At 46.1% G+C, this 287,308-nt stretch overlaps 5 protein-coding genes, 1 long non-coding RNA gene and 5 pseudogenes across 11 annotated transcripts in view; 5 read left to right on the forward strand and 6 right to left on the reverse strand.

The window, feature by feature from the left end:
* Window positions 1-23,093: 23,093 nt before the first annotated feature.
* WAPL (WAPL cohesin release factor) lies at window positions 23,094-111,317 on the reverse strand. Of its 3 annotated transcripts, none has more exons than XM_021699873.2 (19): window positions 111,050-111,317; window positions 107,812-108,332; window positions 88,734-89,777; window positions 86,484-86,602; window positions 51,636-51,731; window positions 50,412-50,564; window positions 50,028-50,164; window positions 49,195-49,306; window positions 45,360-45,587; window positions 42,100-42,211; window positions 41,642-41,739; window positions 40,561-40,637; window positions 36,882-37,057; window positions 36,432-36,547; window positions 35,898-36,062; window positions 32,878-33,085; window positions 29,705-29,793; window positions 25,718-25,813; window positions 23,094-25,424 (listed from the first exon to the last, which is right to left on the reverse strand). In XM_021699873.2, the coding sequence occupies exons 2-19, from the start codon at window positions 108,308-108,310 to the stop codon at window positions 25,359-25,361; spliced, it is 3,591 nt and encodes a 1,196-aa protein (XP_021555548.1). In that variant the 5' UTR covers window positions 108,311-108,332; window positions 111,050-111,317; the 3' UTR covers window positions 23,094-25,358. The 3 variants fall into 3 exon arrangements, with proteins under 3 accessions (XP_021555548.1, XP_021555547.1, XP_021555549.1); XM_021699872.2 differs by having other exon boundaries at window positions 86,484-86,584; window positions 111,050-111,299; XM_021699874.2 differs by lacking the exons at window positions 23,094-25,424; window positions 25,718-25,813; window positions 29,705-29,793 and having other exon boundaries at window positions 33,045-33,085; window positions 35,898-35,961; window positions 111,050-111,299.
* A 20,397-nt stretch (window positions 111,318-131,714) lies between these two features.
* Window positions 131,715-133,851, reverse strand: LOC110589328 (polyadenylate-binding protein 1-like). The gene is given in 3 exon segments (XM_044916095.1): window positions 131,715-131,862; window positions 132,086-133,596; window positions 133,598-133,851. Coding segments are annotated over 3 exon segments (1,896 nt in total). The 5' UTR covers window positions 133,835-133,851.
* A 3,943-nt stretch (window positions 133,852-137,794) lies between these two features.
* On the forward strand, window positions 137,795-141,047 carry LOC110589330 (annotated as a pseudogene). Its single transcript, XR_006540226.1, has 2 exons — window positions 137,795-140,033; window positions 140,082-141,047. The product of XR_006540226.1 is annotated as an AP-1 complex subunit beta-1-like (transcript).
* Window positions 141,048-147,119: 6,072 nt separating this feature from the next.
* Window positions 147,120-147,649, reverse strand: LOC110589427 (annotated as a pseudogene).
* A 262-nt stretch (window positions 147,650-147,911) lies between these two features.
* LOC110589428 lies at window positions 147,912-157,815 on the forward strand (annotated as a pseudogene).
* A 3,703-nt stretch (window positions 157,816-161,518) lies between these two features.
* LOC110589430 lies at window positions 161,519-182,644 on the reverse strand (annotated as a pseudogene).
* Window positions 182,645-186,073: 3,429 nt separating this feature from the next.
* On the forward strand, window positions 186,074-198,664 carry OPN4 (opsin 4). 3 transcript variants are annotated; one of them, XM_021700027.1, is made up of 10 exons: window positions 186,074-186,432; window positions 187,952-188,097; window positions 189,865-189,998; window positions 190,325-190,528; window positions 191,138-191,309; window positions 191,741-191,905; window positions 192,812-192,919; window positions 193,841-194,021; window positions 195,854-195,997; window positions 198,306-198,664. In XM_021700027.1, exons 1-10 carry the CDS (start codon window positions 186,304-186,306, stop codon window positions 198,384-198,386), a joined length of 1,464 nt encoding a protein of 487 aa, XP_021555702.1. In that variant the 5' UTR covers window positions 186,074-186,303; the 3' UTR covers window positions 198,387-198,664. The 3 variants fall into 3 exon arrangements, with proteins under 3 accessions (XP_021555702.1, XP_021555703.1, XP_021555704.1); XM_021700028.1 differs by lacking the exon at window positions 198,306-198,664 and adding an exon at window positions 197,969-198,007 and having other exon boundaries at window positions 186,304-186,432; window positions 187,952-188,121; window positions 189,856-189,998; XM_021700029.1 differs by lacking the exon at window positions 198,306-198,664 and adding an exon at window positions 197,969-198,007 and having other exon boundaries at window positions 186,304-186,432.
* Window positions 198,665-200,826: 2,162 nt separating this feature from the next.
* Window positions 200,827-259,168, forward strand: LDB3 (LIM domain binding 3). Its single transcript, XM_044916515.1, has 15 exons — window positions 200,827-200,907; window positions 201,001-201,116; window positions 211,038-211,189; window positions 211,730-211,805; window positions 218,174-218,196; window positions 219,271-219,474; window positions 224,196-224,365; window positions 224,843-224,879; window positions 236,254-236,436; window positions 239,648-239,790; window positions 246,145-246,565; window positions 247,700-247,880; window positions 248,501-248,621; window positions 254,087-254,202; window positions 259,079-259,168. The coding sequence occupies exons 2-15, from the start codon at window positions 201,024-201,026 to the stop codon at window positions 259,166-259,168; spliced, it is 2,010 nt and encodes a 669-aa protein (XP_044772450.1). The 5' UTR covers window positions 200,827-200,907; window positions 201,001-201,023.
* An 8,882-nt stretch (window positions 259,169-268,050) lies between these two features.
* On the reverse strand, window positions 268,051-278,568 carry LOC110589568. Its single transcript, XR_002480898.1, has 3 exons — window positions 278,556-278,568; window positions 275,636-275,761; window positions 268,051-268,118 (listed from the first exon to the last, which is right to left on the reverse strand). It is a non-coding gene; the product is annotated as an uncharacterized LOC110589568 (long non-coding RNA).
* Window positions 271,178-271,281, reverse strand: LOC123325264 (annotated as a pseudogene).
* A 1,070-nt stretch (window positions 278,569-279,638) lies between the features above and the next one.
* The window catches only part of BMPR1A (bone morphogenetic protein receptor type 1A), a 137,966-nt gene continuing 130,296 nt past the window's right edge, over window positions 279,639-287,308 (forward strand). The window contains exon 1 of the mRNA XM_021700103.1: window positions 279,639-279,866. The gene's annotated coding sequence lies outside the window, so the exon portion shown is untranslated. The remainder of the gene's footprint in view (window positions 279,867-287,308) is intronic.

Consider the following 287,308-nt stretch of genomic DNA (forward strand, 5'->3'; position numbering starts at 1 on the left):
GTGCATGCGCTCTCTCTAAAATCTTTTTTTAATGTGAAAAGTAAAGTTTAATACTTTTAGAAGATAATATAGAAGAACGTCTTTATCAACTTGGGTAGAGGAGGATTTACAGACATACCTCATCCTATCGTGTGCCTTGCTTTATTGTGCTTTGCAGAAATTGCATTTTTTACAAATTGGAAGTTTGTGGCAACCCTGCATCCAACAAGTCTATGGGTGTGATTTTCCCAAGAGCATTTGCTCACTTTGTGTCTCTGAGTCACATTTTGGTAATTCTTACAATATTTCAAATTTTTTCACGATTATGTTGTGATGGTCTGTGATCGGTGATCTTTGCTGTTCCTGTAATTTGTTGGGGTGCCACAGCTGCGTCCATCCGAGACAGTAAACCTCATTGATAAATGCTGTGTGTGTTCTGAGGGCTCCACTTACTGACCTCCCCCCCGCCCCGCCCCGCCCCGCCCCAGCCCATCTCTCTCCCTCTCCCCGGGCTTCCCTATTCCCTGAGACACAGCAATATTGAAATTAGGTCAGTTAATAATGCTACAATGACCTCTAAGAGTCAAGGGAAAGGAAGAGTCGCATGTCTCTCACTTTAAATCAAAAGCTGGAAGTGATTTAGCTTAGTGGGGAAGGCGTGTCGAAAGCTGAGATCGGCCAAAGTTTAGGCCTCTTGCACCAAATTAAATTAAATTAAAAGTGCTACTCCAGTGACCACACAAATGATAAGAAAGTGAAACAGCCTTATTGCTGATGGGGAGAAAGTTTGAGTGGTCTGCATAGAAGATCCAGCCAGCCACAACAATCCCTTAAGCCAAAGCCTAATCCAGAGTGGGGCCCTAACTCTCTTCAATTCTAGGAGGGCTGGGAGAGGTGAGGAGGCTGCCGAAGAAAGCTGGAAGCTAGCAGAGGTTGGCTCACGAGGTTTAAGGAAAGAGGCCATCTCCATAACATAAAAGTGCAAGGTGAAGTAGCAAGTTCTCCAGAAGATCTAGCTAAGATAATTAATAAAGGTGGCTACACTCAATGATAGATTTCCAATGTAGAGGAAACAGCCTTATAGTGGAAGAAGAGGCCTTCTAGGACTTTCAGAGTTAGAGAGAAGTCAATGCCTGGCTTCAAAGGACAGGCTGACTCTCTTCATAGGGACTAATACAGCTGCTGACTTTGAGTTGAAGCCAATGCTCATTTGCCATCCTGAAAATCCTAGGGCTCTTAAGGATTATGTTAAATCCACTCTGCCTGTGCTCTATAAATGGAAGAACAAAGCCTGGTAACAGCACATCTGTTTACAACAGGCTTTACTGAATGTTTTAAGCCCATTGTTGAGACCTACTGCTCAGAAAAAAGATTCCTTTCAAAGTGTTACTGCTAACAATTCACCTGGTCACCCAAGAGCTCTGATGATGGACAGTGAGATGAATTTTGTTTTCATGTCACTAACACAACATCCGTTCTGCAGCCCGAGGACAAAGGAGTCATTTCAACTTTCAGGTCTTATTATTTAAGAAATACATTTCATAAGGCTGTAGCTGCCACGGATAGTGATTCTTCCGATGGCTTTGGGAAAAGTACATTGAAAACCTTCTACAAAAGATTCACCATTCTAGAAGCCATTAAAAATATTCATGATTAGGGGCACCTGGGTGGCTCAGTGGGTTAAACATCTGCCTTCGGCTCAGGTCATCATCCTGGGGTCCTGGGATCAAGCCCTATGTCAGGCTCCCTGCTCAGCAGGGAGGCTGCTCCCTCTGCCCCCTACTCATGCTCTCTCTCACTATCTCTCTCTCTCTCTCAAATAAATAAAATTTTTAGAAAAATTCATGATTCATGGGAAGAGGTCAAAATATCAACATTCATAGGACTTTGGAAGAAGTGGATTCCAACCCTCATCGATAACTTTGAGGGAGTCAAGACTTCAGTGGAGGAAGTATCCACAGATGTGGTGGAAACAGCAAGAGAAACTAGAATCAGAAGTGGAGCCTGAAGATGAGCCTGAATCACTGCAACCTCATGATCGAACTTGAACAGATGAGGAGCTGCTTCCCATGGATGAGCCAAGCACGTGATTTCTGGAGATGGAATCCACTCCTGGGGAAGATGCTGTGAAGACTGTTGAAATGACAACAAAAGACTTAGAATATTCCATAAACTTAGTTGATAAAGCAGCAGCAGAGTTTGGGAGGATTGGCTCTAATTTTGAAAGGAGTCCTACAGTGGGTCAGATGCTCTCAAACAGCACCGCATGCCACAGAGAAATTGTGAAAGGAGTCAATCAGTGCAGCAAATTTCACTGTTGTCTTATTTTAAGAAATTGCCACAGCCGCCCCAGCCTTCAGCAACCACCACCTGGGTCAGTCAGCAGCCATCAGTGTTGAGGTAAGACCCTCTACAGGCAAAAAGATTATGATTTCCTGAAAGCAAGTATAAAGTATTTCTTAATTCAGGTATGTACATTTTTTAGACCTAATGCTATTACACACCTAATAGACTATAGTATGAACATATCTTTTATATGTGCTGGGAACCCAAAAGATTCATTTGACTCACTTTATTGTGGTGGTCTAGATCTGAACCCACAATATCTCTGAAGTATGCCTGTATTAAATAATATAAAAAAGTTATAATCATAAAAGAAAAGATTAATAAATGTAACTACATTAAAATGAAGAACTTCTGTTATTAAGATAACTGTAAAGAAAGCGAAAAGTCCACCCCCAAACTGGGAGAAGATATTCACCACATACATAACTAACAAAGGAATAGTACTGAAGACAAATAAATTACTATAATGCCAGTAAGGAAAAGATAAACAGCCCAACAGAAATATTGACACGAGACCAATGGTCCATAAATACACTCCAGCTCTTGAGTCATGAGGAAAATGGAGGTTAAGATGACAAGAAGTCAGGGCGCCTGGTTGCCTCAGTTGGTAGAGCATGTGACTCTTGATCTTGGGGTCATGAGTTCAAGCCCCATGCTGGGTGTAGAGCTTACTAAAGACAGGTTTTTTTTTTAAATAAATAAGGGGCACCTGGGTGGCTCATCAGCTAAGCAGCTGACTTGATCTCAGCTCAGGTCTTGATCTCGGGGTTGTGGGTTCGAGCCCTGCAATTAGGCTCCATGCTCAGCCTAATGGGGTTTTATTATTTTTTATTTATTTTATTATTACTATTTATTATATTATTAAAAATAAAGTAAATAAAACCAGAGAATATTTCTTTAAAAAATGATGAGATGGCATTGTATACCCACAAAATTAGAAAAAATGTAAAATCTGATGGTTCAAAGTGTTGGGGGAAACATGGGGCAGTGGGAGCAAATTTAACTGCAGTGGGAAGTATAAATTGGTACAACCATTTTGGAAAACTTTCAGAGACATCTGGAAAACCAATCTGGAAAATTCAGTATTTTTTAAAAGCCAGTATGTACACATTCCGTCAGCAGGGTTTTCCACTCCTAGGGATATACTTTAGAGAAACTCTTGCAAGGGTGAATAAGGAGATATTTGCAAGATGGGTCACAACAGCATTCTTTGAAATTAAGAAGGAATACTGAGGACAACCCTATTTGCATGGATGTGCTAATGCACACATGTGAAAAAATCCAGGTAATAGCATATTATCCAGCTGTGGGAATGGACCTACACCTATCTGCAGCAATAAAGATGAATCCTAGAAGCAAAAATTGAGTAAAAAAAGAGTCAGAAGGCAAAAACAAAACAAAACAAAAACACTGTAAGACACTATTTTTATAAATCTCAAAAACAAGCAAAACTGAGCAACATGTTGTTTAGAGATGGATTCCTACTGGGTAGCACTGTTTTTTTAAAGCATGAAAATGGTAACAGTAGTTCTCTCTGAGGGAGCAGTTCCCATAAGGAAGGGCATGCTGCCCTAAAGCAGGGCTCATGTTCTATAACGTACATAGACATGATATAGTTTTTAAAGTCCTGGGTCATTAAAATTAGGTGCTGTGTTAAGCAAAAGACCTCCCTAGGGTGCCTGGGTGGCTCAGTTGGTTGGGTGACTGCCTTTGGCTCAGGTCATGATCCTGGAGTCCCAGGATCGAGTCCCACAAAGCAGGGAGTCTGCTTCTCCCTCTGAACCTCCCCCCTCTTGTGCTCTCTCTCTCTCAAATAAATAAAATCTTAAAAAAAAAAAAAAACTATTAAAAAAAACCCCTCCCTAATCGGCAAGCCAGCAACTGGGAGAATAGATTCACATGCATTTATCTGACAGAAGAGCACCTACAGATCAACAAGAAGAGGACAAACAACTCAATTGGAAAATGGGCAAAGGACCTGAGGCGCTTCATAAAGAAGATATCCAGGTGGCAAATAAGCACATGAAAATGTGCTCAACCTCATCCCTCATGGGGGAAGTGCAAATTAAACCCTCAGTGAGCTACTGCTCCGGACCAGACCAGGCAGCTAACATTTAAAGACTGACAATATTAAGTTCTGACAAGAATATGCAGCACCCGGGAATCGTCTTTAATTGAGAGAGGGAGAGTAAATTGGTTTACCCACGTCGGAAAACCGTTGGACATTATCTACTAAAGTGAAAGTAATGCCCAACCGAATGACCCAGCAGTTTCACTTCTAGATATTTACCCAAGGGAACTGAACGCACATGTCCCCCAGAAGACCCGCATGAGAGTGTTCATGACAGCTTTATTCATAATAGTCCCACACTGGAAACAGCCTGCATGTTCACTAACAAGGGAATAAGTTGTGGCCTATTCATACAAGACAAAAGAAATGACTGATACAAGGGCATGGATGAATCTCTGACATTATGTTGAGCAAAAAAAGTCCCAACACATACGTACTGTGTAATTCCATATATATATGAAGTTCAGGACCAGGTTAGTTAAGCTCTGAGGATAGAAGTCAGAAGGGTGGGGGCGCCTGGGTGGCTCAGTCGTTAAGTGTCTGCCTTCCGCTCAGGTCATGATCCCAGGGTCCTGGGATTGAGCCCCGCATCGGGCTCCCTGCTCGGCGGGAAGCCTGCTTCTCCCTCTCCCACTCCCCCTGCTTGTGTTCCCTCTCTCGCTGTGTCTCTCTCTGTCAAATAAATAAACAAAAATATTAAAAAAAAAAAGTCAGAAGGGTGGTTACGTGGTGGTGCCTCGGGAAGTGCACGAGGGCCCCTTTGGGGATGATGGGAATGTCCTAGATTTGATCTGAGTGGTGGTCACCAAGCACAGCAAGGACACTGAGCATGATTAGGGGCACCAAAAGGCTCGCCAGATAAATAAGAAACCCGCTGGCACCCCTGAGAGGACCGCATTTTGCTGATGGAACGGAGATAAGCAGAGCGGGAGAGCTGCCTGCCTCCTGAATTCATTTGTTTATTCAACAAAGACTTTTGGAGCTTCTGCCATGGGCACACACGGTGCCAAGTTGTCCCCTGGGGATCAGGCCTCAGCCACCGAGCCGACGCGAGCGGCCCCCTCACTGCGCGCCGCTCGCCGGGTGCCGCGTCCACGCCCTCAGGCTCACTCTGCGCGCCGCGTACGCGTCCGGAGCTTAGCTTGCGGCGATTCGGCCTCGGCTGACTTTCCAGCTTGGGCTCTTCCGCGTAAGTGTGCGGCTGAGCTTCGGCCGTGCGACGAGGCACACCAGGGCTCCGTCGGTCCCACCCACAGTCCCGGTGTCCGCCCGGATCCCCGAGGCGGGCTCGGTGCGCATGGCTTCTCCTTCGCAGGGTGTCCTCTGAGCAGCTCCCGCGGGGCTTCCCTCGTCCCGACAAGGCGGACTCATTAGGAACTACTTTAACACCTCGGCCCCTTGCCCGCTGAGCGCTGGTAGGACTCGCAGAGAAGGGCCGCCGCGCTGCCTAACGCGGACACAGACGATCGCTCCCCAGGGCCCCCGGCTCTGCGCGGGCAGCAGACGTCCTCTGGGTTTCTAAGCAACCAGGCCTGAGGAAACGCAGAGATTTTGTCCATTCTACAATTAGGAGACGAAGACTGGTCTAAAAATATTTTCTTTTCTTTCTTTTAAGAAAGAGAAGAAACTTTATCTCGGGCAAACCCCAGATTGAATAATTAAGTCAGTCCCTCCCCCCCCGCCCCCACCAAACACACACCCCCACCCCTGCCCCAGCTTCTTCCTCAATTTCTCTTCAGGTTAGGTCTTCATAAAAATCAAAGCATCAGTACAAATGTAGGTGGAGCAAAACAGAACTAAATGTCAAAGCTGCACAGATAAAACACATCCATCAGCCTTCTGATCCAGCAGATTATTTCAGGAAACCCCCACGGAGCTCAGACAGGAAGTGCCTGTGCCCTGCAGAACACGCAGACCCAGGCAGCACCCGCTGTTACAGGACGGGTTTGGAGAACTGGGTCACAGCCCTGAGTGAGCCCTTCTCGAAGCCGGAGTTTCCACATTGTCCGTGTGACCATTAAAGCCCCCAGCACCCTACATAGCATCTCCTAGGTGTCCAGCAAACTTTGGCTGCTACTGGGACAATTGGTAGCTGGCTCTTTCTACCCACCTTACCAGCCATCATGGAACCAGGCCCTGGGCTGTCTCCAGTCGGCACCACCTTTCGCAAAGGAGTGGTTCATTGTCCTACTACGCAAGGCTGTACCACCCCCTCCACACCCCAGCCTATATGTACATCACTGTCAAGTCATTTTACCAGGTAAAAGACTGGATTAAAACAATATTGCATTAATTTGATGTGTAGAAGAGATGGGCATGCTACATCATAAAAAAACTCTTCAGCTTCCAGGCAAGGCCCAAAGTAGATCTCTTCTTCTTCTTCTTTCTTCCCTTTTTTAAAAAGATTTTATTTATTTACTTGACAGAGAGAGACACAACACAAGCAGGGGGAGCAGGAGAGGGAGAAGCAGGCTTCCCGCAGAGCAGAGAGCAGGGAGCGGGATGCGGGGCTTGATCCCAGGACCCTGGGATCATGACCTGAGCCGAAGGCAGATGCCTAAAGACTGAGCCACGCAGGTGCCCTTTTTTTTTTTTTAAATGTAAGCTCTATGCCTCACGTGGGGCTTGAACTCACAACCCAGAGATCAAGAGTTGCATGCTCTACTGACTGAGCCAACTGGGCGCGCCCCCTCCCTGCCTCCCCCTTTTTTCTTTTAACTTCACATTGCCTTGAAAATTAGTTAAAAGATAGCTTATTTACACTTTATGACCTCTTCAAGCATAGGCCCAGAACCCCAGAATTGACACATCAGCTCTTCTGGAAATATCTAAAAATTGAAAGTTGTGCCAGGCACATCCCAGATGCTCAGTAAACATTAGCAGTTTGTATTAAAAACTATCCTCCAGGGGTGTCTGGCTGGTTCAGTCGGTTAAGTGTCCAACTCATAGTTTCAGCTCGGGTCATGATCTCAGGGTCATGAGATCGAGTCCCACATCGGGCTCTGCGCTCAGTGCAGAGTCTACTTGAGACTTTCTTTCCCTCTCCCTCTGCCCCTCCCCCCCTAAAATAAATAAATAAATCTCTTTTTAAAAAAATTATCCTCCAAAATAGCATCCTAGGTTGGAAGGGAAGATGAGGTAGTACTTGGAAAAATAGCAGGTGCTTTAAATAGATGGTTTACTTTATTCTATTTTAGTTTCTCTTCTATGTGATTTTGCTATGTCATTTACTCCTAAAACCCTAAAAATAAATGTTGTATTTAATATTAGTCCACTGAAACTATTTCTGGCTGGACATGGTAGATTGTGCTGTAACTCACACTCATGAATTCAGAAACTGTTGAGTGATCCAAAGGTTAAAGGCAGGATGTGGTTTATATGAGGTCTGACATATATATATATAGTGACGGTTCAGTGCAGGTGGGCTGTTTTTATGACGATATGCTTACATTTTCCCCTTGGATGACAGCAACAGAAAACAAAAATTTGGAGTAGCAACACGTGCTTAAGTATTGTTCACTTTGTAGGATTTTATTTTCTGTGATATGCTGTATAGCTAGAGTACTGACAACGAAAGTACTGAAACCCTGACCCTTTTTTTTTTTTTTTTCAGTTTAGTCACCAAAAATTATTTGATGCTTCTGGTCCAGTGGCCAATCATGCAAGAATTCATGCTCGAGTACTTTAGAAACTGTTCCATGGTCTAAAGGTTCGACTCAGGATGTGGTTTCCACCCTGAAGCCAGGCTCAGCTGCCACTCACTTTACTTTCATAATTTAGGTTTCCTCCCTCCCAAAGTAAGACATGTATGTACCTTAAAAAGTCAAGAGTTTTACAATGAGGGGCACCCAGCTGGCTCAGTTGGTGGAGCGAGCGACTCTTCATCTTGGGGAGGTGAGTTCAAGCCCCACCGTGGGTGTAGAGATTGCTTAAAAATAAAATCTTTAAGAAAAAAAGTTTTATAGTGAAAAAGCTTACAATGAAAAATAATAGTTCCCTTGGTTCTCTTCCACTGCACTCTGAGCCTGGTCCCCAGAAGCACCCCCTTCCAGCTCTTCTAGCTGTTTCTTGTGCCCATTCCCTCCGTATTTCTGGGTGATGTGTTTATACTACTGTTTCTTGATTTTTCCCATTGACTGGCTGCCCTAGAAGGCTAGGATTTCTCTCTCCTGTGCCTTCCCCTCCACAAACTTATCCTCCCAACATAGCTAGATCACAAGTTTGAGGGAAATCAGTATTCAGTATCCAATATTCATTACTACAACCGTGTAAATATTACTCCCAGACGAGCCATATATACTATACCATGATTGCACTTCTTTTCCTGTGCAGCTTTTTCTTACCTCTAAATTAATAATTTACTTTGTTTGCTGAGTATCTCGGATTCGTCCCACATTGCCAACAGACATGTAAATCGCTTCTCAAACTATTCAAACCAATGAGGTGTCCTATCAGCCAAATTTTTCTTTCTTAACTGTGTCCTTCCTGGAGTCCTCCTGCTTCTAATTACTCTTATCCTTTGAACTTTAAGGGGTTGCTTCCCTGCTGTAAGAAATCAGAATCTAGGGGCACCTGGGTGGCTCAGTCGGTTAAGCGTCTGCCTTCGGCTCAGGTCATGATCCCAAGGTCCTGGGATCGAGTCCTGTATCGGGCTCCCTGCTCAGCGGGAAGCCTGCTTCTCCCTCTCCCACTCCCCCTAGCTTGTGTTCCCTCTTTTGCTGTCTCTCTCTCTGTCAAATAAATAAATAAAATCTTAAAAAAAAAAAAGGAAAGAAACCAGAATTTATTTTAGAAATTGGTCGAGATAAAAATAAAGAAGTTATTTTAAGCTAGTTTCATCAGGACCCTGAGCATTCAAACATGAATAAGTCTTGCTTCCTGCTCTCAACACATTCAGTCTGGACCAGGAAAGCCATGAAATGGAAAGATACAGGGACACTTACAGACACAGGGAATAGAGTGAGAGGGCACCCCACGGAGGACAGCATGGGGTTCTGAGGCCCCTGCCTTTGGAATCAGGCAGATCTGGGTTTAAATCCTGATTCTACCTCCTCTGGGACCTCAGTTAACCACCTAACCTCCCAGAGCCTCGATTTATTTCTCTGAAATAGCTGCCACCTCCCCCCACCACCAGGATGTTGCAGAGATGATGTCAGAGAAGAGACACATAAAAGCACCCAGCACCACACTGGACCCTTGAAATGGCCCTTCAACCTCAGCAGTCACAGAAAAACCCACCAAATAGAATCCAGGGGATACTTACATACCTTAGGATTTATGTTAATATTAATTGCATACTGCAATCATCCTCCCAGAAATCACCGTAACATTTTTTTCACTTTTACAGTTTTTTAACTAGGGTAGGGGGAAAGCTGAATTTTACTGGAAGGTAATGACTTCATTTCAATTTATGCCCATTTCAGAGCCCGACTCAAGTTCTGTGGGTCAGAAATTCCTTGCAGTGGTTGTGAGAAAAATCCCCCCAGTAAAAAAAAAATCTGATGTTTCATATTCTAAGAGAAGTATACACTTCTTTTTAAAGATTTTTTATTTTTAAGTAATCTCTACACCCGACGTGGGGCTTGAACCCACAGCCCCGAGATCGAGAGGTGCATGCTCTACTGACCCAGACAGGCAGGTGCCCTGAGAAGTGAACACTTTCAATCAACCATCAGTTAATATTACTTGAAACTAGAGGGGCAGTTTTAAAAGTGTGACGATCCTATAGCATCTCCCTTAGTGTGGCTCTCTATCCGAGGGGCAGGCTCCGGCTGCTCGCGCTCCCGCTTTTCCTTCCAAAGTCTTGGTCCTTTTTCAGCAAATAGTGGTCATGTTCTTATCATATCCTCGCATAGAGTTACTTTGACTTACGTCCCTGTTCCTCATGCTTTCGAGCACTTTAAATACGTTAAACTATACAGAGGCGTACTCTGTTTTCAATAGTATTTGCTCTTTTCCAGGAGAATTTTAAAGGATCAAGACATTTATAAAAAGAACAAGAACCATTCCCAGTGTTGTATTTATCTATTCATATTATGCTTATTGAAACATGCATTACACGTTAGACCCTCAAGAACCCTTAGTTGCAGAAAACATGTTAGTATTTACCGCCTGCCCCTGGCAATAAATGATGATCTGCAAAGATCAAGTTTCCACTGTGAGCTATCAGGACAGTTTTAACTAAGTTAAATGTGGTTTGCTGGGATACTCTTGAATATAACCAGATCATTTAGGCACTGCTCAATATTTAGCACCCTCTGCGGAGAGCTACTAAATAGCAATGCCAATAATACCAACTTTTTGTCTGTTCATTTGATTTTTTGTCCTTCTAAATTTAATTTTCAATACATATGAAATGAATATATCCTCATTAGAAAGAAATCAAATCAATACAGATGACACAAAGTTCACCTTGACATCTCCCTCATCTCATCTTCCCCCAGAAATAATCATTGTTATCAGTTGGCTCTGTAGGCATCCAGAACTTTTCTATCTATGTGCTCACAAGCATATATAGATATTATGCAAACATATACTTTAACTGATTATCATGCACAGTCCATATTACTATGCAACTTAGATTTCCTCCCTACAGTATGACGTTGAATCCTTGTCAGCACAAGAACAATGTATGATGTTTCAGCAATTCCCTTACTAGGGGACATTCAGGTGGTTTTGATCTTTCACTATTCCGGTGTTGTAGAGAACCTACTCATATTCACTCTTTGTGTACAGCGCGAGTGTTTTCTCCAGTGGATTGCTAGAAATAAGATTTCTGGGTCCAAGATAATACATCTTTAAAATTTCAATAGACACCATTAAATTGACCTCTAACAGTTTTATCCTCACATCCACAGTATATGAATGTTGAACTTGTGGCCCTACATCCTTACAAAATTGGTGATACCAATCTGTTAAGTGTTTGTGATATGTGAGAAATAACTGTAGGTCATTAATTGAAAAAATACTGATTAAGTGCCTACTAAGTGTCAGTCACTGTTCTGGGCACTGGAATTTTGTAGTAATGAAAGAGACAAGGCCCCACCCTCATGAAGCTTGCATGCTAGTAGGGGAGAGAGATGATAAACAGATACGTGATAAAAATATATCTGGCAATAAGAAAAGGTGGTGAGAAATAGTTGGATTCCAGGGACCTTTGGAGATGGAGATGAGAGGATAATGGATAAACTCAGTGTAAAGCCGGTGGGAGGTCAAAAGTATTCCAAGTCTGGAACATAAGAGCTCAGTGAAAGGAAATGAGATATGAAAGTTGGATGGGGTAAGTACAGCTTGGGGGTGAGGAAGGACCCAGAGTTCACTGTAGACATTAGGTGTGAGATGCCTATTAGGTACGAAATGGGAGGGGTGAATAGGTACCTGGATATATAAGTTCAGGGAAAGGTTAGGATCGAAGGTATCCGTTTGGGAGTCATCAACACATAGATGATACTCAAAGCCATGAATTTGGATAAGACCCCCCAAGAGTGAGGGAGAATAGAGGGCCAAGGACTCGGGAAGCTTCTGTACAGCACCCCAATTGGTGTTTGTCCTAATACAAATTCAACTTGTTTGTAAAGTATTACCATTTTTATATTTTGCTAGAATCAACTCACTAATATTTTATTTACCATTTCACATCCAATAAACATGAGATAATTTTTCTTAAAAAAAAAACGTCCTTGTCAGGTTTTGATATCATGGACAAACTAATCCTATAAAATGGGTCGATTGGGAAGTGTTTCCTTTTTTTTTTTTTCTATTCCCTTAAAGCATTTGTGTAAGACTGTTTTTATTTTTTTTCTTAAAATGGTGAAAAGTCACCAGCAAAGGTAAATGGGCCTAATATTTTATTTTGGGAAGATTTATTATTTTTAATAGATTCATTGAGGTATAATTGATATACTATAATCTATAATTCTATAAATAATAAACTACATTTATTTAAGGTGTACAATTTGATAAGTTTTAACATAGGTATAACCCATGAAACCACCACCACAATCAAAATAATGAGTATACATATCACCCCCAGAAGTTTTCTCATGCTCCCTGGGAATCCCTCCCTCATGCTGTTCTCCCTTACAAATCCAGACAACCACTGATATGTGTATTCTAGTTCCTTAAAGTTCTGTTGAAATCTCTTGCCCATTTGTTCTTGAGTTGTTTGTTTTCTTATTGAGTTTTGAGAGTTCTTTATACGTTCTGGATACAAATCTTTTATCTGATAGGAGATTTGCAAACATTTTCTCCCAATCTGTGGTTTGTGTGTTGGTTCTCTGAGCAGTGCCCTTCTAAGAACAGAAGTTCTTGGGGCACCTGGCTGACTTAGTTGGAGTTGTGAGTGTGAGACTCTTGATCACGGGGTTGTGAGTTTGAAACCCACATTGTGTGTAGAGATTACTAAGAAAGAATAAATAAACTTTAAGAACAGAAGTTCTTAGTTTTGATAAAGCCTAGCTTATCAATTTATCGTTAGAATTATGGAAATTAATGCTCATATATTTTGAGGTCATATTATTAGGTAAAACCAATTTTGTAATTTTTGTATCTTCCTTGTAAATTGACCATTTTATCATTAGGAAATGACAATCTAATACTTATGACGTAGTTTTTTTTTTTTTAAAGATTTTATTTATTTATTTGACAGAGAGAGACACGGCGAGAGAGGGAACACAAGCGGGGGGGGAGGGAGAGGGAGAAGCAGGCTTCCTGCTGAGCAGGGAGCCCTATGTGGGGCTCGATCCCAGGACCCTGGGATCATGACCTGAGCCGAAGGCAGATGCTTAACCACTGAGCCACCCAGGCGCCCCTGACGTAGTATTTTTTGCTTTGAAATTTCACTGTTATTTCTTCTGGGCAAGCAAATCCCTCGGGGCAAAAGTGATTGTGAGTGCTGGCTTCTTCCTGCTCACCTTTGCTCAGGTCAAATAATGTCTTATCCTGTCACCTCTTCAATTCTTTTGTAAAAAGATTTTTTTTGAGAGAGAGCGAGGGAGCGTGTTCATAAGCAGTGAGAGGGAGGGGCAATGGGAGAGGGAGAGAGAGAATCTTAAGCAGGCTTCATGCCCATCGAGGAGCCTGATATGGGGCTTGATCTCATGACCCTGAGATCATGATCTGAGCCAAAATCGAGTCTGACACTCAACCAACTGAGCCACCCAGGCTCCCCTCTTTTTTTTTTTTTTTTTAAAGATTTTATTTATTTATTCGAGAAAGAGAGCACTATCCAGGAGGGGAGGGGCAGAGGGAGAGAGAGAAGCAGGCTCCCCGCTGTTGACTTCAATGCAGAAAAGACATTAGCAGCACACCCAAGATTAATGTGGTAAGAAAAGGCAGCCCTGAAAGGAGAATAACATCACAGCTAATAAACAAGCTTCTCTTTAACTACTTCAAGATCTTTAGGGACGCCTGGGTGGCTCAGTCAGTTAAGCATCTTCCTTTGGCTCAGGTCCTGATCCCAGGGTCCTGGGATTGAGTCCTGCAGCAGGGAGCTTGCTTCTCCCTCTCCCTCTGCCTCTTTACCCTACTCCTTCTCTCTCTCTCTTTCTCAAATAAATAAATTAAAAATTTTAAAAAATATCTTTGCTTTTGGGGGTTGGGGGGGATAAGTTAAATAGATAATGGGGATTAAGGAGTGTGCTTGATGTGATGAGCACCAGGTGATGTATGAAGTGTTAAGTTACTATAGTGTACACCTGAAACTGATGGAACACTATGCTAACTAGAATTAAAATAAAAACTTAAAGTGTATATATATATATATATATGCATATATATATGCATTTGATTTATTGATTTTTTTTTACCAAATTTTTACCAAATTTTACCAAATTCCTTTTCCACAGTTTCTGGCCAATATCTGCAGTATCTGGCGAATATCTGGAGCAATGAATAGCTCCAGAAAGTGCTTCAAAAAAATTTGTATAACTCAGCTGTTGCAAAGGAAATATTGGTTTTGTTTTAACGATTAAAGAGATGATTGTAGTTTAAACAGTCTTACCAGGAAAGCAGTATGGCCAGTGAAAGTTGGAAAAGACTTAGGAGTATAAGCTGGAACCCCTATGATTTCTTCATTGCCCCTTTATTTCCAGAGTCTACCCAAATATGACTCAGTGATTTTATATTATTGGTTTATTTTACTGACGTATAATTAACATACAATGCTATATTAGTTTCAGATGTGCAACATGATTCAACAGTTCTGTATATTACTCATTACTCACCATAAGTGCAGTCTCCATGTGTCACTGAGCAACATTAGTACAATATTATTGACTATATTCCCTGTGCTGTACTTTTTATCTCCATGGCTTATTTATTTTATAACTGGAAGTTTATACCGCTCAATCCCCTTTATCTATTTTATTCATCCCCGACCCACCCACCTCCCCTCTGGCAACCATCAGTTTGTTCTTTGTATTTAAGAGTCTGGTTTTGTTTGTTTTGTTTTTTAGATTCTACATATAAGTGAGATCATATGGCATTTGACTTTCTCTGATTTATTTAACTTAGCATAATACCCTTAAAGGTCCATCCATGTTGTTACAAATGGCAAGATCCCATTCTTTTTATGGCCACGTAATATTCCATCGTATGTATTTACCACTATCTATTTAGACATTCATCTATCAGTGGACACTTGGGTTGCTTCCATGTGATGGCTATTGTAAATAATGCTGTAATCAATATAGAAGTCCATGTATCTTTTTGATTTTGTGTTTTCATTTTCTTCGGGTAGATACCCAGTAGTAGAATTATTGGAACCTTTGGTAGTTCTATTTTTTATTTTTTTTTAAAGATTTATTTATTTGAGAGAGAGAGAAAGAGCACAAACAGGAGGAGGGGCAGAGGGAGAGAAGGAAGCAGGCTTCCCACTGAGCAGGGAGCCCGATGTGGGACTCGATGCCAGGACCCTGAGATCAGGGCCTGAGCCGAAGGCAGACACTTAACCGACTGAGCCACCCAGGCACCCCTATTTTTTACTTTTTTTGAGGAACCTCCACACTGTTTTCTGCAATGGCTACACAAGTTGACATTCCCACCAGCAGTGCATATCTTCACCAACACTTGTTATTTCTTGTCGTTTTGATTCTAGCTATTCTGACAGGTGATACCTCCTTGTGATTTTGATTTGCATTTCTCTGATGTTCAGTGATGTTGAGAATATTGTCATGTGTCTGTTGGCCACCTGTATGTCTTCTCTGGAAAAATGACTATTCAGGTCCTTTGCCCATTTTTAAATCAGATTCTTTGTTTCTTTGGTGTTGATTTGTGTTAAGTTCTTTATATATTTTGGATATTAACCCCTTATCGGAAATAACATTTGCAAATATCTTTTCCCATTCAGTAGGTTGCCTTTTCATTATGTTAATGGTTTCCTTCTCAGTGCAAAGGCTTTTTGTTTAACTGTAGCCTCAATAGTTTATTTTTGCTTTTGTTTCCTTTGCCCAAGGAGACATGTCTAGAAAAATGTTGCTAAAGCCAAAGTCAGTGAAATTACTGCCTGTGTTTTCTTCTAGGAGTTTTATGGTTTCAGCTCTCAAGTTCATGTGTTTAATCCATTTTGAGTTTATTTTTGTGTGTGTGGTGTAAGAAAGTGGTCCAGTTTCATTTTTTTGCATGTAGCTGTACAGTTTTTCCAGCACCATTTATTGAAGAGACTGTCTTTTTCTCATTGTATGTTCTTGCCTCCTTTGTTGTAGACTGACTATGAAAATGTGGCTTTATTTCTGGGCTCTCTGTTCTGTTCCATTCATCCATGTGTCTATTTGTGTGCCAGTACCCTACTGTTTTGATTATTGCAGCTTTGTAGTATATCTCAAATACACTTGTACACTTGGTCTTCGCAAGTGTACGGCCAAGAAGTGATCAAAATCTAGGAGCTTTGTTGTTTTTTCTCAAGATTGCTTTGGCTATTCGGGGTCACATGAAAAATGCTGTTGGTATTTTGATAGCAGTTGCATTGAATCTGTAGATTGCTTTGAGTAATATGGACTTTTTAACAATATTAATTCTTCCAATTCATGATAATGGAACATCTCTCCGTTTGCTTGTGTCATCTTCAATTTCTTTCATCGGTATCTTTTAGCTTTCAGAGTACAGGTCTTTCACCGCCTTGGTTAACTTTATTCCTAGGTATTTTATTAATTTTGGCACAATTGTAAATGGGATTGCTTTCTTAATTTCTCTTTCTGCTACTCTGTTATTAGTGTATAGAAATGCAACAGATTTCTTTATATTAATTTTGCATCCCACAAATTTACTGAATTCATCAGTTCTGGTAGTTTTTTTGGTGGTCTTCGGGGTTTTCTATTATAAAGTATGTCATCTGCAAATAGTGACACTTTCACCTCTTTCTGAAAAAATGAGTACCTTTCATTTCTTTTCCTTGTCTGTTTGCTGCAGCTAGGACTTCCAGGATTATGTTAAATAAAAGTGTTGAGAGTGTACGTCCCTATCTTGTTCCTGATCACCATTAAGTATGATGTTAGCTGTGGGTTTTTCATATATGTCCTTGATTATGTTGAGATATGTTCCCTCTAAACCTATTCTGCTGAGAGTTTTTATCATGAATGGATGTTGTATTTTGTCAAATGCTGTCTTATGCATCTATTAGGATGATCATATGGTTTTTATCCTTTCTCTTGTTAATGTGGTGTATCATGTTGATTGTAAATATTGAACTACCCTAGCATCCCTGGAATAAATCCTACTTGATCATGGTAAATGATTTTTTAAATGTAATATTGGATTCCATTTGCTCTTATTAGGTTCTGTTTTGCTGCATCCTGTAACTTTTGATACTTTTTGTTGTTATTGAGTTCTAAGTTTTTAAAAATTTCATTACCTATGAATTAAGAGGTGTATTTTAAAATTCCTAAACACGTAGCATTTTCCATCTAACTTTTTATCTGCTAGATAAACTGTTGTGAATGTTTTCATGTTACACTAGTTTTGCCTCTTCTACAAATTTGTGTCAATTAATTCAGTTTCTACATTTGTACACTTATTCATCTTCCCTTCAGCATTATGAATACATGTATATTTATCCATGCTGTTGATTTAAAGAGGAGTTCATTCTTTTTTTATTGCTAAGTAGTGTTCTAGTGCATGAATATAATACAATGTGTTTATACATTGACTGTTGATGGATATTTGTGGGTTTTTTCCCATCGTTATCCATTTTTTTAAGCAATCTCTATGCCCAACATGGGGCTCGAACTCATGACCCTGAGATCAAGAGTTACATGCTCTACTGACTGAGCCAGCAGGGTGCCCCTCTAGTGTAAGCTATTGTTAATATAATAGCTATCAACATTGTTTTTTTACAAGTTTTTCCACCGAATGTTTTAATTTCTCCTGGACAACATGAAAATGCTGGATTGAGGGATAGTCTTATCTTTAATTTACAAGGAATTGCCAAAATTTTTCCAAAATGGTGTTATTTTACATTCCCACCAACAACGTTAACAAAGTTTCAATTGCTTGTTTGTTTTTTTAAAAGATTTTAATTATTCATTTGAGAGAGAGAGAGAGACAAAGAGAGTGACAGCACATGTGGGGGCAAGAGGGAGAAGCCAGCTCCCCTCTGAGCAGGGCTCCATCCCCAGGACCCTGGGATCATGACCTGAGCCGACGGCAGACGCTTACCCAACTGAGCCACCCAGGTGCCCCTAAAAATACTTTCTACATTAAATTGCTTTGGTATCTCTGCCAAAAATCAATTGACCATATACATGTGTGTAGGTATACATCTAGGCTCTTTGTTTTACTGATTTTTTTTCTCCTTATGCTAGTATCACATAGTTTCGACTACTGTAGTTTTGTAGTGAAACTAAGCTCAATAGTGTCTATCCTCCAGCTTTGTTATTCTTAAAGATTATTTTGACTACTTTAGGCCCTTTGCATTCCTGTGTGATTTTTTAGGTCAGTTTCTCAATTCTAGTTTAAGAAAAACAAAGAATAGAAGTGTTGAGCTTGAACATCTCTGCCTTGTTCTTGATGTTAGGAGTAAAGAATTATACATTATATAATAGCACTTTTTATATATGTTCTTTATCTGATTAAAGTAGTTCTCATGTATTTCTAGTTTGCTGAGGTTTTTAAAAGTTTATCTTAATTTCGGTATAGTAGTTTGCTGAAGTTTTAAGATCATAAATGTGTATTGCATTGCCAAATACTTTTTCTCTATGTATAGACGATCACAATTGTAGTACTTCGTTATGTTGATTCCAAATGTAAAACCAACTTTGTACTCCTTTGATAAACCCCACTTGGTTGTGATGTATTATGTTTTTTATATACACTAATGGATTTTATTTTCTAATATTTTGTTAAAGATTTTGTATCTGTAGTCATGAAATGTTGGTCCATATGTTTTTTTCCTTTTTCTTTTAATGTTAGGGGTATTATGGGTGAGCCTCATACCATGATTTGAAAAGTATTCCCTTCTATGCTTTCTCAATAAGTCTATTTAAGATTGATAATTTTTTCTTAAATGTTTTATAATGTGTCACTGATCTCCGGGACAGAACTTTTATTTATTTGTAGGAATATTTTAAATATAAATTGCTTTTTTAATATATAAGGCAAATCAGGCTTCCTATTTTTTTTTTTTTAAGATTTATTCACTTACAGGGGGCACCTGGGTGGCTCAGTCGTTAGGCGTCTGCCTTCAGCTCAGGTCATGATCCCGGGGTCCTGGGATTGAGCCCAGCATCGGGCTCCCTGTTCCGTGGGATGCCTGCTTCTCCCTCTCCCACTCACCCTGCTTGTGTTCCCTCTCTCGCTGTGTCTCTCTCTGTCAAATAAATAAAATCTTTAAAAAAAAAAAAGATTTATTCACTTAGAGAGTGCATCACAAGTTGAGGGGGGCTGCGGAGAGGGCAAGAATATGAAGCAGATTCCCTGCTAAGTGCAGAGCCCCAGGTGGGCTTGATACCACGACCCACGAGATCATGACCGGAGTCAAAACCAAGAGCCAGTTGCTCAACCGCCTGAGCCACCCAGGCGCCCAAAGTTTCTTATTTGAGTCAGTCTTGGTAAATTCTGTTTTTCAAGGAATTTGTTCATTTCACCTAAGTTGTAAAACTTAATTGTTTAACTTAGTCATAATATCTTTTCAAATGTCTGTAGAGTTGGGGCACCTGGGTGGCTCAGTCAGTTGAGCATCTGACTCTTGATTTCAGCTCAGGTTATGATCTCAGATCTAGCCCCTAGACGGGCTCTGCACTCAGTGGGGAGTGTGCTTGAGATTTTTTTCTCCCTCTCCCTCTGCCCCTCCCCACCACCCCCTGCTCATGCTCTTCCTCTCTAAAATAAAATCTTTTTTAAAAAAGATTTTATTTATTTGAGAGAGCGTGAGAGCAAGCACACAAGCAGGGGGAGTAGCTGGCAGAGGGAGAGGGAGAAGCAGGCTCCCCACTGAGCAGGGAGCCCTATGGGGGACTTCATCCCAGGACCCTGGGATCATGACCTGAGCCAAGGCAAACATTGAACTGACTGAGCCACCCAGGCACCCCTAAATAAAATCTTTAAAAATAAAATGTCTATAGTTTATATTGATATTCCATCTTTCATTCCAGACCCTGGTTAATTTGTGACTTTTCTTTCTTGATTGGTCCTAAGTGTTTATCAATTTAGTTAAGTTTTCAAAGAACCAAATTTTGGCTTTGGTAAAATTTCTGGGTTTTTTTAAGATTTTATTTATTTGAGCGAGAGAATGATAGAGCCTAAGCAGGGTGGAGGGGCAGAGGGATGGGGAGAAGCAGACTCCCCGCTGAGCAGGGAGCCAATGCAGGGGGACCCCCAGGACCCCAAGATAATGACCTGAGCTGAAGGCAGACGCTTAACCGACTGAGCCACCCAGATGTCCCCAGCTTACTTGGGTTTAATTGCTCATTTTTTCCCCTAGTTTTTCAGGTAGAAATTTAGATTTTAAGCCTTCTTCCTAAGCATTTAAAGCTAATTTTCCTCTAAGCACTGTTTTACCTACATCCCTTATTTTTAATTTGAATTTTGTCATTCAACGCAAACTATTTTCTAATTTCCTATGTGACTGAGTCGTAGGTTTAAAAGTATGGTTGATTTTTCGGGGCACCTGGGTGGCTCAGTTGGTTAAGCAACTGCCTTTGGCTCAGGTCATGATCCCAGGGTCCTGGGATTGAGCCCCGTGTCGGGCTCCCCGCTCCTCAGGGAGCCTGTTTCTCCCTCTCCCTCTGCCTTTAGCTCCCCCTGCTTGACCTCTCTTTCTCTGTCAAATAAATAAATAAATCTTAAAAAAAAAAGTATAGTTTATTTTTAAATGTCATTTTCTACATATTGTACTATATTGACTTATATCTGATGTAATTCCTTGTGGTCAAGGCTCCAGTCATCTCTGACGCTTGTTTTATGACCCACCTTGTAGTCTGTCTTGGTGAAAGCTTCATGTACATCTGAAGAACTGTTGAGTAGTGTCCCATAAATTTCAGTTAAGTCAAGGTGGTTGGTCATTCAGATCACTTTTCCTACTGATTTAAAAAAATACATCCTATCAATTCCTGAAGGGTGTTAAAATACCAAACTGGTTGTGACCTTGTCTATTTCTACCTTTTAGTTTTTGCTGTATTTTTAAAGTTCTGCTAGGTATATAGACACAATTATTATTCCTTACTGATGTATTTCCCCCTTCCCCTAATCATCATGAAATGCTTAAGCTTAATATTCATCTTTTGTCTTAATCACTTCAACTTTGTGTTTAGTGTCTATCTTTCCCATCCTTTTTCTTTCAAACTATTTGTATTTAGCAGGTCTCTTTTTCAATTTGATGATCTGTCTTATAATTGGAGTATTTGGTATACTTACATATAATTATTGGTATTGTTAGATTTAGTGGATGTTGTTCCTGTCTTAGGTTTTGGTGGGTTTTTTTGCACTTTTACTTAAATCTATTTGCTCTTGCTATTTGTTTCCTATTTTTCTTTTTTTGTTACTCTTTTCCCAACTTTGGTTAACCAAATATTTCAGTGTTCCGTATTTATTCTTGTAAGCATCTCTACCTATTATGTCTTTGCATTGTTTTTTACTGGATGTTGTAGGGATTATAACAACCATCTCTAATATATATTATAATCTAAGTATTAAACTACTTTTAAGATTTATGAACCTCCCAACAGGATAGTTTCATTTAGCCACATCCTCTGTAATACAACTCTAGATAACAAACAGGCCCTTTTAGGTAACTGAAAACTAGGTAGTATACTGATATGGTTTTCTATTTTTGCTCCTTAAGCCAGTACATAGCCTTTGGAGTATTCAAATTGCCCAGAAACCAAGGAAATAGAAGTTTTACTAAAACACTTATTATTCAAATTTTTTGTTCAGAGATTCTAGGGGTGCCTGGCTGGCTCAGTTGGAAGAGCATGCAACCCTCGAGGTCATGAGTTTGAGCCCCATGTTGGGTGTAGAGATTACTAAAAAATAAACTTGTCATTAATCTATGCATCCAATATCAGGAGACCATTAACTGACCGTGAATTGTGCAAACCTCTTCCGGTCCTTCCTTTTTTTTTTTTTTTTTAAAGGTTTTATTTATTCATGAGAGACAGAGAGAGAGAGAGAGGCAGAGGGAGAAGCAGGCTCCCAAGGAGCAGGGAGTCCGATGTGGGACTCGATCCCAGGACCCTGGGATCATGACCTGAGCCGAAGGCAGACGCTTAACCATCTGAGCCACCCAGGCGCCCCCGGTCCTTCCTTCTAATGTAAGAAGAAACCGGAGGGACATGTTTGAAACATTTTAATATTCACTGAAGTTTGTTCCATTTTCTCGCTGCTTTAGTCACTACCAAGATATTAACAATTCTGGAAATAATTTTAGAGACTTGCAGTTAAAGGGACCCAAACCCAATGACCTCAGCAATATAAAAGTCATTATCCCAGGTGTCTGAAATAGTCACAGTACTCTACTCTGTTATTTAGAACATTTTAATTTCCTGACAGAGTGCAAACAGACTGGTGAAAGCTACCATTTACTTGGACCTACGTGCTACTGCTTCACATGCATGGTTTCACTGAGTCTTCACAACCCTGAAGCAAGCAAGAGCCCCATCTTCTAGGCGAGTAAGCAGGATAATTGTCTGGGAAATTGCTCGAACATACATCAGCACTTGTTTTCCAAAGGTATGTGTGTGGTTTAGGTCTTTCTAGAGCCACAGTCTGCACTCTTAAACATGGTTATACAGTGTTTATGGCCGGAATGGGAACTCACAGGAGACACCCTTCAATCTAGTTTTGTAATTAAAAGCAATGAGGAGAGGTTAAGGAAACCACTTGTATTCCATTCAGGAAACTTAAAAGTCTGATAAGAAGAAAACTGAAAAACTAAAAAGCAACTGTAAAAAAATAAAAAAGTTTTGTGTCATACTCAGAGGGGCAAAAAGACTAAGGCAACTAACTTAAAATACACATCAAGGGCATAACGATACAAGCAGAAAACCACCATCATTAATGAACCTGAGTTTCTGAGAGCTGACATTACATTCAGAGAAGTATTAAAAACATGGAGAAGTACATAATGTTTAATAAAAATTGGTTTTTATGTGTATGTTGAAGGGAAATTCACGTAACACCTTGTTTCCCTAGTCAGCTATATCAAGTTCATGAGATTTCTTCCTCCAAAACAGTTCAATAGATTTATGTTAAAGACAACATGTGTATTGAAAGTAGCAATTTTATTTGAGTTAAAATTATTTACAAAAACCCAAAGACATACTTCATGAAACTGGTACAAACTATTTTTTTCCTGCCGTTGGCTTTTGCTCCAAAGATCACAGCTGAGAAATACTGTATAAAATAAAAATAGGATTGGATTCAGAAAAGTACTCTACTGTTCTAATTTCCAATTGGTAGTATTTACAGAAATATTTACAATGGAAAAAAAGGTTACTTTAAAACTTTAATTTGCAAGTCAGCCTCAAGTACCCTAAAATGCAGAGTTCTCCGAGGGTTAAAAACACACAAATGCACTGCAGCTGGTGAGGTGATTTCTCCCCCACCACCCCCCACCAAAGTCTGCATTTCTATCAGTGCTTGACAATTAGTTATTATTTAAAAAACAAAACAAAACAAAAAACTGTTAAACACTGAGGTAAATCAATTCTCAAATGATTACCAGTGTAACAGAAAAATGTAGTTCGCCCTGATTGTTCTCATCCAAACATTTTGTAATATTCTTTACCATCTGCCACAAGTCAGTTTTACCAAAAATCTGTTCCTTTTCCTAAATCCAATGATTAATAAATATCAATGCACTTTAAAATTATTAAACAAAATATACCTAATTCAGTTTTATGAATATCATTTATTGATATACTTTTAAAACAGTCTGCTAAGCTAGCTTTTATACTCAGGGCAAATAAAACCTCAATCTTTCCCAAGTTACACTGGCATAACTATGCTGTTAAAAGGTGATGTGTGGGGGTTGGGTGGGTAGGAGGAAGAAAACAATTTGCCTGGAATCAGTTACTTCCTTATAGATATCCCAACAATCTGCATTATCAAAAATAGGAAGACAATAGAAGGCAGCCACTGCATTTAAAAAACATTACAGCTGGCACTGATACAAGAGCCCCGATTTGTCACTTTATACAAGGAAATAACAAAGTCTAAATGAGTAACAATTAGACTTTCAGCTATTTTCCTCAATACACACCAAACTAATATTTTTATGGCTTCAAGTTTTACAAATCCAATGAAGAAACATGATATAACTACCTGAAAGGTATTTATTAATGAAAGAGATCTCTGGAAAGCCTGGATTCAGGCCCAATCACCAAAAAAAGTTTAACCAGTGGTCTGAACAATAATTAACACAAGAAAGATTTGCAATGTTGTGAAATTAAATATATGTGTTTTGTGTGTTCCATGACTGTTTTCCAAACACACTGTTCTACGAACTAAGAATGTGAATGAAAAAAAGGATCTTCTCTGAACCAGCAATTTAAGGCTTTGCGTTTATGCATTTGATCCTGTCACTCTATAGAAGAATATACACATTATCTGGAAACATGAATTCCACATTGGTGTTTTAGCTTCCTTATATTTACTGTACTGAACATTAGAAAATATATCTAGAGAGTCCCCCCTCAAAACTTAATGTTTCAAGAGCCGCCTCTAGCATTAAGCTGAAACTACCCTGGGTTTGTCTATTTTGCTTCATCCTTTAACAGGGCACATCATCTTACATAATATTCCCTCAAACTATTGTTGGTTTTCTTGTGTCTACAGCTATGATTCATCATGGTATGATAATATGGTCATGGTCTCAAAAGTGAAAAATAGTTCAACAACCCAAACCAAATCAAAAATAAAAAAATATACTATCAATCCCTTGTGTCTTTGGATTCCATCTAATTTTAAATATAGACAGTAGTTCAGGGAACAACAACGAAAAAAAAATTCACAAAATTATTAAAAGCTTTATTTACGATTGGAATCATTCAACAAAAAAGCAAAAGCAAATGAGCCTGAAAAAGGAACTAAGCTGTTGTCTAGAATGTCCTCAAAACATTCGATACCTCAGTAGCTAAGCTGCCTCTGCACCTGGCTGGCATGACAACAGTGGCTCAACACACACAGCAGTTGCACTAAGAGCAGCACAAATTCTCCCCTTACAACTTGCCCAGAATAAAGCAAGAGGACAGGGGAGACTATAAACTCTGCCAAAGTAAGTGTATTTAAATACTGCACGGAATTGTTAACAGCCTGAACCTTTTCCCTCATTTTTGATAGTTGCAGATTGATGTAGTAACTGTCATTTAGCAAATGCAGAATGCATGACGAAGAAATCAGGTGGCCTTAAAAATCCAAACATGAATGATACTGATGAATGTTCTTGGTTTATCTTCAAGGACTTCTTTCATGACTTTTCTCTGTCTAAGAATAGCTCCAGCATTACCGAGCACCTGAAGCAAAGGTAAAGCAGCTAGCAATGTTCCAAGTACTCAATCACTCTGGAGATAGATTTCTGGCCTGTGGTTCCAACAGCACACTGAAGGGAGGCGGAGAGAGGAAGTAACAGTTAATACTGTTTTAACAAGCATCAAATCAAAGCTTAAATTTTTTAGCTTCACTAAACTGAACACTATGAATCAAAACACACTAATATTAAATTGTAGCTTTGATAACAGAATATCAATATATTTGGCCATAATAATTATCTTAAAAAGAACACAAGAGAATCCCTTTTTGCTTCTAGTCACGAGGGCCACATAGTATTTTCATTTCTACGGTCATTAATGCATCATATTTATGACCATAGAAGCTGCAACAGAAGCTACTTACAGTAAGATTCATGAAGCTCAGGAATTTTTTGAGCATCTCTGTCATTATTGAAAAGTCCCCTTCTGGCAGATATTCTCGCACAGTGGTCACATTGATCTGAGAAAAGAGATCAAAGAAATACTGGTCAGGTGGCAGAAAACCGGAGTTTGCACCCTGCACTGTGTTGCTAGTTTTGGCACATATCTTCTTCCAAACTTCTACGAGGTCCTTGAACTCCTTGTTTAACATGCCATTTCCTTTTCCACCCTCCTACTAAACTGTGTGTGTCTGTCCATTCCCTATCCCATCCCATCCTCAGAAAGGTAAAACTGGCAAAAGCTACACTTGTATCCATATTTACTTTTGTAAATATTTACTTTTGTAAATATACAGAAAAATGCCTGAAAGAACAAAATGCACTGTTGAGTGTGTGTGCGTTGGGGTGAGAAGCAGTGTCAAGAAAAGGAGGGGGAAATTGAGAATGTACCCAAGGTGCTTATGGAGTAACAAAAATCCTCATGTTCTTATGTAGGCCAGGAATTAACTAGATCTTTCCAAAGATAATCTAGTTTCATGAGAGAATGTCAGCAATGCCAAGAGAGAGCATTACTATGTATATATATAACCAATCTGCCACATGGAAAATATATAACTTGCTTAAAACCCTTTTCTATTTCAATGTATTTTTTCAGTGTTTTAAAGATAAATAATAAAAGGAAAGGCTCTTTTAAGTATGTTCACCTACATCAAAAAAGCACAAAAGAAAATTTGTCCTCAGTTTTAGGCCACAAGGCGGGAGGAGTTTCTGATTTTTGTTGCTGGGGGCAGGGAAAAAGACTACATATTATGCTTTTAAGAAATTTGCCACTGGTCCCCTCTCTCCCTTTTTATTTATTTTTTTGAGGTGGGGGGGAGAGAGAGAGAGAAAATCTTAATCAGGCTCCATGCCCAGCGTGGAGCCTGACCGGGGGTGGGGGTGAGTGGAGGGGGTGGGGGGTGGGGGCTTTGATCTGGATCAAGATCATGACCGGAGCCAAAATCAAGAGTAGAAGGCTCAACTGACTAAGCCACCCAAGCACCCCTCCCTCTCCCTTTTTTTTAAATTCTTGTCAGCATACTTTTGCAATTAGAAAGAAACAAAATAGTATGAATACAGTTTCAGAAAAGATCTAATAAACGTTACTAAAGTAATTATGCAATATCACCCATATTCTAAGTGAGCCACGTTCCCACCAAAAGCCACTACCCATCCCCAGCTGTGAGGTGGAGTGCAAATTTACTCCTACTGAGTTAACACTGCAGCTAAAACACAGAGATTTTACAAAATGCTTAAAAAATATACTGAAGTGGTGAATGTTATAAGGGCAATCCCGATGGAAACTACAGAGCTAAAGGAAAGCTGGATTTAAGAATGTCTTTAGGGGCACCTGGGTGGCTCAGTCGCTGAGCGTCTGCCTTCGGCTCAGGTCATGATCCCAGGGTCCTGGGATCGAGCCCCACTTCGGGCTCCCAGCTCAGCGGGGGAGCCTGCTTCTCCCTCTCCCATTCCCCCTGCTTGTGTTCCCTCTCACTGTCTCTCTGTCAAATAAATAAAATCTTAAAAAAAAAAAAAAAGTCTTTAAAAAACAATTTTCAGGAAGGCAGCATGACAGCACGATGGTAGGAATATGGTGGCTATGAAGGCTGCTCAGTAGAAAAGTGCATTGCTATGATACAAAATCAATGATTAGACCCTAGGTTTTCAGTGAAACCCTCAATAATCAAACCCTTTTTTATCAATACTCTACAGAATGCAACATACAGTGGCTGGGGCATGGGAAGGACAGTCATAGCATGTGTTTTTAAACAGAGAACAGCAGGTACAAAAAGAAAAAATGAGAGGGGCTCTTTCGGAAAAGCATGCAACTCAATCTCAGATTTGTGAGTTCAAGCCCCACACTGGGTATAGAGATTACTTAAAAAAAAGAGAGAAAATGAGAAATGGCATGGCTTATTTGGGCAATTTAGAAAATACCCAACAGGTATGACAGATTTAGAAAAAGTAGAAGCAGTTTTAACAAGTTTTACTTGTAGTAGTAAACAAAGTGGTGATTCCCTAAATGATGGAAAGCCAAGAAGACTGGTAAGAGTAGTGATCAGATGTGCTCTTTGCGAAGTTAGCTGTGGTGGTAGTGTCCAAGATTTCAGGAATGGATTCAAGAGAGCAGGAAAGACAAAGACCAGTGAGGAGACTGACCACTGCAATGCACCAGATGCATGGTGTGCAATGGAAGAAGACCCAATCCCCTGGGCTTCCTAAGCATGCAGCCCTTTACCATAAAGCAGCATTTGGTACAACCACCTGCTTTCTCGTCTCTCTTCCACTTACACTATTCAGCAAACCAATTTCCTTTACAATTTATGTATCAACTAGTTTTTTGGGGTTAATAATGACCCCACCCCAAGGCAATAAAGACATCTAGAGTTCTACAAATTCACAACACTGCCCAGAACTTAAGGACCCTATGATCTCTTTAGAGAAGAGAGACAGGGGCGCCTGGGTGGCTCAGTTGGTTAAGCGACTGCCTTCGGCTCAGGTCATGATCCCAGGGTCCTGGGATCGAGCCCCGCATCGGGGTCCCTGCTCAGCCGGAAGCCTGCTTCTTCCTCTCCCACTCCCCCTGCTTGTATTCCCTCTCATGCTGTCTCTCTCTCTCTCTCTGTCAATTAAATAAATAAAATCTTAAGAGAGACATATGAATAGGAATTTATTTACATGAGAAAAATGGCCAAAGATAAATCACATGTGCTAGTATCATATGTTAATGTCTAGACCCATTAAGAACATACCCGAAACTAGGGTGTGTGCAAAATAGAATACCTAAAAATCATTAAATTTAAATAGTATGCCCATTCTTTCCCCTTTGCCCTTAAAATCTCTGAATTTAAGGAAATAAGGAAAAGGACTGAGCTGAAAAGATTCCAGGAAAGGGGATAAAGATCCTGCAGGGCCTGCACAGCCATGATGAGAACTCTGGTCTTGTTCCTGAAAGCCGTGGTGCCAGTAAGGGCCACAGTGGAGCAGGCTACTGTGCATTTAGATCAGAGCTTGACTACGATATAAATATGGAAGAGACAGATAGGGAGTCAGAAAAAAACCAAACACCACAAAAGAGAAGCTAACCCTTTCACTACAGAATAGACTTCCATTCTTGCCTCCTGAATGCCCTTGGTTCCTAAGGAAAAGAACTTTAAAGTTTTCATTTTAAAATCTGGCTCTTCCACTAGACCTTTCCCTAAGAAAGTCCTCCCAATGACCGTCCCAATAGCCAGAACTGTCCGCTTCCGTGCTGACTCAGCCCCACCAACTGGACACTAATACTTCTACTTACATCATCATAATCTAAATCTTCACATAGTAATCCCATTTTCCTTGCCAGCAAGTGGTTCAAACAAAAGCCATGTGAGCCAATGCTGGCCAAGATAAGGGGAAGTCTACTTGGCGCAGTGAGTGTGGAGGGATCCTAGGGGGAAAGAGCACTGCTCTTAAAAAGAAACAGACAAGAAGCCACCTTCTTCTGTTGGACATTATTTAACTAGATGAGACATGCAGCCACAGACAGCATGGGGCCAGGAGGAGACCTAGTACAAGACAACATGCAGAGGACAGTAGGGTCTAAAGATAAATTTTCTGAGTCCTTGACAGTATCACTGAGACTACGCTTTTCCATCTTAAGCCAGCTGAGCACAGGTTTTGTATGCTTTTACTTCAACCAAAGCCATGTGAATCAATTCATCCATCAATCAAAAACTTTCTCATTAAACCCAATTACTCCTAATTTTAGAATGTACCTTTAAAAGTTTACCAAATAAAAAAAATAAACAATTATAAAAAAGTTTACCAAATATTTGAAAGTTTTAACATGAGGGGGAAAATAAAGTAATACATAAGTTAATTAGGTAATGGTACAAAGTTGTCACAATGCAATCTTTTTAAGACACATAAAACAATACTGAACTATTACTTACTGGACTCTCCTGGCAGAGACACCCAAGAAGTAGCGCTGTGTATGAGGCCACAATGCAATCCTCCATGTGTTTGCCAGCATGCTGAAGGGCTGAGAATATTTAAACACAAAACTGTTACAGTGTATTACCAAAACCAAAATAACAACAAAAAAACAACCCCACCCAGAACACCAACAATTCTGTTAGTTATCTTTTCTTCAGAACTCCTTAAACATTGATAGATGGTGCTAGGAAAATGGGATATCCACACAAATGAACAAAAAATTATACAAATGAACGAGGGACCTTAATATAAGCACAAAAACCATAAAACTACTCTTAAACAAAAATAAAGGACTAAATCTTTATGACCTCGGGTTATGAAATGGCTTCTTACATACCACACCAAAACCAAAAGTGACAAAATTAGATAAACCGAACATCAAACAAACTTCTGTGTTTCAAAAGACAGCATCAAGAAAGTGAAGAGGCAACGGAGATATGTAAATGAGCAATAAGCACGAAGCACGTGAAAACATGCTTGACACCATTTATTCAACGGGGAACTGCCAATCAAGTGACATATACCTTCACACCCACTAGGATGGCTAAAATAAAAAAGACAAATAACTATTTGTAAGGATTTGGAGAAACCAGAACCCTTAAACATGGCCAGTAGGAATGTAAAATGAAGCAGTCATTTTGGAAAAGAGTATGGTAGTTCCTTAAAATGTTAAATACTGAGTTAAATAACCCATCACTTTCACCCAAGAGAAGTGAAAATATATGTTCACATAAAAACTTGTACATGAATGCTATGTCACAGCAGCATCATTCATAAGAGCCACAGGTGGACACAACCCAAACATCCATTAACTGATAACTAGATAAACAAAGTGTGGTACATACCTACAATGGAATATTTGGCTATAAAAAGGAATTAAGTACTAGTAACATGTTACAACAGGAATGAACCTGGAAAACATTAGGCTAAGTGAAAGAAGCCAGTCACAAAGGGCTACATATTATTCCATTTACATGAAATGTCCAAAATAAGGCAAATCCAGAGACAGAATTAGTGGTTGCCACTGACTGGGGAGGGGAGAACAGGGAGTAATGGCTGCTAAATGGGTATGGGGTTTCTTTTGGGGGTGATGAAAATGTTCTGAAATTACACAGTGGTGATGGTTGCACAAGCTTGTGAATGTACTGAAAACTACTCAATTGTTCACTTTTAAAGGGTGAATTTTACCTTGTTATGGACTGAACTATGGCCCCACCCCCTGCATATGCTGAACTCCTAACCCCCAGTACCTCAGGGTATGTTTACACTTAGATTGGGTGTTTAATTAAAGAGGCAGTTTAAATGAGGTCACTGGGGTGGGGTCCTAATCTGTCTGCCATCCTCATAACAGGAGATTAGAACAAAGATATACATAGAGGGAAGACTATCTAAAAAGATAGGCAAAAGATGGCCACCTACAATCCAAGCTTGGAGAGACAAGCCTGAGACCAACCCTGACATGCTGATCCTCCAGAACTGTTGTTTAAGCCACTCAGTCTACAGTACTTTGTTACAGCAGTCCTCATAAGCTAACACATACCTCAATAGAGCGGTTATTAAAAAAGACTGCTAAGCAACCAAAAATACTATTCCAAAGGGAACATGAACACTTACAAAAAGGAACAGCAATTTCTTACAATATTAGAACTAATGGCATTAGTGGAAAAGTGGGCGTAAGAGAAAGAGACTAGGCTCAGAAAAAGACATTTGCTGGGACGTGCTTCCTAGCTTCGTGAGGCTAAACATATAATTTCGTAACTTGAGTGACAAATGGCTATCCTGTAGTGCTTGCATAAACAGTAATCCAATACCAGTTGCTGACAACAGATAATAAATGTAATGTCTCCTTCAGTGTATTCCTTACTGTGCTTGCAAGCTACTACATACCATTTGAGAACTACTACCGTAAGGAACCATGAGAGACTATGGACTCCGGGAATCAAATTGAGGGTTTTAGAGGGGAGGGGGGTGGGGGGATTGGTTAGCCCAGTGATGGGTATTAAGGAGGGCACGTATTGCATGGAGCATTGGGTGTTATATGCAAACAATGAATCATGGAACACTACATCAAAAACTAATGATGTACTGTATGGAGACTAACAACATTAAATCAATCTTTAAAAAAAGGAACTATTACTGTAATTTATGATAATATGATAATAGATCTCAATTTAGGGTGCCTGGGTGGCTTAGTTGGTTAAGCATCTGCCTTCAGTTCAGGTCATGATCCCAGGATCCTGGGATCGAGTCCCACCATCAGGCTCCCTGATCAGCGATGAATCTGCTTCTCCCTCTCCCTCTGCCCAACCCAGCTCCCCCACTCATGCTCTCTCTCAAACAAATAAAATCTTAAAAAGAAAAAAAAAAAAACAAACAGATCTCAATTTATAAAGTGAGGCTCATACAGGAATCTCAAAATTTCAAAACTGTAAAAACCTTTAGGAGTCCTATTGTTCAACCACTCTCTTTTCAGGTGAGTAATGAAAGGCCAGAGCAGGAAGGAAAGGGAGACTTTTCCGGCACTGCACATGCACCTTCCTCACTGCTAGGAAGCCAGCAAAGAACTCCTATCTATGAGCACTGAAATACTAAAGCTTGGGGGCGCCTGGGTGGCTCAGTTGTTAAGCATCTGCCTTCGGCTCAGGTCATGATCCCGGGATCCTGGGATCGAGCCCCACATCAGGATCCTTGCTTAGCAGGAAACCTGCTTCTCCCTCCCACTCCCTCTGCTTGCGTTCCCTCTTTCTCGCGGTGTCTCTGTCAAATAAATAAAATCTTAAAAAAAAAAAAAATACTAAAGCTTGTCTGCACTGAACTCGAGAGGCCATAAAAGAATAGCAAGGGGCGCCTGAGTGGCTCAGTGGGTTAAGCGACTGCCTCTGGCTCAGGTCACGATCTCAGGGTCCTGGGATAGAGCCCTGCATCGGGCTCCCTGCTCAGCGGGAAGCCTGCTTCTCCCTTTCCCTCTGCTGCTCCCCCGTGCTTGTGTGCTTACTCTCGCTCTCTGTCAAATAAATAAGTAAAATCATTAAAAAAAAAAAAGAATAGCAAGATTATGACAACACATGAATTAAAGTTTCAGAGGGAGAAAACATTTTCAATTTGAATACATTACTTAAAATAAATGTACCTTTATTGAGGTCAAGTTCTTCATCGTCCTCCTCCTTCTTATGTTTCTCTTCTGTACCATCAGTCTTTTCAGTTGATACCCACTGTATTTCTCCACTTGTCTCTTGCCACTCTCCACTCTTATCATGCTGAGTGGTGGGAGCATCTTTGATCAATTCATCTGTTTTACTTTCTGCCAATTGGGCTGCTCGTTCTCGCTCAAGGAAGAGCTGATAAAAATTATTTTTGAAGATTATTAAAAGAACACCAAGCAACATGTATGTACCCAAATATAAGGTATGTTTGCTTTTAAAATCACTAACCCTAAGAAGCATGCTATCTGGTTAAAAGGGGTAAGTTAACAAGAAAAGCGTTTGCTCTACAACCAACTGAAGGCAAAAAGGAAAGTATAAATGCTGCTGGGATTCAATCAAGTAAACTAAATGTATCTACTAATGATACAGGCATTCTGTTTGTAAGAATGCAAATCTTAACACTTGCCCTTAAATTGGATAATGACAGGATATTTCAAGCAAAAATTACAAACTTGATGTAAAAAAAATTTTTAAAGCCTGAGCAAACTAAATAAATTAAGAAAGAAAAAGACACTAAATAAAACTACATAATATTGGGGAAAAGCAACATGGCCTCTTTAAAAAGAAATTTAAAGAGATAAACAAGGGATGCCTGAGTGGCTCAGTCGGTTAAGAGGCTGCCTTCGGCTTGGGTCATGATCCCAAGGTCCTGGGACTGACTCCCACATCAGGCTCCTTGCTCAGCAGGGAGCCTGCTTCTCCCTCTACCTGCCACTCCCCCTGCTTGTGCTCTCTCTCTGACAAGTAAGTAAATAAAATCTTAAAAAAAAAAAATTCTCTCTCTCCCTCTGCCCCTCCCCGCTACCCACCCTGTCGGCTTGCTCTCTCTCATAGATAGGTAGATATTAAAAAAATAAAGAGATAAACAAGCACCAGTAAAAATAAAAAGCAAAAGGTCTCAAGAGGACTCAGAACTGGACCTCGACTAATATTATTAACAATGGAAGAACACAGTGACAACTAAGTCAAAAGGGAACCACTGGATTCCTTGCTTTCATGTACTTAATTTTCCTTGTGCTGGTACAGAGCTGAATGTATGGAAAGCATTTATTGATAGGATTTGGGAAAAACTCCAAGTTACTAAAAACAACTACCTGAAAATCAAATGCCAAGCAGACCTCAAAAGTTTGCTGAGCATAGCGAAGAGTGATATATAAACTTTAATATCCTTAAGAAAATAAAATTTGAGCTTTATATAAAAGTGGTATTAAAATTTCTTAAAATTTCGGGATCCCCAAAGCCCCTTTGTAGAATCTGTGAGGTCAAAATCATATTCATAATAATATTCACTTCTTTCATTCTCTCTTGAGTGTATAGTGTTTTCCAGGATCTACATACTATGTGATTATGTTACTGCTCTGATGGCTAATGGAAGGAGTGTCTTTGTTTTATAATTTTCTCAGTTTTGATTTCAAATTCAGTAAATATCAATAGATTGAACACACATAAACAAAAAGTCTCTGGAGTCCCTAATAATTTTTAATAGTATAAAAGAACTCCTGAGTTCAAAGTATTTGAGAAGAGAATGATGGGGTCCTAGTTATGACTCAGGAAAAGATCAAGCTGTTGTGGGTTACTTCTTTCAAGGATTACTAGTTTCAAAAAGGCCAAAAGGATTAACAGGGTAGCAAAGGTTTCAGAAACAATAAAATGGACAGTTCATTACCAATTCTGAACATATGCAAATTGTCATTTAAGGAAAGAAATAAAAAAGGTAGTTAGGAACCTATGAGATTGGAAAAAAAAGTTAAAAACTACAATGCCCACCATTATCAAGAAACAAAAACACACATGCAGTTTTTTGGGAAAAGTGTAAACTGAGGAGAGAGACTATGTTTACTGGCTGGGATCAGGTGACATCAATTTTTATTTTCATTTTTTAAAAGATTATTTAATCTCTACACTCAATGTGGGGTTTGAGCTCGTAACTCTGAGATCAAGAGCACATGCTCCTCCAACTGAGCCAACCAGGTACCCCACAGAGATATCAATTTTATCTTTAGTTTTTTTAAAGATTTCTATTTTATTTATTTGTCAGAGAGAGAACGCACAAGCAGGGGGAGCAGCAGGGGGAATAGCAGGCAGAGGGAGAACCAGGTTCCCCACTGAGCAAGGAGCCCGATGTGGACTTGATCCCAGGACCCTGGGATCATGACCTGAGCTGAAGGCAGACACTCAACCAACCGAGCCACCTAGGTGTCCCTCAATTTTTATTTAAAAAAAAATTTTTTTTTTTAGTGTCCAATAATTTATCAGTTTCTTGTAACATCCGACACATCAAATTTTAAATATACATACTCTGATACAATTTTTTTTTTTTAAGATTTTATTCATGTATTTGAGAGAGAGCACGAAGTGGGGGAAGCAGACTCCCCACTGGGCAGGGAGCCTGATGCTGGGGTCGATCCCAAGGCTCTGGGATCATGACCTGAGCCAAAGGCAGATGCTTTACTGACTGAGCCATGCAGGCACCCCCTGACACAATTCTTAAGCCAGGAAATTACTCCACAAACATACTTTGAAAAGTATTCCCTCACCCCCAAAAAGGGGAAAAGTATGGCCCAATACTTAGGAACACAAAGTACTAGACACAGATCAGACCAGGAAGTAAATGCTTGAAGAACCTGAACTGCACGGGATTGGGGATGGGACTTGATTCCCAATTTGTTACCAATAATCTTTTGATTTATCAACAAATATGCCTGTTTCTCTATCACTGCCTAACGAGTGATTATTACAGTTAACTGTCAATGCAGTAAAGGACAGAAAGGTATAAATTCTAACCCAATGTACCTACTTCTCAGTGAACTGGTAAGGGTGAGAGACAGACAGACAGACACATACACACACACACACAAAGGGAGGAGGGAGGGAGAGAGGAGGAAGGTGCAACTGATGAAGAAGTTGGACAATGCAAAAAACTGAAGGTTTTGAAGTTGTTCCTTACCTGCACTAAAGCCTGAACGGCATGAATTTGTCCAGCTATCCTTAAACTATCATCTCCTTCTCCACTACAGAGGGAAGAATCAAAAGAACATGATGTTTCCATGTTGACAAGACAGTGCCGATTCCGAGCACTATACTCCACTAGATTTATCAGTAGACCTAAGCCCTACAAAAATTAAAACATGCTTATTACCACAGGTGGGAATTAAAAGCACATCAACACAATATACATAACTTTTGTTGGCAGCTAGAAACCTAATCAGTGTTCTACCACCCACTAAATGGTTAAAAACCAGTATGTAAGATAATGGTCTTCCCAATGATTTCACCACTTTTTAAAAATCACTACTTTTAGTTCTTTTAATTTTTGCACAGAACCCTTCATAGCTCTTTTGTACAATAAGGTATGTTCACAAGGAATCCAGTGAAATCCACAATGTATCAAATAGTTGGTTCTTAAACCCAAAACAAAGATGAAATTTTTTTCATCTCAATAGATCAAATACTCCTTCATGAAATAGTCACTCCAACTCACCAGCACTCGAATATCAAATCTCTGCTCCTGAGGTAGGTACTTTGGAACCTGAAGCACACAGTTCATTGCTGTGCCAATCAAGCCATCCTGTTCTCCCGTTTTGGTACTGCCCCACTCTGAAATAAGGAATGTTAACAATGTGAAAATTGTTATTGATTCTTCTATATAACACTAATAACCAATATTCATTAACATTGATATTAAAAGTTAGAAATGTATAGCTATTTCTTTATTGAAATATATTTTTGACTGTACTATTTCCAAACCAAGCTACCAGGCTGGTCCTAAAAATACTACCCCTAAAAGTAGTTACATCTATATGTGAGTAAGTGAATTATATGATGGCAATGAAAAAATCACTACATTAGAAAAGAAACAAGGGGAATTAACTTGTTTTTGCATGTAATATACAGGCTTTCAGTGAGAATACATGTAGAAAATATTACTTACCATTATCATTAGTTAAATTGAGCAATACCCCAATGATGGCCCTCATGCAGTCTTCTACTGCTTTGCCCACGTGGTTGGTTACATTCTGGTGAGGCAGAGGCTTACTGTCAGGTAAGCATATGCTGTTCTCAGCACGATTATACTGCTGAATCAATCCTTCACAATGCTGTAATGCTCTTAAGAGAAAACAAAATATAGACTATTACACTAAACAAAATTAATTATACTAAGAATTTCTACTTACTTGGACCTTAATATTTTAAATGTCATAAATGCTGCCAAATTAATTTCTCTTTCTACTCCAGAAGTTATAATGTATTAACTATTTAATCATATACCAAGTGTGTCTAATACCACACTAAGTGCTAAATTTTATTTTGAGAAAACTTAGTATTAATTTTTCTAAGGAAAGTTAAAATTATAAACTCAATGCAGGAGTTTACATCTATACTACTTAAAGTTGTCTCCATTTTACCAATCTCTCCAATACAACAGACCTACCACCATCCCTCCCCAAACAAGGTAAAACCTTTAAGAGCTAACACCGGGCATTTCTGAATTTCATTCAGATGTTTTTCATTTAGGTTGCAAGCGCTCAGCAGCCACAGAATATTATTTATGTTAGCAATGCATAATAAATAACCTTATATAGATGGTATTAAATACTTCATAAACATTAGAGCAAACCATATTTTTTAACACGAGGTCATTTAAGTGACATGTATCCTGGCAGCCATACAAGGGTATCAGCTGCATCCCAAAGATTCTCAAGATGCTATCCAAAATAACAAGGAAATGTAATCCTTAGGTGAGTCTAGTATTCCTGAAGCCTCTCTTTAAATCACCAGGTCCATTAATTTAAAAAAAAAAGTCTATGAGAGACAAAGTAAGCTGACTCTGTCAGTTGATTCCTCATGTACTATATACACCATACAAAACCCTTGAAGAAAACTGCACTATATCTAATCCCTCTCTAGCCTCTCCTTAAAACATACCATATGGTTAGGAAGGTGTTCCTCATGTCTAATCTAAAATAATTTGTTGTTTAGATGTTTGAAGATGTTAGCCGGAACAACCGTGCTGTTATTGTTAACTGCCTTCAGTAGTGCTGAGCTAAATCATGGTTTGGGTTGGTAAATGAGGGAAGAGCAGCAGGGGTGTATCATTTTAATCTTTCAATATACTCTCTCTGCTTTTATCAGACATGATAACTGAAAAGTTCAAAAAGCCAGAGGAGTGATATTTCACAAACATCCAATTCTGACCTCTACTGCCACTTCTAAAACATCTGATGGAAAATTCCTATTCACGATGAAAGAAATGAAAACTGTCATATTAAATACCTCCTTTTGGAAGACACTTGTCAGGGGTCATGAAGTATATAAGAAACATATTTTATTTATTTATTTTTTAAGATTTTATTTATTTGACAGAGACAGACACAGCAAGAGAGGGAACACAAGCAGAGGGAGTGGGAGGGAGAAGCAGGCTTCCCGCCAAATAGGGAGCCTGATGCGGGGCTCAATCCCAGGACCCTGGGATCATGACCTGAGCCGAAGGCAGATGCTTAATGACTGAGCCACCCAGGTGCCCCAGAGACATATTTATTTTATTTTATTTTATTTTTTTAAAGATTTTATTTATTTATTTGACAGAGAGAGACACAGCGAGAGAGGGAACACAAGCAGGGGGAGTGGGAGGGGGAAAAGCAGGCTTCCCGCAGAGCGGGGAGCCCGATGCGGGGCTCGATCCCAGGACCCTGGGTGGGATCATGACCTGAGCGGAAGGCAGACGCTTAACGACTGAGCCACCCAGGCGCCCCCCCCCAGACACATATTTATTTTAAAGAAATAAGTAGATTTAACTTGCAAGAATACTCTTTGGTAAGGGAGGATAAAACTTTGGTAACAAACAACTAGAATACAGGCCCTAAGGGCACTAAATGTGATAGAAAATTTACAAATATAAGGCAAAAAAAGAGACAGAAAACCTACAGATCTATTGGAAACTAAAGACAACCAGAAATTTGAGACTATTGGAAATCTGAATACTGACTGGACATATAATATTAAGCAATTAATAATTTATAGGGTATGAAAATAGTACTGTGGTTACATCTTTTTAAGAGCCCATTTTAAGAGATTATATATACTCAAGTATTTAATGGATTAAATTATATGAAATCTGTAATTTGCTTCAAAATAATATAGAAGGGTTATGAACAGGGTTACAGATGGAAACAAGACTGGCCATGGGTGATGATTATTCAAGCTGAATAGCATGTACATCAGGATTTATCATACTATTTTGTCTATTTTTGTCTATGTTTGAAATGTACCAAAATAAGAAATTAAAAAAACAGATGAACTTGAGTCAGGCTACAGTGTGCTTTTGATATTATTCCAAGGACTTTGGACATATATTCAAAGACAATAAGGAATCAGAGATTTGGCATTTGGGATTATTTTTAAAAAGTTAAGCCCCTGTGGTATTGTGTTGAACAGGCTGGAGACCAGAGAACTAGGGCAGAAATATCAAGAACTAGGATGGAGATACCAGAAAGAACCTATTGTACTAAGCTTGAACCAAGACTTCCTTGAACCAAGGAAATTTTACACGAACTAAGGTGAAAGCATTAGCCTGATGTCATCCAAGTTGGGCAGAGAGTGTGAAATAGGGGGAGCTGCGTGGAGATCTGGAAAAATAGGTATGAAGGACAGAAGAGGGTTAGAAAAAGATCATTTACAATAAAAATAAGGACTAATACTTAGTTTTTACCATATGCTAAGAATTGTTTAGGCCTTTATATATAAGAACACCTTAACAGGTACTGTACATAATATATATGAGACATTTAAACATCATTTAAAATATTTTAAAATACAGGGGCGCCTGGGTGGCTCAGTCGTTAAGCGTCTGCCTTCAGCTCAGGTCGTGATCCCAGTGTCCTGGGATCGAGCCCCACCATCGGGCTCCCTGCTCAGCGGGAAGCCTGCTTCTCTCTCTCCCTCTCCCACTCCCCCTGCTTGTGTTCCCTCTCTTGCTGTGTCTCTGTCAAAAAAATAAAATCTTTAAAAAAAAGTCATTAAAAAATATACAAGTAATATTTAACAAACATATTTTTGAAAATGTATATAATTTAACACATATTAGCATATATATAAACTCTTTGTGTGACAACAACCTCAGGTAGGTAAATGCAATTACTACCCGCCTTCTGAAGTACTTGTAGCAAGTAAATGATTTGCCCAAGGTGACAGGGCTGAACAAGAGGCTGGGATCCACATTTAGTCATTCTGGCTCCAAAATGTGTACTCCTAACTTTGTACTATACTGTACTGCTTCTGGTTCACAGAACTTGACAGAAGTATTTTATGAAGGGAGGTGATACAATCATATTTCCTTTATGGTCAACTCAAATGCTTTAAATAAATAGCATGATAAATAAATAAATTTTTAAAAAATATCTATTTTAGAAAGAGAGCGAGAGAGCAAGCACACAACAGGAGGGGCAGAGAGGGAGGGAGAGAGAAAATCTCAAGCAGACTTCCTACTGAGTGTGGAGCCCAACAATGGTGCTCTATCTCATGACCCTGAGCCGAAACCAAGAGTTGGATGCTTAACCACCTGCGCCGCCCATGCACCCCAATAAATAGCATAATATTTAAGAAGAACTTACTTAGCTGAAGAAACAATGAGTTGTGAATCTTTATATGCTATCAAGTAGCTTTGATTCTCTGGATTATGCACTGTTACCTAAAAAGGGAAAAATTCGAAATAACTGTGGCAATCCATAGCTTTCATTCATTCACATACAACATACATCCCTTGTACTATTAAAGACAAAGATATGGAAGAATCAGCCCTTGTCATCTAAGGGAATAACCAACACGTTCCAGATTTAAAATACTAGAGCTATTCCTTTATTACAAAATTAAAACACTGTTATAATTGCTTGCTCGTAAGTAACATATTCTGCACTACATATTCACTGTTACGAATTACCAATCACTCTGAATGTCAGAAAAGAGCGGTCTCTAACTTATAAACTAATAAAGTCCTAAGTGGATTCATTTAGAATAAAAAAATGCTATCTGTTTAATCTAGTGCACCTGAAGCACTCTAAAAGCTAGAAAGAACAATTTCGTCTGTTTCAGGAACTTCTCATTCACATTTCCCCAAAGAGGTTTCAAAAAGTACCTCACTAATCCAATCTGGTCAACAACCTACTCATTCTGAAATACACTGGCAACATAAATTGTAACCTACACTGAACTAGGTTAAAGAACAAATATACTCAGGGCATACACAGTTCAAGAGTATCCTTCTTCAAAGCCAATTACTACTATAAGCTGTGATTACAAACCATGTGACCCAAATAGCTAAATCAAGGAAATCCTTATTAATTAAAAAACAAAAACATGACAGCTCTTAACTATCATTTTCCACAAACAAGTTAATATATTTAAGAATTCCACGTTAATAAAAAAAAATAATAATTCCACGTTAAGGAAAGAACAATCACATTTTGAAATAAAAACAAACTTGACATGCAAGGTTTCCCAAAGAGTGACAATATACATATTCTTAAACTGGTTATTTAACTTGTTCATTAACATTGGCTGCTCAAAGAATGCATAACAATTTCAGTATGGATTAACAAAAGTAAAACTTTGGGGATATTTAATATAAAATATCTGACAGTCTCTCACACACAGTCATAATTAAATAACTTTCCCAACATAGTTGTCCATACTTACACTTTCTAAAACTCGTAAACATCTCTCTGCTCCCCATAATGAGGCTACCAGTTTCTCTTCATCTTCATCTCTACTTAAATGATCCACACATTCTTTCACTAGGAGAAACGAAATGGATATAAAATTAGTAGGTCTCATCACCTCAATATTTATCCCCTTAACTAACATTAAAAGCCATGTGTACACACATGAGTATGCTGAACCTCTCTGAACATTATTTATTCTAAGTTTTATAAAACTCTGCGGTGTTGAAATATATGAGCCTCTCACTGTGATTATTTCCATAATTCCCCAATATCAAAGTGCTAATGGCCTTTCCTTTAAAAGTTCAAGATTTCCAAGATGCTACTAAAACAGATCTTTTTAAATTGATGCAATAATTTTTTAAAGTATGTACACAGAATATTTTCTTCAGGTTAAAAATAACACATAAAATATTGTCCGTGTTTATGTCATACCTTTATCTACAATATGATCCAGACCACCCAAAAGCCGGAGTTCTTCTTTAAACCAGTCTCCTGCTCGTTTAGAAGTAAGGGACAGCAAGGTCTCCATAGCTAAATGCCCAGTCTAAAAATGAGAGGCACCATTAATAAATATTGACTCTTAGCAATAATTCTGAGGCAACACTTCTAGAGGCTGTTTTCTAGAAAAGTTCACTGCATGCTACCAGCCCATAGTATTCTTTATAATACAGTAGGTGCTTTTATAAACAAAACTGAACTAATTTTTAGTCTAAGTTGAAGAAACATTTTTTACCACCGGCTTGTTTTCACAGAGAAAATCCCTTATTAAAAGTAGTCTATCATTTGTCAAGTCAATAAAATAAATGGTGGTATGGTGGTACTGTTATTTCTTTGATACAGAGGCACAAAGAAAGGACTGTTGAATCAAAGTGCATATATATGAACTATAAATCACTATACTGGATTAACTGACCACAAAGGCTGAAACACTTAACTCCAGGAGCAAAGTATGGGTATGTCAGTGGCCCCGAATTCTTAAAAGCACTAGTTATCACTTTACATTTTTGCCAAAGGGTAAAAAAAAGATACCTTATTGCTTTGGTTTGAATTTTTCTAACTATAGTAAACTTGTACATTTTTGCACATATTTATAAGCTAACTGTATTTCTCTAAAAGCGAGTTCCCTGTCAATTATTCTTTCTTTTCCTTGCAAAGTTCCTTGTTTTTTTCTTATTATTCTGTATATTTTCTTACCTATTCTGAATAAAAACCCTGTTACTTTTAGGGTTTCAGATTCACCAGTATTGAACTTTATATGCAAGGCTGGCAACTTGGGATCCACAGCATGGGACTCTCATGACTAAATTATATGTAAATAATGACTGAGGACTACCACCACTAGAGAAAGCACAGAGCAGTGAAGGTCATAGGTACAACTGGACTAGAGTTTTTCTTTCTCTTGATTTGCCTTTATTATTTTTCTTTCTTACTGTGTTTCCTTTTAAAAGCATACGGACACCCTCCAACAAAGAACAATCTGGTTCCTGTTGCAATAAGGAACATCAGCATAACAAAATTAGCAAAGCTGGTAAGACCTGGTTTTCTTTCCAAAGCTTTTTTCCTTTCAAAGATAAAAGTTTACATTAAGTCCTCCTGGCCTATTTAGAACTGAAGATGGATTAGATACTGAGAAGTGGAAAAAACAGAGTTTACTAGCAAAAATCTTACAGTATTACAGATTTAGAAGAGATCTAGACTATTTTTGTCTATTCCTTAAAAAAAAAAAAAAAGTTGATGTCCAAGCTGGACAAATAAAGAACTAGAAATCATCACTACAGAAAGATTCCATTTTGCCCAATTCTTATTCTAAGTCCCTGAAAAAGTAATTTAATGAGATCAATTCAGGTATATTAGCTCAAGACTCACAGTAGCAATAAAGCTGAAGCCTAATGAAGCTTTCCTTGTTAAAGAAGAAAGGGGATAGTAATTTGATGTTAATATAGCAAAAATTCCTAAGTTTGTATGCTAAAAAGGGACTTTAATTTGTCTTATTGGCATAAAAAGGATCGTCTGATGTTTTAGGCTATATTCATAAGGCCTACTCACATAAGCTAGCAATTAAAAATAGCCTACAATTCAAACATTTTATATGAAAAGTGGAATAGTCCTCAAAGAGTTAAAGCGCAAATCATTAATCAGAATACTAATGAGCAATTGTTAGCTCTCGGTTACATGAATTATATATGAAAACACTATAATATTTTAAATTATCTTCCCATAGCACATCAGGAATAGCAATGTATTTCAAAGAAGAAGTTAAGTAATTAATAAAAACCCAAAACTAATGTGTAGCGGGACAATCACTTTACAAAACAATGTCTAAGATTTAAAACAAATATAATATTCAAGACTAGCTGAACTTGGGAGGAAGACGAGGCATCCCAAAATTAGCAACTGTGTTCTGGTTTTAATCATGTAAGTAAATTACTTAACAGGACTTAAGAAAGTTACTACACTGTTATTTACCATTCTAATAAATTTAACAAACCATGGAGAAAATTCAATGAACAAGTATATCATGTTATTTAATAGCAAATGCCTGGAAAGAATCTATAAATGTTGAACAACATGGGAAACCCCTGCAGAAAAGATATATTTATTCAATGATGCAGCAAATAAAAATTATCTCAAATTTATTCTTTCATATCATTAAAAAATCTGTATATGCTGCAAAAGTGTTAAAAGAAAATAAAAATTACAAATATATTTTAAACATAGTATACAAATAGTCTGGTGAGGTACAGGGATCTTTATTCACCACGTGAGCATACCAGCTATTTTTCCAACTTTAATAAGTACTGAATACATTCAATTCTGTATCTTGCCTTTTAATGTTAACCTGCTTTCCCCTGAAGCCCCACTTTACATAAATATCCTATTCTACCTTAATTAAACAGAGCAATACCCCTAAGTCATAGTTGGCCAGCACAAAGCATTCTGTAATTTTTGAGGCAAATGCTGTAGTCTTCAGTTTAGTAGGCAGTAGAAACAATGTTTATACAGTTTTGATGTTGAAAATATCTGAAAGTCAGATTATATATAAACAATCGTATTTTTTCAAAATGACAAGGCCAATTAATTATCTTCTACTGGCCTAGTAAGCTGGTGGGGATATTACTGATTCTTTAAGTAAAAAAGCCAAAGGAAAGGGAAACTGGAATCAACCAGAAACAACACAGTCATCTAAAACTTCAGGAGTTGTGCTGAACCTCAACTGGCCATGACCCCAATATTACGACGGCCATTGCTCCAAGGAAGGCAAGTGCCTAGGAAACTTGAGTCTTGGGCCCTTGAAGAGTTAATCAGACACCCTGAGATACTCTAGAGTAAGTGAATACTCATTTAAATGGCCCTCGCAAATCCTCTAAATCTTTATTCCTGAAACCCACAGAGAATAACAATTCAAATTCCTAATAGCCTAAATATAGTTAATACACACACACACACCCCACAAGAAAAAAGGACAGACAAAATGCAATAGAAAATTTACTAGCAAAAAATCTAAATACAGATGGACTAGTCTAGGAATTTCAGGCAGGGAACAGAATTATGCTCAGTGCTAAACCTTAGAAGAACCTGCCCAATTGTTGACCAAGAGGTTAAATGATTTCTCCAAAGTCACACACCTGCTGTGACTAATGTAAAACTTTCTGAAATTAATTTTCATTTTACACTGGAAGGAAGGAACCCACCGTTATATTTTCTAGATCAAGATGCTTGTTGTGTACAGTTTCACAGAGCCTTCGAATTTTTTCTTTGATTTTGTTCATGTCTTTTTCATTCAGTAGCTTAGCTGAAGAAGCATCTTGTTCCAGTTCTAAAAGTCGAATCATTAGATCTAGGCTAGCTCTATCAAGATCCATGTTCAAACGATCTCTACTCAGTATGTACATGAGGGCAGCTGTACAAAGGGACAGATTCTTCAAAAGACAAAAATAAAAGTTAATGTGAGCAATTGGTGACAATTCCAGTTAATAAGACTGTTTTGACATTTGTTCACATGTTGGAAGCCTTGATGTTTTATTCAGTGAAAACTGCCCCTCTTCGAATACTCTAGGAAAATATGCATTAAATAAAGCTCTGTTACTTAAAATTTTTCCTTTCTAGAGATGTTCCCCATATCAATGCTCCCAACCTAGATGAATTTGAGCGGAATTATATATTTCTTTAGCTATTCTGTGCTAAGAGTTTAAAGAACATTTTTTCCAGCTATGCATATACACACACACATATATATAAAATCGTATTTTACACTAAACTTCACTTTATTCTTGGATGCCTGGGTGGCTCAGTCGTTAAGCGTCTGCCTTCCGCTCAGGTCATGATCCCAGGGTCCTGGGATCGAGCCCCACATCGGGCTCCCTGCTCGGCGGGAGGTCTGCTTCTCCCTCTCCCACTCCCCCTGCTTGTGTTCCCTCTCTCGCTGTGTCTCTCTCTGTCAAATAAATAAATAAAATCTTTAAAAAAAATTTTTTTTAAATCTTCACTTTATTCTTTATGATAGTTGATAAAAGTTGAATTTCAATTTTAAATCAATAATGTAAATGTGTCTTAAAATCTGCATCAAACACAGCTATTTTTTTCTATAAAATAAACACAGTGAGTTTGTGTCAAAAATATAAAGCTGGGATGCTCAAATAAACATATTTAGATTCATTTCCTTAAAATAATCAATCAGGTCTGACTGAACCAATTTTTAAAAAACCATTAATACAATGTGCTCTTGAAATCATTTAGATGGGGCGCCTGAGTGGCTCCGCTGGTTAAGCGTCTGATCCCACGTTCCTAGGATGGAGTCCCACATCGGGTTCCCTGCTCAATGGGAAGTCTTGCTTCTCCCTCTACTCTTCCCCGCCCCTGCTCGTATCTCTCTCACTCAAATAAATAAACCTTAAAAAAAAAAAAACCACAAAGATAAGATAGTTAGCATACTCCACTTACAGTACTAAAACCCAGAGTACTGAGGTGATATATTTTAGGTAAGCATTATATAACAAAATGGTCTATGCTGGGATAATCCATTTGGAATATTTTGTACTTAACACACTTCAATGCACAGAAATATAAATAACATCTAAAGATTTTTTTTTTTTTACAAGATTTATTTATTTGAGAGAGAGAGAGAGAGAACTAGCGGGAGGGGGAGAAGGAGAAAGAATCTCAAGTGGACTCCGCGCTGAGTGCAGAGCAAACACCAAGAGTTGGATGGTTAATTGACTGTACCACCCAGCTGCCCTTAAAGATTTAAACTCTGAATCCCCCAACGTAGAAAAATTTTAGACTACATGCCTAATTAAATGCTTACAAAGCAAACTGTTTTTGGAAATTAGGATGTGACAGTACAGACCTTGGGAGATCCACTGCCCCCAAGAGCACACACTAATGCCTTGGTCCTCTGATAACTGTGTAACAAAGCAAATTAATTCTTAAGTCTCTTCTCTTCCCCCTCCTTGTCCTGTATCTGATATGACTTGGCAATGGAATTATCCTCACTCAGGGTTAAGTACACTGCTTTCAGTTTCATAAGATTCACTATTAGGAGTGCCTGGATATCTCAGTTGGTTAAGCATCTGCCTTCAGCTCGGGTCATGATCCCGGAGTCCTAGGATCAAGCCCCACATCGGGCTGCCTGCTCGGTGGGGAGTCTGCTTCTCCCTCTTGCCCCTCACCCCACTCATGCTCTCTCTCAAATAAGTCAAAAAAAAAAAAAATCTTAAAAAAAAAAGATTCAGTATTAGACTGTGTCACCTAATCTGCATTTGGAACATAATTTCCTTGAACAAAAATGTAATAGTCATCTGAAAATACCACTATTGATAATGGTTAGTAACGACTTTTTTTCTAACTTCAAAAATGTTAAACCTTTTATTACAGATATAAGATTTTTAAAAGATTAGCGTCAGTCATAATGAAAATGAGAATTTCTTTCTTTTCACAATGGCTAGAACTAGATTCATTATCCAAACAAAACGTTAAAAAAAAAATCTTAATTTCAAACTGTTTTTCTCATGCTATTAATATCAAAGAGTAAAAAACGTTTTGTTTTGTTTGTTTTTTAAGATTTTATTTATTTGAGAGAGAGAATGAGATAGAGCGAGCATGAGGGGGGGAGGGTCCGAGGGAGAAGCAGACTCCCTGCTGAGCAGGGAACCCGATGCGGGACTCGATCCCAGGACTCCAGGATCATGACCTGAGCCGAAGGCAGTCGCTTAACCAACTGAGCCACCCAGGCACCCCTGTTTTTTAAAAGTAGGCTCCATGCCCAGCATGGAGCTCAACTTGGGGCTTGAACTCACAACCCTGAAATCAAGACCTGAGCTGAGATCAAGAGTCAGTTACTTAACCAACTGAGCACCCAGATACCCCTAAAAGATTTTTTTCAGCACTTTATGATTAGAAGAAATCAATGCTCACATAATTAAACATCCAGTATGGTATGGTATGTTAGGTGTGGAGCTGATGTTTTATTTATTTATTTTTTCTTTCCTGTAAAGGATTTTATTGATGGTATATGCATAAAAAATTGGGGGGGGGGAAGAATACAGAAGAAATTACTGCCTTTTATTAAATGTACACTGAGGTGTTCATTATATACCTTTCTATACTATTTTGTTTTCAAACTGTTTTTATTTTGTTTTTTTAATTTAATTTTGTTAGTTACCATACATTACATCATTAGTTTTTTGATATAGCGCTCCATGATTCATTGTTTGTGTATAACATCCAGTGCCAAATGCAGTATGTGCCCTCCTTAATACCCATCACCAGGCTAACCCATCCCCCCACCCCCCCACCCCTCTAAAACCCTCAGTTTTCTCAGAGTCCATAGTCTCTCATGGTTCATCTCCCCCTCCGATTTCCCCCCCTTCATTTTTCCTGGAGCTGATGTTTTAATACTATAAACTGACAATAATATTAAGAGAAAAAAGTGTCATGAGAAAATAACCTTAAATAATATATTAAGCAAAAACTTCTGATATTAACCTCTCTATATACAGAAAATAAAATTCAACCCATAATTGGGAAATATTCATATATAAATATCCAATGTAGATAAATCTTTTTTTTTTTTTAAAGATTTTATTTATTAATTTGACAGAGACACAGCGAGAGAGGGAACAGAAGCAGGGGGAGTGGGAGAGGGAGAAGCAAAGCAGGCTTTCCACTGAGCAGGGAGTCTGCTTCTCCCTCTGACCCTTCCCCATCTTGTGCTCTCTCTCACTTTCTCTCTCTCAAATAAATGAATAAAATCTTTAAAAAAAAAATAAAAATAAAAAAAAAAATAAAAAAATAAAAAGATTTATTTATTTGAGAGAGAGCACAAGCATGTGAGGGGGGGTGGGGAAGAACCTCAAGCAAACACTCTGCTGAGTGTAAGCCCCACGTGGGGCTGGATCCCACGACCCTAAGATCATGATCTGAGCCGAAATCAAGAGTCAGGCACTTAACCGACTGAGTCACCCAGGTGCCCCCAAATAGACTGTTAATTTTTAAATAATGTTCCTAATCCCAGAAATTTAAGAATACCTGATGGTGCTGGGAATCATCCAAGGTTTTAAAGACCATTGCTACCATTCCGTGTGCTCTCAGGTGCATTCGAAAACTGGGCATGGCACATTTAGTAGCCAAGCTAATAACACTAGGAGAAAATAGACTAGGTTAGGGGGGACTGAAAATAGCTTGTGCATTAGTTTTTTGTTTGCACAATACCAAAACAAGGAAATGGGGAGGGGTGGGAAGGTGTCAACCCACTGCCCATATGGATCACAATATAAAACACATGGGCAAACCGAATTACTAAAAATACATTGATGCATATTGATTAGTATAAATATAAATAACACACGATCATCTTTGGTGTATTCCTTACACTACTACTATGATTAAAAGCAAAAAGTCTCAGCTACCTTTCATAATGCTTCTGATACATGAAGACTACAGATAATATTTGATTGGATATATTCCAAATGACTGGATAATTCAATCAAATTAAGGTAATTCAATCCACTATAGCATGCAAAAGATGATCCAAATCAAAACATGCTTAAATCAAACATTTATCACTTGTTTGAAATTTGGGGCTGAAAAAGAACTTAAAAGATTTGTTAGTATAATACTTCTTCTAAGCATCTGTAAAGTGAAGCCTATACTAACAAGCTACAATCATCCAAATTTCCTTTGTTAATGTAGAATCAAATCCCTTAAAATAAATCAACCATATTTTAACTTATTTACACTGGCTATAAACTATATTCATGATAACAAAATCAAGGTAAGAAAATGTTTGGCTCTATTTGGCTGGAAAATTTTAGTAAGATAGAGCATGCATACATTTATCAAATATAAAAATAAGATCTCACCTAAGGCAACGTGTGTTTAGAGGCTGAGTGCTCTTTAAGCCACTTAGCAGGTATTCAATGTCATCAGTGAACTCTTGATTTTCACCAAATTCCACCACATCATTGAAGTGCTTCACATGCTGAACAACAGTATACAACTGCCAAGAAAAAATAAGTCCACTTCTTTTGTAACCATGAACTAGCATATTTAAATCTACGGGCTTGCCGTACTTCATTCAGAAGTGTATAAAAGAGTTCATTGTATGGCAACTAGAAGAAAAGTTTTAAAAACACTGGTAGTACTAGGAAAGGTAAGTTCGTGGATATCTGTTCAAGACATTAAAAGACTAAATGTTACATACAAAAATCTATCCACGTGCAGTAAAACTGTATATGGCTGCTTACTTCTTTGTCTTCTTTTCTGCATTTCAGTGCAGTAACTATATCTTGGTAGGGCTGAGTAGGTATTGTCACAGTTTTTATCACTTTGGGTGGTGGTGCAGGAGCCTTAAAAACTCCATCATCTTTTTGATTTGGTTCCTTTGAAGACAGCCTCACCTATTAATAAAGGATTAAATTATTGTTCTAAATAAATATATAAAAATAGTAACAGCTCATCTACCTAGCAAATTTGGCTTAAAAAAAAAAAAGGTGTGAAGAGGCCTCTGAAAGGGCTACTTTAAAATTCTATGCACTACTAGGTAAGACTCACAAAAGAACCACTCAGGAATTCCTTCTAGTCTTTTTTTAACCTCACATTTCACACACAATTTGTTATTTGTCTCCAAGATCATTAGAAGGAATAAAGAACCACAATTACACACATAAATAGCATTGACAAAAAGCTAGAACAGGACAAGAAAACCACACAGACAGACAAGAGAACTTTTAAAGTAAAGAATCTGTAATTTAGGGTATAAATAAATAGCCATAACAAAAATCTGGTATATAATTACTAATACACACAATGATGATCTTATACTAGTAAATGGAATTTAATATATTCAACTTAATTAAGAACACAGGAAACTGTACATTAAAATGTTTTAGAAAGATCTCTATCCCTAATTTTTTTGTTGTTATAAAGAATTCATTCCTTGACAGCGCCAGATGACTGAGGTGTTACCATTAACTTAGAAGGATTAATCTATGGTCCTCCCAGTTATTCTGAAGAAAATAATTTGATAATCTTTTTCAAATGTGTTTTGAATTGAAAGCTATTACTGGAATACAGGAAAAAGTTCTCTGAATTAATTACTCAAATTAATTTCAAATTAACTACTCAAAGCTACTCTAAGATCTATGTAGGATATAATTTATAATATAGCTCTTAATACAAACTTCAAATATGAAATAATTTACCCTTAAAACACTAAGTACAATAATTCCATTAAGATGTGGGTCAGGAGTAAAAAGTGATTCAATATTTTTTAAGGCTTTTATCTATAAACTAGTAGAGCACCAGAATTTCGATAATCCTGTCCACAATCCTCACTTTTCCAATGAATTAAACTAAAGCCTCTCATTTTAGTGAGGAAGACCAAAATAAACTGTTAAAGATTTTCAAATTCTGAATAAAGATAGCAATGGCTTAAACCAAAATGAAATTAAAAAGTATAGTTCACTTACTGTGGCACTCTGAGGTTTTACTACTGGTGGCCCAGGTAGCTCTTCTGAGTCTGGATGGTTCCAATGTCTGGCATTATATACAGCTTTTGTAGGAGACTAAAGAAATGAGAAAAAGATCAACTGTTTCCTTCTTATTTTCCATCCTTATAAAATTGTCTCATTTAATAAAATAAAAATCACAAAGAATAACTTAAATACATAAACACGTGTCCTAGACAGAGCAGGAGAGAGAACACCTGGCTAGTATTCCCACTGTGCTCCCATGCCTGTGGAGTCACCATGCTATTCTGCCACAGAATCAAAAATTAGTGCGCTGGGCAACTATTACCAATCTGTACTAACTTAGTAATCAATACAGTTAATTCAACATATACTTTATTCCTCATACTACTGATTCAAGCTGCATATTCTTCCAACAATGGAAATAAGGCAGCTTATGAAAAGCAATAAAGGGCCATATATATTCATTTTTAAGTGAAACTGTTGGGGCCAGATGACTACCATTACTAAGAAATTTTTCAAAGTTTTTTAAAAAGTAGTTATGGAATATATACCATATATTACACAACACAGGGGAATCTAAAGCAGTACTATGTAATAACATATATGATTTCTGCAGCAAAATGTATTCATATTCACATGAACTGGGATAAAGGTATAAACTGCTCCACCTCAGTCAGGTCAGTCTGCTGACAAATCAACTTAATATAAATGTAATAAAAATAATTTTCAGTTCTGGGTGCCTGGGTGGCTCAGTCGGTTAATCGTCTGCCTTCAGCTCAGGTCATGATCCCAGAGTCCTGAGATGGAGTCCCACGTTGGGCTCCCTGATCTCCCTCTCCCTCAGCTTCTCCCTCTCTTTCCCGCTTGTTCTAATAAATAAATAAAAATATATTTTTTTAAAGATTTATTTATTTGAGAGAGAGAGAGAGTACATGAGAGGGGGGAGGGTTAGAGGGAGAAGCAGGCTCCCCGCCGAGCAGGGAGCCCGATGCGGGACTCAATCCAGGGACTCCAGGATCATGACCTGAGCCGAAGGCAGTCGCTTAACCAACTGAGCCACCCAGGCGCCCTAAATAAAAATATTTTTAAAAAGATAAAAAGATGTATGGAGAGATGACTTAAAAAAATAATTTTCAGTTTTAACACTCTGAATTTCAGAATTGAGAATAAAGACCCATAAGCCCCTATAATCAAATCCAAAAAATTAAATCTGTATAAAAAGGGGGCACCTGGGTGGCTCAGTCATTAAGTGTCTGCCATGGTCCTGGGATCGAGCCCCACATCGGGCTCCCTGCTCCGCGGGAAGGCTGCTTCTCCCTCTCTCACTCCCCCTGCTTGTGTTCCCTCTCTGGCTGTGTCTCTTGTCAAATAAATAAAATCTTTAAAAAAAATCTGTATAAACACAAAAACCCTCACTTTCTTTTTTTAAAAGATTTTCTTTTTCTTTTTAATTTGACAGAGAGAGAGAGAGAGAGAGAGCACACAAGCAGGGGGACTGGAAGGCAGAGGCAGAGGGAGAAGTAGGCAGAGGCAGAGGGACTTGATCCCAGGACCCTGGGATCATGACCTGAGCTGAAGGCAGTCGCTTAACCAACTGAGCCACCCAGGCACCCCCAAAAACCTTCACTTTTTTTTTTTTTAAAGATTTTATTTATTTATTCGACAGAGAGAGAGAGAGAGAGAGAGAGCACAAGTAAGCAGAGTGGCAGGCAGAGGGAGAAGCAGGCTCTCTGCCAAGCAGGGAGCCGGACGTGGGGCTCGATCCCAGGACCCCAGGATCATGACCTGAGCCGAAGGCAGCCGCTTAACCGACTGAGCCACCCAGGCGCCCCAAAACCCTCACTTTCAAAAGGAGATTGAGACTGAGAACATTTTCCATCCTTTACAAAAGTCATGTTAAATTTTGTCCTTTAAGCTTCATATAAATGGTTTGATCTCCTTAGAGATTTTCTGTTTATAAGACTATAATAAACTTCACACTTTCAGTACTACATGCAAAAAGTAAGATTAAGAGTACAAGTGGGGAAACATACTTCACGATAGGGCAAAAGACTACATCAAAAAAGTAACCATCTTCCCTTACTAGCTGCAGTGAACTAACGTAACTGCAATTAAACATCAAAGTTATCTTTTTTCAAGTACTATCTTTAAAATAACCATGTTGTGACATCAAGAACACAGTCTAAGCTCCAAAAGAACTGGTTTAAGAAAAGATAAAGTTTACATAGATTTGCATAGTAAATGTGTTAGAAAAATCTTAATACTAAAAGGAATCCTGCTGTGAAAGTAGGAGCATAAGGTCTCTCACCTGTATTACGTATATAAATCCATTATTCTTATATACCAGGCTTGCATAAAGTGGATACATTGGTAATCTAAAGCAATTTATACACCCAGGAAATGACTTGATCAGCCTCTTAAGGCACAACCACATAAAGCAGAATCAACATAAATTTTAAAACCTAGCTCCCTATTCCTTTCTGCTTTTCTCTCTCTAACATCAGCTATATAATCCATATGCCTGCTAGCTGTTAGATACCTCATTTAAGCAACTTCTAATACCCAAAGCACACTCAAGAGCCCAGGAAGATCAAGGACATCTGGAAAGGTGCCTCAAAGCTCAAGTGCTTTATTTATTTTTAAAAAGCACTGATACAGGGTGCCTGGGTGGCTCAGTCAGTTAAGCATCTGCCTTCGGCTCAGGTCATGATCCCAGGGTCCTGGGAATGAGTCCCAGGTAAGGCTCCCTGCTCAGCGGGGAGTCTGCTTCTCCCTCTCTCTCTCTCCCTCTTCCCCACTCGTTCTCTCTCTCAAATAAAAATCTTTTTTTTTTTTTAAAGATTTTATTTATTTATTTGAGAGAGAGAATGAGATAGAGAGCATGAGAGGGGGAAGGGTCAGAGAGAGAGGCAGACTCCCTGCTGAGCAGGGAGCCCAACGTGGGACTCGATCCCGGGACTCCAGGATCATAACCTGAGCCGAAGGCAGTCGCTTAACCAACTGAGCCACCCAGGCGCCCTCAAATAAAAATCTTTTTAAAAAATGAATAAAAAAATAAAAAAGCACTGATTGGGGGGGGAACACACACACACACACACAAAATTGATGTCCAGTAATAATCTTCTGGATAATAAGGTTATCTGATTCCACGGGTAACAAAATAGCAGAGCAAGTCAAGGGTCTAAATTAAATAGACCCCCTTCCAGTTAACTGTGAGTGGCAATATAACTAACAATTAACAAAGCAGACTTACGAACCAGATGATCTGTATTAAAATGCAGATAAACAGTGAGCTCTACTACTTGCTACTCAACATTTTACTCATCTGTAAAATGGGGTTAATAATAGTACCTACTACAAAGGGTTGTTGTGAGGATTAAATAAATATATGTAGAACACAGAAGAGTGCCTGAAAGTATGTGCTCTACAAGTATTAATTATTATGGGTAATACTACTAATAATAGTTATGTATTGATGTGTAATTCTGAGTCTAGCATCTTCATAAGAAAACTGGAGTATGTGGTCTACCTAACAGAGGACTGCAATAAACAAATGAAATAACTGACATGAAAACACGCTATTAGCAGGTATTATTATTAGAAAAATCAGACTAGGATACATTGTTCTAACTCATCTCAAAAGTCTTTGAACAAAATAATATCATTGATGACTACAGATGGAAAAATCCTCAATACTAGAAAACTGAATTCAATAGCACACTGAAAGGATATACACCATGACCAAGTGGGATTTATCACTGGGATGCAAGGATAATTCAATATGAAAACCAACCAATGTGATACATCACATTAACAGAATGGATAAAATTCTGTCCATCAAGACAACTGGTGCAGAAAAAGCATTTGACAAAATTCAACACCCTTTCCTAATAAAAATACTCAACAAACTCGGAATACAAGAAAATTACCTAAACATAATAAAGGTCACATATTAAAAGCCCAGAACTAATATCATCCTCAACAGTGAAAAACTGAAAGCTTTTCCTTTAAGATCAGTAATAAGGCAATGATGGCCGCTCTCACAACTTCTATTTAACATAGTACTAGACATACCAACAAAAGCAATTAAGCAAGAATAAGAAATAAAAGGTATCCAAAATGGAAAAGAAGTTAAAATTTTATCAGTTCACAGATGACATGATCGTGTATACAGAAAACTCAGAAGATTCTACCAAAAAAACCCCATTAGAATAAATATATTCACTGAAGTTGTATGATACAAAAATCAACATACAAAAGTCAACTGCATTTCTATACAACTAACAAAGAACAATCCAAAAAGAAAATGAAGAAAATACCATTTACAGTAGCATCAAAAAAAACCAAAAAAGAAACCTTAAGAATAAACGTAACTAAGGAAGCAAAAGACTGTACACTGACAGGTACAAAACACTACTAAAAAAAATTAGATACAAATAAATGGAAAGACATCTTGTGTTCATGGATTTTAAGGCTTAATACTGTTAAAATGGCCATATTACCCAACAGGATTTTACAGGTTCAATGCAATTCCTATCAAAATCCCAATCGTATTCTTTTTTTTTTTTTTTTAAAGATTTTATTTATTTATTTGACAGAGACACAATGAGAGAGGGAACACAAGCAGGGGAGTGGGAGAGGGAGAGGGAGAAGTAGGCCTCCCTCGGAGCACGGAACCCGATCCCAGGATCCTGGGATCATGACCTGAGCCGAAGGCAGACTCTTAACGACTGAGCCACCCAGGCGCCCCCCAAATCGTATTCTTTACAGAAAAAGAAAAAATGAACCTAAAATTCATATGGAATCACAAAAGACACTGAATTGCCAAAACAATCTTCACAAAAAAACAAAAAAACTAGAGGCCTCACACTTCCTGGTTTCAAAACACATTATAAAGCAACAGTAATCAAAACAGTAGGGAACTGGGGCATAAAAGATATAGAGACCAATGGAACAAAACAGAGAGCCCAGAAATAAATCTACATATATATGGTCAAATGATCATCACCAAGGGTGCCAAAACTACAAAATGGGGATAGTCTCTTCAACACATGGTGCTGGGAAAACCAGGTATCACATGCAAAAGAATGAAATTGGACCATTATCTTACACCATACACAAAAATCAACTCAAAATGGATTAAAGATTTAAACATAAGACCTGAAAATGTAAAATTCCTTGAAGAAACCATGGGAGAAAAGTTATGTTAATAGTAGTCTTAAAATGACTTCTTGCATATGACACCAAAAACACAAGCAATAAATGCATACATAGACAAGTAGGACATCAAACTAAAAAGTTTCCTTCTGCACAGTAGAGGAAACAAGAGTAAAAGGCAAACTACAAATGGGAGAAATATTTGCAAGCCATATACTTAATAAGGGGTCACTACCCAAAGTATATAAGGAACACCTACAATTCAATAGCAAAACAAAACAAAAAATGATTAATAGGAAAGGACTTGAATAGAAATTTCTCCAAAGAAGACATACAAAGAGTCACAGGTATATGAAAAGATGCCTGACATCAGTAACTGTAAGTGAAATATAAGTCAAGGAGCCCCTGGGTGGGTCAGCAGGTTAAGCGTCTTTCAGTGCAGGTCGTGATCCCAGGGTCCTGGGATCAGCTCGGCGTCTGGCGCCCTGTTCAGCAGAAAGTCTGCTTCTCCCTCTTCCTCTGACTCTCCCCCCTGCTTGTGCTCTCTCTCTCTCAAATGAATAAATAAAAAATCTTAAAAAAACAAGCAAGCACATCTGGGTGGCTCAGTTGGTTAAGCGACTGCCTTTGGCTCGGGTCATGATCCTGGAGTCCCGGGATCGAGTCCTGCATCGGGCTCCCTGCTCAGCGGGGAGTCTGCTTCTCCCTCTGACCCTCCCCCCCTCATGCTCTCTATCTCATTCTCTCTCTCAGATAAATAAATAAAATCTTAAAAAAAAAAAAAAACCAAGCGGGCGCCTGGGTGGCTCAGTTGGTTAAGCGACTGCCTTCGGCTCAGGTCATGATCCTGGAGTCCCGGGATCGAGTCCCACATCGGGCTCCCTGCTCTGCAGGGAGCCTGCTTCTCCCTCTGACCCTCCCCCCTCTCATGTGCTCTCTCTCTCTCATTCTCTCTGTCTCAAATAAATAAATAAAAATATTTAAAAAAAAAAAAAAAAACCAAGCAAAAAAAAGTGATGGGGTGCCTGGATGGCTCAGTAGGTTAAGCCTCTGCCTTCAGCTCAGGTCACAATCCCAGAGTCCTGGGATCGAGCCGCACGTTGGGCTCTCTGCTCAACGGGGAGCCTGCTTTTCCCTCTGCCTACTGCTCCCCCTGCTTGTGCTGTCAAATAAATAAAATCTTACAAAAAAAAAAAAAGGGAAACTAAGTCAAAATCATAATGAAATATTACTTCACACCCATTAGAATGACCACTATCAAAAAGAACAGAAAATAACAAGTGTTGGCAAGGATACAGAAAAAGTGGAACTCATGTTACACTGCTGGTGGGAATTCAAATGGTGCAGCCACTATGGAAAACAGTATAGAGGTTCCTCAAAAAAGAACTATCCTATGACCCAGCAATTCTACTTCCGGGTATTCATCAAAAAAAAAAAAAAAAAAGAAATCAGGATCCTGAAGAAATTTGCACTCTCATGGTCACTGCAGTATTATTCACAACAGCCAAAAGATGGAAACAAACCTAACTATCAAAAGATGAATGGACAGGGGCACCTGGCTGGCTCTGTCAGTAAAGCATGTGACTCTTGATCTCAGGACTCTAAGTTCAAGCCCCCCATTGGGTGCAGAGATTACTTAAAAACAAAACAAAACAAAACAAAAACGGGCACCTGGTTCAGTGGGTTAAACATCTGACTTTGGCCCAGGTCATGATCTCGGGGTCCTGGGATCAAGGCCCCCATCCGGCTCCCTGCTCAAGGAGGAGTCTGCTTCCATGTATCATATGACCTCACTGATATGAGGAATTCTTAATCTCAGGAAACAAACTGAGGGTTGCTGGAATGGGGGGTGAGGTGGGAGGGATGGGGTGACTGGGTGATAGACACTGGGGAGGGTATGTGCTCTGGTAAGCTCTGTGAATTGTGCAAGACTGTTGAATCTCAGATCTGTACCTCTGAAACAAATAATGCAATATTATGTTAAGAAAAAAAAAAAAGAAGAAGATAACAGGAGGGGAAGAATGAAGGGGGGGGTGCCTGGGTGGCTCAGTCGGTTAAGCGGCTGCCTTCGGCTCAGGTCACGATCCCAGGGTCCTGGGATTAAGCCCCGCATCCCAGGGTCCTGGGATCAAGCCCCGCATCTCCCTCTCCCTCTGCCTGGCTCTCTGCCTACTTGTTCTCTCTGTCAAATAAATAAATAAAATCTTAAAAAAAAAAAAGGAATGAAGGGGGGGGAAATCGGAGGGGTAGACAAACCATGAGAGACGATGGACTCTGAAAAACAAACTGAGGGTTCTAGAGGGGAGGGAGGGTGGGAGGATGGGTTAGCCTGGTGATGGGTATTAAAGAGGGCACGTTCTGCATGGAGCACTGGGTGTTATGCACAAACAATGAATCACGGAACACTACATCTAAAACTAATGATGTAAAGTATGGGGATTAACAGAACAATAAAAAAAAAAAAAAAAAAGGAGTCTGCTTCTCCCTCTGCCCCCCAACCCAGCTTGTGCTCACGCTATTTCTCAAATAAATAAATAAAATCTGTTTTAAAAATCATTCAGAAAGGGGCGCCTGGGTGGCTCAGTGGTTAAGCATCTGCCTTCGGCTCAGGTCATGATCCCAGGGTCCTGAAATCGAGCCCCGCATCAGGCTCCCTGCTCTGCGGGAAGCCTGCTTCTCCCTCTCCCACTCCCCCTGCTTGTGTTCCCTCTCTCGCTGTGTCTCTCTCTGTCAAATAAATAAAATCTTTAAAAGTAAATAAATAATAAAAATGAAAATGAAAAGTAACATCTGGATGTGGTGTGCACGCAGATACACAAGGGGCGGGGCTGGGTAAGAAGAATGACAATGACTGACTCTTGAGCTCTTTATAAACATCATTCCAAATTCCACATGCTTCTAAGTGAATTGTGTATGAAGACTATATAAAAAATACTGTGTCATATGCTAAGGTCACTTAGTGAAAGTGACTGTGTACAGTATCTGCAAATACACCATCTAGTAATCAACTTTCCATGGAAGATGAAAATCATCCTTATCATTCAGCAACCTAGCTAAGTTTTAACCAGGTCATTCTGATTGCACCATTACACTAGGCTTACCTTTAATCTTGTTAATTTTATTCTGGTTTAAAAAGGAGACATATCACATTAACCAAATCCCTTAATTTTTCTCAGTGCTAAAATATTTGTGTATTCTGTTTGCTCTAATATAATCTAATGAGAAGAGTATTTAGAATAAAGTAAGTAAGAAAGCTCCTTATAACAACATTCTAAAGATTTGGAATTATTTTAGCATATTTCAGTCCTAGTAATCTTAAACCTATTATTCTCTTCTATTCAATTCTCCAGGGGCATGACAAACAAGAAAAACCCCAAGTACAACACTCTATTACATGCCAGTAACAGACGTATGGAGCATTTATCCATGAGAACCCAGTTTCTATGAGAACAATGAACAAAAATTGGGTTTTTACAATTTTAATGCTGAGGCCATGCTTAACAGATTGGCTTATTGAATCACAATTATAAAACAGAGGAAAGAAGAATTCCTTCACCAAAAGCTAAGAAGAAATGACAATATTATGCTATCCTTCATTGAGCTGGCTCCTAAAAGGGAAAAAAATTGGAATAACCGCTTTTAAGCCATACAAATTTTTTTAACAGTACCAAATTTATTTCTGAGTTTTAAAGAAGACTATGTACTAAATGAGGATAAATATAGTAAGCTGATTAGAATTCATCTAGCCTTACCCACACAAGGATATCATGAGAGCAGAGCAGCACTCTTACCAGTAATTCAATCAGCATGTTCTACAACTAAATGAGTTCTTAAAGAAATTGTTAATGTGGCTACACTGAGACACAGGTTATTGCAGTGATGACAATGAGACCTGTAACATTTTCTGTTGGGCTCATGGAGTAGAGTGGAAGTAACAAGACTTTTCAGTATTAGAAACAATTAAGGATAATACTTTTAGATCACTTGCCAAATAGCAATCAGTGTACAATTTGATTTCTAGGGCCCTAAAGAAATTGGTTCCCAAAGAGTACAGGTGGAGAATTTTTGAAGTATGTCCATATTCAAGTAGAGATCAAAGAAGCCCAACCAAAAGAACTCTGGACTGACAGTGACAACTGGATTGAACTAAAGTTCTTTTTAAAAGGGCTATTTTGAAGATTATGATTCTAACTTTGAAGGAACTATGGTGATAAGCAGTGGAAGGAATCACATGTAAAATTCCTTAAAAATTTATTGACTTAAAAAAAAAGTTACAAAGAGGGGTGCCTGAGTGGCTCAGTCGTTAAGCATCTGCCTTCGGCTCAGGTCATGATCCCGGGGTCCTGGGATCAAGCCCTGCATCGGGCTCCCTGCTCTGCGGGAGGCCTGCCTCTCCCTCTCCCACTGCTCGTGTTCCCTTTCTCACTGTGTCTCTGTCAAATAAATAAATAAAATCTTTAAAAAAAAAAAAAAGGTTACAAAGAGTTTTTAAAAAGATGGGTAGCAGAAGTAGAGGGAGTTTGAGGGAAGAAGTTTTACCAAGATGAGGATAACTTTTGGCTCTTTAGAACTTTCTTTTAATTATCTATATAATCTCAAATTGTCCCACCCTGTGACAAAAAAACCCTTAAATAAATTTTCATAATTTGTTAAATATTCAAATTATTAAATTATTTAAGGGAAAAATGCAGACATCCCTAAATTAAAATCAAGAATTTACTTCTAAGAACAAGACATTTAGAATAGGTTAATACAGAACAGGTTAATACAGAGCACTACACAGAGAAGGTAATCCACAGGTACAAGAGAGAAAGAGCTGAAAATCTTTTCTGCCTGCTTTAATTAAACTCCACAAAAAACCTTTTAAAGAAATCGGCTGCTATTTTTATGAAAAAATTGTTAACTCCTACCTACATGAAGAACAATGCATACTACCATTCAGCTGTTTGTGAGTATAACTTCAAAAGTATAATTGGTAGCAACCATTTTATAGAAGGCCATTGCCACATCAGAATTTGAAATAACATAATTTGAGTATAAACTATAAAATATCCAGATGATAAAGTATAAATTCAACACTTGGCACTTTATGAAAACTAATACAACTTAGCCTACAATTCAACTATTAAAAATACTAGAATATATATGGAACTAATGAATCATTGAACACTACATCAAAAACTAATGATGGCTAACATAGTAAAAAAATAAGTAACAGACCTGTACCCCTAAAACAAATAATACATTATATGTTATTTAAAAAAAAAAAGACCAAAACATAAATAAAATAAAATACAAGAATGAACCACAATGAAAATATCAGCTAAAATAGGCATCAGGTTTTACAACCAAAAATGCCATTAAGTATATAATGGACCAGTTGAAAAGAAAAGCTGTGGGGCGCCTGGGTGGCTCAGTCGTTAAGCGTCTGTCTTCCTGCCTTCGTCTCAGGTCATGATCCCAGGGTCCTGGGATGGAGCCGCGCATCGGGCTCCCTGGTCCGCGGGAAGCCTGCCTCTCCCTCTCCCACTCCCCCTGCTCGTGTTCCCTCTCTTGCTGTGTCTCTCTCTGTCAAATAAAATAAATAAAATCTTTAAAAAAAAAAAAAGAAAGAAAGAAAAGCTGTAAATATCTTGATACCCGTGGCTACAGAATATTCATTTTCCCCTTCTTTTTCTATTAAGAATACGTAGCTGGACACATGACTAAGTCCTAGTCAATGATGTGTGAAGAGAAGCACAATATACCTTGTGGGTCCTGGCCTTCTAGGGATGGGTCGCTACCTCATCTTCCCGTTCATTCTATACTCTTTAATAGTGCAGACATGATAGAACACTACCACAGAGGAAGCTGGACTCTGACAACACAGCAACTTGAAATCAGGCCAGAGATAAACAGACAAGGACTGGTAAGCCCGAGAAAAAGAAGCTACCTATTTAGAAACTTACTTGGGATTTCTTTTATATTAGCTAAGCCAAATCCTAAAACAAAAACATGTGAATAATCTGCAACTGAAAGTAGGACCCAATAATTACAGAGATGTGAATATACAAAATTTTCCCAACACTGTATTTGTATATTTATATAACCTACACATACGTAACTACAATTTAAGGGATGTACAAAACATGTAAGAGAATGGAGGAAGAAAGAAACTAAGGAAAAAATGCAATCTAAACCCAACTTAAAAAAAAATTATATTATGAGGATAAACCCACAGAGTGATTTCCAAGGATTATTACCAAATGAAAAAAAGCAAAGTACAAAAAAGCATACAGAGGCTACCTTTTATATAAGAAGGAACAAAAATAAGAAAATTTGTGCTTATTTTTAAAAAGGAAATATGGGCGCCTGGCTGGCTCAGTCAATAGAGCATGCAACTCTTGATCTCAGGGTTGTCAGTTCAAGCCCCACAATGGGTATGGAGTCTACTTTTAAAAAATACATATATACAGGGATGCCTGAGTGGCTCAATTCGGCTAGGTCTCTGCCTTCAGCTCAGGTCATGTTCCCAGGGCCCTGGGATCGAGTCCCACATCAGGCTCCTTGCAGGGAGCCTGCTTCTCCCTTTGTCTGCCACTCCACCTGCTTGTGCTCACACTCTCTCTCTGACAAGTGAATAAATAAAATCTTTAAAAAAACCCCACACATACATACATACATAAAATAAAAAGGAAAATCAGGCAGGATAAAGCAGAAAAGAGTGAAGTTGGTTCCCTACAAAGGGTGGGTGATAGGCTGGAACATATCTCAATGAAGTGACTCTTCACTGAACTTTATGTGTATTTGTGACTTTTGGAAGCATATTAATGTTGTAAATATGCAAAAAACAAATCAGTAAGAATGAAGGGGAAAAAAACCTAAAACTGAAAGCAAGTCAGAACAAATAAACCCATTCATAATTCAAATGAACAGCAAACACTGAAGACAAGACAGAAAGACAGACTAAGAGGCAGGCAGACAGAACCAATCTAAGCAACTTACGAACACATTATTGCACCTGATACCCTCAGTGGGTAGCAGCATAGGGTGGAGCAAGTGCAGGATTGCAAAAACAAAAAAAATTAAACAAAATCCTGAACACATTAATTATAATAGAATGGACAAAGCAATTTTCTATTTTAGGTGTATTATAGGTTTGAGTAAATGTGTTGATGTTGCTAAAGTCAAGGTTAAGAGATAAGGCAAGAAAGAACCCTGCAGCGATAGTTTAGCATTAGAGACAGTGTGAACTCATGATTTCTAGAATAGGTATATGCATATGCAGAAACCTATACGTGGATGTGATTCATATGCATATACATGCATGCTTCCTATTGCTATCTGCTAAAAGGGTCAAGAAGCAATGAGCACATCTAGTACCCAGATCTTGGTCTCTAAATACCATACCCCACAGAGAATGGGGACTCATCAGAGAACGGGCCCGGTTCCAGGGCTAGAGCAGAGGTACAAGATGAACCTGGAACACTGTGTTCTGCCAGAAATAAGGAAGTGCTCACAGAAGGCGGCATGTCATAGATACAAGAGAGCCAGCATTAAGAGGCCAAATCAGGACAAATTAGCTCCAAAATAAGTAATGAATTATGAACCACTAAAAAAGAGTGAGAGGGACACCTAAGTGGCTTAGTCAGTTAAGCATCTGACTCTTGATTTTGGCTCAGGTCATGATCTCGGGGTTGTGGGATAGAGCCCTGCACTGGGCTCCGCGCTCAGCGCAGTCTGCTTGAGATTCTCTCCTCCCTCTGCCCCTCTCCCCACTTGTGCATGCTCTCTCTCCAATAAAAAAATAAAATCTTTAAAAGAGAGAGAGGGGGGCACCTGGGTAGCTCAGTCATTAAGCGTCTGCCTTCGGCTCAGGTCGCAATCCCAGGGTCCTGGGATCGAGCCCCAGCTGGGGCTCACTGCTCAGCAGGAAGTCTGGTTCTCCCTCTCCCACTCCCCCTGCTTGTGTTCCCTCTCTCGCTCTGTCAAATAAATAAAATCTTAAAAAAAAGAGATTCATCAGTCCATACTGATAAAAGGAAAATTAAAAATGGGGAAAAGGATGGGCTCATGCCTATAGCAGTGTTGAGAACTAACTGGTGAATGTGGAGGGAGTAGGAGAGATAGAAAATGATTATTTTGCAACCAGCACAGTAAACACTGGATCATGAAAGAATCATCCTGTATACTAAATCTAAGAGTATAGTGTAATGAAAAATAGGGTATTTGAATAGTTTTAAAGTATCTCTTCAAAGACTGCTTTTTAGTTGGAAGGAAAAAAGCAGTTATTACACTGTAGAGGAATAGACAAGCCCTTGACTGGATGATCATAATGAACATCCTCCAGATGTGATACACTGAGAATACATCATCACTTACGCAGTATCCGCCCTAGAACGAGTAACTTGAATACAATCAAGAGAAACTTGAGACTAAACCAAAATGAGGTGCTTTTTTTTTTAAAGGTAAGGGGATGTCAATGTTATAAAAGACAAGGATTATGGGAATATTCCAGGTAGAGGAGACTAAAGAGATACAACAGCTAAATAAAATACCTCACCCTAGACTGGATCCTGTACCAGAAGAGGAGAAAATGCTACAAAGGACATTACTGGGTCAAGTGACAAAACTGAAACAAGAGATTACGTAAAAATACTGGAACCATGTAAAATTTACTGCAGTTTGATTACCACAGATGGGAACCTGTAATTGACTAGGAAATACACACTGTATTTAAGGGTAAAAGGCTATGATATACATAACTTACCTTTAAATATTCAGGAAAAAAAAAAATCAAGAATGCATGTATATGGGTATACACACACAAGAAGAGAACTAATAAATGAAAAAAGATAATCAGGATAAGGAGTGTTCTTTGTACTATTTTATTTTTGCAACTCTTCTGTAATTTTGAAAATATTTCCAAATAAAAACTATCTTTAAAAATTTAAGTTCTTGGAGAGCCTGGATGGCTCAGTCAGTTGGGTGTCTGCCTTTGGCTCAGGTCATGATCCCTGAGTCCTGGGATCGAGCCCCGAGTCCAGCTCTGCTCAGCTGGGAGTCTGCTCCTCCCTCTGACGTTACCTGTCTCGTCCTTTCTCTCACTCTCTCTCAAATAAATAAAATATTTAAAAAATAATTAAATAAAGATGAAAATTTAAGTTGTTTTAGAAAACTTATAAAATAGAAAAGGTACAAATCTTTTATCATTCTATCAGTTAATATTTTAATTTCCACGAAGCAACTATATCAAATGCAGACAAGATTAAAGAAAGTAAGAAACCAGGGTGCCTGGGTGGCTCAGTTGGTTAAGAAACTGCCTTTGGCTCAGGTCATGACCCCAGGGTCCCGGGATTGAGCTCCGCGTCAGGCTCCTGGCTCTATTCCTTACTGTTTCTTAACATAGTTTCCTCATTTATTTTCAACCTGGTTCTACCAAATTTCTATCTGTACACTTTCTCAAATGTTTTTTATATGGGCAACATAGAATCCTAACTAAGCATAAATAGATACAATTGTATTTCAATTTAATAGGAAATTCCAGATCAAGTCAAGTTAAAAGTAAGGCAAGAAAACAAGAGACAGAAACAAGAATGGATCATTAGTTTCAGAGGCAATCCTTATATTAAGGGAAAAAAAGAGTGTAGAACATAATGATTATCATAACACATATATGAATCTAGGGTTTCCATTTCTGGATATGATGTTGTAACAGGGACCAATTTCACTTTTCCATCTGAAAATAACAAATTGTGGACAAAATCTATGAAACCGTTTTCAGAAAATGGACATCAGACAGCACAGCACAATGATCCCTGAGAAGGCAAAAATATGAAGTCCTGTAATTGCCTGAGTTTCCAGGCAATGACACAGGAAGGAAGAATTCACAGTTCAACCAATAGCAGTCTCTCTCACTGAGATGGAACCAGGAAGATGAAGGTGGCCACTTTGTAGAGCACAGTACAGAGGAGAAAGCTACTCAAAGTTCTTTGGATATACAGAGAGTCCCCATCAAATATGTAGTGAGTAATGATGAGCGAATGTGTGAAAAAGTACCTGAGGCAAGGGAATGAACTTCCCCCAGAAGAGCAAGGAAACAATCCCTAGACCGTTCTTTCCCAGAGCTGCAAAAAGTTTATGTTCCCATTAGCCACAGTGGAAAACCTTGTAATTCAGGGGAATCAGGTGACCCTAAAGGCTCTCACACACCTAAAATTTAAAAGCCTTGTAAGGATCAAATATAACTTCAATGCATCTCAGAATAAGTCAAATCTTTTAGGGATGGCGCCTGGGTGGCTCAGTTGGTTGGGCAACTGCCTTCGGCTCAGGTCATGATCCTGGCAACCCGGGATCAAGTCACACCTCGGGCTCCCTGCCCTGAGGGAAGTCTGCTTCTCCCTCTGATCCTCCCCCCTCTCATGCTCTCAAATAAATAAAATCTTTAAAACAAAAACAAATCTTATAGGGAAATATCCAAAACCCAACAAAGTAAAAGTCTAGGATTCAATAAAAAATAGGCATACAAAGAAGCAGGAAAATATGACCCATAATAAGAAACAGACCCAGAAACAATACAGATGATAGAATTATCAGACAAGAACATTAAAATAACTGTAACTATATTCCACATATTTAAGATAAAGGAAACACTGAATATGTTAAGCAGACAATAAAGATATAAAACAGACCTAAACTTTCAGAGATGAAAATTTTAATGGTTGGGATTAATAGCTGACTACACATTGCCAAACAACCTCAAAATGTAATAACAGAAACAATCCAATATGAAACAGAAAAAAACAAAACAAACAGACAAGACTATGGAGAACTTATGGCTACCAGAGGAGAGGTGGTGGGGGAATGCGTGAAATAGGCAAGGGGGATTAAGAGTATACTCATCTCAATAAGCACTGAGTAATGTATAGAATTGTTGAATCACTGTACTGTACACCTGACACTAATATAACACTCTATGTTAGCTATAAGGGAATTAAAACTAAAAAAAAACAAACAAAAAAACAGATTTTTGATTCATAAAAAAAAAATAAATAGACATGAAACTATCCCATTCTTGCTTGGAGGATCGAAGTTATTTTGAAGAGATACACAAGCTTCAAATAGAGTTTCTTGACACAACATCCCATAATTACTTTAACTTCATAGTTTCAAGTAAATTGGACCCCTGGGTCCACTTTGCAGCCCAAACCTTGATACTGATCCCTTTACAGGTAACACCGCTTTGCTCTGAGCCTCTCAAAGACTGTTCCACTTAAATTTCACCCAAACTCCCTTATCCCCCCAAAATCCTACAAAAACTTTTCTTTGGTAAGATGCCCCATCACTCCTCTGTTGTGAAGTATGCTTTATTGCACTGAAGTCAATAAGCCTGTTTCTGTAAGACTATAGGTTTTAGCAGTTGACTTTTGGCTGACTGAGGTAGGGCAGGTGTAATTAGAATACCAAAAGGGAGACAGACAGAAGTATCTGAAGAATATTGGCTGAAATTTTTCCAAATTTGATAGGTTTACCAATCATTAAATATTAAATATATACTTAGCACTCAATAAAGATGCCTTGCTAAAAGATACTTCCAAGAATCCCAAAAATAAACATTTATGAACTCCTTCTATATCTCAGACACTGAGAATGTGAAGGTAAAAAAAAAAAAAAAAGGTCACCATCCTCAAAAAATTACACATTCTATGTTAATTTCTGGTCATCATTAGCATGAAGTCATCAGAGTATCAAGAAAACAAAGTCTGGGGGCACTTGGGGGGCTCAGTCGGTTAGGCATCGGACTCTTGACTTCAGCTCATGTCATGATCTCAGGGTCATGGGATGGAGACCTGCAGCAGACTCCATGCTCAGTGGGGAGTCTGCTTAAGATTCTCTCTCCCGGGGCGCCTGGGTGGCTCAGTCGTTAAGCATCTGCCTTCAGCTCAGGTCATGATCCCGGGATCCTGGGATCGAGCCCCATATCAGGCTCCCTGCATGGCGGGAAGCCTGCTTCTCGCTCTCCCACTCCCCCTGCTTGTGTTCCCTTTCTCGCTGTGTCTCTCTCTGTCAAATAAATTAATAAAATCTTTAAAAAAAAAAAAAAAAAAAAGATTCTCTCTCCCTCTGCTTGCCACCCCCACCCTACACTCACATGCGTGCACGCACGCTCAACTCTCTAAAATAAATAAATCATTTAAAAAAAAAAAGTAGAAAAGAAAGTCTAGTGAGTTTTCTGGATTTCTGAATCCTGATCAACTCTAAATAAAATGTATTACAAAATGGAGAAACAGGGGCCCCTGCGTGGCTCAGTGGGTTAAGCCTTTGGCTCAGGTCATGATCCTGGGGTCCTAGGACTGAGCCCTGCATCAGGCTCCTTGCTCAGTGGGGAGTCTGAGTCTCCCTCTACTCCTTCCCCCTGCTCATGATCTCTCTCCCTCTCAAATAAATTAAATATATACTTTAAAAAATGGAAAAACAAATTCCAAAAAATAAGCACCCTAATATACGCAGGTACACTGTTTGGCAAAGTGTCAAATATATGTCAAAGTTCTCAGCTCTTGATTAACCTATGGCTTCACTGCCTCATTTCAAACTTCATTTTCTGAGAAATAAATTAGAGAAAAATATTTTGAAATTTCAAACGTTAAAGGCACTTGAATGAAAGAAAATGAAAAAGATTAATAGTACTTTTATTCCTTATTAAAATCCTTCCAGGGGTCCCTAGGTGGCTCAGTTGGTTAAGCCTCTAGAGTCTTGATTTCTGCTCAGGTCATGATCTCAGGGTTGTGAGCTGGAGCCCTGTGCCAGGCTCTGCGCTCAGCAGGGAGTCTGCCTGAGATTCTCTCCCTCCCTCTCCCTTTGCCTCTCTCTACAGCTTGCGTGCACACACCCTCTAATAAACCAATCCATCTTTTTTAAAAAAGATTTTATTTACTGTTTTGTGGGGGGAGAGATAAAGAGAGCAAGCATGTACAAGCAGAGGATGGGGGGACGGAGAAGCAGACTCCCTGCTGAGCAGGAAGCCCAATGGGGGGCTGGATCCCAGGACCTCGAGATCATGACCTGAGCCAAAGGCAGATGCTTACCTGACTGAGCCACCCAGGAACCCCAATAAATAAATCTTTTTAAAAAAATCCTTTTAAAAAATATATAAGAAAATACCTTCTAAAAATTAATCAAGAAAATAATTCACATTTTCCTAAGTCTTTACGTTATTCATAGCAACAATTTAAGTACATGATTTACTATTTCAGTTAAATTCTATCTATATAAAAAGATGACGAGGCGCTCCTGGATGGCTCAGTTGGTTGAGCACCTGACTTCGGTTCATGTTATGATCTCAGGGTCCTGGGACTGAGCCCTACGTCTGGCTCTGCGCTCAGCCGGGAGTCGGCTTGTCCCTCTCCCTCTCCCCTCACTTGTGTTCTCTCTTTCTCAAATAAAATCTTTAAAAAACAAAAGATGACAGATGCTTCTGCTTTGAAATAAACACACTTGAGGAAATAGTAAGACTACCCAAAAGTTTCCATAGGGAGGAAAACATTCTTCCTCACCACAGCCTTTTAAAGACACATTCTTTTTTTAATTCCCAGCACCTAGCACAGTGAAAACCAAGTAGTTCAAGTTGCATAAAAACAGGGATGCCTGGATGGTTCAGTCAGTTAAGCATTTGCCTTCGGCTCAGGTCATGATCCCAGGGTCTTGGGATTGAGTCCCGCCCGCATCGGGCTCCTTGCTCAGCGAGGAGCCTGCTTCTCCCTCTCCCATTCCCCTTGCCTGTGCTCTCTCTGAAAAAAAAAAAAAATCTAAAAAAAAAAAAAAAAATCACAAAGAAAAGCCAACTAAAACTGAGCCTCTTCCAAACCCTGGCTCAGCCAGAACATGCTCAGCTTCAACAACTCTTTGGATCAGCAACTGAGGAGCTATAAATGGGTAGCTGTGGCTTTTTACTGGTACACTTTGGGCAGTTTCCCTCAATAGCAAACCAATGGCTAGAGTCTCTCCCTTTTTTTTTTTTTTTTTTCAGGCTTCGTATCCATCTTTATCTCAAGTTTCTAGTCCAAGAGATACAGTAAATTTCACACTGCCATCTTGATAACTGGATCCCAGGATGGTCAGTGAATCCCCAGACACAGAACAAAGGTAATCGTGGGTAAAACAATTTGATGAAAAAATAAGCTACTTCATGAGAATGAGTTAACTGCTAAGGAAGGATACTGTGAAGGAACATCTGCTCTTGGGTAGGAGGTGGGATTACTTGTCCTTTAAAATCTTTTCAATTGTAAGATTCTGTTTTTAAGTTGACAACCCATATAATTCATTTTATGAAACAAAAAAAGTTTATAAAACTATAAAGTTATACTTTAAAACTGCAGCTTTATGTAATCTCAATATATTACAACTAATATATAACCATCATTTACACTGATAATCAAATTTTAATTCGATTACCCAGGAGCCCACTAGCCAGTGTCCTACTGAATGACAGAAAAGAAGAAAAAAAATAAAGTCCAGAATTTCCTTTGAGAGTCAGACAAAAGATAGTGCCAGATGGGCCCAACACTAAACTACAGGAAAATGATAAAAATGAAGATGTAAGTATTTGAGAATTGAAACAGAGATTGACAAATATGGCTAGCTTCATCAGTGACCCAGCAGCAGTCTTAACCAGCAAAATAAGATGGCCAAAGTCCCAGGTAAGATATAACCCTCCAAGCACTGAAGGTTAGTTAAGATGATTACATAGATAATACATTAAGAAAGAACAGAAAGGCAGCAGCTAAATGGAAAGCTAGAAATCAAACAAAAAGCAGGGAAGGCAAAAAATAGATGGATCTAAGTCCATCAGCACATATATGACAACAACAAATAACAATGCAGGGAAACGATACCTAGCTATCAAAAATAGGATGGCAGTTTTTACTTTTTTTTAAAAGACTTTATTTATTTGAGAGAGAGAGAAAGACTGAGAGAACGAGTGGGAGGAGGGACAGACGGAGAAGCAGTCACTCTGTGGAGCAGGGAGCCCGATGCGGGACTCAATCCCAGAACCCTGGGATCATGACGCAAGCTGAAAGCAGATGCTTAACATGAACTGAGCCACCCAGGTACCCTAGGATGGCATTTTTTAAAAAGTCATCAAAATTTAAAAGAAAAGAAAAGAAAAAGGCATCAAAATTGCCAAATGACCAATAAAACCATATAGAGAAACAGGCACTTAAATACAGATATGTTCCAACCTAATTCCTCAACCTCTAATTTTCTCCCTAGCAAGTTACAACTTTTCTAATCATTTCAATTAGATTTTTTTTTTAAAAAGATTTTATTTATTTGAGAGAGAGTGAGAGAGAGAAAGTGCAGGGGGAACAGCAGAGGGAGAGAGAGAAGCAGACTCCCGGCTGAGCGTACAGCCCAACGTGGAATTCCACCTCATGACCCTGAGATCATGACCGGAGCCAAAATCAAGAGTCAGGATGCTTAACCAACTGAGCCACCCAAGATGCCCTCAACTACATTGTTACCAGAAGTTTTCTTCACCCTTCTTATCCTTCTGCCACGTGTGTTCCCCTAGCCAATCCCCAATCCTGTTATGAACAACCCTTTCCTGTATCCCTGGTTACATACTGGGGAAGATTATTAGAGTAGCATGCTTAAAAAAGTTAATATTTTCTAACATGGAGAGACTGGGAGAGGCAAGAGGGACCTCTTGGCTAGTTGCACTAAAACTGAGGAGATGGCCTGCGTGGTCAGTAAACTGGTTATATACATGAGGATTGAAAAAATACATAAATATATTGAGGATAATGGAAACCAGATCTCTCGTTGTCAGCAAAGTGAAAATGTGGAAAGGCTAGAATAAAACATGGTGTTGAACTTGAATTAGAGGTATCAGTGTGAATTCATGGTTCTAAATATAGATACAAAATAAGGGTGTGTGTGAGAGACAGATGCATATATTTACATGCTTCCTAGCTCTGTGAACTCAAGGCCTAGAAGCAATGACAATGCAGAATAAAGGACAATACCTCATCATCAGACCTTCATTTCTTTGCTTTTAAATTTTTTAAAGTTTTATTTATTCAAGTCATCTCTATGCCCAACGTGGGGCTCAAACTCAGGACCCTAGGATCAAGACCTGAGCGAAGATTAAGAGTTGGATGCCTATCCAAATCGGCAAAGAAGTAGTCAAACTCTCACTCTTTGCAGATGATATGACACTTTATGTGGAAAACCCCAAAGACTCCACCCCAAAACTGCTAGAACTCATAGGAATTCAGTAAAGTGGCAGGATATAAAATCAATGCACAGAAGTCAGTGGCATTGCTATACACCAACAACAAGACAGAAGAAAGAGAAATTAAGTAGTCGATCCCATTTACAATCGCACCCAAAAGCATAAGATACCTAGGAATAAATCTAACCAAAGAGGCAAAGGATCTGTACTCAGAAAACTATAAAATACTCATGAAAGAAATTGAGGAAGACACAAAGAAATGGAAAAACGTTCCATGCTCATGGTATGGAAGAACAAATATTGTGAAGATGTCAATGCTACCTAGAGCAATCTACACATTCAATGCAATCCCCATCAAAATACCATCCACTTTTTTCAAAGAAATGGAACAAATAATCCTAAAATTTGTATGGAACCGGAAAAGACCCCGCATAGCCAGAGGAATGTTGAAAAAGAAAAGCAAAGCTGGTGGCATCACAATTCCGGACTTCCAGCTCTATTACAAAGCTGTCATCATCAAGACAGTATGGTACTGGCACAAAAACAGACACATAGATCAATGGAACAGAATAGAGAGCCCAGAAATGGACCCTCAACTCTATGGTCAACTAATCTTTGACAAAGCAGGAAACAATGTCCAATGGAAAAAAGACAGTCTCTTCAACAAATGGTGTTGGGAAAATTGGATAGCCACATGCAGAAGAATGAAACTGGACCATTTCCTTACACCACACACAAAAATAGACTCCAAATGGTTGAAAGACCTCAATGTGAGACAGGAGTCCATCAAAATCCTAAAGGAGAACACAGGCAGCAACCTCTTCGACCTCAGCCGCAGCAACTTCTTCCCAGGAACAATCGCCAAAGGCAAGGGAAGCAAGGGCAAAAATGAACTCTTGGGACTTCATCAAGATAAAAAGCTTCTGCAAAGCAAAGGAAACAGTCAACAAAACCAAGACAACCGACAGAATGGGAGAAGATATTTGCAAATGACATATCAGATAAAGGGCTAGTATCCAAAATCTATAAAGAACTTCTCAAACTCAACATCCAAAGAACAAATGATCCAATCAAGAAATGGGCAGAAGACATGAACAGACATTTTTCCAAAGAAGACATCCAAATGGCCAACAGACACATGAAAAAGTGCTATCACTTGGCATCAGGGAAACCCAAATCAAAACCTCAATGAGATACCACCTCACACCAGTCAGAATGGCTAAAATTAACAAGTCAGGAAATGACAGATGTTGGCAGGGATGCGGAGAAAGGGGAACCCTCCTACACTGTTGGTGGGAATGCAAGCTGGTGTAGCCACTCTGGAAAACAGTATGGAGGTTCCTCAAAAAGTTGAAAATAGAGCTACCATATGATCCAGCAATTGCACTACTGGGTATTTACCCCAAAGATACAAAAGTAGGGATCCGAAAGGGTATGTGCACCCCGATGTTTATAGCAGCAATGTCCACAATAGCCAAACTGTGGAAAGAGCCAAGATGTCCATCGACAGATGAATGGATAAAGAAGATGTGGTATATATCTACAATGGAATATTATGCAGCCATCAAAAGGAATGAGATCTTGCCATTTGCAACGATGTGGATGGAACTGGAGGGTATTATGCTGAGCGAAATAAGTCAAACAGAGAAAGACATGTATCATATGACCTCACTGATATGAGGAATTCTTAATCTCAGGAAACAAACTGAGGGTTGCTGGAGTGGGGGGTGGGGTGGGAGGGATGGGGTGACTGGGTGATAGACACTGGGGAGGGTATGTGCTCTGGTAAGCGCTGTGAATTGTGCAAGACTGTTGAATCTCAGATCTGTACCTCTGAAACAAATAATGCAATATATGTTAAGGAAAAAAAAAAAAGAAGATAGCAGGAGGGGAAGAATGAAGGGGGGGAAATCGGAGGGGTAGACGAACAATGAGAGACGATGGACTCTGAAAAACAAACTGAGGGTTCTAGAGGGGAGGGGGGTGGGAGGATGGGTTAGCCTGGTGATGGGTATTGAGGAGGGCACGTTCTGCATGGAGCACTGGGTGTTATGCACAAACAATGAATCATGGAACACTACATCTAAAACTAATGATGTAATGTATGGGGATTAAACAATAAAAAATTTAAAAAAAAAAGATTTGGATGCCTAACCAACTGAGCCACCCAGGCACCTGTACCAGACCTTTCTTTCTCTTTCTTTCTTTCTTTTTTTTTTTTAAGATTTTATTTATTTATTTGACACAGCTAGAGAGGGAACACAAGCAGCAGGAGAGGGAGAAGCAGGCTCCTGGCTGAGCAGGAAGCCCGTTGCAGGGCTCGATCCCAGAACCCTGGGATCATGACCTGAGCCAAAGGCAGATGCTTAACGACTGAGCCACCCAGGCGCCCCCAGACCTTTATTTCTAAATACCATTTTCCACTAAAAGAAAACAGGGGTCCTTAGATAAATGGTTGATTCCAGGGCTAAGAAGGTATATGATGAGTACTGAACATTTCAGTATGTCATTAAGTAAAGAAATCCAAGAATTGGACCCATCAAAAGGCAGTTTGAAGAAACATCCAAATGCCAAACCTAAAAATCTGGGCATTGAAAGAATGACAGTATTATCATTTAAATAACAGTAACAAACAATTGAATAAAACAGGAATCCATGTTCATACTGACATAAAGAAATGAATATATAAATACATAAACACACACAGTCTTAGAGAAAAAGATTTACCTTAAAGTAGAAGGCCAACTGCTAATAACTGTAGAAGGAATGATATAATTAGGAAAAAACATTCAACAACCATCATAGTAAAAAACTGATTTGGGCAAGAATGAATGTTAAAACTAGTGGGTGAAACTTTGACGAGGAGAGCTGAGGAAATTGACAGACACCAAGGGATCAATTAACATCAATAGTAATGGTACAAAGTGGCAACTGTGTGCCACCTGATATTATGCAATGAGAATATAGCATCTCTTCTGTGGTATTTCCACCAAACACATAAAATCTAAATCACAACACATACTGAGAGACAACTACAAAACGGTAGATCCTAACTCTGCAAAGATGTCAAAGCCATGGAAAGACCAGGAAAGACAGAGATGTTCCAGATCGAAGGAGTAGAGACTTGTCACAACTAACCACAACATGTGATTCTGGACTCGATCATGGGCTCTTTGGGAGGGAGGAGGGTATTTGTTATGCCATAAAGCCATTATTGAGGCAACTGGTAAAATCTGAATGGGATCTGGGGCCTAGACTGTATTACTTTATCAATGTCAAACCAATTTCCTGGTTTTGATGGGAATGCTGCAGCTACAGAGTGCTCTTCTGTTTAGAAAGTACAGACTAAGATATTTAGGAGTAACGGGCATCAAATCTGCAACTTATTCTCAAGACACACACACACCAATGGGAGGAAGTCCACTTTGACCCTCACAAGACATCTGACAACGTCTGCAGACATTTTTGGTTGAAGCAACTGGTGGTGGGTTTTTTGTTGTTTGTTTGTTTTCGGGGAGGGGGAGGGCAGGTTCTACTAGCATCTAATGGGTAGAGGCCACATGTGTTGCTAAATATCCTCCAATTTACTAGGGCCAACCCCACAATAAAGATTTATTCAGTCCAAAATAACTACAGTATTGGGGCTAAGAGAGTCTAACAGGTAGGGAGGGAGACTCTTACCACCACAAGCCATGGGCTATCTCTTCACTCGGAAATGAGGTCATTAGTGTCTTTAAATCTCATCAGATTAGAGAAGACCCAGATACTCCCACTGCCCTATCAGCTTACATGAGGGTGTTTCTATTATAATGGAGAACTGGAACAACTGCTGAGAACATTTCCTACACCCACCTACTTAACCCCCCTTCTTTTTTCTCTGGAGATTTGGGGGTAACCTACATAAAAATTCCTTTGAGAATTGAGGTTATCTACTTTTTTTACACAGATAACACAAATTCTAATTTCTTATATATAAAACATCATTTCCATTATATTAATTTATACATACCACTTAAATGCTTAAAATTTTGATCTATTTATTTCCTCTATTCCATTACATTCATCAAAACTCAATAGGTAAAATTTCTCTTTTTCTGTTTCTCAATGGCATTCTCCTTTTTAACAACTCTGAAGTAGTCTTTTAGTGTCTTGAAGGCAAGTGGATGACCTATTTCCTATGAGCTATTTTATGCTGCTTAAGTTCTTATTGCTCTCATCCTGAAGTAGGCTTCTAAATTCTTTACCTAAATATTTTTGTAAGGGTACATATCTTCCATGAGATCTAAAGCATTCTTTATTATTTTTATTGAAGTACAATAACACAATCAAAGTTTCATTTTTGAAAATTACCGACCCACCTAAATATTAATAAGATATGTAAAGAAATTCTGACACAATCCCACTTAAAAAGGGTTTTGGCAAATATTTCAGTAGGAGGTTAAAAAGGAAATTAAAACACTTAAGTTCAACCTCTTCAGGGAATAAAATATTATTTAGGACTATTGTTTTAAGTCAGGGCTTTACCCATATTACATTTTTCAAATAAGTTCAATTTCACAGCTCTTTTGGTTTTATAAATTAGCAATCATTTTCTCAATTTTTCTCAGACATTATCCATCAACAGTAAATAGGTCTGCCTACTAAGTTATATGACCTGATTTACTTTAGGCCAGAGAAATTGCTTCATAATCGGGTCAAGTGCCTATACACTGCTGCCTTCTAAACCACATTAGTAGCAAAGAAATGATTCCAATATTAAGTTTAAAACTAAGTTAAAAAAACTGAACACAAATGAATACAAATGGATGTAAATGAGTATCAATTAACAGAAGCATATAAGATAAGATTACTTAAAAATTTGTGAACACATTACTATGACTTCATCCTCAATGAAATAATCTAAAGACAAAAAGAACTGGAAAAATCTTAAACTTCACTCAGTGTACTTATTGTCCATAATATTGGCATGGGGACACCTGAGTGGCTCAGTCGGTTGGGCATATGCCTTCGGCTCGGGTCATGATCTCAGGGTCCTGGGATTGAGCCCCCACATCGGGCTCCCTGCTCAGCAGGGAGCCTGCTTCTCCCTCTCCCTCTCCCTCTGCTGCTCCCCCTGCTCATACTCTCTCACATAAATAAATTAAAAAAAAAAAAAGTTTAAAAAAAATAAAGGGTCTGCCTTCAGCTCAGGTCATGATCCCAGGGTCCTGGGATCCAGTCCCACACTGGGCTCCTTGCTCAGTGGGGAGCTGGCTTCTCCCTCTGCCTGCCACTCCCCCTGCTTATGCTCTCAATCTCTCTCTCTCTGACAAATAAAGTCTTTAAAATAATAATATTGGTATTACACTTTTATAAAAGTAATATATACTACAGAATAAAGTAAACTAGTACAAAATTCTGTAATCTTGAATTTGAAATGAAACTATCAATATGAACGCACAGTTTATTTTTCGACATTTCATAGCTCTGTCCAACAAAAGAGCCTAGAAGAAACGAACACACCTAGCAGATCTCGGTTTCTAAAAACTATTCCCACCCAGAGAACCAAGGATCCTTGCATAAATGAATGCTTCCATGACTGAAACAGGTAAGTCATCTTTTGTGCAGAAAGCAAGGGAAATACTCAAAGTTGATGGGGTTGGGGCGCCTGGCTGGCTCAGATGGTGGAGCAAGCAACTCTTGATCTCAGGGTTGTGTTTAAGCCTCATGCCAGGTGTAGAGATTACTTAAAAAAATAAAATCTTACCAAAAAAAAGATGCTGCAGTTATACCAAAAGAACACAAGAGATACCTTGAAATAGCTCACACTGGCCCAATCTATTGTACATTTATTTCTTTTTTTGAGAGAGAGAGAGAACGAGAACATGCATATGCGTGCACAGGGGTTGGGAAGAGGGGCAGAGGGAGCGAGAGAATCCCACACAGTTTCCACACCCAGTATGGATCCCGACACGTGGCTCCATCTCATGTCCCTGAGATCATGACCAGAACTGAAATCAAGAATCGGACCCCCAACCGAGCCACCCAGGAGGTCCTATAAATACATTTAAAAAGTAAAAAATTAGGGACGCCTGGGTGGCTCAGTTGTTAAGCATCTGCCTTCGGCTCAGGTTATGATCCCAGGGTCCTGGGATTGAGCCCCACTTCGGGCTCCTTGCTCAGCAGGAAGCCTGCTTCTCCCTGTCCCACTCCCCCTTGCTTGTGTTCCCTGTCTCTCTGTCAAATAAATAAAAATCTTAAAAAAAAAAGTAAAAATTACTGAGTCTATACTGTAGGAAAGAGAGAGAGGGAGAGAGAGCGCAAGGTAGTGGGGAAAGGCGAAAGAAAACTCTTTACAGAATTCCAGTTACTAAATGTAGAAGAAATAGCAATTAGAAAACTCACCCTTCTGCAACTGTCACTGTAATAAATGATGCAGGCAAAGATCAACAATGGATGCTAAAACGATGAAGTGAAACGGTAACAGGAAACAGGATATTCACGTGGTGCCAAAGTAGCACTGGGAAGCTTACTTACTGAATTATGAAAGGAAAAATATGCCCTAATTGGAGAGCTGGTGATCACAACCTCCATTTGGTAGTCAAACAATATTAAGAGCAGAATAACCAGGTGTTATGTAACTTCTAATGTAAAGCAACAGACACAATTATCACTTTGACTTATTCTTGCCAAAATGTTTAACCTGAACCTAACCAAGCTTACAGACCTAATTTCCAGTGTTCTATGCCACTATACTAATTTTTTTTTTAAGATTTTATTTATTTATTTGACAGAGAGAGGGAGAGAGCTCATGAGTGCAAGCAGGGCGAGAGGGAGAAGCTGGTAGCCTGAACCAGGGCCTGATCCCAGGATCCTGGGATCATGACCTGAGCCAAAGGCAGACACTTAATCTAATGATCGACCCAGGCGCCCCATCGTTATACTACTTTAATACAGTAATTACCTAAAGGACATTATCAGGAAAAAATTGAATATTCTACAAGTATCATGAGCTCTTTAAAATAAAATCAGTGCAGGGGCACCTGCGTGGCTCAGTCGTTAAACGTCTGTCTTCGGCTCAGGTCATGGTCTCAGGGTCCTGAGATCGAGCCCCACATCGGGCTCCCTGCTCGGCAGGAAGCCTGCTTCTCCCTCTCCCACTCCCCCTGCTTGTGTTCCTGCTCTCACTATCTCTCTCTAATAAATAAATAAAATCTTTTAAAAAAAAAAAGTAAAATCAGTGCCACAAGAATTTTTAAAAGACAAGGGGACTGTTCAAGACTTGAGATATAACAACTAAATGATTATGGTTTGGAAGAAAAATAAAAACACTAAAAGACAATTCAGAGATAGTTGGGGTAAATGGAGTATGGACTAGACATCAGATAATATCAAAGAATTGCTGATGTTTTTAAGTACTATAAGCATATAACCACAGTTGGTTATGTATGCTTAAGAAATGTATGCTATCTTGGGGAACCGGGCTGGCTCAGTAGGTGGAGCATGGGACTCCTGATCTCGAGGTCATGAGTTTAAGTCCCACACTGGGTGTAGAGATTGCTTAAATATAAAATATTTAAAAAAAAAAAAAAAAAAAAAATGTAATCCAAAACTCTAAAACTGACCAACTAACTTTCAAATAAGACAGAAAAAAATTATATGAACGGTAGGGGGAAGAGATCATGTATATGCCATTAAATCAAAATATTAACTGGGACTCAATCTAGGTAGAGGGATATGCATATTCATCATACTTGTCTTTCACATCTTCTATATATTTTGACTTTTCATAATAAAAAGTTGAGAGGGAAGAAAATAAAGCAGAATGCTATAAATCAGCAGTTCTCAAGGTGTGTGCTAGGGACCCATGAACTCTTTCAACCATTTCACAATAATAAGATGTTATTTGCCTTTTTCACTGTGTTGTCATTTGTACAGATGATGCAAAAGCAATCAATAATGGATAAAGCTCCAAAGATACAAATGTAGTAAACCAAAGGGACACCTGCATCCCAATGTTTATAGCAGCAATGTCCACAACAGCCAAACTATGGAAAGAGCCCAGATGTCCACTGACAGATGAATGGATAAAGATGTGGTATATATATATACAATGGAATATTTTGCAGCCATCAAAAAAAAAAAATAAAATAAAATCTTGCCATTTGCAACGATGTGGATGGAACTGGAGGGTATTACTACGCTAAGCAAAATAAGTCAATCTGAGAAAGACAATTATCATATGGTCTCACTGATATGTGGAATTTGAGAAACAAGGCAGAGGATCATAGGGGAAGAGAAGAAAAAATGAAACAAGATGAAACCAGAGAGGGAGACAAACCATAAGAGACTACTAACCTCAGGAAACAGAGGGTTGCTGGAGTGGAGGGGGGTGGGAAGGATGGGGTGGCTGGGTGATGGACACGGGGGAGGGTATGTGTTGTGGTGAGCACTGTGTATTGTGTAAGACTGATGAATCACAGACCTGTACCCCTGAAACAAATAATACACTTAATAATAATTTTAAAAAATTAGTTTAAAAAAAATAATAATGGATAAAGCTGTTGGTGACTTAACATGAATCAAGATAGGGAGGTCCAAACTGTGTAAGTAGTCATATTTTTTACTGCCATATACTTCACAGAAAAAAAATAAACTGCCACTTTCATATAAGAAAAAGCTCTTGAAAAAGGAGTAAAAATTACTCATTTTATTAAATTACAACCATCAAATGCACTAATATTCTGTGTGACAAAAAAGTATGCATAGGGGCGCCTGGGTGGCTCAGTTGGTTAAGCGACTGCCTTCGGCTCGGGTCATGGTCCTGGAGTCCCGGGATCGAGTCCCGCATCGGGCTCCCTGCTCGGCGGGGAGTCTGCTTCTCCCTCTGACCCTCCTCCCTCTCATGCTCTCTGTATCTCATTCTCTCTATCTCAAGTAAATAAATAAAATCTTTAAAAAAAAAAAAAAATATGCATAAAAGAGTTCTTTTGCATACAAAGTACAGTGGTTATATCAAAGAAAAATATGTAACTGCTCAAGCTGCAAACTGAACTACTCACTTTTTGTCTGGAACACCAATCTTTACTTGAACGACTAACTGACAAACTATGCTTCTTATACAGACTTGGGTTTTAGGCAGACATTTTCTCAAAAAATGTACAAAGTGGGCCTATCACTGCCAGTCATTTTCCTTGAAGTATTTTCTGCCAATGAAAAAACTTCAACTTTTGGGATGCCTGGGTGGCTCAGTCAGTTAGCATCTGCCTTCGGCTCAGGTCATGATCCCGGGGTCCTGGGATTGAGCCCCGCATCGGGCTCCCTGCTCGGAGGGAAGCCTGCTTCTCCCACTCCCCCTGCTTGTGTTCCTGCTCTCGCTCTATGTCAAATAAATAAAATCTTTAAAAAAATAATAATAAAATAAATATACATACCTGTGAGGCTGCATTTTCTTCATATATTTCAACCACAACAGCATAATGAAATATATTGAATGCAGGAGCTATGAGAATCCAGCTGTCTTTCATTAAGCCAAACTTTTTTTTTTTTTTAAGATTTTATTTATTTATTTGACAGAGAGAGAGACAGCAAGAGCAGGAACACAAGCAGGGGGAGTGGAAGAGGGAGAAGCAGGCTCCCCGCCGAGCAGGGAACCCAATGCGGGGCTTGATCCCAGGACTCTGGGACCATGACCCAAGCCGAAGGCAGAAGCTCAATGACTGAGCCACCCAGGCGCCCCTCATTAAGCGATTTGCAATGTTATTCTTCTCACTACTTTGAGAAAGTAATTTTCACAAAATATCATATTAACATGTAATGCGTTATTGTTTTAGGTGAATTAATATATATTTTAAAATGTGTTTTCACTTCTAATTTGATAAATATTGATACATCTGCACATATAATCAAAAGTTCTTTAAAAAAAGGTCTTTGGGGAGGCACCTGGGTGGCTCAGACGGTTAAGCGTCTGCCTTCGGCTCAGGTAATGATCCCAGGGTCCTGGGATCAAGCCCCACATCAGGGTCCTGGCTCAGCGGGTAGCCTGCTTCTCCCTCTCCCTCTGCCTCTTCCCCTGCTCATGCTCTCTCTCTCTCTCTGTGTCTCAGATGAATAAATAAAACCTTAAAAAAAAAAAAAGTTCTTTGGAAGGGGGTGCCTGGGTGGGCTCAGTCAGTTAAGCGTCTGCCTTCGGCTCAGGTCATGATCCCAGGGTCCTAGGATTGAGTCCTGCATTGGGCTCCTTGCTCAGCTGGGAGCCTGCTTCTCCCTCTCCCACTCCCCCTGTTTGTGGACTCGCTCTGTGTCAAATAAATAAAGTCTTAAAAATTAAATAAAAAATAAGCTATCTGTGATTCTCAGTAAATTTTTAAAGATTGTAAAGTGATCCTGAGACCAAAGAAATTGGTAACTATTGCTCTGGAAATCAATATATGCCATACACAATTTCATATACACCAAAAACCTCACCTAAGCACTAATGACTACAGTTATATAGTCCATACAGACTATATTCCACACGGCCCTGGCTCCTCGCCCCAGGGCAATCTTAAGTTTATTGAAATTAGCATTAAGCACTTTTTTTTTTTTTTGGTGAGGGGTGGGCACATGGGGGTACAAAAGTATAGCACAATTACTTTGAAATGAGTCCCAATTAGATAAAAGAATAAAAATAAAATGAGGCTGTAAGACTTGGCCTTATTCATTCTTGGACATGCTTATTCTTTAGCTGTTTAAAAGTAGTTCCGGGGCGCCTGGGTGGCTCAGTTGGTTGGGCAGCTGCCTTCGGCTCAGGTCATGATCCCAGGGTCCTGGGATCGAGCCCCGCATCGGGCTCCCTGCTCGGCGGGGAGCCTGCTTCTCCCTCTCCCTCTGCCTACTTGTTCTCTCTCTCTCTCTCTGTCAAATAAATAAGTAAAATCTTTAAAAAAAAAAAAAAAGTAGTTCCATCTGCTTTGGTGTTGACAACTTGTAACTACCTTTTATTTATTTATTTTTTTAATATTTATTTATTGGTCAGAGAGAGAACACAAGCAGGGGGAGCAGCAGGCAGAGGGAGAAACAGGCTCCCCGCTGAGCAAGGAGCCCAACGCGGAGCTCGATCCCAGGACCCTGAGATCATGACCTGAGCTGAAGGCAGATGCTTAACCGACTGAGCCACCCAGCGTCCTGTAACTACCTTTTAATAACAAAATTATTTAATACATAACAAGTTATATAAGTAATTTTTTTAAAGATTTCTTTTTTTATCTGACACATGGAGGGGGGAGAACAAGCACAAGCAGGGGGAATGGCGGGCAGGGGGAGAAGCAGGCTCCCTGCTGAGCAAGGAGCCTGATGTGGGGCTCAGTCCCAGGACCCTGGGATCACGACCCGAGCAGAGGGAAGCCGCTTAACTGACTGAGCCACCCCGGTGCTCATGAAGAATTTTTTTTAATGAACGGGTAAAGTCAAGCAAATTATTCTGAATACCCTGCTGAACCATATTAAAATGACTTACACAATGTATATGAAGCTGGACCCTTAACGTATACCATATACAAAAATTAACTCAAAATGGATGGAAGACTTAAATGTAAGACCTAAAACTATAAAACCATTAGGAGAAAACATAAGAGAAAAGCCATATGACATCTGACTTGGCAAGGATTTTCTGGCAACAAAAGAAAAAAATTAGGACTTCACTGACATTAAAAACTTGTGAATCAAAGCACACTATCAAGAGAATGAAGAGACAAGTCACAGAATGAGGGATCTATGTGCAAATTATGTATCTAATAGGAAATTAATATCTAGAATATGTAAAGAACTCCTATAACTCAACAAAAGATAAACAACTCAACTCAAATATGCACAAAGGACTTGAATAGATATTTCTCTAAAAAAGATACACAAATGACCAATAAGTACAGAAAAAGTTGCTCGACATCACTAGTCAGGGAAATGCAAATCAAACCACAAGGAGATACCACTGCATACCCATTAGAAGAGCTATTAAAAAAAAAACAAAACAAAACACAGGCACCTGGGTGGCTCAGCTTGTTAAGCTCCAACTTAATGTCAGCTGAGGTCTTGATCTCAGGGTCATGAGTTCAAGCCCTACGTTGGGCTCCACACAGGGCATGGGAGCTATTTTAAAAAAACAAAAACAGGGCACCTGGGTGGTTCAGTCAGTTAAGAGTCTGACTCTTAGTTTTGGCTCAGGTCATAATCTCAGGGTCCTGGAATGGAGCCCTGCATCAGGCTCGCCGCTCAGTGGGGAGTCCGCTTGTCTCACTCTTTCTGCTCCTTCCTGCACACACGTGTGTGCTTACTGTCTCTCTCAAATAAATACAGAAATCTTTAAAAACAAAACAAAAACAAAAAACGAAACAAAACAAACCGCAGAAAGTAAGTATCGGTGAGGATGTGGAGAAAATGGAACCCTCATGCATTGCTGGTTGAAATGTAAAATGGTTCAGTTAAGGTGGAAAAGAGTTTGACAGTTAAACAAAGACCTACCCTATGTCTCAAAACTTCTACTCTTAGGCAGATATCCAAAAGTACTGAAAGCAGGGACTCAAATAGCCAAAAGGTGAAAACAACCCTAATGATGAATAAACAAAATGTGATATACACAAAGTGTCCTTCTAAAAGAAGACACAGGGAAAGAGAGAGAAGGCCATGTACAGAGGCAGACACTGCAAGTTATGCAGCACAAGCCAAAGAACACCTGGAGCCACCAGAAACTGGAAGAGGCAAGAAAAGATTTCCCCCTAGAGGCTTTGAGAAAGCGCAGCCTTCCCAACATCTTGACTTGGATTTCTGGAATGCAGAACTGTAACAGAGTAAGTATGCTTTAAGTCAGCCAGTTTATGGCTTAAACTAATACAAACAGTAACTTTCAATATATTTATACCACCTAATAGAGGAGTTGTACCAGTGGATGGCAGAGTCTGGTCTTCTCATCAATAAAATACCCCTGAACAACAACAAATATAGTATATACACACAATGTAATGTATTTCGGCCATAAAAAAGGAATGAAATTTTGATATGTGCTATAATACAGATGGAGCCTGACAATATTATTCTTAGTGAAATAAGCCAGACACAGATAGGTAAGTATTGTATGATTCCACTTATATGAGGTAACCAGAACAGGCAAATTCATAGAGACAAATAGAACAGTGTTTACCAGGAGTTGGGGCTGGGAGGACAAAGGGGGAGTTATTGTTCAAAGGGTACAGAGTTTTTGCTGGAAATGATTAAATGTTTTGGATATAGATAATGGGATGGTTACAAAATACTGTGAATGTATTTAATGTTACTGAACTGTACATAAAATAAAAATTATGTTAGGCATATTTTTGCACACTTCAAAAAATGGTTACAATGCTTAAAAAATTGACTTACATCCTTTAAAAGAAAAATTTGTTAGTAATTTTCAAATAAAAAAGTTAGAGTTGCACCCTCCAATAAAAATAAGTAATACAAAGCACTGACAATGCTTTACTTACCCGTTTGGGACCACTAAAAATCTTTCTGGTGTTTTCTTTTGATTTATCTCCTTGTTTATTTGGGGGCTTCTTCACACTTTCAGGCACACCAGGCAAGTCCTCTGTAAAATCCAAGTTTTCTGAAATGGTAATCAAAACTAGCTAGCTTTCTAATACTTCAAAATATCTACGAAACAACCTATGAACATTTGGGGGTGTGGCATATTGTGGGGGAAAAGAATAAAAGGAATAAAAGCACCACTCAGTTGACAAAATAATCCTAACAGTATAAAGTTTCATATTGCCATTCTCACCCTCCTGCTTGCTCCCTACTCTAGGAGAGAATCAGAAACCTAGTTACTGTGTATGTGCTTCAGTTTTATTTTGTGTAAATGGCAAAATCAATTCTTTAGTAAAACAACTGTTGGGTATCTATGGACACTGATATTAGAATGGTCTAGTTTAAACACACACACACACACACATACAATCAGGTGGTATCCACCTTTAACATTTTTCTAGAACTTAAGTATACTGAATTATGCTGGCCTTCAAAGAATGTCTGCTTACATCTACAAAAACCACATTAAAAAAAAAAAAACAAAAAGAAAAAAAAAAGACAGCTATTCATGGCAAAAGATAGAAAATGACCTAGTACAATGTAGCTCAATGATTTGTGAGTCTTCATACAAAAATAACCGAAGAATTAGATTAACTGCTAAATGGTTGTACTTTTTCTAGCCTAAACAAAAAAAGAAAAACAGGAAAGCTTTTTGCTAGCCCAACCCTTAAAAATATTTGCTATTTCATACATCATATGAAGACCCAAATTCCAACTTTGGCTATATCAATCAAATGGCCTCTAATTTTTAAATTTTATTTGGTATCAACAAGAATTTTTTGAAAGGGAGCCTAATGATTTCACATTTCAGTGCTTAAAAAGTTATGCTACCTCAAAATGTAAATTTCTGCCACAGATTTTGTATTGCTGATTAAGATAACTTGATATCAAGGTTAGTAGTAAGAGCTAAGTAAACTTCAGGGAGACAGGAGCTCACGTTTTGTGCATCATTACTTATTATCCTCCAGAGAAAGCAACTGTAAAGCTATCTGCCCAGTCAGATCTCATGTGACTAGCAAGGCTGCTGCAAACTTCAATTCTCCAGAAGAGATTCCAGACAGCATTAGATGAATTCTGACAATACCCTTATTTTATTTATTTTTGCAGTGGGGAGTAAGGAGTAAGCCCTTAGAGACTATTCCCATATAATTCTAGTTTTGAAGAGTGACTCTAACCTAACAAAACTATTTTTAGGCCAAATATAATAAAATGGTCAGTAGTCTCAAGTATGACTTACAGTGTACAAGGGAATCTATATGTAAGAATACTACCAGAATTCTAATTCACCATAATGACATCTTGTATGACTTAATAGGACAAAAGCTTTATTTAGTAAGTAAACCAATACAGAAAAACTATGTATTTGGTTAAATATATAAATATAGCCCCTGTATCCCAGAGGCTTTCACTTACTCTTCCTCACTCATCAATCAATCCACTTCACAAAGCCCTTGTCAGGTAATGACTTAATTATAGCAAAGCTAACCTACTTCTTTTGTTTATCTCTCACAGTAGACTATCAACTCCTTGAGAGCCTCTAGTCATTACTGGCCCTACAATCTAAGAGACAAATTAAATTTCACCGTTAAGAGTGAATAAATACTTAACTAGCCCTTTTCAATTTTATTAAATCAACTCAAGAAGATGATTTTTAAGATTAAGACTTAAACTTAAGATTTCTTGAGAATGCTTTAAACATTTGTTAGTTGATCAGTTTTGAGCCAACTACAAAGGCTTTTTATCAATTTTAATTTTCTAATTTTTCCCTCATTACAAACCATCTATTATCAGTGTAGTCCTAAATGTCCAAAATCTACCCGAAGTCTCCATTGCATTTAGATTTTCAAAGTTGAAACATCAAGATGTCTAGTACCCCTATACACACAGACACTTAAAATTCTCAAGTGCTAACAGCAGAATTAAAACACAAATATGGAAAGACTCCAATCTATAAATTGATCCTTACAATGTGGAACTTAATTATTAACATTTAAAATGCTGTACCTCTGGATAATGTAATCTATGGTCCCACACAGTACTTCTATTAAAATTGAACATAACAAGTTAAAATTAAGTATCTAGGCAGAAACTAAGTAGCCACTGATTTAAACCTGAAAAGCATTTATTTATAATTTTTTTTAAAGTCTTACCTGCATTATTAGCACTAGACTGACTGTCCTGGGAATTATCATTGCTTTCAGGAGGAGGCTGTAAGGAGGGGGATGGAGCTGTTTTAGTTCTTTTTTTGCTTGTCTTTCTTTCCACTTGACAGTCATCTTCATCATCATCTTCACTTTCACTGAGATCATCAAAGCCAAAATACTTAATTTTGTAATTAGAACTCCCAGAACCTCCTTCATCACCTCCTGTCTCATCATGATCTTCAAAACCAAAAAATTCAAGTTTAACATCCTTTTTAGATTTAGTATTACTAGGTCGAAATCTAGTAGTGGTCTTAGAAGTCGCAATATCTGCCTTTTTTCTTAGACGGCCAGCTTCTCCCAAATCTGCAGGGGTTGATGCAGTGAACTCATCCATGCTACGTTCCATAGTATCCTGTATGGTAACATTACAAACTGACAAGCAAGATGGATGTAAAACAGTGTAATCTCTAGTCCGTCCAACCGTCCCTCTGAAACTGGTCCCAGAACTTACACTGCCTTTCTTTGCCTGATTCAGGCCATCTTTATTTGATTCACTGTTTGCTTTGGCTAAGGCCTGACTGGTGCCGTCCATTAGCTTATCAAAATTTGATGCTCCTTGTGAGGATTTTGCTTTATTGGCCCTACAGTACGTCCTACAGTTGCTTGGCCTAAGAACACTTTGCACGATGTCTTCCTCAATGACTTCATTTAGATTTTCCAACCGGTTTTTAAAATCCTCATCCTTCATCTCCAAAAGAGGATCACTATCCAAACTTAAAATACAATCTTCTGATCTGATATCTTCAAAATCATTATCCCATTCATACAAACCAGTTCTTACAGATCCCTTTATGGGAGATATTTCTGATGGAGATTCTGACCTTTTCCCAAGTTGGGAGTTCCAAGTATCATTTGTTTCCTTGATTTCATCAGCTTTGTATCCAGAAGCTACAGTTGTTTCTGCATTGGGTTTCTTAGTACTATCTTCAGCATTTTTGTAAATATGGTGACTATTCTTTTCATATTCTTCACTAAAATTCTCCATTTTATCTGTAAAAATTAAAAATAAGGATAAAAAGGTAAGTGACATCAATGTAAAAGTTAACAAATAACAGGAACATCTGGCTAATTAAGAATATAGAATCAATCTTAAAATCTTAAAATCACTACAGTAATGTTAAATAAATTAATGAATGTTTACATATTTGACATTTCCCCTTCCACCTTTTTTGTTTTTAAGTGGGGAGGAGAGGGAGAGAATCCTAAGCAGGCACTCCATACCCAGCCCGGGGCCCTGCATTGGGCTCGATCTCACTACTCTGAGGATCGTGACCTGAGCCGAAATCAAGAGTCAGACGCTCAATTGACTGAGCCACCCAGGCTTTTTTTTTTTTTTAAAGATTTTATTTATTTATTTGACAGAGAGATAGACAGAAGAGCACAAGCAGAGGGAGTGGCAGAGGGAGAGGGAGAAGCAGGCTCTGCACTGAGCAGGGAACCCGATGCGGGACTCGATCCCAGGACCCTGAGATCACGACCTGAGCCGAAGGCAGACGCTTAACCATCTGAGCCACCCAGGCTTTTTAGCATAGAGCTCCCTTGACTTTTAGTAACCTCTCCCTAGTCATTCAAGTCCCTAAAAATTGTTAAAATTAATTCAAGAGTCAACAGTGTTAAGCAACTAGATCAATTCAGAATTAAATGACTCAGCCAAATCTTCTCAGAAGTATTATTGGTTCTGCAAATAAAAATCCTTAAATTGAAATTTATTTAGTAGAATCGAAACAGTATAACACAGGGAGCGCCTGGATGGCTCAGTCAGTTAAGCGTCTGCCTTCGGCTCAGATCATGATCCCAGGGTCCTAGAATCAAGCTCCCCACCGGCTCCCTGCTCAGCGGGGAGTCTGCTTCTCCCTCTCCCTCTGCTTATGCATGCTCTCTCTCAAACAAATAAATTAAAACCTTAAAAAAAAATAAAGAGTATAACACAATAAATGACAACATTCTGGCAATGTATTTCTCTGGGGTAAGGCTGCCCATAAGGCATGCCAGCTCAGTCGAGAAACCCATCTCAGGGTCAGGTTTCTTTTGCTATTTCTGCTTTCCAATCTTTCTCCTAATCCTAAACACCATATAACTTCAAAGATTTTTTTTTTCTTTTTTAACAGTGGCTCTGGTGCCTAAGTGGCTATAGTGGCTTATGCATAAGCATATCAGTGAGCAGCAAACCTCAAACTTCCTATCCATTTTGTACTTGGGGAATTCATTTTTACTATCTTTAATTTTTATCAGAAACATTTTTTGTTAACCTTTCTAAATGAGAGATGAAAGTATGATTCAAATCGGTATTATGATTAATTCTCCCAGCACTTAGTGGTAGAAAAACTCTGGCAAAATGTTTATGCCAAACAATAAAAGTACTTAAAAAGTGCATTTACGTTTAAGAAAAGCCAATAACAGATCTCAACTAACAAGCCATGAAGTATAGGCAAAGGGATGATTACCTAAATTCAATGCACAATTTTTAATGCTACCCAATGGGTTTAAACATAATTTAACTTGCTAGATTTATATTTACTTACCTTTAGAAGGCATCTAATACCTGTTTTATTCTTAGACTTTTCCCAACGGAAGGCAAGGAACTACAGTTTTCATTATCTCAGAAGTACCAATCGCTAATCCTAAAATACTGAAAAGCTAAAAATTAAAAGCTAACTCTGACATCTGATACCTTAAAAGGGATAGAAGCAAAACCAAGTCTAAAACCAAACCAGAAAAAATACCACCACTACTTTTACTAACAAGTGGAAAGAGCAGTGGTAGCGGAGTCTGGAGATTGCCCTGGCTAAACTAGCTCTTCAGAGCTCAGGCAAGACCCCTAACTTTGGGAGTTTCCCTGAGGGCTTCCATTTCCCTCAAAGAGGGAAGCCACTGACCTAGATTATTTTACAGCATTACTGAAGGAAATATTTCCTAATAAATAGCTTATGGGAGTACTTAGTATGCTTAGCTACAACAAAGGCCTGTGAGATGTCATTAAATGTTGTATTACATGACTTTTTTTTTTTTTCTTAAGAGAGGGCGGTGGGGGGTAGGTGGGACAGAGGGAGGGGGAGAGAGAGAATCCTAAGCAGGCTCCACACCCAGCAGGAGCCCTGGGCTCCACCTCAAAATACCAAGATCGCGACCTAAGCAGAAATTAAGAGTTGATGCTTCACCAACCGAGCCCCCCCTGGCACCCCACACATCACTTTCATAACTGCAGAGCATTCTGCTGTCTTAATGTCACAAAATTTATTTAGGCTGTTTCTAATTGTTTTATATAATAAATATCTTTCTGACTTAAAAAGTTTATGTGAACAGTGTTAGTATCCCTATTTTTAAAAACTACTTCAAGTTTCACTTTAATAAAAGTGAATGGGAGTAATAACTCCCATTTCTCCTACAATAAGAGAGAATACATGTCATTACTAGTCTCATAAATAAGCCATCCTTCAAATGCCTAACTTTGTTGTGAGCTTATCATGTAATCTATTTTAAGTGCAAAAAGTAATAAAGAGCCCTAGAGAAAATATTCTCACTGAAAGTTATAAATTGGGGCACCTGGATGGCTCAGTTGGTTAAGCACCCAACTCTTGGTTTTGCCTCAGGTCAGGATCTTAGGGTCCTGGGATCAAGCCACGTGTCAAGCTCTGCACTCAGGGCAGAGTCTGCTTGTCCCCCACCCTCCCTGCTCGTGTTTTCTCTGTCTCTCTCTCTCTCAAATAATAAAACCTTTTTAAAAATAAATAAAAGCTATAAGTTTCATTAGCAAGTATAATCTACTCATCTATTCAATTATACAACAAAAACAATCCTACAGATGAATATTAAAGTACCTTATGTATTTTTAAATTTCTGAAATACATTACATAGATAAAAGCCAATGTAACCAACAGAGCTCTGCCTAAGAAATGCTGTCCAAGTTCTTTACAACAGTATTCTAATATATAAAATAAACACTTTCAACTTTTAAGCTCTGCAACAAATATTTACACAACTATACATTCAGAAAAGAGAGCGAGGTTACCATATCCTAAAATGCAGAACAATTAAACTGCCCTCCTCCCTCAAATATCCCAGCTTCTCTGTCACATAAATCCATTTAGCATCTTAAAACATCAAGCAGTAAAGAAAAAGAGATAGTTATTTTCTTCCAGAGAAGCTAAGCATTACTCTGTTTTAATCTAAATCAACTTACATCAACAGAAATGTATTCCTAGCTAAGTTTAGGAGTTAAGTGAATTGTGTGCCAACTCTGCCACTTTCTGGCTAAAATGAGGCCTTAAGAAGTTCAGGCCAGGGCGCCTGGGTGGCTCAGTCATTAAGCGTCTGCCTTCGGCTCAGGTCATGATCCCGGAGTCCTGGGATCGAGCCCCGCATCGGGCTCCCTGCTCCGCGGGAAGCCTGCTTCTCCTCTCCCACTCCCCCTGCTTATGTTCCTGCTCTCGCTACGTCTCTCTCTGTCAAAAAAATAAATAAAATCTTAAAAAAAAAAAAAAAAAAAAGAAGTTCAGGCCATATCTTCAGCAAAACAATGAACTAATAAGATCTTTCTGAAGGGTGATTTGAACAGATAAAAGAAGGTAATATATTTAAGGATATTTTACAGGTTATACAGCATCACATGAATGCAAATTATAATAGCTATTACTACTTTGCCACAACATAGGACATTAGTTTTTAATAATCTTTTAGCAAGACTTTTCTTAGTGGGCTCTAATATATAAGTTCATCAATACTCCCTTGTGTGTCCTGTGTCTACCAGCTTCATGCAAGGAATCCAAAACCACATTCTAAGGCCTACTGTTGCTCAAGCTAGAGGGTCAAGACTGGATGTGTAGAAAGTTCTCAATTCAAGACTTAGCCAGCACCATCTGCTATCAGATACTTAATAAATGCCTTTTAACATCAATAGGTATTATTTTTAAAATGTATTCATTTAGGGCGCCTGGGTGGCTCAGTTGGTTAAACGACTGCCTTCAGCTCAGGTCATGACCCCAGGGTCCTGGGATCGAGTCCCGCATCAGGCTCCCTGCTCTGTGGGGAGCCTGCTTCTCCCTCTCCCACTCCCCCTGCTTGTGTTCCCTCTCACGCTGTGTCTCTCTCTGTCAAATAAATAAATAAAATCTTAAAAAAAAAAATAATAAAATGTATTCATTTAAGTTATCTCTACACCCAGTGTGGGGCTCGAACTTACAACCCCGAGATCAAGAGTCATACACTCGGGCGCCTGGGTGGCTCAGTTGGTTAAGCGACTGCCTTCGGCTCAGGTCATGATCCTGGAGTCCCGGGATCGAGTCCCGCATCTGGCTCCCTGCTCGGTAGGGAGTCTGCTTCTCCCTCTGACCCTCCCCCCTCTCATGCTCTCTGTCTCTCACTCTCTCTCTCTCAAATAAATAAATAAAATCTTTAAAAAAAAAAAAAAAAAGAGTCATACACTCTTCCGAGTGAGTCAGTCAGGCGCCCCAACATCACTAGATTTTAGCATCACTAGATAATTACTCAATCTTTTATATGTTAGGTAGGTAAGGGAGAGAATTATCTTAAGAAAACTACATGGAATTTGAAAAGCAAATAACTAGATATGTAAAAATTTGGCAAGCCATATTCTCTCCCTAGGCCTCATACTACTTATCTAAAACACAGTAAGCAACCTCACATAAAAGATTAATTAAATGCCCATTATTCCCTACAGGATTCTTAAGTTTGAAAGGAAATGGATGATTCCCTTAAGAATAAAAAGAAGGGCGCATGGGTGGCTCAGTCGTTAAGCATCTGCCTTCGGCTCAAGTTATGATCCCAAGGTCCTGGGATCGAGCCCCGCATGGAGCCCCCCATCCGGCTCCCTGCTGCATGGGAAGCCTGCTTCTCCCTCTCCCACTCCACCTGCTTGTGTTCCCTCTATCACTGTGTCTCTCTTAGGAGTATACATAGTTTTATAAAGGAATAAATAGGTGGGATGATTTAAGGCTTCTGTGAGTATACTCTTTGAAGAATTTAAGAAGTTGGGAAGGTAAGTTTGACCAGAGATTCATGAATAAATAAAAATCTTTAAATGATAAATTAAGGGGCGCCTGGGTGGCTCAGTTGGTTAAGCGAATGCCTTCGGCTCAGGTCATGATCCTGGAGTCCCGGAATTGAGTCCCGCATCGGGCTCCCTGCTCAGCGGGTAGTCTGCTTCTCCCTCTGACCCTCTCTCTCTCAAATAAATAAAAAATAATAAATAAATAAATAAATAAATAAGAACTCCTACACATCCAGATGAATTAGAGACCTAAATATGGAGAAAAAGCAAAGTTTTTTTTTAGAATACAGGAGTGTATCTTTATGACCTCAGGCAGGGAAAGTTTCTTCACAAGATACAAACAGCATTAACCATAAAGGAAAAGTAATTTAATTTCATCAAAATTAAATCTGTCCATAAAACAACACTATTTAAGAGAACTACCAGACAAACCAGAATGGAGGGTATTGACACTACATACATAATGCCTATAACTAATAAAAAGATGCCCAATAAAAAAATGATCAAGAAACTTGACCAGTCACTCAATAAGAAAAGCTATTCAGGGGCAGCTGGGTGGCTCAGATGGTTAAGCGTCTGCCTTCAGCTCAAGTCGTGATCCCAGGGTCCTGGGATCAAGCCCCACGTTGGGCTCCTGGCTCAGCGAGGAGCCTGCTTCTCCCTCTCTGTCTGCCTCTCCCCCTGCTTGTGCTGTCTCTTTCTGTGTCTGTGTGTCTCAAATGAATAAATAAAATCTTTAAAAGAAAAAAAAAAAAAAGGATATTCAACAAGGGAGACTGTATGGCACTTTTTTTTAAAGATTTTATTTATTTATTTGAGAGAGAAAGAATGAGAGACAGAGAGCATGAGAGGTAGGAGGGTCAGAGGGAGAAGCAGACTCCCCGCTGAGCAGGGAGCCCGATGCGGGACTCGATCCTGGGACTGAAGGATCATGACCTGAGCTGAAGGCAGTCGCTTAACCAACTGAGCCACTCAGGCGCCCTGTGTGGCTCTTGATATTAGCTCAGGTCTTGATCTCAGGGTCATGAGTTCAAGACTGGCGCACTGGGCTCCACACTGGCGTGGAGCCTACTTAAGAGTCTCTCTCCCCCTCTGCCCCACGCCCACTTGAACACTCTCTAAATAAATAGATAATAGATAAATAGATAGATAGGGGTGCCTGAGTGGCTCAGGGGTTGAGTGTCCAACTCTTGTTTTCGGCTCAGGTCATCATCTCATAGTTGTGGGACAGAGCCCTGAGTTAGCCTCCACACTCAGCGAGGAGTCTGCTTGAGATTCTCTCTCCCTCTCCCACTGCCTCTGCCCCTCCCGTTCATGTGCACGCACTCTCTCTCCTGCTCTCTCTCAATCTTTCAAATAAATGAATAAAAATAATCGAATATTAGCAATTCCACCTGGTTCAGCAAAACAGATGTATGTGTACCAACATCATTCCAAAACAATGAAATCTGAATATTCATTAACAGGCCAGTCAATAAAGTGGTCTGCTCATACAAAGAAATACTTAAAAGCAACAAAAATAAAACTACATTTCTATAGAAGCATATCTTAGTATAACCACTACAAAGGACAATTTGGTAATATCTTTTAAAATTAAAAATGTACATGTCAAAGAAATGAACTTACCCTTGAACAAGCAGTTTTAATTTATAACCATTTACTCTATAAATAGTTAGTTATGAAATAAAATAAGTAATAAGAAACTCACTACAACTTTCCTGGTTTTTGCCTTCATAAACAATACGAACACCCATCAATAAAGAACTACTTAAATTATCATACAGCCACATATCCAAATAATATGTAACTCTTAAAAAAGAATGAGGCAGGGGCGCCTGGGTGGCTCAGTCGTTAAGCGTCTGCCTTCGGCTCAGGTCATGATCCCAGGGTCCTGGGATCGAGCCCCGCATCGGGCTCCCTGCTCGGCGGGAAGCCTGCTTCTCCCTCTCCCACTCCCCCGCTTGTGTTCCTGCTCTCACTAACTCTCTCTCTTTGTCAAATAAATAAATAAAATCTTTAAAAAAAAGAAAGTGTAAACAGCATTTGCTTCTGTGGAAGGGAATGGATTTTTTTTTCACTGTCAACAAGAATATGTGGCTATTTATCAGAGGCACCTAAGAAGCCAAAGGAAAAATATGGCACTTCTTCAGTGGATCGATTTTACTCAAAGATTTGAATGGTAAAAGGTACTTAAAAAAATAAAGAGCATTTTAACTGATCATTTAAAACATTTTTATATTTTATAAAACATACCTATCAAACACCAAATTTACATGTACTTTAAAAGATAAAACAGTAAAAAAAAAAAAAAAGGCAGTAAATATAAAATAACTTCAAAAGTACTACTCAGCTGGGCCCACTACAAAGATACACCAAATCAACTCAACCTCCCCGCTTCCCCAATCAATAAACCTGTGTTAACTGTGACAACCTACCAGCAAGTCAAGGAGCTTATTTGCTACCGTGGCTCCTGCTCAAGCTGCCCATCTCTGTCCACCAGGAGACAGGAAAGGTACTACATACCCCAGTCACTCTTCAACCAGTGGTCCTAACCTTCCAGGTGGCAATTAACTCTTCAAACTAAATATACAGACCCCCGAAGTTACACTAAAACCTTTCAAAATATATATATAGGCACAACTGAGGTTTAATGAAATTCATTTCCAAATCCTCAATTCTACTCTGCTCCAAAAACTGATGTGCCAACCCACCTGGTTTAATCATTCTCCCGCATTATGAATAATGGCATATTGCTCACCATCCCTAATCTTACTGTGATACATTGCTCCAATTCTGGCATAACCTATAAAGAAACAACGTGATAGATTATTGGCTTCTGTGCTTCCTACCTGAGTAACTGTAATGTCTGGGCAACATCCCTTGTATGTCAGGTAGTTTCCAATTACTGCTTTCCAAATAGAAACTGGTGTAACAACTCTACCCATTCTTATTTTTGTCAATATGGTTTCTCAACACTTACATGTATTAAAAAACAAGAACAGATTGATGCCAAAGCTTTTTCTTATTCTAGCAATGGTAGTCATACACATGAATTGGAAAAAGCCCCACCTGTCATTAAGATGTACATTTCCAAAAATTTTGCCTTTGAAATGTATACCATTCATATTTGATCAATTACGCACTAATAACCGTGCTCATAATAATCTAGAAGAATTTTTAAATACTTAGAGCATTACAATCACAGAAAATTCTTAGAAGTTTAAATTTAAATAGGTATACACATTTTTGTACAAAGAATTATGAAAAGAATGGCCATTAAAAGGCTAAGCATAAATATGTTCATTAGGATAAAATTCTGAAGGGGAAGTGGAATAGAAATACAATTTCAAAAAGAAAAAGGAGTATTGTAAAATCTTCTGGCTGTTGAAGAACTTGTTCTTTTATTATTTTTTTTTAATGTATGAAAGTGAACAGTAAATAATTATGGCACTTGCAAGTAAGAAAGGGATTATGATAAAAGACAGGAGAGCAGTTATTGTGGGGGTGAAGGGACAGATGGAAGAGATTCTAGAATGGCTGCCAAAATTCTATTTCTTAATGTGGGTGTTGGTTATAAGGGTGTTGCTCTTATAAATAATTCATTGAACTAAACATTTTTATACATTATATTGTCTGGTTTTCTGTATCCATGTTTTATTTTACAATAAAAAGGTTAAAAAAAATCACTGACACTCAAGTTAAATGTGTTATTTTAAAATTATTTTATAGGAAATTATACCCTTTGAAAGCATTTAAATTTAAGATCAATGTTTTCATGACCAGCAATCCCACTCCTAGGTACTTACCCAAGAGTAATGAGGACATATGTCTAACAAAAACCTAAATGTGAATGTTTATAGCAGCTTCATTCATAATTGCCCCAAACTAAAAACAATCCAAATGTCCTTCAACTAATGAATGAATTACAGTACACATATAATAGACTACTACTCAGCAATTAAAAAGGAATGAACTACTGTTACATGGAAGACTCTTTAAAAGCATTATGCTAACTGAAAGAAGCCAGACTGATAAGGCTACATACCACATGATCCCATGTATATGACATTTTGGAAAACATAAAAACCACAGAGACAGAAAACAGATCAGTGGATCCCAGGGGTTGGAAGTGAGAGAAGGGACTGACCAAAAAGGAGCATGAAGAACTTTCGAGATAATAGAAATATTCTGTACCCTGATAATAATTACACAATCATATGTGTTTCCACAGAACTTTACAGTTTTGTTTTAAGATACTACAACAGGTATTTTCCACTTGTCCTTCCAGATCCACTCTCCACCCTGATCTCAGCCCTCTCAGGCGGCTGATCTGTATATCAAGGTTTCCTTACTTCTTCCACTGGGTTCTACCCATGAGGAGCCCCAGCAGTACAAAGGAGGGAAAGAGGAAATTTAGGTTCAGGGTACGTTACCCCTCCAGCACTTTGCTTATTAAGCCCCTCAACAGAAGGATACTGCTCCTCTTAAGGTGGCTTCCTCTCTATGGCTCAGATGATCTCTTGTCCCTGTGAAAATGGGTGATAATAGCTTCACTGCAGCTAACCAAGCCTACGACACCATCCTTTGAGCTTCCCCTAACATTCTCCCCACACCTTTGTAAACAGCTCCTTTATAAATATACTTTCCTGGCATTAGCCTAATTGGGGCATGCCACCTATTTCCAGTTGGGACCTTGACTGATAAATCAAGACTGGAACAAAAAAAATATATGGGGAGGGGTGCCTGGGTGGCTCAGTCAGTTAAGCATCCAGCTCTTGGTTTTGGCTCCAGTCATGATCTCATGGGTCCTGAGATGGAGCCCAGAGTCAGTCTCCATGCTCAGCAGGGGGTCTGTGCTTGAAGGTTCTTTCCCTGGGCCCCTCCCCCCATGTGCACACACATGTGTGCTGTCTCTCTCTCAATAAATCTTTTACACATATATATGGTTTTAAACTGCTATAGGAAAATTTGGTTCTAAAGCCACCATGTTTCTCATGTTTCTCTAGGTCAGGATCCAAAATGTAAACACATCTTGTGATCTACCTTCTCCTGAATTTCAATACTCAAAATGTATCTGTACTTCTTTCCAATCTCATAATCCAACAACTGAGCACCACCACCACCCAAACCCTTAAGTTTAAAGCACGCAGGTGATCAGGACACTCACATATACCTGGGGGTTAATTCCCTCTACCACTTCCATGCCCTAGCTGAACCCTGACTACACATGCCTGTTCTCCTGCAACCCCTTTAAGTATCTGAGAGTAGGATGCTTTGGGGTCACTGGTATGCTGGCTCTCCAGAGCCTGTTTATAAAACTATTATTACTCCACCCTCTTATAAAGGCCTATTCTTTTGAGGCTTGTGCCACTTAGCTAGTTACCCTCTAATCTTCCCCTTACCTGTCATCTAACAACCTCTTATTCTTCATTTAAGGGTTTTACACAGGATTTATAACTTACCCCTGCCAGTCTTGCTATCATGCTGAATTCCACCAAATCCCAATCTCCTGACCTCACGGTTCTTTAACCTTCTCCCGTCCATAGTCTTCTACATTCCAGCTCAGACACCAATTCTCAGTTTCATGCAGAAACTTTTCCTGTCCTAGAACGCTTCACCTCTTAAATATTAAAATCAGATAACCCACTTCTCAATCACAACCTACCAACTATCCAACCTGTTCCAGTAACCCCATTCTTGACTTCTATTTAATAAGACTCTCAGGATACTGACCCTCTTCTCTCCTTTCTCCTACCCACCAGCCTTGTCCAGTTCCTAAATATTTTAAATTCTATAGTCCATCATTTCAGTCACTCTCTGGACAATACCCTAAATCCTTTCTTCTCTATCTGGTCATGCCACATCTTGTCAGACAAAAATGACAATCCAGGATAATCTAATTTTCCTATCCAATATTCTATATTCTGTGCAGGTTCTGGCTAACAGGACCTACTAAAGGTGAGGGGAGGGGCACTAACACAATGAGGTAAGTGAGTTAGAAACCGTTGAGTTTCTAATGATATAATCTTCACTAAGGCCTCATTAATGTCCAGAAATTCTCTCTACACAGCTCCTTCCTTCCATTTTCTGCAACACCAGTCTGAACCCTTTGTTTCTTCACTCTGGCCCTCACATTTCCTTGCCCTTCTTTCCCGCTTTCAGAGATAACCTCTTCTATCATTTCATGGGGGAAAAATGCTTTCCTCCATAAACCACCTTATCTTCCACCTCTCTCAGTAAGCTCACATTCTCATCCGTCATTCCTCCTCTCCAGAAAATTCGGCATCCCTTCTCCCAAGACCACTCTCCCCGCTATGCTTTGAAGCTTATGCTGCAAGGCTCTCCCATGCAATCAAACCTTCCCAAACCCCTCATCACCTTTTAACTTTTCAGAACCTCTCTCCTCCCCTTCAAACATCTTTAACAAGTTGTGTACACTCTTGCTACCCCTACCTTCACTATGTACTCACTACTCAGACTGTTCCAACCCAAGCTGCACACTCCAATGCCAGCTTTGCAGTCCTCATTCTTGTTGATTTTGCAAAAGCATTCCAATTCAGTTGATCCTTCATGAACATCTTTCTGCTGGCTTCTATAAAATAGCACTGACTCAATGTTCCTACTGATGCTCTAGCTACTCTTATTCAATTTCCTTATCTAGTTTTTCTTCTTCTTGTCTCCATCAAGTATTACAAGTTCTTCATAGCTCAGTGCTTTTTCCTCTTACATTCTCCTCAATGACTTCATCTAATCCTATAATTTCAAATAACATTTATTTATTCATTCATTCATTCCCTCACTCATTTATTTTAAGTAGGTTCCACACCCAGCATGGAGCCCAACACAAGGCTTGAACGCATGACCCTGAAATCAAGACCTGAGCTGAGACCAAGAGTCAGACCCTTAACTAAGCCACCCAGGTACCCCTCAAATAACATTTATATGCTGAATCTCAAATGTATTATCTCCAACCAAAAATTCTTATCTAAGTTCCATACCAGCATATCCTATCCCTCACAAATACCTCAAATCCAATGTGCACAAACCTGAACTGATGAACTTGCCCTCAAAATGTCCATTTATCTCAATGAATGACATTACCATTTGCTCAGGTGCTCACATTAAATACCTGAGAATCATTCTTAATGTCTCCATCTTCCTCACTTCCCATGCCACTAAGCTCTGCCACTTTTATCCTTGCTCAGTACAGCAGCCAGTCCCAAGTTAAATGTCAGCCCTGTCCCTACCCCTCATTCAGACCAGGTAAATAGCCTATTATACACTCTCATATGACCTTATATTTTTCTTTTCGTTTTTAAAAAGTTTATTTATTGGGGCACCTGGGTGGCTCAGATGGTTGAGTGTCTGCCTTTGGCTCAGGTCATGATCCCAGGGTCCTGGGATGGAGCCCCGCAACGGGCTCCCTGCTTGGCGGGAAGCCTGCTCCTCCCTCTCCCACTCCCCCTGCTTGTTCCTGCTCTCGCTGTCAAATAAATAAATAAAATCTTTAAGAGAAATAAATAAACTAAAAAAAGTTCTACTTTAGGACAAAATAAAATTACAATGTCTTTCAGAATTTGCATATTGCATTTCCATTTGTATATAACACAAAAAATTAAAAATAGAAGATACTTATTACTTATAAAAATAAGGTCAGTTTTATTCACTATTATAATTACTTAGACCACAATTCTTATTAAAAAGAAAATTATTTAAATAGCAACAGGAGGGAATCCATAATATGTTCTGATCAGTCATTTCCAACATCAAGATAAAACTGTACAGTGACACTTATTTTTTTAAAGATTTATCTGAGAGAGAGTGAGTGCACGAGTTGGGGGGCGGGGTGGGAGAGAATCTCCAGCAGACTCCCCGCTGAGCAAGGAGCCAGATGCCGGGCTTGCTCTGAGCCAAAATCTAGAGCCACCCAGGCGCCCCAGTGACATGTTATTTTAAATATAAGTCTTTAAATATGATAAAATTATGTTCATTCATGAAAATAACATTTTGGTTGTTTTTCAGATCTTCTGCTAATAATTCAAATTATTCACTGACCTGTGCTTTACCCTCTATAAAATGGAAATAAAGCCTGGCTTATATAGTTGTGATTAAGGACAGACTGATATATAAAGGGCTCAAAATAAAGTAGGAGCTAAATAAATAACAGGTCTCTTATTTACTTCTCTTTAAAGAATTTTAGGTATGACTTAAATATATTCTAAACAAATACATTCAATACCTAAATGAAAGCTAGAAATTGTTGATGATATTATACTTTCAGAATTCTTTAATAATCCTCATTAATCACCTATACTTTATCCAGTAAGCAGATGAAAATCTCATCTCACTTCACAAGTTCCTGGCCTACTTTAAGCTTTCAGGAATAGAACAATGCATCCCTTTCTAAAAATCAGCTTCGGTTCCAAATCAAAGTTCTTAAATTCCTGACAATAACATCCCTCTAACACACAAACACTTGGTACAGCTTTAAGCAAATGGAAAAAATGTACTGGCTACAAAACCAGTCATGCAAATTAAGAGACTATGCAGTAGTTATCTCAATATTTGGCAGGATGTGTAGACTGAATCCCAGCTGGCTGGCGAGGAAAGTGTGCCAAGTAGAAACATAAGTCTTTACATACTTCATTCTAGAGTCCAGGTTAAAAACCTGTAGCAGAAAGCACAAAGATGGAAAATGGAAGTAGCCTCATACAAAAAGCAAGAGAAGCCTTCTTTTGCCCCTAATGCACACAGCCCTGGATTCAACACTTTAAAGAATATTCCAAGAACTCTTAGAAGGGCAAACCTTTAGGTCCTGCTAAGGGCCATTTTAAGTGGCACACCTGTTTGAGAACTCACTTTAGCAGCAATTAAACTTAAGTATTTGCAGATAAAATACAAGTCCTGAATCTGCATTAAAATAATCCAGGGAGGGGTGCCTGGGGCACTCAGTTGGTTAAGCATCTGACTTTGGCTCGGGTTATCTCAGGGTCCTGAGATGGAGCCCCACATCAGGCTCCCTGCTCAGCGGGAATCTGCTTCTCCCTCTTCCTCTCTCCCTCTGTTGCGTGTGTGCTCTCTCTCTCCCCCTAATAAATAAAATCTTTAAAAAATAAAACATAGTAATAATCCAAGGAGGAGTACCCAGGTGGTTCAGTTGGTTAACTGTCTGACTCTTGATTTCAGCTTGAGTTATAATCTCAGGGTCATGAAATCAAGCCCCCAAGTCCCACATCTGGGCTCCGTGCTCAGCAGGGAGTCTGCTTCTCTCCCTCTCACCATGCACACACACTCTCTTTCCCTCGCTGCCCACCCTCCCAAATAAATACATAAATCTTCAAAATAATCCAGGGAGTAGGGGGCACCTGGGTGGCTCCGTCGGTTAAGCGTCTGCCTTCGGCTCAGGTCATGATCCCAGCATCCTGGAATCGAGCCCCGCAGGGAGCCTGCTTCTCCCTCTCATTCCTGCTCATGCTCTCTCATGCTATCTGTCTCTCTCAAATAAACAAATAAAATCTTTAAAATTAATAATCATCATCATCCAGGATGGGAGGTGGAGAAAGTGTAGAGCAAATGGGGGGGGGGCAGAGGAAGAGGGAGAAGTAGACTCCCCACTGAGCAGGGAGCCTGATAGGAGGCTCAATCCCAGGGCCCTGCGATCATGACCTGAGCTGAAGGCAGACCCTTAACTGACTGAGTCACCCAGGTGCCCCTAAGTGTTTTGTTTTTTAAATGAAAAGTTAGGGACATTTTAGCAACTCAACCCTTCCTTCCGGTTCTCATTCACAGTTTGTAATCTTGCTTCTAATTCTCTTTCCCATCAAACATCTATTTGGAAAATGGTAACAATAATACATTTTATCATGACCTCATTCTGCATTTCCTCTCCAAATAAGCCACAGTTTTTAAAAGTGCTACCTGGTATAAAATATTATAATATATATATGAAAGAATTTTAATAGTAGCTAAAAATTAACTACATATTCCCCTTTGGAGAAAGAGATGCACCTTAACTTAATGCCAGGAGAAATGATACAGTAAATTTGAACTTGGATAAGCCCTTTTCACTGATGTGATATAATTCTACAGTGAAAATGGTCTGAATTCCACTGGAAGGATACTATGGAATTTAGCTAGTGCACTTTGAACAAACTTTACCACAAAATTTCTCAAAGGCTCTTGAATAAAGTGTGTAAAAATGACCTGCAAGGGAGTTCTGAGACATTAACACATACAGTTTTATCTTGAGTCCAAAATTTTATCATTCTCAAAGGATCTTTAGTTCAAAAAAGGTTAGCAACCACTTTCCATTTATAAAGACCCCCTTTATAAAAAATTTAAGTTTGGGGCGCCTGGGTGGCTCAGTTGGTTGAGCGACTGCCTTCGGCTCAGGTCATGATCCTGGAGTTCCTGGATCGAGTCCCGCATCGGGCTCCCTGCTCGGCAGGGAGCCTGCTTCTCCCTCTGACCCTCCCCCCTCTCATGTGCTCTCTGTCTCTCTCATTCTCGGTCTCAGATAAATAAATAAAATCTTTTAAAAAAAAAAAATTTAAGTTTGGGTTTCTAAACTTCAACTAAAACCAGAAGGCTTGCTCAAGGAGAGTAAAGGCGATGACAATCTGACAGACATAATGCGAGAAGTCTAGAAACAGGAAAATGCCCAAATGTTAAGAGGATAGGGGTAAAGAAAAGGAAGGTTATAACATACACAAGTATTTCCAAAACTATAACCAACTTATAAACATACAGACCTATAAATGGTTTTTAAGAACTTAGAAGAAGACTACCATGAGAACTAAAAGCATTCCTTCAAAGATCTCTTCTTATCCTACAGGGGGCTGCCAGGGTTGCTGCAGCTCTGGGTGGTCAAGGGAAAAGAGAAAAATAAAAATATTCATAGTGCTGCCCCATGCCCTTTCCACTAAGGATACCTCGTGAAGAAGGAAGAGGGACAAGATGTTCTCAAACATCTATTTATCTGTATTTTAGTACACATTTTCTCCTCACAAAACTATTATAATGGAGTCTGGGTTCCCAGTCAGTCCACAGTTAGCAGCAGCAGTACTACAATTTAGCTGTATCAGACTGGGAAGCTAATATCTCATTTCTACAGAAAACTGCTTCCAGTTCCCACCTAACAACTTCATATGGCAGTGTGGACAGATACAGATGTTAACATCAGCAAAACTATATAAGCAACTGCTGTCTACGTATATTTAATTTCTAAGTTTGTATTGTCCCTCTACCTAAACATTCATCCCATTACCCTCTGCCTGCCAGTGATGCCCTGTTCTCAAAAAGACAGCACTTGGGGAAGCTGTGTCTGCCTTCCTTGACCAGTTTCGCCATTTCCTCAGCCTCATCTTCCTTCCTCCAGGCTATGTACCCCACACTGTGGATTAACTATCGGAGGTCAAGACACAGCAGTAAGAACACTGGATAACTGAAGTGGAACAGCACTCGCACAGCCTATCACAGTGCAGGGCACACAGTATGTGCTCAACATGTTAAAAATTGATAAATAAATCTCATTCTAATTGTGCCACTAGCCACCCTTGGATAGTCACTTTACCTCTTTGAGCCTCATCTATAAAGTAAAGAGACCTGAGTTAGTTTATTTTGGTTCAACAGTCCTATGATTATGTTTTTAGGAGCTGATCTGGGAAACAGTTTTTAAGCTATTTTTTTAATGAAAGTTTATCCTAACCTTAAGTTTTGAACAATGCTTTGGAAGAAAATGTGGGCAAAGCATAAGAACAGCCAAATCAGAATTAACTGGGAGAATCAAGGGAATGACAATAACAGCTGGCTCATCCTCTCATCCAAGGGTGAGAAAAAGAGTGAAAAATGTTCAGCATTTTTAGTAAAACTATGCAAGGCAAAGTCTTTTATTATACTGTTTGAGGCACTATATTAAGCCTCAAAGACAAACTCCTCTTAAGAATTCAGTACTAGGGGCGCCTGGGTGGCTCAGTTGGTTAAGCGACTGCCTTCGGCTCAGGTCATGATCCTGGAGTCCCGGGATCGAGTCCCGCATCAGACTCCCTGCTCAGCGGGGAGCCTGCTTCTCCCTCTGACCCTCCCCCTTCTCATGTGCTCTCTCTCTCTCTATTCTCTCTCTCTCTCAAAAAAAAAGAATTCAGTACTAGGAAGTTTTGTCTTTACTTCCTTTCAAAATATGAGATCTATATAACCTTTTGTATCACCAAACCTTGCCAGGAAGTTGAAATCTAAGGTCTGTTTTCAACCACAGTGCCATCCTTGTCCTACTGCTAATAAAGCAAGCATGCTATCTCTCCTGCTACCTCCAATCTCAGTTCTTTGGTCTTTTAATTAATTGCACTTTACCAGTTACTGTAAGTCTCAAGTCTTTTACAAAAGGACTAGAGGTAAAATGGACAAAATATATTGTTTTTTGAATGAACTCTAGATGTCAGATTTACAAATTAACACTTTAAAAATACAACTGGTTTTGTGGATTAAAATCTATTAATACAAGTTGCTACGAGCACCAGACTCCAAACAAATCTCAGATTGCAATGAAGTTCAATTCTTCAAGGTTTCCACAATACCTCCTTAATCTTTCTAAACTAGTTTTGAAGGAAAGCCTAACACTCCTAAACTTAATCCTCATTGTAAATGCTCATCTCATTTCCATTATCATTAACAATACAAATCCTCCACAGTAACAGAAATGAGATACTGTCATCCTAAGACAACAAAAAGAGATGTTTCTTGCTGGAAATGGAGTTAGGGATGTTGGAAAAACGATTCCCAAAATGTACCATGAGTAACAGCCTGGAAACATTAATATCCAAGTTGCTTAAGTAAAATTTCAACCCCCAATTGGTTTCTTTAAAGTTCTTAAGTCTTTTCTACAAAATTATCTATAGTCCCCATTAATCACAAATGCAGAAAAAAAACCCAAGAAGCATGGTATTTTAGAATTTAAAGCATGTAACTGAATGGCTTACACAAAGCTCTTCTGGCTCAGAATAAAGAAATTCAAAAACTTACCTGAAGTCATTAATTTAGCACAGCTACTTTTGCTTGCATCATCTTCTACGATACGGTTTGTGCTCTTTTCTTTCCCAACCAAAGTTTCTTCCAAATGTAAGCATTTATCAGATACAACACTGTCTTCACCCACTGCATGACTAATTTTGCTATTAGCTTCAAGTACAGAAGTGACCTCTTCCAGCTGAGCAGCTTCACTAGATTCTGAGTAAGAGGAACCCTTACCCTGGGCTAAATTCTTTGAAGAAACTGGTAGAGACTCATCATCACTATCAAATCCAAAAGGATCTCCAGTATTTTCTTCTTCCACTTTAGGTTTCTTCGGAATTTCTTGGATATCTGGTTTGAAATTGGGCCTCTTCTGCCCTAATTTAGCCATAAATGTGGTCTCTCCCCATTTTGTGCTAAGGGTGGTCCGTTTGTTGGAAAAGACTTCATCAAATTTTGAACTGCCATTTCCTCCTTTCCTACTGTATGTTTTCCCAAATCTGGATGTCATTTTGACACCCGTTTCATATTCTCTGTGGGAAAAAAAAATGTAAGAATATAATCACCAAATACTTAATAAATGTTAACACTGAATATAAAAAAAAGAAACAGGGAGTCTCCCCATGGGGCTTTTCAACATTCAAGATATAAACCTTTAAAAATGGTTAAATAAATATGGGGAGGGTGTATAAAGAAAGGGGCTCATTTTTTATTCTATAGATTTCCAGATCTCAATTTCCTTATTTCAATGAGTACATATTCACAAACTACTTACAAAGTAATTAAGTCTAATGACTAACCAACTTATCCCCAAAACCAATTTAAGAGTGGAACATCAGTTTTTTTAAGTTTCAAATGAATCTATGCACTATTCTTATAAATATCAGTGTTACCTTAAAAAAATAATCTGAATAGGGTTATTACTCCTAATATAAAATCTTAAACACGAAATGTTATTTTTCAGGATCTCAGAAATATCAAATAACTGACTAAATCAGGTCTTTGAAACTTCAGAGCATTTATTCAAATGAAGGGAAAAAAGGGAAAAAAGTCAGAAAAATGGTACTATTTTCTCATGTATTAGAATCTACAGCTTTTAAAACAATCTTAAAGATTCTGATTCTTGGTCTAATGTAGTTTGAACTGTGACTTGAAAAATATTCCCTAGTTTGTCATCTCCTTATTCTATCTTCCTTGTCCCCATAGTGCTGTGCTCATTTGCTGAAGTTATGTTTTCTGAAGCTGGTGAACTCCAGCATATTAGACTGGTCTGCTGATTATTAAACGAAGCAACAGAAACATGTAACTTTATTTTCCTCTTTGCTTTATGAGAGATAAATGTACTCACCTGATGTGTCTACATAATAATAAATACCATGACAAAAAAATTCAGGACAGTACATCAAGAGTAAAACGTTTTTAAAGCCAGTTACAGTCCTTTTTAAGTACTATCAATTCTTATCCATTTCCTACACTTCAACCTTCTAAAGTTTAAATATCGCTATATTAAATACACCTTTAAAAAAAAGAACAATTGTCTAGGTTTTGAAAAGAAAATCTTCATACCTTGAAATTTAAAATACAACAACAGGAATGACATTTGACTTCTACTTTTGAATACATTTTGGTCTATTCTTTAAACACATTTTTCCTTTACTAACTTAAATTCTTGGAACTTATATCACTATAAACTTAATTTTATATATATTCAGTAGAGGATTTTTCTCTCTCATATTTGGTTAGAAACCAATTCTAATTTGACAAAGTTAACTATCATACAGATCTTCATTAAGAGAAAATAGTGTGAAGACCTTTTAACATGACACAAAACCTTTTCCTGAGAGAGATCTATTTCCCGATCTACTGTTGATTTACGCTAAAGAATCTTTGTCTTTCCTGTTACATACAGTCTAAACAAAACTAAATATATTTGGTATCTGTAAGAACAACAGAATGAAGTCATTTCATTCCTCCAAGAATGTAAAGCCCTGATCTACCGACCTACATTTACATATACACCAACAAAGCTGGAACGTTTTGTATACAGTTCACGGTAGTAATCACCTAAAAACCAAAAATCTAGACTTGAGCTCCTTTGGACCCAGGAGGAAAATGGTGCTGGAACCACAAAGCGTTCACTGTTGCAAGCTGAAAGTCTGCAGACAAACACTTGATATAAAGGAGTTAAATATATTAAGCGATAAGAAAATCACGCTTTTGTTTTTTAAGAGTCCGTATCTTTTATAAATATATACTAAAATACTAATGAAATAACGTAAGCAGTTCTCTAGCTTTAAAGGGTGTGGAACGGAAAGTGTGTAGATGAGAAACACTTGGTTAAGAATAAATAACTGTTGAATCTTAACGATTAATACAGGGTGCTCATTACGTAATATCCCCTACTTTTGACTTCCTTTAAAGTTTTCCATGTCTTTTTGGAAAAGTCACTAGACAGACAATTGTGATGGCATTATCTAAGCCTAGGATGTAAAGTACGTATAAATTCAAGTAAGTGTGCAGACACAGTTGACATTATATTTTAAGTACATCTCAAATACACAGGCTGTCTTGCTCAGGCTTCAAACTCCAAAGACTTTCCTAACGAAAAAGGAAAGAATGATTCACAACTAAGTCTTTTTCGGTCGTGGGGCCCTTCCTTCTGCCTAAAGCCAGGTTGAATTTTCAGGAAAGTGCGCTGGGATAAAAAGTCCTCACAGTTAACCCTCAACCAAGTGCAACGTCTTTAGGATCCCCAAGGGCTTAGAGGCTTCCACTAAGGAGTGAAAGCCGGAAAGGGCGAAGCTAACCACCCAGAAATCCTCACCTGGGGGCGGTCGGTGCACCCGGAGGTAGCGGGAGAGGCGGCCCCCTCCGGCTGGAAGCTCACGCAACTTTTCTCCTCCCCACCCCCACCGCCAGGAACGGGATGTAGCTTCCGACGCCCCGGAAGCCTCTGCCACTGAATCCCCAAGGCAGTGTAAGGCCTCGGTGGAGGCCAGGGGCGGAGGAAAGACGGCGAAGGACTCAGGGCTGAAACCAACGCACTTGACCGCGCTTGGGGAGGGAAGTAAATCAGCAGCCGCCCGGAGGAACTCAGAAAAAGGAAAAATAAGAGGGAAAAGAGAGTTCTTCAGGTCGTTCCCCTGCCCAACTTCCCCAGAGGCTGTGTGGGTGAGACAGCAAGACTTCCAGACCCCTGCCTCCCCCACCCTCCCTCCGGGCCTAGGCAGCCGCCCGAGACCTCACTTACCCTCGGCGCCTGGCGGGTGCTTTGGCCTCGGGCCGCCTCCGCCTCTCCTGCTCCCAACGGCCCACGGACGGGCGCGGGAGCCCCGCGCGGGAGAACAGGGCCGGCTTGTGCGGGAAGAGAGGCAAGGGGCTCCGCCACCTCAGAACCCGCGACTCCGCTCTGGGTAAATAGGAAACCCGGTGGAGGGGGGGAGAGGAGCGGCGGCACCGCAACTTCCCTCCCCGCCTTGAGCGCCACCGGCCGGGCCCGGGCCTAGGCCTCCCTGGCCGCCGCCGCCGCCGGAGCCGGTACCGGAGCCCGCTACGTGCCCCCGCTAGGCCGCCGCCGCCTCCTGCGCCGCCGTTTCCGCCGGTGAATGGTCAGCGCTGGAGTTTGAACAGGGCCCTGAACCATCTCAACGCCATTTGCACTCCCGGCCCCCACCTCCTTCCTCCAACAGCCGCTCGCTCCGTCACTCCGCTTCCCACAGGCCCCGCGCGGCCGTCCGACCCCGCAGCCAATCGCGCGGCCGCTTACTCAAACCGCCGCGCAGGCGCCGCTCCCCGCATGCTCTGGCGCCCGCCATTGGCCCGGCCGCGGCGCCCGACGGGAGTTGTAGTCCGGGTCCGCGAGGTCTCTTTGCTCGGAACCGGGCGCGGGAGCGGGTGGCGGGAGGAGCGGTCGTGGCGGGCCTGACTCGCCTGGGCTCGGGAGCCAATTCCAGCTCCCGGCCCTGCCGGGAGACGCAGGTGCCGCGGGGGAGGGCCGGGGGGCGCAGTGCAGGCAGCTGTGTCAATCGTTTCCCCCCCAGGGACCGGCCGGTGTCTAGGGACGGTGGGTTGTGCAGCTGCGCCAGGCCTGCTCGGGCCACGGCCCGAGAGCGGGGAGGCGGGGAGCTCGCGCCTCGGAACCGCCCTCCAACCCGGCCTGGCGGGTGCTGGCCCGGCGCAGGTAACGACTGCGGGAACCGGGAAGCTCGGAGCGCTGGGCACCTAACGCGGCGAGTGATGTCGGTTCTAGCTTTAAATGCTCCCCTTCCGACCCCTCGGCCCGTACGTTCGTTCGTAGTTCTCGGGTCTGTTCCGCACCGGTTAAAAGTGACCCCGAGAATACTGGATTATTAAGGAATTATCGTTAACCTTCTTGGGTGTGATAACGGTAATGTGGTTATGTAAGAACTAAAAAAAAAAAGACTAAAGTTTTGACGGGTAAAATGATTTCAAGTCTGGGATTTACTTGGAAAATAACTCATAACAAATACCGGGGGAGGGAGAATAAAACAAACCAGCGGGGTGTTTTTCCACTGTTGCGTGATGCGTACACAAGGGCTTATTATTCCAGTCTCTCTAATGTTTCTGAAATTTTCCATAATGAAAAGTTTAGAGAAATGAACCACTGATTGCCTCTGGGGAGGACAGGGAGGTGGGAGATAAGGGAGAAAAGTATTATTTTACACTGTACACTCCTTTGTGCTGTTTGGGTTCTTCTTCCAGATCAATGTATTACCTATTCAGAAAGTTGGAAATTTGGGAGTTTCTGTCTTTTTTGAAAAGCTGCAGTGGGAGGGCGCCTGGGTGGCTCAGTTGGTTAAGCGACTGCCTTCGACTCAGGTCATGATCCTGGAGTCCGGGGATCGAGTCCCGCATCGGGCTCCCTGCTCGGCAGGGAGTCTGCTTCTCCCTCTGACCCTCCTCCCTCTCATGCTCTCTGTATCTCATTCTCTCTGTCTCAAATAAATAAATAAAATCTTTAAAAAAAAAAAAAAGCTGCAGTGGGAAAACAGCGTTCTAAAAAGTAGTACAATCAGTTCGTGCTAAGAGAGGTGCATGATTCATCTGGCTTGGACAGCCCTGCTGTTCGGTGCATGATTAATGGCGGTACACCTGGGAAATTAGAAAACTAATTGCTTCTAATGAAAACCCCGCCCCTTCTTCCACAAAAGGATAATTTGCTTTGAATGCACCCAGAAGTTAACCAGATTTCTCCAATATATTCAGGAAACTCCGAATAAAGAAAAAATAGTTCAGAGATCATGCAGCCCTTCCCAATAGGAATTTAAGGTGGATTTTAGCATGGCTGACTTGTATTACTTTTGCAATACTCCTTGCAAAATTTATATTCTGACATTTACAATTTCCCAGATATCACAACAGTACTTTCTCTTGATTGTTTCTAAATAAATCAACTTTTGATAGCTTATGTGACTGGAAGTTATAACAGGTCTGTGTATTCCACTGTGGGCAGTATGTGCATGACTTGTATTTGGGTCAGTTTTGTCTTTTTAAAAAAATCAGCATAGGATCTTATTTTATCAGTTTAGAGATTGCCAGCAGAGGTGCAAGCCGCACTTACCATAATTATTTAGATGACAGAGTGGTGGGTGCTAATTAAGGGGTAATTATCATCAGAGGCAAAGGCTAAGATCAAAAAGCCAAAAGTGGAGGAGAGACAATTGCAGGATCTTCCTGCAGAAGTGGTGCTGTGAACCCTCCTGGACCAAAGGATGTATTCTTTATGACCTGGCCTGGTTACTTGGCTGGGTCAGTGACTCCACATGAGGCTCAAATAGAAGAGTTAATTTTTTATAGAAAGAGACAATCCACAGCCCGTTTAGGGGCTTTTTGTGCAGTAGCTGTGTTATTGGAAATTGTGTAGTGTTAATTCTTGCTACTCAAAGAGTGATTCCAGGTCTGCAGCATGGCATAATCTGGAAGCTTATTGGGAATACAGAATCCCTGTCCCCAACTCCACTGAATCAGAACCTGCACTTTTAACAAGATTCCCCAGGTAACTGGCCCACACATTAAAGGTTGACAAGCCCTATTTTTTAAAGGATACCTGTAAGTATACCTAAACTCTAATCTTTTTTGTTAAGATGGGGGAAGGGAGGGAGAGAACATTAAGAACCTATTATACATCAGGTATGATGCCAGGCTCTTCATTTGCATCCCTGCTTGTTATCCCTGTTTTACAGGTGAGGAAATTGAGAGGTTGGCATTTGCTCAAGTTATGGTAACTAATGAGGAAATCAAACATTTTCTTTTTTAAGATTGGTCAGCGAGAGACAGCACACAAGCAGGGAGAGCAGCAGGCCGAGGGAGAAACAGGCTCCCCACTGAGCAAGGAGCCCCATGCAGGACTCGATCCCAGGACCCCAGGATCATGACCTGAGCTGAAAGCAGATGCTCAACCAAATGAGCCACCCAGACATCCCCATTTTCTTAAACACTGGATACCCATTATTACTTACAGACACTGTTGAATCTAATAGAAAATGGTACATGATTTGAAAAGGAGAAAATAGTGCATGTGTGTTTAATCTGTGGAAGCTAGTATATGAATCCCGAACAGAGCTGTGCCAGGGCTCTCTGCTCTCCTGAGCCTCACACTAAAGACTGCCTATTCTAGGGCCCCCTTCTGGAGGAAGTCCAGACTGGGCCTTCAGGCAGCTCCACTCAGGTGGACTAATACTTCGCTTCAGCTGAAAAAAAAATCCTGCCAAGAAAACTAATCGAAGAATCTGTCCTGCCATCATTGGGTCTTTGTTCTAGCCCAGGCATGGGACTTGTCACAACTGGAGTTGCTAAATGGAGCTGTGTAATCTTTTTCTGATAATGGGTAGTAAAATGTATCCCAATTTACAGAATTCAGAGAACTAGAAGTCAGAAATTACCATATTGGTTACAGGAAATTTTTCCTTGTCTTAGGATGGGGAGTAAGATTATAAATCGTAAACTTGCACACTGTAGTGGTTGTGTTACAGGGCCCCTACAAGATGAGAGCCAAGCCCTGCCCTTACCTCCCTGACACTCCCCAACCCTTCTCTCTTTTCAATTAGTCTATTCCAACCCCCCCCAAGCCTATTTTATTTAAATTGTAATAATCAGGGCGCCTGGGTGGCTCAGTCGGTTAAGTGGCTGCCTTGGGCTCTGGTCATGATCCTGGAGTCCTGGGATTGAGCCCCCCACACCGGACTCCCTGCTCAGTGAGGAGCATAATTCTCCCTCTCCCTCTGCGCCTCTGCCTGCTTGTGCTCTCAATAAAAGTCTTTAAAAAGATAAAAATAAAAAATAAATTGTAACACCCTAGTCCAAAAATGTACATTATTTCTACTTAATTTTTCTTCAGGGCATTTATCTCATCTAATATATCACATATTTTTGTGTTTATGTTATATATTTATCTTCCCTATGAGGGGAGGGATCATTGTTTCCTGCTAAAACCTTAGCACATAGAAGAGTGTGTAGCACATAGTAGGTGCTCAACAAATACTTGTTTAACTGCTCCCCATTTATTTCCCTCTTTCATGTAAGATTGTATCTTGAGAGAGACTTGAAACTGACAATAATTTCACATAACCTGTAGCACCATAAATAGTTGACTGGGTTTTCCCAAGGGGGGGAGGAGTGCTTTCTGGAGTTACCTTTTGTTCTTGCTTTGGATAGGTTTTCGCTCTGAGAATGGAGAAGATGAATACTACTTTAATCACAATTACATTGTTTTCCAGCATAATTGGAATATGTTCTCTGGAGATTGTGACATCCTTTGGGGAATAACCTGCTGTCTAGGTAGTTGAAAGGCAAAGCAAGGAGAATTCCCTGGGGACATGTTGCCTGACAAGGACTGGTACCCAGCAACCTCTAAAAGTCTGGCTACCTGACCATCATCTCCAAGCAGCCATCTTTCCCCCTGGGGTCCTCACCCCTAATGCTCTCCGGTATCCTTCCTCCCCCCAACAAAAACCCTTCTGGGGCTTCCCATCACCAAGACTAAAATCCAAAATCCATCTTGTGGCCTATAAAGCCACGGGTGATTGGGCCCCCGATATTCCTATCCCTTCCCACCTTACCAAGCCTGCCTGGTCTACTGCTAGAACCTGCCAAACCAGCTCCTGCTTTAGGGCCTCTGTTCCCTCCACTAGTCCTGGAGATAAGCACCTGACTCACTCACTCACCTCTTAGGCTTCCACTCAGGTGTCTCCTCAGTAGCGCCTACCCCGACTGTGCTATTTTAGTTAAATCCCTCACCCTAACAGCCAAGCACTCCATATCCCTTTTCCCTGTTGTTTTTCTTCATGGTTGTCTTCATGTTTGTTTTACCTATTTGTTTATTATTTGTTTCCTTCCACTAGAGTATAAACTCTCCAAGGAAGGGACTGTTGACTTGTTCACTGCCAGATGCCCAGCACACCTAGAATAGGGCCTCACACACAGAAAGTATGCTGTAAACATCTGTTGACTAAATACCTCAGAAATGTGTTCAACTCTTCTATATCTTCAATAATTTTTTGTTTGTGCTTGACCTACCAATAATAGCAAAAGGTACGCTGAAACCTCCCACTCTAAGAGTCATTGTGTCAATTTCCTCCTGTAGTTCTATTTTCATTTTTATATTTTGAGGATATTTTATGGGGCATGTAGAAATTTAGAATTTTTTTTTATAGCTTCCTGGTGGAATTGAAAGCTTTTTAAGTAATATGGAAGATCAATCACAAAATCGCCTGAATTTTCCATCCCTCCCTGTATGCACACCTTTTGTAATGTGACTTTGCAGCTCCTCGTGGAATCTGGGCTGGCCTTATAACTTGGGTTGGCCCAAAGAATGTGGCAGAAGTGATACAGTTCTGAGCTTGAGTCTTATGAAAACTTGAATGCTTCCACATTCTCTCTTGGATCCCTGCCTCCACCAGGAGAACAGGCCTGGGCTAGCCTGCTGGAGGATGAGAAGCCACATGGAAAAGAGCTGAGATCATCCTACACCAGTCACTAGCCACCAGACCCCAAACCATGCAAGCCAAGCCAGGATTAGCATACCCACCTACCTGACCTGCAGCTGCCCATAGATGCATGTGTGAGCCCACCTGGGGCCAGACCAACTGCCCAGATGACTTTAGACTCATAAGCAATAATAAATAGTTATTATGTTAAGCCTCGGCCTTTTGGAGTGGTTTGTTATACTGCATTATTGTGGCAATAGATAATTGATGGTTAATGCCTCCTCCTTTGGTTCTCAGCCTCAGAAAAGCTTTCCTGACTACCCAGGCAAACTAACTCAGCTTCCCAGTCTAACACAGACTAACACATCACTCTCTAAAATGATTTGTTTACTTCTTTGTTACGGGTTTCCCATACTAGACTAGTCAACTATGTGAGGGCAGAAACCTTGTGCATTTTGTTCCCTGCTGTATCCTCAGCTCCCAGCACAGTACTGCTCTGTCCTCCTTCGTGTGTTCACTGAGCGCGGGAAATGTGGCTAGGCCAAGTGGAGATGTGCTGAAAATATAAAATGCACACTGAATTTCGTATTAAAAGGCTTAGTACACACAATAAAAATAAAAGTATCTCAATTTTACACTGATTAAATGCTGAAATGATAATGTTTTGAATATATTAAGTAGAATGTGTTATTAAAATTAATTTTATCTGTTTCTTTTTGCCTTTTTTAAAGTGGCTACTAGAAAAAGCAAGTTTGTGACCTTGATTATATTTCTATCAGACAATACTGATACAGAATTTCAGCAAATATTTATCAAAGGAAAAGATTTTTTAAAGGCTTACTGAGGGACGCTTGGGTGGCTCAATTGGTTAAGCATCTGCCTTTGGCTCAGGTCATGATCCCAGGGTCCTGGGATTGAATCCCACACTAACAGAAAGGAGCCAGTTTGAAAAGTCCATGTACCATATGATGTTCTGGAAAAGGCAACACTGTAGCAGTTGGTGGCTGCCAAGGCCCTTAACAGAGAACAAGGGAGGAACAATGACTAGGTGAAGTGCAGGGGAATTTTTAGGGAGATGAAATGATTCTGTCTGGGGGCGCCTGGGTGGCTCAGTCGTTAAGCATCTGCCTTCAGCTCAGGTCATGATCCCAGGATCCTGGGATCGAGCCCCGCATCGGGCTCCCTGCTTGGCCAGGAGCCTGCTTCTCCCTCTCCCACTCCCCCTGCTTGTGTTCCCTCTCTAGCTGTCTCTCTCTGTCAAATAAATAAAATCAAATCTTTAAAAAAAAAAAGAAATGATTCTGTCTGATGCCATAATTGTGGGTACATGATATTATACATTTGTCAAAACCCGTAGAAGTGTACAAAGAGTGAAGCCTAACGTAAACTATGGACTTTAGTTAATGCATCATACTGGTTCATTGACTGTAGCAAATATACCACACTAATTCAAGACAATAATAATAAACTTGGGAAGGGAAGGGAAGTATATGAGAATTCTCTCTTATTACGTGCTCAATTTTTCTGTGAACCTAAAACTATGATTTAAAAAAATCTATTTTTAAAAATGAATTCACCCTTGCACAGCTACCAAAATGACTTAAAACATAAATTTAACAAACCACTTTCCTCTTCTAAAACGAGTTCCGTGACTCCCCACTGTCTACCAGTATAAGTTCACATCCACTTGGGTTGGCTTTGGTGTTTATAGTTGCTGTCACTTTACTTCGCCCCTGTTTCCAATTCACCTCTTCTCCAGCTATACCAGACAAGCCAATGGTCTTAGGCCTCCACTGCCTGACTCATGTAGCCCCCTCAACTTGGAAAGTCCTTCTCCCTCTCCACTTGTGAAACCCAGCAAGTCATACACCCTCCCATGTAGTCAATCATCCTCTATTCCTTGTTTCTATAAATTATAAATTAAAAGTAGATACAGGGGCTCCTGGGTGGCTCAGTTGGCCAAGCATCTGCCTTCAGCTCAGGTCATGATTCCAGGGTCCTGGGATGGAGCCCCATATCAGGCTCCAGGCTCAGCCAGGAGCCTGCTTCTCCTTCTGCCTCTGCCCCTCCCCCCAGCTCATGCCTGCACTCTCTCTCTCTCTCTCTCTCTCTCAAATAAATAAATAAAATCTTTTAAAAAAATAAATAAGGGGTGCCTGGGTGGCTCAGTCGTTAAGCGTCTACCTTTGGCTCAGGTCAGGTTCCCAGGGTCCTGGGATCGAGCCCCGCATCGGGCTCCCTGCTCCGCGGGAGGCCTGCTTCTCCCTCTCCCACTCCCCCTGCTTGTGTTCCCTCTCTCACTGTGTCTCTCTCTCTGTGTCAAATAAATAAATAAAATCTTAAATAAATAAATAAATAAATAAATAAAAGATACAGAAAACCGGGCATATGGAGGTTTGGTCATACTGGAGCTTTGTGCCTCTAAGTAAGTTTGGAAAATGGATATGGAAATGTTGAAAAAGAAGTCTGATAGCCACAGGCAGGCTAGGGATTGATATCCTTGAGATGGAAACAGTGGGAGCAGAACAAGGCTATTTAATGTCAGTGAAGATCTGCTTGGGCTCATCTCCCAGGCAAGAGGTGGTGGGATACCATGCTGGGAGCAAGATCCATCCCAGCAGTGAGGTGGTGTTAGCTGACTGCCTGCCTCCAGTGATAGGAGACAGGCCACTGGGCTGTCACCTGCTCTGAAAGCCAATCTGCCTCTGACTGCCGCTCACCCAAGCCAGGATGCCAGGGTGATTCAATTTCAGGTATTTCACTTCCAGGCCAGATGACAGCGTGGCAGGGAGAGTTCCCTCTCTACCATCATACAGTGGAGCCTCAGGAGAACGTGTGAGAAGGCTTCCAGGTGCTGAGTTTACAATGGAGATTTCCCCACGTCTCCTTTCCAGGAATGTTCTATTTCTTTCATTTTATTTTATTTTACTTTATTTTATTATTATTGTTTTTTAAGTAGGCTCCACGCCGGGGTCCAACACAGGGCTTGAATTCACAACCCTGAGATCCAGAGTCGGATGCTTAAACAACTGTGCCACCCAGGCATCCCAGGAATGTTCTACTTCTGATCACTTTGCCAATGGAAACTTAAGTAATACTGAACAAACATAAATGACTTGCCCAAGATCACTCAGGTACTTAACAGGTGACTGTTTTTATCCACAGGTCACAGGCATGAAGCATATGCTACCCTGGGTCTTTAACATCACACCAGGTAGAGGAACCCTATTCTTTTGCTGTCCTTTCCGGCCCGAGGTCCAGGCCCGACTGGAGGAGTAGGATCTGTTTGAGACCTCAGAGGTGTTTAGAGGAAGAGATCAGGTTGGAGTCAGAATGGTCTAGTACCTGCGGGAAGGTGTAACAAACCTGGGAGATCATGTATCTCGGAGCACTGAGGGTAGAGGGGCAGATGGGTGTTTACAAGGTCAGGCTTATTTACCAATCCAAGGCCAAAGCACCTTGTCTTAACCAGGTGATGTACAATCTCTTCCCACCCTGTCCATTGGGTCCTCTGACAGCATCCAGGTGTTATCCAGAGGGGTGGTCCTCTACTATAAGCTGTTCCTCCTCCCTTCTCTGTGTCACTCATCTGGCCCAGGGGATCCACAACTGTCACTCAGGGCAGAGAAAATGCAGGAATTGGAATTTGTAAGAAATGCTTAGGAATAACCTGGGCTGACATTTCTTCAGGTGACAACTCCAGGCTTTGGGTGGGTAGGAGGGCTCTTCAGTGAACCCCCACCCCTCTGTATACCCACCCAGGCTGCCCATAGTTTGGGCAATTGGGCAGCTCTTAAGATTCCCTGGGCTGAGGGGCCTCTCCCAGGAGAATGGGAAAGAATTCTTTCCTTTGTGTGACTTGCTTCATTATGTATGAGTGTTGCTGGCTCCCATGGTTGAAAAATGATCATTCCTTTATTGGGTTTTCCCAGCTTGAGGCAAAAGCTTTTGGAAGACCAGGCTGTGTGCCTGGGAGGATTTAGTGGATTAAAGAATACTGAAGTTGGGGAATTGTGGGGACCTGGCTGTGTTCCAGGCCAACAATTCTGCCTCGGTCACCTCCATAGCCCCTCCCCAGCACACACGGTTCCCAGGGCACGTGGAGTCAGACCTGCACAATTGGGATCCCAAATCCCGTGGGGGCACATGCTCCAATTTGCTCTCACCCTGCGAGGACGGGTGGCGAGTACATGATGTCCCCGTTCTAGAAAGGAGCAAGTCGATGGCTTGTATCATCACAGCTTACTCCATGTGAAGGGCTTGGAACAGTGGTGCATGGCAGAGTGTCAGCGCTCCCAAAGTGACCTCGGGTACTATTATCATCGCTAGCAGCTGGGCTGGGCAAGGAATCCGACTTGATAATATTTTGGCAATAGCCCTGACGAACTATCGAATGTGGACAGGGAAACTCACGCCAAGACTTCTGAAAAGCACCCGCTATGACATCCCTTTGGGTCCTCCGCAGGCGCGGTAGCCGAGCGTGTTACACTCAGGCCTACCCGCCAGAGACACCCAACCTCGCGGTGGTCAGGGCTACCCGAGGACACCCGGAACCCTAGCGGCCGCTTGGCGGTGGAACTGAGGGCGGGGCTCCAGCGCAGCAGGACGACAGCGTAGGAGGACCTGGGCGGGGCCTGGGCTTGGCTCGGCCCGAGCGCGGCCCCGCCGGCTCTCCACCTGCGACCTGGATTTCTCAGTGCCAGGCGGGGGCGGAAGGCAGCGCAGCCGGGGCCCTCAGCCTGGGGAGTGCAAATAAGGGTCTCTTCGTTGGGAAAACTTCTCCAAATCCTGGAATTGGTGCACAAAGCAGTCTTTTTAAAGCCAGTAGCCGGGGCTGTGTAATAATTTACCCGCTTTGTCTACGCACACCTGCCTCTCTCTTTTAGACCGACAAATGTTTACCCTGTTCCCACCCAAGCCAAATGCCGGTTTGTTTATTAATCCCAGAGGTTTCAGCCGCCTTTCAATGAGACAGATCCCGGCCTAGAAGGAAGCTTCGAAACATTAACATTCCAAATGAAAGAGCTCGGGAGTTGTGGGGGTGGGGAGCAGAGCGGGGGCGGGTGCCTCCGGCAGCTTCTACCCGGGGCTCCACTTTGTCTGGGGGCGGGACCTGATATTTACAAGACAGAAGGCGCCGCTTGGGGCCGCCTTTGTTGTGCTGATGACCTCGCCCGCACTTCCAAGACTGATCGATGGCCCGAGGTCCAAGCGGGGCTGTCCGGCGGCGGCCCGGGGAGCGGATGTGGAGTGATGAGAAAAGGACAGTCCAGGAGCTGCACCGGCCCAAGAGTGCGTGGGGGCTGCCTTCCCCTGAGCGCACCGGCTCTGCTGTCCCGCGCTTAGCCCTCGAGCCGTTGGGGACCCGCTAGCGGCGGCAGGATTGGCTCGTCCACCCCCGCCTGGGCTTTGATCTCTTTATCTGAGATTTCTGAGTCCAAAAGGGCTTAGCCGGCACTGCGCCTGCCCCAGTGGTGTGGACACCTGGCGCCTCCACGCCTCCCGCCCGCTGAGTCCATCGGGGTGCGGCCTGTGAAGCTCCAGGAAGTAAGTGTGGGCGCGAACCCGCGGTCAGGAGCGGGCTCTGGGCGCCCAAGGCCGCCTGGTGGCACGTCCCGAGCTGCGGTGCCCACCCAGCCACGCATCGCGCTACCCGGGCCTTTGCTGCCAGATGCACGATTTCCTGCACGCCTTTGCTGCGCTCACGTCTCCCGCGCTCACTTCTGCTTTGCTTCCTCCGTCTCGCTGAAGCGGATGTACACAACAAACCTGAGGCTTCTGAGCCCGGAACCCCTTCCCCGCCCCCAGATTCCTTGGCTACCCCTAACAGCACTCTATGATGAAGTAGTAATCGCACTTATAATTAGCTGTGCGCCGTTGGCTTCCCCAGGCCATGGCTTCCCGCGGCCCATGGTCCAGGTCCCGGGTCTTCCCTACAGAATGAATGTTTGCAGGCAGTCTCCCATACTCACCTCAGGCTGTGCATCCTCTTCCTCTGGAATCACAGAGATACCTCCCGGAGGACCCCTGGGATTGTGGAAAGGGAATTATGTGTCAGTTTTGGTAAAATGAGGGCAATTCATACCAGTCCCTCTCCCCCTCCCAAAAGGGTTTTAGGAGGCAGTGTGAGTTAGGGGCCACGCCACTTCGGGCTCTTTTGATAAACTGCAAGGTCTGATCCCAGGCAGCTTCTCAGTTTTATCTCACTCTGCCCAGAAGCTGCAGTAGGTCTCCTGACTTTGCAGAGACTCCACAGTAGGGTCAACCTTTGAGAAAAAGATATGCTCTGTTAATTCTGTGCCCTGAAAAATGCACGCGATCTCCCAGTTTTGCACCCGGTTTCAGGCTCCAGGCCATGAAATTTGTCCAGGCCCAGGTTCAAGAGTCCTGTTCCAGAAGCTTCCCAGGCTCCAGTTACCTGCTTATTCTCCTTTCTCCTGCCAAGCTGGCTTACTTGTTATTCCCCAGCAGGTATCTGGGCTATGCAGCATTAGTGTTTTTGTTAGTGGTCAGCTGCTTACAGGAGTGCCTCCTCTGAAGAACTTAAAGTTCTTTCCCCACACCTTCCACCCTCCACCGCAGCCAGAGGTCGTCACCTCCCAACTGCTACAGCAACTGGTTGAACCTTCTGACCTGGAGCCTGCTGCTCCAGATTTTGTCTTGGTTGGGTTTGTCTCAGTCCCCATGACTGAGGGCCTTGACTTAGATCTTTTCTGTACCCTCTCCATCCTTTTAGTCCAGCTCACTCCCAGAGTTTATCAGGTTGCATAGGTGACTTTAGGACCCATTTGACGACTTCACCTCCAAAATAATCTCTCAAATGCTGCTTAAGTGCTACCAAGAATGGTATAAAAATCCCCCCCCCCCCCGCAGAAGGCACACAGAATAAATTCTTTTTCTAAAAAGTTTATTTATTTATTTTTAATAATCCCTACACCCAATGTAGAGCTTGAACTCACGATCCCGAGATCAAGAGTCTCATGCTCTTCCAACTGAACCAGCCAGGCTCCCTGGCACACAGAGTAAATTCTTAAGCATCAGAAACTTTGCAGGATTCCTTTGCCTAGAACAAGCAGCAGGGCTGGAGAACTACTTCAAGCATTCTGAACTGAGGGCTCTGCAAATATTCTGTGGCCTGCTCTGAGCTCAGTGCAGTAGAACCACCAGCAGGTGCTGATGGAGGACTGCTGTTGGCCAGGCAGCAGGTTGGTTAGGGGTACCAAGAGCATGTCAGCCATGGCGTCTGCTCTCAAGCAGTACTTCCTGAGCTGCTCTCGAGGCTCCAAAGTCGTTCCAGTCCTCCCCACTGCATTAGTTTCTCCTTCCTCTGTGAACTTTTAACTTTCTTCTCTTTGGGCACTTACTGCACTCTTATTTGTTGGTTTTATCAATGTCCACCAGAGCCTGAAGGAAGGCCACCAAACAAGTGATGGTCAGGACAGCCTCCAACTCTGACTCTCACAGGACAGCCAGGAAAGGGAAGGGATTCCAAGGCTGGGTGTGCCAATCTGGGGAGGTTGGCCCTGGGGACAGATTATTTTTTAAGATTTTATTTATTTATTAGAGAGAGAGCACGTGTGCGGGAGCAAGAGAGCACAAGCAGGAGGAGCAGGCAGAGGGAGAGGGAGAAGCAGATTCCCTGCTGAGCAGGGAGCCCAATGTAGGGCTCGATCCCAGGACCCTGGGATCGTGACCCCAGCCTAAGGCTGCCGCTTAACCGACTTAGCCACCCAGGTGCCCCTCTAACAGATTTTTTTATTTGGGTCTTTTTTTTTTTTTTGTAGTGTAGTAGGATATAAAAATTACACCTAGCTCTCAGATCTTGGTTTCAAATACCATTCTGCAATAAAAGGAACGAGGGACCCTTGGAGAAATGGGTGATTCTAAGACTGGGACAAGAAATGTGCAAGATAATGTAACCCAACCAACATGAGCTTGCCTCGTGGAGAGTCAGAAACTGCACCAGGTTGAGTTGTTACACCAAAAAACCCTTTTATTTGCAGCAAATAAGAAGAACACATGGGGTGCCTGGGTGGCTCAGTCATTAAGCGTCTGCCTTCGGCTCAGGTCATAATCCCAGGATCCTGGGATCGAGCCCCACATCCGGCTCCCTGCTCTGCGGGAAGCCTGCTTCTCCCTCTCCCACTCCCCCTGCTTGTGTTCCCTCTCTCGCTGTGTCTCTCTCTGTCAAATAAATAAATAAAATCTTCAAAAAAAAAAAAAAAAAGAAGATCACAGAGAATGACTTCCAAGGCCGTGACTTCCCGAGCAAGGGTGAGTGGATTCCTTTTATTTAGGGTTAGGATGGATATTTAGATAGGGAAGCCTTGTCATCTCATGTAGAGACAGACATAAGGTTGTGCATGCGTCTTAAGGAAACATGCTTCTAGGGGCGCCTGGGTGGCTCAGTCGTTAAGCGTCTGCTTTCGGCTCAGGTCATGATCCCAGTGTCCTGGGATTGAGCCGTGCATCGGGCTCCCTGCTCCGCGGGGAGCTGCTTCTCCGTCTCCCACTTCCCCTGCTTCTGTTCCCTCTCTCGCTGTGTCTCTCTCTCTGTCAAATAAATAAACAAAATCTTTATTAAAAAAAAAGGAAACATGCTTCTATACACAGTGTATGTTATGCAAATGAGGCTTGTGCTCCTCCTTGGGTGGAGATTTTAGTATTATAATGACGTAAAGGTAGTTGTCGGTCATTCTACAGGTCATTCCATGGTCCATCTGCACAAGTGTGAGTCAGGGGTTAAGTTCAAATTGGTCTGGGTTGTCTAGGGGTCTTGTCAAGGCAGTTGCTGTGGCTGGAGGGGCAGTTTCGCTTTCCATTTGCCTGAGTTAAGAGGTAAGCTAGAAAGAAGAGTTTGAGGGAAGATGTGAGACACGGGTCAGTGAATACAAGCAGGTGGGCAGTAAAGGTCAGGTCTTGGGGTCTAGCTGGTGACAATAAGCCTGGAGCATCTCGTAGTGCTGGTAAGTTAAGCAAGTACTGAAAAACAAACCCCCTCAATGCTGGGGGTGTCAAAGGCACAGAGAAGCCAACTGAAAGAGCTCCTAATGGCTAAAACTGGAGCAATCTGAGCAATAAGAGTAGTATTGGGTTATAACCCCAAATATAAAGTAAATATCCATGAATCATACTGATATAAGTGATTGAAAAAATAAATAAATGGGAAAGAAGAAACAAATCTCCCATACAGAAGAATTCCAAATAATGTATGTTGCTGGTGTGAATTAACTAAATCTTGCAATTTCTTTTGCATATGAGGCTGCTCCTGGGTTTTATGTTGTAATCTGACCTTTGGGCATCCTGGGTTTTATCTCTAATTCAGTATGTAGTTTTCAGTCTTGGCTGCAAGTTAGAATCTCTTCGGGAGCTGTTAAGGCCCAAATTAAATTGGACCCCAGACCAATTAAATCAAAATTTCTGGGCATGCAATCCAGAGATCCAGTGAGCCTGAAGATTCCCTCGGTGATTTCAGTGGGCAGCTAAGGTTGAGAGCCACAGTTCCAGTAGTGGGCCCAGAACCACCACCAGTGGGATTGGCTTCCTTTTGCAGGAGACTGGCTCCAGAGTCTCTAAGGGGTCTTCAAGCACAAGCTGACTCCTCAGACACATGAGGCTGAGTGTGGTTAGGAGTACTGTAAACCTCACTGAACTTGTGAGAAGCTTGTTCTTCCCTTATCACTGCCTTAACTTTCACCTAAGAAATGGTGAGGCTGTGGTGCCCAGGTGGCTCAGTTGGTTGGTTAAGTGACCAACTCTTGGTTTCGGCTCGGGTCATGATCTCATGGGTAGTGAGATCAAGCCCAGCATTGGGCTCACACTCTGTGGTCTCTGCTTGAAGATTCCCTCCCTCTGCCCCTTCCCCAACTCTTATGCTTGCCTGTGTGCGCATGCACTCTCTTGTGCTCTTTCTCAAATCAATCAATAAATGAATGAATGAATAAATAAATAAATCTTTTTAAAAAAGTGGTGAGGCTAGGGTGCCTGGGTGGCTCAGTCAGTTGGGCGTCTGCCTTCTGCTTGGGTCGTGGTCCCGGGGTCCTGGGATTGAGTCCCTCACCGGGCTCCCTGCTCAGCAGGGAGCCTGCTTCTCCCTCTCCCTCTGCCCCTCCCCCTGCTTGTACTCTCTCTCTGTGGCAAATAAGTAAATAAAATCTTTAAAAGATATGAATCCAACTGATACTGTAATTTATTAAAGTACTGCTCAAACTTTGGGTCTGATTTTTGGCTCCCTCAGCCCTGTGGCTACAAGAGGTTAGCGATTCTTTTAGCATAATTATAGGAAGTCCCTGGGCTGTGTCTTAGATTAAGAATTTATAGCATTTCCTTCTTTCTCTTTCTTTCTTTTTAACCTTGAAACAACCTCAGACTTCCTTCTTCTCCCCACCCCAGAACCATTTGAGAGTAAGTTGCTGACATGATCATCCTATAATACTAAAGTGTAGGGGGCACCTGGATGGCTCATTTACTTGAGCGGTTGAGCGTCTGCCTTTGACTTAGGTCATGATCCCAGGGTCCTGGGATCAAGTCCCACATTGGGCTCTCTGCTGGGCGGGGAGCCTGCTTTTCTCTCTCCCTCTGCCGCCGCTCTGTCAAATAAATAAAATCTTTAAAAAAAAAAAATAAAGTGCAGGCCTTCTCAATTGGGTTTCCTCAAGTGAATGACAGAAGAGAAGAAAATGATTTGAGGGACTATTTATTCCAATTCTCCCGTGGATGGTACATAATTAGCAGCATTATGCTAAGGAGAGAGTTAATTCCTACTATATTTGGGGTGCCTTCAGATATTAGGGCTTACTTCTCTGATAGAACAGTAAGTGTGTATTTCCTACAAAGAATCAACCTACATCAGAATCAGGAAATTAGTATTACTACCATCTAATCCTCAGATCTCATTCAAGTTTTGCCAAATGTCCTTTAGAACATTACGATCCATTTCACACTGGCAATCTGCTTTTAGTTTTCATGTCTTTTTAATGCCCTTCACTCTGGAACAATTCTTCAGTGTTTCCTTAACTTTCATATCCTTGATACTTTGGAAGATCATAGTCCAGTTATTCTGTAGCCCCCAATTTTGGTTTGTCTGCTGTTTCCTCATGACGAGATGCAGGTTATCACAGAAGTTATACCGTGCATTTCTATTTGCATCCAATCAGGTGGTATATGATTTTGATTTGTCATATTACCGGTGATGTTCATTTTGACTGCTTCATGGTGCCTGTTTCTCCACTGTAAAGCACTGTTTTCCCTTTGAAATTATTAAGTATTTAGTGGATATTTTGAAACCCTGTAAATACCCCATTCCTCATCAATTTACTCATTTATTAATACTAGTACAGACTCATGCTTTCCTATTTTATTTCAATGGGATATATTTTCTTTTTAAAAAGATTTTATTTATTTATTTGACAGAGAGAGAGACAGTGAGAGCAGGAACACAAGCAGGGGGAGCGGGAGAGGCAGAAGCAGGCTTCCCGCTGAGCAGGGTGCCCGATGCGGGGCTCCATCCCTAGGACCCTGGGATCATGACCTGAGCCAAAGGCAGACGCTTAATGACTAAGCCACCCAGGCGCCCCGGGATATATTTTATTAATGTCATTTTTTTTTATTTTGGCTGGCTCAGATTGTCCCAGATTTGGTCAGTGGGAGCTTCCTCATGCTGGCTAATGTTCCAGACATTCCTGAGCAAGTCCTTGCTTTCTGGTTTAAAAAGGTGTTCTGGGCTCATCTTGTTTGTTCCCTGCTCTAAGTCTGGAATCTGCCATTTCTCTAAAGAACATTGGTTCCTTTTAGGAGAAATGGTATTCCTCGGTGCTATGTGTGCTCATTGCTATTAGGATTCTGCTCTTCCAGGCCCCCTGGACAACGATAGGAAACGTGCACACACACACACACACCCTGTTTATTTAACCACCTTTCCATCTTGAAAGCCACAAGTTCACACTCATACCTACAGTTCCCAATCCAACATCACAGGATTTATGTTATTTTTCTCTCTTTCTATATTTGTAGCTTACTCTTTTGGCTCTAATTGTCCTTAATATATTTATCTATGTGATTAATCCCTTGTATGCAGACCATCTTCCAGCACTACTCCCACCCCCACACAAGCACAGAAGCTTTCCTCAAACACACTTGGGCTCTAACTCCCCAGCCAGTCTTTCTCTCCCACATGGATGCCTTCTTCATCCTGCTCAGGCTCTGCCAGCCCATGCCACACTTCCCCTCTATGTATATGCCCTCCTCACCCTGCTCGGGGTCTGAGATACCCCCATCCCCAACCAGGCTGCCCCTCCATGTCTTCTGTAGTGGTTTAAAAATATATCTGCAGGGGCGCCTGGGTGACTCAGTTGTTAAGCGTCTGCCCTTGGCTCAGGTCATGATCCCAGGGTCCTGGGATCGGGCCCCGCATCGGGCTCCCTGCTCCACGGGAAGCCCGCTTCTCCCTCTCCCACTCCCCCTGCTTGTGTTCCCTCTCTCGCTGTGTCTTTCTCTGTCAAATAAATAAATAAAATCTTTAAAAAAATATATATGTATCTGCAAATTCCTTGATACTCTTCCCTTCAAAAGGTGTCACCTAATTCCCCTCTCCTTGATGATGGGTTGGATTTAGTGACTCACTTCTAATGAATAAAATATTATAGAAATGATGCCATAGGACTTTCTAAGCTAGTTCATTAGGAAAAGATAACTTCTTCCTGGTTCACTCTCCGGGATCACTGGCTCTCAGGGAAGCCAGTTGCCATGTTATAAGGACACTCAACAGTCCTAGGGACAGAGTCATGTGTGCCTAGGCCCACAGAGAAAGAAATCAACTTGTTAGCACTGACTTCTCAGGCATGAAGTAAGCCACTACAGCTTCGGCCAAGACTTCAGATTATTTCAGCCCTCAGCCATCAAGTCCGCCAGGCTAGGCCTGAGACATCACAGAACAGAGACAAGCCTGCTATGCTCTGAATTCTCGACTCACAGAAACGGTGAGATAGTAAAAGATTATTTTTTTTTTTAAAGATTTTATTTATTTATTTGACAGAGAGAGACACAGCGAAAGAGGGAACACAAGCAGGGGGAGTAGGAGAGGGAGAAGCAGGCTCCCCGCTGAGCCAGGAGCCCGATGTGGGGCTCGATCCCAGGACCCTGGGATCATGACCTGAGCCGAAGGCAGACGCTTAACGACTGAGCCACTCAGGCGCCCGTAAAAGATTATTGTTATACCCCACGAGGTTTGGGGGTAATTTCTAATGCAGCAAGAGATAACTAATACAATTTCATTACCCTGCTCAGGTTGTGACGCCCTCACTGAGCTACCTCTCTGCAGTGCTGTCCTCACCCTCCTCGGGCTCTGACACCTACCCGAGGCCAACGTCCTACGTAATGCCCTCCTGGGGCAGCCCAGGTTCTGACTTACTGGGCCAGGCCATACTCCCCTATACAAACGCTCTCCAAACCCAAGTCAGTCACCAATACCCCACTCTGTGCCTCCAGTGCTCCTTCCACTCCAGGGACAAATGCCTTCCTTGCTCTGTCCTGCCTAGTGCCTTTAGGATTGAACTTTCCAGGAACGTAAGGGAAGAGATGAGAAGAGAAGAGTAAAAATAAACAGAAGTGGAAGAGGAATAAGAAACTAGGACCTTGTGCTTCTCAATCTCCTTCCTCAAAGTACCCAGAGTTCAAAGCAACGGCCTCACCCATAGTCCCTGAATTCCTTGTTTCCTCTATGATGTTTTCGGATGGCAGCCACTAGGACCCCCCCCTTTTGCCTCAATGTGTGTTTCATTCCAGGCAACCCTAAACAATAGTTAAATCATTTATTTTGTCACCACATGCCATAACCTGCAAGTTCTCGTCCCTAAATAATGACAGTTCGTTATCTATTGGTGCATAACAAATTACTCTACAACTTAGGATATTGAAACAACACCTACTTATTATCTCACAGTGTCTGTGAGTCAGGGTCGGGGCACAGTGTACCTGCATCTTCTATGTCAGGGTCTCTCCAAGGTGGCAATCAAGGTATCCGTCAAAGTTGTGGTCTTATCCGAAGGTTGACTTAGGAGGGATCCATGTTCAAGCTCATTCACGTGGCTGTTGACAGGATTCAGTTCCTTATTAACTGTGGATCAGTTCCTTGCCATTTGGACCTCTCTAACATGTCAACCAGCTTCATTAAAGCCTGCAAAAATAGAAGGTCATAGGGCAAGATGGAGGTCACAGTCTTTTGTAACTTAATCATCCCATCACTTTTCACCTATTTGTTAGAAGCAAGTCACCAGATCCAGAGCACACAATAGTATAAACAGCAGGAGGGGAGGAGGTTTGGGAACCATCTTAAAGGCTGCCTGTAACAATTATCTTCAACCCTGTCCAGGGAAGATGACCATTTCCCCTAACTTAAGCAAAAATTATCTCTAGAAAATTAGGTTTAGAGTTCTACAAAGTTCTTGATATTCTCAAAGCCACTACTAGGCATGTAGTGAACATTTCATGGTTTTTTTTTTGTTTGTTTTGTTTTTTTGTTTTTCACTGTTTAAGGAATTTTTATTAAAGCAAGAATTTTATAATCCAAATTACGTTTCCTTGCTCAGTTATCAATTGTGTTATTTAAAACATAAGTGACATTTTGAGCTATTCCACAGGAAAGAATTACAAAATTAAAGAAAGGAATACTTTAAATTTTTGTACTTTGCTGAAAATTCTTTTTCCCAGGGTCTATAAAACATTAATTTGTTTTTATATTTTACCTTTTTTTTGTGGGTTTTTTTGTTGTTTTTTAAATCAATAAGTAATCTAGGACTAGCATTATGTTTGCTAGACCTGGCATTTGCTCGGTACATAAGGTTCAAAGTTTCCTTTCCTTTTTTAATTTATTTTATATTTTGCAATTTTTTTTCCATAATGTTTAAGTTTTTCGATGTTTAGATATTTTTCTTCCATGAAGCACGAGTTTCTTTTCGGAGTCCCTGATCAATTTTAAACAGTTGGAATACCAGTGGCACTGTTAGCTGCTTTCTGGGCAGCCTCTTTAGCTCGGTGGGCTTGTAGTAAAGCTACAGCTTCATCAACTTGAGAACGGAGAGACTCTGGAGACTCAAACATATGAAGAAGTTCTGAATTACCGGGGCGCCTGGGTGGCTCAGTCGGTTGGGCGGCTGCCTTCGGCTCGGGTCATGATCCCAGGGTCCTGGGATCAAGCCCCGCATCGGGCTCCCTGCTCGGCGGGAAGCCTGCTTCTCCCTCCCCCTCTGCCTGCCTCTCTGCGTACTTGTTCTCTCTTTCTATCCCTCTGTCAGATAAATAAATAAAATCTTTAAAAAAAAAAAAAAAGAAGTTCTGAATTACCAATCTCCAACAACATGCCAGTGATTTTACCAGCAAGAGTAGGGTGCATGGCTTGAATTAGAGGAAAGAGCCGTTCACCCAACATTTGCTTTTGCTCTTGAGGAGGGGCAGATGCCAACGTGAAAGCAGTCAAAGGCTCCTGACCTTGTACATGAACAGCAGGCTGCTGCACGGTAACTCGTGGCTGTGCATTAAGATGCTGTTGAGGATTGTGAACTCCCGCAGCGTACTTATACTGTGGAACGGTGCGGACAGCAGGTGCCGCCGCAGGACGTGGCCCCATCGTCTGTGTTGATGTGTTAGCAACACGCTGTGTCAACATGACTCATGAAACCTGTGAAGAAGCTGGTCTCATGGTACTAAATGGTGGTCTAGGAGTGGCTGGGCGGATAGCACCGGGCATATTTTGGAATAGGTGAGGTCTGGCACCCTGAGCAGTCCAGCGAGGACTTGGTCTTAGTTGAGCAATTTGGCTAGGAGGATAGCATGCAGCACGGTTCTGAGTCTGTCGGATAGCTGCCATGAAGTAATCTGAAAGAGGTGCTGGCTGGTAGGGGTTGATTACAGGACTGGGCACAGCTCTTACACTTGCCATTCTCTGCATATACTGGTTAGTGAGGTGAGCCTGGCGCTCTTCTTTGCGCTGAGCTAAAGCTACATACAATGGCTTGGTGGCCACAATTCTACCATTCATTTCTGTAACTGCTTTTGTGGCTTCTTCTGGGGAGGAGAAACATACAAAACCAAACCCTTTGCTGCGACCACCCTCCATCATAACCTTTGCACCAGTGATTGTACCAAAAGGAGAAAACTCTTTCCGGAGACGTTCATCATCAATACCATCATCAAGATTTTTCACATAAAGGTTAACACCCTGGTATCTGGTGATCCTATCTTGCTTCATCTGTTCAAATTTGCGCTTAAGTTCCGTCTGCCGTTCCACTTTTTTCTGAGCTCGACCAACGTAAATTTGTTTTCCATTGAGCTCCTTTCCATTCATCTCATCCTCAGCTTTCTGTGCATCATCATGCCTTTCGAAGCTTACAAATCCAAAACCTTTGGATTTTCCACTCTCATCAGTCATTACTTTCATACTTAAGGCAGGTCCAAACTTGCCAAAGAGATCCTTAAGGCGCTCATCATCCATATCTTCTCCAAAATTCTTGATGTAAACATTGGTGAACTCTTTTGCCCTAGCTCCGAGTTCTGCTTCTCGTTCTTTACGAGACTTAAATCGTCCAACAAATACTTTGCGATCATTTAGAAGCATCCCATTCATTTTTTCAATAGCTCTTTCAGCTGCTTCCTGTGTCTCAAAATGTACAAATCCATAACCTTTGGAACCATTTTCATCACAAACCACCTTACATGAAAGGATGTTACCAAAAGCAGAAAATGTACCATACTGTGCTTTATTATCAATGGATTTGCCCAAATTTTTAATGAATATGTTGCCCACTCCACTTTTGCGAAGTGATGGATCACGCTGAGACCACACGATGCGTACTGGCTTTGCCCTTTATAACATCAAAATTCATGGTGGCCAAAGCGCGCTCCGCGTCCGCCGGCCGCTGGAAGTTCACATGCGCGTAGCCCAAGGAGCGGCGGCTGATCATGTCCCTGCAGACCTGGATGGAGAGGATGGGCCCCGCCGGGCTGCACTTCTCGTAGAGCATCGCCTCGGTCACGTCGGGGTGTAGGTCCCCCACGTAGAGCGAGGCCATGGGGTAGCTGGGGGCGCTGGGGTTCATCTCGGCACGGCTGCCCGCAGGGCGGAGGAGAGCGAGTGCTGGGCCGGGGGCCGGAGCCGGGGGAGGGGAGCGGGGGCAAGCGCAGAGGGACAAAAATCACCCGGAATCGAAAACTACCCAACGGCCGCAGAACGGGGTCGATGGGCTGCCGCCAGCTGCTGGCTGTTGGCTGCCGGCTGGGAAGCGAGGGTGGCGCTGTCGGGTCAGGACCGCGGGAAGGCCTCGGTCTCTTGGTTCCTCCTTGGAGCTGCTGCGGGGCCGCGGGCGGGTCGGTGTCGGCTGCTTCATCGGGTTATTTTATAAAAGAGGAAGAAAAAAAAAAAAAAAGTCTCCGGCGGGGGAGACGCGGATTTTTTGTAAATTTTTTGGGTTTTTTAAAAGATTTTTTAAGATTTTTTTTAGATTTCTTTAATAATAAATGTGTGTTCCGAGGCCGGATCACACACTCCACACTCTGAGCACTAACCGCCGGGGAGAAGGGGCATTTCATGGGGTTTTGAATGAGTGAGTGAGAGAACGAATGAACTAACAAACTATCCTACTGTGGGTGGGTGTTATTTGGTGGCATATTCAGCTTGGGAGAACTCATAAAAACCGCGGCTTAATATTATGAAGCCATTGTTTAAAACGCATCCGGGATATCTATATTTACTCATTTGGAAAGTTGTCAACAATATATTATCAAGTGAAAAGAGCAGATTTAGAACATGAACCTGTTCTGAACAAAAATACAGGTACATTTAATTCCAAGACGTTATCAACTTTTCAAGTATCCAGGAACAAAATCCAGGACAAGCTCATGATGCAATAAAAATTGGAAATTCAGAGCTATTTATTTATTTGTGGAATTTGGAGCTATTTATTTATTTGTGGAATTTGGAGATTGGCTTGAACTCATGACCCTGAGATCAAGAGTTGCATCCTCCACCAACTGAGTGAGCCAGGCACCCCAAATTTGGAGATTTTTAAAGAAAATTAAAGGAGAGTAGTCTCCCAGAATACATTGGACACCCCAAAGAGTATCAGTATTGATGGCTCTGTCACTTCTATGCAGAAGGGACTTCATCAATTTTCTACTGCTGTGTCACACATTATCTCAAAACCTAGTGACTTAGAACGATGGCAACCATTTTATTATTATTCTCTCTCTCGTTTCCCATTGACTGGCCTCAGCCAGGCGGTTCTCAATGGCATCTTTCATGTAGTTGTAATCAAACCATGGCTGGGGCCTGAGTCTTTCTCATGGCCGGGACCTCAGCTAGGGCTCACCTGTACGTGGCCTCCCCGTGTTGTCTGGGTTTCTTCCCAGCATGGCAGCCTGGATTTAATGAATTAATGTCCCAAGAGGAGAGAGGCAGGCAGAAGCTGATCTGCATTTATGACCCAGCCTCAGAAGTCAGGGCACATCACTTCTGTATTCTGCTGGTTAGAAACAAATTACTAGGGACAGCCCATATTCAAGGAAGGAGAATTAGACACCACCCCTGATGGAGAGAATCTCAAAGAATTTGTGGGCATATTTTATTTTATTTTTTTAAAGATTTTGTTTATTTATTTGACAGAGACGCAGCGAGAGAGGGAACACAAGCAGGGGGAGTGGGAGAGGGAGAAGCAGGCTTCCTGCTGAGCAGGGAGCCCGATGTGGGGCTCAAACCCAGGACCTTGGGATCATGACCTGAGCCGAAGGCAGACACTTAACGACTGAGCCACCCAGGTGCCCCAGTGGGCATATTTTAAAAACCGCCACAGGAGTCATGAAGGAGACTGCTCTGGGCTCTGCAAGCAAAGGCTTCCCGGGCAAATGCCATGACTGCTGAATAAGGAGCAGGGCACACGTCAACTTCGGGAGGGACAGAAGTGGGAATGGGCCCTGGACATGCAGTGGTCTAGGGCACGGAGCAGAAGAGTCCGTTCCCTATGCCCAGTGCTGGACCCATTCCTGGCTGTCCAATGTGCCCACTGCTCAAGTCTGGCCCTTCCTGAGCAGTGCAGTCTGACCTGGCAAAAGATGCAGACAGACCTGTTTCCCAGCCCAGTATGCTGCCTACTGCCTCTCAGATTTGGATGAATTACCCCAGTCTCGTTAGGGATTATATTAGCCAGGGTCCTGGCAGAAAACAGATGACACACTCAATGGGGGTAATTTGAGGAGAGTTTAATACGAAGACTATTTACAAAGGTGTGAATAAGGTGTAGAGTAACCCTGGGGGATTGTGCAGTAATCCAAGACTGGGGACGAGGGACTAGGAACAATTGAGCTGTCTGTCACCTCCTCGGGGCCGAAGGACAAAACCTGGAGACAGAGAGGCTGTGTGGAGGGCTACCCTACAGGTGGCGGAACCGTGGGTGGCAGGACAAAGCCAGCCAGTGGGGGCTCTGCGGTGGGAACTGGGGAACAAACATCTCAAGTGCTCTCTCTTCCGAGTGCCACCTCCTGCCAGAGCTTCCCACTGGCCAAACCCAAGGGGAAGCCAGAGCAGGAGTGAGCTGGCTAATTCTGTCTCGACAGCCCCTGGGGGCTCGCGGTGGTGGGAGAGGGGTGGAAGGCTGATCTGGAGGGGCAAACAGAAGACGCCAGGCATAGAGATCAAATGGGAAAATGAATGAAGACGCCTGGCCCAGAGAAGTCGCTCGGTAGGGCTGAGTTCCAACGCTCTGTTCAAAAGATGTAGAGAAGGTGGTGCTTCCAACTCACGGAGCTTTACTTGGCATAAAAATGCACATGAGTGTGTCCTAACACAAAACATTTAAATGAATGTTCGTCGTTTCCCCCGGGAAGGAGGGAGGCACGCGCAGCCAGCTCGGGAGGCATAGCGCAGCCTCTAGCGGCATCTAGTGGTGGCTTAATGCGTGGACAAAATGTGGGGCTTCGGGGCGGCCCCAGAGCTCCAACTGTTACAAACCTCAGTAATGGTCCCCATCCAAACTGCTCGAATCATCTAGGCCTCCTGGAATTTGGCCATCACAGTTTTAACCACATCTTTCTTGGAACCCATCTAAAGATATAACCAGGCAAAAAGCACCGGCGGAAGATTCAGAATAAATTTCGTAATCATAGTGAGATGTGCTGCCTGACAAAAACGAAAACGGATGGAGAAGAGGTATCTCCACTCCCATGGTCATTGCACAGGAGCCGAGCTACAGCAACAAACTAAGCGTCCCTGAACGGAAGAATGGTTAAAGAAGATGTGCTGTATCATACGGCGGCATATTTTTCTGACATGAGAAAGAAGGAAACCCTGCCATTTGTGACAATATAGATGGACCTCGGTGACAGTATGTCAAATGAAATAAGTCAGAGAGAGACAAATATTGTATATATCTCTTATGTGTGGAAGCTAAAAAAACAAAAAATGGGCACCTGGGTGTCTCAGTCGTTAAGCGTCTGCCTTCGGCTCAGGTCATGGTCCCAGGGTCCTGGGATCGAGCCCCGCATCGGGCTCCCTGCTCCGCGGGAAGCCTGCTTCTCCTCTCCCACTCCCCCTGCTTGTGTTCCCTCTCTCGCTGTGTCTCTCTCTGTCCAATAAATAAATAAAATCTTTAAAAATAAATAAATAAGAATTAAAAAAATAAAAAAACAAAAAACAAACTCAAAAAGACAGGGACTGAGGATGGGGAATGGGAGAGATGTTGCTTAAGAGTACATGCTGGAGACTAGTAGATAAATGTGTCCTGGAGGTCTAATACACAGTACAGTGATTAGAGACAACAAAACTGTATTATGTATTATAAACATTAAACTCGCTAAGAGCTTAGATCTTAATTGTTCTCACCACTAGAAGAAATAATCATTTTGTGACATGACAGAGATACCAGCTAACACTACAATGGCAGTCATATTGCAACATAAATGCATCAAATCCATATGTTGTACACCTTAAACTTATACCGTGTTATATGTCTATTATATCTCAATAAAAAAATGAGAATTGGATTATAACACCACTGGGGCCGTGCTCTCTGGCTGCTGCCGCCACCCCCACCCTTGCCTCCGGTGCACATTAAAGATCCAAAACCATGACTGACTCCAAGTACTTCACAACCAATAAAAAAGGAGAAATCTTTGAATTAAAGGCTGAACTCAACAATGAAAAGAAAGAAAAGACGAAGGAGGCTGTGAAGAAAGTGATTGCTGCCATGACTGTGGGGAAGGACGTTAGTTCTCTCTTTCCAGATGTAGTGAACTGTATGCAAACTGACAACCTGGAATTAAAGAAGCTTGTTTATCTCTATTTGATGAACTACGCCAAGAGTCAGCCAGACATGGCCATCATGGCTGTCAACAGCTTTGTGAAGGACTGTGAAGATCCCAATCCTCTAATTCGGGCCTTAGCAGTCAGGACCATGGGGTGCATCCGGGTGGACAAGATTACAGAATATCTCTGTGAGCCTCTCCGCAAGTGCTTGAAGGATGAAGATCCCTATGTTCGGAAAACAGCAGCAGTCTGTGTGGCAAAACTCCATGATATCAATGCCCAAATGGTAGAAGATCAGGGATTTCTGGATTCTCTGCGGGATCTCATAGCAGATTCAAATCCAATGGTGGTGGCTAATGCTGTAGCAGCATTATCTGAAATCAGTGAATCTCACCCAAACAGCAACCTACTTGATCTGAACCCACAGAACATTAATAAGCTGCTGACAGCCCTGAATGAATGCACTGAATGGGGCCAGATTTTCATCTTGGACTGCCTGTCTAATTACAACCCTAAAGATGACCGGGAGGCTCAGAGCATCTGTGAGCGTGTGACTCCCCGGCTATCTCATGCCAACTCAGCGGTGGTGCTTTCAGCGGTAAAAGTCCTAATGAAGTTTCTGGAGTTGTTACCCAAGGACTCCGACTACTACAATATGCTGCTGAAGAAGTTGGCCCCTCCACTTGTCACTTTGCTGTCTGGGGAGCCAGAGGTGTAGTACGTTGCCCTGAGGAATATCAATCTAATTGTCCAGAAAAGGCCTGAAATCTTGAAGCAGGAAATCAAAGTCTTCTTTGTGAAGTACAATGATCCCATCTATGTTAAACTAGAGAAACTGGACATCATGATTCGTTTAGCATCCCAAGCTAACATTGCTCAGGTTCTGGTGGAATTAAAGGAATATGCCACAGAGGTGGATGTTGACTTTGTTCGCAAGGCTGTGCGGGCCCTCGGACGGTGTGCCATCAAAGTGGAGCAATCTGCTGAGCGCTGTGTAAGCACATTGCTTGATCTCATCCACACCAAAGTAAATTATGTGGTCCAAGAGGCAATTGTCGTCATCAGGGACATCTTTTGCAAATATCCCAACAAGTATGAAAGTATCATTGCCACTCTGTGTGAGAACTTAGACTCACTGGATGAACCAGACGCTCGAGCAGCTATGATTTGGATTGTGGGAGAATATGCTGAGAGAATTGACAATGCAGATGAGTTACTAGAGAGCTTCCTGGAGGGTTTTCATGATGAAAGCACCCAGGTGCAGCTCACTTTGCTTACTGCCATCGTGAAGCTGTTTCTTAAGAAACCATCAGAAACACAGGAGCTGGTACAGCAAGTCTTGAGTTTGGCAACACAGGATTCTGATAATCCTGACCTTCGAGACCTAGGCTATATTTATTGGCGCCTTCTCTCAACGGACCCTGTCACAGCCAAAGAAGTAGTCTTGTCTGAGAAGCCACTGATCTCTGAGGAGACAGATCTTATTGAGCCAACTCTGCTGGATGAGCTAATCTGCCACATTGGATCTTTGGCTTCTTCCTCCCAATGCTTTTGTGGAAGGAAGTCATGGAATCCATTGCAAACACTTGCCAATACATCATGGAAGCACTGATGCAGGTGACAGCCCTGTTGGCACCACCACAGCCACGACCCTGGAACAGCCTCAGGTTATCCCCTCCCAAGGTGACCTTCTAGGAGACCTCTTAAACCTTGACCTCGGTCCCCCAGTCAATGTGCCACAGGTGTCCTCCATGCAGATGGGAGCAGTGGATCTCTTGGGAGGAGGACTAGATAGTCTGCTTGGCAGTGACCTTGGCGGGGGCATTGGAGGAAGTCCGGCAGTGGGACAATCCTTCATCCCCTCATCAGTGCCTGCAACCTTTGCTCCTTCACCTACTCCTGCTGTGGTCAGCAGTGGTCTGAATGACCTGTTTGAACTCTCCACTGGAATAGGCATGGCACCTGGTGGATATGTGGCTCCTAAGGCTGTCTGGCTGCCTGCAGTAAAAGCTAAAGGCTTGGAGATTTCCGGAACATTTACTCACCGCCAGGGGCACATCTATATGGAAATGAACTTCACCAACAAAGCTCCACAGCACATGACAGACTTTGCAATCCAGTTTAACAAGAATAGCTTTGGTGTCAGCCCCAGCACTCCTCTGGCCATCCATACACCGCTCATGCCAAACCAGAGCATTGATGTCTCCCTGCCTCTCAACACCTTGGGCCCAGTCATGAAGATGGAACCTCTGAATAACCTGCAGGTGGCTGTGAAAAACAATATTGATGTCTTTTACTTCAGCTGCCTCATCCCACTCAATGTGCTTTTTGTAGAAGATGGCCAAATGGAGCGCCAGGTCTTCCTTGCCACATGGAAGGATATTCCCAATGAAAATGAACTTCAGTTTCAGATTAAGGAATGTCATTTAAATGATGACACTGTTTCCAGCAAATTGCAAAACAACAGTGTTTATACTATTGCCAAGAGGAATGTGGAAGGGCAGGACATGCTGTACCAATCCCTGAAGCTCACGAATGGTATTTGGATTTTGGCTGAGCTACGTATCCAGCCAGGAAACCCAAATTATACGCTGTCGCTGAAATGTAGAGCTCCCAAAGTCTCTCAGTACATCTATCAGGTCTACGACAGCATTTTGAAAAACTAATAGACTGGCCCGGGGCCCTCCGGCCACCCTGTGATTGGTGCAAGCCAAGAACTCTTAACTGGAAGAAATCGTATTGCCGTGTAGAATCTGAACCCAAACACACCGAGGCCGCCCACCAAGGTAGTGACTAGTCTAACCTGTGCTAACATTAGGGCACAACCTGTTGGATAATTTTAGCTTCCTGTGAAAATTTGTAACCACTGCTTCGATCACACCCCACCTCTTGCCACCTGCCTCTGCGATCTGTCCTTACTTGTGAGCTTCTCCATAGTGTAGTTTGATATTTTGTAATTGAGAGCTCATTTCAAAAGCAGAAAAAGACAAAAAATATTAAAGCAAGGAAAAGTGTCACTGAAACATAAAAAAAAAAAATGAGAATTGATATTTGGCCGTCACTCATCAGCCAACCTCAATGAAGTGTCTGGATCACTTTTGTTTCTCTCTCTCTTTAAAGTAGGTTCTAGGGGTGCCTGGGTGGCTCAGTCGTTAAGCGTCTGCCTTCGGCTCAGGTCATGATCCCAGGGTCCTGGGATCGAGCCCCACATCGGGCTCCCTGCTCAGCGGGAAGCCTGCTGCTCCCTCTCCCACTCCCCCTGCTTGTGTTCCCTCTTTCGCTGTGTCTCTCTCTGTCAAATAAATAAAAATCTTAAAAAAAAAAAAAAAGTAGGTTCTATGCCCAATGTGGGGCTTGAACTCAAGATCCTGAGGTCAAGAGTCACACACTCTATTGACTGAGACAGCCAGGCACCTTGTGTCCTTCCTCCCCCCTTTTTAATTAAAAATACAATATAAGGACATGAATGATGTTTTTTAAAAAGAAAATCACCTCTAATCCTACACCTTAACACAGTACCTTTTTTTATAATGTGTTTTCTGGTCTTTGTGTAACTTCATATTATCATATAGCTATAGACCACTTTCTTCCCTTAAGTGTTTTTCAGTGGTTCAGTGGTTCAACAAAGACTTCGTGATTATCATTCTTTAACTACTGCATAATGACCATCGAGAGGGTGTGCTGAAATTTACTTGGCATTCCTCTATTGTACATTTATGTCATTCTAGATGGTTTTTGCTTTTGCTTTTATAAGAAAATGTTGTCATGGGCATTTTTATACATCAGAGTTGGTCCTATTTGAGGCTTAGTTTCCCAAAGTTCCCGAAGCAAGATTCCAGGGAGTGGGCCTGAAGATGAGAAACACGGCATCAACACCAAAGACTGCGTATCTAAGCTAAGTCCTGGAACGTTTGGGAAATGTTCTACTTTGTTAAAACAAATGTGCTTGGGCCTCAGAAGGACCAGGATGTGGAGTAAAAAGCTCAAGTCAGTCAGGCTTGGATATGCGTCCCTTGCTTAGTGAAGTTATGCATTAAAAAGTAGTTATACCACAATGAGATACCACTTCATACTCTTTTGGATGACTATTATTTAAAAAATGAAAACGTTGGGGCACCTGGGTGGGTCAGATGGTTAAGCGTCTGCCTTCAGCTCAAGTCATGATCCCAGGGTCCTGGGTTCGAGCCCCGCATCGGGTTCCCTGCTCGGTGGGGAGCCTGCTTTTCCCTTTCCCACTCCCCCTGCTTGTGTTTCTACTCTTGCTATCTCTCTTTCTCTGTCAAATAAATAAATAAAATCTTAAAAAAAAAAATGAAAATGTTGGTGGGGATGTGGAAAACTTGGAACCTTTGTACATTGCTGGTAGGGAAACAAAAAGATGCAATTGCTGTGGAAAACAGTATGGTGGTTCCTCAAAACATTAAATATAGAATTACCATCTGATCCAGCAATCCCACTTCTGGGCATGTACCCAAAAGAACAGAAAGCAGGAACTCGAACAGATATCTTACACCAAAATTCATAGCAGCATTTTCACAACAGCTAAAAGGTAGACCCCACCCAAGTGTCTATCAACAGATGAATGGATAAACAAGTTGTGATACACTTTTACCATGAAATATTATTCAGCCTTAAAAAGGAGATCCTGATACACACTACAACATGGATGAACCTTGAAAACATTACGCTGAGTGAAATAAGCCAGATTAAAAAAGCCCCACATAAATATTGTATGATTCCACTTATGTGAGGTATGTAGAACAGGCAAAATTACAGAGACAGAAAATAGAATGGAGTGCCAGGGTTGGAGGGAGGGAAGAATGTGAAGGTATTGTGCAATGGATGTGGGGTTTCTGTTTGGAATGATGAAGAAGTTCTGGACACGGATAGTGGCGATGGTTGAGCAACATTGTGAATGTACTTAACATCACTGAAATATACACTTAACAATGGTTAAAATGATAAAGATTTGTATGATGTATATTTTACCACAATACAAAAGATATATAGATCCAAATGAAAGAAAAAAGTAGTTATAAATCCCTTTTTTTTAAATAAATCCCTTCCTTGAAGTTTTATTGAGGTTTTCAGAGGAGTGAAATTAGATGTACATTTTTAATTCATTTCTGTATCTGCTCAGTGAACACGTGTTAAATGAATAAATGAATCGGATCTAATAGAAGTCATTCTGGATATGTACAGAGGAGCAAGCACACATACCTTCACCCGCACAGTCCTTTGTCCATCTGTCTTTTATTTTACTTTTTATTTTTATTTTTTAAAGATTTATTCATTTGACAGAGAGAGACACAGTGAGAGAGGGAACATAAGCAGGGGGAGTGGGAGAGGGAAAAGCAGGCTTCCCGTGGAGCAGGGAGTCCGATGTGGGACTCGATTCCAGGACCCTGGGATCATGACCCGAGCCGAAGGCAGACGCTTAACCGACTGAGCCACCCAGGCGCCCCTGTCCGTCTTTTAAATTCAGAAGTGCCATATGAATTCATAATCATTATTATTATTTTTTAAAGATTTTATTTATTTGACAGAGAGAGACAGCGAGAGAGGGAACACACGCAGGGGGAGTGGGAGAGGGAGAAGCAAGCTTCCTGCTGAGCAGGGAGCCCGATGCGGGCTTCGATCCCAGGACCCTGGGATCATGACCCGAGCCGAAGGCAGACGCCCAACCAACTGAGCCACCCAGGCGCCCCCATGATCATTATTTTTTTAAAAAGTCATACAATTCGGGGCCCCCGGGTGGCTCAGTCAGTTAAGCATCTGCCTTCGGCTCAGGTCATGATCTCAGGGTCCTGGGATTGAGCCCTGCGTTGGGCTCCCTGCTCAGTGGGGAGTCTGCTTCTCCCTCTCCCTCTGCCCCTCCCCACAGCTTGTGATCTCTCTCTCTCTCTCTCAAATAAATAAATGAAATTTTTAAAAAAATCATCCAATTTCAGACTGCAACTATGTGGCAGAAAGTTCACTCTCACAGATTCTCTATCCTACCTCACTCTCAGGTTTTTACCTCTTATCACTAATTGGCTAAACCCATCACCTGTGTGTAGCTGTCACCCTTTCCCAGCAGGCTTTAGATCCAGCCCGACCCAGGACCCAGGACCAGCAGCCTCTTCTCAGGAGAGCCTCTTGTGTTCTCACGTCTGACTTCCACCCCTACCTCTGCCCTGTAACACTCACACACACACAGTTTTAAGATTGATGGCACTGCTTCACCCTCTTCCCCTCTTCCCTATTTGCTTTCCGCCAGAGGTAAAGGCCTGGAGACCCTGGGTAGGTTGTTGGTTCCCGTATTTCCTCTGACTCCCAGCTCGGGAACCCCTCATGCAATCCAGAGTCAGGTTCTGCAAGCAACAGAAGGCAATTCTGACAGATGTAAGCAAAACAGAATGCACAGAATGAATCGAGGGAGCCTTGGAGATGCAGGCCTGGAAAATAGTCACAAATAGGCCACTGCAGCACCGATGTGGTCAGTCAGCATGGGGAGTGGGATACTACCCCTGGGCCTCCTGTTAGCCCTGGACTCTATTAACATCGGTTCCTGGACACCTTGGCTGCCCCAGGACGTGGATGGTGCCCTCGATACTGCTGATGACCTAGAAAGGATTCTTCGTACCATTAGCTCCCACTTCGGGTTCTGGGGAGGACGCAGCTGATTAGCTACTGATCTGTGTCAGATAGTCTGAGTCTATGCCCTATGTGCAGAGAAAGCTGGAAAAGGGAGTATCTGGCCATTATGGCTTCCATAGTGGAAAATGATCATCTCTGCCTTCCACCAAGAGTCATAGACAAGTTCATATGCTTGGCAGCCTTAAAAGAAAGTCAAAGCTCCCTTTTACCCATCTTCACCTAGATTTCTCCCAGCCTCTGTGTTACTGGGCTAGTCACTGCCCAGACATTACATTTCTTTGCAGTGCACCACAGGGTTCCTGAAGATATAAAGAAACAAAAAAAATTTTTAACCAACTGAGCCACTCAGGCGCAACAAAAAAAATTTTTAAAGATTTTATTTATTTGACAGAGAGAGACACAGCGAGGGAGGGAACACAAGCAGGGGAAGTGGGAGAGGGAGAAGGAGGCTTCCCGCTGAGCAGGGAGCCCGATGTGGGGCTCGATCACAGGACCCTGGGATCATGACCTGAGCCGAAGGCAGACGCTTAACGACTGAGCCACCCAGGCGCCCCTTAAAGAAAAATTGTCTTAAAAAATCAACTGAAAAATGACTTCTGGCATTGGCAATGAGTGACGCTTGCTTGGTTGGAGATGATTCTGTGTGTGTGCGTTGTGTGTGTATGTGTGTATGTAAAATAATTTTATTGCATCCTTACTAGATTTGATGATACCATTGTTGTTCGGTTTTTTGTAATTTATTTTTTCATAAAGGTAATACCTCCCTCAAATACCAAAACAGTATTAAAAGGTTCATGCTTAGAAGTCTTGTTTGTACTTATGCCCCCATCCAGCCCATTACTTCCCCAACAGCCTTTTTTTTTTAAAGATTTTTAATTTATTTATTAGAGAGAGAGAGCATGAGCAGGGGGAGGGGCAGAGGGAGAAGGAGAAGCAGGCTTCCCGCTGAGCATGGAGTCTGATGTGGGGCTTGATCCTAGGATCCTGAGATCATGACCTGAGCCGAAGGCAGACAACCGACTGAGCCACTCAGATGGCCCCTCCCCACGTGCCTTCTATAGAGAACCACTTTTATTCATTGGTTGCGAATACTCCCAGTGTTTATTTATGCAAATAAAAGTAAATATAGTATGGAATATACAGAATGGTGAGTATAGGTAATAATACTGTCTTGCATATTGGGAAGTTATTAAGAGTGTAGATCTTAGAAGTTCCCATCATGGGGCACCTGGGTGGTACAGTCAGTTGAGTCTCCAACTCTTGGTTTCTGCTTGGGTGGTGATTTCAGGGTCCTGGCATCCAGCCCTGCCTCTGGCTCTGTGCTCAGTGCAGAGTCTGCTTGAGTTTCTCTCTCCCTCTCTCTCTGCCCCTCCCCCTGGCGTCCCCCCATGCAAGCGCACTCTGTCTCTCAAGTAAATAAATCTTAAAAATAAAAAGTTCTCATCACAAGACAAATAGTTTTGTAACTACGTGTGGTGATGGATGTTAACTAGACTTACTGTGGTGATCATTTTGCAATATGTACAAATATTGAATCATTATTTTGTACACCTGAAACTAATATAGTATATAGAGGGAGAGGGACAAGCAGACTCCCCGCTGAGCGTGGAGCCCTCCTCTGGGCTCAATCCCAGGACCTGAGATTATGACCTTAGCCAAAGGCAGATGCTCAGCCAACTGAGCCACCCAGGAGCCCCTCACCTTTTTCTTACAAAAACAGGTAGCCCGTGGGGCGCCTGGGTGGCTCAGTGGTTAAGCGTCTGCCTTTGGCTCAGGTCATGATCCCAGGGTCCTGGGATGGAGCCCTACGTCGGGCTCCCTGCTCCGCGGGAAGCCTGCTTCTCCCTCTCCCACTCCCCCTGCTTGTGTTCCCTCTCTCGCTGTGTATCTCTCTGTCAAATAAATAAATACAATCTTAAAATAACAACAACAACAGAACCAGGTAGCCCATTATTTACACTGTTCTGTTTCTGCCTTTTCTTTTTCATTTTATTTTTAAAAATTGAGATATAATTCAGATAATTGACATATAATTAGTTTCAGGTGTACAACATAGTGAGTTGATATTTATATGTATTGTGATCACAGTAAGTCCAGTTAACATCTGTCACCACACAGAGTTACAATTTTTTTTTAAAGGTTTTATTTATTTATTCATGAGAGAGAGAGAGAGGCAGAGGGAGAAGCTCTGCAGGGTGCCCAACTCGGGGCTCGATCCCAGGACCCCGGGATCATGACCTGAGCCGAAGGCAGACGCTTAACGACTGAGCCGCCCAGGTGCCCCTATCTTATTCTTTTTAATAGTCTCATGAGCTATTGTATGGTTAACCAATAGTTTAACCAATCGTACTTTTTTTGGAGGCGGGTGTTGTTGCTTCGAACTGTATTGGCGGGTGGGGATGGTCAGTGACGGTTACGGAGGTGGAGGGTGGCCAGCAGGGCTAAGGCCCTTACTTGGCTCCCACTGGCGCCTCCAAGGTGAGCCTGCCCTCAGGGAACCGAGGGGAGGAGACCAGGGTGGGGTCCGCAGCAGGGGGCAGCGCGAATTTTCTAGTGAGGCACCGGGAGATGCAGCCGTGCTCGTCCCGCCTCTCTCCGTGCTTGCGGGTGATCTCCACCACGCAGTGCTTGGTCTTGACCGTCATGTCTTCTGGGGCGAAGCGGTGGACGTCCGGGGACACCGGCCAGCCTTCGGCGGTGTGCGGGATCTCGGAGACGCCGCTGCGGAGCTGCGGGCTGAGCGCACTGCTGTAGGCAGATGCGGCCACTGCGCGGTAGGGGGGCCCTCGAGCGCTGCCCCGGGCATCGGGCACACGTAGCCCGGCCGGCTGATGTGGCCGAACCCCTGTGCCCCCTTCTCGGGCAGCCGGGGCAGCCCGAAGGCCTGGTCTAAGAGGCGGCTGTGGGCCGGGTACCAGTCGCGGAAAGGGTCCCAGCCGGGGCTCGGCAGGAGGGAGAAGGGCACTCCGCGCTCGGTCATGCTGGCTCGGCTCCGCGCGTCTGGCTGAGGCTTGGAGAAGTCCCAGTCTACTCTTGAGGGACTTTTATGCTTTTTTCCAGTTTTTCTATAATAAATTTCCTATACTAAAGGTACAACAAAAATCCTTGTACGTTTGTCTCTGCTTAGTTGGGCAGATGTTTCCATAGGATACATCTGGAGAAGTGGAATTGCTTGATCAAAGAGTATACACATTGAAACATTTTGAAACTATTCTTAATTGTATCACATTATACGCATAGTCATGGAAGGTGAGGGACATTTTCACCCAACACTGGGCATTTCTTAACCTTTTATGAATTGTATTTTTCATGTCTTTTGTCCGTTTTTCAACTGGGGTGCTCATTTTTTATAAAATTTGGTTTATATATGTTCTTTTTGTGTTAAGGATAATACACCCCAAGGTACTGACAAGTCAACAGTAAGCTCTGATTGATGGGAAAACCAGATACAACATCACTTGCTCTAAATTACATATCTAAAATGTATAAAAGGAACTCAGGGGTGCCAGGATATCCTACAAAGAGATTAGAAGCATTCTGCAGGACAGATGAAGGACAGGGAAATTCTTGTGTCCCCCAAAAGCCTCTCTGGGACACACAGTTGCAGATAATAAATCTGTGTGTGGGCATCACATCATATCTTCTGAAACTCAATCATCCTGTCTCCAAGGCCAGTTTTCTGTGCATAAAGCTGGGGCATTTCTGCACCTCGTCTAGTCTGAGCTGACTTCTTCTCAATTTGGGGATGTAATTACATACCATCTGACTACAGTGTGGTACCCCAAAGCCCGGGCCAAGAGCATTTCTTGATTTATTGCTGCATGATTCTTTATACTTTTTTTTTTAAGATTTTATTTATTTATTAGAGAGAGAGGGAGGAAGAACGAGCACCAGCGGGGGGAGAGGCAGAGGAAGAGGGAGAAGCAGACTCCCCGCAGAGCAGGGACCCCGATGCGGGACTTGATCCTAGGACCCTGGGATCATGACATGAGCCGAAGGCAAATGCTTAACTGACTGAGCCACCCAGGCATCCCTGATTCTTTATACTTTAAAAAAGTGATAGATTAGGAGCAAATGGACAAGGCACAGGGGAGGGTGGGACTGGAAGGGCTTTGTCATTCTTAATCCCCATTAGCTCCTCAGGAGTCCTCTCTTCCCCTCATCATTATTCAAATAATTACATAAAATTTATGTTGTTTGCAGTGAAATGTGTATACAGATCATCTTTGGAAAACTGCAATTTAACTGAACTGTAATACACCATTTAAATGAAAAGGATGCGTGTGCTATGCACTTTGCTATGCAAAGCCCCTTGTGCCTCTTCTGGAACCTCCACTGGGTGGAGGGGAATAATCTCTCTAAAAGGTGACCTGGGTTCCCCAGTTGGACTGGGCAAGTCTGGCTCTGGGGCTCGACCAGGGTGGGGAGTGTGAGGAGGAGCCCCTTTCTTGACAAACCTTTGGGTGCCTCCAAGGGCCTTATCACCTCTTACCAGCTTCATTTGTAACTGACAAAAGGAGGTGGGGAGTATCTGCTTGAAATGATACTGTGGGCCCTGGCCTGCAGCCCTGAGCACCCTTGCCGGGCCCCTGATTCCATAGGGGGATAAGAGGTACAACGGGTGCCCCCTTCTGGTGATGGGTGTGTGTGGACCAGAGTCAGGCAAAGTCCCTGCCAACCATCCAGGGTGGGTTTGAAGCCTTTAGTCTCAAACTTTCCAGTCCATCGCTGCTTGTGTTTTGTTTTAGGAAGCTCATTTCAGTTCAGCTGTTTCGATGTGGATTTCAACACCATGATAAGTTAATTCCTGAATAGGAAATTTGAAAACAGTCTTTGTTCCATCTTTAAAAGTTTAACGAAAACGTATCTACCAGATATTAAATTGTTTCCCTGCTGCAAAGTTCTGCTTATTAAATTTTACAGACTTTGTGGAGATGAATTGTTCTCCAAGGACAAATAGATACAACCTGGCTTTCTATTGGGCCCTGCCCAGGCCTGAAGGGAGCCAAGGGAGTCCTCCTCCCCAGTGGCCCCACCTGCAAAAAGAAGACCAGGTTAGCAGGAAACAACATGGGTAGTTCTTGATGCTGTTTGGCTCACTTTCCCCCACCCTGTGGCTTCTGACTAAACTTTTTCATTTTTCAACATATTTGTGCACACGAAAGACCCCCTTTTACACATGCAGTCACCGAGCTGCGAGAGCTGCAATGTCTGACCCTGGATCCCGCAGCAAGTTGCGACCAGCGCTGGGATTGGAGGCTGAGCCCAGAAAAGCACAGCAAGAGGGCAGGATGCCAGTAGTCTTCTGCTCCTGCCAGGAACTTCCAGCATTTTCTAGTCGTGCGAGCACCAGGGGCCTCACCACATCCCTGAACTAAGTGCTTCATGGAGACAAAGAGCACCCGAGCCTGTTGGCGCTGAAGCCCTGCGCACACACACCCATCCTTCCTCAGCTGTGGCAGGCACCCCCAGCCCCAACTCCCCACCTGCCATCCCTTCCTGGGACTCCGTGAGCCCCTCCCCCGCTTTCCCACGTCTCTGCGCTGTGCTCTGGGAATCAGCACCGTCACGGCCAGCCTGTCTGGAATGGCTAATCCTGCTTCAAGGCTCAAATGGCTCCTCCTTCCCTGAGCCCCACAGCAGGAATGGGTTGTTGGAGCAATTAATTCGTTATGCATGTGTCTATCTGTCCCCACCATGGGTTCCCCGGAGGCAGGAACCATTTCTTGTACTCTTCTGTAACCCCAGTGCCCAGAGCATTAGGGCCTGCATGGTGCTCCCACTCCTTTTTGTGGTCAGTCTCCCCGTGGGCGCTGTTCCCTCTCTGAGGAGTCACAGTGCCACCCAGCGGCAGACAGGATGTACTGAGGCTGCTCGCCGAGGGCCCTTCCGCTCCACCCCCTGCTGGTGAGGGTCCTTACTGCAGGAGTTGAAGGTGACCGAAGGTGACGGATGGATCCCCTTCTGGCAGAGCCTTCCTGTACTCCACAGCTAAGGTCAAAATGCGGGTATGGGGGTGGGACGGCAGAGAAGCAGGCCCGTCGCCTTTGGGATCCTTGGGCACAGGGACTTGGCTCCATGCTGCTGTATCTGCTGGAGGTGCATATGGTTCTTCTCCCTGTCCTGCTGGCCCTTCTCCCTTCCCAGGCTACTAAAATCTACTTCCGAGGCTCAGCTCAGCCACCGCCTTCTTTCCTCCCCCCTCACATACACGCCCCCACAAATCTCTAGCTTATGCAGCCCAGATTTAGATCCCAGCTTTGCACATTATCTGTTTTGAGACTACAGGCAAGTCACTTAACTTCACTGACCTCAGTTTATCTATAAAATGGGAATAATAAAACTACCTGCCGCATTGGGTTGGGAGGGATAAATGAATCCAGATAGGTAAAGTACATGCAAGTGTAGCGCCTGTTTGGTTTGTCCTTTTGTTCCTCAGTCAGATACACCACTTGGGGGCAAGCACTGTGTCTGCTCCGTTTTATCCTCACGGTGCTGGTGTATGGCAGGAACTCAAAAGGTGCTACACCCGCCAAATGCGTGGGAACTGTCAGCCTTTGATTTGGGTCTTAGTGAGCAGCAGGTGGCTAGGGAAGTCCCTTATCTTGGTCCTGGCTGTGGTACTTGCTCAGTGTGTGGCCTTGAGTAAGTGGAGGGGGTTAGGTTATACTGTTACAAGTCCATTCTGACCCTCCTGGGGGCCCAGGCCTTCTGATCTCAGAAGAGGATGCTGTTTTCCCTCTGTGAACTGCCCCTACCCTCAAGCCTTTTTTTTTTTCTGGATTGGCAAGACTTTTAGTTACAGGATAAATCTTCCTCCTGATCAGGGAAACAGATAAGAGCTGTATTCCAGAGAAGAAGGAGTAATTTTGGCTTTGAGAGAGGGAGGAGCAGCTCTGTGACAGAGGGAAGGATCATTCTTCTTCCCCAGGAAGGTTCTATCTATTATAGGGTGAAGCCAGGAGCACCTTAGGTCTGGCTTCAGATGGAGGGAAAAACGGGTGACCAGCACAGCTGGGTCTAGGAGAGAATGGGGCTACACTGGTTTAGGCAGCCTCTGAGCCTGGGTATGGAGAGGAACTGATAAGAAACACTAGAGCAAACATGACAGATACTAATCCTGCAGGCAAGGAGGCAAGTCATCTCTGATGAAAGGTAGCAAGATTTTGGGAGCAATAGGGGCTCTGAACAGCTGAAAAATTATATTAAACAAACCTATGATTTGTAATATAACCTACAGAAAGTAGAAGTCTAAATACATGTGAATTTTCTAATTCTGAATAGATTCTTCAAAGCTATCTTCATCTAATCTGTTTTTATTCTTTATTTTTTGAAGATTTTATTTATTTATTTGACACAGAGAGAGAGATAGGGAGAGCAGGAACACAAGCAGGGGGAGTGGGAGAGGGAGAAGCAGGCTCCTGGCCGAGCAGGGAGCCGGATGTGGGACTCGATCCCAGGACCCGGGGATCCTGACCTGAACCAAAGGCAGACACTTAATGACTGAGCCACCCAGGCGCCCCCATCTAATCTGTTTTTAGACCCATATCTTGAGTTCTTAATTTGTGTCATTATATTTTTTGGCTTCTGAATCTTCAATTTCTAGTTGTTGTTTTTTAATATTTTATTTTATTTTTTAAAGATTTTATTTATTTATTTGAGAGAGAGAGAACATGAGCAGTGGGGAAGGAGAGGAGGACTCCCCGCTGAGCAGGGGACATGAGGCTTGATCTCAGGACACTGAGATCATGACCTGAGCCAACAGCAGACACTTAACAGACTGAGCCACCTAGGCAGCCCAAGACTTTAGTTTTAAGTAATCTCTCCACCCAACATGGGACTTGTATTCCCAACTTTGAGATCAAGAGTCTCATGCTCTACTGACTGAGCCAGCCAGGTGCCCCAACTTCTGTTTTGTTTAGTTTCCAATTTTGTATCAAAAATTCAATTTGTAGGGGCGCCTGGGTGGCTCAGTTGTTAAGCGTCTGCCTTTGGCTCAGGTCATGATCCCAGGGTCCTGGGATTGAGCCCTGCATCGGGCTCCCTTCTCCTCAGGAAGCCTGCTTCTCCCTCTCCCACTCCCTCTGCTTGTGTTCCCTCTCTCGCTGTGTCAAATAAATAAATAAAATCTTAAAAAAAAATGAATTTGTATCCTAATGACCATACTAAGATAGTTTTTTTCTCATTTATGTCTAATGACTCCACTGTCTGGACTATTTGTTGAAAGTCTATTGTCTATTGTTTATGCTGGCTCTTGTTCTTATTCAATTTCCTTCTATGTCTGATTATCTTTGATTGTGTGCTGAAAATTGTACTTGAAAAATTAACTAGAGTAATGTTTAAGACTAGGATAATATCATCTTCTTACAGAAAGGGTTTTCATTGACTTTTGCAAATGTGTAGGGGCATGAGGAAACCAGAAGCACCTTAAGCATTTTCAGTGCTTGAAATTTTTCTGAATCACCCAGAGTACTTGAAACTGAGCTGAAGTACAGGAGAAAGCTAGTTTATTTTCAGTTTATTCTTACTTCCACGGTGCAGCCACTCAGGATTACAGTCCTGAGCATGGAGTGGTTTTTTAGAGTTGACCCTGCCTTGAAAAGCCCGAGATTCCAACTTACATGACCTTAGCTCCCTCAGCTTTTTAGCCACCTCTTCTGATTGCAAAAGTGGCCCCCAAACTGAGCTCTCGTCTCTGGATTTTCACCTTTTCTGAGCAATTGTCTCTTGCCAATAATTGGCAAGGTAATCCCTTGCTACTTGTTAGCTTTTTTCTGTTTTTAGGAAAAAGCTTTTTATATTTCATATGAATTATTTTAGTTGTCTTCAGTAGGAGGTTACTTCTGAATTATTTAGTTTACTATTTCTGAAAGTGAGAGTTCTTTACTTGGTTTAAAATTGTGTAATAGCTTGGTATCTCTTTAGAGGACTGAGGAATGCAAGAAGACTAATAGCACAGATGATCTGCAGTCATATAGTAGATACCAAAATACAATGATTTTTTGAAATTTTATTTTAATTCCAGTGTAATTAACATATAGTGTAATATTAGTTTCAGGTGGACAATATGGTGCTTCAACAATTCTAGGTGCGCCTGGGTGGCTCAGTTGGTTAAGCGTCTGCCTTTGGCTCAGGTCATGATCCCAGGGTCCTGGGATTGAGCCCTGTGTCAGGCTCCCTGCTCATCAGGGAGTCTGCTTCTCCCTCTGCCCCTCCCCTTGCTCATGCTCTCTCTCTCTCTCTCACTCTCACTCTCTATCTCTTGCTCTCTCTCTGTGTGAAATAAATAAGTAAAATCTTTAAAAAAACAATTCTATACATTACTCAGTACTCATCATCATAAGTCCTCTTAATTCCCTTCACCTATTTCACCCATCCCCCCCCCCCACCTTCCCTCTGGTAACCATCAGTTTGTTCTCTATAGTTAAGAGTCTGGTTTTTTTTGGTTTGTCTCTTCTTTTCTTTGTCAAAATGAAATGATTTTGAGTATTTTTCTTATAATTCAGTACTGTGGCTGGCACTGAAAATTACATATAACCATTTGCTCAATTTTATTTTTTAAAGATTATTTATTTATTTGACAGAGAGAGACACAGAGAGAGAGGGAACACAAGCAGGGGGTGTGGGAGAGGGAGAAGCAGGCTTCCCGCCGAGCAGGGAGCCCAATGGGGGGCTTGATCCCAGGACCCTGGGATCATGACCTGAGCCGAAGGCAGACGCTTAACGACTGAGCCACCCAGGTGCCCCCATTCGCTCAATTTTAATTGTGGCTGTTTGAAATTATTCATTTATGAGGAAATTTATAATAGAATTATTGATAATTAATAGAGAACTAGTTAAATTATGCTGCTTCCATAGGATAGGATATTGTGCAACCATTAATAATGTAGGATAATACCTAATGGCATTGATGCCTAGTCACATCATATGAGAAGTGAAACTAGTCGATCACAACATGATCCCTTTTTATATATTTACATATACTAGAAATAGCACTGAAAATATGTTCACTAAAATGCTAACCGTGGTTATGTTGGGGTGGTGAGATGACTAGTGATTTTACCCACTGGTTTTTGCTTTTTTATATTTTTGTAATTTCCTAAAATGAACATTTATTATTTTTGTAACAAAGTTGAATTATAAAATAAAATACTATAAATAAAATCAGATGTTTTTATTATGTTGCATTGAAATGTTTATCTACACAAATAACATACAATTCAGATTTAAGAAGTCTTTGTGAATATCTAGTACATGTCAGCTTCTTTCACACATATATTTTCACTAATGCTTATAAGTATCCAGGAGTCAATCACAAATGAAGTAAAGGTAGGGGTGAAGCAGTCTGAGCTCTGTTCAAAAAGAAATCAAGTGAAGAGATTGACTGATGCAACATAAATGGTATGATTTTCATAGTCAGCAATGTCTCCAATGTGCTAAAGGCCAAGTAACGGACACTGTAGCCTACCCCAGTAGAAGAGATGTTGAATTATAAAAATTATGTAAATACTGCAAAAATGGAAAATATGGGAATAGAAAAATAACAGCAATATTCTATACTCTACTGCAGCAACAGTTAACATATTAGAATATGCAGGCAATTGGATTATTGATTCCAACCACCTGTTCTCTTCCCTGTAAGAGGATTATATGTGTAATCTGCAGTGCCTTCCCGAAGGTAGCGTGTACTTCCCTAACCCATTGTCAGTCTGACTGCTTTGGACAGTGGAACGTGAGCAGGAGTAATATATACCACAGACAAGCAGAAACTTTAAGAACCATTAGAAGAGGGCGCCTGGGTGGCTCAGATGGTTAAGCGTCTGCCTTCGGCTCAGGTCATGATCCCAGGGTCCTGGGATCGAGTCCCACATCGGGCTCCTCCCTCTGACCCTCTCCCCTCTCATGCTTTTTCTCTCTCTCTCGCCCTCTAAAAAATAAAAAAAATCTAAAAAAAAAAAAAAAAAGAACCATTAGAAGACTTGGCTCTGTCTCTTGCTTGCTTCCCTTGGCCATAAAAATGGCATATCCTAAACAGGGGCTGATCCTTCAGGTTGGCTCTGGAATGAGAAGATACATGAAGCAGAGCCATCATAGATACCAACATGCAATGTGAATGAGAAATGCGTATTATTGTAAGTCACTGGGATTAGGGTGGGGGGGGTGTTTATTACCACACCAAAGGTAACCAATACATTATTTCCTCAAAAATACAATAGCAACAATAGCAACTCTCTTAACTGAACTGTACTTTTTAAAAGATTTTTAATTTATTTAATTATTTTATTTTATTTGAGAGAGAGAGGGAGCAAGCACAGGAGGGAAGGGCATAGGGAGAGGAAGAGAGAGAATCTTAAGCAGGCTCCATGCCCAGCATGGAACTTGATGCGGGGCTTGATCTCATGACCCTAAGATCATGACCTGAGTTGAAATCAAGAGTTAGATGCTTAACCGACTGAGCCACCCAGGCATCCCAGGATTTCTTTTTCTTTTTTTTGTTAAAGATTTTATTTATTTATTTGACAGAGATAAAGCACAAGCAGGGGGAACAGCAGAAGGAGAGGGAGAAGCAGGTTCCCCGTTGAGCAGGGAGCCCAATACAGGACTCAATCCCAGGACCCTGGGATCATGACTTGAGCCGAAGGCAGACACTTAACCAACTGAGCCACCCAGGTGCCCTGGATTTCTTATTTTTAATTAATCTCTACACCCCCTGTGAGGCTTGAACTTACAACCCCGAGATCAAGAGTCACATGCTCCACTGACTGAGCCAGCCAGGTGCCCCTTAACTGAACTGAACTTAACTGACATTCTAGATTGATGTGTGTTCTCTTTTCCTTCTTTAAAACATATTCTTACACACACACACACACACCCACATTGACAATGCCCATGGCCCACACTGAATATCCAAGGTTGGTAGGCCACTTTCCAGCATGAGTGCTCAAATTTGTCTCATTAACCAACAAAGTGATCCAAATCAAGATAGATGAGAAAGCTTTCATATGAACTAGTTTGAGGTTCTGAAGTGATTGGCTGTGACTCAGCATCACCTAGCTGTCAGGAGAGAGAGCCAAAGACCAAATTCCAACTTTACCATGTGGTAAGTATGTGACCTTGGTCGAATTACTAACACAGACACCAATATCGAGAGTTCCTCATTTTCAAAGACTCTTTCAGAGAGGAGTAAATAGTAATCTAGTCCTGAGCCAGCCCTCCGAGGGTCATTAGCACCAAGATGTCCCCCAGGACAATGTCTTCCATTAAGATGAGTGTGTTCTGCTAAAGGGTTGTCAGGGCGGTGCGTCTCCGGTGAGGGAGGAGGCATCCAACTCTCTGCTCTTCGTAGATATTCCTGCAAAAAAAGGTTTGCCAGTGGTATTTGCTCAGCATGTGAGGGCAGCAAGTGACCGTGAATGCCCCTGCCAGCTCCGTGGCCCTTTGCCAGTCAGGAGGCTATGTTGCCCCCATTGGAACACAGCTCTGTGCTTTGAATTGGAAGATCAGTCAGCGGTCGTCCTGGCCACAGTAGATAAAGACAAGAAAAACAATCCGTTCAATGATGGGCATGTGGATCCCGCTGAGAGATACTTGACTGGCAATATGGCTGAGGAGACAGCGCCGGCCGTTCTGGAGCGGCACCAGGGCTCCCTGTGCTCCCTCTTTCCTGACCACTGTGTGGAAAAGTACTTTGCCCGAGTGGACATCTCCAGTGGTTTGGATTGGCCCCTGGACCACAACATCTATGACATGGACAGCCTGTCCTGCTCCATGGGCGCCTTTGACTAGGACCTGCAGACAGGAAAGATCTCCTACCACAGAAGTGTTCACAAGCTGGAGAAAGGAGAACGAACCCCAGAGGGAATGTGCATTGATGCTGAGGGGGAGCCCTGGGTGGCCTGTTGCAGGGGAGGAAGAGTGGTTCGTTTAGATCCTGAGACAGGGGAAAGACTCCAAACCGTGAAGTTACCTGTTGATAAAACAACTTCATTTCGCTTCAGAGGGAAGGACTACTCTGAAATGTCCGTGACCTCTGCCCAGGATGGAAGGGACCCCAAGGGTCTTCTGCTGCAGGCTGAAGCTAGTGGAATTTTCAAGATACCTGGCCTGGGGGTCAAAGGAATTCCTCCCTGTCCCTATGCAAGATGAGTGGCAGGCCTTCTTTCTACTGGAGGAACTTTTTTTTTCTTTTAAAGATTTTATTTATTTATATGAGAGAGAGAGCACACAAGCAGAGGGAGTGGCAGAGAGAGAGGGAGAAGTAGACTCCCTGCTGCGCAGGGACCCCCCAATGTAGGGCTCAGTCCCAGGACCCCGAGATCATGACCTGAGCTGAAGGCAGATGCCTAACTTGACTGAGCCACCCAGGCACCCCTAGAGGAACTTTTGAAGACGTGTAGAAAATTCTTGAGCTAAAATTTCAGCCTAGTTACCAAAAAAAATATTATTAGCAGCATTCAATTTTTATTTATAATTTTTTTAAAGATTTTATTTATTTGTCAGAGAGAGAGATACAGAGCACAAGCAGGGGGAGCAGCAGGCAGAGGGAGAAGCAAACTCCTCACTGAGCAAGGAGCCCGATTTGGGACTCAATCCCAGGACCCCAGGACCATGACCTGAGCCGAAGGCAGACTCTCAACTGACTGAGCCACCCAGGCATCCCTATTTACAATTTTTAAACGGTAGAGCATTTTAGTAAGGGGTGACAGATGGTTTTGATAACACACGACAACACCTTCTGCCAAGGTATTATAGAAATGTAAAGATTTGGTCAGCTGTCAACCAGCCTCTTGATTCTTTGCAGTTGCTAGAAGGGGAGGGCAAGGGACCACATTCGTTCTGCATTCCATACTTATTATACATATCTAAAGCTTCAAAAAACTAATAAATAATGGCCTAGTTAACAAAAATAATAGTCTAGTCCTTAAAAGCCTCTCATATTATAGGATATTCTCTAAATTGTCTCAGTTTGAAAAACAAACTTTTGAAAACATTTTATTTTTTAAAATGGAGGATGTCATACTTAAAAATAGAGAGATTCGTATAATCATCCCTCAAGTACTCATCACACAGCTTGACCAATTATTAATTGTGGCCAATCTTGCTTCCTCTTTACTCTCCCCGCCCAACACACACACACACACACACACACTCTCAGACTTCCTCTCTGTTTCCTCCTCAACCTCTGCTGCCGGATTATTTTAAATTAAGTTCTAGACATTATGTATCTAGAAGAAAAGGACTCTTTTTTTTTAAAGATTTTATTTATTTATTTGACAGAGAGAGACACAGCGAGAGAGGGAACACAAGCAGGGGGAGTGGGAGAGGGAGAAGCAGGCTTTCCGCCGAGCAGGGAGCCAGATATGGGGCTCGATCCCAGGACCCTGAGATCATGACCTGAGCCAAAGGCAGACGCCCAACGACTGAGCCACCCAGGCTCCCTGAAAAGGACTCTTTTTAAAAAAAAAAGTTTTTACTTATTTAAGTAATCTCTACACTCCATGTGGGGCTTGATCTCACCACCCTGAGATCAAGAGTCATATGCTCTTCTGACTGAGCCAGCCAGGCACCCCAGAAGAAGACTCTTTTAACACAAACACCATACCATCATCTCATCTTTGAAAAAACAATAATTTGCGGGGCACCTGGGTGGCTCAGTCAGTTAAGCTACTGCCTTCGGCTCAGGTCATGATCCTGGAGTCCCAGGATCGAGTCCTGCATTGGGCTCCCTGCTCAGCCTGCTTCTCCCTCTGACCCTCCCTCCTGTTGTGCTCTCTCTCTCGCTCTCTCTCTCTCATTCTCTCACTCTCAAATAAATAAATGAAATCTTAAAAAAAAAGAAAAAGAAAAAACAATCATTTGCTTAAAACATCTAATATCCAGTCGAGGATCAAATTTCCCTGATAGCCCCCAAATGTTTTAGTTACATACTACATTCTGTGACATGACTCTTACATTTCTCTTAATCTATCAAAGTTCCCCTCTTTTTTTTAACCTAAGCAACCAGTATGGATCCTTTGTCCATTACCTAATCAGTTGTGACTGTGTGACAAGTCCCAGGGTCATTTGCTTTTCCCACCCTTTAGTAGACAGTGCTTTGGGCTGTTACAGCAGCTTCACACCTCCACAGAGTGGCCAAGTGGGTCCCCATTTCCACCTACGATAAGTGCACCCCATGCAAACCAATTGCCTTGAGATCTTCTTGATGGCAGGTAGGGAATTAGAATTCTCAAGACTTGCTGGTTTTGTTGTTCTCAAAAAATGAGTTTTTCAAGAAACCTGTTGGATGACTCACCAAGAGGCTCAAGGGGACATCAAAACACTGAAGTCATTTCACAACATGTGGAATGGATAGAAGAGACATTTATAGATTGAGATTTTACTTTATAAAATATGCATGTAAAAATATTAATAGTTAAGTTAATAAACTAGGCATAACTATTTCTTCTACATCTCAAAGGTTTTACATATTCACGATAAGCAAAAGTTGGAAAAATTGAGATATTTTGGTAAGGAGTTGCCACGCATTGGGTTATATAAGGTGCTTTTTTAGTTACAAAAGGAGATTCATTTCCTCAGAAGACTCTGACTCCCCTTGTCCTTCCACATTTTATTTTATTTTTTTTTTACTTTGTGAAGTCACTCCTCTTTCCATTGCTCTTGATTAGGTTTCCCACTTCGACCACACGGAGAACTTTCTGGATATGCTCTGGATTTGGTCCTTGGTTACTGACCATCCTCAGGTACCCCTGGCTGTGCCCCGTTTTACCTGAGGTTCTGCTGGCTTCTTGCTGATACACTTCCCCTAGTTTTATACACACTCCATGATACATGGGGGCGATTGCTCAAGTGCAGAAGATGAGGCAAACACAGCTCCCAAAGACCTCCAACCTTGGGAGTTGGGGAGTTAATTTCCTTGCCATCATCTCCCTTGACCAGGAAGGGTAGTCCAGTGGCTTCTACTTGGCAGTTCCTATGACGAGAGACTGACTCTTTAAGCCCACGGCAGCTCTGTGGCAGTCAGTCCAGTCCATCTGTTCTACCTACACATTCAGAAACCGGGGACATGATCCTGATGATTGCTGCTTCACAAGGCCTGTTGTTGACCCTGGTCAAAGCTTCAGCTGTCACCTGATGCTGTCAAGGCCCTGATTCGTGGGCTAAGTTGGTGGTCTGAGTATTAAGGAATGAGTTCCATCTTAGAGGGAGGGTCTATGTTGACTGAAAGTTTGGGGGGATTCCTCTTTACCTGGCACAGTTACCTGGCAAAATTACACCACAGGTTCCTTGGTGAAAGACTAGGAGGAAGGTATATAGTATACAGTTGTGCTGTGAAAGTTGGTCAGGGGCCTCTTAAGTATGGAAACGGGCCTACCTGGGGCTGCAACTCTAGTAAGGTTGGGCCTCTAGTCACCAGACCTAGAGGACAGGTACAGTTCATATGCCGTTGGATGATGCCGTTGGATATTTTCTGCTCTCTACTTTAGGGCACCTGGTGTTTGCCCTTCTTGTCCCCTTGCACTTGGGTAGGGAACTACCTGGCTACTTCTGGCCAATCGGTTCTGATCAGAGGATATGTACCACTTCAGGACCTAAACATCTAATTGCCAATTTGTCACCTTCCAGAACAATCCATCTGCTGGTGAGTCTGGCCATGTTCAAGATCATGGCTGCTCCATCAGCCTGGATCACAGAGCGAGAAAGTCAAGTGAAAGGGGCCCAGCAACCAGCAATAGACATATAGCATGAACAGGAAGAAAGTTTTATTATTTTATGTCATTAAGATTTTGACATAATCTAGCATAGTTTCTTTTGGGTTTTTTTTGTTTTTATTACTCAAAAAAGCTTCATTTTAAAATTTAGCTTTCTGACTCTGAGCTTGTGCCTTCAATACTTTCACAACGATTTTCTGCTTCTCAGGAAGGAAAGCACACTTGATCCTGTCACACACACACTTAACACACAAGGAACCACTCTAGGCACTGCTGACGTGTTTTTTTGTTTTAGACAAGCTTATAAGAATGGTAGGCCTCACAGCACAAACTCCTTGAAGTCGGCCTGGGCACATGCCACACGTAGATTTTGGTGCTTTCCCGACCTTCCTGGTACGAAGGTAAATGATTTCTATTACCAGGGGTTCAGGACAGCCTAGTTTTGTTAGAGGCTATCCTGTAGGACAGCTTATGATGGTAGGTCAAATGATGGACTGTTCCGAAAGCCTACAGACGTGTTCCCCAGAAGAGAGTCAGCATACTTTGACTGACACGGAAACTGATGTTGAGAGATGAAGTGTGCCTTAACAAAGCCTGACTTCTGTGGCCTTGACTTAGGAGTCAACTGATGGGGCAAGAAAGCTGATTATGGAAGCTGTTTCACACTGATACTATTGAGAAAACCATCACCTACAATTACTTAGAAGGTAGATCATGAACCTAGTAAGCTTGTAGCTCCAGAGGAGTCTAAAAAACCAAATGTTAGTAGCTTTTGTTGGTTGGTATTGACTGCGTATGGCAAGATACTTCAAGAAAGAGACATTCTCAGGGAATAATGGACTGATTTATTGTCATTGGGTTGGAAGGGAATAGAAAGGGCCTTGGCAGTCTTGCTTCCATCCTGAGGCCTCTCCCTTTGGCTTGGAGATGGATCATCATCTCCCCTTTGTTTTCATGAGTGTGTGTGTGTCTGTGTCCTAATTGCCTCTTCTTATACAGACACTAGTCACACTGGACTAGAGTCCACCCCAATGACCTCATTTACTCTTATTATCTCTCTCTTTTTTTTTTAAAGATTTTATTTATTTATTTGAGACAGAGAGAATGAGAGAGACAGAGACCACATGAGAGGGGGGAGGGTCAGAGGGAGAAGCAGGCTCCCTGCCGAGCAGGGAGCCTGATGCGGGACTCGATCCAGGGACTCCAGGATCATGACCTGAGCCGAAGGCAGTCGCTTAACCAACTGAGCCACCCAGGCGCCCTATCTCTCTTTTTTAAAAAAAGATTTATTTATATATTTTAGAGAGCGAGAGTGAGAGCATGCACAGCGGGGGAGGGGCAGAGAGAGAGGGAGAGAGAGAATGTCAAGCAGACTCCTTGCTGAGCACAGAGCCTGACAAGGGCTTGATTTCACGACCCTGAGCTCATGTCCTGAGCTGAAATCAAGAGTTGTATGCTTAACTGGCTGAGCCACCCAGGTGCCCCTTAATTATCTCTTTCAAGACCCTATCTCCAGGGTGCCTGACCAGCTTGGTCAGAGGAGCATATGACTCTTGATTTCAGGGTTGTGAGTTTGAGCCCCCTGTTGGGTGTAGAGATTACTTAAATAAATAAAACTTAAAAAAAATAATAAAGACGCTGTCTCCAAATATTCTGAGGTCCTGGGGGTTAGGACTTGGACATATGATTTTGGGGTGAGGGTGGTACAATTCAACCCACAATACCCTCCCGCCAAGCTTGATGGGTTCAAGGTACCTGGGATTAAATAGATGGAGATGAGAAGAAAGAACTGTGGGAATGCTTTTCAGCATGGCCAGCAAATTCTTATTGGCTTCTGAATATTGTGGTTGATACAAGTTAGAGACTCTAAATCTCATTATCTTCCACTTACAAATGACAAGGTTTGTTCTTGAAGGAACTTAAACCACAGCCAGATCATTTTGATCCTATGAAGGCTTGGTTTTAGACTTTTAGAGTGGGTCTATTTCAATTTTGCCCTTAGTCCTAGGGTGTAGTCCTTGGTTCCAGGAAGTGGTCCTTACTTTTATTTTTTTTAATTTTTATTTTTTTATTTTTTTAAAGATTTTATTTATTTATTTGACAGAGAGAGTCACAGTGAGAGAGTGAACACAAGCAGGGGGAGTGGCAGAGGGAGAAGCAGGCTCCCCGCCGAGCAGGGAGCCCGATGTGGGGCTCGATCCCAGGATCCTGGGATCATGACCGGAGCCAAAGGCAGACGCTCAACGACTGAGCCACCCAGGTGCCCCGGTCCTTACTTTTAATGTGTGGACCTTCTGGGGTTTCAGTGGAAAGCCAGAAGGTTTACCAGACTTTTCTAACTTGACAGGATTTGAACTCCAAATTTTTGTTTCTCTAGCATTGGACGACAGTTGAAATTTCCATTGAGCTTTTGCCTTCCTCTGGATTCCTTGGAGTCCTGCCCTGCACATGTTCAGTGCAGGAGTCAACCAAGGATTTCAGTGGAGTTTGTACACAGATCTTAGGGTTCTCCCTCTGGTGTGCTCTTCTTTCAGGGGCTCCCCCCTCAACGTCAGGTGCTCCGAGGCCCTGACCTCTGATTCCTCAGCCAGGTATGTTGGCTTCTTTCTGCTTGAGATCTATCCCCACCCCCTTTTCACCCACACCTACTCCACCCCAACCCCCCTCTGCACAGACTGAGTGACCTGGGAGAAAAGCTGAGTAAATGGGGATCTCGCTCCATGTTCTTCCCTTTTTTCAAGGATCATATCCTCTCCAGTTTCTTTCTTTTTTTATTTTCTTTAAGAATTTATTTACTTGTCAGAGAGAGAGAGAGACAGAGCACAAGCAGGGGGAGAGGCAGAGGCAGAGAAGCAGGCTCCCCGCTGAGCAAGGAGTCCGATGTGAGACTCGATCTCAGGACCCTGGGACCATGACCCAAGCCAAAGGCAGCTGCTTAACTGACTGAGCCACCCAGGCGTCCCTCCTCTCCAGTTTCTACTTACTTCGGTTTGCTCTCAAATACTTTCTTTTTCTTTTTTTTTTTTTAAGATTTTATTTATTTGCGAGAGAGAGAGAATGAGAGACAGAGAGCATGAGAGGGAGGAGGGTCAGAGGGAGAAGCAGACTCCCTGCTGAGCAGGGACCCCGATGCGGGACTCGATCCGGGGACTCCAGGATCATGACCTGAGCCGAAGGCAGTCGCTTAACCAACTGAGCCACCCAGGCGCCCCGCTCTCAAATACTTTCAAACAGTTGGCTTTTAAAAATATTTTGTCCAGAATTTAGAATTGTTATCAGCGGATAGTCTGATATAAGCCACCATTACTAATTAGAAACGGAAACTCCTGAAGAGTTTTAAGCCTGTTCATTGCTTTTTTTTTTTTTAAGATTTATTTATATTAGAGAGAGAGAGATAATGCACACTCTCACTCAAGAACAGGGTGGGGAGGGGTGCCTGGGTGGCTCAGTTGTTAAGCGTCTGCCTTCGGCTCAGGTCATGATCCCAGGTTCCTGGGATCGAGCCCCGCATCGGGCTCCCTGCTCGGCAGGAAGCCTGCTTCTCTCTCTCCCACTTACCCTGCTTGTGCTCTCTCTCTGGCTGTCTCTCTCTGTCAAATAAATAAATAAAATCTTAAAAAAAAAAAAAAAAAGAGCAGGGTGGGGAGGGGCAGAGGAAGAGGGAGAGAAAGTCCAAAGCAGACACCTCACAGATCGCGGAGCCCGACCTGGGGCTCGATCTCATAGCCCTGAGATCATAACCTGAGCTGAAACCAAGAGTCGGATGCTCAACCAACTGCCCCACCCAAGTGCCCCTAAAAAGATATTCTTGCATAATTTCTTGGTTGGTTTGATTTTGCTCTTTTGTTATGGCTAATTTTTTTAAAGATTTTATTTTTAAGTAATCTCTACACCCCCAATGTGGGGCTTGCGAACCCACAATACTGAGATCAAGAGTCATAGGCTCCGCTGACTGAGCCAGCCAGGTGCCCCATGGCTGATTTTTTTTTAAACCATTAAATCTTTCCTCTAAGATTTGCTCTGAGATTTTTGTGAAAGTGACATCTCTTTTTAAAATAGGTCGAAATCACCTATTTAGATGCTTACCATCATTTACTGAATAATCTATCCTTTTTCTAGAATTTAAAAGTGTTGCCCTGTCACATATACATGACTAGATGGGTGGGTCTGTTTCTGGTCTCTTTTCTGTTCCATTGATCTGTTTATTTATCCCTCTGCTAGTCTCATAGTATTTTATTACAGTAATTTTCTGGTACATATTTTGTTTATATCTGGCAAGACAAGGACTTTTCCTTGTTCTTTTTTTCCTTTTTCCCCAAATTTCTGTTTGCATGTATTTCTTCCTGCAGATGACATTATCAGTCAATCCCTTGGGTTATAAAAACTACGTTTGAGTTGGTTTCTAATGCAGTGGTTCAGGCAGCAAAACCTCTCCAATGGGGTTGTTACTGCTCTAAGGCACCTGCTCGCCTTGTTTAGCCGCGGCAGCAGCCTCCGAGGCCCAGGGGTCGCTGAGGTTGGACGGATGCGTGGGTCTGGCTAGAGTGGGGCCTGGGCAGCGCCGGAGGTTGCCATGAGGACCAGGCAGCGGTTGGTGGCCTTCCCCGAGGGCTGCTCTCTGACTGCGGGCGGGAGCGTCTGGTGATGGACGGGAGCTGGACTCCTGGGTCTGTGCGCACGTGGTCCTTGCTCTTGGGGTGCCCTCCGGACACCCCGGTGGCGGGCTCGGCATTACCGCTGCATCTGGGTGGGCACCCTCTGCTCCCCGGGGCCTGAAGGCTGGGCGGCGGGGGCATTGGGCAGCGTCAGGGCTGCAAGGTGCTGAGCGAGGCTCCCCCGACGCCAGGGGCCTTGGGTTCAATTAAAATCGGGACCTAGAGATAGATCCCAACTTACTGTTATTACTTAATATTGTTTACAAGAGTCAAACAGAAAATGAGAAAGTGAAGTAACTGGTATGAACATCTGGGAACAAGAAATGAAGTCATCTATTTCTCAGATAATTGGAAAACTGAAGAGACCTTAGTGAAAAAAAAAATCTGGAATAGGTGAATTTGGGAAGTTTGCTCAATCAACCTAAACAGTGCCAAAATCTATGGCTTTTGTCTCCTCTAGCAACAAGAACCTTCATAAATTAATTTCACAAGAAAACTACTAACATATTTTAGACAAACTATAAGATCTCAGTGGAATATGCAAAATAAGATCTGACCAAATGGAAAAGCCTAACAATGATGGGAAACTTAAAAAATAAATGTAATTAAAAAAATTTTTTTTGGGCGCCTGGGTGGCTCAGATGGTTAAGCGTCTGCCTTCGGCTCAGGTCATGATCTCAGGGTCCTGGGATCGAGTCCCGCATCGGGCTCCCTGCTCCTTGGGAGCCTGTTTCTCCCCCTGCCTTTCTCTCTCGCTCTGTCTCTCATGAATAAAAAAAAAAAAAAAATCTTTAAAAAAAAAAAAAAAAAATTTTTTTTCCATTGAATGCAGTTCCAGCAATCTCAAATAATAATGATTTTCTTCAGAAGGAGAAAGATTTAATAAAATAATTTTAGAGTTTATCTGGAAGAATAAATGTCCCAAATCAGTCAAGAAATAAATAAGAACAGTGAGGTAAGACTTAGCTTACCAGACATCAGAACATATTCTAGAGCCCTTCTAATCAAATCAGTATGGTGTCGCCTTAGGCATAGATACATGGATCAACAGAACAATTAATTAGAGAACCCAAAAATGCATTGCAACACCCATGAGAATAGAATATATAACCCAGGTGGTAGTTCACTGTGGTGGGAACAGGAAGGTGTATTATTATTATCCACCTTTGCTCCTGGAACATCTTTAGTTCCAGTTCGGTGGACCGCATTGGAGGAATGGCTGAGCCATTTGGGTGGGACCCTGCTGCTGTCCAGGTGTACCTGCTCAGTGGCCTGCTAGGCCCTCTGCTGCTCACTGAGGTTGCAGCACTGACTGAGCCATGACCCTACCCTGGAGGGCCTCCCCTGTGTGGGAGAGAGGGGCAGCACAATGAGGTAAGGTCTATAATGGAGGCCTGTATCACATATATGGAGAAGGAGTGAAGGAGTTGCCTGGCAAGGGACATGTGACCTGATTTTGTTTTTGTTTTTTTGGGGGGGGGAGGAGCAGAGAGAGAGGGACAAGCAGGCTCCACGCCCCATGCGGAGCCCAATGCAGAGCTCGATCTCATGACCCTGAGATCATGACCTGAGCCAGAAACCAAGAGTCAGAAGCTTAACCGACTGAGCCACCCAGGTGCCCCAAGTGCCCTGATGTTTAGGAGTGAGCAGGCATCTTCACTGCTGAGGTTGGGTAAGGGTGAGCCCATTTTGGGGGCTCCTGAGGTTGCTCCACAGTGACTGTCTGACCAGCATCCAGCCCCAGAGCAGACCTCCAGATGGGATGTCTGAAGCACCTGGGAGGGGCCCCGAGGGATCCAGTGCTTATCCAAGGGCCTGGCCAGGCAGTGCGGGGAGGGGGGGGGCAGAGCTGACTGCCCGCCCAGTTCTGCCAATGTCCCCTGCAGTTCCCTCCTCAGTGGGAGCCAGAAGGTCCAGGAGAGCGGGCCCTGGCCTCCAGCCAGGCTTGCTGTCCCTTGGAGCCTGACTTGGTCTGTGTGGTTGTTGCTCGAGCTGGGTCTGTAACCTGCCCAGGGACGGATCCACGTGCATGACCTGCTCAGGTGGGGTGGGAATAAGGCCATCCTGCTCCAGCCTGGCCTGACAGTGCACTTGCTTTCCTCAGCTGCCAGAATACCCTTGTTTGTTCCTTTGTGTTTTCCATTAAATGATAGATGCTGGCAGAATCCACTTTAGCTCCACTTCCTCCAGGAAGGACATCCTGGTCTCTCCATTTGGGCCACCCTCCTCTGTAGGTCTCTGGCTGGTATGACCTGCAGCTGTTTGGGGTGTGTTAGTCCTATCTCCTCAGTTCAACTTTTGCTTTCAGCCCATCAGCCCTGGCTCCCAGGGCAGAGAAAGGGGAGATTAAGGACAATGGGGGCCGAGGTGGTGGTCTGCAGGGGGTGGTCGGGAGTCAGGGACAGATTCTAGGATGTTTCCATAGAATTCGGGCATGGAGTACAGTGGGGGTATGAGGAACACAGCTAACTATCAGGACTGGGAAGCATGGGGGGGGGGAAGGGGGCACACAGTAGCTGTCCCAAGAAACAGGTCTGTATTCGTGCCAAAACACCGGGGGGGGGGGGCTGGGTGTCCCCAGGAGGGGCGGGGGCACTGTCAGCTGAGGGGTGCCCAGACAGCCAGTCGGCAGATGCAACAGCACTCGCCTCTGACCCTCCTAGTTAGGGCCACCGGAAATAGGTCAGAAAGCCGGCTGCCTGGCATTCCCGTCCCCTGGAAGAATGCTTTCCCATGTCAGGGTCTTGTTACCCAGACCAGGCACCCCAGTGGTTTTTTCGTCACAGCACACAGAAAACCTGCTAATCGCCGGAGGACACACTGAGGTGAAACTGATGAGGCTTTGGAGGGTGTCAGAGGGGACAGCTGAGGGTCTCAGGCCACGCCTGACTCCAGAGGGCTGAGGAACTCTACTTCTGAGCTCCCTGTAGCCCACTTTGGGAAGCTCAGGGCTAATGGTGCAGGCAGACCATCCCCTCTGCTCACACGACCCCCTTACTTTGGGCCCCCCGTCAGGCACATGATACGTGGCTAGCTTTCTGTCCGTAGAGCATAGTCACACCCCAGCACCACTTGCCAAGGAGACCCCAGGTCACCAGGAGGAGTGATGGGGGCTCCCCAAGACTAACCACACTCTACCACAGACAAGTCCAGGCTTGTTTACGGTGTGGGGGGGCATTCATACAATTGGGTGGTGAAGTCCTGTCAGTTCGTTTTTCAGGGACGTTATTTCTGTTATAGCCAGGTTCTTTTTTTTTTTTTTAAGATTTTATTTATTTATTTGACAGAGAGAGAGAGCAAGCAGGGGGAGTGGGAGAGGGAGAAGCAGGCTCCCCGCTGAGCTGGGAGCCCGATGTGGGACTTGATCCCAGGACCCTGGGATCATGACCTGAGCCGAAGGCAGATGCTTAACGACTGAGACACCCAGGCGCCCCATAATCAATTTCTTTTTTTTTTTTTTTTTAAAGATTTATTTATTTGACAGAGAGAGATAGCGAGAGAAGGAACACAAGCAGGGGGAGTGGGAGAGGGAGAAGTAGGCTTCCCGCAGCGCAGGGAGCCGATGTGGGGCTCGATCCCAGGACCCTGGGATCATGACCTGAGCTGAAGGCAGATGCTTAACGACTGAGCCACCCAGGCGCCCCCCCATAATCAATTTCTTAATATTGTATCTATCCACGCAATTCTGGTAGAAACCACATACTATCAAGGTATATTAATTTTTGATGTACTGTTAGATTCAATTTGGTTTCTTGCTTTGCTATTCGTTAGTGCTGTGAGGCCTTAGTTTTCTTGTATTTTGCTGAGTCTGGGCTTAGAAAGAATGCAGGAGGCCCTGATGTTTATGGGGAATTGTAAACCTAACTAACTACTGAAATAAGGAAGGACACACAAAACCACGGCCTCCTCTGGCCCCTCCTTTAACCCCCTTCCAGTGTGGTAACCATTGTGCTTGACTTCCCCAAATTTACCCTCCCAATTCCCTTAAGGATTCATCTAAGTCAGTGCTGTCCAGTAGAACTTTCTTCGGTGATGCAAATGTTCTAGTGTATGTGTTGTCCCTTACAGTAGCCACTGGCCACGTGTGGCTATTGAGCACTCAAAATGTGACTGGCGCAACTGAAGGAATGAATTTTTAACTTTGTTTAATTTCTATTTTAATTTCAATAGCTCTGTGTGGTCTCGAGGCTACTATAGTAGACAGTGCAGATCTAAACCATTTGTGGTCCTCACACCATTTTCTTCGATAGCAGTTGGCTTAGGAATGGGCAGTTGACCCTATCTTAAGGGAAGAATATGTGGGACCTCCCTAATATGAGGAAATCCCTCTTCTTCCTTGGGGGTATCATTTCTGAAAGTGACCCTTGCAGCCCTTAGGCTTGGGTCACACACCAATAAATGAGGCCATTTTAGTCTAAGCTGAAGTTGATCGATGCCCAATGCAGAGGAAGGCACAGTGAGGAAAACCACACAAAAGCAAAGCGGGGGCCCTAGTGGGCGGGGAATGCAGCCTCTGGTTCTGGTTGTCTGTTCCTGTGTAACAAGCTACCCCAAAGCCTAGAGGTTTTAACCAACAAACACTTTATTCTGTCTCACAATTCTGTAGGTCAGGAATTGGGGCAGGGCTCTGCTGCACGATGTTTTTGTGCACAAGGTATGAACTGAGCTCACTCAGTGCTATCTAGCTGGCAGATGGTAAGGTCCAGGGTAGTTTCCCTCATGTGCCTGGCACCTGGCAGGGATGGCTGGAAGTCTGAGCGCTGCTGGGCTGTCGACTGAAGCTGATGGATGCGGCTTTTCCAGCGAGGCAGCTCCAGGCATCAGACTTCCTGCAAGGCAACTGGAGCTCCCCACACAGAGTGTTCCAAGACACAGGAAGTGGAAGCTTCCAGCCTCTTAAGGCCTGGGCCCAGTCTGGTAGAGCCTGAATCCCACCATATTCTACTGGTTAAAGCAGTCACAGAGCCTGCCCAGATTCAAGGGGTGGGGACACATCTCACCTCTCAAGGGGAGGAGTGTCAAAGAATTTGAGGCCATCTTGAATCCACCACACCAGCAATGCTTACTGCGGATACCCCTTTGAGTTAGGGCAGCCGGAACCATGTGAATCACATTCTCAACCTGCATAGTTCTCATCTCCAAAATGTCTACTCTTTCCCTCCGGGCCATGGAAGGATCTGGGAGTTGTGCTCCAACTCTTTAAGGCTGCCCCACTCAGCTGCTCACCTCTCCCCTTCTGGCCTACCACCTCCTCCTCTGTGGTCTCAGGCCCTCCCCAGGCGCTTCCCAGAACCTCCTCGCATGAACCAGGGGTTACAGAACCTGAGTGGGTATGGGGCCAGACACCCATCTCTGATGGAGGGGTGTCTTTTTCTCCTGTAGCTGCTGAGAAATGCTTATGCTAGACCTGGCCCGTGCATCTCCCTAGATTTATTTGATCATTGTCTGCCTGATATTACAGGTGACCCTTCTAGAGGACCGCCTGCTACCTCCGCATTCTTGAGGCACAGGGAAGATTTGGATCTTCATCGGAGGGAGTTTGCTGAGCTGGGCATAGCCTTGCGGCGCAGGCCTCGTCTGCCTAGTCCCCCCTGACCACCTGGCCTTGTGGCACACCTGCCCCCCACATTCTGGCTGCTCGTCTCTTCCTCCTGTCCTGGAGCTTGTCCCTACTGGGGTGCAAGCAACTGCACACCCACTTGGCACCTATGCATGCATATTGGCCTTCAGAGCTATGGGCTGCAAGACAGCAGATGGCATGGGCCACTGGCTTCTGTCCCCTGGCACACAAGCTGCAGCTCGTGCCAGAATGCACCACCACAGCCCCGGGACTCAGCTCTTCTGGTTCCTACTGGGGCCAGGAGGGGCACCACACATAAGAGCAGGGGTAGAAAGCCCCCTGGGGTGGACACCCAGTAAACTCAGCAACTGGGAGATGGGAGTGTGTTTTCCCCTTTTTTTCTCTGAGGCAGACTCCTTGAAGTCATGGTGGCTCATACAGCCCTCCTCAGACATCTTTCTCAGCCAAACAATCTCCGTGCCTGTTACAGTGCTGTGGTCCGCTCAGTCAGCCCCCCCTTAGGCCTTCCCTCCCCTTTGCTTGCCTCACTCCTGCTTCCCTGGGATTCACTCCTCAGAAAGTGTTAGCATCTAAGCTTTTGCCTCAAATTCTGCTTCCCAGGGAATGCAGGCTAAGACAAAGCTCATTCTTCACACTTGGTGTCACAAACATCCTGTGACATCAGTTCTGATCAACCAAAGTCACTTAGCACCTCCTCCTGTTTGTTGGACACGAGAAGAGCCCTTGGGGACATGGCGGCCAACACAGCACAGATGCAGTCCTGGCGCCCAGAGCCCTTGGGGTGGGGGACGTGCCAAGGGAGTTGAGGGGGACAAACATCCCACTGTATCATAGAAATAGAAAGAGTAGGAAGGGCCAATCTAGAAGACTTAGGCCTTTATGTCTATTGGTGGTCATTTCTAAAACCCGTAAGCTGGGGAAAGGGAGCCATGGCTAAATTCATTAGAAATTCCGTCTGCCAGATGATCTCTTTCCTGAAAGCCTATGAGAGTGGGTGGGCTGCAGGGCTGGCCAGGTGAGTACCAGCAGTCATCTCAGAAGGTGCTGGCCAAGGCTCTTGTGTCACCTTGTGGCCAGCTTGGCCACACAGGCTGGAGGACAGGATGTTCTGGTGGAATGGAGAGAGGATGACCAATTTGGAATGTTAAACCTTCGAGGGGAGGAGACCCTCCCTATCCCCTCCGAGGGTGGACCAGAAGTTGGGAATCCATGTGTAATGACCTCTGACCCTCCTCATTCTGGGACTCTGTGCATCACTGAACACTAGTCTTTTGGAGAATTTCATTCTAGTTACTTGCTCAATGCAGAAGGCATTTTTGGTGCTCTGCCCAGGTCCTGAGGCCACCACTCACCAGTACTGTGGACTCACCTACCCCCTTCTAAGGGCTGACATCTGAGAGTTCTTCGCCCTGGAGGGAACTGGAAATGCTTGGGTGTTTAGGTACCTGCAGGGTAGCCCATAGCAAAGAATTGCTAGCTCAGCTCTGCTGTCTTGAGGTTGGATTAAATCCCAAGTGTAACTTACACTCCAGAGTTCCCAGCAGCATCAGGTGGAGGCTAGGACTTTGCCTGACATGACACCTTTGGCTGCCTTTTCAATTCCCTTCTCTGCTCACACTACTTCCAGGTCTGGCTGAGCCCTTCCCACCCTGACATTTCACTGGTCTTCAATTTGAAGTCCTGGGAATTCGAAATCAAAAGAGGCAAGAGCATCACGTGGGTGGGCCCTCAGGAGCTGGCCAAGAGTGTCCCTGCGCCTGGGGCTCTCAGCAGGTGGGTAGGGGCAGGACCTCGTGGCTGGCACGGTGAGATGAGGGCCTACAGTATAGAGGCTACAGTCCTTCCTCTTTGAAAGCTGCAGGGGTATAGGAAGGAAGTCTCAGGAGAACCTTTCCTGGGCCTCACCTGGGTCAGCCCTACCCAAACACAGCACTGTTGCGTGGTTCCATCAGGAGCCAGCTCTGAGCACAGGATGGCTGGGGCCAGGCCCGAGAGCAGGGCAGAGGGAAGGAACAGGACTGTGGGGGTAGGTGGTTCCTTAATGGGCCTCCCAGAGAGCTCCTGCTGTTGTGGCCTTCACTGAGGCACATAAGTGCTCAGGTAAGAACCCCCACCCTTTTTGGGGTGCCTGAGGCCCAGCTCTAAGGGGAGGCTTTGTCACTCCTGATACCAGTTTCCTCTTCAAAGTCTAGCCCTGCCCCCAGCTCCTGCAGACTTCTATCTTTGTGTCCTCAGCAGGTGCTGGACCCAGGAGGACCGGGGGGAGCCCTGTCCCAATTGTGGGGCTCAGAGGTGTCTGAGACCTCGCACCCAGGCCCCCTGGACTCTAGTCTCTTCCAGGGGCACTGACCAGAGGCAGGAACAGCAAAATCTGTAACGGAGAGAAATGCAGGCCAGCTATCTGCCATGAGGTTGAAAACAAAATAGTCAGGGATCCCCAGGCCCGGATTTTTTTTCTTGGGACACATCACTTCTATTCAACAAGTCTAAAGATCAGAAACCTGAACCCAAACCCGAAGACACTCTAGCTCAGGGCTGGGCTGCTGGGGAGAGGGATTTGAAGTCCTTTTATGCTTGTCAGTTAGATCCGGAGTTGGCAGGGGGGTGGGGCATATATTAGAAACTTAGGTTTTTAGGCTTAGGGTTCTGTAAACTCAAATACTGTTTTTCCTTCAAGTCCCCACATTAAGGCAGTTTGTTCTCATTTGTGCTTTTCTGTTCAGTGCAGTCTAGGCTGGTGCTGCACACAGGGGTGACCATGCTGGGCGTTGCACTGGGGAGGGGAGGCTGGGGACGGTGGGGGAGGCCAACCCTCAGAGCAGGGGTCCAGATCCCTGACCAGGCCCGCACCCCAGAGTCCCGCCACAGGAACTTTGGGAAAATAAGCCTCAGAAGGACCACGCCGATGTACAAAGATGCTTATGGAGAGACTTCCAGGTCATGGGTTGCAATAGTCAGTTAAAACTTCCTCATAGATATTCTCGCCCCTGGTAACTAACAGAGTGAGCTACAAAATATATAATGAAATTCCAGGCTTTTGAATAATTAATCAACCGTTTTTAGAAGTGAGAGCAGAATACAGCTGTCCTAGCACAGATGGGCAGTGCCTCAGTCCGGGGCTCCTGTGCCTTTTTGTCAGCCCCTGCCTCCACTCGTGCCCTCTCAACCTACAGAGAAGGGGAAGAACATAAAACACCCAGCCTCGGAGGGCACCTCAGAGCAGAAAGCAGACCGGGGACTCCCGATCAAGATGGCAGATGGAACTCCAAAACTTGCATGAAAGTCATAGTAAAGGGACATTTGAAAGGCATAAACCCCCAAAGACGGGGAGAACAGCAGAGGAAACCACAACAATCTGGAACCCAGAAGCAGGAAGATGAGTGGAAACTGATTCAGTGGCCCCCGAGAAAGCCAAGTCCTAAGCCGGCGATGGGAACAACCATGAACCACCCATAATCACTCGATTACATGGAAGACATCGGGGGAGGGGGGAGGCCAGCAGGGGGATCACAGGATGGTGTTAGGAGCCCTCGGCATCCTCCCCACTCTGCACAGCTCTCCCCCCATCACGTTCGAAGACTGCAGGGTCTCCAGGGTGAATCGGGATATCTCTGCCCTGGGGGCTGGGCATCAGGCAAAGGAACTGGGCGTGGAGGTCCTGAACCAAAACAGGGGGCTGAGTGAATACTGAGATGCCTCTCTCCCCCCACCAGCCCTCTTCTCTACTCGGCTCCTCTCTGGGAAAACTGATGTCAGGGGTCCCCCAACAAATAGCCCAGCCAGATCAACCTGTGAAGAAGTAGGGTTGAGGAGCCCCACCCAGCCTCCAGCTTCTTGGAGGCTCGCTGGGGAAGGGGTGCAGCGCCCAGCTTGGGCTCCTCTGAGGTGGCTTGGAGGGCTGTCAAGCAGCTCTGTGACATTCTTTCTAGATTGCGGGGTCCCTTAAACCTGGGGCTCTGGGGCTTTAACCAACAACAGGAAAAGTCTCTTTCCACATCCTTCTAAACAAGATTCAGTAGCATAAGCTTTTTGTGTACAAATATGGAGATAGCTAGCAAAAGAAATACTAAGGGATTGAAAATGGTTGCTTCCAGGAGGTGGAACTAGGGAGTGGGAGGGATGGGGCAGGGGACTATTTTTCATATAAACCTTTCAGTATGATTGATTTGATTTGATTTGATTTGATTTTAAGTAGGCTCCACGCCCAGCACAGAGCCCAGCATGGGGCCCGAACTCACGACCCTGAGATCAAGACCTGAGCTGAGATCAAGAGTCGGTTGCTTAACCGACGGAGCCACCCAGGTGCCCCAGATTTCATTTTTAAAGGATGTGCTGGTATCAGATCACACAGATAAAAACTACAAAACAGGGCGCCTGGGTGGCTCAGTTGGTTAAGTAACTGCTTTCGGCTCAGGTCATGATCCTGGAGTCCCTGGATCGAGTCCCGCATCGGGCTCCCTGCTCGGCAGGATGCCTGCTTCTCCCTCTGACCCTCCCCCCTCTCATGTGCTCTCTCTCTCTCATTCTCTCTGTCTCAAATAAATAAATAAATAAATAAATAATCTTAAAAAAAAACAACAAACTACAAAACAATCCCAGGAATTCCCTTGCCCTGGTGTGTCCTCAGGGATTTGTGGGGCAGGGGGAGCCCTTACTCTTCAAACCTGTCACATGGTTACTCACCCTACCACTGCTGTGGACACAGAGTCCCAAGTGGGGACATGCGGGCAGGGGTGGCCAGGGTTGCTGCTGTGAAATCGTAGGCTTCCTGGTCCTCAGGGAGAAGCTGTGAAGTTTTCACTCTCAGAACTGCATTTCTGAGAAGCTTTTAGATGATGAGGGAAAGGCCGAGTCCCTGGTGGAGACCACAGCCTCTTGGAGTGAGAAGAGCTGAGGGGCCGGCTGGGCTGGAGGGTCCATGCTCTGGGGCATGAGTGTGGGCCTCCATCCCCTCTGTGTCCACAGGCAGTGAAGGGAGGAGCCCCAAGCTCTGCAAGTCAGCCCTGCACCGGGGTCCCACCCCTTACTCTCCACATCACCTCCCTCCTCTGTCCAGCCCTCTCTAGAAGGCCTAGCAGCTTCCTGGACCTGCAGTGAAGGCCGCTTCTGGCTCTCCAGGGAAGCCCTGCCCTGAGCACAGCTCACTTGCTCCTAGTCTGTCTCGGGGACAGGTGTCACACACTGGGTCCCCTCATCTCTGGGTGGCCGAGGCCTCCTGCAGACTCTGTCCTCATGGGGTGTTGGTCAGCTCTGCTGATCAATCAAAGGAATCAAAGTTTATCTGAGGAAAGGGGAAGGCAGGACTTACGGCCGGGCGCCAGGGTTCAGGGATTGGGATGGATGGTGAGGCCTGGAGGCCAGGCAGTTCTTGCCCGATTCCGGCTGCCTCGGGGAACCCAGGCAAAGCTAAACAACCAGGCCTGAAGGATCCAGGGGCTTGTCACAGGCAGGTGTCTCCCAGTTCCTAAGACCTCCAGGCAGCCTCTGTGGGGTACTCAGGGGAGGCCACCTGCAGCCCCGCACAATCGTGGCTTCCACATCTTGATCTCTGAACACCTGCCTCAACTTCTACTCCACAGTTCTTAACCTTTGTGCCAGGGACCCCTCTGGAGTCTGGTGCAGCCTATGGGGCCCTTCCCAGGAATGTTGCATAAGATGAATGCATAAAATAAAATACACAAGATTACGAAGGAAACTGATCCCAGCGAAATATTATCACTAAAATATTAAATAAATAAGTTTGTGATGGAGTAACATGTATGCTTCTTCATTAACGAATCAACAAGATCTGGCGGCAGGTGTATGCAGGGCCCGTCATTTTGAAGTAGCCAAGAGCAAAACCAATACCGTGCCATTGAGCAACATTCCTACCGCCATAGAAAAGGAGCGGTGATTTCCACTGGGGACAGAGTCACAGGCAATACTACTGTGGGGTTTTATCCACGCTCATAATAAAGGAAAATGCTAAATTTCCGCTAGAGGTTCGTGCAAACAATATCATTTTTTTCTCACCCAAGTTCACGGAGGCCCTGAAGTCTACCTGCAGACCCCAGGTAAGAACCCTGCCTCTTCTGCCTGGCTTCCAGAGTTCGCAGCTCTGCTCGCCACAGCCCTTGCCAGAGGGGCTCCTCTCGTGTGCCCCTCTGCCCCTGGGCACCAGGTGCCGGACCTCTCATCACAGCCCTTGCCCCACTTTACAGGCGCTCAGGCAGTTCTGGTTGGAGCCTGAATTGGGAAAAGTTGGGAGAGTCTGCTCCTGGCCCAGGCTGCAAAGGCACTGCGCCGTGCAGAGCAGACAGAACCGGAGCTGAGGGGATGCGAGTGAATGGTGGGTGGGGGGACAGGGCTCCCCTGTGAGTCCAGGTGTGTGTATGGAAGGCATTAGAATGAAGATGTAGGTCGGGTGCCTAAGGCTTTGTGTTAGGCAGTGTTTTTAAAAATCCCGGTGCCGGGGTGCCTGGGCAGCTCAGTTGGTTAAACATCTGCCTTCGGCTTAGGTCATGATCTCTGGGGTCCTGGGACCGAGCCCCATGTCGGGCTCCCTGCTCCGCGGGGAGTCTTCTTCTCTCTCTCCCTTTGCCCCTCCCGCTGCTCATTCTCAATCTCTGTCTCAAAAAAAATAAATAAAATCTCTAAAATAAATAAATACAAAATAAAAATCCCAGTGCCTAGGCCATATACCCCAGGCCAACAGAATCAGAGTCTCTGGGGGTGGGCTCCAGGTGATACAATTTTTTAAGCTCCCTGATGATTCTAGGGTGCCTTGGGGGCTGGATGTGAGGGCATGGGACAGAGTGGTGGGCCGGAAGAAAGAGGAAAGAGGCCCCAGAGTCTCTCAGAGGTCCACTGTGAGCTGACTGGGAGCTCTGTCCAGAGCCTCAGCTGGCTCAAGTGTGAAGGGAGGATGGGAGAGAAGACTGGGATCCCTGAAGAGCCCCGAAAGCGGAGGGTGCCAACCATCAACAGTCCCTGACTTTGGTGGCCTGAAACTGCCAGCAATTCCTGGACTTAGCTGGTCTTCTGAGAAGAGAGAATGAGCACCTGCTGTCCCAACCCACTGCCCTGCCGATAGCCAACCCCTACATTCCCTGCAGGTGGAAAAGCTGGGACCTCTGGACACAGCGAGGCTAGCTCTTCTCGGGCAGGGAGCTCACACTCGCACCAGGAGCTCACTTCCCCTCTCTGGGAAAAGAGATGTGGTCCCCACACCTGCTTTGCCTCCTGCTATCCTTCTGCTCCCTGACCCAGAGGGCTTCGGGAGGGGCCCGTTCTGCCACAGAGTGGGCCATGAGCCTGACAAGACCTGCCTTAGCCATCTCAATCCCTCTGCAACCAGGTAAAAGGATTAGGGGCTCACATTGCTGAAGTCGGCTGTGTTCCAGGTGGGTGATTCATTTCTCTTGTCAAATTAAAGCATTGCGTCCAATGAAGCATCGCTATCTCCATTCTGTAGATAAGGAAGGAGACTCAGAGGGCAAGATGGAGCCAGCCGAGGTCACACAGCTCCACAGGGTGGCACAGTCCTGGCTGACACCAGTGTCCTTGTGGGGTGGTGTGGGCATTTGTGCTGCCCGGGGTGAAGCCAGGACTCGCCCTCTCCTGCTTCGGCAGCCCCGGTGAGCTTGGGGCCCTGACTATGGGTGAGGCAGCCTAGGGCACTCTACACACTTTCTCATGAATAACGCAGGTTTTAACATCCCCATTCAATGGAGGAGGAAACGGAGTCTCAGAGATCATAGATCCTTGTCACTTCCAGTTCCTGAAAGCAGATAGGGGTAAAGCTGGAAGGCCAGCGGAGGTCACCTGACCTGCTGGGCAGGCATGAGAGGGGATTTATAATATTTATAATTTTGTTTACAGCTTTGAGAATCCCCCTGCAAAGGTAACTGGTCCACAGTCACATCGAAAGACAAAGCCAATTCAAGTTCAGGGATTGCATTCAGAAATCTTCCAGGTCCACTCATGCAATGCTCAGAAATCTGAGGGCTTATGGGGTACTTTACTCACTGAGGAGGAACCCAGACATGTGTCACATGCTAGAATTGTTCTTCATGAAGCACATCTCTGTGGTTCGTCAATTTCCATCCTGCCCCGTCCTTGTCTCCTACGAGCAGTCAGAAATTGCTCTGGGCTGTTAGAAATCAAAGCGGATGCTTTCCTTCCTTCCTGTTCCCCTCAGACAAATGCTCCAGTTTGTAGGGAAGAGCTCAGGATCTTGGTTAAGATCAGTGAAAACACCATGAGGAAGAAAATTATTTCTCCTGCTGTTCCAGCATGTTACCAAAAGGTCAAAAAAGTATATGGTCCCAAGGTGGCTCAAGCCGCTCTCTGTGTGTGCCAGGTAGGGTGTTCCATGCGCCCCTAGGAAATGTCAAAGGCTCTAGGGAATCAATCTCATGGTTGAAATCCGGTAGCAAGTTCTTGCTTTCCACGGGCTGCTGGGCGTGCCCAAGGTACATGCCTCTCTAGGGTGTGTAATCAGTTTTCAAGTTAAAAGTTTGTTCTTGGGGCGCCGGGGTGGCTCAGTCGGTTGAGCATCCAACTCTTGATTTTGGCTCAGGTCATGATCTTGGGGTCGTGGGATCGAGATCTGTGTCGGGCTCTGAGCTTGGAACAGTCTGCTTGGAATTCTCTCTCTCTCTCCCTCTGCCTCTCCCACTGCTTGTGCGTGCTCTTTCTCTCTAAATAAATACATAAATAAAATCTTTTTTTAAAAGTTTGTTCTTTTGGTCTTACTCATATTTTCCTTGACTTTCTGTTTCCCTATTCCTCTCTTGCACTTGTTAACCAGCCCTGACTCCCCTTGACAGAAGCTTCCAGCTAAGGGGAGGAAGAAGCTAGGTTCTGGGGCTGACAGTGTGTGTGTGTGTGTGTGTGTGTGTGTGACTGTGTCGTTCCCCTTCTGATAACACAGCTAGGGTGCCCAGGGCAGCCACTCTAACTGATGCTAACCCAGGGCAGAGCACACTGTAGTCGTTTAATAAATGCATGGTCCTTGGATGGGTATGAAGTTGGAGCCCCCAGACTGGACTCACTGAAATGACACACACGGACCAGGCAGGATGGGCAAAGGAAACACCTCTGAAGGCCCTGGGTCAGGGCCCCAGGCCAGGAATGTGGGCATCGGAAGGTAGCAAACCCAGGCGCCACCATAGGTACTCCTGTGGGGACAGGAAAGGGCCCCACAGTGCTGTGTGAACTCTGTCCCACGGCTGTACCCTGGCTAGTCTCCCTTTTGGCTATCATAGGGTGCGCAGGAGGCAGCTCAGTGGGAACACCCCAGAATGGGGCGTAAGGGTGGGAGGAGCCCCAGAGAGGTGGGCCACAGGGACCAGAAGGACCCTTGGATGCCTCTGGGGACCTTAGCAGGACCACAGGGCTACTCGGCTGGCTCCCAAGGGGCAGGCCTACACTGAGTGGAGGGGGGGTGTGGATGGCACTCAGAGCAGGTAGAAGGGCAGAGCTGTATCTGCTGCTCTCTGGCAGAAGACAGCAGAAGAGCAAGATTTTCTGAATTTCTGAGTTTATGCCCCCCACCCCACCCCAGGCCATGGGACAGAGGGCCCTATCCTGACAGGGTTTGCCTGGAACCCAGCAGATTGCAGGTGAGGGGGGCCCAGGTGAGCGGCTGGCTGGGTGCCTACAGGAATATGCTCATTCAGACATTTAATATTCCCTTGACAACAGCTTCTGGGAGTTTCCCAGGAGTCTCCGGGTAACCAGATAGCCCTTACCAGCCCCAGGACGAGGAAAGTGATCCCTAGCAGTGAAGAGGATGGGAACAGCACGGGAGAGGCATTACAGCGCTGCCCACTAGGCCAGGTCACAGAGACCAGCTTCCCCGGACCCTGGTGCTGTGGCCAGAAAGACAGAAACACAGGGGCCACGGGCCTGTCCTCTTGGCTTTTCTATCAGCTTTTTTTTTTTTTTTTTTAGATTTTTAAAATTTATTTGTCAGAGAGAGCAAGCACAAGCAGGGGAAGCAGCAGACTGAGGGAGAAGCAGGCTCCCTGCTGAGCAAGGAGCCTGACGCGGGGCTCGATCCCAGGACCCTGGGATCATGACCTGAGCCGAAGGCAGACTCCCAACCGACTGAGCCACCCAGGCGCCCCTCTATCAGCTTTTCTTACAAGAGCTTTCAGGACTTCTCTACAATGGACAGGAATTCTGGGGCTCAGAAGTAAGTGAAGTTGGCATCAGGGCCCTGTGGACGGTACCAGTGACCCTGGTTGATTCTAGTCCCCCAGCAAGTGTGGGGTGTGTTGGCTTGTGCCTGAGTGCTGCCTGCTCTAACATAAAACACCAGAACCCTGCCTCCCTGGCCCCTGGGCTGTGCAGACACCCAGGCCCTCTCTGCTGCCCCGGGGCAGCTCTCAGGTCTCCTGCTTCCTCTGTCCCGAGAACTCCCCTGAGGGTGAGGGGCCTGGAAAGCTCTCCCCACCTGCAGCCAGGCCAGTGAGGGGCGAGGGGCAGGCAGTGCAGTGTAGGTGAGGGCTCCGGGTACCAGAGTGCACACTCAGCCCCTTCAGCTCTCCCGCACGGAGGCTGTGTATGTGGAGGTGGAGTGGGTGGGATTGCCCATAGACTCCTAGGCCATGCTGAAGAGAAGGGTGGCCCCGGGCTGCTCCAGGGGAACCCAGAGGCTGGCCAGGCAGACAGCTGCCACCACTACCCACCCAAGGCTCAGGCCACCCTCCACAAGCAGCCTCTGGGGAGGGGTCACAAAAAAATCAAGGAGCTAGAGCACCTGCAGGTGAAATGGGAGGGCTGACCTGCTGGCCGGGGGGTTGAGGGGGACCCACACGGTCTACTGGCTACGGTGGCAGGTTGGGGGCGGGGCAGAGGGATGATAACCTGTGTGCACCATTGCCCTTCCCTACTCTGCTCTTTGTCTCTCAACCCCTCCTACCTCTGGCTTCCAGGCAGCTTTGGCCATTGGGAGGGAGGTGCAGAAGACAGGAGACCAGAGAGGAGAGAGCGGCAGTTCACGCCCACACTCGGCTCACCGTGGCATCTCTGCCAGCAGCCATGTCCCCACCAAGGCTCCAGCTCCGCGCTGTGAGCACCCTCTCTCTGCAGCAGCCTGCCGGGCAGCTCTAGCCCCTGGAGTCCCAGGACCCACCTTCCTCCTACCGCCCTTCCAGCCTCGGACTTGGCAACATGTCCTGCTCTTACCAATCCCTGGGCTGCCTCAGCGTCCCCCCTCAGAGCAGCTTCTAGGCCCTGTTACCTGGACAGCACCTTGAGAAGCAAGGACCGAGGAGATTTTTATTTTCCTGAAACGATGTGCAGGCACGTGACTCTGGCCACAAAGATGAAACACACAGAAACACACAGACCTATTTGTGATCCAGGGAGGGAGAGGACACAATCAGATGATGATCACTATAAATGACACTATTAGTGAGTACTCCGCAGGATGGACAGGAGGCTGTGAACAGCTGGGTCCTCAGGACGGCTTCGTTGACACCTTGGAGAGGTGACGTTTGAGCTGAGACCCGGAGAAGGGGCGCAGGAAGGTTTCAGGAGCTATGCATGAGCAGAAGCTGGGTGACAGAGGGACTGGGTGTGTTCTGCGGACCGAGAGGAAGCCAGCCTGGCTGGAGCACAGTGAGGACTCCCTGGTGAGTGAGCCCAGAAGCTCACGCACAAAGCTGTCTCCTCCTCGCCCAGCAAGAGGGTCTGCACCTGAACTCAGCTCCCCATGTGATCAACTCCCCTTTCCCCATGGCCTGAATTCAGCTCCCAGGAGGGTCTTCAGGTGCCAGCAGCTGGCCTTCTCAGAAACTTCCCTGCTCAGCAGGCAGCCACACCCAGACTGCCTGGCACCTAAGCTTGGCTGCTCCTTTCTGAAAACAGGGCTGGTCTGGCGCATGCATCAAAAAGGGGCATTAGCGGGGTGATGGCAGCCTGGTCCGCATGCACATACATCGAGGTGGTGGGGGATAGCAGGCCCCTTCTTGCTGACTGTTGGTAGTTTAGCTTCCCCAACAAAATCTACTTCTTATTCCCCTGTACTGGGGGACATTGTGTTACTTTCCTTTACCTCCTCGCCAAACTGGGCCTCTGTCTATGTCTCAAGAGCAATGGAAGCCGCCAAAGGGTTAAGCATGGGGTTATCTGACTACATGTTTCCAAATGCCTTTAGGGCTGCAGTGTGAAGAATGGGCCATAAGGAGGGGGCAAGAGAAAGGGGGAGGCATGAAGAGAGGAGCCTTGTGCGGGGATGGCAGCTTGTTATCAGCTCGGGGGGGCTGGGGCCACCGAAGCCCCCAGAGCCAGAGGCTGGCCTTGAACATCCGCCTGCCCTCGGCTCCTGGACTGGGAGAAGAAGAGATGCCAGGCCTGCCTCCAAGGGGAGTGGGCACTAGCCAGGATGGGAACCGTGAGGGGTTGGAGGCCCCCTTCCCTGTTTGTCCCTGTGCTGATTCCTGGGTGGAGCGGGGCCCCTGAGACTGTTGACAGGGAGGCCAGGAAGCACATGGAGAGGTTGGGCCCTGCTCTGAGCCAGGCCTGGAGAGAGACCTGACGGGCAGAGTGGAGAGCAGAAGAGGGCCTCAGAGGTGGGAATGCAGCTGGGCACCTGCGAAGTCTGAGAGTGACGGAAGGCCAAGGGCTCCCCCACCTCGGACCTGTGACTTATAACTAGGACAGCTGGGGCAGTGGTGTGCCCACGGGGGACAGTTAAATGCTGTGTCCTTGGAGGCTGAGGCTGCCTGTGTAGCTCTCCTGACTCAGCCTGGACTGCAGGCTCCCAGCAGAGCAAAAGTTGGGTGCAGAGGTGTGGAGCGTGACAGTCGTGGTGGGCCCTCCCCCGAAGGGTCGCAGCACAGGAGGAGGTGATGGGACATCTCAGCATCACTTCCAAGGGTGGCTGTATATCAGTCATGGAGAAGGACAATATAAAGGGATTCAATTCCTTGGGCCTTTAGGAGTGGCTCTGAGGCCTGTGCTGCCCTGGGTGTGGCCCCTTCTCGGCCCCCCGCCCAACAAACCCTCCTGAGAGCTCCTGGTGCTAGCCACCTCACCTGCTTCTCTCCTAGTTATCAGGTTGGAGAGTGAGAAGAGGACATTGAATGGGACTTTGTGTCAGCTCAGAGCTGCTCCCAACTCAGATCAGCAGGGAAAGCCTCATATTCAAAAGCCAGTGGTTGGTAAGTCCACACCAGGCGTTACAGGAAGAAACAAAGCCAGGGTCCAGCCTCAGCCAGCACCCAAGGTGAGCCTCTGTAAGCTAAGACCTGAAATGGAAGGTGTCAGGAGGAAGTGTGTCTGAGCCACAAGTTGGCGGCTGTTGGGAGGTGCAGTTTCTCTCTCCGAGTGTGGGTGCTCCCACCCCCTGGCCCAAATCTGGGGCTCAAGGAGAACTGTTTGTAAAGACTGGGGCCTGTCCTGGGGCAAGAGTTGGTATATGTCTCCACTCCAGGGCTCCACCAATCTCTGCACCGTGTCTTAGGACACGCTCCCGAGTAGGATGTTCTGGAAGCCGAGTGGGCCCCCTGCGAAGACTGCTCAGCTGCCGTTCCCTCCAGCTCTGGGGCTCTTCCCTCCTGCTGCCTCTTCCAAGAGTGGATGGAGGTGCAGGCCTGGGGGCCCCCCCCACCTCTGACATTCACTCATCTCAGCCAGGCCTGAGTTCCTAGCTTTGCATTTGGTGGTTTTCTTTTTTTTTAATCTTTATACTTCAGGGCACCTGGGTGGCTCAGTTGGTTAAGCAGCTGCCTTCGGCTCAGGTCATGGTCCCAGGGTCCTGGGATCGAGCCCCCCATCGGGCTCCTTGCTCGGCGGGGAGTCTGCTTCTCCCTCTCCTCCTGCTCGTGTGCTCTCTCTCACTATCTCTGTCTCAAATAAATAAATAAAATCTTAAAAAGAAATAAAAATCTTTATACTTCACTAAAAAAGTTTATTATCAAAAGGCAACAAACAAAAAAAAGCCTTGTGATCTGACCTCACCCTGATTGTGTAATATCACAGCACATCCTCTTAGCTTCTTCATCTGTGCAATGGGTGACCAGCCTTGGCTCTGTGGGGGTGGCTGTGAAGATGGGATGAGCTCATGCAGGCTGAACTGAGGGCCAGGCGCCTGTGGAGAGGGTGAAGCTGCCCCCTGGACAGCCGTGGGGGTTACTGAGGGCAGGAAAGGCTGTTCTTGATGAGCTCGGGGGAGAAAGAGACTTGTTAGAGGGGAGGACAAAGCCTTCTGCCCAGTGTCTAGGAGCCCAAGCACGGCAGTCTCCCCTGAAATACACACACACACATTCACACTGACACACGCTCTCATACTCATGCACACACACACACACACACACACACTTTCACACATGTGCGCCACCATCATCAGACCTTCTGTGGACAGACACCCAGGGACCTCTATCTGAGGGAACCCGCAGTACTGAACGACTGGGCATGTGCGCTCCCAGCTCTGCTACTTAAAGGTGGGGACAGACCCCGTGGCTGTGAGTCGCCATAGCTGTGACATTCGTTCCTTTGTGCTTCACTGGACACAGCAGTCATCAGCTCCAAGAGTAGCTCCAGGCTAGGACCACGCAGGACGCAGGAACAGGCAGCCGGCAGACCAGGCAGGGGTGCTGAGGACGGAGGAAGGTTGGGAGGCTGGGCACCGCTAATATTCTGAGCTCCCTATCCTGGACTTCTTGGTGGGCTCGAGAAAGGACTACCCAACCTCAGGATGAACCCTCCTTCGGGGCCCGGAGCCCAGGAGCCCAGCTCTGTGGCCATCCCAGCCTCACCCAGCAGGTGGGACAGCTCCTGGAGCAGCACGTCCAGCGTGGGCCAAGCTCTGCCCAGCAGTCCCACGGTAAGCCTGGGGCCGGCATGTGCACACACAGAGCCTTCCCTCCCCCACCCTGGCCTCCATGACAGCGAGATAGAAGAGGTCTGAGCTCCTCTGTGGGACCTTGGGTATGTTACCGGACCTCTCTGGGCCTATCCTCCACAAAGAGGCCAATAGAAGAGAGTGTGGGCAATGTCCTTCCCCATGGAGAGCATCCAAGGAACAGAAAGGCCAGCCCTAAAGGACAAGAGGCTGCAATGGCCCAGACCTGCCCTTGGCTGCATCCATTCCTTTCTGAGGGTGGTTGGATACCCCACAGAGCCTTCCAGAGAGGAAGGCACACCAGAGGCCTCTGGATTGTCCAAACCAGAGTGAAGTGGTGGGTGCTTTCTGCTGCCTGTCATTCTGGCCAGGGCCCCAGAATCATACCCCACTGAACCCACTATTAACTGGGGAGAACTGAGGGTACCCTGAAGACCCTGGGATGTTGGCCTACATCCTGGATAGGACGGGAAGCCTCCGTAGCTATAGGAGGCAAGACAGAGACTAAATTGCCCTCCTTCCCAGGAAAGAAGCGGGGCCAGAGGGTTCTTTAAAGCCCCTTGTGCTGGCCTCATGGGGTCATAACCTCCCTGAAGTGACTTTGGGGGACCTAAGCTTTCTTTTTTCTTTTTTAAGTTTATTTATTTAAGATTTATTTATTTTTCAGAGAGAGGAGGGAGGGGCAGACAGAGAGGGAAAGAGAATCTCAAGCAGACTCCATGCTGAGCATGAGCCTGACTCAACCCCACGAACCTGAGATCATGACCTGAACCAAAATCAAGAGTCGGACGTTTAACTGACTCCGCCACCCAGGTGTCCCGAAGTTTATTTTTTTTATTTAAGTAATCTCTACAACCAATGTGGGGCTCAAACTTGCGAACCCGAGATTGAGAGTCGCATATTCTTCCGCCAGCCAGATGCCCCCTAAGCTTTCTTTTTAAAGGGGAATTCTTGTCCTCTGTCTCATGCCAGGTATCAAGGTCAACGCTCCCCATTTATACTGTGAGGGGATACAACCTCTTCTTTGAGGCTGGGGAGGGGCTGGGGTTCCTGAGGAGAGGGGCTCCACCTAGCTCCGCCACCCCAGAGTCTGCGGGGCCTGGAAGACCATTGCTAAGCGCCTCGAGCGCTTCGGTCAGGGCCCATGCCATGGAGAGGAAGCACTGAGGGGATGGATCTGCCTTCTCCCCAAGGAAAGGTAGACTCACTCCAGCCATGTCCCTCCTTGTCAGACATGTGTGTGTCTGTCCGTTCAGCCTCCAACAGGTGATTCTAGAAGCCTCATGCCTCTGTGCCATGGTGCAGGAGCTCAGGCTTGACTTTAGAGAGATCTGCGTTTCCCCTCTGGTTCAGCTACTGCCTTGCAGTGTGGGCAAGTGGCTGTGCCACTCTGAGCCTCAGTTTCCCTGCTGGTCCTTAACCCTTAACCTTAACCTCTCTTCTCAGGGTTATTCCAGATGATAGGATAACGTGATGCTCATGTTTCTCTGTCTCTCCACAGGCAGCCGCGGCTCGGGCTGCTGCCTGGGTCCCCTTCCCAACGGTGGATGTTCCGGACCATGCCCACTACATCCTGGGCACAGTGATCCTGCTGGTGGGGCTCACGGGGATGCTGGGCAATCTGATGGTCATCTATACCTTCTGCAGGTGCCTGGTTGGAGGGACTAGGGCATGGGCACCGAGGGTAGCCAGTCATGCAGAGACAGGGCAGGAAGGCTGTCTCCAGCTCTGCAGGGCACTGTTGAGCCTGGGTGGGGACGCCACTGCCAAGCCTTTGGTGGTCTCAGGACAGGTCTCCATCTTCTAGCTTAGGGAAGTTAGAACCAAAAAATAGTCCAAATAGACCAAAAAATAGTCCAGGGCAGCTTGAGTGGCACATGCCAATTGGGCCCCGGGCACACCTTCTGTGTAGGATAAATTTCTCTACGACTCACATGCCTCTGCCCATTCTTTTTTTTTTTTTTTAAAGCTTTTATTTATTTATGACAGAGAGAGACACAGCTAGAGAGGGAACACAAGCAGGGGGAGAGGGAGAGGGAGAAGCAGGCTTCCCGCCGAGCAGGGAGCCCGATGCGGGGCTCGATCCCAGGACCCTGGGATCATGACCTGAGCCGAAGGCAGACGCTTAACGACTGAGCCACCCAGGCGCCCCTGCCTCTGCCCATTCTGCCCTGCTCTCAGCTCACCTCCACGTCACCTGCCCCAGTGGGCATCCTCCCTCTGCCTTGACAAGCAGCCCTGGCAACATGGTCCTGAGTCCTCAAGACCCTCAGCAAGCACCCTTGGCAAGCACCCCAGCTTCTTTCCCCACCTGCCTCATTCTTGGGCTGAATGGCTGAGACAGGCAGGTGAAGAAGTGAACCCCTGACCCTACTACCTATTAGCTGAACTGACTTTGGGCAAGTCACTTTTCTCCATGGGCCCATTTTTCTTTCTTTTTTAAAATTTATTTATTTGAGAGAGAGAGAGAGAGAATGAGCAGGGTGGAGGGGCAGAGGGAGAGGGAGAAGCAAACTCCCCGCTGAGCAGGGAGCCCGATGCAGGACTCAATCCCAGGACCCTGGGATCATGACCTGAGTTGAAGGGAGACGTTTAACCGACTGAGCCACCCAGGTGTCCCTGTGGGTCCATTTTTCTTGTCTGCAAAATGGAGTTGTGATCTACTTCATGGAGTCAATGTATGATTACACAAGTTCATGTCTGTGCAGTGCCCATCAAATAAGTGTTTGAATCCTGGCCATGCCACTTACTGAGTCTTGTTGTCTGGAGCAAGCCACCTCGAGGGTGGGAGCCTCAGGATTCTCATCTGGAAAAGTGGGAGGGCTAGATGCAAAGATGGATGATTACGGGAGAGGCGTTTGTGAAAGTGCCTGGCCTGTGGGGCACACCTGTCTGTCCCTCTGCCCTGGGCCAACCCCAAGTGTGAAGACTGCAGAGATACTGGAAGAAGGGGTACAAGGAGGGGTGCCTGGGGGAGAAGGAGGTAGAAGGAGCTCTTGGGAAGGCACATCTGAGCCTGAGCATGCAGGAGGAGCCACTGGGGAGAATTGGCCTGGAGGGGTTCAGACAAATGAGGGGTGTGTCCGAGGAGAGAGTGCGGATCATGCAGAGGGGATCCAGAAGGCGAGAGGAAGAAACAGACATGTCTTAAAGCCAGCTTCGGCAGGGCTGCATAGCACTCTGGGGGCAGTACTGCTCCCCATCTGAGGCAAGAGCTGCTGCCTGGAGGGGGCCTCACTTTTCAGCCCACGCTGTCAGGCTCTAGAGCCGTCTGGCTGGTGCTTGCTGGGCAGCAGCGGGATGGGTGGTGGCCCTGTGGCTTCTGCCCGTGTGTGTGTGTGTGTGCACGTGTGCTCGTAGTTCAGGGAAGCTCCCCAGCAGAAGCACCTCCTGACAGCTTCCGACCCTTCACAGGACCAGAGGCCTCAGGACACCCTCCAACATGTTCATTATCAACCTCGCAGTCAGCGACTTTTTCATGTCCTTCACCCAGGCCCCCGTCTTCTTCGCCAGCAGCCTCTATAAGCGGTGGCTCTTTGGGGAGGCAGGTAGACATTCGGGGTTCCCTTCTGCTGGAGGGAGGAGGAGGGTTGTGGCAGGGGATGCCCACAGTGGAGGCTGGCCTTGAACGAGGAGGTGATTGGCTCTTCCTGGGCAGAGAGTGGGTGGCCGTGCTTGATCCCGTGAGTGAGCAAGAGGGAAGATTCAGCTTCTCGGCCAGATGTGGCAAGTAGCCAGGGTGGAGAGGGGCTCAGGGATGCTTTTCTGGAGAGGTGAAGGCAGGAGCTGAGTATGTACCACCCCCAGACCCCCCTCCTCTGGGGTAACTCATGGGCTCCTGCCATGGTCTGAGGTCGGGGAGCTGTGCCCACAGGCTGTGAGTTCTATGCCTTCTGTGGGGCTGTCTTCGGCATCACCTCCATGATTACCCTAACGGCTATCGCTCTGGACCGCTACCTGGTGATCATGCACCCACTGGCCACCATCGGGGTGGTGTCCAAGAGGCGGGCAGCGCTTGTCCTGGTGGGCGTCTGGCTCTATGCCCTGGCCTGGAGTCTGCCACCCTTCTTTGGCTGGAGTAAGTGGACTGAGGGAATTGGGAGAGAGGACGATAAGCTGGGTGGGGCATGTTCAAGGGGCAGGTAGGTAGACTTGGGTTGGCCAGCTGGCAGGAGGGGCCAAGGGAATTCTTGAGCCTCAAGGCAGATGGATATTCAGGGGGCATGACTAGCAGCAGGGGAAACTGAGGTAGAACCACCAGCAACCAGAGGATGACCTGGGCTCCCACATGGTTCTTGGGCGGCAGTAAGTGACAGGTGCATCTGATGCTGAGTTTTAGCATCAGACAGGCAGGCCTTGGGGTGTAGGCTTGAGCAAGTAGGAGAGTTAGCAGCAAGGTCCTTTCTGTGGCAGGACCAAAAACCTGGCCCAAATCTGGAGGATAATACCCTAGAGCTATGGTGAGGTCTCTGTTCCAACCTGGTAAAAATGGGCAGCAGTGGGCTTTGCCTGCTAGAACTAGCTGGGAAAGCTTCCCTCCACATGCCCTGGCTTCCTCACTGCACTGGGCAGGGCTGGAGTGGGGACCAGTGTTCAGGGAGCCCGGGCCCCACAGCTAAAGCCCCTGCTGGATGAGGAGCCTGAAGCATGCTGGGCCGAAGGCTGAGCACCTATTCCTGGCTCCTAGGCGCCTACGTACCCGAGGGGCTGCTGACCTCCTGCTCCTGGGACTACATGAGCTTCACACCTTCGGTCCGAGCCTACACCATGCTGCTCTTCTGCTTCGTGTTCTTCCTCCCCCTGCTGGTCATCATCTACTGCTACATCTTCATCTTCAGGGCCATCCGGGAGACAGGCCAGTAAGAGCTGGCCGTGGAGGAGGGGCTCGATGGGAGGGTGGCCACACGCCTTTGCCAGGGCTGCCCCTACCCAGCCCCCAGCCTCACACTGCACCCTCCCCCTCCCCAGGACATTCCTTCCCAGCTCCAGATGGGCAAAGACAAGCTGAGCCCATGTGCTTAGGGGGTGAGGTGCCCAGAGACCAGCACAACCTGGGTGCCTAGAGAAGTCTCAGGAGACAGGGGCTTCTGAGGAGGGGGCCTTTGGCTTGATCAGGAGGTCCACGGGGAGGCGGAACCACAGGGAGACAGCTTAGGCTGGATGTAACGGAGAACTTTCTGGGAGTCTGGAGAGAATGGCCAGGTCCAGGGAGCCTCCCCCACGGCAGCCATGACCGTGGCCCTCACTGCCTCTAGAGCGGGGTCAGACTCGGACTTTGCGCCTGTGCCAGGGCTCTCCAGACTTTCAGGGCCTGCGAGGGCGGTGCTAGGTCCCCCCGACAACGGCAGCGGCTACAGAGAGAGTGGAAAATGGCCAAGATTGAGCTGCTGGTCATCCTTCTCTTCGTGCTCTCCTGGGCCCCCTACTCCGCTGTGGCCCTGACGGCCTTTGCTGGGTGAGCAGTGCCCAAGGGGCCGGGACAGGGGCAGGAGGGGGTGGGAGGAGGGTAAGGGGACCCTGCAGCGGCCTCTCCCTCCCCAGCCCAAGCCAGAGCCAGCCATTCTTACACTCAAAGCCCAGCCTCACAGCCAGTCATTCATTTTCCCTGCGGCGGCAGCGAGGTTCACCTGCGGGAGATGGCCCTGCCACTTCCTGGAGGCACTGGGACCCATGCTGCGGGAGCTCTGGGTCTGGCCTGAGGGCCTGCAGGGGCTCCCAGGTCCTGCCAGATCCCGCGGGAACACAAGACGCTCCCTGAGGTTCCGGCTCCCTCTTCACCGGGCTGTGGGCACATGGCCTGGGGTGCCGCTCACCTCCTGCCTGCCAGCCCTTCATGGCTCGAGTCTGGGCACTTGATGTCTGCAGCAGCGAGGACATAGGCCAGACTTCAGAAGCACTTTGAGACAGTGAGAGTTTTTCATGCTGGGGGGTGTCTGGGTCCGAGACCTCCTTGTGCCGGAAGGGCCTGGTGCCGGCTAAGGCTGTCTTGTGAGTCACTCTAAGAGAGCCAGGGGAGAAGCGGGTCTCAGGGTTGTGTGCGGCGGGGGAGGAACTGGCCAGAGGCCCAGAGGCCCTGGGGGTGGGGAGCGTTTCCTCCCAACAGCACGGGCTCCAAGCTATCATGGGACCTGGCCGAACCCCCCAACCTGGCTCCCCTTCCCCTCAGCAACCGTCCCTCAGCGGCCCCCCAGGTTTCCGCTCACCTCAGGTCAGAATTCTCCTGGCATCGCAGTCCCTCTTGGCTGTGCTGGTTTGGGCTGCAGGGCCTGGCCCAGAGGAAGAAGCTTCCTGAGACGGCAGGTGGGCCGTGGAGTCTCTGGGAGGGCCGGCTGGTGGGGGGACCACAGCTTCTCCGTCCTAGGTACGCGCATGTCCTGACACCCTACATGAACACCGTGCCTGCTGTCATCGCCAAGGCCTCTGCCATCCACAACCCCATCATTTATGCCATCACCCACCCCAAGTACAGGTGCGGCCCTCCTCCAGGACCCAGCCCCACGTCCCCGGGCCACGGAGGGTCAGAAGCCGTGAATGGGGACAGAGGCTGGCCATCTTTCCTGTGTCTCGTATGTATGCATTGGGTGGGGGCCTCCCGCAGCTGGGAGCAGCCAGTGACACTGGGTGGGGTCTGCAGCTGCTGTGACCCCCTCTGCTGCTCCAGTTTCCCCGGGGGATCAGCTTGGAGGGACTTCAGAGCTCCCTGGGCAGTGTCCAATCCTGCCTATGGCATTTTCGGAGCCAAGGCCAAAAGGCAGCTGGGATGGCCGATCAGCAGTGATGCCCTCTACAAAGAGAAGAAGGCCCCGGACAGCAATGTCCTGGAGACCACAGTAGGGAGAGGTTCGAGGGCCCTGGCGGAGGCCCGGGGGTGCTTCTGGCCCAGAGCGCTCTCTGCTGATGGATTCCCAGCACAGATGGCCTCTCCCTCGAGGGGCCCCTCAGTGCTTCCTTTTGCCTGGTGGTGTCAGTAACTCGCCGCCCTGCTGAGGCCAGCTGCAGGCTCAGAGGCTGCTCGGGAGTGTCCCCGTCCTCACTGGAAGGGACGCGGCTTCGGCCAGCCGCTTGAGAGCTGAGACCAAGCCCCTCGCCGAACCTGCTACCCTCCGTGCCCCTGGCCCCAGTGTCTGTCTGTCCACCCCCAAGGCTATGGGCCTGTCAGTCTCTTTCACCCCAGCATCTGTCTGTCCTTCCTCATCACTTCCTATGACTGCCAGTGTCTTTTTGTCCATTCCCATCACCCCATCGTCTGTCTGTCCTCAGAACCCCAGTGTCGGAACCACCCATTTCCCCATTCTGTCCACTCCCATTAGCTTCGTATCAGTCTGTCCATCCTCCCCCATTCCCGGTGTCTGCCTGTCCATCCCCCTAACCAGCTGTGCGGTTCCTGCAGAATGGCCATTGCCCAGCACCTGCCCTGCCTGCGGGTGCTGCTGGGCGTGTCAGGCCAGCGCAGTGGCCCCTACAGCAGCTACCGCTCCACCCACTGCTCCACACTGAGCAGCCAGGCCTCGGACCTCAGCTGGATCTCTGGACAGAGGCGCCAGGCGTCCCTGGGCTCGGAGAGCGAGGTGGTAAGGATGCGACGGCCTCCTGAGGCTAGCACCTCGCCCTCCTTTCCTCAACCAGGCCAGCCTCAGGCCTCTGAGACCCAGGGACCCTCAGGACCCCGGGACGCTGGCACGAAGAGCCCTTCACAACTGCCCCATGGCCTTTCCTTGCCCCATTCCCCCTGACAGGCAGGGGCCCTGGGGCCAGAGAGGCAATGGGTTGGCCCAAGGTCACCCAGTAGCAGGGCCGGGACTGATGCGTCTTCCAACGCCAGGCCATCTCTCTTCCGTGATGGCAGTGTTCCAGGAGCTTAGAGCCGCGAAAAGACAGGCATTTCTGGCCCTAGATGGGCCTCCCGAGAGACAGGCCGGAGCTAGCTCGGGGCCCTTTGTTCTTAGCCTTAAGCCCCCTCTTCCTGGGAGCCTTGAGGAGCCCACAGGACACAGTGGAAGGAGTATTGGCCCTGGAGTCAGGGGACCCGGGTTCAAGGCTCAGTTCTACCACATCCTCACTGTGTGAGCTTGGGCAGGTCACTCACCCCTTTTGAGCCTGTGTGTTCTTCTCTAAAAGGGAAAACAGTTGTCTCTACATCCAAGACTGGCTAGGGTGCACATGAGTGGATGCTAACCCCACAGTTGGTGTTAGCCCTGGGAGCTACCAGCCTGCCAGTCCCTCTTTGGGACCCAGGGCTGTGATGCCCCTAATGCCCCCAGGAGAGCTCTCTGTGCTGTGGCCTCCCGTCCCCAGCCACACCTGGGCTCCTCCATCATTGTAACTACAGGGCCCACCGTGGGCCTCACCAAGAATCTCCACTGACCTCTTCCCACTGCTTCCAGCCCTGGGGGCTGAGGGAGGAGATATCAGAGGTCCCTTCCCTGAACCACATGTAGTGAACGACAAGGAGTGAATGTCATTCGTCAACAGAGGCCTAGACCCTCATGAAGACAGACCCACCCCACACGCTTAAGAAGGCACACAGTGCACGCACGCGCATGCGCGCACACACACTAGCACACACATGCACACACACTAGCGCACACGCGCGTGCGCACGCACACACACTAGCAACACGCTAGCGCACACACTAGCACACACACTAGCAAGGCACACACTAGCGCACATGCGCGCACACTAGCGCACACACTAGCACACGCGTGCGCGTGCGCACACACACTAGCGCACACATGCACACACACTAGCACACACACGCTAGCTCACACACCAGCGCACACACACTAGCAAGGCACACACTAGCGCACACGTGCACGTGCGCACACTAGCACACACGTGCTAGCAAGGCACACACTAGCACACACGCGCGCACACACACTAGCACACACGCGCGTACACACACTAGCGCACAATGCACACACTAGCACACACACTAGCACACACACTAGCGCACACATGCACACACTAGCACACACGCTAGCGCACACACCAGCGCGCACACACTAGCAAGGCACACACTAGCGCACACGTGCGCACGTGCACACACTAGCGCACACGTGCACACTAGCACACACGCGCTAGCAAGGCACACACTAGCACACACGCGCGCACGTGCACACACTAGCACACACGCGCGTGCGCACGCACGCACACTAGCGCACACTAGCACACACATGCACACACACTAGCACACACGCGCGTGCGCGCACGCACACACACACACACACTAGCACAGGCACACAGTGTGCAGGGGTTTGGTGACCAGCGAGCCTATAGTACCACGGACCTCACTGCAGTGAATACGTGTGTGGAGGATGGAGACAGTCTTGGCCGGGGAAGAGGGCAGGCGCGGGGACTTTGGAGGGTCCCTCTCACCTCACAGTGCCTCTCCCCCCTTCCCCAGGGCTGGATGGACACAGAGGCAGCAGCTGTGTGGGGGGCTGCCCAGCAAGTAAGCGGCCGCTTCCCCTGCAGTCAGGGCCTGGAGGACATGGAAGCCAAGGCCCCTCTCAGGCCGCAGGAGCAGGAAGCAGAGCCTCCTGGGAAGGTGACTGGGTGTGGCACCTGCCAATCCATACAGGGGTGGGGACAAGGGGCCAGTAGCCCAGGGAGTGGCCAGGAAAGGGGAGCTGTTCTTGCGGGCAGGCCCAGCGCCCTCTGGGAGTCACTCCTTCCGCACCCAGGGGTCCCCTGCCTGCTTGGGGTGCCTGGGGGTCTCTGTGACTCCATGATGCTGTGGGCAGCCCTGAGTGAGTCTGGACCGCACCTGAGAGTCTGTGTGATTATGCGACCCTGACGATGCATGTATGTGGCAAGCGGTGGTGGCTCTCCAGTGATGAACGTACAGTAAGTGTGTGCGAGCAGGACAGGACGTGTGTGCAGTGAGCCAGCGGAGTAGGGCTTGTGCCTCTGTGTGACTATGTGCCCTGCACATGTTCTCTGTCACTGTGACACCACAGGGCACAGGATTGAGTGTGCCCCAACATGTCTGCTCTAAGCTGCGTGTGACTGAGTGTGGGCGGTGTGTACCTCTCTGTGTGATTGGAGGCTGGATGTACCTGGGGGGGGGGGTTGTTGCGAGCCGTGTATGTGCTCCCAGTGAATGCCCTGGGATTAGGATGTCACCCAGAATACTTGTGGCTATTAAAAGAAGGCCAGCTGTCAGCCCAAGTGCCTATGGAACGGAATGTCGATGGCGATTAGAGAAGGCCATATTCTGGAACGCTGGAAATGCCGTGTGCACAGGCCCCAAGGCTACCCGTCCCCCTCCCCCTGCAGCTGACAGCTCCCCACCCAGCCCCTCTGTTCACACCCGCACAACACCCCCAGCTCCTGGGCTCTCTTGGGCTTCCCCGCGAGCCCAAGACCATGTCCTGCCTTCCTTCCTCCAGGACATTCCTTGGGTGTCCCAGAGATGGGGAGACCTGGGCTGCTCCCTCCAGCTGTGGAGCCCCTGCCTCTCCTCTCCGGGAGCAGTGCTCCCCGGATGCACCAGCCCCAGGGAGGACTCCCACCCCAGCCCTGAGCCTGGGCACTGTGCACGGCCAAAGAGGCCAGGACAGAGACGGGCAGTGCCCCCCCGGGCTGGGGAGGGGGCCGTGATGAAAGGGACTGTGCCCGTCCTGGAGGGAATACTGGGCTGGGCTGTGGCATAGGGCAGAGAGGGACAGCACATCAGCAGTCACCTAACACATGTGATAAGCCCTGCCATTGAGATATCAGCACACAGGGTGCCGGAAGAAGAGGCAAGTCCCTGAGGGCTCCCCGGGGAAGGTGGGGGTCATGTTGAGCGGTCCAGGGGAGGGAACTCCCTGTGTGAATGCAGCAGGGGGGCCCTGGGGGGGGGTGCTTGGTGTGTCCTGGAATAGAATGTTGCTCTGTGACCCAGGAGCAGCCAAGGGACTCTGGGAGCTGGTGGGGACATAAGAAGAGAAGGGCAGGAGGTGGTTGGAACTGTGCGGAGGCCTGATCAGGTGTTGACCTGAGGGGTGTCCAGCTGCGAGCCTGGGGAGGAGAGAGCCCTCGGAGGGAGGACTGAGCAGGGGCCCTGCGGTGGGCTCCGTCAGCCTCGTGGGGTAGGGCCTCTCTGCAGTGGCTGGGGAAGCAGAGGTTGAACAGGATGAGGCAGCAGGGAGAAACCTTGAGGAAGCTGGTGTTGTAGGACAGGCGAGAAATGGGGTGTTGAAGGCAGCAGAGAGAGGGGGGTGCTGGGGCCCCAGGAGGAGTGGAGGAAGTGTGGGCAAGGGGAGCTCAGTCCTGCCTGACTGCAGGAGTCTGAGAGCCTAGGATATATCCCAGGGGGACGTCCTGTTGGTGGCCTTGGACATGGCAGGCTCCATCCTCCAGGCCATATTGCCTGCGGTCTCGGAGGAGGCCCATCCCCCAGCCGGGACCCCACCTGGCCCTTCCAGGCAACCTCCCTTCACTGCTCGGTGACCCTGTACATGGAGGGTCATTGGGGGACTGCTCCCAGGGGGACACTCCTTGGGCTAAGCAGATGTGTGCTGTTTGCTTTCAGACCAAGGGGCTGCTCCCCAGCCTGGACCCCAGGATGTAGGGTGCCCACGGGCTCCCCTTTTCTTCTGGGACACATCTAGCCCCTTCACCTCCCCCTCATACACACAGCCCAGGATTACCCCCATGAGCCTGCAGGCTTTGGAAGTGGCCCTGTCACCCCTGCTGTGCTGGATTCATGGCCCCACACCACCAAACTCCTGCCCTGCCAAGTGCTCTGCACCCACTTCTCATCTCAATAGCCTGTACCCCAGGCTCAGCCTGAAGCGTGGGCGCCCAGGCCCTCCTGCTTCCCGGAGTCGTCCGCCTCGCCTCCAATGCTGTGTGCTGTGATTGTCCAGGCAATGACAATGGCGACGGCTCCGTGGGACACGCCGGCTAATTGTGAGCTGCCTCTGCCCCCGGGCTGGGCCTTTCACTGACACGGGCAGCCCAGTGCGGCGTCCGTGCAGCCCGCGTTGGAAGCCGAGCAGAGACCTCACGCGCCGGGGGCTGTTCCCCTCTCTCCCCCGTCCCTGCTTCCTGAGTACTCTTTCTGCCGTGGCCCACACTCTAGTGCACTCTCCTCTAGGAACATATTTGCATGCACCAACACATGCGTGCACACTCTGCACCTGGGGTTTGTCTCAAATCAGTGGTCTAAGTTCATAGCGGGGCTGTATGTCTCTGACAGTGTATAGGAAAATAAAAAGCAGAGAAGTTCTCCTCAGACAAGCATGGTCTTTACCTAGGGGTGCGGTGATGGGGGAGAGACCCAGGGCCTGACCTCTGATGCCCACAGCAGCCTCTCTTTCTCCCCTCCCTCTGTCCCCCATCTGGCAACTCTCACTCCTGAAGCCTCCATCTCAAACTGCAAGGGGCAGGGTGGATGAGGGACAGAGACGGGCCTTGCCCCCGTCCCCACTCCCCAATAAGCTGCTGTTATCAGGAAGCACTTAGTGCCCAGCCTGTGGGGACCAGCTGCTCTCTGGCTGGCTTCTGGTCTCCCAGGGGAGGCAGATGGAGGGAGGCTGGCCTTCCCCTTTAAGAGCATCCTTCCCACTCCCCCTCCCTCTCCCCAGAGGCAGCATCAGGCAGTGTGGTTGCCAGAGTCCAGAGAGAGAGCCTGCAGCTCCAGGTACTGCCTAGCCCGGGGCTTCTACCCCCCTGCACCCCCATGGGATGGGCTCCTTTCTTTCCCCACACTGGTCATACTTGCTGCTGGGTCCTCTCCAGCTTGGCAGGACAGACCCCTCCCAGGAAAGGGGGTAAGACTGGAGGTGGGGAGGGATGGGATGGGGCCTGGGGGTCGGGCAGGGGCTGGTATGGGGGAGGGTGGGGTGCTGGCCATGAGTGGCTGGCTTTCTGGGCCAGGCCCGAGCAGCAGGGACAGACTGGGCTATATGATACATAGTAGAAGAGGTGGTACAGTGAGTGAAAGAATACAGGTCCCTCCTTGACTTCTTCCACTTGATATTTTTGTGAACTTGGGCAAGTTACCAAATGCCCCTGTGTTGTGGGGACTCCTACCGTGCACGTTGTATGGGCCAGGGCCCGGGCATCAGGTGGGGTGCTGGCCACTGGGAAATTACTCACACCCAGGCCTGCACTGAGTCCTCAGGGCCCAGCTTAGGCTAGAGCCTTCCCGGAGGGCCAAAGAGCAGCCAGCCCAGTCACCTTCACCTTCTGTGAGCCTTAGTTTCCTCAGCCAGAGCCAGGATGGCCTTGAACTGTCTCCTCTTCTGAGGAAGGGCTTCTGGAGGTATCTTGGCCCAAAGACCACACTGGCTGGAGTCCTGAGGGGCCTCGGGCCCCAGGCCCCCACCCAGAACACACTGTCTCTGGGTTACAAGCTGAACACACCGCACACACTTCCCCGTCCCTATGCCTTCTGGCCCCATGTCCCAGCAGCTGAGCAAATGGCATCTCCTTCTCTCCTCCCTGCCCCCTGCCATTCCAGTGCAAAGGGCATGGGGACCTGGCATGCAACATTGGCAGCTGGAGCTTTCCATGCTGCTGTCAAGTTTTCCAGAGCACAAATGAGACAGGAGAGCCAGGAATAACCTCTGGGCCCCTAGAGGGTCTGGAGGGTGTGGGCCTGCCTCAGACCTGCTTTCAGACCCTAGGCCAGCACCCTGTGCCCTTCACTCCCATGCCCGGTCTGGGCACTGGGAGGTGCCTGCGGCCACTGGGAACCTGTTATCTGGCACGAGTCCATTAGGATTGAGCCCCATTCAGGTGCTCCAGCGTGGCCTGGGTCCATTCCCCATGTGACCTTGGAGAAGTCACTTAACCTCTCTGAGCCCTGGTTGCCGCAGGCTGAGGTGGCAGCCTCTCAGGATCTGAGGGGATAATGGCATGAGGGACCCGGAGCTGAGCTTGGCCATGCCCAGAGCTCCTGTTATTATTATGATCATTTTTACAGCTGGACAACCCTGGGCCAATGGCTAGTCTCCTGAGCAGAAGCTCTGTCCAGACCAGCCAGAGGCTCAGCTTGGTCCCAGGCTTCCTCCTGGGTAAGCTACAACCTCAGAGTCCTCACCAGGGAGGACTCTGCACAGGAAGACAGCAAACTGCAAAGCCCCAGCCCAAAGGAGCTCAGCCACAGTCTTCCGGGCGAAGGAGTGGGGGTTGAGCTGGGCAGAGAGAACATACATCTGGACTCTCCAAAGGGCAGAGGGAGCAAGGAGAGGAGAGCAAGGAGGAGAGAGCATTATCACTAATCTGGCCAGTCCCCCGTCCTACCCCCTGGGGGGTGCTGGGTGCTGGACACTCCTCCCCAGGGGCAATATTAGCCGTATGAGTCACGGTGGGAGGCTGCGGGCGGGCGGAGTGTAGGGTTACAGTCCATTTATGGGCGCAGCAGAGGGCAGATATCAGTGTCGATGGCATTCGTTCTCAGCTATTCTTAGGAGCCTCTCAGGAGCTCCACACAGCCTGGCCAGACAGCAAGGGACGGAGCAGGCAAGGCTGGGGGTCGGGAGTAGGGGTCCAGGTATAGGCTGGGGAGGTGGGTGTGTGAGGGCCCTCTCATCCCCTCTCTTCTCTCGTCCACAGAGGCCGCTGCTGTCAGCACGAGCATGTCTTACAGCGTGACCCTGACCGGGCCCGGGCCCTGGGGCTTCCGTCTCCAGGGGGGCAAGGACTTCAACATGCCGCTCACTATCTCCCGGGTGAGTGTGCCCTGCCCACACAGCCTGGCACCCGCAGGGGCGGGGCACACTCAGAGGAGGGTGTGTGCATCCCTCCATCCCTCTGCTGTCCTCCCTGAGGCTCTTGGAAAGCAGAGCATGCCCCATCCCCAGTCTGGGGGCTGGGACTGGCTCCAACTGGATACTGCCGGCCACAGACCCCTGGTTTTGGCCATAGCTGTTGTCCGCCTGAGCTCGCCAACCTGTCGTGAGTGTGAAACACGGGCAAGTGGTGGGTGTTTTGAGCCAAGAAGGAAATGCCAAGTTTGCTGGGTAGGCAGGCAGGTGGACAGAGTATAGTTAGTACCTTCTTAAGCCCTTTCCCAGGGAGGGGGAGCCCAGGGTGCCCCCAAGCCTGGAGCGTCTTCATGGAAGTGGGCAGTTGCTTTGGGGAGAGAGCACTCCTAGCACGGAGAGGGCAGGTGACAGGCCAGCAGCTAGATGGATGAACAGACTGAGGACTTTAGCTGTCCTGCTGTCAGGGCTCAGGGCTGGGCTGGGCTGGTAACTGGGCTCCAGTCCCCACTCCATCCCAGGCCCAAGGTAACAGTCTCAACTCCACCTCCCCTTTCCTGGGCCTGCTGGGGATCTCCTACCAACTTCCTCCCTCACCCGGCCAAGCCCCTACCCATTCGGCCACAGCTGTTCTGACTGCCTGTCTGATATCTTCTTCCCCACGCTCACCTGGGGAAATGGCCCATATGGTCTGCAGTGTCTGTGATCAGGGAACAGCCTGCTGGCGATGTCCCAGATCACTGGAGATTGTCTGAGTAACTCTATTGCCCAGCCAGAAACACTCAAGTCCAGAGAGGTGATAAGCTAGATCCACTTGAGAGGAAGCTGTCTTTGTTTTAACCGCTGCCGGGTCCCTATCACCCATCCCAGTGTCTAGAACATGGTAGGCACTCAGGTAACACTTGTCGAGGGACCACCCCCAGCAGGTCTGGCAGAGCTGGGGTGAAGACCCTGGGGCTCAGGGTGAACTTTGAGGTGCGGGAGGGCAAAGACAAGCCCTGCCTAATGGGGTCAGCCTGAGGCTGAGCCTCCTCCTGCACCGCTGGTGTGGGCACGAGGGGGCAGCCTGCGGCTCCAGGCCATCACTGGTGGCGGATGGATGGGCCAGGGAGTCTGGACTCTGCCCACCTGGGGACAGGGAGGGAGGCAGTTTCTTCCTCAGGGCAGCAGAGATTTGCCGTGGGCCCCCGGGGGTGTGGGTGGGGGTGGGCAAGGAGGCACTCAGGTGGACAGCCAGGGAAGGCCTGGAGGTGCTTGGCAGAGGAGACACGGAGCCAATACCCACATGGAGAGGCAGTCCTGCTTGTGGAACCTGATGTGGGCACTTAGGGGGGACACCAAGAAGGAGAAGCCCCACTCAGGAGTGCCATAGGAGCCTCATAACAGGTGTAGAGGCCACGAGCCCCCAGCAGGGGGAGGGGGGCACTGGCCTGGCTCTAGTCCAGGGAGAGGGCCACGTTCATCCCGCTGGAGTTCTGGCTCATCTAACCTGGGTCTCCACCCCTCCAGGCCCACTGTCCTGGAGGCCACAGCGTGCGGTACTAGGAGGACACCCAGAGCCTTGCACTCCCTGCTCGATGATGTGGTGATACGTGGGCATTTGAGCCCCAGTGGACACGGCCCCCTCCCCACCAGGAGCCTGCACAGCTCCCCACCAGCGTGGTTACAAGGCTGTCCACCCTCACTGTCATGGGCCCACAGCCTCCCATGCCTGGGACTGAGCCCACATCTCCCCCAGCCCCACAGTCCTCAAGGCCTCATGCTGGTGCTCCCTGCCCTGGCGGGTGGACATTAGCCTCCTGGCTCAGTGGCACCCAGGATAGCCAATGACCTCACCCAGGATCTATGCACCACCTGGCCTCAGCCAGCCCAGGGCTTATATTGTAGCACAGAGGCCTTAAGCTAGACAGCAGGAAGAATGTCCCCACTGCAGGGAAAGGGTGTATTGGGATGTAATGGAGCCAATGACTAGGGGGTACCTTTATAAATAGAACCCACAGCTCAGGCAGGGCATTGGGGGATAGGTATAATGGCCTCCCAGCTTCCTTCGGGGGCATGCCCCAGATCTTCCAGGCCATGGGCCAAGCTGGGCTGGGCGGCTCCATCCTCCCCAGGGCTTAGGACCTCTTTTTTTTTTTTTTTTAAAGATTTTATTTATTTATTTATTTGAGAGAGAGAATGAGAGAGAGAGAGAGCATGAGATGGGGGAGGGTCAGAGGGAGAAGCAGACTCCCCGCTGAGCAGGGAGCCCAATGCGGGACTCGATCCCGGGACTCCAGGATCATGACCTGAGCCGAAGGCAGTCGCTTAACCTACTGAGCCACCCAGGCGCCCAGGGCTTAGGACCTCTTGACAAACTCCTCTGGGGGGCCGCTGATGCCCTGGGCTGGGACATCCCAAGCTCAGGGCTACTGGTCAGGCAGGGCCCAGGACACTCCCACCAGGGCTGCTGGGGCTCTCAAGGCCCTTCTGCACCAGGAACGTCTCCCTCAGTGGGATGCAGGGCCAGTGGATGCTCCCAAGTCCTGGCCTGAGCCTTTACAACAGGGCAGTGGTGGCCAATTGCGGTGGGGTGGGGGGTGGGGGTAGCAAAGGCAGGGCCTGCTCACTCTCGGCAGGGCCGACACCCCTGGGCACCTGTACCACCACCCTGAGAGAGGTGTTTGGGCGGGCAGGGCTGGGCTTACCATCTCACTTCAGTGCCAGGCAAGCTGAGGCTCAGATTTGCTCAGGAGCTCTTATGACCTCAGTGACCCCTAACTCCCTGGCCTGCCCCTCCGCCCTTGGCTAGGGATTAGTCGAAGAGGACTGAATGGGGCCTGCCCCTTGTCAGCCGTAGGGAGGCTGCCCCCCTCAGGCTGGGTGGTAGCTCCAGTCCCCACCCCGCCTGCCAGAATCAACCCTGGGTCAACAGCAAGCCCCCACGGCCTCCTTTCAGTGGGTCTCGGCGAGGACCCACGAGAAGTGGGCTCAGGAGGGAGAATGGGAGGGTGGAGGGGAAATGCCTTTATTTATCCTGGACAGGTGCGGCTGGGCCTGCAACATGAGCTCCCCTTAACCTCCCCCCCACCGCGCCCCGCCCCAGCCATAGCCAATTCTCCAGGAAGTGGGGGAGGGGTGGGAGCAGCCGCTAAGGAGCCGCTCCAAAGGCCCAGCCTGCCCCCGTCCAAGCTAGGTCAGAGGCTGGGGCCATGGTCTGGGGCCTTGTCCTTGGTGCATGCAGCAGCCCTTGACTTTACGGAACAAGCGGACGCTTTTGTCTGGCTCAGCTGCTCTCAGTTGTGTCGCCTTAGAAAAGACCAGTTCAGCCTGGCTGTCTCATCTGTGAAATGGGAGTGTGCATGTGTGAGTGCTTTCTAACATGCACGCGGAAGATGCTGTGCACCTGCTGTTCCGCTGAGGCGGCGGTGAGGATGGGGGAGCTGCGGGGCTGAGCCCGGGCCCCTGGGGTGGGGTGGGTGGGGTGGGGTGGGGGTGGGGATGGGGGATGCCCATCTCTCTGCTCCAAGACCTCTGTCCCTTAAGGCCTTACTCATCTGGCCTTGCAGGCTCTCCTGGGGCACCAGCCCAGAAGCCTTTGCTTCTTTGCTGTTTTTTGTTCCAGTATTTGTCAGATCTCGTAGCTACAGTGGGGACGCGGAGGACTGAGGGTCCCCTGGGAGGGGGAGGGGGACAGGCTGAGACTATTCTGGGTTGACTGTGCCGGCCATTCCTGGAATTTTGAGGCCTTAGTGCTGTTTCTTGGGCAGCGCCTAGCAGTGCTGACAGGCTGAGCTGTTTATAGCCACACTGAAGGTCAGGCAAGCCTCCGGAGGGCTGCTGTGAGGCTGGCCGGGGCCTTCCGGACGAACGAACGCGGAAGATAACCGGACAGAGGCCCCCAGCTGGGGAATGCGTTCTTGGAGGTCCCCAGGCCAGGCCTTATCCCTGCCTGCTTCCCTCCCAGGTGCTCAGAGCTGTCCCTGACTCCATGAGGGCGCTGAGTGGGCAGGAGACTGGGCCCTGAGGAGCAGACCCTCCGAGGCCTTGGGCCAGGACAAGGGCAACTTCATGCGTAGCCCCCAGGGTTACTATGGGACAGCAGCAAGTATGAGGAAGGTCGGCTTCCCAAGTAATGTCTGCTAGACCCTGCTGGGGCAGCCCTCCCGCCTGGGAGTTGTCTCCCCAGTTCCCTGAGTCTCCATCCCTCTCTGCACGGTCCCCTATCATCCAGGGACTGGCTATGATTGCAAACGCCCCCCCACTTGAGGCCCTCCCATTCTCAAACACAGCTTCTCCACCTCTTTGGAGCCAGGAAACACCTCTACCCAGGAACCACCCTACGAGGCACGAAGTGGACTTTGCCAGGCCCCAGTGTTGTCTGGGGCCCCCTGGGAGTGACGTGCCCAGGGGAGCTTTCTACCGCTGACATCCAGGACATGGAACTGGGGGCTAAGAGGAGAGGAGACAGACTCAGAAGGCCAGGGAAGGGTGTGCTCAGCAAGAGAGAGGACCGGTGCCCCCTGGTTTTGGGCACAGGGAGGTCACTGGTATGAAGTGGCGAGGGCTGGGTGTGAGAGGGGTGGGAGGCAGTCAGGCAGAAGCACCTGCTGGTCATTCTCGGAGAAGCCTGCGGGTGCAAGAAATGAGAGGGAGACGTGACAAGAGCCAGTTGGAGCAGCTAAGGCAGGGAGAGCCTTTTTTAACAGTAGTTTTAGGTTCACAGCAAAATTGAGTGGAAGGTACAGTCTTCCCATATGCACCCCTGCCCCGCACGTGCACAGCCTCCCCCTGTTATCAAGAGTGATGTATTTGTTATAAGTGATAAACCTATATTGGCACATCATTATCACCCAGAGTCCATAGTTTACATCTGGGTTCACTCTTGGTGTTTGTTGTTCATTCTATGGGTTTGGGCCAATGTAGAAGGACATAGATCCACAATATCGCATCATAGAAAATATTTTCACTAAAAATCCTCGGTGCAAGGAGAGGCTCTTTGAGCACAGACAAGCCTCTGGCTTATCAGCCAGGGTGGGGTTGGGGAGTGGGGCCATGGGGAGACAGAAGGTTCCAGTGAAAGGATGAAGGATGGAGCAAGGCCCCAGGGGAGACCAGATGGGAAGGGAGCAGAGCATGGCATGATGATAATTTAATCACATCATGTTAAATGCACTTAGGGCTCCATGGGAAGTCGGCCGGGATGGTCAGCCTGGGCGGGTTGGGAGGAGATACTGGAAGTTGCACAGTTCACGGCATCTATTACCTATCCTTGCCCCCCAGCCCCTGCCACACCTACACTGGCAGCTCTAGAGGGGAAGGAAGGCAGGGGCCTGTCTGGTTTTGAGCACCGAGAGTGAGGGCTGGGAACTTTTGCAGAGCCCAGCTACCCGCTCTGCCGCCAGGGAGCTGGGGAAATAGGAGCGTACGTGCGCCCGAGCCCTGGCCAGTGCCTTGTTTCCCTGGCACCCTGGACAGGACTTCTGTCTCTTCCAGCTGATGCTCAGGCCCCTCTAGGGACAGCAGGCTGGCTTAGGACTGGTCAGCTGGGGCTGGCCCCTCACACCCCACTCTCTGCCAGCTCCAGATCTTATCTCCCTGTGGAGCCAGGGATGCACTGGAGAGCCCAGGCTCCACCCTATGGCACCCTCCAGGGGCAGGGGCTGGGGGGCCAGCCCCTGTACCTCCTCCACCGGGAGCTTCCCCGAAACTTTCTCAGCTCTGCACCTCCTTACGGAATAACCTATTTAAACATGTAATCCTCCCAGCAGTCGTGGGAGAAAGGCGTTGTTGTGATCTTCACCCAGAGGGTGTGGAGGCTGCCCTGTATCCTCAGGTCTGGCTCAGACCAAAGTCTCTGCTCTTTGTTTTATTGCCTTCCCACAAGGCACTCACTGTCGCAGAGGCCACAGCTGTTCCCTGGCACCCGCTAGCCCCGTGTTCCCTCTCAGGTGCCCTGAACCACGGCCCAACAAGGAGGAAGGGCTCCTGTGAGCCTGGTGGCAATCTTGGCCCCCAAACACCTCAAGCCTGTCCTAAGGAGCTTTTGAGACAGGACCGTGCTCCTGGAGCTCTGCCCACTGCTGGCTCTGAGTTGAGAAGTGGCTGGTGATTGGGGAAGATTGAAAAGTGAAGTGGGAATGAAACAGTTGTTATGAAGAGGCTTTCAAATGCTCAAAAGAGGATAGAAAGGCTTCAAAGAAAAAAAATCCTCCAAGGATTTAGTGGCTTTGGGTCCTCTGTGGGACAAGGAATGCAGAGAGAGAGGCAGAGAGTCAGGCAAGAGACACATGGGGACACCATGCCTGGACCACACTCTTCACGAGCCCTGGGCTTTGGGCAAGGGTCCCCAAGTGGCCCCATCCTCCTGCAGGGCAGGCTGGTCCCGAGAAGAGGGTGGGGATCTGATGGCCCTTGGACCCAGCTGGGGGCGACCTCCTTAGGGTCCCTGCTTCCTCTCAGGAGCCCTGGGCAGAGCCGAAGAGAGCCCATCTGGAAGAGAATTACAGTACCCTCCACCCCCACCCCCCCAGCTCCAGGGGTCATGGGCCCTGCTCAGGGCAGCCAGAAAGCCAGGCCATCTGAGCCCTGGTGAGCAGACACAGGTGTGGGGAGAGAGGCGCTGGGGCAGGCAGGAGCTAGCTCGACACTCGCCTGGGGGAACTCGGCTACTGACCAGGCCCTGGGGAGGCTGAGCATTTCCCAGGGAACCAGGATCACCCCAGTCTACACCTGAGGATGGGGGGGGCAGGCGAGACCAGGCAAGAGGAAGGCAGGAGACCCAGTGGGAACATAGGGTGTTAGCCCCTGCTTGAGGGAGACAGATGTCCCCAGGGCAGCTCCAAAGGGAGGGCATTCCGGATAGTCCTACGGCTTGCCCTAGCTGATCTGGCCCCAGCAGCTCTTGGATGTCATTCTGGTGTCCTTGCTCATGCTGACATCCACGATCTTCTGGACACAGCTCCAGTCCTGCCTGGCAGGCCTCACCTCTGCAGGCACGAGGCCCGCCCTTCTGTCTGGGGTCTGTGGTTGCCATACCTGGGAGCTCGTTACTGCTGTCTATAGATGGTGAGAAGCATCTGGGGGAGTCCTGGTATGGGGAAGCCCTGGTGTGGGGGAGCCCTGCTAAAGGGGAGCCCTGGTGTGGGGACAGCCTGGTAAGGGGTGTTCTACTGCATGGGAGCTCTGGTGTGGGGGTGTCCTGCTGGGGGGGAGCCCGGTGGGCGGTCCACTAGGAGAGCAGAGGCATTGCACAATTCGCCCTGAATGGAAGCACGCCGGTATCCGCTACTCTCTCTGAAATGCTTCCAAACTAAGATGGATTGCCGTTCGGAGAGGGGGCTAGACACGTGACCCAGAAAGTTGAATGAATGCTAAGGTAGAAGCTCAGTGATGGGGGTGGGGATGCTTGCTGTAGAATTCTGCTTTCTCTGTGTTTGAAGATGTGTATAATAAAATGTCGGGCATAGCATAGGCCTGAATGTGAAGTCAGAAGGTGTAGGGAAAGCCGATTTTCTGCAGACAGGCCCAGCCGGGCAGCTCAGCTTGCCCTCGGGAATCCCCTCTTGGCCCAGAAAGTGTTTTGTTTTTCTCTGTTATTTTTTACCCTTTGTTCAACCCCTTAAAATCAAAGGAAACAACACTCCTGTCATTAGTAGAGGCTCCCTGCGGCCATGAATTTGGGGATCAGGGATGTGTATTTTGAGAAGGCCCAAGTAATTATTATTATTATTTTTTTAAGATTTATTTATTTGAGAGAGGAGAGAGCATGCACACGAGCAGGGGGGAGGGGTAGAGGGAGAGTGGGGAGCCCAACATGGGGCTTGATCCCAGGACCCTGGGATCATGACCTGAGCCAAAGGCAGATGCTCAACTGACTGAGCCACCCAGGTGCCCCGGCCCGAGTAATTCTAAGATGCCCCCAGAGGAGCCAGGAAAGCGGGCTGGACTTTGGCTTCCTGGCAGTCTAGGGGGTGGTTTCTCTACTGTCCTTGCCACGGCTCAGCAAATTCACGGGTGAGGGGAGGCTACTCTGTGTTGGCGAAAGTAGCCCAGTCCCCGGGGCTAACAGGGCGCTTCCACGGCGAGGGCTCACCCGCTCTGGCTGCTGTCCCTGGGTTCCCACGTGCAGTTCGTGGCCTGGCCTGTAGAGCCCACCGGGGACTAGAGGCTGGTGACCGCAGGTGGCCCTGGTTTAGAGGAAGATTCCTCGTGAAGGGTGGGGCAGGAGGCTTCCATCCATGTCTGGTAGCCCAGGGCCCGGCCAGAGGCTCACCCAGGCCTGGCACCCAGGATAGGGGACTTTCCCTAGGTCCTCTTTGGACTCCTTCTAGGATGGTCCCCCAGGTCAGGGCCAGAAAACGGCTTCTGCCAGCATTAGAAGCCAGCCTTGTCCCTGGGGTATAGACAGGAAGGTGACTGGGATGTGCCCAGAGAAGCCAGGAAAGCTGGCTGGTGGGCATGTTGGGGAAGAAAAGCCAAGGGACATCCTCCAGTTACAACTTGGTGGGGGGTGGCTCTCAGAGGCTCCTCTTTCCTGTGATGTCACTGGGGGGCGAGACCTGTACGGCATTCTACAGGGGGCCTTCCAAATGATGTCATGGGGGTCAAGTCATAAAGTCATTCTTTGTGTTATCTGTAGGGGGTAGGGTATGGTATTTCATGTGGTGACATGGTGGGGTTCGGGGGGGGTAAAGCCAGTCTCCATGACATTCCACGAGATGTCTTTAGAAGTGGGGCTTCATCAATTTCCATGTGATGTCACTAGGGGCCAGCCATCAAGTTATTATAGGTGATATCACGTAGGCCCTCTAGAATTTTACATTTCAGGGGACACCACGGGGGGGGGGGGGGGGCGGCAGCGGGAGGGCTACTCTGCATTCAGCATGCTATTACTGAGGGCTAGGCCTGTGGAATTCGGCGTTGTGCATGATGTCATTGAGAGTGGGTCTGAGCCATCCTGACATTGCATGTAATGTCCCTGGGAGTGTGGCCTTCCTGACATTACATGGGATATTCTTGGCGTGCAGGGTCTATAGCATTCTGTGTGATCACACTGGGGGTGAGGTCCCCAGACTCTAACGTTCTGTGATGTCATTAGTGTGCAGGATTTGGGACCTGGTTCCCACACCTGCACCTCCCCTTCTGGGAGTGTGAAGCCAGCCACAGAGCATTGAGCCCTGCCCCATGCCCCAGCTAACCTTGCTTCCCCGGGCTGGGTTGACAGCTTCCCCAGCAGGCTCACCTGCAATGGTAGCACTGGGCACTTGCACTGGGTGCTTCTGTGAGGGTGCATCTGTCCTGCCTACTTCGCCTGGCAGAGTCTCTGTGGTGGTGCTGGATCTTAGCTCGTGTGTATACCCTCCCTCCTGGAGCCTGGAAAGTACCCCATGGCTTTTCGGGGTGCAGGCATTATAGTAGGCTAACTGGTGTAACAGACAGCCCACAAATCTCAATGGCTTAGCATAGAAGAAGCTTATTTCTCACTCATGCAACATCTGATGCAGTACTTCTTAATCCTCTCCTCCAAGCAGTGACTCGAGGATTCAGGTCCCTCCATTGGTGGGTCAACTGTCCTCTTCTGGGTCCTCTGCATCCAGTCAGCTGATAAGCAGAGAGAGTGCAGGATGGCAAGGATGGTGGCTAGGGGCAGGCGTGGAAGTGGCGGGCATTGCTTCCCCTAGCCAGAGCTGGTCTCACGGTCGCATTCAGACACAGAACACTAGGCAAAGGGGTGATGGTGTGTCAGGAGGAGGCATCGGGCTTGGTGAGCAGCGGGTACTGGCCATAGTGAATGAAAGAGGAAATGGCAGGCCTCACCTGGATGATCCCAGGTGACTCTTCCTCGAGACCGGCCCATGCTCAGTCCCACCCTTTGCGCGCTCACCCCCCCGTCTGCCACCCTCTCAGATCACACCGGGGAGCAAGGCCGCCCAGTCCCAGCTCAGCCAGGGTGACCTCGTGGTGGCCATTGACGGAGTCAACACAGACACCATGACCCACCTGGAAGCCCAGAACAAGATCAAGTCTGCCAACTACAACCTGAGCCTCACGCTGCAGAAGTAGGTGGGAGCTCTCCAGAGCTGGGGGTAGAGGGGTGTGGGCACCAAGGGCCCAGGAGAGGGTGTCCGGCAGCCGTCACGTGGGCCCGGCCTGTGCCACAGACCACACAGGAAAGTAAGGAGGGCCTCTGGACTAGCAGGGGGCCAGAGCCAAGCCATCAAACATCTGGCACATCTGTGCCTCACTTTACAGATGAGGTTCAGGGGTGGGGGTGGTCACGGTGCTGCCAGTGTGTGGGCAGTCGGGCCTGAAAGCCAGGGTCTTCCCTGCTTCCTCTTTGCCCCAGACAGCCTCCCAAGGACCTAACAGAGGCCCATGGGTGCAAAACGCCCAAGGGCCATGACTTCCTCATCCTGGTCAGGCCCCGTGCCTTCTTGGAGTCACCCAGTCCATGGGGTGGACAGTGGGCCTGAAACTGTTACCCAGTGACCTGGCTGCCCGGCTCTCAGATGCTCTTCTGTTACCAGCCCTGCCCTGGTAGGAGCTCCTGGTCCTGGTGCCAGTTGTCTTCACTTGGCCCCCTTTCTGGTTTCTTCCAGGTCGAAGCGCCCCATCCCCATCTCCACAACAGCGCCCCCGGTCCAGTCCCCTCTGCCGGTGATCCCCCACCAGAAGGTAGGTGCTGACTCCACTCTCAGCGGTGGTTCCTGTGGGGCAGCCCCTGGCCGGCCTGCCTGCCTGATCCTGGGTTGGCCCAGCCAGGGCCCTACCCTTGCCCCTGTTGTGGCTGTGAGGGAGGTGGGGCAGGCCCCCAGGAAGAGGCATTCAAGCCCCCGTGAAATACCGAGTGTGGGGTGCCTGCCTGGGTGCTCGCCAGCCCCGGAGCCTCGGGGCCGGGCTGATGGAAAGCCAGCCTAGGCAGCGGTGCTTTTGAGAGAGGGATCTTCCTCCCAGCTAGGTGGGGACAAGGATCCTGAAGGCTCTGACCCTCATTCTCCTGAGGGTGCTGGGAGGGGGGTGACTGGGGCATGAGGGCCAGAGGCCCCAGTTTGAGCAGCCACCCCAGGCATGGAGGAGGCCTGCCTGCTCTCAGAGTTTATCCTCTGACATAGGGTCTCCCCCCGGTTTCCACCACCCCTCCCGACTGAACGCCCCATGGCCTATCAGGAGTGCTGATAGCAGCCAGGCCACCTCGCCCCCGTGCCCACCACCCCGTCCCAGCTCCCTCGAAGCAGCTTAACCCTGTGGGCCCAAAGGGCTTGACCCGAAGCGTGGGAGGCCCGCCCCACCCCTCCTGCAGGGCCCACTCCGCACCCCTCCCTGCATGACCTCGTACCGACCCCTGTCTGTCCACTGGCGCAGAGTGGGCTGTAGGCAGGGTGGGGGAGGGGACAGGAAGAGGTTGACAGGGGCTTGGGGTGGGTGACAGATGGGGAAAGGGGCAGAGGGCTGCTTGGGGAAGTTACACAGGTGGACTGTAGGAACCAAATGTCAGCCCCCCAGGGCCCCAGTTTTCCCTCTTGTACCTCTACTCTGCCTGACCACCGCCAGCCCGGGTGTCCTCTGACTGGCCGTGCAGGGACATCTCAGCAAGGGGTCAGTAGAGCAGGAGGCCGGGCTGTGCCCACCAGGGGCTTCCACTTAGGGGAACAGGAAGCAGATATAGGGTGGAGGGGACTCCCTCCAACTCCCTGAGGCCCACGCCCCCTCTCCCCCAGCCCTGCAGGCAGGCTGGCTTGGCTTTCTGCGTGGGGCTTGCACTTTGTCCAGGTGGATGTGAGCCCCAGGGCCAGGGATGGGTGCCTCCCTCCCCCCCCTCGACTAAACCCTTCTCTTCCAGGTGTCTGCATCCCCTCCTGAGCTCCGTAGGCTGCGGGGCGGCAGGCTGCTGGGCGCTCGCACTAACACCTCTGTTTCAGGTCCATGCAGATGCGCTGGGACACGTGTGGCCTCTAACTGCTCTCTTCTCTCTCCCCTGCATGGTGCTGCCCTGTGCCAGGACCCCGCTCGGGACACAAATGGCAGCCTGGTGGCGCTCAGCCCCAACCCCAAGGCGAGGGCCAGCCTGGGCACCCCGGGTACCCCGGGCACCCCGGAGCTCAGGCGGACCTTTAGCTCCTCCTTCTCCCAGACCTCCGTCTTCTCACACACGGAGGCCTCTGAGCCCGGCCCTCCACGGGGCAGCCCGGGGGCCAAGACCGGCCTCGAGGGAGCCCTGGACTCACTCAGCCCGAAAGTCCCGCAGGGCTCGAGCCAGCTGAGGCAGTATAACAACCCCATTGGCCTGTACTCGGCAGAGACCCTGAGGGAGATGGCTCAGATGTATCAGATGAGCCTCCGAGGGAAGGCCCCAGGTGCCGGACTCCCAGGAGGGTAGGTAACGGGCGCGCAGCTCTCTGCTGGTGGTCTGGGGCCACCGGGGTCCTCAGTGCTCCCAGAGGCTGGGCGGTCAGAGCGAGGAGCTGGCCTCAGCCAGCCCATGTGGCGGCACAAGCTGAGAGCGATACAAGTAATGAGGCTGCTAGCACTTTGGCCTGGAGCCGCGGTGTCATGGCTTTACGCAAGCTGGCGTGACGTGTTGGATCCTGCAGAGGGGGAAACTGAGGCTCTGAGAAGGTTTAGTCGAGGTCCAGCTGTCTCCTGCTGCTAAGTGGCTAAGTGAGGTCTGAATGCAGAAGACACTGACTCCCAGATGTTCACACCGGCCCGCCCACCGGGACAAGATGAAGCCTGCTGCCTCCAGGAACCCTGGGGCGAGCGTCAGGCTGGTCCCCTGAAGGAGCGCTGAGGCAGGAGCAGGGAAGAATTAGAGAAGTGGGAGGGTAAGTTCTCTGGGGCTGGGAGTGGTCTGGGAAGGCTGCCTGTACGAGGGAGCACCTGAGCTGGGTGCAGAAAGATTCAGCAATGGGGTGAGTGTCATGGGCTTGTAGGACTGACCCTCAAAAGAACGGGGCAAGGAAGTAGGACCCCGAGGAGAAAGAGGCTGTGCAGGAGAACGGTAGCCTGCCCCCCACCCCCTGAACTCCAGCTGGAGGGACTCTGCGAGCACAGGAGCTAAAAGAACCTACAGCCAGGGTGGGCATCATGGAGGGGCTGAGAGGAGGGAGCCCCCAAGTGGAACACGTACTAGCTCCTGAGCCCTTCCTGCCTTCATCTTATTCTGACTTCTCCCATGCAATCAGTGTAATTATCTCCGCGTGCTCTAGAGGCAGAACAGGCTGAGTCAAGGCAATACGGCCCAGTGGTTAGGGGTTCAGGGCTCCTCTGTACATGGGTGTGAGACTGTCCATGTCTCAGGATTACTGGGAGGATGGAAAGAGACCACACCTGCACAGCACTGAGCTCTGTTCCGGCACATTTGCTGTGTGCTACTTGAAGCCACGCGGCGGATGCACCCATGAGTCAGACTCATATCCTGGGTCAGTCTGGCTCACACCCATGCCCTTCCTTTGCCCTTGCTACAGAAGGTACCTGTGCCCCACCAGTTCACTGCTTCCCCATATCCCTCAGCTCTTTCTGGGATCTTGAGCGAAGCTGGCCTTGGGCACTCCACAGCCTAAGCACCTGGACCCTGGCTTCCTTGGACCAGGGCGACGAAGCCATAAACCCCTGGACTTTTTTTTTTTTTAAAGATTTTATTTATTTATTTATCAGAGAGAGAGAGAGTGCGCACAAGCAGGGGGAGCGGCAGGCAGAGGGAGAAGTAGGCTCCCCGCTGAGCAAGAAGCCCCATGCGGGACTTGATCCCAGGACCCTGGGATCATGACCTGAGCCAAAGGCAGACGCTTAACTGACTGAGTCACCCAGGCATTCCAACCCCTGGGCTTTATCTAGCAAGGAGCTTCTACCAGAAAACTCAAGGAATGGCAGAGTAGAAATGGCCTCCTTTTGCCCTGGATGGGCTGGTAGCTCTTTCTTGTGCTCTTTGGAACTGGCCCCTGGCAGGGAAGTCAGCCTCTGAGAGATTGGGACCTCCATGAGGCCCACCTGCTGTGACAGTAACATCTCCCCTTATGAGCCCTCAGTCTAGACGTGGGGCCAGCTAACAGTCCATGTGCTTTATTTAACTTCAACTCTCAGCAACTTCAGAGGTGAGCATCATTTCCCCCATTTTCTAGCTGGGAAAGAGAAGCTCAGAGTGGGTGATTTGCTGAAGGTCACACACAGCTTATGAGTGGCAGACAGGAATGGCACTCAGGTCAGCCTGACTCCTCCCTACATGGTGATAGGGACCTAACAACCTGCCCAGGAAAATAAGGGCCAGCCCTACCCCAGCTTCCCATGACTCCAGTGGCTCCTTCCCACTGCTGCAGGGGTTCTCAGAAGCCGACAGGTGTTAAATTATTACTTGACCCTCAGAGCAGCAGGGCCCAACAGTTTCTGCAAGGGTAGACAGGCTAGGGAAGGAGTGCATCTCCTTTCGTCCACGGTAAAGGCTGATGCTGTGGTCCCCAGGTGATGCTGGCTGGAAGGGGGGAGCCTCTGACCTGGGCTAGCCCAGGCAGCCTCTGATGGGCTGAGACTACCACCTTTGCTAAGTGTCTAAGTGCTGGAAGGTGACAGAGTTGGTAAATGCTAATCCCCACATCCCGTCTGTTGCACACTTAAGTCATGCTAAGGGCTTTCCCCTCAGGATTCTGTTCAGTGTGCACAACCCATCTGTGTGGTGGGCAGCACCATCTCGATTTTGTGAGTGAGGGACTGAGGCTGGGACCGGTGGGGAACTGTCCGGAGTCACAGTGCTAGGAAGATGCAGGGTCAGGATTTGAACTCTCTCCTGTCTGGCTCCAAAAGGAAGCTCCTTCCCCTCCTCTCCGGGCCGCTTACAGTGTGAATCCTTGGCACCTAGAATCCTCTTGGGAGGATTGGAGAGAACAAACAGGGTGCAAGGTCAGCAGGCCAGAGCATCCCTGCAGCCCCCCTCTCATCCTCCGTGAGCTGGCATGGTAGGGCAGTATCCCTCAGGCCACTGGGTGCAAGGGCCCCTGGGTGGGTCTTACATCTTTGACTTATTCTCCCCGAGACCTGGGCGCTGGTCCTCCCCAAGCTGTCTGCTACGGGCTGCCCAGCCTCCGAGTCTTCGGGCGGAAGCTAAGCAGGGGGCAGGGTCAATGCCAAAGAAGATGCTAGCAGCTGGGTGCCGGGTGCCAGGGCAGAGAAGGGCAGAGGCGGCAGCCCCACCCCCGCCCCACCCCAACACTGCCCTCTGTAGGGGGCGCTGGGCTGGTCAGGGCGAGAGCTGACCCTGCAGCTGTCAGCACTGGCCAGAAATGGAGAACGGATGGAAGATCTTTCCTAATATAGCTCCACTTGGAGCTATTTGAGCCTAGAGGACAGAGGGAATTATATCAGCTCTGAGACAGTGTAGGGCCTGGGGCTAGAGGCCCCCTGGCTTTGGCCTGGGTCCCCATAGTCCTGGCCAAGGGATGACCAGGGTCAGGCCAGTTGGGGCCCAGGCTCTCCCAGCCAGAGCCCGGAGTGGTCTGATCTGGGACGGTGGCAGGGTTTGGGGGCAGGGACGCCACCTTCTGCACTCTCTTCCCTCGGGTTTCTTCTTTTTTTTTTTTAATTTTATTATGTTATGTTAGTCACCATACATCATTCGTTTTTGATGTGGTGATCCACGATCCATTGTTTTCGTATAACACCCAGTGCTCCATGCAGTACGTGCCCTCCTTAATACCCATCACCGGGCTAACCAGTCCCCCCCACCACCACAAAACCCTGTTTGTTTCTCAGAGTCCGTAGTCTCTCATGGTTCATCTCTCCCTCGGATTCCGCCCCCCCTCATTTTTCCCTTCCTTCTCCTAATGTCCTCCATGCTATTCCTTATGTTCCACAAATAAGTGAAACCATATGATAATTGACGTTCTCTGCTTGACTTATTTCACTTAGCATAATCTCCAGTCCCATCCATGTTGATGTAAAAGTTGGGTATTCATCCTTTCTGATGGCTGAGTAATATTCCGTTGCATATATGGACCACATCTTCTTTATCCATTCATCCGTTGAAGGGCATCTCGGCTCTTTCCACAGTTTGGCTATTGCGGACATTGCTGCTATGAACATTGGGATGCATATGGCCCTTCTTTTCACTACATCTGTGTCTTTGGGGTAAATACCCAGCAGTGCAATTGCTGGGTCATAGGGTAGCTCTATTTTTAAATTTTTGAGGACCCTCCACACTGTTTCCCTCAGGTTTCTGACAGGGCCATTGGTGCTGCCAGGGTCTGCTCTGCAAGGGATTTGCATTTAAGGAAACATAAAGCAGGCAACACCTCCCCCACAGAGATAATGCTCTGGGAGGCTCGCCAATCGAGGGCGGGGTCCCTCTTGTGTCTGAGCTGGGCTGCCTCGGCTGGGGACTTTCCTGCAATACGCCTTGGACCTAGTACTTCTCCAGAGCTTCCACTTTCCTCCGTCCTGCCTCACTGACAGTCCACAGGGCCTTTAGGGGCAATCACTGGGGACTGCATCCCTGTGCCCCAGAAGGAGTGGCCAGGGCTGCCTGCCCTCCCGCAGGAGGGAGAGTCCATCCCCTGCAGCTGTGGGTAACCCCACTGCACACCCCAGCACCACTGGCAATCCTGCTCAGGGAGCAGAACTCCCAGAGCTGGCCCCCATTAAACAAGGGTAAGTCCAGAGCTGCTGACTGGCTCGGAGGCACCTCCAACCTTGGCTCTGCCCATAGCAGCCACAGCTGGTCCTGTGTCTCCCTCTCCATCTTCCTCTCTTGGGGTCTCCAGCCAGGTTGTATGTGGCAGATTCTCTTACATGATATTTGAACGCCTGTGAAGATGGCAGCTTCAGGGGCTGTGGACCTACTGAGGGGGAAACACTGCTGTCAGCACCTCTGACCCAAACTCACCGTGACCCTGACCCTGAGCTCTGCCCCCTCTCCTCCGCGCTCTCCTAACCCGTCGCAGGTCAGGGCTGGTGCGGCCTCCACGAGAGCCAGTCTGAGGATGGTCCCAGCACTCAGAGCCCCTGGCAGGACCGCACTCTGACAGCCCTGTCTTCTTTGCTCTTTCTCTCCTCCCCAGGTGATAGCCAACTCTCCAGCCAAGTTAGTATCAAAGGAAAGCATGTGTGTGCACTTGTGTGCATATCCCAGCATGCGTCCGTGTGTCTGTTGGTCTGGACAGCGTGCGCCGGGGTCAGCATGTGTACGTGCGTGTGCATGTGTGAGTGGGGGTGCATTTGTGTCCCTGAGCGAGCCTGCATGTGTGTGGAGCTGCAAGTATGGAGGGAAGGCACTGGGGAGGGGTGCTAGGGCTCAGTCTGATGTGCCCTATCCCTTCCCTCTTTCCTGCTGCGGCTGCTTAAGACCAGAAGGCTGGCTCTGGGGGCAGAGGGGGGATGGTGGGTGGAGTGTGTGCCGAGCTGGTGCTGGGTTCCATGTGAGCCTGAAGACATTTCTGTCTTGGCGGGACCGTCAGAAGGGCTGCGCCTGACCTTCTTGGCCCCAGGGAGTGCACTCATCTGTTGGAGGGGAAAGCCCCGGATGGGCAGAGACTGGTGGCCGCCCAGCCAGTTGGACTTGAGGAGGACTGAGCAGCCTGAGTCCTGCTCCGAGGAAGAAACACTTGCCCCGAAGCATCTGGAGGAGCAGAGCCCTGGGCCACTGAGGGCATGGCCAGCAGGATGAGCCCCTTCCTGGAGGAACCTTGCTCAGAACCCCCATGGGTGCCCAGTGGGGCTGCTTTTTGCCTTTGGGTCATTCTGGACCCTGCTTGGGCTGCCGCTGCCTCTCACGCGTGGCCCAACTCCTGTCCCTGACCTCCAACCCTCTTTGTCTCTGCTTCCCTGCTGGTGTGGTGAGAGAGCTTTCAATGCCTGGCGCCCCCTGCTGACCCTGAGATGTAGCTCGGGCTGAGCCAAGGCTTCCCAGGATCTGGGATCGCCAACGTGGGCAAGAGAAACCTGCTACTGAGGGCTTTGGGGAGGGTGCTGAGGATTTTCTCTAGCAGACCCAGCTGTCCACAGTTCAGGGGACTTGGGAACCCACCTGGGATCAGGCCTTGGGAGGTCTCTCCACCACCGGCCCTCACTTTGACCCCTGTGTAACACCACCTGTTGCCTTTTCTCCTTCTGCCTCCCTTCCTGTTCCTCTTCTGCTCCCCCGGCTGCCCTCCCCCAGCGCCGACTACCAGGAACGGTTCAACCCCAGCGCCCTGAAGGACTCTGCCCTGTCCACCCACAAGCCCATCGAGGTGAAGGGGCTGGGTGGCAAGGCCACCATCATCCATGCGCAGTACAACACACCCATCAGCATGTACTCCCAGGACGCCATCATGGACGCCATTGCTGGGCAGGCCCAGGCCCAGGGCAGTGACTTCAGTGGGTAAGCGCCTCCCCTCCTCTGCTGTCGCTCATCGGTCACTGCCTCCACCACTGGCTGGGCCTCCTCACCCGTGGAGGCCAAGGGCACCAGGCTGCTGGGCCCCATCAGAGACATTAGGCATCGGGACCAGCTTGCCTCTCTCACCGTGGGCCTCTAGGGGCATGGCCGTTGGAGGGGAGCCAGCCTTTGCCAGGGCCTTCCAGAACACCGTATTCTCTCTTCAGAATCAGTCTCACGGTCAGCTTTAGGAGAAGGGTGGAGAATTGAAGAATATGGTGGTTGCTCCAAGTGCTTCTCACAGCTTCTGCATTTTCCCGGGCTCCACAAGGGGGTCGGTTTAGAAGGAGATTTCTGGAATCCTGGGTCACATTCTGGATAAACCAGTCTTCTCACAAACTAAGCCATTCTTTGGGGGAAGCTGCTGCTTTCTTCCAGTGATGAGAGCAATTCAAACGCGTGACCAGGTGTCTTGTTTGGGAAGGGGCCTCTGGACCAACCATCCAAGGTGCTGGTGGTAGTCAGCCCCCTGCAGAGCCTGGAAAGCATCCCCTCTTCCTGTTTGTTCCAGGGAAGCCCAGCCTCAGGGCAGTGGGATTTAGGACATCCTTGGTTCCTGGAATTAGCCTGTTAGCAATGGTTGAGGAACTTGAGTGTCGAATAGGGAAAGAGTTGGCTGAAAATCCTTTGTGGAAGAAACTGCTAATAGTGCAAACGGTAATAGGGACCTCGCTCCCTCTTTCTTTCTCTGTCTCTCTCTCTTTCTGTATGTGTCTCTCTGTCTTTATCTCTAGGTCTCTCTCTCTTTCTGCCTCTCTGTATGTCTGTCTGTCTCTCTCTCTCACAAACACACTCTTATTGTTTTCTACCTGAGAATATCATTGTTGTTGACTTCAGAATTGACTGATTATCTCTTTGGGCAACATCTTATCCCCGAGTCAGGATCTCAAGCACCTCAAGGCAAGAAATCTTAAAATGATGGTTGTATTTTTTTCCGAAGCTAGGAAATACAGATGTTGTAAGAGGGATAAAGGGGTTTAAAAGTCCCCGATAACTCCCATAGTGTTTGGCCTTTGCGGAACCCCGCCCTTGGGGCCAAGACGTCCCTGCAGTTACAAGAAGCAGGCTCCACGGGCCAAAGGAAGGACTCCCTGGCTCTCCTCTTCGGCTCGCAGTGCTTCCTTTGGGCCACCAGGGGGCAGAGGTTGCTTGCCCTGGAGCCCTGAGTCTCAAACCCACCAGGTTCCGAGCTGGCTCTTTGTTCAGACCAGAATATATGACCATGCAAGTTTAAAAACACAACCATTAGCTCATGTGTACCCAGAAAAACAGGGCTGCCTGACTAAGCCAAAAAGCCAACAGGGATTTCCTGTTAACATTTGTTTGCCTCGTGTGTCCTTGGTGTGCTCTTAAGAGTGGTAACGTCGCCAAAGGGAAGTTCAGTGGAAAATAATGGAAGAACTGCTCTTCACTAACTTTATATACTCTGCACTTTGGAAAAAGACTACTACCATTTGGTTTCACCACTTTTTTTTTTTTTTTTTAACATGACGCACCATTGACCTAATCTAGGCTTCTCAGAGTACCTCTCCCACCTTCCTCCTATCCCCTCCCCTCCCCTCCCCCTCCCTTGCCCGCGTGCCTGGGAAGCAACCGGCTCTCCCCTTCCTTCTAACTTAGCCCTGCTGGGCTGATGTGACCATGGTGCCGGGGGTAGGACCTGCCGGCCCCCCTCCCCTGTGCCGTAAGGTGCTCCATTTCTGCTGTTAATGCCCATGATTCCTTCCTCACTGACAGTTTTCTTTTTGTCTCTTTCTCTTCCTCCTTTATGCACCCCGCTCCCATAACTCATTTCTGACCCTAACCCGCTCCCTTGTGTGCGCGCGGCCCCTCTGCCATCCGCTGACGGACACGCGCTTACTGCTGGGCTTTCTTCTGCTTGGCAGGGCGTCGCCGCTGGTGTAAGTAGACCCCACAGTGTCTGTTCCGCGTCGTGGTCGTCTGTCTGGTCGAGGGATGGTGTGTGGGTTTGGTGGGATATGTCTGAGGACAGCGGTTCTGTCCGTGTCCTTCCTCACACCCACCTCACAGCCAAACGACATGCTCAGCAGTCTATACACGCAAGTGCTTTCGGGGTTTGCCTCAAATAATGTCACTACGGACACAGAAATCAGAGTCATGACATCACCCTGCCTCCCCTGCACCCAGGGCTGGGAGTGGGTCTCCGTGCTGTGCTTTGCGGCGGCTCCCCACAGCCTTCCCCGTCTGCTCCAGGACAGCATAGACTTGAATGTCGGAATCCACGCGGGGCCATTATTCAGGGAAGAGGGTGATGAGGGGGCCTCTTGGAGGCCATTCCCTAGGATCCTCACGGGAGATGGATCTGGAGGAGCCAGCACCTGCCAGTACCACCCATGGGAGGCGAAAGATGAGTCAGATTTGGGGGCAGTGGACAGTGGGATAAGTGTCCAGAGGTGACCTTGATGTGGTGACTGTGGAATGTTTTTGGTGGCAGGAAGACCATGTCGGGAGTGGGTCCAGAGTAGCCTCGGACCCAGGGTCCCAGGGTCCCAAGACTATAGGGCCTGTTCCATCCTTTCTCTGGACATATTCTCCCTGAGCCCCAGAGTCTCAAAAGGACGGGAATTCCTTCCTCTGACTCCCAGCGTCTGTCGTGGCAGCAACACAAATCCCTGGTCTTTGCACAGCATTGTGGGAAGTGAGACCAACAATGTGAATCCCAAGGGACTCACTCCAGGGAGCCTTCTTGAGCCCTTGGAGCTGTGGAAGGAACAGGGGGTGCCTCAAGGGCATGTTCCAGAGAAATGGCAGCAAACACCTTCCAACCACTTTCTGGACCACGATGCTGTGTAGGCAGGCTCAAGGGCAGGGCCTGGGCTTGGGTCTACACCTTCCCTCTGCTATGGTGAAATCCACACTTCCTCCTTCCCTTCTAGCAAACCAAGGAGTCCTGCTACTGCCTTCCTACTGCACCTCTCACTCGAGGGCAGCCGACACTGCCTCTGCTCCGCCCTAGGCCAGAAATGGCCTCTCATAGTGAGATCCCATTCTCTCTTCTCTGGGCAGCCCCAGCCTCCCCCTGCTGGACCCCAGAGGGATCTGCTGGTCTTCCCCATCTGATCTGAGGCTGCCAGTAGCCGTAGCTCTTGGGGGGGGGCGGGGCGCAGGGCAGAACCTTCTAGGGAAGTAGGGGCAGCTCCGTGAAGTCTTGGTCACCTTTTGTCACCTTCCTCCATCCCTGCTCTTAGAGCCCACTCTGAGCCATACGCTGGGGACCAATCTTGAGAGACTCCCAATCCTGGGAAAGTAGGCCAGTGCTTCCTTCCAGCTTCCTGCAGAGAGGCTAGAAGATGTGGGCCCTGGGGAGGTCCCTCTCCCAGCCAGCTGGCTCTCTGGAGGGCAGGAGAGGCAGCCCCAGCAGCAGGCAAGGGGAGGCTGGACGGAGTGAGTGCCTGGGCTGGGCCATGTCTCCAGGTATGGAGCATCTGGGGTGTGCAAGGCCCCAGTGGGCAGAAGTGGCCTCTCTGAGTTGTTTTTGCTGCAGAGAGTTTGATGGAGAGGACAATGGGGTGGGACCCAGGAAGCCTGGGCTCTGACCCAACAGGGCCCCTACATGCTGTCACCTGGAGCTAGCCTCGCTGGACCTCAGTTTCAGCATCTGTAAGGGGAGAGGGCTGGGCCACTGGTCCATAGGGTGAGGAGCCAGGCCATCATTGCTGTGAACTTGACCCAAGTCCACCCTAATTCCCGGGAGGGTGGGCTGGACAGCCAGGATCCTCCAGTTCTCGTGACCAGGGTAAGTGGGCACCCATAAGATGCCCTGCAGTCTGAATCAGGCTGGGAGGCCCTGGACCCAAGAGATTCTGGGGTCCCTTCTGGCTCTGATGTGGGATTCATTCATTTAAGCAAGTTTTGAGTACCTGCTGTGTGCCTAAGGGAGTCTAAGGGAAGGTCACCTGGTCCCCCTCCAAAGGCCTTGCTGCCCTGGAGCAGAGGACCAATGACCTGCCCTGCAGTTCTACTCCCAGCTCCCCCAGGCCAGAACCCCCCCCCGCCAACTGCCTCCCCCCATCGCGGGCAATGCCAGCCCATCAGCCTGGTTGCCTTATTTCTCACACCACCTCCCCACCACGCCTGCTCATGTTTGCTGAGCGGGAGCCCCCAGTCCTCTTCTGGGGCAGGCCTGGCACTGGTGGCTCCTTGTTTGGATCCAACAGTGTGAGGAGGACAAAGGACTGATCCTGTAGAAGCCTCTGAGTCCCCCGAAAGGCCCGTTGTCACCCAGCCCCAAACTCAGGAGCTGCTCAGAGAGGGTGAAATTATTTCAAAAGAACTATTCTGCTTCTTCTTTCCTTAAAAGAGACCCAGCCCTCTCCCTGAGCGGGGGGGCGGCTGGGGTGGAGGTGGGTTTTCAGGTCTGCGTGTGGAGTCAGCCCAGGGTGGGGTGTGGGCTTGACAGGAGGGATCTGAGAGGAATCGCTCTCTCGCTGTGGCCACCCTGAGCACTGAGGACCCAGGCCAAGCCCTTGTTGCAGGCTTTCGGATGGCAGTGGGTGGAGGGCATGGTGGGTTGAGACAAGTAGGGGCCACCAACCGGTGTGCAGGGTGTGGGGGTGCGAGCAGATGAGCCGTGGGGGCAGTGCAGGAGGACGGGAGCAGGCCTCCAGCCTCGCCCTCACTCACGGCTTCTCTCTGCCCTGCAGGAGCCTTCCTATTAAAGACCTTGCGGTGGACAGCACCTCCCCCGTGTACCAGGCCGTGATTAAGAACCAGAACAAGCCGGAAGACGAGGCTGACGAGTGGGCCCGCCGCTCCTCCAACCTGCAGTCTCGCTCTTTCCGCATCCTGGCCCAGATGACTGGGACAGAATACAGTAAGTGAAGCTGGGGGGGGGGGGGGGGGGGGAGGGTTGGCCAGGGGAGATGCGGAGGGGTCATGAGGCCTAAGGCCCCCAGAAGCTAGGGAGTCGAGCCCCTGCCCTTGAAGATGAGCTGGCCTTGACAGATAGCTAGGGGCCTGCCGAGCCCCTCTGGGCCCCTTGGGCCAGGCTGCCAATGACATCGGCTCTCTGCCCAGCTCCCTGACTCCAGCAGGGGGCAGCCCACGTGCCATGTGGCTTGCGGGCAAAATGACGGCCCAGAGCTGGGATAAGAGAACCTCGCAGGCCACACCTCGGACCACTCCCTCCCAACCGCACCATTTCCTCTGGGTCCCCCTTCTCCCCCTGCCCTCTGCCCAGCACACAGCTTTCCCCTGCCACGGTTTACAGGAGGGCAATCGCTGTTCAGTCATTGGTGGGGTCTCCTATGTTCTCTGCGATTCCTCCTGATCAGCAATTTTCTACCCATAGTGCAAGACCCTGATGAAGAAGCTTTGCGAAGGTCAAGGTAAGTGCCTGGACTCAGGCTCTGTGGCCTTGTCTCTCCTAACCCAATCCCTCCCCAGGCAGCTCCCAGGTCACATGAATCATGGAAGGAACCTCTCAAGTTTATGTATTTGGAAACTCCTGGCCCCTGAAGGGCTCCAGCAGACACTGGCTTGAGGCTTTCATCCCAGGTCACTGAGGTGGGTGCCTGGAGCTGAGTCTTTATCCCCGGGGCCCAGGCTGCAGCAATAAGGATTCTGGGCTCTCCTGGCTCTGTCCCTGGGCAGGGGCAGGGCTGCTTTGGCCTTTGCTGGGCTGCTGAGAATGAGGGCATCTCTCCCTGTGAGGGCTGCCCTGCCTGCACACTCACCGCAGGGCCCATCCCCTGTGAGTCTGGAGGCTGGGCACTGGGAAGCAGGCGTGCGGAGGGCTGTGCTGGGCATGGGCACCTGACCTTGGGATTCACCTGTCCAGACCTACACTGAGGTATTAGTTCCATAAAGTGCTCAAGGCACAATGGCTGCTGCTATAGGGCTAGGTGTCTCAGGGTATGGTCCCCCCAACAGCAGCAGGCCTGGGGCCACAGCCACCAACCTACCACCCACAGCCTGCCAGCTGCTCATGGACCTGGCCATGAGGGGGGCACACTGCCCTGGAACCCACTGGAACCTCCTAGGGTGTTCCGTGGTGAGGCCTGGGGCCCTGTATGATTGTGTTTATACTTCCGGCGGCAAATGTTGTGCGTGCTCTTCCTGGGAGAGTCTGTCTTGGGCCAGTGCATCCTGGGGCGGCCTCCCTGTAAGGGGCTGGGGCTCAGAGGTGCCTTGTTACGTGGGTCCAAGCTCTCTATACTTGGCTAACCAGCGTGTAGTGATCCCAGGATTGTGCGGACAGTGGGGCTCTGGGGTCTGCTCAGAGTTGATGTGGCTTTTATTTTCCAACCTCCATTTTTGCCAATCCAGGCTGCTCCCACTTTTTGGCTGGGGCATCCAAGCAGAAAGTGCGGTCCTCCCAGGCCTGCTAACAATGAACGGCAATGCAGTTCCAGGAACTGTTGTTAACCCTTCAGTGCCTGCACCGTGTCTACATAGAGCCCGAACTGAGATTTCGCTCGAGTTAGTATCTAGCTACTTCAAGTGTGACTGAGCTGTCGGCTGTCCCCACTCCTATGCTCCATGGCGCTCTTCCGGTTTGGCCACCTTCCTCTTTGAAGCCACCCACATAGACGCTCCAGTGAGCAGTGTAGCTCCCTGACAGGGGGGCTTTACCCCACACCAGCACCCCCACCCCGCTCCCCGCCCAGCAAACAGCCTTCTGTCAGGAAGCCTGCAGCGTGTTTTCTCTCCCTCCCGTGAGACAGAGCCCTGCCTCTGGAGTGAGTACTTCTGGTGACGTTTAGTCCCTCTCGCCAGTCACTCTGAGCTCGCACCTCATCAACCAGACACCGTTTAGAAGGCAGAACCTCTTTCGTATTTCCGCGGGGAATATCTGCAGGCTCTGCAAAGTTCTTGAGTGAGAACACCAAAGCCAGTATGAAGGGGTGTCTCTGGGCCTCGGTCATTCCCTCCTTTCAGAAGCATCTCCCGGGGCTTGTTCTGCCTGGTCCTGGAGATATGTGGGCAGGTTAGTCCTCACCCCCGGGGCCGAATCCCACAGGAGCATGGCTCAGCCCCCAGCAGGAGGCAGGGGGTCTTGGGGTCTTGAGAACTCTGGTGCAGGTCTTGGAGCCTCTCCCCAAGCTACTGAAGGGTTTTCTGTAGGGAAATCTGGAAAGAGGGCCCAATAAGAGGCTCCATCCTGCTTTTCCCTCAGTTCTGGGCCCCCACCCTGAGAAAGCAGCTCCCCCCACCCCAGTACTGCATTGCTGTCAGCCCTGGGGTCTCTGGCCCTGCAGTGAAGGCTCTGGGGCACCCACTAAACCTTCTACCCAGGCCTGGAGGGGCATCAGCCTCCAGCTCCTCTCCCTTTTCCTGACTTTAATTTCTGGGAAGTTGCCTTCAAAGCCTCCCACAAAATGTGCCTTCTCCCCAGAGTCACAGGAGGTAGGTGGGCATTTTCATCTCACTGAATTGCAAGCAGCCGGAGGGTCTGAGATTAAGGCTTGCCTTCTAAATGGTGTCTCTAGCAGCTGGTAGCAGGTAGCTTCCCTCTGAGGCTCCAGTGCCCACCTGCTGGCCAGCCCAAGGCAGAGCCTAATCCCCAGGGACCCTCTCCTTACAGGTGAGGCAGATGCTCTAAATAGTCCAGGCATCTACTGTGGACTTGCCCCCCCCTCCAGGAAAGACCCCCGGCACCTTACAAACTCTCTAGGCAGGCTAAGACAGCAACCTCCTGCTAGCTCCTACACGGGTGCTGGGAATACTGGGGCTCCTGGCCTCCAGCTGAAGTGGCAGAGCCCGAACCGTGCCTCCATCCAAAGGCCGAGCCTCTAATCTCAGAGACATCACCATAGCTTCCCTCTGACTTGGGGCGTGCATTCCGGGGCTCTGATGGCTCAGAAGGGTGGGTCCATGCTGGGCAGCGCTGACCAGGGTGGAAGCAGAGGCAAGCCTAGTTTGTCCTAGGCACGGTTTGAATCTTCGAGGCATCGGGTTCCCACTGCTTGGGTGTGACCATCCCAGAAGACCCCAGTGTGTAACTCAGACATCCCCTTGCCCCCACCTTGGAGCTCAACTGTCTTATCAGAGCAATTTCTGCATTTACCCAATGCTCACCTGTGTAAAGAACGCTGCCACTCTCTTAGACCCCAAGTGTTAAGGACTAAAGTTGATTTGAGTGACAAGTTCACAGAGGAGTCGAAGGGGAGGGTGGCCCTGCACACTCCTCCACAGCGTAAAAACCCTTCCAAGTCCCTACTCCACAGTGGCCCCATCCATGGTTCTTTTTCCTCTCCCTCCCCTACTTCCAACAGAGCTCAGGGACTCACTGGTTCCTCCCTTCTCCCCACTGTGGCCTCCCGCGGCACTCCAGTGTCTTCTTCCCTCCCTCCCTGTGCACAGTCAGCTCTGTCCCAGCTCCTATGGCTGACTCTCCTGGTGCCAGCACAGCTCTGAGCCCTCCCCCAAAGGGAACCTTCGTGCAGATGGCAAAAGTTCTGTGGATTTTTCATTCTTGGCGTTCTGCTGGCCTAGTAAGTTTGAAAACCACACCAGGAGAAAGCCTCGTGGGTGTCCCAGGACTTCTCCTCCTTTCTCTCCTGCCGGCTCTCCTCTCTCTCTGCCCCCTCTCTTCTTTACTCCCCTGGATCCTGTCTTGGGCAGGCTATGAATTTACCAACAGCTGCAAGAGAGCAGGCTCATGAGAGTCACTGACTCTCCGGGACTATCTCTGAGCCTGTCACTGAGCACTGATGACAAAGACCATGGGCCCGGCTGGACAGACTGGCCATGTCTGTGTCCTGGGTGGTCACAGGATGGTCGATTGTGCTACCAGCAGGGCCCCTGCTTTTGCTGTCTTCCTTCCTTCTCCCCGACCTTGGAGACATCCTAGTTAGATCCCAAGTCTGCCGCTGAGTTTCTGCGTGGTCTAAGGCCATTCGTGAGATATCTCTGGGCCTTCGCTTCCTCTTGGTATCAGGAAAGTTTGGTCTTGGACAGTGGTTTTTCAAGATGCTGGCAGTCAAACAGAATCTTCCGCACAGTGTGCAGGACTCAGCGTGTAGAGGGAGAGTCTGCCACGTAATGCAGATGTGGGGTGGTGGAAAGGTGTGTATGTGGGGATGCAGGACTGCTAGAGAAATGTAAACCAGCATTGCCCCATCTCTGATTTTCAGAGACCTAACGCTGCTCTTCCTGACCTTTATACACTGGCAATTCATTTATTAAACTGCTTATCTTGAGATAATTGCAGAACTGGCATGCAGTTGTAAGAAATTATAAATATAGAGAGATCCTATACACACCTTATCCCCCATGGTAACATCTTGCAAAACTACAGTACAAAATCACAACCAGCCTGTGGACACTGGTACAGCCAAACACAGAATATTTCCTTCACCCAAGGATTCTCCCCCTGTTGCCCGTCTATAGCCACACCTACCTCCCCACCGTGCACACCCTCTCCTTAACCTGCGGCAACCACCAATCTGTTATCTGTTCTCCATTTCTGTAGTTCTATCACTTCAAGTCTGTTGTGTATATGGAATCATATAGCCCGTGACCTTGTGGGATTGGCTGTTCTTAGTCAGCCTGATTCCCTGGGGATTTATCCAAGTTATGGAGCATACCAATGGTTCATTCGTTTCTTTTTATTACTGAATAGTCTTCCATGGTCTGGACATAGCAATTCATTTTTAAAAGGAGTTTTAAACACTGTCCGGGTTAAACACACCGCTTTTGTGCCTGGATGTGGCCTCTGGGCCACCAATTTGCACCTCTGGTCTGGAGAATATTAGCTGTCCCTCCAGCCTGGAAGGTCTAGGATTCTGGCATCCGTAGCACTCGTGTTTCTTGAACACAGCCTCTCCTCCGTTTCTCCGTTCCTGGCTGTGCCTTGGCTGTTTTGTCCAGCGCCCTCGGTTGAGCAGGCTGGGGGTGGAGCTCCGGAGGCCCTGTCGGTGGGAAGTGGTGGGAAGTCCTGGTCCCCTGTGTGTGTGCCAGTGGTCTCGTGAAGATGCACGTGCACGTGGGTGCCTGGCTGTGCTCAGGCCTGGGCAGATGGGGGCAGTTGGTGGTATTTGAAGGCTTCTGTCTGGGGACAGAGAAGGCTTGGCAGAGGCCAGGGAAGCATAGGGAGGTGACAGGTCTGCTCACCAAACCTCATCACGGGAACAGGCGTCCCTCTTTCTTGATGCCCAGCCTGGGGACAGAGACTATGCTAGGCCCACCTGCCTATGTGGTTCAGTCCCAAGAGCCCACAGCCAAAGCAGCCCTGCCCAGCCCTAACCACATGGGCCAGGGAGAACCCAGAGACCCACCCCTTTGCCCAGCCTGACCTCAGGCCCACTAGCCAGGCCCCTACTCCGTGGCTTCCTACTCACTCAGCTCAGGGACATCAGTCCCTCAATCCTGGTCCTTGGGACTCTGGTCTTGCCCCAAACCAGGAAAGTACTCCGTGGGTGGCCAAGCTTCTCCAAACCAAACTCTTCCCTCCCATGCCCCCTGCCCGAGGTGTCAGACAGAATGGGACACATCCCCTAACCCTTTCTTTCCTCCTCTCTTCTCTCTGTCTCTCTGTCTCTGTCTCTGTCTCTCTCTGTGCCACAGGGAAAGGTTTGAAACGGAACGTAACAGCCCACGTTTTGCCAAATTGCGCAACTGGCACCATGGCCTTTCGGCCCAAATCCTTAATGTTAAAAGCTAAAAGGCTATCTGGAATCCCCCCACTCCTCTCAGGCTGGACCCCCCTCCACCCCCCACACAGTTCTGGCATGTGAGCGCCACGGTGATGCTTGAGAATGTATAGCTGTGCTGGGGGGCACCTTGGATAGACCACTGCAGCAGTTCTGCTCTCTGCCTACCCCACAGCTGATAGCCGAGGCCCAGCCCCACACAGCACTGCCCCCATTCCTGCCCCCACCCTGAGTACAACCCTCACCACCCCGCCCTCATGGTCCACGCCTCTGTTCCCCTGCCCAGGGCCTTAACCATAGATCAGAGAGGATGTGGCAGGTTTTTCCCCCCAGAACCGAGGGAAACAACGTGCCACTGGCCCATTTCCCACCCCCCTCAGCTCCTAGGAGAGGCAGTCTGGCCTAGTGCTGTCCTGGAATAGGCCGCCTCTAGATCAGGGTCCCGGGAAGAGGCCAAACCCAGCCCCCCCCCCAGCCCCACTTGCTCCCTCGCTGCCTTCTGGAGCCTTCTGGAGCCCGGGCAGCCCGGAACAGGGCTCTCTGCAGAGGAAGTGGAAGCCCCAGGGTAGATGAGGCAGAGGTCCCTCCAGGCTGTGGTGAGATTGGGGTGTGTGCTCTCCTCTCTGTGCTGTGTGTGCTGGCTCCCTAGTTCTCTCTCCTGTACATATAAGCATGCTTGTTCTAAAATAAAGAGGAATTAAAATGAACCAAACCAGCCCCCGTCATGCTGTGCCTGTGTGCGTACCACTCGAGGGGCATTCTGAGATGGGGAGAGGACAGGCACCCCCTGAAAAGGGGCTCGGGCAGTGCCCACTGGGGCTGGAACCCAGTACAGCTCTGCCTGCTGCTGACTTCCTGACTCGAGGGCCCCACCCGGGCTGGGGGAGCGCAGGGGGGGCAAATCGTGGCTGGGAGTCTGCACTGCGGCCCACTGGGCAGCTGTAGCCTCCCACAGGGCAGTGGGGATGAGGGGGGAAGGTTCTGGAATGTCCCCTACCTCCCCACCCACACCCAACCACAACCAGCAGGCCTACTGATCAGAAATCATCCCCATCCCCGGCATGCTGCAAGGCCCTGGCCCAGGAAGGCACTGTCATGCTCAGCCCTGGTTCAGGAAGCAAGGAAGGGGCTCGCCTGGACTAAGGAGCAGCTCACGGGGGAACTGCTGGAGGACCTCAGTGGGCTGAGGCCATGGCTGAGAGGAGAGGAGGGGGAAGCCTTGGGCTTGCTGAAGCCTTGCTCAGTGGCAGGCAGGTGTGGAAGACCTCCAGTTTGGTCTTGCTTCTAGCCCTGGCCACCTGTGGCCTTGTCCTAGTCCTGAGCATTTAAGACTGTCTACCCACTTGCCTACCCAGCAGCCTATCCCCTGATTGAGGGAACCACAGGCTAAAAATAAAGGCAGATGCCAAGGTCCATCCCCCAGGGTTCCCCAAATGCCCCCCATGGCTGGACTGGGCCAGAGCCTTGCTCCCACTCCCATTACTGGGCATAGGCTTCTTTCTGCCTCTAGGGACTTGGCAATCCCATCTGGAAGGGGTGGCCAGGGGGAGAGCTCTATCCTGCCCACCACACTGAGCTGCTCCCCGAAGCGCCCCACCAGCTTATTCCACCTTGGCCTCCCATCCCTTCCTACCTCTAGCAGTCTGAGTCCAGGGCCAAGGCCAGGCCCAGGCAGAGCAGGCTGGCTGGGGGATCAACAGGGGAGGGTAGGTATGGGCTCCTGCTTGCATCGAGCATCCTGGAGCACACCCATATTTAGCTGACCTTTTGCTGAGGACTTCCAAGGCCCAAGGGTAGGTTGTGGGGCCACGGGCTGCCGGACAGAGAGAAGTCCCAGGCAGTGGGTGTCCTGAGGCTGGCAGAGGATGTGGGCCAACCGGTCAGAGCTGGTGGGCTCGCAGCCCCCTGTCTTCGGCCCCTGCCTGTTGAAGCCCTCCTGAAGCCCTGGAAGGCCCTCATTTGCTTTCCACCCTGCCCAGTGTCCTCCCAATGACCCCCAGCCCCTGCACGAGCGCATTGGGCAGCCCTAGGCCAGGGGACTGTGTAAAGCCCTCTGGGTGACACTGAGGAGAGATTTCCTCATCTGGCATTCAGTGTCTATGGGCTTTAGTCAAGGCGCCACGCCTGACTGCTGTGGGTGCCAAAGGAATCAGAAAGGACCGAGGTGGACGGTGGCTGACCATGATGCAAAGTTGGTCATGTGAGGTCCAGAGACAGGGAGCACCCCTCCAAGCAGAGGGTCAGAGAAAACTTCTTGGAAGAAGCCATCTGCGTGTTTGATCTTCATGACTAGGTAGGATTGGGGCAAGTGCAGTTAGGGAAGGCTGGGCAGGTGTTCTAAGCAGAGGGAACAGAAGTGCTGAGGAGAAGAAGGGGTGTCCCGGAACCCTGAGTTAATCAGTTTGACTGGAATGGATGTTCTGGTTAGTGGTCCAGAGCTGAGATGACAGGCGAGGGGACTCTGTATTCTGAAGGGCACGTGGGACTAGCAAAGGTTGCAGGGCATCATTCACTCTACAGCCTATGGGGATCACCGGACGGTGTTCTTGAGGGGTGTCGTTAGCCTAGAGTACAATGACCCCGGGGCCCCTGGAGTTGTGCAGTGCAGCAGCCCTGCTGTAGCGTGATGTGGGCAGGGCTGCCCTGAGCCGTAGCCATCAGGTTGCAAGCTGGAATGCCAACTCGATCAGTGGCAGCATGAATAATTTCAAGAGCAACCCCCTGACTGGAGTTCTGCCATCATGCAATCAACAGAGATGTTCATATTCCATTCTCTTAACTAATACAAACAGCATCATCACCTGAATAGTGGCAACCACCCCCCGGCATGATCAGTCACAACACCTCCACCATCACCCACGGTTCCAACCTGAGCCCAGTGACCACGAAACCCAAGACCCAGCACCATCACCAATACCATCCTTATCCTTTCCATACATATCATTGCCATCAATAAGAGCATCAGCCAAGCCAATGCTGAAGTCAATGCCATGTCATCAAGGGCCATCACGACAGAGCAGGGGCACTGGGTTGGCACGGTGCCCTTGCTGCCAGCCGGGCTGAGGGAAGCGATGGGCTGAAAGGGGGACTGTAGCCAGTCTGTGTTTGTCCTCCGGCCACGCCCTCCCCATGCAGCTGTGAGCATTTGAGTATAGGTGGTTTGGTGCTTTGGTCTGGTTTTTGCTTTGATATTTAAAGTGGATTATGACTGAGTCAGGAGGCAGTTGTTGAATCCTAGACTAGGCTGGGGTGATCTGGTGGGTACTCTCTTTAGGAGTGCTGCCAGGGCCAAGTAAGTGCCCTGCAGTGCTTGCTCTCCTTGGGGTTTCTGGGCGCCTGTGGAACTTCAGGCCAGAGCTGACCTGAACAAGAACCCCAAGAAACTACAGGATGCCCTCAGCACCACCCCTACTTCTCCTAGGCCCTGGCTGCTTGGTGTCTGCCAACAGTGGGCCTAAACAGGATGCTAGATCATGAATTTTCCTAGGGCCCCCATCTAGCTCCACCCCCCCCCCCCAGAATTCAGTGTTCGTTTGGAGCTATGCTTGGGGAGAGCACCACGTAAGTTGGTCTGACAGAGAATTAGAGCAAAAGGGACAGGCAGAGCCGACTTCCTGTTTGTCCTACAGAATACGGTCTCTAACCCAGACATTTTCATCACTCCTGTCCTGAGTGGTGTCCTCAGTTCTTGGAAGCCCACCAGAAGCATGCAACAGGGTCAGGGAGAACAAATAAAGGAGACCAGGTGTCCTCATCAGCCTGAGCTGTCCCAGGCCACACCTGCTTGCGCCATGAGGAGGGTCCGAGTAGCCAGCTCCGTGCTATGACTCAGTGCTTTTCTGAGGCGATGCTTCACAGGCATGACTTCTAGAAACCAGGTTCTTTTGTGGAGGGTGGGTGAGTGGCCTCAAGGCACTGATGCAGGCTGAGAGCAGGGCTACCTGAGGCTTTCTGTCAGAATCACTAAGCTGGGAAAATGCTGGACAGGACATAGCCACTGCCCTTGTCCACCCTGAATTCGTCCCACACAGTCATGGAGAAGAATGGCGCTCCCTCCCACAGGATAGTCAAGCTACAACCTTGCCACGTCTCTGGTTCTCTTCTTCCCCAACCCTCTCCCGCTATTTCATGCCTTTCTCTACCACACACCTCTCTGGATGGAGGAGAGCACTTCAGCAGCGCTTTCGTAAAGAGCTCATGGCCCACTTGTGTTGCTACCTGGGAGAGACCTCCTTAGCACCGCGCTCCTCCAAGTGTGGTCTGCGGACCAGCAGCAGTGGGTGGCACCCCCCGGGAGCCTATCGGAAATGTAGACTCTCAGCCCCCTGACTCAATGAACCGGAAGCTGCATTTTATCAAGATTCCCAGGCGATTTGTCTTCCTATGAAAGATTGAGAAGCTTTGTAGTGATTAGGGCTCACACCGTTTTCCGCCCCTTGGCAGCTGCGTGGCATTTAACAGAGATTCAATCTGTCTGGACCTCAGGTTCTTCATCTGTAAAACAAGGATCATGATACCAATCGCTCAGGGAGGTTGAAAGGATCAAATGGAGTGATGCTGGTACAGTTATTCAGCACAAGGTCTGGCATATGGTAAATAGTCACAGAGGGAAGATTAGTATTCTAATTGTTTTCAAATAAGAAGAGTGTGTTTTGCTGGGGAAAGATTCTACTTGACTAATCACAAGAAGTTTCTTTCTTCCTCCATGAAGGTGCCACTTGGCGTCCTGGGTAAGGTTTCAAATCCAAAGTCACATCACTCAGATCCTGCTGTCACTGCCAGGAAGTGCCAGGAGGTTGGGCGATTGATTGAATTCTCTCAGCCTCCATTCCCTCATCTATTAAACAGAGTCGATGAGCAGAGGGCTGTTGGCAGGAATTAAAGACACGTACCTGGCAGGTAGTACGAGTTCAAGAAATGAATTGCAGAGCATGGGGGAGGTCATTTCCACCGGCAGGAGCTGCATCCTGCTGCTGTTGTAGCGAGTACAGATCTCTGTCCAAAGACCCCAAGGAGCACAGAATGTGCATTTCGTTGCTTTCCTATAATTTAATTTGTATTCTCTGCCCTGCTTTGCAGAGATGGCAGAAAGCGAATCCTATCAGCCCAGGCTCTGATGCTCTTCTTTTGCCTGGACTGGTTCAGGGGACGAGGTGCTTACAGAGGCAGGGGGGTGGGGCGTGTGGGGACCTGGTCCTCGGTGGTGGCGGCCTGCGCTGACATCTGCTGGGATATCCCCAACCCACGTGGTCTCATGCTGGTGCACACGCCAGAACAGCCACCTCTCTCGCTCCCAGTTACAGGGTCTCTCAGCTGTGTGGGCACTCAGGACCTTGTTCATGACTCTTGGGCGGTGTGTGGGAAACCCTCTAAGGCCGCTAGGCCACATGATGGCCTGGGGATCTTTGGGCTGTCTTGGGTCTGCCTGCCCCTTCATCATGGGCAGGGGAGACTCTGGGGTCCTGCTACTTCCCCAGGGTTTATCCAGAACAAGGACACGGCTCCCTCTCTTCTTGAATCCCCCTTGCCACATTGCCCCCTTTCTCGTTCCGATGCCCTTGACCTGCCTGGCATGGTAGCTTTCGTCCGTCTTCCAGATGCATTCAGTGCCCCGAGTCATCTGCAGCCTGACACCCAGGCTCTCAGAACTCCACAGATGTGCACGTCTTACCTCTGCTTTGTGCCTTGTTATCATCCCTTCTCAAATGCAATGCATGCCTCTGACTAAATGGGGAAGGAAAACAGGATGGGCGAGGAAACTCGGTTGGTAGTTCAATCTACTTTTCCACCACACTGTGTTTTTATCATATATACAGAGAAAGACAAATTAGGAAGTACACAGAAATTGGGGGCGGGGTGGGTATGTGGAAACTTGCCAGGCTTGAGAATATTTTTGATGCGACCGTGGCCCTCCAAGTGCTCTGAGCCCTTCCCTCTTGGGGTCCTGGGAACTCCTTCCCTGAGCCTGGAAACACAACTTCTGGAAGATTCTACTCTGTTTGCAGTATGGATGGTGCCTTCCGCCCAGCCTGCCTCTGCTGCAGCCACCATCCCTATGCAGGGGGACCCCCTTGACCTCTTGTCTTTCTTGGTCCCGCCTCATCAGCACCCCTATTGAGCATGCTCCAGTGTGCACCAGCCAGGCCGCCACCCCGCAGCTGCCCGCTTCTGCCCAGCCACCTGCTGCTGCCCCTCCCAGTGCAGCCTCGCCACCCCTGACCGCAGCCACTGCCCATGCTGCCAGCGCGTCCGCCGCAGCCCCTGCCTCAAGCCCCGCGGACAGTCCAAGGTAACTGGCCCACAGGTGCCGGCCCTGACCTCAGGCAAGGGAGGCAGGAACGGCCTCAGCCTTGGTCCACCTGTTGACAACTGTGTCCAGCCCTCGGAAAGGCCCGTCCACGGTGGTTAGGACCCCGGGGTCCTTGGGAAGCCAAGCCTAGCACTGCCTGGTGCTGAGAGCGAAGGGGAGACTGGGGGTCACTGCAGGGGAACACACTGTGCGGCTCAGGACAGACATAGGGACGTGCTGCCCTGCCCCCCAGCACATGTTCTGAGATAGAGGTAAAAGTCTCTCTCTCTCTCTCTCTCTCTCTCACACACACACACGCACACACACACAGAGTTAGATAACAAAGAGAGACCTGGAACTGGGATAAAGGGGGAGAATGGAAATTGTCCCTGTGGTCTGGGGAAGTCAAGGAAGGCTCTCTGGAGGAGGGAGCAGAGACAGTGTTGACCTGGGCATGTCAGGCAGGTCAGATATGGGCAGATATTTAGCGACTAACTTGCCCTCTTCCTTTACCCTCTCTTCTCTCTTGATAGAGAGCATGCTACCTCCAGAGGTAGCCCATGTCATGGGACTTAAATCTCTGCTCCACCACTTACTGTCTATAATCCACAGACAGTGACTGAATTTCTCTGAAGCTTAGTTTCTCCTCTGCTAAGATGTTTAATGCAACATCTATTTTTGAGGGTTGGGACAGAAAAAAGTGTGCATAAATCACCTAGCACATAAAATGCTCTCGAGTCTTATGAGTTACTGCATTTCAATCTGACCTCCTGGATACCCAGCAAAGGCAGGGATGGGGAAGGGGGGCAATGGGGGGTTGCAGTTTGCAAAGGGTGCAGAGGGGTGCGGGGAGGTGGACAGGGCAGGGTGGATGAGTCATTCTAGAATGGCCAGGCAGTGTAACGGCCAGACAGGCCCAACTCTTTCTGGGCTGCATGGAGCTGTCAAGTTGGTGTTTGGGGTCAGAGCCAGCTTTCCCAGTTTCCCATGCTCCCTTCCCAGGGTTTTGCTGGAAAGGTCATGCCTCTCTGGGTCAGGGTTCAAAGGTCCCTGGCACAGCTTGAGGCAGGATAGAGGGTGGGCAGAGTGGCCTGCAGACCTGTGTGCTGCCCCCCTGCCCCCAGGCTTCATAGGGACCTAGGTGGTGCCAAGGCTAGGCTTTGCTCAGCCCAACTCAAGCCTCAAGGGTGAGCCCAGTCTGGACCTCCAGGGGTTGTTTTATTCCAGCTTCCTGGGGTCACTTAGCAAGTTGCTTCCCCTCTGCACACCAGAGTCTCTTCAGGTAAGGGCACAAAGAAACTTTGAAGAGGGTAAGAAATGTCTCTGTTGTTAAGTGGGGAGATGCCTCTCAAGTTGGATGGAGAAGCTCCAGATGCTGGGGCCTTGCTCAAGGGTAAGCTCCAGCACTGTGCTTCAGGCCTCTGTGTCTTCAGTGTCCTGGGGCCCTCAGGAGCCCCTCAACAGAGCAAACCCTTCCTTTGCCTTACAGATAAAGGCTGGGTGGAGGTTGGAGAGATGCCTGGAGGGGTCCTAGCACCAGGCCAGAGCAGAGAGGACCAGGGAACCACGGTCTGGGCCTAGATACCTCCCCTTCTCGCACAAGGCTAGATGGAGCTAGAGGGAGCCAGGGGGAGGCAAATGGACACCCCAGCCTTTCTTGGCATGGCCTCGGAATCCTTGCTGGGTGTCTTAAGCCTCTGCTTCCTCCCCCAATGCCAATCCCTGACACAGGACCTTTAGCTCCTGGGATGCTGGGAAAGCTTTCTCCACAGCTGGGAGAGCCTGGCTAAGCCCCATTGACCCTCAGCCTTCCACCATAGTGGAGGCTGGACACCCCTGGACACTCCCTCTTCCATTAAGGCCCCTACTCCACTGTGGTTTATCAGAGCAGGGCAGGCCGGCCCAGGGAGGGGAGACAATGCTTCACCCCATCAGGAACATGGTAACTTGGCACGGTAAGTCTGCACACCCCCTGCATCTGGGGCACTGGCTGTCTGAGGTTCATTCTACCTCCATACCATCTGGGCAGCACTGCACACGCTTCTGGGTCTGCTCAGGAGCTTGGCAGGGCGATGGGTTCTTAGCTCAGGGCCACCCCCTCCCACAGCCCTGGAGAAGAAGGTGCTTCCTTATCCTTGGACTCTGCCCAGCACCTGGGCCCTGGGGGAACAGCTGGAAGGAAGGCAGGAAGCCATGGGCTGGGGGCGGGGAGTACGTTTGCAGGGGCTCACTTCTCTAGCATCCCCATCAATGACCCCTTTGCCCTGGGTATGGACATGTGGTCCCCAAGGGGATCTGAAAGATGTAGGGAGAGACCAAGGATGTGTTCAGTAAGGTGTTCTTCAGTTTTAAGTGGAAAAAAAAGAGGGGGGGGGTTGTTCACTGACAAATGAAACTGGGAAACACTGAATGAGACGAAGTTGAACGTGCTGCTTAACTCCAGTACTTAGAGCCTTTAGCTCTCCAAGGGGAGAGGCCAAGAACGGCATTTCCTGAGGGCAACGAACTGGGGTACTTTCCCCCCATCACTGAGGTCCCATGGTTCCTGGGTCACAAGTGGGAAAAGGCTGCTCTAGGCCTCTTGGCAGCTAACTCAGCGGGAAGAGGGCAACAGGAATCCTGTGCAGAGAAGCCTCTGTGTGTGTGTGGGTGGGGGGGGGCGTGTCTCCTGGCTTCCAATGAGCCCTCCCTGGAGCACCCAGAAACCTGAGACTTGGCAGCTCCCTCCAGCCACGTAGGAAGGGGAATGGGGAGGAGGCCAGTGGCCTGAGGCTGTGCCCCAGAAGGTCAGAAGGTTTAGGGAGAAGGGTAGCTCCGACCACCTCCATCTGTCTCCTCTCTCTTGCTACTGCCCCCTCCAGCCCCAGCCCCACCCTGGCAATCTCTCCCTGGGGACTGAAGGGTTTTCTGTGTGTCTTTCTGGCTGGCTGGTGATTTTCCTCCCTCTCTCCTAAGGTGGTGGCACCAGCAATGGGCTGTATTGCTCTAACCAGGCTCACAAAGACTCAGCCCCCAGAAGCAGCTTCTTCCCCTCAAAGACCACCATGGTCTTTCCTTCACAGCCTCTGGCAACCCCCTAGGACTATCTCTGTCAGGTTTTCTCCTCGCAGAGGCTCCTGAAGACGGGGGAGCCCGCCTGCCAGGACTGCAGGCCCCAGGGCCTGGGTGGGGCTGTGCTTCTGGCTGCTAACTCCTCCCCCCTTGGTTCCAGGCCCCAGGCCTCTGCCTACAGTCCCGCCAAGGCGACCTCTCCAGCACCTGCCACTCATACATACAGTGAGGCCTCAGCTGCCCCTGCGCCCAAGCCCCGGGTTGTCACCACCGCCAGCATCCGGCCTTCTGTCTACCAGCCAGGTGAGAGGCAGAACGGAGGGGAGGGTGGACATGGCTTCTAGGCCACATCCCCAAAAGGTTGGTGGCCAGTGAGACCCTGCTAACGAGGCTCAGCCCTCCTTCCTCCAAATGTGGGCCAGAATCCTATGGAGCCTGCCTCTGGCCCTGGGGAGACAGGTGAGCAGTGCCAGGCAGGAATGGAGCCACCCAGCTCTTAGGAAGATCCCGTTCCTGGCTGAGGATTTCCAGGCTCAAGGTGAAGGAAGAAAGGGTTTAGGGGAGGAGCTTGTTTCTCCAGGAGTCTGGGTCTGCCTCAAGCTGGAAGACAGGCAGGTGTAATGAAAACACCATAGGCTTTGGACAGACCTCCTGCATCATGCTGTGACCCTGGGCAACCTGCTCATCCTGTCTGGTCTTTGGTTTCCTCAGCTGAGGCAGGATAATGGAGGCCCAGAGAGCACACGTGACCAGCAACAGAATGGCCAGCACAGGGTCAGCCGGTGGCTGAGCTCACTTGGTTGTCTGTTCCATTGCTCTGGTCCCCATTCTCAACACTGCCCCCGGCCCCTCCACAGGGATGAGGACTCAGCCCCATGTCCCCTCTTTCCTCGCGAAGTCTGGCCTGCGCCTCAGAGCCTGAGGGCAATTCTCAGTTACCTCGCCCTCCGTTGCCTGCCCCCTGTGCAGTGAAGCTGAGGGCTCTTTAGCCAGTATTTTCCCAGGCTGGGGGAAGGTCCTGTGTGCCCTGGTCTAGCGGATATGTCCACAGGAGGGCTCTGGGCATCTATAGCCATCCAGGGCTGATACCACCATCCCCTCCTTCCCACTGGATTCTGACCCTGAACTCCAGGAGGGCAGGGCTGTGGCAGATTTTCTTCACTGGCTCCCCAGCCCCTGACTCAGGCCTGGCACCGAGGAGGTGCTCAGCAAAGGTAGTGGATGAAGGAATAAATGAATGACTGAATGCTGGTAAGGAACTCAAGTTGGGGGTAAAGAATGGCATGGGGAGAGGCTGTGAACTGTGCACTCTGGTGGCTGAACACACAGGGGTCATGGGTCGCAAGGGTTCCCAGAGGGGGCCCATGCAAGTTCCATGGGTGGCTGAGATAGGATTTTAGGTGGGCATACACTTTTCATTTAAAGCATATTTCTCTTCACAGCCATCTTGACTATAGAAATTCTAGCAATAATGACATTTTCCACTTGCAGTAATATCCAAACTGTTCTCCGCCCCCCTCCCAAATGGTTACACACACCATTTTCACACATGGTAACAGTGCTGAGGTGAGGAAGTTAAGGACTTGTTCAGGAAAGAATGGGGTAGCTAACTCTAAGGGGACAGGGAGGGGGCTTCTCGATATCACGCCAGAAAGGAAGAGTTGGTCAAGAAGTCATGAGGTCGAGTCCAGACTCAGGAGCATATCCTGTTTTTGTTTTTTGGTTTTAAAGATTTTATTTATTTATTTGAGGAGAGACACAGCAAGAGAGGGAACACAAGCAGGGGAAGTGGGAGAGGGAGAAGCAGATTCCCCGGCCGAGCAGGGAGCTCGATGCGGGGCTCGATCCCAGGACCCTGGGATCATGACCTGAGCAGACGCCTAACAACTGAGCCACCCAGGTGCCCCAGGAGCATATCCTGTTAGGGAAAAGGAGAGACCCCAGAGAGGATCCTCAAGGAAGCCGGAGGGCAGGGAGGTCAGACAGGGACTGCGCCGGAAGGGCCTTGCTCTGGGGAGCCTGACTTGATGCGCAGGGCCGAGGAGCCATCATGAGCCCTCCTCGTGCCCGCGGTGTTGAGTGCGGGCGGTAGAAGCGGCTTCAGCACCAGACCGGCTCCTGTGCGGGGCTCTGCTCCGCCTCCCCCAAGGCAAAGCACTTCGTCCCGGCGGCCTGAATTCCCTGCTCTGAAAAATGGGCACGAAGCTATGTAGACCTCGTGTTCTGGGGACGAAAGGAAGCACCCAGCCGAGTACTTGGCACACAGGAGGCGCCCTTCCCTGTCCTTCCAGGGGCAGGGACACAAGGTTCTGAGGTTAGAGTCACAGGATTAGGGAGCAGTTCGGAGCTGGCTGCAGTGGTGCAACATCTCCGAGGGAGCTGGAGGACGCGGCTGCCCTGCGGACACGGGGACCACTGCGGGGAGGGCGGGAAGGAGGCCGGTTGAGGCGAGGCGCGCTCTCCGCGCCCGGAGCGCATTTCCGGCCCGGCCCGGCCCGGGCTCCCTTCCCAGGCGGGTCCTCCTGGGCACCTTCCGGGGCGGACCCCGGGCGCCGGCTCTCCTCCGCAGGCCCGCCAGGGGGCGGCACGGTTCCGGGGGCGCGCGCGCGCCTGCCCGGCCCGCCCGGCGCCCCCTCACCTCCTTGCCGGGCTGGGGCCCAGGCGGGCGAGACGTGCCGGAGCCCCGGGGCGGCGGGGCTCCCTCCGCGGCGTTCCCAGGCGGTGCAGACGTTAACTCATGCCTGCCCGCAGGGAAGGAGGCGGCCGGCCTCCGCCCCTCTCCCGGGGAGGCCGGGCGGCTGGCAGGCGGCCTGGGGAGAAGCGGGGAACGCGGGCCCGAGTCGCTCCCGTCCTCCGCCGACCCAGGCGGGGCCGCAGCTCCCCGCGGGACCCTTCTGCGCTGAGGGTGGCGTTCGCAGCCCGGCTCTCAGCGCTGGCGCCCGGGCTGGGCGGCCGCTCCCCGGAACACCTGGGGCCCGGGAGGCGGCCGGGTCGGCCTCACCGTGGGCGGAGGGGCCCCGCGCGGGCCGGGGGGAGGCCACGTCGGCCCGCGGGCCGGGCGGGGGCCGGCGCTCGTGGGGAGCCAGGCCCGACCTGGGATGAGTCAGAAATCACCTTGTTTAATTACACATTCCCGAGGCCGCCGAGTGCGATAGGGGCCTTTTGAACTTGCCAATTAGAGATGAAATATCACCTTCTAATTTAGACGGGCTTAATTCCGTCAAGCAGAAATAGCAACAGCCCCGGGCTCGGAGATGGGATATCAAGTCTCCCTTCTGGCACGTCTGGGGTGGCGCGGCCAGAGCCGGGAGGAAGGGCCCAGAGGCAAGGGGACTGGGAAGCAGCCGCTCCTCGCGCTCCCACCCTCACCCCACTAGAGTGGGGGCAAGCGATGCGGAGGGGGGAGCTGCCGGTCTGCGCCTCAGGGAACCGAAGGCCCCTAGGGCAGCCCACCGGACTCCAGATTCCGGCATGCCTCTGACCTGCCGAGACTTTCGCGGGGGCTTAGAAGAGGGGGCTGGATCAGGGAGTCTGGAAGGCCTTCCGGAGGAGGGAAGAGAACGTCTGCCAGGCAGAGGGAATCGGGTTTGTGTTGCTGGAGGGAAGCAGGAAAAGCGGGCAAGGGCCCGAGTTGGAAGGGGCATGCTAAAGCCTGTTTTGCTGCGTAGGGAGTGGTTAAGCAGGGGATCTGGAGTTGTCCCACTGCCCGAGCTCCCCAACTTTCCAGTAGTCACTTAGGCTCACCAAGCTTCAGTTCTCCAACTGTAAAGTGGACTAGAAAATATTCTCTGCCTCACTGGATTGCAGTGAGTATTACATGCACTAATACACGTAAAGGGCCTTGCCTGTGGATAACACAGCCGGCCAGTCCTAGGTAGCCACTGAGCTGATGAGGGCAGCACTGTCCAATAAAAATAAATGTTCTAGTTAACCACATTTTTTAAGGAAAAGGAAGCAGGTGAGATTAATGTTACCATATTTTATTTGACTCAGTATATTCAAAGCATCGTTTCAATATATAGTCAATATAAAATAATTAGTGAGATATTTATATTCTTTTCTTGTGCTAAGCCCCGGAATCTAGTGTGTATTTTACACTGATAGCACTTCTCAGTTTCGATTAGCCACATTTCAAGGGCTCACTGGCCACCTAGGGCTGCGCCCTGGCACAGGATTGGGGCTTTGTTCGTAATCCCTTTCAGCAGAGAGCCCCCACTTTACAAAAAAAAAGGGTGGGGGACACCACTTTTTGCATTATAGTAGTAGTGCACCCTTAGAACCCCATTATATATAATAGAGAGGGATGAAGCTGCTCTGAAGTTCTGCTAGATCACCTCTCCCCACACCCTCTCCCTGGTGGCGTTCCCCTCATTACCCCTGCCCCAGCACTTTGAGACCCCCTGCTCTGGGCACTTGGCTGCTACGCAAGGTTGTTAGGAAGGGTGGCAACACTTGGAATCTGGGCTTCACAAATTTGCACAGTGCATGCATCATGTCACCCCAGTAGGTCCCCACCACTCTCTTTGAGGCAGGCAGGGGCATCATACTTTCTACCACTGGTGATAGACTTAGTCCCAGGTTATCTGATTTCAGGGTGTCACATCTCCCATCCCCACCCCCAACATCCCACAGTCTCCCTGGACGGGTTCCCTCAGGTGACCGTCAGGCAGTAAGATGAGCTGACAGTTCACCCAGACCCTGAGACCCAGAAGTCACCATGCTCACTAACGTGAAATGATGCATACACTGTGCCAGGCCCTAGGATAAGCACTTTATATTTCTTGTCTCCTTGAAACCTCATAACCAACCTGTGAGGCACTAAGAATTATTAATGCCATCTTTAAAAAGAACATTCAGGCCCAGAGACGTTAAGGAACTTGCCCAAGGACACACAGCCAGGATGTAGTAGCGCTGGGACCTGAACCCAGGGCTCCTGATGGCTGTGCTACATGCCAGAGCATGGGACCTCCTCCAAGTTGATAGTTATTCCTCAATGACATGGTGTGCCGAGATTTTCTGGAAATTAGACTTATATTCTTTACAGAGGCACCTTGGGGTAATAGAATAGTTTTGGAGACTCACTCTGCCACTTACTGGCTCTGTCTGAGCCTCAGTGACCTCAACTGTAAAGGGGACTAAACCAGATGACTTGTTATGTGCCAAGCCTACTCCCTTAGTAAGTGGGAAGAAGATTGATTCCTTATGGAGAGAGTTTTACTTTTAGAAGCCAGCATCACTCCCAACATGGCTCCAAGACAGGGCCATGGTGGGTTTTACCCCTTCAACTTTTGATAACAAAGGCCTGGTCCCTACCCACCCACAGTACTGGGATTCCTGTGTTACCCAGCTCTGAAGGGCCAGTCATCTGGGAGTAGAACAATACGATTGGAACAGCAGGCCACAGGCCACCCAAGGTGGTCCAGGAGAACCAGGTGGGAGAGATCAGAGGCCAGGTGGGGAACTTTAGCCCTGAGCAAGACCTTCCTTTCCAGGCTGGAAAACTGAGGGGGGCTGTCTCAGGACCCCTCAGCATAGTCCATCCACCTAGGCAGGCTCAGGAATGGAGGGAGGTTGCCCCAGCATGCTTCCCAGGATGGGAGGAATGAGGCCTCTTTCCAGAGGCACAGACTGTGAGTTGAGGTGAGGCTTCTGGAACCTCCCTGACTGGAATGTGTGCAGGCTCCACAGTGGGAGGCAGCAGAACTTAGAAACCTAGGTTTTGAGGGCGCAGGCCTCAGAGGGCTTTGGGTGAGCAGCTACAGTGCTCCTTTGTGTTGTCACCCCAAAAGGTTTTTTAGCTCTGGGAGACTTGGAGGTGGAGGTTCCAGAAGTGAGGTAGTGCATTCTCCTGCACTCTTTCATGGTAATTTCACACACACTCAGACATACTCTGTTTCCCCCAGAGTGGTGTAGGGGAGCATGGGTCTCCTAGAGGCAGCCACAGACTGAGGGAGCAGCTAGACCTGGGCTGTGTCACCCCACCATCTCTGCCCAGGCTTCCTCTGAATGGCTCTCTCAAGACCCCCACCCCAATCAAACCAAGGTGAAATTTCCCCCAATATAAATCAAGCTGAAGTGTTTTTTGAGAAAATGATTGTAGCTAAACATGAAACCTGAACCCGAAAACCCAACTGCCCTATCATCCACTTTGTCCCAAAGGCTGGACTAGGTCCAGGTTCAGCAAACACATGTGATTGAGGCATTTCAGATGTCAAATCTCTGGTCAGAGTGCAACTGAAAGCATCCTCCAGTCAAGGCCAAGTTGACCCGCTCCCACCCCCTTCCCGGCCCAGGGGACCCAGATATGAGGCTTGCCTGGCATGCCCGCCCCCATTCCCTGTCTTCTGCAGGCTTCTGGAAGCCAAGGCCTGGCCGAGCCCCACCCCACACAGCTGCAGATATTTATAGCTATGTCCCTTTCCCAGCCCTGTTCAAGCTCCCAAGGGCTCTGCTCTGATTGCTCTTTATCTCCCTTGGCTCCCTGCTGCAAATTCAAATCTGGGGCATCAAGAAGTTCAGGAACGTGTCCTCCATAAAAATTGGAATTGTACCGCTCTAATATCAAAGTCACCTTTTAGAGTTTTCTGGCTGGGGGTGGGGGAAGTTGGGGTAAATGAATTCCTGATACATTTTTCTTTGGCTATTTTTGGCTTGCAGTGCCTGCATCTACCTACAGCCCATCCCCGGGGGCCAATTATAGTCCAGCTCCCTATACCCCCTCACCTGCCCCTGCCTACACCCCCTCTCCTGCCCCCACCTACTCCCCTTCCCCGGCACCAGCCTATACCCCCTCGCCAGCCCCAAGCTATAACCCTGCACCCTCAGCGGCCTACAGTGGGGGCCCTGTGGAGTCTGCCAGCCGCCCCCCATGGGTGACAGATGACAGCTTCTCTCAGAAGTTTGCCCCTGGCAAGAGTACCACCTCCATCAGCAAGCAGACCCTGCCTCGAGGGACCCCTGCCTACACCCCGACGGGGCCCCAGGGGTCTCCCCTGGCCAGGGGCATCGTTCAGCGGGCTGAGCGCGTCCCAGCCAGCAGCAGGACTCCGCTCTGTGGCCACTGCAGCAACATCATCAGGTACGATCCAGCTGTGCCCCTGAGCTGGGGCGCTGGGAGCGCAGGGGTGTGGGGTGCTTGTGCACTGTCTGAACCCTGTGGTAGGGCGGGGGAGGTGAGAGGGAGGGCAGGAGTAGGGAGAAGGCTCCCTGCTGGGCAGCCTCGGGCTCCTCTGGCTTGCCACCTAGTCTGACCCTCTTTGAGCTTTGGCTTCCATACCTGTGTGACACCCACTTCCCCGGGAGTCGGGCGAATTCCATGAAGTAAGTGGGTGAAGCTCCCAGCACGGTGCCTGGTGCCAGGACCTCCCCCTCGGGCTAAGGCCGGGTTCTGGGAATCATAGGTCTTGTTGTCAGGTTTACTGGGCATGGTGCAAGCTGGCTGACAGTGCTAGTTTTGACCCAGCTTTCCTTTAGGGTTCTTTCTGGGTCTTTCCACAGACAGGGCAGTGTTGCTCGGGGCTTTGGTGGGCATCTGCCACCCTAAAAGGAAAACAAGTCATTTCACAAGACGTAGGTGACACTTGTTTGGACATAGTATGTTTATAGGATGTGTGTGTTAGGGAGGAGGGCATATATATGTGATAAATACACTTTTACTTAAAGTAACACATGCTCATTAGAGAATAATTAGAGAGTTCCAAAAAGCAAAAATGAAAATGCACCACATTTCCTCATAGTCCCACTGCTCTGACTGCTAATCTGGATCTGGGCTACCCAGGCTGTGCTAGCCCTGTGGCCTTGAACAACTTATTTCACCTCTCTGTGCCTCAGTTTCCTTATCTGAAAGCAGGTACCATAATCCTACTTCTTAGGATTGTTGTAAGCACTAACCAAGTTAATCCACGCACATTTCTTCTTAAACAGTGCCGGGCACAGAGTAAGCACCCAATAAAGGCCAGCCATTGGCATGGTCGTCTTGGCTCTTCTTGTTATGAATACACTTCCCCGTCCCCTACTTGGAGGTATTTGAGTTGCTTCCCTGTTGTTGCTGCAACAATGAATATCTTTTTGCATAGAGCTTTATCTGAATTTCACATCAGTTCATTAGAACAGTTACAAAAGTCAGGGTTATTGGGTCAAAGTATGAATAGTTTTGGGTGTCCTGAAACATCCGGTCTCGAGCTTTTGGGGCTGCCTTTCTCTGCTTCCCCAGGGGCCCCTTTCTGGTAGCCATGGGCCGTTCCTGGCACCCGGAAGAGTTCAACTGTGCCTACTGCAAGACCTCCCTGGCCGACATGTGCTTTGTGGAGGAGCAGAACAACGTGTACTGCGAGCGCTGTTACGAGCAGTTCTTTGCCCCAATCTGTGCCAAGTGCAACACTAAAATCATGGGGGTAAGTGGGCAGCATCCCTCTCCTCTGACTCTTGTCTTTTCCCCAATCTCTCTCCCTCCCCAAGGTTGTGGGGGCCCGTTAGGAAGCCAAGAAGTGGCTGCTAACGGAGAGAGAACAACTTTCTATCCTACAAGGGAGTTGGTTTGCCACCAATGAGCTAGGGAGCGAATGAACATGGAGGGAGAGATGATGACTTGCCTGGGCCACACGGCTCGACGTGTTGGTGGAGCTGCTGCAAAGCAAGTTATCACTTTATAGACTGACCTCGCCACGCACCCACATGTGGCCTTGACCCCTCCATGCTCCTTTGGTAAAGCAGCGGTAATAAGCAAGACCCCCCGCCCCAGCTTTGATGGGAGGGTTCAGAATCACAGCTAATGTCACCACCTCTCCGATGATTTTGACACAGAACCTGGCACCCAGCAGGGGCTACATGAGTGTGAACTCCTCTGCCGTCTCCGGGCCTTTCCTCAGCACGTCCAAGGCCCACCTCCTGGGCTCTCCTGCCCTGTTCCCTGTGGGGATGCTCCGGCAGTAGCCAGGGCCTGGTGAGGAAGAGGGGGCCCAGCTTCCTCTCTCCCCTGAACCTCTTGGCCTGAGTGGAGGCTCTTTCCCCCCAGGAAGTGATGCATGCCCTGAGACAGACATGGCACACCACCTGCTTCGTCTGCGCAGCTTGCAAAAAGCCCTTTGGGAACAGCCTCTTCCACATGGAAGATGGGGAGCCCTACTGCGAGAAAGGTAGGACTGCTATGCTGTGGGGAGGCCCCACAGTCTGGGAGAAAGGAGCAGGTACAGGAAGCTCCTGCCTGTGTCCATTCACATGGAACCATCAGGAGGCTCCAAATGGCAGAATCATGTTTTCCTGGGGTGGGGGCTGGGTCTATAGCTTTTTTTTTTTTTTTTTTACACATTTGACCTCAGTTCCCTTCCCTGCACCACATATGCGGATTACAGGTTGGCATCTTGTAACCACTTGGGAAACCTTTCAGATGATTTTGATCTGGAATCTGAAAAGGCTTTGGCTTTGGACTTTCTCTTAGGTTCTGTTCCAGGCTCCACCTCGGGCTGGCTTTGTAACCCTGAGTGAGTTATTAAACTTCTCTGAGCCTCACGTCCCTCATCTGTAAAAAAGGGCGTATAAACACCTGCCTCATGAGTTGTGAGGATTAACCAGAGAAAGTGTGTAAAGCACCAAACATGTGAAAGTCCCTTTCCCTGCTCCTCTGATATTCCTTCAGAGTCCTGTAACCACCCCCAGCTGAATTCAGTTTCTCTCTTCCCCAAAATGCTATGTTTTACCTTAAAACTTGGAGTAAATTATAAATTTTGAAGACAAAGCACTCTATTAGAGAATCAGGTGTCCTGGCTAATTAGCCACTTCCTCACTCATTTATTCAGACTGCCTCTTTTTTTTTTAAGATTTATTTATTTATTTTAGAGTGAGAGAGAGAGAGAGAGTATCCATGAGTGGGGAGAGGGGCAGAGGAAGAGGGGGAGAGAGGGAGAGAAGCAGACTCCCTGGCGGAGCCAGCTAAAATCAAGAGTCAGGGGTGCCTGGGTGGCTCAGATGGTTAAGCATCTGCCTTTGGCTCAGGTCATGGTCTGAGGTCCTGGGATCGAGCCTCATGTCGGGCTCCCTGCTCAGTGGGGAGGCTGTTTCTCCCTCTCCCACTCCCCCTGCTTGTGCTCTCTCACTTTCTGTCCAATAAAAAAATAAAATCTTTAAAAAAAAATCAAGTCAGACGCTCAACTGACTGAGCCACCCAGGCACTCCCACAGACTGCCTTTTTCAGAAAAGGATTTGAGGGAGGGTCTAACAAAGTTACCATAGACATGAAGGTTAAGACAACAGAACTAGAAAATCAGTACCAAATAGAAGAGGGAAAAGCAAGCAGGCTGATTATGAAGAATAACAGAGCAACAGTGACTGGGCAGCAAATTTGTGGGCAAAAAGAGAAACACAGTAAGTTAGTTTACTTTAAAATCAGGAAGGAGAAAACATTCCAGTTCCTCCAGGGGAAAAGCAAAGCAAACAAAAACTATTCTCCCCTGACAACAAATTATAAAAGAAAAATTTCTTGGGTTCTTATATACAGGTGAGATGTCTTCCCAGCTCTTATTAATTGAATGACTTAGTTACTCAGGCACTCCGTGCCTCAGTTTCTATATCTTTAAAAGGAAGAAGATAAGAATCTCTTTTCCTTTCTTGTGAGTGTATGGTGATAATTGTTAGATAATTAGAAGATAATTGATAGATGTGTGTTCATGCCAATACAAATTGCTATTGTTGGGGCACCTGGGTGGCTCAGTAAATTAAGCATCCGACTCTTGGTTTCAGCTCAGGTCATGATCTCAGGGTCATGAGATGGAGCCCCATGTCGGGCTCCACACTCAGTGCAGAGTCTGCTTGAGATTCTCTCTCTCCTTCTCCCTCTGCCCCTCCCCCTGCTCTCTAAATAAATAAATAAATAAATAAATAAATAAAATCTTAAAACACATACAACAAAAACAAATTGCTATTATTAATTGACTAAAAGCATTACAATTTCTATAATTTGTGTCTGAGGCTTGAAAAGTCCTCAGTACCTCCCCCAAATCTGATGGACATTTAGGTTGCTTCCGCTTCTTGGCTATTGTGAATACTGCTGCTATGAACATGTCTAAAAGACCCTGTTTGCAGTTCTTTGGGGGTATATGCCCAGAGGTAGGGTTGCTGGGTCATATGGTATTTCTATTTTTGAGGTTTCCACTATTCCCATGATGGCACTGCACCATTTTACAATCCCACCAGCAGGGCACAGGGTTCCAATTTCACTACATCTTTGCCTACACTTGCTATTTTGCTGGGTTTTTGATAGCAGCCCACCTAATGAGGGTGAAGTGGTATCTCATTGTCGTACCTTGTCATCATTTTTATCAATAACTTGGAAGAAGACACAGAAGGGAGAATGTCAGAATGCTAGGCTCTAGACTCCAAAAGATTTCATCAGCTGCAATCACGAGCTGACACTTTTACATATGATATCTTGCACATAAGTAAGAGAGCTAGGAGGGCCTGCCCCTGAGCAGTGCCCAGACCTGAAGGGGCATCATGATCACCTGGGAAACTTTAAAGATATAGAAGATCAATTCCCAGATGTACAGATGCAGAATTTTATCACCCTACCCCCACCCATATGATTCTATATTCAATTAAATTTGAGAATTGAGGTATGATCCAAAGACCAGCAATATCAGAATCACAGAAATGCAGATCTTTGGGCCCCACCCCAGATCTGCTGAATCAGAAACTCTGAGCGGTAGGGCCCAGCAATGTTTAGCGACCCCTTGAGATGATTCTAACGTTTGAGAACCACTGTTCTCAGAAAGCACTAAGCCCTTTTGCAACAGAGAGCACCTGTGATTTGATGGATGGAAATCCTTTTACAATAGCAATAAAATCCATTAACTACAGGGTACGAATTCAACTTGGGGCATAAGAGAGTTAGTCAAAGAAAATTATAAAGACCTAATAGGAGAAGTAAAGTAAGAAATAAATACATGAGGAACTAGATTATATTCGTGGTGGGAAAAGCCCAAGCACAAACTTAATTCCAATTATAGTCTCTCTCTCTCTCTCTCTTTTTTTTTTTTTTTTTGGATAAATGATGAAATATGTGAACTTTTAAAAAAAATGTGTTAGGGTCAAGACCGGTGCTACCAAATTTTAAAACAAAGTGGCAGTTCTCCAGATCATACAGAATTAAGTATAAAACAGAAAAACCAATCGGCAGGCCAGACTAGATGTTCCATTGTAAAAGCTTAATTTAAGGCTGCACAGCAAGAGAAGGAATTACTATTTAGTAAGGTTTTCCAAACGATTTCTTTGTTTGTCCATTCATCCTTCATCCATCAAATGTGTGCCAGTTCCTGTGAAAGACACAGAGCATTAGGAGTGGGTCTCTGCCTTCAGAAACCTCAAGCAGACACATCATCCTGAACACCAGCACATAAATGGATATTCAAGAGATGATTGAATGAATGAATGAATGGAGGGAGGGAGAAGGCAGGGAAGCCCAAGCGAAGCCCTTGGGAAGCCCATCTCATTTCTCTCGGTTGGGGTGGAAGATGAGGACTTTCCAGGAGGAAGGCCTGGCCCACAGCATTGCAGAGATCCTGGTAGAGTTTTCCAAGCCCAGGACCTGGTTCATACACAGGCATGAGGTAGACGAGACAGTCCAGGGCATCTGGAGACTGGGAGTAATGAGAGAGGAGTCAGAAGTGGGGTACAAGGCTTGCCCTCCCATGGAGATGGGGTAGCCTATGGCCCTGCTTCTCACCCACACTAGTTCCTACAGAGCACGGAGTGAACTGTAAACCCACTCTAACTTTGTAAAGGAAGCAGAATGATGTTTTTAGTTCTGGTGAGAAATGAAGTATTCCATCAGAGACAGGCCTCATGGACCGTGACGTATAGAACAGCATTTGCATGACAAATCATAATTAAACACAAAAGGGGAAACCGTAGGTTGGAAAATAGATGCAAGAGATATAACTTATCAAAGCTCAATGTCAAATAGATAACCAGAGACCACGTGAAGTCATGGAAAGAGGATGAACTTTGGAGTCCATTGAGGCAGGCTCCTTACTGCCGGTGCGATAGAACCTCGGCAGCCAGTTTCCTCATCTTTAAAATGGGAATAATATTTCTTCCTACAGCTGCTGTGAAGATTACCCAGGAAACTTAGAAAATCACTAGTATTGGACTGGTGCCAAGTAGGCACTGGAATCACATTTCCTTCCCTCCTTCCACCCTTTATAAAGACATTCACAATAAGAGCCAAGATTTTTGAGCATCTGTGCCAAGTACATTCATGTACATTATCTTATTGAATCTGTACAACAACCCCACGACTTAGGTACTGTAGTTACTCCCATTCTACAGATAAGAAACCAGAGATGCTGAGAAGTTAGGTGACTTGCCCCAAGTAGGAACAATTCCCGAACAGAGCTAGGACTTGAGCTCAGTGCTGGGTTCTTCAGAACCCAAGTCCATAGCCCCCCATGGCACGCTGCTTCTTAGGATGTGGTCTAAGGTGGAGAACAGGCACACTGTCCACAAGGAGACCTGAGCAGAACCATGGAAGGTGTGAGGAGAAGCCAACTGTGGCAGAGCTGTGGAGAGACAAGCACACTTCCAGGGGAATGAAGGCTTTGTAAGAGGCATCAAACTTCTCTGAAAGAATCTGGAAGAGTTCTACCCTGAGTACGTAGAACTGCTTGTCGCTGGGGCCCAGGGAAGACAGCTCCTGAGTTGGAGTTGGGACCCAGCCCACTCAGCTGTGTGTCTCAGCTATATGACTCTGGCGAGCCTTGGCTTCCTCATCCACAAAATAAAATAAAACAGAAAAATAATTACAGTTCAATCTCTGAGGGATTTTTTTGAAGATTAAGTTCATTCATTGATTTATTGATTCACCCCATCCGTTATTCATTCCACACATATGTGTTGGGTATTGACTTGTGTGCCAGGCACTGTGTCGAGGGTGGAAAGAAAACAGTACATACTAATCCACAGATCATGACATTGAGTAAAGAATACCATCTATGCGAGAATGCTTGGTGAACCGTAAAGCATTATACAAACAATACATGGTATTATTATCTCTTTGGTGAGGCAGGGAGGGGGACGAGTCTTAACATAGTAGCTCAAATATTGTTTCTAGTAGTGAAACTTTGTTATCAACACAAATGCCCAATGACAGAAGAATTGCCAAGCAAAGAACATGCTATAGAACTCCTAAAAATGTTAAGGGCTCTCCTTCTTCCAAACTAAACATAGCTATTGGGAAATGTGATTTTTTTTTTCTTTTTTGGGATTGGTCTGTTTGGGCTCTAAAGGGTGACAGAGGCAGAAGAGAAAATCACCCTGTAGAAAGAAAGTTAATGACAGATCTGGAAAATGTTTGTAAATTAAACCAGCACAGAGTGGTAACTAAGCCTGAATCCATACACCACCAGTGCAAATTATTGAAAAGAAAAAAACACAATCATGTAACTGAGCATTTTGTCTGCAAGATGAGAAGTAACCAGTTAGGTCCTACGCACTGCCCCAGCTCAGTGATTTGCGGTGTGGTGTCATTGTTGTGCATTGTGTCAGTGTGTCCAGGATGCTTCTCCCAGCCTGCCTGGATGCCTGGTCCTCACTCTGCCTTTCATTTCAGACTATGTCAATCTGTTCAGCACCAAGTGTCATGGCTGCGATTTCCCCGTGGAGGCTGGGGACAAGTTTATCGAAGCCCTGGGACACACCTGGCATGACACCTGCTTCATCTGCGCAGTATGTTTTTAGCACGGCCGGGGGTTCTGACTTTCTGAGAAGGGGCAAGAGGGACCTAGTGGGCCAGGTGATCAACCCTCTATATCCCTTTCAACACTGGCCCGCTGATATGCTGATCATTTTTATTTATTTATTTTTTAAGATTTTATTTATTTATTTGAGAGAGAGAATGAGAGAGAGAGCACATGAGAGGGGGGAGGGTCAGAGGGAGAAGCAGACTCCCCGCCGAGCAGGGAGCCCGATGCGGGACTCGATCCCGGGACTCCAGGATCATGACCTGAGCCGAAGGCAAGTCGCCCAACCAACTGAGCCACCCAGGCGCCCTATGCTGATCATTTTTAAAAGCTGGCAAGTACTATGATGCTGGATATGTCACAGTCAAGCAAAGTTTATTACTAATAATTACTTCTAAACCAAAGTGGCTTTGTTACTCTCCATTTCATTAAGGAAATGTCAAACCAGCAGCTTGTCTCACCAGGAATGCTCTCAATAGTTGGGAGCAGCGAATGATGCTTCGGTCAGAATAAAGAAGGATGGTTTCCTATGATGATAAGTTGCTTTAGAGATGATGAAGTGATTCGAGGGTTTACCCCCAAATTTTCACCATGAAACACTAGATTGGAGCTTGTTGACTCATTCTATGAAAAGCTGAGATAAGCCTTCTTTTGAGAGAACCTTTAGGAATTGGGGCTGAGTATCATTTTATTTTCCTAAATGGTCTTGCTCCTGATATGTAGTTGCCAGGAGATAAGCCCTAGATGACCTGTTAACCATGAACAGCCAAGTCATTCTTCCCATGAGGTTGGCATTTTCCTTACGAGGACTTTGGGTTGGGGGAGGGGGGTGCGGACACAGCAATGAGCTCACTGACATTAGGACTCTGCCTTACATTAAGGAAATATTCATCCCTGAGAAAGGCCTGTGATGTGAGTCTGCAGTTGACTGAACTTTATTTGGGAAAATTAATGTGCTGCTACTATGTTTGTTTTGGTTTGGTTTTATCAGAGCCGCTCAAGGTAAAGTGTGGCCATGTATCAAATATCCATGCAGTTTAAAATTGAACTATTTTTAGAGGCTTATGATATAGGACAATCCTCATCATAAAGTTTACTGCAATGCACCTCAGTGTCTACACCACATGTACACTCCACCATGCATGAGGTGCACTGTGTTGACTCTGCTGTAACAATGTACCCAAATCCGATGGCTTCAACAACTGAAATGGACTCTCTCATAGTTCTGGAGGCTAGAAGTCCAAATTCAAGATGTCGGCAGGGCCGTGCGCTCTCCCCTAGCTTTTGGTGGTTTCCAGCAGTCTCTGTGTTTCTTGAATCACAGCTGCAGAACTTCAGTCTCGGCTCCATGTCCCATGGCATCCTTCCCTCTGTGTGTCTGTGTCTTTGCATGGCCTTCTCTGCTGGTGTGTCTGTCTCTATATGCTTCTCCTTTTCTTATAAGGACACTGGTCCTACTGGATTAATGGCCCATCTTACTCCAGCATGACCTCATCTTAACTTACATCTTAATTATATCTGCAGAGATCCTGCTTCCAAATAAGGTCACTGGTGTGTCCCAGCGCCGAATAGATTGAAGGTACTGGGAGTAAGGACTTCAGCATATGAATTTGGGGGAAGAAACAACACAATTCAATCTAAACACTCCGATTTTCCAGCTTTTGGAATAGATTTTCTAATTGTCTTTTAGGGTCCTTTAAATACATCAGGTCCTCCCCTCTGAAAATGGACAACAATGTGAATATACTGGCTTTCTGGTTATCCCCTAAAAAGCAATGGCTCAGCAAGGCACATAGGGCCCTCTGACCCTGACATTCAAGTCATGGCTTGTCTGATCCTAAGACACTGCATGCAAGTCTGGTTGCCCAACTTCTAGAAGGATCCAAGAGACTTGGAGAAAGTCCAGGGCAGACTGTGACACAGAAGGCCTGTTCTCTCAGGGCAGGCTGACAAGAGGTCTGTGTCACATGGAGAGGGTACCATGGAAAAGGTGAGCATGGGTCTGTCCCTTGAGCCCACTGAGTTTGGCTGAGAATCACAGTGGCACAAATCCCAGAGAGAGACCAGAAGAAGCAGTAAAGCATAGGGTTGTTCAGGCCAAGATTACAGATAAGTTCTGGCAAGGTGTGAGAGACCCATAGCACTGCAGAAGGATCCATCTAAAGAAGCCAGGCAGATCCTGTCCTTTGGAGAATCAGCGTGGTGAATGAATCATTACATCTTCCTCCTAAGTGGCACTGTGTGGCACTCACTGCCCTGTTAAGGTATAGCGAAGTGAAACATGGTTTTGGTTTTAATTTTTGGAAAGGAATCTTTTGATTGGAAAACTGTGAGGGTTTTTTTTGGGGGGGGGGCAAGGGGAATCCTTTTCCATCACTTTATATTGCTAAATCATCTTTGATGGGCATATATTTTCTTTCTTTCTTTTTTTTAAAGATTTTATTTATTTATTTGACAGAGAGAGACACAGCGAGAGAGGGAACACAAGCAGGGGGAGTGGAAGAGGGAGAAGCAGGCTTCCCGCCGAGCAGGGAGCCCGATGCGGGGCTCGATCCCAGGACCCTGGGATCATGACCTGAGCCGAAGGCAGATGCTTAACGACTGAGCCACCCAGGCGCCCCGAGCATATATTTTCTTATAATTAAAAAATTAATAAGAAAGGAAGATCAGAACTAGCTCTCCCAGCTGATAAGCTGTTTTCCCACCAGTTAGATCTCAGGAGAGCACATAACTTTAGACTAATTCAATTTACCAAATATTGCTTGAGTTTGGGGAACACAAGAGTATCTCTGAACAAAGCTCCACCTTCAAGGAGTTTGGAATCTTGAAAGAAAACAAAGTTGACATATACAAGCAATTAAAGAATAGAACAAGACAGCCTCTCTAAAGTCCTAAGCATATAAAATGAGGACTGAGATGGGGTCCCTGGGTGGCTCGGTTGGTTAAACATCCAGCTCTTGATTTCAGCTCAGGTCATGATCTCAGGGTCATGAGATGGAGCCCCACATTGGGCTCTGTGCTGAGTGTGGAGTCTGCTTAAGATTCTCTCTCCTTCTACCTCTGCCCCACCCCACTCGTGCTCTCTCTCTCAATAAAAAATAATAAGAAATATTAAAAAAAATAAAATGATGGATTAAGCTCCTGTCTGGGGGTTGGGGTGAGGGGTTAAGCACATGGGACCACTGTGATGCCACCTTTCTTTCCAACTGTCTTGGAGTGGTCACATGCTCACTGAGCTAAGCTCATCTCAAGAGGGTGATTTCTCTATCCTCATGCCTTTTGTATGTGGGAACTCTACCTGCTGCCCTCCTCCTCCTCCTTTTTCTTTTTTAGTGGGGGCGGGGGACAGGCAGAGGGAGAGGCAGAGAGAGATTCTTAAGCAGGCTCCACTCCCAGCATGGGCCTTGATCTCACGACCCTGAGATCATGACCTGAGCTGAAATCAAGAGTTGGATGATTAACCGACTGAGCCACCCAGACACCTCTATCTGCACTTCTTCTGATGTCAGTGTCCTGGATGTGGTCCCTACTTCTGCTCCCTGTTTGGTATGTTCAGTGCCCTCTATGACCCGGGGGCTCATCCCAGCCTATGTGACTTCCCAGCTGACTCTGACACATTGGCATACTGCCCACCCAGGGCCAGCCTACACACTGGTAGTCCAACAAACTTGGAGGGCTACCTCAATACAAGTCCCACAAGCCCAGAACAATTTCAAGTAAGCACAGCCCCCCTCTGTGGTGGGGTATGGGGAAGATGAGCTAGATCTAGGGTCTTGCAGACCTGGACACCGAGTCCCAGCTCTACAACTTGCTAGGTCTGTGACTTAAGTGGGACGCTTGGCTCTATGAACCATAGTTGTTCCCTTGTGAAATGGGGAAAAGTCATACCTTCCCATAAGTTTTTGTGAGAATTAAATGAGATCGTGTATGTAGAGTGGCCTCCTGCTTGACCCACAGTAGCCTCAACATACATTACTTAGCTTTCTTCTTTCTGTGATGTCTCCATCTTCAAACTGCACTCATATTATGTCATCATGGGGATATATAATTTTGCCTCTTTTTCTTTCATATACTGTCTCCCTGCATATGCTTTTCCATATTTGACTGATCTTTTTCCTGGTGGCATTCCATTGGAAAATGTACTGTAAGAATCTTAGTCATCTCCCCATAGAGAGACATTTTAGTGGTTTTCAGTTTTCACTTGAGCACACGTTGTTCCGTGCAATCATTTCTGCAAGATAAACTCCTCCTGAGTGGTACTGGGCAGACACATCTTTACAGCCCCTCTTCAGTGTTGCCACATCCCCTACAGAAGACTGAGCTGATTCACCGAGTGGTGTCCCTAGCAGTGCACAAGTAGGCCTGATTCCCTTTTGGCATTGTTAACTGTTGATTGATACCTTTTTTTTTTTTTTTTGCTTTTTGGCTACAGTTTTCTAAGGTTAAAGGTAACAAGCGATTGAGGGTTTTTGTTTTTTGTTTTTTGTTTTTGTTAGATTAATAGATACTTAGGGGTCTCTCACGGAGGTTTTAATTTATTTTTCCTTTACTTATTAGTGAGGATAATCTTTTCTGATGTGTTTGTTAGTTTCCTAATGGTATTTTCTTGGATGTTAATCGCCCCCGTGGATGTTGACTCACGATTTTGTACTGGTGTCTTGTAAACTTTGGACAGCATCCATCGATCATCTTCATCTTGTATATTTTTTTGTATTCCATTTCATTAATTTGAGTTTAGTTCTGTGTTCCTCTTTGGAAGTCTTAAACGTTATGTAGTTTGATTGTCTACTCTGCTTACGTCATTAGGAATTTGTAGTGGGGAGAGGTAGGCCCACCTCACACCTGTCTGTCCTCTGTCCCAGGTCTGCCATGTGAATCTGGAGGGGCAGCCATTCTACTCCAAGAAGGACAAACCCCTGTGCAAGAAGCACGCACACGCCATCAACGTTTAGGGAGCCCAGAGCGTCTGATGCGGACAGGCCGGGAGCTGCTCCTGCCGCTGACAATAAAGGATTCAAGGAGGCTGACGTTTCTTTTTGGGGGAAAGGGGGAACACAGGAAGCTACTGAGCCCTTTTGAAGTATAATTTTAGTCCTTCCTTCTGCACACAGATCGTGTATTTGCATAGTTCAGACTAGAAGCCAAATGAAGATTCCTCAACCAAGCTAGTAATTAATCCAAGGCTGGAGTGGTAATTCAGATGTTCAGGACAGAATTCCAAGAACTCCAGAGTGGAAAACAAAAAAGTCATTTTCTCGAAGCGATACCCTTCCCTGAGGTCACCAGAGCAGGGACAGAGCTCAGAGTGGTCATGGAGAATCTGGAGCGTGCGTTGGAGTTCTCTAGAGCTCCTCTGGCAAACAGAACGAAGTACTAAACAGTACTCGTTGTGGGGTATTTTTAGAGCCATAGCTGAGGGCTTGTTAGCTGAGACCGATTGGGCTTTCCTCACCAAAAAAGGAAGTGTTATTCCATTACTAGTGTCTCGGAGCTACCTCTGGGCATCAGACTTCAGACTTGAACAGAGTTGAGCGTTCTGAGGGAGTCCAGGCATCTAGGAGGTGTCTTCTAGGAGCTGTGGGGCAGTTGACAGGGCTTTAGGAAGGGCTCTGGCTCATGCTGCAGACATCTCTGGCTCACGTCTAAGACATCCTATGTCCCCAGAAGGTTTAGCTCCTTTTTGAATTGTGATGGGAAAGTGGAATTGGGTTTTTCCAGTTTTGCTTTGCTGTGTGTGAGAGGAGATTTTAAAGCGACTCTGGGTTGCATCTAGCCTTTGTTTTGCTTATGAAGTTCGTGAGCGTGAATGTCCCGGTCTTGTGCATGTATTTCTCTCCCAGTCCTGTGACTGCTCACTTATGAAGTCTTCCTCAGTGCCCCTTCCCCCAACAGGCATAATGACCTGTGGACAAGAAGAGAGAGACGGTGTCTGAAACAGGATGGCAGAATAGGCCGAGAACATGCCCAAACTCTGCATGGAGAGAGGAGCCTTACCTTCTGCCAGCCTCAGTAAAAATGCCAGTGTTGGCTGCACCTCCCACCTCAGACCTGCACCATCCTTCTCAAGTGTTCCTTTCAGTGCCACACACTGAGTACGTGCAGGGACGTCGACCGTTGGGAGAAGAAGAGGGACTGATAATGTACTCATTTGCCATTTGGGCCCATAGTTTGAAAATGTATGAGCCAAGTTGATCTAGAACTTATTTAAGTATTTATTGAAATAGACTTGGGTCTTCAAACTTCTTTAAAACATTAGTGATAGTTTGGGCTAAGTAAGCATTTTAAAGCTGTTTGGTGACGAAGAGAGCAGCTTAGTTTCTGAGGCTGGAAATGGTACATTCTCTTTCCCTTCAGGAAGCACTGTTATTATGCTCATTGAACAAGGCATGGAAGCAGGCAGTCTGAGGGGGTGTTTCTCACTTGAACACAATAGTTAGGCACTCTTCCAACACACTGCTACTCTCTCCTCACTCCTGTTTTGGATTTTTCTCTTTGCATGTTTTATGAGAATGCATTAGAACATTTTCTTCTGAGAACTGAGGCTTCCAGGGGACTGCCTTTCTACCTGAGTGTGTCCCTTCTCCTTGAGGGAGAAAGCAGCAGCAGGATGCGCCCCTAGCAGGAGGCCCCGTGCTTTTTTTCCAAGGGTGAAGCCATGTTCCTGAGGGAGCACCAGGAGGGACATAATTGTGCTCCTACCACGGGGCCCTTTTTTACCTGTGGTGCAGTAAGAAAGTGAATCTAAAGTACCAGGCAGTAAAATCTGCTGGGAGTGACTGGAGATTTTTCAGGAGTTGCAAACAAGTACCTTGGAGCATTCTGTTATTTTTGGAAAGTTCAAATATACAGGGATAGGAGGTTGCTGGCTGTACAGAAAAGCTCTAGGCAGGTTTTCTCTTAAAGCAAAAACGAAAACAAAAACACATTTTCAGGGACTGGTCTCGAGGAAAGGAAAAACAGTTCCCAAGAGTTAAGTTTCCAAAAATATCTTTTAAAAGGGTTTACACACACATGGACGCACGCATGCCCGTGCGACCATTAAAAAAGTACATGATCATTAAAAAGAAAATTGAAGCATCTCAAAGAAGGACTTCATCATGGTCATTTACTGAATAGGTTTTTCTACATCTCAGAGAGAACGAGTGTCGATTCTGAGGGACTCTTATTTACCGAAACCCAAAACAAACAAAAAAACAATTTTAAAGGTAGCAGGAGAAGAAGGTAGTTTTGAATATGGGGTTCCCTCGGTGTTTGCAAGTTTGGCGTAGCTTTGGGGTTAAGGTTGTATCTATCTCACCATCAGGGATGTCCTAGGACACCAAACAATTTCTAATAGTTCCTAGTGGGGAGCACGCTTCGGATCTCCCGTTCATGTCTCCTCATTTAACACTTACAAACATTAACTTTTTGCAACGGAGTGATTTGTGTCTGCAGTGTTTGTGTTAGGAATCTAGCTTTTATAATGTTAGCTTTTCAACCCGGGTACTCTTGCTTTGGGATTTTTTTTTTTTTTTTAATTTTAAGATTTCAAAAGTGGAAAGTAGTGCGGTAGAGGTGTGCACAAAAATATTTTGCATGTTTGTTTTGGGGTTTTCTTTGACCTGTGTGGATTCTACTTTTTAGCACAATAAAACCTAAAAAAGGATGTGCAAATACTGATTTTTCTGTGTAAAGTTTTTTTCACATGAAACCAAAAGTAAATTATTTCTATATGGCTGCAAAAAAAAAAAAAGTTTGAGGCAAAACGAAATGTCCTACGGAGAAGAAACATATAACTCACTCACTCTGTTGGCTGTGTGGCCCAACAGCAGTTTAATTGCCTTGTTTAAACAGACAAAGATATGTGAATAATACAAATTTTTGCATACAAAGGGAATTTACCAGGTAAATAATAAAGTGAAGACCAGGCTTTGCCTTTTCTTTATGGAAAGGTTTATTTATTTCGCTACTAGGTGATTATTTCAGATTTATTTATTTTTATTCTGTTCTAAATGGCTTCATTTCTAGAAAATTTTCTTCCATGTCTTTTGTTTTGAAATAAGCTCAGAGAAAAACCCTTTCATGGCATTTTTTTCTTCTTTTTTAATAAGGAAGATGTTTCTGAGGACACTATGCTTAACAAACCCAATTCACTCTTTGTTTTTTTGTTTTTGTTTTTGAAGATTTTATTTATTTATTTGCCAGAAAGAGAGAGGAAGAGCACAAGCAGGGGGAGTGGCAGGCAGAGGGAGAAGCAGGCTCCCCGCTGAGCAGGAACCCTGATGCGGGACTCAATCCCAGGACCCTGGGATCATGACCTGAGCCGAAGGCAGACGCCCAACCATCTGAGCCACCCAGGTGCCCCTCAGTTCACTCTTTGTTAAGGTATTCTGTTTCCAGGCATTATTTAAAAAGAAAGAGAACATTTTCATAATTTATTTGATTTTTTTAGCACCTCAATCAGATTTTTGAAAGAGCTGTGCAATTGCAAGAAGGAATAAGATACTATTTTAGCATTTTTAAAGCTATAGCACTTCAGATGGAGAAAAAGAAAAAAAAAAGAGTCTCATAGAGTCATAGAACGTAAAGTTGGAAGGAATCTAAGAAATCCCCTGGGCATTTTCCAGATGTGGGAACCAAGAAAGGAGAAATGGCTTCCCAGGACACACGGTCAGCTGGGGAGGCAGCCGGGGGCCATGGACTGAACATGGACTTTGACGTGTTAAGACCAGAACTTAGATCAAGGCTGATCTAATATCACCAGGGTGACATTGGGAGAGTGTCTCTCATCCCTCTTGAGAGTGAAGGTAGTAACACCTGCCTCACAGGTGTTTTGAGAGCTAAATGCAATAGCTTTTGTTAGAAATTACAACACAAATGTTAGCGACCATTATCACCAATGGGGTAGGGTCAGAGCCCAAGGCCCTCACTCTTCCTTCATTTTCTTAACTCCTTCAATGTGTCCATTCAGAAAAAAAAAAATGCTTTGGGAAACCTGTAGCAAGTATAAATATTACACAAGGAGCCTGGAAATATGAAACACCTGGATCAAAATTTGGTATAATTACCTTGTACCAGAATTTCTGCCCTTTTCACAGAAGAAAAGTTGTTTATTCATTTGCTCATTCATTCATTCTTTCAACAGATATTTTATTGAGCACCTGCTACATGCCAGGCACTGCTCTGGACACTGGGAACATAATAGTAAGGAAACAGACACAAACTGTTATTGCCATGGAACTTAGATTCTAGTGGTTTGGAATCAGCAAAAGAAGATACTAACTTGTGTTGGATTAGTTCTGAGGAGAAATATTTGACTATTTAAAGCTGCTCCACAGGCTAACCACTGGCATTCAGCTGGATTTAGGCTCATTAATGATAAGGACATGGCGTGAAGAATAGGTTCTGGATCAAATCCTAGGAAATGGTTGCATATGCTCTTCACCCTGGAGAGTCACAGCACACATATGTGAGCTGCATGAGTGCTCGGTCCCTTAATAAAGAAACCTGCTTCATTTATTTAAGCACAGAATATGGAACTCCAATTTTGAAAACACTGCCTAAAATTTGGGTTTAGGCTTTCCTGATTCTAGCTTTCCCAGGACAATGCTGACAATGTTAAGAATTTTTCTCAATGTTCCACGCACACACGTAAATCATTTCAACAACTTGGGCAATGTATGCTGTTGTTTTTTAAAAACAGATTTAATTTTCAGGGCAGCTTTAGGTTCACAGCAGAACTGAGCAGAAGGTACACAGATTGCCCAGATACTCCTTGTTCCAACTCACATACAGCCTCCCCCATTATCAACAACCCCCCGACCAGAGCGGGACATTTGTTACAATCGCTGAACCCATATACTGAGGTGTCATTATCACCCAGAGCCCACAGGTTACATTAGGGTTCACTCTTGGTGGGTTTGACACATTCACATTCTTTGGGGTTGAACACATGTATTATGACATTCCAACATCATACAGAGTTGCAGTAAGAACCCTCCATGCTGCACCTAGTCATCCCTCCCTGCCCTTTAGCCCCTGACAACCACTGATCTTTTTACTGTCTCCATAGTTTTGCCTTTTCCAGAACGTCAGAGAGTTGGAATCACACAGTATGTAGCCTTTGTAGGTTGTTGGCTTCTTTCACTTAGTAATACGCATTTAAGTTTCCTCTAGGTCTTTTTATGACTGGACACATCATTTCTTTATAGTGCTGAATAATATTCCAGCAATATGTCTTTTCATTCCACAAACATTAAGTGAGTGGCTAGGCTTTGGTGTAGGGATGGAGGACGACAATCCAGACACGGTTCCTTTTTCACAGAGCTTATACTCTCAGGGACAAGACAAGCAATAAGCAAGTATACATAATCAATATAATTTGAGACAGTGAGTGCCATGGGAAAATAAAACAGAGCACATTGTGTTGGGGGCCAGAGTAAGATACTTGTGGCTGGGTAGTCGGGGAAGACCTTGCTGAGGAGGTAACATTTGGGCTGAGGTCTGAATGATGGGAAGAAACCAACCATACCAAAGTTTGAGATAGAGTGTCCCAGATGGAGGAAAAAATACATGTGGAGTCTTTAAGGGAAGGATTTTGGCACAGTGAAGGCCCAGGCTTGAAAGTACAAGTAAGGAGAGGGCAGTAGGAGAAGAGGTGAGGAGCACAGAGGATCTTGTAGGCCTCAGTAAGACACGTCAGGTAATGCCTTCAAATGCCTGCCAGCTTAAAGGAGATAAAATAAATATTTGACTCCAAGAATTTCCACTTTTTTTTTTTTAAGATTTTATTTATTTATTTGAGAGAGAGCAAGAGGGCACAAAAGCAGGGGGAAGGGGTAGAGGGAGAAGCAGACTCCCTGCTGAGCAAGGAGCCTGATGTGGGACTTGATCCCAGGACCCTGGGATCATGACCTGAGCCGAAGGCAGACGCCTGACTGACTGAACCACCCAGGCACCCAAGAACTTCCAGTTTTGATAGAAGAATACATTTTACTTTTCCTGGGGTGCCCAGGTGGCTCAGTTAAGTGTCCGACTCCTGATTTCGGTTCAGGGTCGTGAGATCAAGCCCCATGTTGGGCTCCACGCTGGGTGTGGGGCCTGCTCAAGATTTTCTGTCTCCCTTTCCCTCTGCCCCTGCCCCGCCCCCCCCCCCCCCTCCCCGCTCACGTGTGCTCTCTCTCAAAAAAATTTTTTTTTTTTACTTTTCCCATAATACTTTTCACTTGAAAAAAAAATTTGAAACTGTTCATCAAGCAGTTCTGGATGAATATGGCAAACCTTGTTCCATGTAGTTGTCTACAGTCTGGGAAGCAGATCTGTGTAGATATGGCACACATTGTTTTCTGAAACCTGGGAAACAGACCCATGCTTGTATACACACCCACACAAATTGCACACACACTTTATGCTTTACTTAATTGGAATCACACTATACATACTGTTCTAAGATTTGCTTTCTTTTAAAAACAATTTATGTTTTAACTATGAACTTCACTGTTTGATCCTACTTAAACCTCTATAGGGGCACCTGGCTGGCTCAGTCAGAAGAGCATGTGACTCCTGATCTTGGGGTCATAAGTTAGAGCCCCCAGATGGGTGTAGAGATTATTTTAAAAAATAGATAGGGGCTCCTGGGTGGCTAAGTCGTTGGGCGTCTACCTTCGGCTCAGGTCATGATCACAGGGTCCTGGGATGGAGCCCCGCATCGGGCTCCCTGCTCCACGGGAAGCCTGCTTCTCCCTCTCCCATTCCCCCTGCTTGTGTTCCTTCTCTTGCTGTGTCTCTCTTTGTCAAATTAATAAATAAAATCTTAAAAAAAAATAGATAAACTTAAAAAAATAAACCTCTATAAAATACATATTAAGGGTTATCTAAGTAATAATGATCCCAAGTTAATGTATTTACTGAGCTTGTGGAATAAATTCTGCCATGAATTTTGTCAAGGCCATCAACTACTTTTCGGAACCATTCGACAGCTATGTCTTCCATGAACTGCTTTCCTGAGATCCTCAGGCTCACATATCCAGATTTGGCTCTACTGTCTCACCTGGATATCTTACAGCCATCTCCAAGTCTGCCTGTTTCATAGGTTGGAGGAATGGCCATAGTTGGGTTCTTCCTATCTTTTCTCTTGGTACCCTTTAGGTACAGTGCTTGGTTTAGGAAGTGGGTTTGTGAACCAAACCAGAACAATCAGAACCTTTCCCTGAGATTTTGTTAAACCTGGAGCTTGGAGAGCAAGAGAGTCTTTTCTCTCACTGGTGGTCAAGTGGGAAGAATGTTAGTCCAAAGGCCCTGTGTTCCCTCCTGTGCAGAGAAAGTCTGTCTGCCCTAGGAGAGAATGAAGCCAACAGACACTGAGAAGCAAAGATTAGAAAGGAGAAGGAGGGAGTGTTCTGCCAACATGAAGACTCCTGGATCTAGTCATTCCTGAAGCTCCACACCTATCTCTTTCTTGATGTAATAAATTTCCCCTTGATCCTTGAGCTTGCTTACATTGGGTTTCTGTGACTTACAACCAGAAGAATCTCAACTAATACGGATGGTAGGGGGGACTTGAAGCCTCCATCATCTGCCACTCATCTTACCCATGCCACCCCATCTGAACAGACAGAGTGCTTATTTTTGTAAACATAGTTTTGAGGCCACTCCCATAGTGCTGCTGCCCTGCACCTCTTCTACGCAGGAATTCTAGACCTGGCGCTGACTGAGTTTACCAACCTACCACCCAACCTGCTTCTCCTCTTGTATCGTTTCTTTCAGTGAGTAACAGGTCCCAACCGGTCACTGAAACTGGAAATCTGGGAGTCATCCTATGTGTCTGTCTTCTCGCACAACTGCTCCTTCTGACAAGAGTTACCACAGACTGCCATATTTATTTCCTGATCTGTCTTGGATCTATTCCCTCCTCTCCATCCTCAGGACCCTTCCTGCCTCCAAACATCTCTCTTCTAGTTATCTCCCAGTTTCCTGACCTTGTCTCCATCTGGCCCCCCATCTACTGCTAACTCACACCCCACACTACAGGTAGTGAGATCTCTTCAAAAATAAATCTGGCCATGTAATGGTCCTGCTTAACATTCATAAATGGCTTCCCATGACCGCTCAATAGAGCCCAAACTAACCTGCATACAGGACCCCACACATTAGCATCGTTGATTTCTCTAGCCCCTTAACCCGTCACGGACTTACCTTCTCTTCTCGGCCACCCTGTGAGCCAGCATTCTGTCCTCAGTCCTTCCACAACACTCTGGAATTTTCCCATTACTTAATAATTGACTGTTTATGTAAGTCTTTCTCACCTGTTTACGCAAGAAACAGCTATAAACAATGGCTATTTGGAATGCATTTATGGGTTAGCCAAACTGTGAAAACTCTGAACACTTTTCCACAGCAGCGTATGCATCAGATTATCATTTTTCTCCCTCCTACAGCTAGGCAGCATACTGGCGAGATTTAGAACTGAAATGGCAAAAGGATGCTATCGTTGATGCAGCCTAGCTGGGAGTCGAGTTCCTTTTCTCACAAACAAATCTTACTAAAAAAAACAAAACATTTCAGTAAGTAAATTCTTAGGCCTGCATTTCCATTTCCAAATCAGCTGTCCCCTTATCTAAGCCAAGCTCAAAGTCTCGATGCATAAAAGCAGGTATAAAGAGACTATTTCAAAATAATTTTCAGATTCAGGGAGAAGCCAATTAACAGAGGTCTTATCTTTTATTTCTAATGAAGCACTTTGAAGGCCAGAGGCTCCTTATATTTGCAGAATGGGTACAGGGCATCCAGTGTGTGCCTGCAGTCCAAGATAGAAGGCCAGTAGTGAAGGCAATTCCGTGTTGAATGTTGTCATCACTACAGAGACCCCTGCAGAGTCTCCTTCCGTACTTGTGACTTTTCGGTGAACGGTAGGCTAAGGAGGCTCTGAAGAAAAGTAGGCAAAGATTGAATAAGAACCTGATCCAGTTTGGGATCCAGGTTTTGTGGGGGCCCATCTTTAAGAAAAAGAGTATAATAAAATTCCAAACATCAAATTAATTATAAAACCAAGCAGTCATTTAAAATGAGAAGAAAGAATCACAACAAATGATTGGAACCATGGGATCGCTAGGTCTCTTTCTTCTGAAATCTCTTTAGGCAAGTTATCCAAAAAGTTTACATAGGAATATTTCCTGAAGGCAACCTGACTTCCTTCTCTCAATCTAGAACATTCCAGCAACTCTCAACATTCACAGGGGCCTTTGAAAGTGAGGGACCCTGAAGCTTAAGCTTCATTAGTTTCCAGATAAAGACACCCTGGATCCAGGCCAATAGAATGAAGGACACAGCCATTTGGGGACCCTGATTCCCTGGCTCATGCTCTGGTAGGAATTGGCAACATTTGTCCAGGGCTGTCTCCGGAACCAGGACCAAGACATGCCTCAAAGTGGGGAGACTAAATCAGATTACTGAGTGAGGCAAGGCTTGAAATGGGCCCAGACTCTACAGCCTGTACCTCCTAACAGGTGGTTGTATCTCCCTACCCTCTTCTTGAATATTTCTCATTTTATAAGCCCAGGTTTAATGTGAAGGTAACTGAGGCAGTAAGTAAGCTGTGGAATGGTATGGTAATATTAGGTTGGAGGTTTAGGAGGAAAGACCAGAGTGTTGCAGAAGAAGCCCCAGGCACTGGCTCAGCCTGAGCCATGGATATTAGGTCCTTTTGGAGTAGCTTGGAATTATTAAAATGGTAAGAATCATCTCTTAGCTTGTAGATTAATAACCAGAATGTGACTTCAGAAGAAAGTAAAGAAGCCTTTTCTTACATGCACTTCCTATGTATCAAGCACAATGCTTGGCACTTTATGAATCTTTTCTCACTGAATCTTCATAACCCTGGCAGGTGGGGAAGCCAAAGATCAGATAGGTAAAATCCTTTCCCCAAAAAGTACAGCTAGAATTGTCTTCTTTCTATTAGGAAGTCCTGTCGGTTACACAGTTGCAAAATTCCTATCTTGAGTGGAAATACTATATTCTCCTCAAAGTACTGGGAGAAGAGAGTTGAGTTCAGGTCCACATTCATGGAGTCTCTACTTGGAGGCTGGCCTCATGCCACGTAGCTACGTATTGTGATTTCAGAGGTGAGTGAGCAACAGTCCCTGCCCTCACAGAGCTCACAGGCTGGTGGAAGAAACTGACAAGTTCCCAAGCAATTCCACTGTCCTATGGCAATAAATGTTTCTCCAGCTTTTCTGCAAAGCAGACCTAAAAGCAAAGGACCATCAACACAAAAGACAACTCTCAGGGACCCTCTGCAATTGTGAAATTTCTTTTATAATCTAATATTTTAGCTTAAAAAGGGTATGCCCTGTGCTTTAAGTCATTTATTATTAGGCAAAACCGCTGCCCTGGAGAAAATGCTATGTAACAACACGCACTCCGTGCCCAATGCTAGGTCCTCTGGTTTGAGAAGCAGAATTCAAGGTAAATGATAGGACAGAAATAAGCTCGAGGTGCCACGGGACTAATCAGGAGGGACACTAACTCAGCCTGGGAGTGGGCAGCGAAGTCTTTCTAGAGAAGAAAATTCCTGAGCTAAGGCTGGAACGAAGAACTGGAGCCCAGCCCAAGCTGAACCAGAACTTACATACTAATTACCGAACTGCACTGGGCTGTATTTGAAGTAAGGCTCATTAAGTGTTTTATGGTTTGTTTTCTTTCCCCTTCAACATAAACACTGATGGACCAATCACTTTCTAGAAGGAAAAGGAAAGGTAACGAAAATTAACTGAATGTTGACTCTATGCCAACTATTTTCCATATAGTCTCAGCTAATGTTTCACATCTGTCTCATTAGATTTGATATTATTTATTTATCCCCATTTTATAGCTGAAGAGACTGGGATTTAGAGAGGTTGACAAAGTCCGCACAAGGTCAAAAATTAGGAAGTTCAGCCAGAATTCTGACTCCAAAGTTGATGTTCTTCCCACCTATCACATTGCTTAACCTGTTCTGAAGTGTCTCTCTACTGGGTGGGTGAGTAGTAGCAGTCAAGAAAATAGTGGATTGGCTTCAAGTTTTAAGGACAAAAGGAAAGAAAAACAGACGTTTTCCATGAGCGATTTGGCCATCTCCTTTGGTCATGGAAAGTCCTGGAAAGGGATTTCTGGGCTACTCCTCTGGCTGGCATTGCAGCACCCTACCTCACCAAGCCAGATCTGCTGAATCTGGACTTGGAGAAGTAAGGGTTCATGGGACATCCTTTGGGCGTGTCCACTGAGGTCTGCTTTATACAGTTTATAATTTGCTGTAAACAGCTTGCTGTTCCCAATTAAACCTGTATGATCATGCCTGAACTTTTAGGAAACGAGGACTTCTTTTTATGGTTCTCTTCTCAGTGGTAAAACCAGAGCCCTCTTCAGCTCCACGAGCCTCCTTAACCTGTGAGGCGTTGATCCTGAGACTCTGCACCCCCACGGTCTAGAAATGCAAAGTGCTCAACAAATCAGGGAGGGGATTGCTAGTGATCGTGAGCCATCTCTTCTAGAGGGGTGTTCTGTGATTCTGTTTAGCAGTGCTCTAGGGCACTCCATACACAGGTTCTCTGATGCTTTTCAGGCTAGGATCGAAGGGAATACAGATCTATCTCCCAACTAAAAGCTGCTGGCTGAGAGTCATTTTTAAAGAAACAGTTGCTCAGAATGACTATTTTCCCTCTTAGACACATGGACTGGATAAAACCACCTTAGTTTGAAATTGGTGATAAAAGAAATGAATGGGTTTAAGTATCTTAAATGTTATTTTTTAACTAAGAAAGCAATATGTATTTAATAAAATCCAAAAAGCACATATAAATAGGAAGAAGAAAAAAGTAATCATAGTCCTACTACCTGGAGACAACCACTATTAGTATTTTGGCCTAATTTTTATTTTCTACTACTTAAATACTTTTTTTGATTATTTATTGTATTGTGGTAAGAACACCTCTTAAATAACTGTAATTTCATACCTATTGAACAGCAATCCTCTATTTCTGGTGCTTTACACATTCACAAAAACTTCCCTAGTAACAAACTATAGAAATGATTCCTGAAAGTAATATTTCTACCATTCGTTTTGACTGCTGAGAACAGAAGCAGGGAAAGAATCAGTTCGGGAGATGGGCTCAGATACTGTTTACAAGGCCTGAGCTGAGCAGGTCACGGTCTGTACCAACACTGTCCAACAGAACTTTCTGTGAAGATGGAAATGTTCTATATCCACAGTCTTCCAAGATGATCACCACTAACCTCATGTGGCTATTGAGCACTAGTGGGCCTAGATTGAGAAACTGAATTTTATTTATTTTTAAATTTTTTTTAAATTTTAAATTTTTAAAAAATATTTTTATTTATTTATTTGACAGAGAGAGATATAGCGAGAGAGGGAACACAAGCAGGGGGAGTGGGAGAGGGAGAAGCAGGCTTCCTGCTGAGCAAGGAGCCTGACATGGGGCTCGATCCCAGGACCTTGGGATCATGACACGAGCCGAAGGCAGACACTTAACAACTGAGCCACTCAGACGCCCCATGAATTTTATTTACTTTTAACTAAATTAAAATTTACATAGTCACACATAGCAAGTGACTACTGTATTGGACGGTACAGGTCTACACAGATGATTTATAAAGGGGTTACTTGCTGGTCTCAAAGTGTATGATGGGCAGGGATTGAAACTTGGCACTAGAATGCTGCATCTGTCATTTCAAACAATGACGTAGCTCAGAATACTTCTCAGCAATGAGAAAGGCCACTCCAAGAAAAAATATGGAGACGGGCTCACAATTAGTCTCTGAAAAGGAAGTCAGTCATTAGCTACCTTCTGACATCCTAGCAATTAACCAGTCTTGGGAGAAGAGCAGGTATCTCCAGAGAGGTGCCAAATAAATAGGAGATAAGAGACTATAAAAATGAAAAGCCTTTTGGTCTTTCATCACAGGATAATCCAATGCATGTGAATTAATGGCAAAGGGCTCGCTAATAGCCTTTGTGAGGAAATAGGAGCAGTGTAGCAGGATATCCTTTTTCCGCACTAAAGCACCCAATTCTTTCAATTTTATATACAGCGGAAGCAATTAATTGTACTAGAAAGAAATCCACAGCTGGCTTTCCTGATGGCCCCATAAGCAACAAGCACTATTGTTCAGCTTCCGGGATAGATGTAAAGTCATTCTACTGCACTGCTGAGGTTTTTCTGATTGCTTAGTTTGACTTTTCCAAAGGCAAAAACCTGGGTAATAACCACGTTGCAATTCTTCTGGTCATTGCACGTTTTCAGTATAAGCAGCTGTCAAAAAGTTAATTTTTTACTTGTAATATAATCCGTGCATGTGACTTGATGCTAGTGTTTCTTCTAAACTTTGTGACTGAATCCTAAGTTATTCACTTTTGTTTGTTTTACATGTTTATATGCAGTTGAACTGTACTGTTTCTGCCTTTGTGGTTAACATTCATAGTGTGGCTATTCGAGGATTGTGCATAACAAACAAATAAGACTATATGTCAAAAACGTAGATCCTCAACATTTCAAACTATTGGCCTGGATGGTGTTGTTTTGCCTTTTAGATGCATTAAAACATGTTGTATTTCATCAATTCTTAAATGCACATTTTTGGACATTTTATCATCTTTGAAATTCGCATGTCTTACAATGGATAATGGGTCAGTTTAATTGGCAATGTTTTTCTTTCCTAGTTATACATGAAATAATGACACTTCTTTTAATCAATAACATCTTAGTTTTCATGAAATATGGTGTGTGTGTGGTTAAAATATGATTAAAATGGTGTATTATTGTAAGTATGACAATGAAAGGACTTTTGTTATTCAGAAGAACATCTACCTTGATCAAATAAATAAAAATTTTGATTAATTACACATCTTACATGGGATTCTAATTGACTTAATTCTGACAAATATGCATCCTGCCACTTTCATTTTCCTCAAATGCCCTGAAAGGTATAAGGTACATAATGTTATACAATAAAATGTTACACATATATGTTACATATATATTATATATTAACATTATATAAGGTATATAATGTTAAACAATAAAAAAGCAGATCCTTTCCTTTCCTTTCCTTTCCTTTTCTTTCTTTCTTTCACAGAGAGAAACAGCGAGAGAGGGAACACAAGCAGGGGTCCTGATGCGGGGCTCAACCCCAGGACGCTGGAATCATGACCTGAGCTGAAGGCAGACAGACGCCTAACGACTGAGCCACCCAGGGGCCCTAAAAAGTGGATTCTTGAAGCAAGCCAGGGATAAGGCTCCCTGCCTGCAGTCGGAATGGTACTTTTCTGGTGTTCAGTAGGGCCAGGTGGAGGTACCATGCTGCACAGCTCCAGGGAGCACCTTTCACACAGAGCAGGACTCAGATGGTGTCCTTGGAGTCCTGCGATGTAACCACCCTGGTGTTCAGTGCAGTGACTACAGCAACTGTGGTAAGAACCAGGTCAGGGAGCGCAGAAAGGAGGGAGGAATGCCCTGTTTGACCTTGAGGGACAGCAGCACAGTGGATGCATTGAGGAGTTTGTGACCATCCCCAACTCTGGCTGGACCCTGAAAACAAATGGTTAGCAGAGGCAAGGATTCTGATAATTACAATGGTAGGCCCCAGCCTGGGGCTGTGATTTTGAGACATTGTGTATTCTGATACTCCTTAACTGTCCTTCCCCAGGCTGGGGGGCTGGGAAGCCCCTATTCACATGTAAGTGAATAAAGGTAGGAAATCTTATTTAGGAGAAAGCTATAGGAACAGTTAAACTATGCAAAAAAGTCAATGATATAGAGAGAAAAGCCTAAGGAGTTTAGAATGGAGCAGTCAAAGAGGACTTCCTGTAAGAGGTGGTACTTGGGCATTGCAGGCGGGAGAATGGCATCAAAAGAATGAACGTGACCTATTTTGCAGGAATCCGAGAGACCAGTCGAACAGAATGTTACCATACATCAGTGGCTCCCAGATTTTGATCACGGTAGTGTTTCATTAAGAGAAATCTGTGGGGGCGGGGGTGCCTGGGTGGCTCAGTTGGTAAGCGTCATGGTCTTGGGGTCCTGGGATCGAGCCCCGTGTTGGGTTCCCTGCTTAGTGGGAAGTCTGCTTCTCCCTCTCCCTCTGTTCCTCCCTTCCTGCTCATGCTCACATACACTCTCTCTCTCAAATAAACAAATAAAATCTTTAAAAAAAATTAAAAAAGAGAAATCTGGAAAAACTGAGCAAGCTCAGTTACAGAGGGAATGACCAATTAGGAGGATAGCTAGTATAATTCAGGTAGACAGTGAGGAAGACACTAAATGTAAAATAATCTACATTTTTATAGAAACACTGACAGGTGTTAGTTTTTGGTTGAATACCTTTAGGATTATGATTCCCCATGAAAGAAGTGAGGAAGTTGTTTTAAAGAGCATATAGAACTCTAGAACTCAAGTTTTATTTATTGAAAAACAGTTATTAGAATTTAAAGTCGATGATACAACCCTGCCTTTGTTGATAAAAATAAAATGAATGAGTGAGGGCAAACTATCAATAGAGAACAACATGAAATATCAACTGTCTTAAGGGCAATTAACCCTGACTCAGAAGCAAATATCAAATGAAGGAATTATCTGCATGTCTTATTTTTTACTAGATTTTAAGCTTTTGGCGGACAGGAGTCCAAAAAAATGCCTAGTTCGTTCGTTCATTCACTCATTCATTCATTCAGTAGGTATTTACTGATCACCTACTGGTGTGCCAGGCAGTATGCTAGATCCTAGGGATAGAGTGGAGTGAAAATAAGGTAGTTTCTATCCTCTAGAACTGTGTGTCCAGTGCAAGGATGGGCACCAACATGTGTGGTGGGTGAACTAGTATGCCTGGTCACATTGGCACCACACCACACCTGGGAATACATCTGGATTACCGTGTAGACCACATATAGCAGGTACAGTGTGACTCAGCATTCCTGATCCAGGATTGTACCTCCCCAGTTATTTCAGTCTGAATTTTATCACGACACCTTGTCTTCCTTCACTAGTCATTCACAAGGTAATCATACTCAGCTCCAGATGCGGGGATTTCTGGGCTACTAGTCTCAAAGGAATCCTTGAGTAGAATCGATGTTGAAGAGTAGTGAGTAGAATCAGATATGGGTTTTTACATGTACATAGATACACACATACATCTGTTATACTTTGATTATTCATTAACCTGATAAAAGCAAATACACACACACATATACATAAAAATATTTAGTTGTTTTTTGTTTTTTTCTGGTTAACAAATAAAGTATACTAAGTCATAAACCCACTGCTCTCAGGAAAGGGAAAGGCAGGGTGGGGGACTGCTAAGGATGGAGAAGGAAAAGATTTGCTGGGGGCTGGGATGGGGAGGCCCCAGCTCCAGGTGTTCTGTGGGAGGAATTCCAGCCCTCTAGGCAGTACCTGATAGCCAGAGAGCCGTGAGCAAACAACAGGTGGTAGTCCAGGAGAGCAGCAGGTATCAGGATGTCCAACTTGTGGTAATGGGGCAAGGAGGCCTGACAGTTGGATAGAACATGGGCAGAGAACCTAGGAACAAAGAGGCAGAGGTCAGTAAGCGTTGCCACGAAGGCTAACAGTGCACAGCAGCGTGTATTGCAGGGCTGGGGCCGACTCTACAGAGCAGAGTCCAGAGAACAGGCAGAGAAAACTCAGGTTCCACACAGGTTAACAGGCCAGGGCTTCAAGCACAAGAAAAGGACTGTGAGTCAGTTCGAAGAAAGGGGCCAAGGTTGGGGCTCCCCATGTAAGTAGCAAAGGCAGCAGAAGGCTGGGTCCCGGCTTGGGACTGGAGCTCTGAGACTCTTCCTGCCACAAGGCCAGGAAAGGATTAGGTTTTGTTGTAAGGGGTGTACTGATAGCAGGGAGAGGACTGTAGTGACCATGGGCTAGGGAGGACCATGTGGGGGCTACTTCGCAGCAAGAGCTTCAGTAAACTATCTTTGAATCACAGTAAACAAGTGCTTTGAAGCAAAGAGACATGGAATTGGGAAAAGGAGCAAGTAATTGAGAAGTAAAAATAGAAGGAAAGGTAAAAAGAAAAGAAATCCATTACAAAAAAAAGGACAAATTTAGATTTTTGAACTTTATTTTGTGCACTGATTTTAGATAACCTACCTTTTTCTTAAACACAATTTCTGTTTTGGCTTGTTCCTTCTAAACCATAACAGGTTATAATTATTATTATTTTTTAAAGATTTTATTTATTTATTTGAGAGAGAGAATGAGATAGAGAGAGCATGAGAGGGGGGAGGGTCAGAGGGAGAAGCAGACTCCCTGCTCAGCAGGGAGCCCGATGCGGGACTTGATCCCAGGACTCCAGGATCATGATCTGAGCCGAAGGCAGTCGCTTAACCAACTGAGCCACCCAGGCGCTCCAACAGGTTATTATTAACCAGTAGAATAATATATTAGTGTCCATGCTGAAAAGTGTAGTTGTTTCCTCTACGCTTTACAATGCTTTTGTCCATTTGACACTGGGTTTTAGACTAACCGGAAGTATCACCCTGCAAGGGCATTCCTGCACTAGTCCCTCCTTACTGGGCTCTAACTTACTCCGTATCTGCAGCCTTAGTGCTGCCTTTGCCTCACAATATCTTTACAACAGGAAAATGACTTTGGATGGATTAACTCGGACAATCAAGAACTATTGCCTTCCCTGAAAATGGTATATCCCAGTTGCCCTGACCCGCCCTTATCCTTTTCAACATAGTCCATGCCACCCTCAAAAGCTAAGTCTTGATGACAAGGTTCAGAAAGGCTTAGAGGAAATTCTACCCTTATCTCATGTGTTTAACAGATACGAGCACTTGTTCTGTGCCAGGAGCTAGGCTCTGAGGAAACAGCTGAGAACAAGAGGCACAAGGTCTTTGCTCTCATGGAGTTTACATTCTGGGTGCGGGGAGGGGGGGGCGGGTAATAGAGAAACTCAGACCATAAACCAATAACTAAACAAACAAGGTAATTTCAATTAGTAAAAACTGATATAAAGAAAACAAAATTGGTCGTGGGTGCTAATTTAAGACAGGTGATCAGGGAAGGTGTCTGAGGATCTGAGAACTGTAGAAGGGTAATTTTACATTCCAAACTAAGGCTATGGGGTTTGAGTACACAACTACCACCCTTGGGGCCTACACCTCAAACTGTGCAGAGAAAAAAGGCCACGTCCAGCCATTCTATTAACCTACTTAAAGGAAAGCCATCACATTAGAGAATGTTAAATTTGGACCTTGAGGTGTTGCCTGAGTTTGGGGGCCAGACAATACGTGTCCAGATGTCTCCCTGGGCTTCCTGGCTGCTCTGTTCATTTAGTGGGCAAACTGGAGAAACAGGCTGGCATGCATACACATGCCAGGAACCAGAGAGAACACCATGACCTACTCAGTTGTAGGTAGGTAGGGTGCCTGCTGTGAAAGTGGGAAGGTTTGGTCACTAGGTGGGCTTATCTAAAGAGAACAAAAGGATGTCAAGTCAAGTCCCAAAGACTTGAAAAGAAGATCCTTTCATAGAGATGCAAAGATATCATGACTTAAAATGTGATGCCTCTATTTTGTTATTTCTACAGTGGCATATTTCTACAGGCAACACCGATTTGCAAGTTTCAGAAATTTGATGTACTAAAGTTTTAACCTGAGACTCTTGTCTATTATGGACTGATTCATATGCCTAAAAATCGAAGTAGGCTTCAGAGGGTATATTAACACACTTGTCATGATTTTATCTGCCATGACACATTGCTCAGCATACATCAGTGAGTTCTCTGGCCAATGAGTCTGAATCTCCTTAAGCAAAAGGCCCACCCTTTCCCCTAAAAATAAAGCAGGAATGTAGAAAACTTGAAAAAGTGTCAAGTTTTAGTTGATGCAAGGAAATTCGTGGTTGATGCAAGAAAACTCCTATAATCATACATTCTCCCTGCACAGCAAAATACTACAACCCCTGACTCTCAAACCTGAGACAGCTCAAGAGTTCATTAAAAAAAATTAAAGAATTGCCAGAATTGGAAAAAAAAACTTGGAATTACAGAAGGTATCTGAGGCATCAAGGGCAAACGTGGTTTGTAAAAGGAGGAGAAAAGAAAAAAAAAGTCTTTAAACAAGAATGTAAAAGAATTTAGACATTTAAACAAGATTAAAAGGGAATACTCTGGAATCTAAACATCTCTTCAGGGAGAATGCGTATAAAAACAAATACCAGCGCCCGGCACATTCTTTTTCTTCCCTCTTTCTTTTTACTTAGCTGAAAAAGTGATTTTATAGAAGGACCTTAAAAAGAGTTATCTTTTGTAGAGACTTAACACGATACATACTGTTGCAACACTTACCAAAGAGATTAAGGTCACGTTTGGTTAAAAGGGGACCTATATTCTTTCTTCGCATACAGGACACTGAAAACGTTTAACAGTATTTTCCTCAAAGAATGAGGGGACAATGTTAGAAAAGAAGTAGTGACAATTATTTGCATTTTCCAAAGAGCGGGAAGGAGACTCCGGAGGGCACGCGAGGTCCTAAAAGTGAGCCAAGGTCGAGGCGGGAGCAATATTTATAGTGCGCTGACTTCAGCTGGCCCGGGTTAACGCCGGCGCTCCTCTCCTGCCTGAGGAGTTCACGGGCTCGCAGGTCACAGGGCTCCGGGCGGCCGGGCCTCGGAGCTGCGGGGCCGACGCGGAGATGCCTCGTCCCCCCGCCGCTCCGCGGAGCCCGCCCACCTGCGCCGGCCTACCTAGGCCTCGGCACACTGGCAGGGAGCCCAGACCCAGAAGCCGGGGCGCGGTGGGTGGATGATGGATGGAGTGTGGCTACACTTTCCTTTCTCTGTCGCCACGACCACTACCACGACCTGGCAAGTCCTTGCCGTGGTGTGCGAATGCTGGCGCTCACGGGGAGCATTACAGTGTGTCGGAGAGGGGGGTCCACGCGAAGGGATCCGGGAGGCCGGCCGGTCCCGGAGGGCCCAGCCCGCGCCCGCGGTGTCCGCGCCCCTTCACCGCGCTCCGTCGTGTGCGTCCCGCGCGCGGCGTCTGTGGGACGCGGCTACCGAAGACAAGCCGCCCCGCCACGGCGGCGGCGGTAGGGCTGCTTGGTGGGGAGGGGCCGGTGGGGCAGCGCAGAGGAGAAACCCCCCCAACGGCAGCCCGGCGCCCCGCTGCCGGGGACTAGGGCCCGCAGCCGGCAAGGGGGCGCCGGGCCTCGCGGACCCTTCGGGCGCTTCCGCCGTGCGCTCGGCTCCTTTCGTGTCCGGGGCGGGGCGGGCGCCTTCCCAGTGCGCGCGCGCGGCGCCGAATCCGGCGGAGGCCCGCTCCTCCCCCAGGTCCCCGCGCCCGCGCCGCTCCTCCCACCCCCCCCCCACCACCCCGTGCGAGTGTCGGCGGCGGCGGCTGCCGAGATTGGAATCCGCCTGCTGGCGCTTGACGAAGGAGGAGGGAGGAGGGCGGGGAGAGCGGGCAGGAAGGCTCGGACTCCGGCGCGTCGGTCCGCGCGAGACGAGGATCGCACGACCGCGCGAGGGGCGACCGGGCCGGGGCCGCTGCACGCCGAGGGCGGAGGCCGAGCCGGGCCCCCGCCGCGCCCCGGCGGCTCGCCGCGCCCACCCCGCTCCGCGCCGAGGGCTGGACGATGAGTTCCCCGGGGTCCGGGTGAGTTGGCTCGTCCGTGAGTGCGTGTGCGCGCCGGGAGAGGCCGGCGACGGCGGCGGGGAGGCCGGCGCGGGCGCGGGGCGAAGTTTCGGGGGCAGCCGGGCGCGCGCGGGAGGCCCGAGAGGGGGTCAGCCCGGCCCGGCCGCCTCGCGGGGTCCCCGCCGTCCCTGCTGTGTCAGGCCGCGGCCCGCTGGGCCCCACCGCCCGGCGCCCCCACCCCGGGCCGGGCCCCGCCGGAGACCCCGGCCTTCCGGACGCCCGACGTCGGCTCCTTGCAGCCCCCCGCGGAGGCTCCGCCGCTCGACCCCTCTTTTGTTCCCCACCCCCGGGTTTCAGGCCGAGTTTGGGGAGGCAGTGTGGGCGAAAGCCGCCTCCAAGGACGCTCCTTGAATCCTTAAATGGGAAAGGCGCTCACCTCTCTTACCAGGAGCTGCGAGGCTGGGTATTCGCGATTTGTCTCTCTCCGCTGCTGCGAAGGAGGAAAAAAAAAGTCTGTTTCGTGGGGTGGTAGAGCCAGGGGGAGCTCCAAGCCCTCCCTCAAAATTTGCCCGCGGGAAGGTGCCAGGTTTCTTGGAGGTTCACCTGTTGTCCTGCGCGGCCTCCGCTGCCATGTCTGTTGTGATTCTGCACTTCAGTTTCTGAAAACTTTCTGCCGGATTGGATGTAACCCCCCCCCCCCCCCCCCCTTCCAGACTCCTAGTGGAAAGATTTGGCAGTAAAAAAAAAATAGCTTGTGTCAGGAAAGAAAAATAATGTGCTGTGTGTTAAGGGTCTGGCGTTTTGTGACTTGTGTACTCTTTCATGCTCTCGAATGTTTTAATTTGGTCAGGGTGCTGCAGTTTTTCTCTTTCAAATGGTTACCAAACTCTCTTGAGTACACAGTGCGAACTTGGCACATTCACCTGTGTGACGTCATTTAATCCTTGTGATAACCCTGGTTATTGTGTTCATTTTTTAGACGAGGAAACCGAGACGCAAAGAAGTTGAGTAGCTTGTATGAGTGAGCTGGGATTTGAACCCAGGGTTTTCTCTGCTGTTCAGGAACTGTCAGAGTGAGACTTAGATGAGTTTGAAAACAACAAAGCCTCTTTCTGCAAACAGTTTTACGTTTAGGGGCACTTTGCAGTTAGTTACTCATACTTGAAATGATTGCTGTTTTGTTGCTTGAGTTGAAAACAACTCCTTTATTGTATTTACTTATTTAATAAGGGGAGTTCAACTCTGAATTGCAGTAGAATGTAACTTAATGCTTATCACTGTTTTCAGTTGAAATAAAAAGTTTGTGAACCAGAATTATTTAAATATTTGAACTTAAAGCAAAAATACGGGCAGTTCTGAGCTAGAAAGGGGTTGAGTTTACAAAAGGGTGATTGAAATTTAGAATACTCCTTCATAGAACCAGTATTCCACTCGTGTTTTCGGGTGTCCCCCCGGTCCCCCCCGCCCCCTCCCGGCACAGTGTTCGTGGAACTCATTTAAAACTTTCTCACTTCTCCACGCCCTTTACTGAAAAGCTTGAAGCATTCAGTGGGAGCTCCTTCCAGAATGTACTGGGTTACTTCTATCATCTGCTTTCCTTCCATCTTAGTGGAATGTTTTTTGTCCTTCCTACTAGTTAACACCTTGTTTCTTTCTTTCTTTTTTTTTTCTCTCTCCTACTTAATGGAGTAGGAGTTACTCTTTTTTAGGGTTCTTGAAAGTATAAATGTGCGTAAGATTTTTTCAATTTACAAAAACCTTCCCTTGAGCATGCTACTCCCTCAAGCTTTTATGTTGCTGCTTTTCCTTTTCAAATCATATTAACATTAAAAAAAGTTGTCTCCTTGTAAAATAATACATGTTCATTAAAGAAAAATTGTAAAGTAGAGCAAAATTGAAGTAATTAAAATTCAGTCGTCCGTAATCTCATCTCTGAAGATTGCCAAGAGTAGTTTACTTTTCCTGCATTTACTTCCTGACCATCCATTCACTTAACCCCTTGTTATCTGCCATTCACCTTCACAAGGGTTACCTATAACCTAAATAACACATTTCTAAGCCCTTTTTCTAAATCACCTCCTTGCGCTTTCTGTGATATTTAACATCAGCTTCACATTCTTGAAATGCCTGTCCTTGGCCTTTTTTTCATGTATCCATTTTATTCAACGAATACTTAGCCGCATTCAGACATACCCTGCAGAGCAGTGGAGGCAACAACAGACGTTGTCCTTGCCCTCATGGAGCTTAACGTCTAGTGGAGGAGACATGGCCTGAAGAAGGGATTCTGTGGCTAACTGTAACTGATTATAATTAAAGTGCATAGTATTAGAGGAGCTTAAAATGGGGACCTGACCTGGTGCTGGTGGTGCTAGGACAGTCGGGGAAGGCCTTAAAAACATCACTTTGGAACCATTCTGAAGGATGAATAGGAGTAGGGCAAAGGACTTCTGTGACATACTGACTTCTTTCCTCTTTGCCGCTTTCCGTTCTTCCTGCTTAGTATGTGTTCTCCAGGTTTCACTTTTCAGATGACTTCTCTGTATGTCACTAGTTCCTTAGCATTTTTATTGTTCAGACCCTTCTGTCTGAATAATTCTCAGATTTCATTCTCTGTTTCTCCTCTGCACGCGAATCCCTGTTTTTCCCACTTGCTTTATACATACCTCTACCTGGTAGTTCTGGTTCTGACTGAACTCTCCTTACCAAACTTGTTTCCCCGGTGTTCCTTATTTCTGTTGATGTCATACCAAACCCAGACCTTTCTCCATTCCGTCACAGCTTATCTGTAGTCAGCATCTATTGCTTCTACTGTCATTGTATTGTTCCTCTTTATTCCTGGTGATGTGGATACAAGTCTTGATACATGTTGGTATGAAGGTTAATAGACTCATAAAATGAATTGGGCAGCTTTCCTTTTTCTTGTTTCAAGAGTATTTTATTTTTATTTATTTTTTAAAGAGATTTATTTATTTGAGAGAGAGGGAGGGCACTCAAGCATGGGGGGAGGGTCAGGGAGAGGGAGAGAAACTCAAGCCGACTCCACGATGAGCTGACACAGGGCTTGATCCCACGACCCTGAGATCGTGACCTAAGCTGAAACCAAGAGTTGGGCACCCCCTTAGGAGCATTGTAGACTGGAATTATCTTGAGAGTTTGGCAGACCTCACCTATAACACCATTCAGGCTTTGTTTGTTTGTTTGTTTGTTTCTTTCTTCTCTGTAGAGGACTTTGAATACCATTTCAGTTTATATAATAACTGTTGGTCTGCATAGGTTTTCTATTTCTTGTGTGAGTTTTAGTGTTTAATATTTTCTCCAGAGATTTATTTATTGAGTTTTCAAATCTGTTAACTTTGTTTTCACATAATTCTTTTTCTTTAAATTTTTTTGATTCTATATATATTTGTATGCAACAGTATATATTGTGTATATATTTGTATATTTGATAATTTTTCCTTTTTTTCGCTAATTGAATCAGGTTCTCATCGCACCTGGGCTAATGTTACAATCTTCTTGCCTTCACTTTCACCTTTATCTGGGTTATCTTATGCGGTTCTGCTTAAGTTAATCTTTTCTTTTTTTTTTTTTTTAAGATTTTTACTTATTTATTTGACAGAGAGATAGCGAGAACAGGAACACAAGCAGGGGGGTGGGAGAGGAAGAAGCAGGCTTCCTGCGGAGGAGGGAGCCCACAGCGGGGCTCGATCCCAGGACCCTGGGATCATGACCTGAGCCGAAGGCAGACGCTTAACGACTGAGCCACCCAGGCACCCCATGCTTAAGTTAATCTTGAAGCTCATTTTGTCACTTCTCTACTTAGAAGTTTCCAGTGTCTTCTATTAAATGAAGTCCTTTCCATGGGATTTACCTCAGATTTCCTTTATTCGTATGTCCCACTATTTTTGTTTTCTGCACATGTGCTTTTCCCCCTTTCTGAAGTCTTTCCCATTTTCTTCTGGATGAAATCCCTTCTGAAGGAATTCCTTCTTAAGGAAGGGTTTTTTTTTTTTTAAGGCTAGTTTTTTATCTAATATTTTCTTACTGCACTTATTAATTTGTCTTTTGAAAAAATCAACTTTATTGGGGTGCCTGGCTGGCTCAGTCGGTGGAGCGTGTGACTCTTGATCTCTGGGTGGTGAGTTCGAGCCCCACGTTGGTTGTAGTGATTACTTAAAAATAAAATCTTAAAGGGCGCCTGGGTGGCTCAGATGGTTAAGCGTCTGCCTTCGGCTCGGGTCATGATCCCGGGGTCCTGGGATCGAGTCCCGCATTGGGCTCCCTGCTCAGCGGGGAGCCTGCTTCTCCCTCTGCCTCTGCGTCTCTCTCTCTCTCTGACTCTCATGAATAGATAAATAAAACATTAAAAAAAAAATCTTAAAAAAAATCAACTTTATTGTAGTATCATTTATATATAGTGATATGCGCTTGTTAATTATGCAGTTCTGTGAGTTATTTGGTCTTTTATAGAGATTTGTGTACACATGTTAGTTCTGTTACTAACCTGCCGACTGGGTCTGTAACTGACTTTGTTGCATTTTAAAATGAATAAATGGAGAAAGGCTCCTGTCTAGCCTAGCAGTGGCTGGACATCAGTTATAGTAGTACTGATCTGATTTTCAGATTTGGGGAGCAGGGAGCCACAGAGAGAAAGGAAAATGGGTTTCCCCTCAGGCTACATTTTGAACCAGAAAGTCCTTCCCTCTTCCACTTTTTATTAGTGTTTATGTTTTTAGAATGCCTTTTAATATCTCAGGGTTTATTCTGACCAGGTCAGTCTAACTTTTTAACACTTGTAAGATTAAATGCTGAGTTGTATTGAATTATATCAGTTATAAGATGCACCATACTTTCATGGGCCACTCATAAAGAAAATCTGCTTCTAGTTAATTTCAAGAAGCCATCGGTTGTAAGATGCACCCTAATTTGAGATGCTAAAATATGAAAAATATATGTGCCTTAGAATTGATGAATAGGGTTTTTCTCAGTTAATCAAAGGTCCCATTCCTTTAGTATAGATGTTGGGAAGAAGAATTTAAACCACACTTATGTGGAAGTGACTTGTAGTTCTGTTGGTACTATGAAAAGGTGTGTGTGTGTGTGTGTGTGTGTGTGTGTTTAAAGAGGATGCTTGTGGGGCGCCTGGGTGGCTCAGTCGTTAAGCGTCTGCCTTCAGCTCAGGTCATGATCTCCAGGTCCTGGGATCGAGCCCCACATCAGGCTCCCTGCTCAGCGGGGAGTCTGCTTCTCCGTCTCCCTCTGCCTCTCCCCACTGCTCCTACTCTCTCTCTGTGTCTCAAATGAATAAATAAAAAAAAAATTTTTTTTAAAGAGGATGCTTGTTAAACCTTTTTAACAAGTAAAGCATTTTAGGCAGTATAGAGAAATATTTATTTTTGGATGGGGTCTCCTACAACTAGTTATGCCAGTCTGATTGTGAGGCACTTTGACCCCCAACTTTCAGTAGTTTTTCCCCCTTAATTTCTTTTGCTCATTTTCCTAACATACAGGTTCTCTAAGAGCTGAATTTTCACAAAATAGCACAGATAATGTAAAGGGGGAATTGTGGGAGAGTTGTGATAGCCAATTTTATGGACTGTTTTAAAGAGAATACCCAGTAATTATATGTCATCATTAACAATCATCATATACTTAGTTTTTTAAAAAGTAAATACAAAAATAATTGTAAATTTTTGGATATTTTACTAAATCATAGTTGTAACATATATCAGTTTTTATAGCAATATTTTAAAGGCTATCAGTTGTTTAAAAATAGAAACAAAATGATGTGTCTAGAGATCCCCAGTAGTGTTTTTTGAAGACAGCACTAGGTTTGAGTAGGGCTTTAGGAGATCAGATCATGGTGGGCCCAGTGGGTCCCCAAACCAAGTTCATACAGACATTGACTAGATAAGGAACTTATTTTTTAGTATCTTTTATTAAAAACAGGTGAATTTGAGCTACTCTGATAGCGTGGATGTTGTTCCATTTTTTTACTTTTATGTTTCTGATGAACCTTTTTTTAAAGATTTATTAGGAAGGGAGAGCATGAGAGAACATGGCAGGGGTGGGGAGGGGCAGAGGGAGAGGGAGAGAGAAACTCAAGCAGACTCCCTGCTGAGCACAGAGCCTGGCATGGGGCTCAGTCTCTCACACCCCTGAGACCACAACCTGAGCCCAAATCAAGAGTCCTACACTCAACCGATTGTACCACCCAGGTGCCTGGATGAACTTTGTTTTCTTTAGGCTGTACATTTGTAATAGACTACTAATAAGGTGTGAAACAGTGTAGCTTAGCTATTGCTCTAGTTGTATACAATTGGCTACTGATTTAAGAAGGAGGATGGGGTATATCAAGTGTAGGGATAAGATAATCAGATGCGCAGTTAGTTATGTAGTGGACAATCATTTTGAAGAAAGGAAGACTGAGGACACTGAAAATTGTAGGGACACTGAAACCTGTTCCATCTTGGCCCAGACTAGGATGGTGACAGATAATTAGAGTCTAGAATGGACAGGACTTGGTAATTAGCTATGGGTGAGAGAAGGAATGGGATTGGCAAGAGTGACTGGCAGATTTCTAGTTTGGAAACCTGATAGGGTGGAGATGAAAAATGAGAGGTGGTTTGTGAAGGAAAACAGTTTAGTTTTGATAATACGGAGTTTAACAACCAAGTAGAGATTTCCACTTGGCAGTTGCATGTGTGGGGCTGGAGTTTGAGAGAGGTTTGGACTGCAGGTAGATATTTGGGAGCAATTCCATGTAGGTTGTATATTCTATCAATGAGAATTGGGTGGCTTTCTCAAGTGATTTTTGCTTGCAAATGACAAACTCAACTCAAATTAGCTTAAAGGGGAAAAAGGCTTGTCATCCCCCCTTCCAGTTCTTAAAAAGACTAGAAATTTGGATCTCAGTGTTCAGATGATGTAATTGGGGGGTCTGTTTTATCTGCTCTCCACTCTTTGGGTTTGATTTTCAGGCAGAGACTTTGATCTGGCAGAGGATAGCTACTGGCAACTCCAGGCTTATACGGCTCTTACTGCTATGGATTCAAGAGGTAAAAAGGGCATCTCTTTCCCAGATGCATATATTCTGTCTCATGGAGAGATTCTTACTGGGACTATACGGAGTCTGGGTACCATCTTGGCCAGGCCTAGCTTACTGCCCCGGAGCAGTCAGAGAGCCAGTTAAACACCAGCACTGAATGCCTTCCTAGAACCATGAGAGTTGGGAAAAGTGGTGTTTCCCCCAAAGAAAGGATGACTGTGGGCAGGTGAACAACATAAATCCACTATCTTTGGTTCTTCACCCTTTTTAAGGTCATTTTTTGAGTATCTGAAGAAAAATACACACATAATAGCAATTTTGTGCATAATTACATGGTTATGTTATCCTGCTGTACACAGCAAAGAGCTTAGAACAGCCCTGAGAAACACCAGTTTAAGACTTAGGTAGAGAAGATAGA

Source organism: Neomonachus schauinslandi, chromosome 6, assembly GCF_002201575.2.
Source record: "Neomonachus schauinslandi chromosome 6, ASM220157v2, whole genome shotgun sequence".
In the NCBI taxonomy this organism is placed as follows: Eukaryota; Metazoa; Chordata; class Mammalia; order Carnivora; family Phocidae; genus Neomonachus; species Neomonachus schauinslandi.

Excerpts from the sequence above, each read along its gene's own strand:
- WAPL (XM_021699873.2), bottom strand. The coding sequence starts at position 108,310 with ATGACATCCAGATTTGGGAAAACATACAGTAGGAAAGGAGGAAATGGC. Across the intron at positions 50,165-50,411 it reads GCAGAAAAGAAGACAAAGAA|TTGTATACTGTTGTTCAGCA; the intron begins GTAAGCAGCCAT and ends TTTTCTTGGCAG. Across the intron at positions 41,740-42,099 it reads GGATCATATTGTAGATAAAG|TGAAAGAATGTGTGGATCAT; the intron begins GTATGACATAAA and ends CGTTTCTCCTAG.
- OPN4 (XM_021700027.1), top strand. The coding sequence starts at position 186,304 with ATGAACCCTCCTTCGGGGCCCGGAGCCCAGGAGCCCAGCTCTGTGGCC. Across the intron at positions 192,920-193,840 it reads ATCACCCACCCCAAGTACAG|AATGGCCATTGCCCAGCACC; the intron begins GTGCGGCCCTCC and ends CGGTTCCTGCAG. Across the intron at positions 194,022-195,853 it reads TGGGCTCGGAGAGCGAGGTG|GGCTGGATGGACACAGAGGC; the intron begins GTAAGGATGCGA and ends CCCCTTCCCCAG.
- LDB3 (XM_044916515.1), top strand. The coding sequence starts at position 201,024 with ATGTCTTACAGCGTGACCCTGACCGGGCCCGGGCCCTGGGGCTTCCGT. Across the intron at positions 211,190-211,729 it reads CTGAGCCTCACGCTGCAGAA|GTCGAAGCGCCCCATCCCCA; the intron begins GTAGGTGGGAGC and ends GGTTTCTTCCAG. Across the intron at positions 236,437-239,647 it reads AGCCCCGCGGACAGTCCAAG|GCCCCAGGCCTCTGCCTACA; the intron begins GTAACTGGCCCA and ends CCTTGGTTCCAG.